This window comes from Pholcus phalangioides, unplaced genomic scaffold (genome assembly GCF_987345545.1).
Source record: "Pholcus phalangioides strain wild (caught in Gottingen) unplaced genomic scaffold, Ppha-v1.0 ptg000024l_1, whole genome shotgun sequence".
NCBI lineage: Eukaryota > Metazoa > Arthropoda > Arachnida > Araneae > Pholcidae > Pholcus > Pholcus phalangioides.
Genome location: NW_028301616.1, coordinates 18,604,604 through 18,887,592, shown reverse-complemented (window position 1 = coordinate 18,887,592; position 282,989 = coordinate 18,604,604). Strand labels below are relative to the sequence as shown.

The 282,989-nt window shown below is 39.6% G+C and overlaps 6 protein-coding genes across 9 annotated transcripts; 3 read left to right on the top strand and 3 right to left on the bottom strand.

Moving 5' to 3' along the window:
* Window positions 1-6,365: 6,365 nt before the first annotated feature.
* On the bottom strand, window positions 6,366-39,039 carry LOC149068901 (G protein-signaling modulator 2-like). Its single transcript, XM_089251219.1, has 14 exons — window positions 38,805-39,039; window positions 27,906-27,981; window positions 24,937-25,167; window positions 24,629-24,764; window positions 24,152-24,294; window positions 22,573-22,696; window positions 21,645-21,760; window positions 21,291-21,555; window positions 20,779-20,881; window positions 17,251-17,330; window positions 15,471-15,641; window positions 15,081-15,273; window positions 11,669-11,913; window positions 6,366-9,163 (listed from the first exon to the last, which is right to left on the bottom strand). Exons 2-14 carry the CDS (start codon window positions 27,947-27,949, stop codon window positions 8,828-8,830), a joined length of 2,187 nt encoding a protein of 728 aa, XP_089107345.1. The 5' UTR covers window positions 27,950-27,981; window positions 38,805-39,039; the 3' UTR covers window positions 6,366-8,827.
* A 17,806-nt stretch (window positions 39,040-56,845) lies between these two features.
* Window positions 56,846-125,606, top strand: LOC149068900 (O-acyltransferase like protein-like). Its single transcript, XM_089250699.1, has 15 exons — window positions 56,846-57,728; window positions 65,405-65,649; window positions 65,744-65,858; window positions 70,136-70,226; window positions 71,481-71,572; window positions 73,184-73,360; window positions 76,552-76,645; window positions 78,337-78,429; window positions 79,181-79,346; window positions 80,271-80,350; window positions 80,439-80,561; window positions 83,370-83,490; window positions 113,144-113,330; window positions 113,444-113,586; window positions 125,320-125,606. Exons 1-15 carry the CDS (start codon window positions 56,903-56,905, stop codon window positions 125,476-125,478), a joined length of 2,712 nt encoding a protein of 903 aa, XP_089106825.1. The 5' UTR covers window positions 56,846-56,902; the 3' UTR covers window positions 125,479-125,606.
* An 823-nt stretch (window positions 125,607-126,429) lies between these two features.
* On the bottom strand, window positions 126,430-152,896 carry LOC149068899 (uncharacterized). 3 transcript variants are annotated; one of them, XM_089251008.1, is made up of 16 exons: window positions 152,832-152,896; window positions 152,543-152,605; window positions 150,007-150,053; window positions 149,073-149,211; window positions 146,920-147,032; window positions 146,209-146,229; window positions 145,977-146,003; window positions 144,855-144,913; window positions 139,690-139,820; window positions 137,023-137,074; window positions 134,222-134,246; window positions 131,588-131,641; window positions 130,096-130,218; window positions 129,917-129,982; window positions 129,165-129,245; window positions 126,430-129,045 (listed from the first exon to the last, which is right to left on the bottom strand). In XM_089251008.1, the coding sequence occupies exons 2-16, from the start codon at window positions 152,562-152,564 to the stop codon at window positions 128,968-128,970; spliced, it is 1,038 nt and encodes a 345-aa protein (XP_089107134.1). In that variant the 5' UTR covers window positions 152,565-152,605; window positions 152,832-152,896; the 3' UTR covers window positions 126,430-128,967. The 3 variants fall into 3 exon arrangements, with proteins under 3 accessions (XP_089107134.1, XP_089107136.1, XP_089107135.1); XM_089251010.1 differs by having other exon boundaries at window positions 130,096-130,173; window positions 152,543-152,891; XM_089251009.1 differs by lacking the exon at window positions 146,209-146,229 and having other exon boundaries at window positions 152,543-152,891.
* Window positions 152,897-153,104: 208 nt separating this feature from the next.
* On the top strand, window positions 153,105-160,176 carry LOC149068898 (uncharacterized). The gene is made up of 4 exons (XM_089251158.1): window positions 153,105-153,201; window positions 155,200-155,326; window positions 156,678-156,759; window positions 159,945-160,176. The coding sequence occupies exons 1-4, from the start codon at window positions 153,177-153,179 to the stop codon at window positions 160,125-160,127; spliced, it is 417 nt and encodes a 138-aa protein (XP_089107284.1). The 5' UTR covers window positions 153,105-153,176; the 3' UTR covers window positions 160,128-160,176.
* A 10,646-nt stretch (window positions 160,177-170,822) lies between these two features.
* On the top strand, window positions 170,823-203,155 carry LOC149068897 (CD151 antigen-like). The gene is made up of 8 exons (XM_089250780.1): window positions 170,823-171,151; window positions 189,457-189,549; window positions 192,808-193,020; window positions 193,105-193,179; window positions 193,274-193,369; window positions 198,376-198,573; window positions 201,505-201,588; window positions 202,922-203,155. The coding sequence occupies exons 2-8, from the start codon at window positions 189,484-189,486 to the stop codon at window positions 202,964-202,966; spliced, it is 777 nt and encodes a 258-aa protein (XP_089106906.1). The 5' UTR covers window positions 170,823-171,151; window positions 189,457-189,483; the 3' UTR covers window positions 202,967-203,155.
* Window positions 203,156-204,286: 1,131 nt separating this feature from the next.
* Window positions 204,287-271,627, bottom strand: LOC149068896 (CD9 antigen-like). 2 transcript variants are annotated; one of them, XM_089250321.1, is made up of 7 exons: window positions 271,344-271,627; window positions 223,783-223,974; window positions 221,527-221,601; window positions 219,694-219,792; window positions 215,116-215,319; window positions 209,005-209,088; window positions 204,287-206,197 (listed from the first exon to the last, which is right to left on the bottom strand). In XM_089250321.1, the coding sequence occupies exons 1-7, from the start codon at window positions 271,407-271,409 to the stop codon at window positions 206,138-206,140; spliced, it is 780 nt and encodes a 259-aa protein (XP_089106447.1). In that variant the 5' UTR covers window positions 271,410-271,627; the 3' UTR covers window positions 204,287-206,137. The 2 variants fall into 2 exon arrangements, with proteins under 2 accessions (XP_089106447.1, XP_089106446.1); XM_089250320.1 differs by lacking the exon at window positions 271,344-271,627 and adding an exon at window positions 225,231-225,525.
* Window positions 271,628-282,989: the final 11,362 nt, after the last annotated feature.

The window sequence follows — 282,989 nt, the reverse complement described above, 5'->3', positions numbered from 1 at the left end:
CTGAAAAGAATTTTCTTTCTTCACCTCTATCACCTTAATGCAGTGGTTCCCAAAGTGTAACGTTGGTGATTTAAAATGTCTCGAGAGAATTCCCTAAATTAAAAACGTTCCAATGAAGGAAATATCTCATGAGTGATCGTATGAGCGACTAAGTAAGTTGGACATTACCCGCCATTTCGCCTGTCCTGACCGTATAAATGCCCGCACGAGTAACCACCTATACGGGTGGATGAGGAAAATGTTCATATTTGCGGACACTTACTCACTTGATCAATAATTGTCGCTCACACATTCGAACACTCACACGGTCAGGGCAGGAAATTTCCGGATCCCGCTCTCAAAAGGGCGTATTGGAGTCAAGAGCAACTGAATCGTGAGACAAGCAAGAGTCGGAAACATCGAAATAGAATAAGAAGGATCTGACATTTATTATGGCATTTCGAAAAGAAGGCTATAATATAATCACAGCAGAACCGATCGATAATTTACAAAATTTTGCCACGGAGCGAGTCTGGTTTCACCGAATCAAATAGAAAACGCCTTACAAGAACGTATCTAAAGAAAAGTAGGGAAATTAATTTCTGGACAATTCGATTATATCCCATGATTCCCGTTTCCATAAAATACACGCATTAAAATACTTCGTTGGAAAAGGAAAAAAACATCGTATAATTTTTTTTTTTAAACATAAGACAAACTGAGGTAAGTTCTTGAATTGTGACAAAATATCAATGTCAATAACTAGATTCCCAGCTGACTCGAGTGAAATTTACACAATCCAACGGCTAATACGTCACGGTAACAGACTGGTAAAACCTAGGCATGGGCGGAGATACGGGGGCATTTCCGCCCCCCCCCCCCCCAGACTTAAACGTCTATCTCCGCCTATGCCTAGATTTTACCAAGGCGAGCTGGTAAAAAAAAACCCGAAAAACCCAAAACCGTTTCCAATTAATCAACCATCATGAACGCTTATCAATTTTGACTATAATTATTTAATAGTTATAATTACACCGGTTGGGACATGTTCACGACGGATTGCTACGAAATATGTTAGAAGGCAGGATTGGAAAAGGCCCAGGATCTAAAAGCCACTAAATGTCGCAGAATGCACCAATTAAACAAAGCCCAAGACTGGCGGCTGCTCAATATGGGGGCGAATCAGTCTTCGGACTGATGTACCATTTATGATGAATTATTCAGAAATGCAATTATTTGATAATTAATTAATAGCCAAATGGTAAATTAATTAACCAGCATGAACTTATTTTCTGACGCTAATTAACCCCTTGCACTCGAGAGGTGATTCTCAGTCACCACTTTATTTTGATGCGGTAACTCGATCACCACTCGGTTCGAGGGGTTAATTCGAGCGGTAACGATGTTTATTTAGGTTTGGTTTGGGCAATATCGCTTCAAGAGTATATTCAACAATACACGCGTATAAAACAACTGCCAATCTTAACACGATTTTTAGATTTATTGTTATATATGCGTCATTCGCGTTAGTTCGAACTCGACAGTCATGGCAATATAATTTTCAAAGTTACGGAGCCCAATAAGCATGGAATACGATGAAGGAATCAGTTCAAGTGAAGACGAGTTCAGTTTTTCGTTGATGAGGAACGAAATTACGTCTATGCATAGAATACTTGATGATAGAAAGGAGAAAAGCAGTGATGAAGTAAGAGGTGTAAGGCGGCGAAAAATCAGGGTAATAGATAGTGAATGTGAAAGCGACAGTGATTCCGAAGAAGAGACAGAAAATTCAGAATGGATAACGTGCACAGAATCCGAAGAAATACCGTTTGTATCCGGGGAAAGAGCCGCAGGACCACAAGTATCTTCACACATAAAAGAACCACTAGATTTTTTTGTTATTTATTTGAAGTATAAAGATATATAAAATGTTAAAATATAACAGTTTTAAACGTTAAATTGTCTGTGAAATCATTTTAAGTTATCTGTAAGAAATTCACCAAATATGCGGAAAATCGTCTCGAGTTGCTGGTTCGCCCGAGCGAAAAAGGCCTCGGCCTAATAACTGTAAATGCTGGCACGTAGCCAAGTTTAGGTTCACTTGTATTCAAGGCTGATAGTTAGCGTACCGACATCCCCGGAGAGGTGGGATGTCGGATCAGCACGCGAAGCCCGTTCACCGCCCCCGCGCGTCGTCATGGCAAAATAAGAGAGTTTTACACTTGAATACTTATAAATTAATGAACGCATTCATTAGTTAATTATAAATATTAAACAATTACGATTGATTATTAAGCGTCAGGAGTTACGTAATGGACGTGAGTCCATGATGGTTGATTCGTTAAAAACGGGCTTTTACTGTTTGGAGAAAATTAACGACAGCTTCTAATTACGTAGTGTAAGGTTTAATGGTTGTCAATTTTTAATTATAAACAGTTTTTATTAATTATAAACAGTTTTTATTAATTATAAACAGTTTTTATTAATTAAAAAATAAACAATTATATTCTGTATTAAAAATATAATTAACAAATAATTTTTCATTAATAATCATCAGGAATAAGTCCATGATGTAAAAACGGGCTTTAACTCGGTAAAAGCCCCGAAATGAAAACGTTTGCACGTGTTTTTCGGGCTTTTACCGTAACATACAATAATCGAAATTTTCCCCTCTCTAATGGTTCCGTTTTTAGTACATACAGTGGAACCTCTCGATAACAAACACCCACTGGAGATTAGCGGAAAATTTTATCCGCTAAGGAGGAGCGTCCGTTTTAATTTTTAGTAAAATATCTAGAGGCCCGTCGACGCAATTAGAAGAAAAAAAAAAGTGTCCGTTAAAAGGATGTATCCGCTAAAAGGGGTAGTAATTTATGTGAGGTTTCACTGTATCCGTCAACTTTTGGGAACCCAAAACACAATTTCATATTCAACCAACTGAACTGAGTTTTCCGCCTTGTCTGATGAAAGAATTAATTTCGGGCAACAAAAGGTAATTTTATTCGATTCAATCTGTTTCCATGCTGTCATTGTCGTATTATTTGCATGCACATAAACTCACACATGTATTCTATAAAAGAACATTTATCAACATATTCCCAAGTGTAAAAACGAAGCTATAATCCAGCGTTTCTTGAACACGAGTGGGTTCCTTTTGCCTGTAGGAAAAACATGATTGAATGACAACTACGAATACAGGGTGTCCAGATAAAAACGTCCCTAATTTGAAATTAATCAGTAGTCTCACGACATTGGAAAAAAATTGACTGCCCAATTTCTGAGTTTGATGGCGTTTTTCTCTGAAAAGTGCTAATTATGTAGGCTGCCATTATTATGTACAAGTAAACAAAGAGAAATCGGTGCCGCCACAAGACAAAGTGCAAACTGTTCTGTGCAAATGTTACAACTCATCGATGGGGGAATCTGATTTCCTCTCGGATATTCTTTTTTTTTCAGGTGAGGCATTTCATGAATCTAAGTGTTAATAAGCACAACTGCAGAGTTTGGGACTCCCCATGCAATTGTTGAAGTGGAAGAAACAGTTCCCCCAAATCAATGTGTGGTTTCATTTGCATGCGCAGGGGAATTGCGAACCGAGATTGTAGCGTATACCATAATATTCTATTTTCGGCACCAAGTTCCATCACATGTGTGTGTCGTATTTTCATGCACTTCCTGTAATTCTGCAGCAGTTCTTAAATCACTGCACTTGTGTATAAATATGCTTTGCCCTGCATCATGTAGCAAGTTAAATTTTGCGCGTCTATATTTCTTTGCATCTGCTTGTTACACTCGTAGTGCTTTTCTTATTTATAAAGTGTGAGAAAACTGCTAAAAATAGGATTTGATCCGGACACCCCTGTAGTTCTCTAAATATTGTGGAGGGGGGAGAAGGGACTTAACAATGTAACACAGAGGTCTTGAAATTTATTTGAGGCATTTAAGCAATATTAGCTGGCAACACTGGTTCTGGTATGTCCAGTATTTGTCTGAGATGCAAAGTGTTTCCCAGAACATAAGGTTTCCAACTGGTACTACACAGACATGCTATATGCTATCGAAAACAGCCTTTAATTAATTCTCATTTTCTTTTTCTCTCTCTCTCATTTGTGGCTCAATAAAAATACCTATATTGTAGGAACTTTCATGTTTAGATTCCAAGTCTTGCAACCATAAAGAGTTCCGTGCAAACTGAAATTCCAATACCATCTCTAGGATTCTGCAAAGGGAAAAAGATTGAGAAACGCTCCTACAACCAATTAACACGTGTGATGACATTTTTAAAGAGCCTCGCAGTATAACTGACAAGGAAAGGGTTCCAAGGTGTCGTCCTCAAAAAATTATGAAAAAATATATTAATCTCACCCAGACACATAAAAACAAAAGAAATTAGTCGAGTGCATTTACTTTTACCGCAAAAAATTATTTCAAATGTTGGCTACTCATCGCCTCTCACGCTTCTTGCTAATACCTATTAAAAACTTTCCTCCAGTTAACACTCGAGGGTTACAGGATTTTCAAACTCATTCTTGGCCTTTATGGGCATTCGAAATATTAATATTTACTTTCTTTTGAATGACCCATAATTCCACTGGATTTTTTAAATACCTTTATTCAACTGAAGTAGAATCAGTGGTAATTTTTCAAAACTTTTTGAAGACGTTACCTTGGAACCCTTTCCTTGTGAGCATCTTTCAACAATCATTGAAGTTGGCGGGTAAGTACCAAAATAGAAGGACGAGGGTCAAACCTAATATTATGCAAATCGAAATTCATTCTCATGCATAATTTGGCACCATGGATATATATATACATACTATCAGCAACACTATAGAAAAATATAGATTAGATATAGATTTCGTTGAAATACTAACATGTTATAACAAAACGAAATTCCCAGCCTGATTCATTTGGCTGAAAGGTCAGTTACTCGGATAACTATCATAAAATATTTCCCATAAATGAAAAAAATTGTGGAAGATAATTAAGCACAATGGTGGGCATGATTAAATCACATTACTCAAAGCCGAAAACAACTAGAATGGTATGAAATTTTGCTCCAGGATAATAAAGATTGGGAAGAATTCCACGAGAAAAAATTAGTTCCAAAATTTGCCAATAGGGACATATTAAAGTACTTTACATTGCTTAGAGACTTGTAACATGGGTAGAGATATAGGGGAAGCAAAGTCTCTCCATAGCGTCAATGGCAGAGTTGACTGATCTAATGTACAGTGAAACCTAGCTGCAACGATACTTGATGTAACGATAAATCCCTCTCCAACAATTATTCTTCCAAATCTTATTTGGAATTACCCATAGTCTAATATTAAACATCTCTCGATACAGTGATATCCTCTACTACAGGAGTAACTGTTTTAACCACGACCCAAAATCAACGACAGCTTCACAACCCATTGGACTGGTTTGTTGTTTTTTTTTAAATTAGTGAAACCAGTAACACAACAAAGTGTATTTATAACAGGACTGTACATGGATTTGTACGACTCAGCTAGGAAGCCCCAGGTTTGGGGTTGTGACCCATAGCTCAAAAACCCTTGGTTTGTAAGTGGTTTTGCTTGACCCTTCTCAGAAGCCCCTGCAAATCAAGTTTGGGACGTGAATCATAGGCCACGAACCCTTGCTACATAATAAATCCCTCTACAACTATATTTTTAAAAGAAATTTTGGAATGGCTATAATGGTTATTTTTTAATATTTTGCTTAAAATAGTCGTGAATTTTATTTCAACTTCATCACTTGTTTTTTGCACTGCATGAACAGCAAAAATGTTGAGAAAGCTGTTGGTATCGCCACTTTCACTGTACAACATAAAAGGGCAATACAATAAACTTCTCTGCAGGGGCAATTTTATTTGAATGAATTTCATTAATCAACCAACTACAGTTTTTCGTGACAAATGTTTTAGAGCACCTCGACATAATTTCACTGCATATGCATTTATTTATAAGTAGTAGCAAGAAAAGGAATGGAAGGAATGGTGCATTTAACACAGGCTGTGACGAGCACTCCTCCAGAGATATTACATTCACAAAAGTGGTTAGTATATTGAACATGAACCACAAAGTCCATGATAAAATGTGATGTTTCAATTCAGTTTGATCACTAATTCATTATTTTACCTATTACAAATCTTCAAGCATTGCGAAAGGCCACATTTCCTCCTGTTGAGGAGTTTTAGAACCAATTTTTTTGCAAATCCTTCCAGTGTTCTCATTGGCACCTCCCATACAAGATTTTGTGCATTACGGTTGTTAGATTGGCTTCGAGTACTGTCAGTTTAATCATAGCCACCCTGTATATTGGCATTATATCATTTATAATCTGATGTTTCCATGTTTGAAAGCCAAAATACACACACGGGCACAACCACAAAATTATATGCAATTTACACTGACATTTCAAAAATATTTGATTCAAAAAGTACAATTAGTATAATACTTCATGATGAGCACTTAGAAGTGAAAGGACTGAACGCTGAGAAATGATTTTGAGCAAATCCTGTACTATAAAATGGGGGGAAAAAAATTTCGGATGTCGACCATGTACTTTGATTTTGGCGTAAGAGAATCGAAATACCATGAAAGGCACGGATGACAACAAACAGACAAGGACACAATAACAGCTAAATGCAGTGTCTGGTGAAGCACCTACAAACTGGCAGGGCACAAAGCCTCAAAAAAAAAAAAAAAAATTAGCAGAATTTTCATACTCGACACAAATATAGAACAAAAATCATTGTTATAACCTCTCACACCTTAGGACTTGGACAATACTAGTGCCTTTGGAAATACTCTGTTAAAAATAATAATAATTACACATGTATACTAAATAAAGGTCTAACAAACCTTTTACATAGAATGACATGGAAAATTAGCATATAGTACTCCACTTAACATTGACTATATCGTTCATAAAAAATATGTACATAATTAGTTTTAAAAACCCTGACGACAACCTAGAAAAAAAAATTGATGCAACATTTACATAATACGTAATCAAAACACAATCTGTGATACCAAAGTGTAAAAAAAATTGTTCGGGATGACAAGAACACAAAAAATGGAATCAATAACAGATGTAATTCAAAGACTCCTTGTTACACAACAGAGCAGAGTCTCTTGCAAACAGCTGCATAAATTCTTCCCCAATCCATGCAAAACTTGCTCATGATACTTCTAGATTTAAAAAAAAATCAGTCTTTCTATGACTCAGAAGAAGGAAAAGGACATGTCAAGTTTTTATTTTGCTATACACAGCGATTAAAAACTTTCCGTTCAAATTTTGCAGAGATAAAAAAAAAAATTATCTATCATAGAATATGTGGTCAAATTGTAATAGGTGATATGGTAGCATATTTACAAGGGTGGGCTTAGAGGGTTGCGGCCCAGGACTGCCAGTTCAGAGGGGGCAGCAAAATTTGGGGAATAAGAGGCCAAGCAAATGAGTGGAGATGGGAGAAGGGTGGCAAAATTGGTACAGCCCACTATATATCTGCTGTAAAAAGCGAGCATTATTAATAAAAAGATAGATTTTTATAAAAAAAGACATTTATATTTTCCAGAATCTATTACTCAAATTTCCCAGCATGCCAGAAAGTAGGGGGTATTTCTGACATGCTGGTCTCCCTCACTGGTTCCTGCCATGTCAGCTAATGGGAGGGAAGACTAATGTAATTATTCTATGGCAAAAAATGATTTTTTTTTTGGGTCTTCTAACTCCTTACAAAAGTTTAACAAAGTTTTGAATTATACCATCCTAGAATCATAATACAGTTGAGCCGATTTGGGAGGGTCAGGGGGTTGTTGCCGCCGTCTTTTGAAAATACACTAAAAATGGTATATATACATACATTGAGTACATGTTCTTTGCCCCCCCCCCTCCCCCGGAAAAAGTTGAAATGACGTTCCTGATCGAGCCCACTGATGACAAAAACCATTCGGTTTTTAACAAAATCAATAACTAAACAGGTTAAAATCCTCCACATCAAGAAAAATTCTGACAAGGATGAGTTGATTATTGAATTGGAAACACCTCTGAATAGCCTTTGGTACAGCAGGCGAGTGTCTTATGGACGTGGGCTAACATACCCAAAAAAGGACACAAGGCTGTGCTGAACTATACTTGGGGAAGGGCATAAGTAATGAACTGTGAAAACAGGACATATGGTCTGCACATAGCTTGGAAAGTGGTAAAGCTTGGGAAAAGGTTGCCCACCCCTGCCTCAGAACCTTCAATGGTAGTTAGATGAGTCAAACTTTGGATAACAAAGTTTTCTGTTGGCTGCCAGATATGCAACTAATCAAGATTTAATTGAATAGATTCCTCATCCCATGTGACCCTATAACTTGAGTTGAGTGTAATACATGGGTCTGAGTGTAGTATATAAACTGTTTCACACAACATCATAGCAGTAAATGTGACAATTATAATGGGACAAGTGAAATGGAGAAGCACAGTTACTAATACTTTTTCATTTTTGTCTTAGACGCTACTCCAGATTGAGTGAAAAACATTTTACACGAAAACCTCTTCAATGAGAAAACCCAAACATAAACTCTTATTGCTTACTTTGGTGTGGTATAAATCTTTCCATATACTGACTCAGAAAATTCCACAAACTTATTAAAGTAACGTTCTTACGATGTGTGTGTATACAAGTTCCAACACTAAACAACGATATATATATATGTATGTATATATAAAAAAACGTTAGATATAAAAAGGTTGTTGTGAAAGTTAGGCAGTAGTAGTTTTCAGTCTGTTTTTTGTGCAGTGATAAAATCTTCTGCTGAAGGACAAAAATACATAGTGACTTTTTGAATGTCTAGGACTTGGACGCTGCTTTAGATGAGGTTTTTGACTTTCTCTTTGAAGCTTCAGGTTGAGCGGATTTGGACAGGTTTTTCTCATTTCCATTTGTAGCGCAGCTACTTCTACTGTTATCTGCAGCAGAACCAAGCGACGTTTCTGGAAGGGCAGACCGCTGATCATCTATTCGACCACCTTGGAATCTCATGATCAGGCTGAAGAAGTCTTCATCCGGTACGGTAGATGCAGATGCTCCTCCGCTTTTGGCACCGGTGACTTTTGGAGAATAAGAAGGCTGTTGCTGGGACTGCACATCAGGCATACTGCTCCTTTGGTCTTCAATTCTACTCGCCTTGTGAAAGAATAAGAACAATATACTAATCAAAAGCATTCAAATTGGAATACCATAATTCCTTATGTACAGCCTGCAGAAGATAAATGTTATAAACATTTTTGCTATAATTAAAAAGTTAGATATGCAACTCCCATTCACAGATTTGTACTCTATTTGTTCTTGTAACTCTCTCGGAGAGACATGAGCATGAACAGTTGAAAATGGAATGAAATATATGACATACACCATTTCTGCCAAACCTAATTCCAGGATAATGTTACGACAAATGAATAATAATTTAATCACATTTTTTGATTGGCATTCTTTTTGCTCTGTTTTAGAAAATATCACTGTAATACCAGCATTGCTATATTGTAAAAAACGCCTTTTCTCTTGGATAGCCCATGGGTTATGTTAAAGAAATTACTGCAATTGAAAAATAAGACATAAAAGAACTTTGCTTCAGTTATGTGATGCAAGCCTTTTTTAATCAGTTAACATGTTAACTGGTGGAGTTTTTGGCCCACCAGCTTTTCTATTTGGCTCACTATAGAGGAAAAAAGGTTCACCAGTGAGGAATGACCTGTTGTATTTTCAGTCAATCATTATGCCTCCCACTACACTAGTTGGATGCTTTTTCTTCAAAGTGGCCAACTTTTTGTGAACCAACCCAATTGGTCCCCAAAGTTTGAATTTCTTAAAAAATGGCCTGATGTACGAAGCATGCCATATGTTCCAATGTTTCCAATGTCAAAACAAGGATATATCATGAACTAGAGACCATAAGTTCAGGCACTAAAAGAAGTTATAATTAATGGGGAGGAAAGAAGCAGTATCAAAAACCCTGTTCACATGGGAAATAGAAAAGTGGGTTTAAAACCCGTTTCAATAATTTTCACAGATGACTGCACTCCATTTCTTCCCTTATGAAGGAAAAAAGTCGTCAAGCGGGTGCTGGCACTCCCAATGCTACCGCAATATTTGCGCATTATAAATGGGCTAACGGTGAACGGGACTAAAAAGATCACGTCAGTTGATGTCATGGTTCCCACAGGCGGTGTATCTGTATTTGAATTGGTGAGAAGAACAGTATAAGTCAAAATCCTGTCCTTTTCTATGAACCATTAGATAAATGCAGATCTTGCATTGAGTGTAAGAACAGCACTATACCAGCCTGCCTTAATTGGTTCAAGGCATGTTTTAAATTTGAATTAGTAAAAGAAAAATACAGGTTTTTTTTTCAAAACTAAAAACTTGGTTATCTCAAATTCAGAATTTTTGACTAGTACTGTTCTTATCACTGATTCATTTATTTGTATTGCAGAGAATCATATTTCAATCCAAAAGGATTATTATTGAAGAGAATAATTATTTTTAAACTTGAAAACATTTTCTATTTCTCACATTACTATTTCATTCCCAATTTAACAAAACCAACCATTTTAAAATGTACAGAAAAATTAATCCAAATCAATATTCAGTCAGAGATTGAACTTTGGTGCTGGATCCTTCATTTTGCTAAGAAATCAGGATGACCCCATGTGTCCAAAGCATTTCTGCAAATCCTGCTTTTCATCACTTTCTATTTTTACTAATATCACATATTCAGCAATTGTTCAGATTATCAAAAAGTCGTTAAAACTCAATGGCCACACATTCAGGGTTCACTGGACACTGGTAATTTTGAAGATGGTGGTAATGCCACTACGTTATGTGTCTACACATATATAGAAAGCAAAGTTAGTAAACCTTGGTTTCTTGATTTCAACTAGAGACCAAAGCGTGACAGAAGATTGAAAGTTGGAGGGGGGAGAGTTGGCAGTGCTTCACTTCTGGGACCCCATGTTATTTTGATTTTACTTTTTAACACCATAAATGCAGCACTGGAAACAATCTCGGCCATTTGGACAACTCTTGGGACAGTCACTGGTCAGCTGTATGTCCACAATGCATGAGCAAGATATGTTATGTGAAGCACGCAGAGAAGCTTTCTTCTAATTCACTTCACACAGCTTTTTTTCATAAATGAGTTACGTTCATCTGAACCAAAAAACAGTCATATTTAACACCACCTGACCATTAGCAAATAAAATTTTAATTGAAACTCTAACGATTCTGATGTGAATTTGAGGTATGTTGATTGTTATCTGAAAATTATGAGGAGCAGAGATGAGAAGTTCTTTTCACTTCCATGAATGGCAACACCAAGTTTATTATCTCTCAAGCACAAGCATCTATTTGCATTTACATTGAGCTGGAAGGGGGAGGAATGCAGCTTTCCAATAAGAATTAATATAACAAATTGAAGATTTTAAAGAGAGCAATCCTTTTTAAAAGTTTTCAATGCTTAAAATATCCAAGTTCTACAGAATATGATCTTTAAAATTCCCAGATAAACATAACGTCAAACAGACATTTAAGGCAGGAGAAATACAACAAAGTTTAAAAATAGGCTAAAAAAAATTTATGGTATTTTTTGTATTTTTCTGCGCTTCCAAGCTCTAGCTATTACTAATAAATTACCTGGCATCGCATCAACATGTCAAAGAAGTCGTCATCTGGAAGGGATGCAGCATCCACCGATGATCTCTGTAGCATGTTCAACCTGTTGTTGTTACTATTCCTATGTGACGGATTGCCTATCGTTGCCAAATTCAAACCTGGAAGGCAAGGGAGGCTAGCTCTTTGATCATCTAATCTTCTACTCTGCATTCCCGCAATCAAGTCAAACAAGTCATCGTGGAGTTTGTGACTGCTGCTCTCTGAAACTAAAAACATTAACGAGATATTAAAATTTACTAGACATCAATTTAGATATTAAAAAGATGAAATTAACATTGAAGTTTGTTTTACTAAATACAGTTAGACAAGTAAATACTGAAAAATAAATAAACGAGCGTCACTTTAGTTTTGAAAGTAAGTCAAGAATTTCACAGAAATGTTACTAACCAAATGATTATTAATAGAATTTAAATATGAACACTGTCTTGTCACAAATGTCACACTTTCTTTACCTACTACTACTTAACCATACATGCACCTTGTACACATTCCTCTGCGGAATTTCTAACGAATCGGCACGTGCCGGAATGCGTGTTCTGAGTGCATGTGTGGCCCCTAGAGTATTTATGTTGTTGAGTTGCGCTTGTTTAGTGTTCATGCTACCATCTTTTTTTTACCTGCACATTTTGACAATATGAGCCAACAATTCCCAACATTTTGATCCAATGCTGTTATTTGAGAATTTTAAGAACACAAAAGCATTTTCATCATGCACAGCTTGAAAAGGGGACATTGCTTAGTAGCCTACCACCTTTAATTGAAGATACCTTTCTACAGTTGACACTTGTGGTAACACCCCCTCCCCCATTATTCTTTCGAAAAATGGACATTATATTGGAAGGAAAGCATATAGGATAGTTTTTATATGAAAATACTTGCCAATTATAACAACTATTACATTGCAACGACCAGTAACATAATTCATGCTCATTATGCTACCAGTCATTGCAATGTAATGCAGTAAAATTATGAGGAGCAGAGATAAAAAGTTCTTTTCACTTCCATGAATGGCAACACCAAGTTTACTCTCTCTCTCAGGCACAAGCATCTATTTGTATTTAAATTGAGCTGGAAGGGGAGGGAATTAATACAAATCGAGGATTTTAAAGAGAGCAATTTTCTTTTTAAAAAGTTTTCAATGCACAACTCAGTGTTGAACTAGATTCACTTGACTATGCAAAAGAATAGTTTACAGGATAAGGCACCTTTTTAAAAGAAGATAATGTTTCATGAACATAAAAAAATTCCCCTGAACAGTCAGGGTACACAGATTTAAATCAGCTTGATTTAAATCATAATTAAAATCACTTTATTTTTTTGAAGAAATCATTGATTTAAATCGTAAAATTTAAATTTTGTTTTATCTTTACGTAAATCAATGATACTGAAGTAAATGTAACTTGGGGATGTACCACCTTCTGATTCTTAATAAGAATCCACTTCTTAACTATGGATTTAATCTCTAGTTAAGAATCGAGAGGGCATTTTGCTACCACATTCTTAACTAAGAATCATTTTTCTTCCGCAGTTAAGAATCAAGTTAAGAACAGAGGCTATCCACTTTTTAGCTCGATTCGTAGTGAACAATTTTTTTCTTCCATGCAAGATAAAAAAAATTCTATTAAGGAAAGAATTAAAGTTATGATTCATATTTTTAAAAATGAAAAAAAATTTAACAGATGCATTTTTATTTCCAAATAAGGAATTCATCAGACTTTTTAAGTTATCGAAAAGTTATCTGAAGGTTGTGTGGGAGAGTTTAAAACAGTGTTGGAGTCTATATACAGCACATATATGTTGATAATGATGATAAAATATCCGATCATTTCGGTGACGTTTGATAAATTTTGCTACATTTTCATCACATTCACCAGTGATTATGCATAATTCTTAAATTTTCAATCCATAAATATCATGATCGATGGGTCATAAATACAACTTTTTTTCATATTACGGGAACTTGCAGATTTTAAGTTTTTTATTAGTTTAAAACTTGAGAGAAAATTGAATTTCTCCAAATGGTCCACATATCTCCCCCCCCCCTTTAAATTACCTTAAAAATGACACAATTTCTGCTTTGGCAGAATCATTAAATGCATTCTCCAACATTTGTAATATTTGGCAATATACCAATAATTTCCTGCTCAATTAAAATCAATTACACAAATTTTGTCAATAGGATTTGGTAAAAAAATAGGAAAAGTAGGACAAAAAACTAGAAAGTAGGACAAAAGTAGGACATTTTACCGAAAAGTAGGATGAGTGGGAGCCCAGCAAGGTGATACTTGGTCAATGGTGAAATTCCCCCAAAAGGGAAATTTTTCAGCCTGTCCACATGACCTTAAGAATAAGTTTTAACAATCACACCCTGGTTGCATTCTAAGCTCGATTATTAACACAATTCTTACAAACCGATTCTTATGTATGGATGATTGGTTATTAAGAATCAGAAGATGCTACATACGCTGGTATGGTGTGCATGTTACTCATATGTGATAAAGTTGGGATTAAAAGAAGTGTAGAAGATCTTTGGGTAAATATAGACGAACTTAATCCCTAGATACAGCGCAGAAAGAAAGCTACTCTATTTCTAGATATCGTGCATGGAAAACATTGCAGAAAAATATAGGGAGCTAAACATAGCTAAACTGCACTATTTTCAATGCATTGCAATGTGGCATTAGTTTTCATTATTAAAAAACAGAAATAATTTTATGTACGAAGCCTTGTCCTAATTGCCAATTTAAAATAATAATAGATGTTGCACCAATATAGATATCTATCATTGGGCTTTCAACTTTACTTTTCGTATTAAAATTTTTAGTTTACTCTTTTTTTTACAAAAACATAGAAATGTGTAAACTATTGAGCAACATCACGCAAGTCGGAAACACATCCACAAATTGTGCAAGACATAATCTTGTCAATAGAATTTGTTTTATTTAGTTGATGCTGAATGGCCCTTTGGTTGTACATCAAGTGAATTGAGCTGTCTGCACCAGATCTTTGATACTGAGTTGCCACCACTCATTCACTTTAATGGGGGGAAGGGGGTTCATGAATAAAAGCACTTTTCTTTACAAAAAAAGTGAATCCATGAAGTTAATTTGGGCTCCATTACAGATAAACACAGATTTTTGGTGTTCATATTTTTTGCTTATAGTTCATTTGTAGTTTATTCATTAATGTATAATTAAATTTGAGCAATTAAGGAGACAAGAGCAGTTTGGTGATGCAAAAATATGCATTCGTAATGCATTTTAATTAATAAGCAGTCAGTTAATTTAAATCTAAAAAATATGATTTTTTTAATCATGATTTTTTCATACCCTGTAAACAGCCAATGGGAAGATTTAAAAAAGATCAATTTCACCTGATGATAATGAGCTGCCATTTTGAGTCGATGAAGATGATGGATAGCTGCATGATGGACGATTGCCGATAAACTGGTTATTTTCCTTGTTTTCAAGGCTCGCTAATGTGCATCTCTGGTCATCCATTCTCTTGCTCTGAAACCTACTCAGCAAATCAAAGAAGGAGTCCTCGTCCAATGAACTTTCAAAGTCCTTGAAGGAGATAGAGAGTGAAAAAAATTATAAATACATCTCAATGCATAAAAAACTTTTTTTTCACTGCAAAAGAGCAGGAGTTTTTTTGCTGTCAATAATGCAATAGGAACACAAAAAATTGTGATACAGTATAAGAAGCTTATGAGCAAAAACACTAATATTTGCGAATAAGTAAAAAAATAGGCCAGACTTACAGGTTGGTCTTTGACTGCGTGAACAGCCTCCTTAGAAACGGCCGCTTCTGCAGAATAAGGATAACCTGATGGCTTCTTGTCTTTCATGGCAGCAGTGGCACCATTTTTCTGCACTGAACCCTCAGCAACTGGCATAAGTATACTTCTCTCCCTCGGATTATCAGCAAATGACTGAATCACAACAGGAAAAAAAAATGAGAAGGCATTGTAAAAAATTGCAGCACAAATAAGAAGACTCAATATTTCAGTCAGTTACGAAATCACAAAAAGGGTGATTCTTCACACAAGATGCTTTCAGTGATATTTTCCAAAACATCACAGAGTTTGAGTATAATAGAACCTCTATCGGCTGAAATAAAGGAGGTTGTACCCATTTCATATGAGAAAAATTTCATGTAAGAGTAAATATTGCAATGGAACATGGAACAGTAAAAGGGTTAACATAAGAGACTCTGAAGGTAATAAAGATTGCAAGAGTTAGCTTGCTTTATTCACAATTTTACCCGAATTGTATCATTTAACCAAAGAAACAACCTCTTACACTACTTTTTTGGTTACCGTTCTGTACAGCCTCTCAGCCAGCAAGTATCTTTTAATACAAACACATGAAAAATAATTATTTTCGAGTGTTCTGAATAGTGCAGGTTTCACTGTAGATCTATAGCCAAATTGCATTAGTGTTTTGCTCTAAGACTCAGGACATAAGTGAAAAACGACTTAAGTCAAGGTAAATTTTCCAATGCTCACTCTCCTCAAATAGAGGAAGGAGGTAAATTTGTCGATTTTGCTTATTCTTTCCTACCTATTTTGTCTTTCCTCAGATGTGATTCTCTCCGAGAAGAATTTCTCTTTAAGAACACAACATTAAGAGCCTTCAAGATTTGCTTAAAATGCATCCTAATTAAGTGAAAAAAAAACATTTATATACAGACATGCCAACATTGGCTTAAAACTTGTCAGTAGTAATGAATGTTCAGCTTTGCCATGGCAGGGGGGTACCTTCCCAGGACAACATAATCATAGTACACAAAAAAAAAACACTCAAAAATTTAATTTTTTACAACAAAAGTTTAATTGAAAGTTCATAAAATACCTCATTGACACTGGCTGGAACCTAGAGGGCTCAGGCCACATTGTGCTTCCTCTGAAGCAGTTTTTCGAGGTCACATGTTTCTTAATAGTTCATGATTATTCAATACAATCCCAACCTGCATACACCCTTATGGGCCATATATATACGAACATCTAGCAACCCTTGAGCTCCCCCCCCCCCCCAACAGCACCTACGATGAAACATTCTTTCTGACACACGTTTCGTGAGCTCGACTATGCAAATGAAGCAGCGTCCAGACACACTACATTAAAACCCTCAAAAGCCTGTTTTTAGACAACGTGTGGGAGGTTTTTACATGTTTGGGCATTAAGTAGGATGGCAGGTTTAGACACAGCTTTGCAGATTGCCTTCCATGCACAAACAAAACAGATCAGCTCCAATTTTGTCTTCTCTCGAACTCTCTCAAATGTGTATAAGAATTCAACGTTATGGTAAAGATTGAGATGCAATTTTTAAAAAATAATAATAAGTAAAACACATCGCAAGAAACTCAAAAACCTAATTTTATTTTTTTAACCAATTTTCTTAGTATTGAAATAAACTATGTCATTTCATTCTGTGGCTCCTGTTGCATTTTCATTTGATCCACCCTCATACATACCAAGAAAAATACATAGAATCACCATGCAAATTCAAGTTAAAAATTAGCAGCTCAAAATATTCTACCTTATTAGCTTTAGTTTCAGGTGTGAGTTTCAGTAAATCCATGTGTTCCATGCTAATTCTTCTAGTTCGACTGCTGCTGCCTTCAAGTAAGCAAAAATGAATGAGATAATCAGGAAAAAAGACAATTTTATTAAAATTTCATTCACTATGCTAGTACAGTTGATGCTCAATTTTATAAACCTCCAATTTACGAACACACATTTTTTTACAAACTGGTCCTCTGTTCCAAAAAGTGTCATACAGCTAATGTTAAAATCTACTCTATTTTACGAACTCTAATTTCTATCAACTCTTTATTTTACAAACTTTTTCCTTCCGTTATCCCCCCCCCCCTCCCTTTATTTTATTCTTCCAGCAGCCTCCAAGTTCATTGCAATCGAAACATAAACTACTTCAATTCAAGCGTTCTACGTGTCTTAAGAGGAAAATAGAAGAGAGGAGAGGTAGAGATCTCCTCAATTTGTCATCGCCAATACAGATGTTTTGTGTACAAGTGCCCGGAAATTGAAGTACAAGTGTTGGCGGAATGACCATGAATTGAAGATGCATTGACAACGTAATTCACTCTTAGTGCATCACAGTTGGATAAACTGGTGGTTCCAGAAATGGTATGATACAATAAGAGGTTATTGTATCATACCATTATTATACCAGCTTATTATTAGGCCATTTCTAAGTCAAGATTAAATCAAACTCTACTTCAACTAACTGCTCTTTGTCTACTTTCCTCTACGCAATGCCAACAAAAGGAAAAAATTAGGCTTGCCAGAAGATTAAAAAAATATCTTGAAAGAAATTGTAAACTCTTACAAAGACTGAGATTGCCAAAAAAACATGAAATTCAAAAAAATCACACGAGTCCTCTAATCAAAGATCCGCAAAAAATAGTTTCTATAGCAAGTGGTTCTGGCAAAGTGGCATACCACCATCTGATAGTATTTCAGAGAAGCGAGATTCATGTGAGATGTTATTCTACATGGATTCTGTGGAATCTTATACATATTTACCCAATCTTATAACCAAAATGTTATGATGAAGCAAACAAAAATAAGTGATTTTTTATGGAAATCATCAATAAAGGTGAATGACGAACTCATTTTCTATATTTCCCGCATTCTTTTCATCGTCTCTTCAATTTACAAATTATTACGTCTGTACAGGTTTGTAAAAACTAGTGCTAACTGCATATGCATTAACATTATTCAATATGAAGTTGAGAAGAAACGTTCCTGCAACCTAAGTTTGATAATTGAGTTTTGAAATTATGATAAAAAAAAAGAAAAAAAATCATTGTATATTTGACTTATTAATCTAAAACTAAAATTCATTAGCAACATGAAAAGTAATGTTTTTCTTTCCTTAACTGCAGAGAATACACAAAACGAATTCCTTGATAGTATGAAATAATGATAGTCAAAAAACAGAATTTTATCAAAGAGCACATCAGACATTTTTCAATTACATCAGTACTGGTTGGTTATCGGGACGAACCATTGACATGGTTTTTTCAAAATTAGTTGATTTAGAGTTTGATGGGATTTTAGGTAAATTCTCATTCATGCTCATAAGTGTGGGATCTCTCTTCGTTAATAGTTAAAACACTCTTACATAAGACAAAGCTGGATTTTTTCCCATCTCCATTGGGATGGAAATGTGTAGGAGTATACTTATGTAGGTGTTTTGACTATCAACGAAAAAGTCCTGCACTTAAGCGTGGATGGAAATTTTCCTAAAATACCATTAAACTCTATAAATCATACTAACATGGAAAAAAAAACCATGTCAATAGCTCATCCCAATAACCAACAAGTACTGATAAGACAAAAACTGGCCAGTACCATTGCACAGAATATAATACTGACATCAATGACATTGATGTGATCCCTTTCATACATTTGTAGATAGATAATAATGATTGTATTGTTGAAGATGTTTCAGTGATTTTGGGGTAACTTCTGGACTGATTCCAAATGTAGGATCGGTTTTGTGAGATTGGTTCTATTTTTCAATACGAAGTGAAAATTAAATTTCAATATTAATACATGAGCAACATACAAATCCCATTGAAACTGTGTGAAATGTAAAACAATAATAAACTTAAGATCAACACTTATAGACCACAGAATTTCTGATGATTAGAGCCCAGAGGTTTAGACAAAATGCCATAAATGCCATTTTTTTGCCTATTTTCAAACTTTTTTTGAAATTTTCATGCTATAAATGCCTAATTTTAACAGTTTTAAGTTTATTAATAAATTTCAGAGGCCATAATCTATAAAACGTGGATATTTTGAGAATTGAGAACTTCAAAAGAATTGCTCTTTTTAAAATTTTCTAATTCTCATTAGTTATCATCAGAAAGACCTCTCCCCCATTTAGACATAAAGAAGTGATCTGAGATATTGGTGTTGCCATGCATTAACTTTGCTTTGACCAGATAGTATTAGACGGGAATGATTTTGTTTCAGATCAACAAAGCTCATGTTAGAAAAGCAGAGGAAAATTAGAAATTCTTGTTTCTCTACATGCTCCACATAGCATATCTTGCTCAAGAATTGAACTGTATTGCATATATAGAGATGACTGCCCCCCAAGGTAGGGTAGGAGCAGACAGGGCTCTGGGCCCATGTCGTTCTAATTTTATTTTTGCACCATAAATACTTTGCAAAACAACCATAGCTATTTATTAAACATACATGTTTAGTATTCAACTAAATTGACCAGACTCGCCCTCAAGGGTGTGCGACAAATGCAGAGACACAGGGCCCTGCACTTGAAGCAGTCCCGCATATGTGGTTATATAAAAAAATTACTTTTTTCACAAATAAAACAAGATAGCCATGTTTCCACTATAGCAGGCATCTTCAACCCATTGATCGCGAACACCAAGGTGCTCCCTGAAGCACCCAGAATGCTTGATGCTCATGTCCTATTTCATGCTTGTGAGTACTTGATCAACATTCGAATTCAACACCTTGTACTAATTGCATTCAAGGACTGAAATCATCCTGATTTCATGCATTCATAAGTCAAACTTGCCGTAAGGGTGATCTTTTGATGATGGGGTACAGGTAGTGCTCATGACTGGGAAAAGGTTGAAGATCCCTGAACTACAGAAATGATTGACTACCCAAATGTTTCAATATAATGGCTTATATATATGATTTTATTATTGATATAATGACCCTCCCAATATAATGTCCATTTTTGATAAGAGGAGGGGATCATTATATCGAGAATTAATTGTATAAATCTAATAATGTAGTGAATAAAATAGGAAAATAGATAATTAAAAGTAAAAATTTTGTATACAAAGATTACTGGCCGCAGACTACATGAAAATGTGAAGAGTCACAAAATACAGCCAATTTGGCAAAGCCAACACACCACTTGTGAAATCAGCAGCCCCAATGTACCATAAAATTATTAAAATTTCCTTGGCAACTGCTTTTTTTACCAGTGTGTAATTGGTCATCCAACAGTGACACTTCTAAAAAAGTATGGGAAAACCAAGAAACATAAACGTACTACTAGAATTTCCTGAATATCCACCAGGACTTTGCGAATCCAGAATTTTCTGCAAATCCATAATGCTATGCTGTGCACTGACTTCTCCCGAGTGATCACCAATCTGCATTAAAAATGGAAACATATGAGTATAATTGCACATGTCTATATGCTGTCTGAGTGAATATGGTTTTAGATTGGGCTGGTCTAATCAGCTGTTAAGTGAGGTTATGAATTTTAATTCAGTTGATCAACTCAATCAATTTGATTAAATTTGTACATTAAAAATTAGCAAATTACCTTAATTTGTCCTACAAAACCAAAAAGAGTTATTAGATTTCTTAAATTATGTTCCTATACATAGCATTTCAATCAAGTTAAAAACAGGATATTCATTGACACCCAATTTGCAGCAAGAAACAAAATCACAATTTAAAAATGTCTTAGATTTTAGTTTTTTCCCCGATATATGGACCAGCAACAAAATTAATGTAAAAGTTTTATGTTAAATATTTCATAAGCACTTAACTGACCTCTTTGGAAACTTCTAGATGCAAATTAGCATAGTGCAATGCTTTGGAATAGTTTCCAACTGCACAGTGGGCATTCCCAAGACTCCAGTAAGCTCTTCCTTCACCGATTCTGTCACAGAGTTCTTGAGCAATTTTCAAATGGCGTAAATGGTATTCGATGGCAGTGAGATAGTCGTGCAGCAATGTGTATGTGTTTCCTAAGCTGTAGCATGCTTGAGCTTCAACTGCCTTGTCATGCAGCTCTACCGCTAAGGCCAGAGTTTTCCTGCAATACAAGTAATTAGTATAAGTAACATAGCAGGTCCATGTTGATGCCATTGACATAATTTTTTTCTTTAAGACAACTTTTTTTACTTGTAGTGTTCAGCAGCAACCTCGAATTCTCCGAGAAAAATATGAGCATTGCCCAAGTTATTGTGCGCTCTCCTCTCTGCTGCCTTGTCACCAAACTCCTTTGCTATCTTTAACCTCTGCAAAGTATGAATTAAAAGAAGAAAGTTGAAGTTTATGAACATTTCAGCAAAATATTTTTTATTTTAAATAATAGGAAAACAACATTTTTTAATTATTTATCGTGGAATGATAATTCTGTCAAACATGTATCCAATTCTGTAATTAAATATTTTTGCACAATGGTCAACCTGATCATCTACCAGTACCAGTCTGAAAAATGCTTGTAAAAGATAACGTTTTACACTTTCACCAAACCATTTACCAACATCAATTGGTAAAAGTTTTTTTCCCCCCACAAGTGCTGAAATTTTTTCAAGAGTTATTAATAATTAACGCTAGCTCAGTGACGTATTAAGAACATTGCAGGTCTCTGGGGCAAAGCAATTTTTCTGAGGCTCTACACCTAACTATAAATGCATACCTACTAAAATTTACATGCTTACTATCTGAAATTTCAACCAGATCTCATTTTCATGAGGCCCGTGCCTGGATGGACCCCATCTGTTAAGATGGCACAGAATCAGCTGAGTGTCATTGATTTATTCCTACGAACACTCAACAACTCAAAATTCTGTTTTGAGATATCAGCATTTTAAAGATTAACTTTGTGTGGAGCTGAATGGGAATCCAACTCGGATTTAATTACAGTTGGGAACGTATCAGCAAATTTGGGAGGTGTTGCTGTTGCTTAAATAGACATTTTCCATTGTTCTTATAGCATGCATAACTCAAAAATACAATTTTCAGCTTTAGCTTTTTGAAATGAATTGTCAATATGCACAATCTTCCAAAAAGCATCATGTAATAGCTGCATTATATTTCCGCTTACCTCTTTGTGATAACTGATAGCTTCACAAAAATTCCCCAACAAATAATGTGTATTTCCTAAGTTTCCACACGCTCTCCCACGTGCATTTCGATCGCCCAGTTCAGTCATTATCCGCAAGCTCTCTCTGTAGAAAAAAAATACATTATTACTTCAAAATTCCATAATTCATGCATCATACATCAACAATCATAATCAATTATATGAGAATGTTTTTTGTAATCTCTCTTCAATCATTAGTTCCAAATGAATTTTACTCCTTTAGGAGTTATCATATACCTGGTAATTTAAGGAATCCTTCATTCCCATATCTTTTGGATTAACATCCAAACATTTTTAAAGAAATGCCTCATTTTCTAAACCGAGCTCATTCGACTTTTTAACTTTTGCTGAAATAGTGGATGAAGATAATTAGCATAATTCATAAATATAGTATGACAATTATAATCATAAGTATTCCCTTCATTTTTTTGTCAGATTCCAAAAAATTTAAAGAAATTAAAATTGAATTCATTGCCAATTGGATGTGTAACCCTTTATTTCTTTTATAACAATTTTGATAGCTTTTGACAATGTTTTCTTTGACAATTGAGTATCAACAATATCCAATATTTCTCTCAATAACACATAGTCATGGAAGAGTAAATAATTTTTTGCCTTGTATTATCACAAATAGCGAAAAATAAGGCAAATACATGGAAACATTTCGACACACTATGAGTGCCATCTTCAGAGGATAAATATAACCCCTATCACGCTGACCGGCATCCCACTTGGGTTTTTTAACAAATCTTAACTCCCAGTTGCTCAGCAGATGCTGCATTAGACCAGTGTTTCCCAAAGTAGGTGATAGAAGCTAGAGGTAATATGGGATCGTATGGGTTTGCTTGATTTGGGGCAATGCGAAAAAAAATTTCTGAATGGGGGGGGGGGGGTCAATGGAACAAAAAGGTAGGAAAAAACTATATATTACACTCATACACAGAAACTGTTTCATTATGACCTCAAAAATTGATGTAAACAGACTTTTTCCCGTACGCTGAGTAACCAGGAGTTAAGACAAATTTTTAGGGGGGGGGGAGGGAAAAAGAGAAATTTTACTGCCATTTTTGTACATATAAATACAATGCAAAGGCATAACACAAAAACAACACACATAACTACACACAACTGAATTAAAGGGCTTGATCTACCAAGGGATCATGTCTGTCCAGAGCAAATCCATGAAAATCACACATATATTTCGTGGCAACACATGGTTTTATGTACACAGGCATATATATATATTGATTTACTTTGGTTTTTTTAAGTAACCCACCCAATTGGGAGCCTAGGTCAGCATGATTGTGATTGCATTTATCCTTTGCAGATGGCACCCATAATATGTCAATATACATTACGATTTTCATATTTCTCCGTGTATTCGATTTTTTTGTTGTTCGCCAATTGTGAACACATGGTCATCCTACTAATAATGCTAAAACCAGATATAAATCCATTCAAAAAAAATTATGAATAAAACATTAATTTATTTTCAAAAATTTGCTAAAACAATCAATGATCTTCATAAGTAATTACTTACTCGTAATATCTGACAGCTTGTTGCAAATATAATTTCACCTCTTCTGGAAATTCTCCTGGATCCTGATGTCCAGAACACACAAATCGCTTGCCTTTCGCATGATACACATTACCAAGATTATACAATGCTCTGCCTTCTCCAACCTACAGGTGAAAACAGCAAAAATTTTTCAGAAAAAGAAAATTTTTTTTAAAAATAGTTTTCTGGCAGCGCAATATACAACCAGGGAAAAAAAGCAAGCTCAAGAAAAACAGTTCTAGATTATGTTTTTCCGGCTTGATATCTTGTTTCCATGTTAAAAAATGCACTGTCAAGAAGTAAGAAAAATTTCGTATCATCCCTTAGACACTATTTTAACAATCACATATAGAAAATTCTAGGCACCAATAAAGATTTCTCAGTTACCATGCCAGGGATTTGTCAACCCCTCTACAATACATAATCAAAACCTGATGGAGGGGAAAGAAAATAACTTACTTTGTCTAAAAGTTTCCTCGATATATTTAGATGCCTTTCACAACAAGTAACTGCCTCATCAAATTTTCCCATGACTTTCAATGTGTTTCCCAGGTTCCCACTGGCTTTGCCTTCTCCTGGTTCGTCCCCAATGGCTCTAAGAGAAAAAAATAGAGACGTGCACATACTGAAAGTATGAAATTATGACATTGTACACGTGAATTAAAATGTTACATGAGGGAGGGGGGATGATTTTCGCTTTGACAACAAACAAAAAGTATTTTTTCTAATCATTAATCCTTGAAAACTTTCACTTATCTTTTCCTTACCGTGCAACAGCGAGGTCTTTCTTATGATACTCCAGAGCCTTGACGTAGTCCCCCAAGTAAAAATAAGCATTTCCCAACTGACTGTAAACAGCACTAAGCATCCTCATATCATCGGTTCCTTGACGGACAGCTGCTTCAAAAAATGCCACGCCTCCGTGGAAATCCCCACCTTTACAAAGGCGTTCACCCTCCAGGGCAAGTTCAAGGAATGGATGAGTATCCATGGTTTGGCTGCAAGTGAAATATTTCACAATATCTTATTAATTCGAAACAAATTTTTCCACCATGATGCTACAAAAGATTTATACATAATATAGTCCAAGTCAGGCGAAAATACTTAATGAAATGGCTGTAGAAAATTACAAAAGTTTCTAAAGATACATATGTTACAGTGCCAGTCTATTATCTTCTAGGATAACCGAATGCGTAGTGTTAAGATGCTCATCTACCACCGTGAAGGTTACTGTCATGGTCCCAGGTTCAAACCCGAGGGAGGATATAGATGAGATATTTGAATTGCAAAATAGTGATATAGCCAGAGTTGGTGAAGTAAGTAGTCTCTTCAAGAAATGACTGAATATTTTGCACATTGCCCAAGCATCTGACACTTGCCACTTCATGAAGATTACCACTTTCTAGACACTTTGTAAAGATGCTAGATTTCGGACATAGACTATAACATACATATGCAGATATGATAGATTATGATGAGCAAGAAGTGCTAATGAAGTAGCTATAGAAAACTGTGAAAATTCTCACAGTAACTAATAGTAAAAAACTTTAATGAAGAAAATGGCATGTATGACAGTTATTCGACTTCATACAGCAGCAGATTGAACTAATAGCACGTTGACTAAATAGTCTTACAATGAAGATGCTCCCTTTTCTCATTTAAATTTCTGATGAATTCTAAATTTTATTAGCAAAGAACACCAAAAGCCCCTAGCATGCAATATTTTCCTCTGCAGCGACACAATTGTTCCAATTCATTATAAAAAATTGCTGCTTCACATGCCATACATTGGATGAAAACATAATTATTAGTGGGTGCCAGTGAAAGCTTGTGGAACTGATTCCCACCAATACAGGTTGGGAACTTCCACTTTATAACAGAATCTACAACAGTCCTTCACGAACTGACTATACCTTTTTGTCTAAATACTACTGTAACTGAACCATACACACACATCTCAAAAACATTCCTCAACTGTTGAAATACTAGATCAGTATTGAATGCACACCTCATATAGTCCCGAGCATCCACTCTTTCAAAAATTTCTGAAGAATTCCACGATATCAAATCTTTTCTCACTACCTAAACATTCTCCCAATTCCCAAATGATTTTTTTTTTTTGTTTCTTTTTTAGGTACCGGCCATCCTAGGGATCAATTTTCCCCAAACATTTAAAAAAATGTGTATTGTATAACATTGCTATTTGGCCATTTGTCAATTTTACAATAATTTTATTAATCTCTAGCAGAATGCTCTGCCTACTAACACAGACTCTGGAAACAATCTGGGAAATACAGTGAAACCTGCCTATAATGATACCGTAGAGGAATAAGAATTCCACGGGAAGCAAAGAAAATATCATTATAAACAGTATCGTTATGCTCAGGTTTCACTGTATATTCACAGAGAAGAGCATATTTATATATTTTACTCCCCCTCCCCAGCAGGGTTTAAGCTACAGTCGCATTTTTTGCAAAATGCGAAAGTAGTAGTAGCCACTTTCGCAAAAATGTGTACAGGAGGTACGAAACGAATAGACATCCAACCATCAATCATTACATTAGCAGTTTGCTAAAGCTTTCCCCCCCCCCCCATTTTTGCTTTTTTGCGAAAGGAATTTTTTATCCAGCTTAAACCCTGCTCCCCAGAAAGAAAAGTATCCTCACCAAAACTGTACAGTTGAAATAGAAAAAGCTTCAGCAAGTAGCAAGAAAAATAACCCATTTTTCAATTTTAACTTTATGTGCACTAGCAGAGCAAGCTGCAAATTTCCAAGATATTATACAGCAGGGCTTGACAAATCAAGAAGAGTTCTAGGGGCCAACCAAACACTTTTAGGAGCCAAGCCTATTTCTTTTGTGTGAGCTAGTAATACCACTTTTTTAGCCACCATGTTGACCTGGGATTTGCTTTTTGGAACCCCCTTGCAACGAAAGACTTTGGTATGTAATTTAAGTAGCTATTGAGCCTTTACCAGGACTTTTGTCAGTGCTGTCTTAATGCATGGGCCCATAAAGGCACGGCACATCAAGAGAAGAGGGGCCTCACAAAAAAAAAAAAGAGATCTGGATGAAATTTTTGAGAGAAGCATGTAATTTTTTTTGCCTGGTAGAGCCTCAGACTAATCAATTGGCCTAGGGGCCCATGATGCTCTTAAGACGGACCAGTCTGGTGTGCTAACTTTTCAGAAAACAAATTCCTGCAGATTCTGACAAGAACTGGACAAGTGTCAATAAAACTTATGCCTATGAAATTCCTTTGGTACAACAGACAAGTATCTTTTTGCCTGGACCACCTTGCGCCTCCCCCCACCCCACCCAACAAGAATGAAATACAAATGAACTTTTACCCACAAGTCTTTAATTTATTTATACATATAAAATTGATTGCCTGTAGGTTTGTCTGTATGTTCTACAGATCTACAATTTTAGACCAATCTTTATATTTGGCAAATAGACTAAACAGGGGCTTGACTTGTGTGTGAACGATAGGTTACTTTAAAAGTTTTTCAGAGCAAGACATGTTCCCAAAATGGGCAAAAGAAATGGCTCTTGGAATGTTTACTTTGGTTACCATAGTTCCCTAACAATGCGTCTCAGATGTATTTATTCCCTAACAATGCGTCTCAGACGTATTTATTCTCTCACAATGGTTTGTCACTTCTTCTTCCATTATATTGAGAAAATTATAGCGAGTGATGATCATAAAAAAAATTAATGAACCAATGAATTATTACCTTGATGTTGTGGGCACTTGTCCAGGTCCAGGCATAACAAGCATTTCTGACTTTCAACACAAAAATTGTGTGGATTCTGAAAAACAGCAAAAAAACTTTCGTTAGTGAAGAATCTGCAAAAACATGACCAAGAACATTTATTTAATTATTCCGAATAACTTGAGCATGTGTGATACTAAACATCCCTCTTTTCAAAAATAGATAAAAGTTTAGGTGTTAATTCTAATATTTCAGTTGCCCCCACTTATAATCAAAGACTTGCCAAGCCGGTAATGGCAGTGTCCTCGGGCGGTCATCCACTGGAAGCAACATGTGGCAAGCTCCACGAGCAGCAACAGCCAACATTGAGTACAACAACAAAGGCCATCTGACATTGTCTACTGAAAGCGACCTTTACAAACTACTCAGCTCACAAATGCACTCCATGCAGATGAGTGTGTTCATTAAATAATCTTGAGGAAAGTCTTTTAAAAGGCGCGAACTAAGCAAGTTACCAATTGCGACGCTCCGTGCTTATATTCCTGGAATTCATCTTTTCATTATTTTGCAGTGTGTCAATCCTTGGATTCTTTATGTGACCTTCTACATCCGCATGTCCGCTACACCCTGGTGAAAACCGCTAGTGAATCGAACGACTACTTCGGAAGATACGACCATCGCGGTGAACACCTTCCTCTTCGCAATGTTACAGCATAGCGACTTCTTCGGGGCCTTCATCTAGAACCTTCTCGCTGCTTTTTGAGTTTGATTCTTATTATTTTTCTTTTATTAGTCGCTCTTAATTATCACTTGCTTGAAATATCATAGAAATATATCGATTTTGTGTGATTTTTGAATATTTTTCCGTTTTTGGAACGATTCGCCATATCTAGCAAAGATAAGAGATGTCTTTATATTGATGGACCTTGTATATTCGGTAATACCGAGCTGAAATTATTAAATTTATTCCCTGATCAGCTTTACAATGCCTTTCAATAATTCTATTGCCAGATTTATATATAAATGATTATTTGAGCCTATTTTTCATTTTCAGCAAATTATCTAGAATAAGCTTCGATTTTACAACGAGACTAACGGATTTGAGATTCTATCACAGCTACATCTTTCCTTTTTATAGATTTGAATTAGCTTATATATTTCTGAAAACTTTGATATATTTTATATTCAATTCGACCAATTAGTTATCAAAATATCCCCGATTTTACGATTTTTTATAATACGGTGTACATTAACATTAAGGATGAGCTGTATACAATGGCTTGAGTACAAGATCAATCTACTCTACTTTACGCTACTTTATTCCTTTCAATAAACTATTTTTCATATTTCTATATATATATAGGCGTCAATCTCTGTCTCCTAACTCTGACATCTTACATATATTTCTTCTTGAGCTTAGAACTCTAAATCCTGCGAATCAGTTTTTTCCCCTATGTTTCTGTGTCCAATTAATTTTCTGATTCGTTGTGATTAGCTCATTGTATTTATCTATTGTACCAATCATGTCTATCACGTCCAAAACGATCGACATACCGCAAGTGGACAGAGAAATCTTAGAAGATCTGTTCAAAGACATCTCTCCAGTTGCCGGATCCTCTCCTGCACAAGAGTCGCAGCCTCCTAAGCAGCATACTCAACAGGATCCAGCACCTCGTTACGCTACGACTCATGTGGACCCCCAGATGACGACGACACCAGTTACTGCATGCCAAAACATTACCTCATCCCGAAACAATAGCCAAAACCTCGGGAAAGACAGCTGTACGGAGCATCCATCCTTCATATATATCGACCGCCCAAAAAGAAGCCATTGTCACTCTTCTAAGAAGCAGAAAAGTAAAGAAACCGCATACAGCCAACCTCCTGACACACAACGCTCATCATATGCTTCGCCATCTACGCATGACACGAACCAGCATGCAAAAAATTCTCCTTATACTACAGCTATGACATCAATTCAAGATACACCGAAGTCTTCCAAGGCGAAAGGCCTTCTGGCCCAGATCTTCATGAAATATCCTCAGACGCACTCGCCAAAACATACTAAAGATGCTCACACCCATTCGACAGTTACCGCCTCATCACCAATACTCTCCGCCTCGTCGATGCCTCATGGTCTCTCTGTACCTAAATCCAAGACCAAGCGCCTCCACAAGCATAAATTCAAGGAACATACTGTCAACACGACGCAAGAAAAGGCTAAAACCAATAAAGCTAAGAAGAAAACCATCAAACAGACTATAGATCGTCCAACAGCTGATTCTGCAACGGACTATTCATTACCGACCTACTATGAAGATAGTTTAAATGAATGTCCGGGCCTAAAATATGCCATTGATTGCTCCAACGAATCGTCTGCAGTCACCAACGTAGTCGCTCCTCTCACCCAGCTAGCTACACCGACACCACAGGTTTATATCAACAAAAGAAGTTCCCTCTCTGGAAAAAGAATTACAAGATCGGCTTCAAAACTTCTACAGAAATGCTCTCAACATGTTCCAGCTTTATCGCCCGTCACTAATTTGCCAACCTTGTCTCCCACGAAAGCCCTCCCTTCCTCCCTACTTAGCCCTGAAATCTATTCCTCGGATAATGACAATAGTGAACAGATCTTCACCTTCCATAGTTTCGAACGCAACCGAAAATACTTGAACATCATGCACATGGCTACAGACATAAAAGAAATTCTTAACTCTTTTACTGGTGTTAGAGGAACCCCATCGTTCGAATACAACATACCTCTTAAACCCAGGAAAAGAGCCAACAAACTTCTAGACATAATCCTTAATTGGATTGAAGGACTCGGAGAACGGACAGATTCACATACGCAAACCAGCGGCATAGAACAATATGTGGGTAAACCTCAACGGGAAAATCGCACACGATCGACATCTTCTTCTTCTGCTGAACCGTCATCTATCCTTCCCGCTACTACTACTGCCAATAATTCTACATCTTCAGCGGCTTTGTCTCTCAGCTCTTCTACAACATCTTTTGCTACGCAAACAACAGACTCACTTATAGAAGAGACAAAGCCGCTACTTCAAGATTGTCCTTCATCCCATAAATCAACGGAGGAAGGCCATGGTTTTTCCGCGCTTGACAGCCCTCCGTCCGACATGTCTGCCTACGAAACAGTTGATGAGGTGATGCTGGACTCTGACTCCGACTTCTTCACAGTCACCAGGCGAAAAGCCAAAAAGAAGAAGGAAATATCTTCCCGCAGAAATATTTTCCCAGAAAATATCTTCACGGAAATATCTTCCTCGCTTGACAGTCCTCCGTCCGACATGTCTGCCTACGAAACAGTTGATGAGGCGACGCTGGACTCTGACTCCGACTTCATCACAGTTACCAAGCGAAAAGCCAAAAAGAAGAAGGAAATATCTTCCCGCAGAGTTCGATTCGTTCTATCTCCTATACATGCCCTTCCTACGGGTCCAAAGCAAGCTCTTGATCATCCCAACCGCAATCTCCAATCTTCATCTCGACATACACATCGACATACTCTACAGGAGGACCCGGACGGGAGGAACACCACCAGTGGAGCCCTGCCCCATCGATGGGACCCTGGAAGTACGAAGAGAATTACTTGGAGCCCACGGGTTGGAACGAGGATTCTTGAGCGCACAGCCAACGAGAAAGTACCCAACATCAACGAAAGACTCAGGGTAATGGATGGCATCTCCGATGTCACACAACACAGAAGAACATACGCCGCGGTCATATCCAACGGGGAGAAGATAAATACAATACTGGTATACCCAAAGTACCCGGAAGATCTTGGTCTTTTGGCACCCGTCATCACTCGGCACCTGAGGAGCAAGGGAATAGGTGAATCACAGGCCGGGATCCGGTCGATACAGAAGGGAATTGCAGTGGACTTCAGAAGCATAAAAAACGCACAATCGTTCAAGGTGGAATTGTCCACAGACAGAAACCTCCGCGAAGTCATGACGGCACGGCCTCCCAGGACCAAGAGGACTGCAATTCTTCTGAGAGACATTCCAGCCGCTACACGCAAGGAAAATATAGTGACGGCTCTCAAAAAAGCGCTAGACTTGGCAGGAAAGGACATTGTGATCAAGTCGCAGCTCAAAGCGAGAATTGCGGGGGGAGTGCATCAAATTGTGGAAGTGACAAAGAACAGGACACTAGAGGCAGCGCTGAAAAAAGGGGTGGTCACTACTAATAAGTGGCACTCGAAAATTCGGAGCTTCATCCCGTCGCCACGCTGTTTGAGGTGCCAAGCCATGGGCCACCGGGCCACGCAATTCACAAGCCCGCCGAGATGCGCCGATAGGCACGGAGCGAAGGACTGCCCAGGCGGAAGAGAATTACAATTGTCCAGATCAATCACGACAGTGGAAGATGTCAGGGACAGTACTGGAACCTACCCATCGATCAGAACTGTCACGTTCAGAAGAAAGGTGAGGCCCCAGGGAGGAGCACCTGACAAGAATTAGGCGCCCAAGACACACTAAAGTTAGTACAAAGATATGGAAACGGATGGCAGCACAACGGTGCCTACAGCAGATAGGTGTCAGGAAACCTCACGTCCAGTTGACATCCAGACACCAGTAGCCCAGCCTCAAGGACTCAAGTTTCTGCAATTCAATGCAGATAGGGCCAGACGAACCACATTCCTACTAGAGCAACAAGTAGCGGCTAATCAAGTAGATGTCCTCCTCATCCAGGAGCCGTGGACGGCGAGGGGTGCACTACAAGGCATGCCGCAGGCGTGGAGAAAGTGGAAATCCCAGAACAACAAAGCAGCCGTAATTCTCTGCAATAAGAATATAGAAGCTGGGTCAGCACACAGCAGCGATCAAAGCAAGGGTCAATGGCAAGGAGGTAGTCATTATGAGCGGCTACTCCTCACCGACAGCCGAAATCCAGGAAACCCTTGCCGAGATCAGAGAGGTAGTTCTCAGCCAGTGGGGAGAACCAACGATAATCGGTACCGATTTGAACGGCCACCACTCAGACTGGAATTACAGGGAGGATGACGAGAGAGGTAGGTCGATCCGTAATCTGACGATGGAGCTCCAACTCCAAGTGGCCAGCAGGGGCAATGTAGTACCGACCTACGAGCACAATGAGAAGAGGGGGTGGCCGGACCAGACGTTCTGGAAGGACACCGGAGAACTGGAAAGATGGCATGTCGGAGATGAAGTCACCCATGGTTCTCACAAATACATCCACTTCCAGTGGCGTACGGAAAGTCTTGTACCCCCAAAACCCAGGTATAGCTCGTCCATCAGGAGACTGGAAAAATTTGTCAAGAGGGTGGCGGCCCAGATCCCTAAGCTCCTGCGAAGGATCATGAGAGCGGACAACGGAGAAACTCTCGACGAAGCCGCTGAAAAGGTCCTAGACTGCCTCAGAGAAATGGCGGACAAGACTCTGGCAAGGAAAGAACCACCAACCAAGAAAGTGGTACCTTGGTGGACTCAGCAACTCGAAACAGAGAGGAAGCACCTGCGAGCCAGACACAGGCGATGGAAGAGGGCGAAAGAAGAAGAACTCAAGACAACCAGGTGCATCGAATTCAAGAAACACCAGGCACAGTACACAAAGATGCTCAGGAAAGCGAAGACTGAAGGATGGCGTCAGTACTGTGAAAAGGCCACGGATGCTTTCGGCAACGTCTACAGAGTGACGGCCAAGAGAAGAGAAAACACGGCCCAGATCATCATGAGAGAAGAAGACCAGACGATGGAAGAGGCCATAGCCAGGCAACTTAGAACCCTGTACCCGACTGACGAGGTGGAGCTGGGAAGAGAAGCAGACGAGGAGGAAGAAAGGGGCCAGAACCACCAAAAGCCCTCCATTGGCCCGATGGAACCGAACATCACCCAGAAGGAAGTACAGCGGTCGCTGAGCAGGACAGGTAACAAGAAGGCTCCGGGCCCGGACGGGCTTACCGTGCCCATATTGAAGGCGATTAATGGCAAGCACCCGGAGCTCCTGACCGCGCTTTACAACAAGTGTCTGGAGCTGCGGAGATTTCCCAAGGTCTTCAAGAGGGGAAAGGTTATTCTGATCCTAAAGCAAGGAAAGCCAGTGGACGACATAAAGTCGTATCGTCCAATCACCCTGCTCCCACACGCCGGAAAGATTCTGGAAAGGATCCTAGTCCAGAGGGTGATGTACCATTTGGAGAGACACCAATACTTGCACCAGAATCAATATGGTTTTAGAATGGGAAGATCGGCGGACGAAGCACTCTGTGACGTTGTCGACAACATCAAGGAAGCCAGGACACAAGGAAAGCACGTGGCGCTGGTGTCCATCGACATCAAGGGCGCATTCGATGCACTTCGGTACACCAACTTGAGAAAGATCTTTGCCCAGATTCCCGCACCACAAGATCTAACACAGACTTTGATGCATCTCCTGAAAGACAGGAAAGTGGGCATGGAGCTGGGAGGTGAGCTCGTGGAACATGACCAAACGAGAGGTAGTCCGCAGGGCTCGTGCTCGGGCCCCCTTATGTGGAACGTCACGGTGGACGGCCTACTTAAACAGTCCTGGGAAAAGGGAGTACGAGTCCAGGCCTTTGCGGACGACATACTCATAGTCATGGTCACAGAGAAATGGAAAGAGATGGAAGGAAAGGCCACCAGGACTCTGGATCAGATGGCCAATTGGCTACACAACAACGATCTGGAGCCGGCAATCGAAAAAAGTTCTTACCTGTGGTACAGTTCAAGAATCAAGAGACCCAAGATAAGGATGAAGGGAACCAGGATCCCATGGAAGAAGACGATGAAATATCTTGGGGTCACTCTGGACAAAGACCTGGACTGGATATCACACGTAAAAACCCAGGGAGCCAAGGCGAACGCTAACCTTCAAACATTGGCGAGCATGGCAGGCCCAAGATGGGGACTAACGCAGAAGCTCAGAAGGATATTGTACGACCAGGTGGCTATCAAGATAATAACATACGGAGCTGCTGCGTGGTACCAGGACCCATCAGAGAAGCTCAAGAGGCAGCTGGACAGCCTGCAGGGAGGTTTCCTGCACCTTCTCACAAGAGCCTACCACAAGACGTCAAAAGCAGCCATGCAGGCCATCGCAGGAGTTCCCCCACTGAGTCTTCAGACGGAGTATGTCGCCAAAGCAGCCATGGTGACAAGACTCAAGAGGAACATTAGTCTGGGGGAGGCCCAATACCAGTGGAGTGAGCTAGAGCAGAGAAGGATAAACTGGGATGTGCACCCCGCCACCGACATCCGGGAGAGCCAGATCATCACCCTGGAAGAAACGGGCCCTATCTCATACGAAGGAACCACCATATTCACAGACGGTTCTAAAACCCAGGATGGAACGGGTGCTGCCTTTGTGAGATACGAGGATGACGTAGTAACCCAGAAGTGGAAGCAGAGGATATTGACAGGGTGCACGATTTTCCAGGCGGAACTCTTCGCTCTAAGAGAAGCGGTAAGCAGCTTGGAAAACACAACGACCCAGTCCAAAGTATACACAGACAGCCGATCCAGCCTGGAAGCCATAAGAGACCCCCTCACGAGACACGAGGACGCCAGGACCGTCCGCAGGGCTCTATTAAAAAATCGAAACATCCAATTGAACTGGGTTCGTGGCCATGTCGGAGAAAAAGGGAACGAGGAGGCAGACCGATTGGCCAAGGCAGCAACCTTGAGCCGTACGATCCTCCTGGAAAAGAAGATTCCAGCAGCGACTGCAAAAAGGATAATAAAGATTCACATCCTTGGAGAGTGGCAGAAATTCTGGGACCACCCCGCCACACATGGGAAGTTAATCCATAGGGTCCTGTCCAAAATACAGTGGAGAGAGAGATCTTGGAGCAGAGAGAAGACGATATTCTTCTCGGGCCACGGGCCGTTCCCCACCCACTTCCTCCGCTTCGGGATCTCAAACAATGACAAGTGCCTGTGTGGAGGAGTCGGAAGCCCATTGCATTACGTAACAGAGTGCGAAAAGACCTCAGATTTCCACCTGGTTAAGCCGCTCCCTCAGTTGGAGCATGAATGGTTCAAAAGGATGGAGAGAGATGGAAAAGCAATGGAAACCATCAAGGACCTGGTTAAATTCCTAGAGGCCAACCAGGAACATCTCCACACCAAGAGGGATGAGACCATCCAGACTCCACATGAAACGCAACAACTGAGGAGGAGCGAAAGACTGAGAGCAAGGGCAGAAGCCGAAGACAGCGTCGATAGGGTACTCTCCCAGGAAATAGAAGAATTAGAAGACGAAGAATACGACACAGAGGGAGAGCAATCGGAGAGAGAAGAAGCGGTCGAAATATGGGAAGACTCTGACTCTGACTTCAAATAGGATGATCCAGTGAAAGAGTAATCAAGAAACAAAGTCCCAATGATCAGTGTTTAAACTGTGAAGCACCCAACCAAAAGCTGAGGAGCTTTTGAATAATCGAACAACCCCCTCCCCTCATGCTGAAGGACCTGGCACCTGGTTGGACCAATGTGACACGAAGGACTCACACTAGCCAACAAGCCAACGAGGGAAGACATGGGTCCAGGACCTGGCGCTTGGCCACAGAGAGGAACAGGGGGCTCGGGCTCAATAAAGCTGGAAGGGACATCAGAACAGCTCATCGGAATAAATTGTATAATAGAAATATTTAAATCTGTATATACTTTTTTTTTTTTTTTTTTTTTTTTTTTTTAATAATGTGTTTTTATATTCAATGTCATGTATTTTATATTTTATATGCATAATAAAGCACCCGACATCGCCCAGCCCCTCATCCGGGCAATGGCTAAAATTGACAATGGTCGATAGAGCCTGGGCGGTGCACGAAATGAAATGAAATGAAATCTTGAGGAAATATTTATAAATTTTCTTTACAAATTTTTCAAGTCCATTTTTACTTAATGAGACAAACAAACTCGGAGAAGGCGTTCTTGTTTTAAATAAATACCTTGAAACCTGTAGGCCTCTGTAACCCCCAAAGCAGAATGTTTTTCATTGTTCTACAACGAGCCCTCGGCTGACTGAAAATGTTCTGCAGTATAAAAATGCTCATAATATTCAACATTTTTCTTAAAATTCTTCCAGATAGTTCTGCCGTAGCACTAATTGTTCTGTGACATATGAGACTGATTTCAAACCTGACTACAGTGATAATCACTTTTAGATGCATCTGCCTATAACAACAATTTTACCCTTTTAAAAAGCTAGTAGTACATTAAATCCCGAGTTTTTTTATCTTGGAAAACAACAGCATGATTGTGAGATAATAAAAGGGGGGGTGCCTCTGTCAACCCAAGGCTGGCGCGCCACCACAGTTGAAGCATTAAGGGTTAGAACTACAATTGTTGACTTTTTGTGGCTTACAAAACTGCTTTTTCTTTTACCCTTCCCAGTTACATGGGTGTTGTATCGTTTATACGCAAATGCGTATTAAATACGGTTTGTCACTTCCAGTGGACAACCAGCTTTAGTGATAGATTATTTATTTATTTATTTATTTAAATACAAACTACAGGCAAAAGCCCAGTTACAGTTTGCATATATGAATACAAGAAAAACATATATATATATAAAAAAATCAAAGTTTAAAAATATACATCATCAGTATTACTGCATCTCAGAAATCGGTACAATGGAGAATTTTTCAAAATATCAGAACGATATGGAGGAACATAAAAAAGATTACGACATCTAAGATTGATTCGTGGGCAATAAAAAGTAATAAGGTTTAGAATATCAGGTGCATTAATATCAGTGTGAAAAATTTTTACAAAAAACCTAGTAAGGGCCCTGAGACGGCGAGTTTCAAGGGAATCATAACAGAACGATGAGCGAAGTATTTCGTTTGGTAAGTACTGATTATATGACTGATGTTTCTTAAAATATACATGGCGCAAAAACCTGTTTTGAACACGTTCAATTTTAACTATGTTAAATAAGCAATGTGGATTCCAAATTATGCTACAGATCTAATTCTAAAACAGATCGAACATAGGAATTGAAAAGTAACAAAATAGTTTCAACATTGTGAAAAAGCTTACTATTACGAATTATAAACCCAAGACTTATGGATGCTTTAGACACTATAAAATTAATATGTTGGTTAAACGAAAAAGAACTGTGAAATATAACACCTAAATCCTTCACACAATCAACCCTTAGAAGTAATTGATCATCAACACTGTAATCATATATAAGTGGAGAATGCCTCCTACTATAGGTAATACATTTACACTTATCAGTGTTTAAATACAACTTATTATTTACACACCAATGGATCATTCTGAACGTGTTGAGAGTGTCTGGCTTTTCACCACAGAAACACTGATGAAGAATCTCTGGGTAGATGGAATTCGGAATGAAAACCACTTGTTAAGTGCTCTTATCACCTCCTCTGATCCAACACTGCGCTATTTCGATAACTTGACGGGCCTATGTATGGTGAATTTATAATGTGAAAAAACAAAAAAATTATAAGAATCATCCCGGGCGCTGACCTTAAAGGAGAGGGGGGTCGTGCTTGGCGCCTAGGGTTTGTGAATCCCTGCTTAAGAATCAATCCGTAATCTATGTAATAAAATCCAGTTTTACGGCCTGGCCCGGTGCGATCATACCCTTCACACCTGTCGAAACCCTGCTTCGGAAGGGACATGGGCGGAGATACGGTATTGGGAGGGGGGGGGCATTGCCCTAAGTCTATCCCCGCCTATGGGAAGGGGGGTTCGTGCCCATGGGCCGAATACAAATACAGAATATTGTAAATTGACGCACACGAAACCAACGATTACCAGTAAATTATTCACCTGAATCCCCCAATATAAAGAGATTATTCCGAATATACAGAAATTAAGCATATGTTAATGGTTATGTGGGAGATATTTAAATGAATCCGTTGAGAAAACAATCACTCACCCTGTATCCTATTTTGAAATGTGATAATATATTACACGAATCCAATTCAACTCAAAGCGAAACCTATCATCATAAACAGGTCACCATTCAATCCGCTATCTCATCAACAATAAACAATAATTGTTAATTAAAACGGCAACGAGATTGTCACGTATATAAAAACAATAAACCAGCCGCGACTCGCTCACGACAGAGGGCACCCAACAACAACACAACTGGCGTTTTAACTTCAAAATGGCAGTTTTGGCGATGACGTCACGGCGGCGGTCGCGGTTCGTTCGGCGGGTTTCAATTTTTATTTATTTATTATTCGTTTATTTATTTTTTTTTTTCAGAAAAGGGGGAAAGAAAGAAAGAAAGAAAGAAAAAAAAATTTCTTTCTTTCCGTTTTTTAAAAAAAGACTTCACTGTGATATATTTATCTTTTTTTTTAGCTGAAGGAATGAGCAGTTGGTTGAACAGGAAATATACAATTGGCATTGAGATAGATTATTATGGCCGTCTCCGTTGGCGATAGCATTTATTTAAGGAAAGAAAATAAAAAATGAGATAAAAGGAAGATAAAAAATATATCCTCTCACACCCCCCCCCCTCTTTTTCTTATTTTCAAGTGAATTTGTGCTTCTGAAGAGCAATTCATCAGTCGAAGATTGAGACTAACCAGGCGTGGCTTTCTTTCCGCTTTTGCCCTCCCCCTGGCAGCAGTGCGCCGTCTTAACGCGTGGGGTGGGGGGGCCCCCACCCGGACACGGCCCGGGGCGTCAAGAAGAGAGGGGCCCCCCACAAAAAGGAGAATCGGTTTAAATTTCCGAGAATTCGCCAGGTAGGGTCTTAGAAAAAGCATTTGGCCCGGGGGGGGGGCATGATCATAGCCCCCACATCCTGTAACGGGGCCCCTAGGCTGGGATCTTTTGCGGGCCCCTCGGTCAGATTTTTGACGGGCCCCTTCTGTAGTTAATTTGGAGCGTGAAAAAGCAAAAAATGATGAGAACCGTCCCGGGCCCCAGGGCTAGAGCCCTGTCAGCCCCCCCCCCTATGTGGGGGCCATGCCCATGATGCTCTTAGCTCTGACTCAGGGCCGTTTTTTAAGAGCACTGTGGGCCTGAAAAGTGATAATCTGTGGGCCCTGATAGCTGAAAATACCTGCTTTTGTAAATTTCTATGCTTTCGCTCGAAAATCATAGCACTAAATCTCATTATCAAGAGGCCCCTTATTCACTTGAGAAACTCCGGGTCGCGCCAACATCACACTAGAAATATCTTTAGTGTGGTGTGTTCAAGGCAGCAACTTGAGGGGAGCAGGTGGGTCTGGTGCCCCGGGCGCTGAACCAGAAGGGGGCGCCGAATTCACCCCTTTATCTGCTTCTTCTACATTACAAGGGGTGCCAAAATGCCGGCTTGCCCCGGGTGACAAAATATATCTAGTTGTGGCCCTGGGTGTGTTGGTCGCTCCCGTGTGGGCCCCATGCGTTGAGACGGCACTGCCGACAATGCTTACTTGATCAGTACAAAATAAGAAAAGTTTCTCCCCAGCTCGAATGCTAATACAGGACGGGGGCGAGTGAATCAACGAGAATATTTATAGCGAGGGGGGGGGGGGAAATATCCAACTCCGCCGTCTCGCCTGTGCCAATAACATAGTTTTTGCACTGGAAGGGCGTCGTTGACACCTATCAATTTCCCCCGTACCCACATATGCCTACCCCAGTTGCACAACGATATCGTCTCGATGTCGGTTCGACGTCGGAACGTCGAATAAATATCGAACGTCGGAAAGAGGTCGGAAATTTTTACGCGTCTGGAACGGGAAAATGTATTCACTCAATAAACACCAAAACATCTCTTTTTTTCCTCTGAAATTAGTTTTACTCTCATTTTTACAGCATGGTAACGGCGTCGACGCCTTTGAACTCCATATAAACGCAACCCAGTCAATGTTTCCTTCGTTTCGGTGCCTTTGATGGCGATAGACCAAGATGGTCGACGATTAGTTTTACCAACCCTTACAGAGTCAATCCCGAGACATCTCGTTTAACTTGATACGCTTTATTTTGGGAATCCCGAAATATCTCGGGTTCTTTAAAACACTCTTATTTTGGTATTGACGAGAACAGATAATGTTGCAAAGTTTTCTTCTCCTGATAACATGTTTCCAAGGTGGGAAGGGCAACTTCGAAAGAATGAGACAGCCCTTACTATATAGCCCCCCGCCCTCCCTAATAATCTATGTGGCGAGACATTTCAACGGGGCTGCATTGAAAAGTTATTAATTTGCGCACACTTTTAACGCGTATAAGAAATTATCGCCAAAAAGGAATTTTCTGGTTTTTTTTTTGGGCTTAATTTTTTTTAGAGGGGGGGGGGGGTTTATAAAGATCAAGATACATCTATAATACTATAAGAAACAAGGCCGTAGCGAGGTAGGGGGGGGGGGTCCAAACCACCCGAAATGAGAGAAAATGACCTAAAAAAGGGAAAAGATGGCCAAAAAGATTGGCCTTTATTATTCTATTACTTTGATTATTCTATTACTTTAAGATTTATTATTCTATTACTTTGGTTTCCCCCCCCCCCGAACGAAATTTCTTTCTCCGCCTGATAAGAACCCCCCCCCCCCCCGTTTTTTTTGGACAATTTTAGGCCGAAAGGGGGGTTCCTTATACACGTTAAAATACGGTGATTCGGAATGAATCAATTGATTTGGAGGAGGATGCCTGTTACATAAGACGCCACTGCACAAATGAAAATGAATAAATAAGGTGAAAAAGGGAAAGAAATATATTATACTGTAGTTCACGTTCAATACGGTTCGCCAATAGAAGTAATAAAAAGGGAAAACGACAGCGTTCCCTTTTTTTCTGATGCGACCGTTTTTACTGAGCCGTTACCTCCTCACTTGACACTGGTAAATACGATCTTCGAATATGAAATAAGCCTCTGCGTATATAAAGGTTTCTTTTCTCTCATCCATCTCTTTCTTGTTTTTTTGTTTTTCGGATGACGAGCTCAAAGAATGCCAGGGTCGATTCGAATTCACATTGCGTTACAGTGTACTACACAATAGAAGCGGGTGAAGAAAGCGAAAGGATTATGATAAACCGTTTTTATTTTTTGTTTTTTTTTTTCGATATACAGTATAACATGGATTCCGAAGCTTTGGGGAATTTTCTTGACGCCATCTTCTTTCTTGCGAGCGGAAACAACTGCTTGGGGCGCGTGTACCAATTTGAAATGACACTCTTGTCGGAAAAGATGTGCACGTGCTGAACATAGGTGGAGATAGACTTGGAAGTCTGGGGGGGGGGGCGGCACAGGTTCGAACTCCGTTGACGGCATAGCGATAGTCGGCCGAAGTTGGATTTTTGCAGTTTTCCAACCCAACTTGTTAAGTCAGTGGCTATTTTCAGTTGAAGACAAATCTGCATTAAGAGTTTTCCTTAAACCTTTTAAAGGCGTTGAAGATACGGAGGAATTTATATCGTTGGTGTGACGTGGAACGAGTGCCGTATTGGTATAGCCATAATATGGCTATTTACTATTGCACCAGGGCAGTAACTAGGCTGGGGCAACTGGGGCACTGCCCCTGGGCCTCGAACCAAATGGAGAGTTTGGTTAAACCCCACGAGAGTTTACATTTATTTGGCCCAATAACAAGCCTTTCAGTAGGGGAGCCCCCAAGGAAAAATCTGCCCCGGGACATCGAGAAGGCACACTACGGCCCTGGATTGTACGGCCCTCTCTCTCTCTCCTTATTGTTTGGTTCTATGTTCATCCCTGCCAGGGGCGGCTCGCAAACCTTGCACCCTTACTTAAGCCGCCCCTGACCCCTGCAGTTGATTGCGCTCCCGGACATCCGTAGTTAGGATAAAATTCGTACAGTCATTGCAAGTCCGATATCACCCCACATATACTCAACTTATAATACACTATTCATTTTACTTCGTCTGAGGCTTTTTAAATGGAAATCGGGGATTTCAAACGCAATGCGGATGCGGATTCAGTCAACCATCTTTAATACACTGATTGCCAACTCCCAGATCTGAAACGATGTAGCAAAGCATACAGCGTTGCCAATTCAGACTGACAGATATAATACGCATCACCCTGTACATAATAAATCTTCGTATTAAACGATGTTTTCCTTGAAATGATATGATGCCGGACATCCAAGCTGTCAAGTGGCCGCACTTTCTCCCCCCCCCCCTCCATTAGATTAAATGGAGCATTAGCTATGAATTAATCAGCTGCGGAGCAACTCGCAATGAGAAAATCTCTCTCTCTCTTAATGGCGGGTCGAAAACAAAGAGACATCTGTTCCGCGTGTCGGCAACAAAATTCCAACAAGTACTCTCTTAGAGTTCGCGATGTTTTCTCAATGACGCCATTTAATTCAGCGATAAATGGCTTTTTGCGTTTGTTTTTTTTAATATTTATTCTTATGTGTGTTTCTTTATATCATTCCTCTTTAAGTTACGTGACTTGACTCATTGCACTTATTCGTCTAGAACAGTCCCCCCCCCCCCACCATATAATGTGGTGGTTTTATGTGACTGCAATCGGATACGCAAGATAAGATAAGCTGGTTCTTCTAATGATAATACCGAATGAAAGAGAAGTAGAAGAAGGTCTGTCTCTGGGAAAATGACGGCTATAAACCAAAAAAAAAAAATCATTGAGTAACCCACAACGAAAGTTGATATTTATTATTAGAGTTCGCAATGGCTCGATACCACAAGATGTACTTAGAAATGAATCTATAGATCTATCTGATAACATCGGAATGATGAAGAATGAATGAAATTCTCGCATGTGGACCGCTGGTGACGTCGTCAATAACGTCATGGGCTCCACTTGACGGAATCGATCTACGAAATTTTGTGTTGCACAAATCTTTGGTTGTGAAGATGTCCTTCATTTGAATTCCGTTTAGGGGGTATGTACCCGGAGGCGTATTTACGGTTTTTTCCGCCTGTGGGCTACACGAATTTTGCCGCACTCTCATGCTAGCTTACTCTTTTAATCACTCTCATGCGAGCCTACTCTTTTAATCACTCTCATGCTCAAACACATTCTCTAAATCACTCTCATGGTCTAACACATTCTCTAAATCACTCTCATGCTCAAACACATTCTCTAAATCACTCTCATGCTCAAACACATTCTCTAAATCACTCTCATGCTCAAACACATTCTCTAAATCACTCTCATGCTCAAACACATTCTCTAAATCACTCTCATGCTCAAACACATTCTCTAAATCACTCTCATGCTCACACACTCTCTCTAAGTCAGCGTTTCTCAACCGCCGGGCCGCTGCCTGGTACCGCGCCCGGACATCAGTCAAACCACGCTGTGAATAGCTCACCGATTCATTTTTACCTATTTATTACCTATTTACCGCTATTAGGCGTGCATATGACCGGGCCTTCCACTCACATAAAAGAAATCAACCGGGCCGCGGGCTTCCAAAGGTTGAGAACCACTGCTCTAGCTCACACACTCTCTAGGTCACTCTTTCAGCCATTCACATGCTTGCGTCACTCATCTGGTCATTCACATGCTTGCGTCACTCTTTTGGTCATTCACATGCTTGCGCCACTCTTTTGGTCATTTGCATGCTTGCGCACGGTCTAAGTTACTCATTCGCTCATTCACCTGCGGCATACTCTTTTGTGCACTCACATGCTTTCGAACTCTCCAGGTCACTCATTGGCCTAGTCTCTCGCTACCTAGGCAGAGGCAGATGCTTATAAAAATTTCGCCGACTTTCTCCCATCATGTACTAATTTTCTTGGCTACTTATTTCAAAAATTTGCCACCCCGCTAAGCTCCTCTGTAAATACGCCACTGTATGTACTATAAACATTGCTTGCTGAATGCGAGCGAATTTCACGTCATTCCTCGCTGGCCGAGCAAGCATCGCGTTACCAATTAGCTGAGTTCATCCAGGTCAAATACGTACAGCAAGTGTTTCTGGTATGGAAAGCTTTGTGTCCCGGGTAAAGGAAATGTCATGTTTAGTATCTGGCTTGGAAAATTCTTCACTAACATTTTTAAATGATCAAATCAGCGTAGGTGAGAGAGAGAGCAATAGGTCGAGCTGCCTGTGAGTGACATCGGCGATTGAAAATTCGATCATTCGTTTTGCTTCGGTCTTGACCTCACTTGTCAGGGAGAGCAGGACGCAGAACTTGACTCTTGTCAGGGAAAGTTTTTCTTGCAGGACACGAAACTCCTGTCAAAAGAACAGGACACGAAACTCATTTCCTGTCATCGAAATATTTTCTAGCAAGGTACGAATCTCAACTGCTGCCAGGGAAATATTTTCTAGCAAAAAAGGCATGAAACCATCCATTTATATTACTGGAGGGAGCATCCGGCCACAGTTTGTGCCTGGCAATTTTCCCATTAAAATGTACAGTTCAGTCCCTAAATATTGCGTTTTAAAGACTAAAAAAAAAAAGAGAACTCATCAAAAGATGAAAAAAAAAGATTAAATTATCTATATCATTAATATTGGGATAATTTCTTTCATTAACGCTGGAATAACTTCTTTCGCTAATGCCGAAAAATTTCCTTCATTAATTCTGGCATTTTCTTTCATTAATTCTGAAATTATCTATTTGATTAATTCTAGAATTATCTCTACTTTCATTAGCTTTGAATTATCACTTTCATCAATTTGGCATTGTCTTTCATTAATACTGAAATTATGTCTTTCATTTATACTGAAATTATGTCTTTCATTTATACTGAAATTATGTCTTTCATTTATACTGAAATTATGTCTTTCATTTATACTGAAATTATGTTTCTCATTAGTATTGAAATTATCTCTTTCATTGATATTTTGGGATTATCTCTTACATTAATCAATCTGGATTTATCTTTCAATAATGCTGGAATTATTGCTTTCATTAATGCTGGAATTATCTTTCAATAATGCTGGAATTATTGCTTTCATTAATGCTGGAATTATTGTTTTCATTAATGCTGGAATTATTGCTTTCATTAATGCTGGAATTATTGCTTTCATTAATTTTGGAATTATATTTCATTAATTTTGGAATTATATTTCATTAATTCTGGAGTTATCTTTCATTAATACTGAAATTATTTCTTTTACTGATTTTGGAAATCAAATCCTTTTTTAGGAATCTCTTTTTTAATTAGTATCTCTTTCCTTAATTAGGAATTATCGCTTTTATTAATTTTGGAATTATCACTTTCATTAATCTGGAATTATCTTTCAATAATGCTGGAATCGTCGCTTTCATTAATTTTGGAATTATATATTTCATTAATTTTGGGATTATATATTTCATTAATTTTGGAATTATATATTTCATTAATTTTGGGATTATATATTTCATTAATTCTGTAATTATCTTTCATTAATATTGAAATTGTCTCTTTCATTGATTTTGCAATTATCGCTTTTTTTTATTAATTTGGGAATTACCATTTTCATCAATTTGGGAATTACCATTTTCATCAATCTGGAAATATCTGTCAATAATGCTGAAATTGTCGCTTTCATTAATTTTAAAATTAAATTTCATTAATTCTGGAATTATATTTCATTAATATTGAAATTACCTCTTTCATTAATTTTGCAATTATTGCTTTCATTTATTCTGGAATAATCTTTTTCATTTCCTTATAAAATCAAAAAACAAGTTTGTATTACTGGATATATTGTTCAATTTTTTTTGAACCCTAAAGGCTCTTTAAACTATTACGGATGCCATAAGAAAATCACGGAGATTGCGCTGAAATTCACAGAGTCACGTGATCTTCCGACCAATGATGCTGCCGACACCGTTCTCAGCACTGCCAAGGCGATGACGGCTATAACGTCATACTCCCTCCAGTAATATAAGCTCGATGCATGAACTTCGACTCCTGTCAAGGAAACAGGACGCGAAACTCGACTCCTGTCAAGGAAAGATTTCCTAATAGAACACGAAACTCGACCCTTGAACTTTGTTTAAAATTTCAAATCTTTTTTGCTAGTGACAGAACACATCGAATGCCTGCTATAACGTACCACTTGCATACATTGTAATCATGAACCCCCACATCCTGGAGCAGGGCCCTAGGCTGGGACCTTTGGTGGGCCCCGAACCAGATTTTTCACGGGCCCCTTTGTAGTGAATTTATGGCGTGAAAAAAAAAATGATGAGAATCGTTCCGGACCCCAGGGCTAAAGTCCCCTGTTTTACAGTTGGAAAAAATTATTGTTGTGGCTGGTTTTTTACTGGTAGGAATTGTGACGCCATCTATGTGATAATTGGGCTAAGGGTGCTTGCGTAGGCGTCCTCCCTTCTCACTTTTCGAATCTGGTAACCTTATTTTAAGTCAAAATATTTCTTGTTGTGTATGTGCAAGTGCACGTGGCATCCTCCTCAGATAATTTGCTCCGTACGAGTTTGACTATTTGTCTGTAAGGCACCCAAAAAATCAAGCAGACTCATCGACCTCAATCTTTGAACAAAAACTGGTCCCCCCCCCCCACCTCCAAGTGACGTCTAATCATTGAAAAAATAGACGGATAGGGAACAGCGATTCGCTAGAGCTCTATGAAACCGCAGGTTGACTCATTTGCTGTCTTTAAATGAAGTGTGACGCCAGTATTATTGCTATAGCCAATCTCTCTGTTCCCTATCCTTCGTTTTTTATCGATTAGACATAATTTGGAGAGGCAAAACCAGTTTGTTTTTTTTTCCAAAGAGATGGAAGACGATGCGTTTGCTCCCCTTTCTAGGTGCCCTACAATATATATAAATAATAACGTCCTGACTGATTCATCATCACCGATACTGAAGCTATAAACATGAAAAACATGAAATTTGATCAGTGACGAAAAAGGTGATTATTATATTCCATAACGTAAAAGGCTCACTGAGGAAAGGAGACTCACTGAAAAGGGATTTTTCAATATAAAGACTCACAAAAAAGAGGGACTTTTCAAATTCAACCTCTAAGGGAGTCATAAGAGACAATCATAGTGCTGAAATTAAACCGCTGAAGCTATAAATATGAAATTTTGGTCAGTAGTATATTTCATAATGTGGACACCCACTAAGACGGGATTTATGAATATTCCACCCCCAAGGGGATCATGATAGGTTCAAATACTACATGGGCGAATCATCACTGAGTAATTTTTAGATTACCAAATCCACGAAAGCGAAGCCGCAGGTTACAGCTACTTGATTATGTGGATAATACTGACGTCCACATATTTGCTCAAATATGGCGGATGATCGGCCTAGGTTTCAAAGAGTTCTAGTAGAATTACCAGTAGAGTATGACGGATACTTTAATTTTTTAATGTACAATTGAAATATAAATAAGATATGTTTATATATATTTATTGAAGCTGAATGTGTTAGAAGGTCATGTGATCATTAACAAAATTAAATAAATAACCGTATATTCCCGACAGATGCGAATGGTTGCGTATTCGATGGATTATAACCAGGGCTGCAACTTGGGAAGTAGCAGACGGGTATGGTGCCTAGGGAGCTGGACTAGAGGAGGCACCGACATCACTCTTTAACTGCTTCTTCTACATCATAGTTTCCCAACCTTTTTTTGTCCCATCTCCCCCCTTCTTTAGAAATTTTTCCCCCATTTCCCCCCCCCCAACGCAATCTAACCCATAGGATCCTATGTTATACCCGTAGCTTCTGCCACCCCCCCCCCCTCCCTGGAACATTCCATCGCCTCCCAGGGGACGTTAACGCCCACGTTGGGAATCATTGTTCTACATCACACGGGAGCGTCAAAATGCGTGCTCGCCCCGGCTGACGAAGGATCTAATTGCGGGCCTGGTTATAACAAGATCCGCACAAACTCCAAAAACTATTTATCTCACTGAGCTCCAAATATTCGTGGAATGGTAAACGACGTCACGAAAGTCCGGTGACAGGATCTACTCAATCAACAGGAACGAGTCATTCCGGTTAATGAGGATGCATGACGTTTTCTTGACATTCACGCCTAAACTTATCTACACGAACTGCGAGGAATGTTAATTAGGTTTATAACTTATTATTTCATTTGCGATATTCTCTGAGTTATCAGTAAGAGAGAGAGAGTCACCACGCAAAATGTCTCGTACTATATTATTTAATATAAAGGTTATACACTGAAGAGCCAAAAAAACTGGTACACATGCCTAATATCGTGTAGGGAGCCCGCAGAAGTGCCGCAACACGACGTGGCATGAACTCGACTAATGTCTGAAGTAGTGCTGGAGGTAATTGACACCATGAATCCTGCAGGGCTGTCCATAAATCCGTAGGAGTAAGAGGGGGTGGAGATCTCTTCTGATATCGCTGCTCTGATAAATAGCTGCCCATATCGATGATGTTTCGTTGAATGGTTCGCACGCTGACACTTGTTGATGGCCCAGCATTGAAATCTGCAGCAATTTGCGGAAGGGTTGCACGTCTGTCACGTTTAATGATTCTCGTCAGTCCCGTTCTTGCATGATCTTTTCCCGGCCGCAGCGATGTCGCAGATTTAATTTTTTACCGGATTCCCGATATTCACGGTACACTCGTGAAAATGGTCGTATGTGAAAATCCAAATTTCATCGCAACCTCGGAGATGCTATGTCCCATCTCTAGTGCGCCAACTATAACACCACGTTCAAACTCACTTAAATCTCGATAACCTGCCATTGTAGCAGCAGTAACCGATCTAACAACTATGCCAGACACTTGTTGGGTTATATAGGCGTTGCCGACCGCAGCGCCTTACTCTGATTGGTTCCATATCTCTTTATTTGCATACGCATGACTGTACCAGCTTTTTTGGCTCTTCAGTTTATATCTATGCGTATATGTAGAACCTTTCGTATGCCGAATAGTCATTTCCTACTTTAATGGACGAATATTGGAGGGAGAATCTCTATTAATTGAAAATAATATCTCACTAGAACGACGGTAGACCCCCCAACATTCTCAGATATGCATTCCACCGTTAAATGCGTTCTCTGCTAATTTGAAAAAAATAGATGGCAGCACATACTAATCTGAATTCCTACATGGAGGAGCACCAAATCCAAGGTAAAACGGCAAAAAAAAAATTCGACATGATATGTTATGATATAAAATATCAATGTTCCTTTGAGTGCATCAAAACGAACCTATTGAGAGAAAAGTTTTTTTTTTTAATTAGGGGAGGTCAGGGGCACAAAAATAGGTCCCGCTCGGGTAGAGATTTTGTCTCGAGCCACCCCTGAGTGCAACGCATGTGTATGCCCTTAAAAACTGTAATAAACCATACATAACACAACCGAACATCTGTTCGGAGTTGTCACGGATCTTGTTCCAAATACCCGGTGAGTAATGGTAAAGCCTCCTATGAGGCTACTGGACAGTATCTCTATCTAGGAGGCCTTGGCTTAAGGTGTGGCCACACAACGTGACTCTAAAAAGACATATTTTCCCTTTCAAGAAACTAATGAGAAACTTTGTGTTGAAAATTCAATTTGATTTTTTTTTAAACAGCTTTGTGAACTAGATTCCACAATTATGATCCCTCCCCTACTCCCCGATTCTGTTTTTAAAACTAAGTCGGTCAGCCAATGAAGGATGCAGGAAGGTCGTAATCACAAATCAATGTCGAGATTGCTCGAAAAGATATGACAACAGACTTTCAAGAAGCGCCAGAAACCTCAATAAAAATCTGGTGATCCCCGTAAAAAACTTTCGATTTTATAGTTTTTGTTGTATTATTTTTCTATAAGTTGCAAGAATTTCAATCATCTTAAAGAAAGTCATTTTGAAGATAAGTCATTTCTTCATGTTTTTCTCTATCCTCGATGTGAATCTTGTATAAGAATTAAACACAACCTATCGAATTTTCCTGCTTATAAACCGCAGATATAAACTTCGCTAGTTTGAGATAAAAAAAAAAGGCCACCATATACAGTCGAATCCCGTTTTAACGAAAGCCAAGAGACCGGAGGAATCATTTCGTTATAAAGGAATTCCAGGATGCCTAGCGTTGTTCCTATGGAAACTTGTTCGGGGATTAGAAAAGTGATTTTCGCTGTAACGGTATTCGTTAAAATGGGATTCGACTGTAGTTTGCAGCGGTATATATAACCCGCGTCAGAAAATTTAATTAATCAATCTCTCTCTCTCTCTCTTCGGGGGGAGTGCCGCCTTAAGGTATGGGCCCACTCGGGCACGGCCCGGGGACTCACAAAAATGAGATCTGGTTGAAATTTTCGAAAATTTGTCAGGTAGGGCCTCAGAAAAATCACTTTTCCCGGGGGCCCATGATGCTCTTAAGACGGCTCTGCTCAGAGGGGGGTGTTCAACACGGTTTTGTGGAGAAAAATGTCAATTTCTGTACTATAAAAATTCACATAGCATGTCATCTCTCCGTCTCATCTATAAATATTTAAAAAATAAATGTTTTTGTGAATAAATTTTTAACGTAATTATAATAACTAATCAAACCTCTCTTGGAAAAAAAAAAGCTGTAGGTAAGACATGATGGTTTATCCCACTAAAAGCTGCTTCAACGTTAAAACTCATCATGCATCCTTGTGTGCGATCCATTCTAAGGCCGGTATTACACTATAAAAGTTTGATAAAAGTCCTATTATAAAACTTGAAAAATGCAGCCAATAAGGTCAACGGTTGCATTTTCTAGAACGTAACCAATAACCTTATTGGTTAGATTTTTCAAGTTTTATAAAATGGATTTTATCAAACTCTTATAGTGTAATACCGGCCTAAGAAACTCATTTCCGACATTTTGTTTTTATTTCAACGTAATTTTTTTAAACGTATAATCCGACGATTATACGCAGCAGAATAGGGTAGGTCAATTGGGATTTCCATCGAAATAAGTAAATAAAGTAGTACTGTACCTCCCATATCCAAAACAAAGATGGGGTGACGGCAAATCCATTTCGAATAAGAGAGATTTCGGCATATGCATCTTCGTATGTTTGAAATGACGCTTTTTAAAGCTGATCAAAAATACAGAATTAAATGTAGGTAAATGTGTTGAATTAGTAAAGCATATCGGTTATTGCACCAATCTCGGTAGGGTTGATGAATTTCGCAACATTTATCACTTTTTACCGGCGATTATGCATAATCCTTTTAGACCCTGTATGCACAAACGTGCGGGTCGCTTTAGATATTCTTTTTCAACTTCAGGGATGTTCAGCCCAAATTTCAAGTATTGCGCGTTATCACTGAAATTAAAGCCGAAGTCCCCCGAGAGAGAGGTTAAAAATATAATCTACAGAGAGAAAAACGACCCCTCCCCACACAGGGCCGTAGCGTGCTTTCTCGGGGCAGACTTTTCTTGGAGTCTCCTTGAAATGGTTATGCTCTGAAAAAAAAGTATGAATTATAAGGGCACCCATTCGGCTAGGGGCCGACAGGGCTCCATCGCTGAGGTCCGGGACAAATAGCGTTATTTTTTTGTTTTTTTCGTGCTGTAAATTTACTCATACAAGGATGACGTCACTCTCCGCTACCATACGAAGGTTTTTTTAACAACTGGCTGTTGCGAAGATATATTTTGGAAAGAGAGAGAAAATTCAACTGCCCCTACGGGGAATCGAACCCACGTCCGGGTGAACGCCCTAGACCACTAGACTTTTCTCTCTTTCCGAAATATATATTCGCAACAGCCAGCTGTTAAAAAGCCTTTGTATGGTAAGACGCCTTCATATACGTGTATTAAGGAGTTCTATCGTATGGTAGCGGAGAGTGACGTCATCCTTGTATAAGTCGCCATCTGGTGGCAGCGTCAGCAGTTGTGAGCTTGGCCTGAGTCTGGTCCGGCCGTCCATGTACGGTTCCTTTCAGTGTACACGAGCTCCAAGGAAAGATTGAGAGATTCGGTGCCTCTGTAGTCTAGTGCGTTCACCCGGAAAGTGAAAGGACGTGGGTTCGATTCCCCGCAGGGGCAGTTGAATTTTCTGTCTTTCTAAAATATAGCTTCGCAACAGCCAGTTGATAAAAAACCTTCTTATAAATTTACTACAGAATGCCCGTGAAAAGTCTGGCTTTCGGGCCCCGCTAAAGATTCCAGCCGAATGGCCCTGCCCCAGGATGTGTGGGGGGGGGGGGGGAGGTCACGACACCGCCCAAGTTACGGGCCTGTCCCTTCCGTTTCTTAGTACTGGATCTGAAAGGGACAATTTCAAATGCTCGTAGGTTTTGTAAACATGAAAGAAATCATACGGAAAAATATCACTTTAATTTAACCACTTTTATTATCAGTTTAGCCCGTACGTGATGCGTGCACTGCACGTATTTTACCATAAAAATTCAATTAAAATAATAGGTCCTTTGTGATGAGTATCCTGCGTAAATGTGTGATGTTTTGCCTTTTTTAATTTTTTTTTAAATCTCTTAATTAAATCAAACAAGTTGGTTTTTATGCTTGTTTACAAGTTAAATAGCAGTAATCTCATTCTAGAAGAAGCTTTTCCGACTTCTTCGTCCCTTTATATCCAGTCGGGAGGGGGGGGGGGACAGGGGGCGATCACCCCACCAAGAGCCTGATAATATGGGAGAATGAATCCGTCCCGTATTTTACGGGACAGTAAAGACTATCAAACAATCGCCTCCTCCGACACATCACTCCGGATCCGCGCCTGGGGAAGAGGGGAGGGGGGGGGGTGCCGTCCACTGTTTTTGCACAGGACGCCACTAGTTCTAAGACCTGCCCTGATCCCGTCGATATCCTGATCGAGTTCATCGATAAAAACTGAAAAAAGTATCGGCCCAAGGACACTTCCTTGAGGGACTCCGCTCTTCACACCCTGCTTAAATCAGAACCTAATCAGCTCACCCTAATTCTCTCTTGTAATCTAAGAAACTAACTTTGTAACAATACGAAGTACACAAAAGCAACCGGAAACCAAATATCACGCCATTTCAACTTCCGTAACGAATACGTAAAGATCTCTGAAGGTAAATTAGGGCCGTTATATCTAAGAAGGAACAAAACAAATTCTTCCTAGATTTTACAAAGACAAAAAATTCAGACCATCCCTCTTCAACTAATTACCCGTTATCTCCCGTTAAAAAGAACAACAAACTCTTTTGAAAAACACAAATCATTATTTCTCGTGGTTGAATGGTTGGTCTTACGCCATTTTTTTTTTTTTTCCATACAACATGTTATCTTCATTCTCTAAAACATTCTTTTTTTTCCTGTTTTAAATGCATGTATTTCTTTTTAAATGCCATTGGAGGTTGTAAGGTATATTGAGGATCATTAACCGGAACCGTGTGGGCAACGCTGTTTATGTCACGTGTCCAAACTGACCACAAGGAAGTAGTAATATGCCATTTAGATAAAAAAAAAAGATGATAAAAGACACGGGAGTGTTGAAGAAATAGAACAAGACCACTTTAATCTTCATCTGAAGAGAAATTTCCGGAACCTTTTTGTTTCTTTTCACGTAAATACATGTACATATTTTGTCGTGCTAGGTACCGTGGAAACAATGGCAGCTGTCTAAATATCAAGCGTAAATTGAATGCCGAAGCGTTCGACGTTTGAGATGATGAAAGCACCTATTAACGCCGGGAAGCATGACCAGGGCATATCTTTGACATGATTTACACATCGATGAACATGGGTTTTTTTTTATTGCATTTCAACGGGGAGGGGGGACAGGGGTTATAGTTTTGCCGCTCTTATTCACGTTCTAGTCTGATATTCCTGACTCACTCATTCCTCAAATTTCCCGCTTCTGTCCCTTTTGGTCATTCGCATGCTGCTTCACCAAACACCAACTCTGGCCATATCGCTACATTGCGATTTACGGCCGTTAGTGAGATGGGTTGAACGTGCTGTCTATCGGTGGTCGCCTCGAGTTCGTTAGAGAAAATATCTTATCTATATCCTCCCTTGGGTTCGAACCCGGGACCCTGACAACAACCTTCACGATGGTAGACGAGCATCTTACCACCATGCCACTCGGGCACTCATCACTCATTCGCATGCTAGCACACTTTCTTGATCACTCTGTCAGACACTCACAGGCCTGGTCCCCCGCTCTCTAGGTCACTCTTTTGACTGATACCTGACTGACCCGGCCCCTCACTCTATAAATGACTAAAAGAGTCATTTATAGAGTGAGGGGCCAGGTCAGTCAGGTATCAGTCAAAAGAGTGACCTAGAGAGCGTGAGAGTGACCCCTAGAATTTGATCATGAGTGAGCCCAAAAGAGTGACCCCTAGAATTTGATCATGAGTGTGCCCAAAAGAGTGACCTATGGAGCGGGGGACCGGGCCTGTGAGTGTCTAACAGAGTGATCAAGAAAGTGTGCTAGCATGCGATTGACCAAAAGAGGGACATATAGACAGAAGCGGGAAATTTGAGGAATGAGTGGGTCAGGAATATCAGACTAGAACGTGAAGAAGAGCGGCAAAACTATAACCCTCCCCGTTGAATTGCAATAAAAAATAAATATCCTATAAATGACTCTTTAAAGTCATTTAAATGCGTGCACACGCTCTAGGTCACTCTTTTTGGTCACTCGCATACGTGCAAACTAGGTCAGGAATACATTGCCATTGAAAAAATTGCTGCTCCTTAACTATGCTTTTTAAAAATACTTTCTTTCTTCCAAACCGAGAATAACTCCGATCTATCGTCTCATGAGCGATTCACTACCGAATGAGTTGTGCCGGAAGTTTTGCATGTGTAACAGTCTAAAACAATCTAGTGTTAAGCGTAAATTTTAGTACTGCCATCTATTTACAATATATGTGGAAATTTTTAACAATACTGCTTCTAAGAGAGGGATTTCTAGAAAATGCTACTCTTAAAACAGAATCTTTCTAAAGAATACTGATACGAAAAATTTAATCCTTTCCCCTCAAAATGTTGCACAAAACACTGCTGCTCATAAAACGTAGCCTTCACAAACATTGCAGCTCCTTCCCAAGCAGTACAGCTACGAAAAACTGAGTCTCCCCAAACATTGCAGCTCCGAAAAACAGGGGTCTTCCTACACAATGCTGCTCCAAAAAAAAAACGGCGTCTTCCCAAACATTGCAGTTCCGAAAAACAGGGGGTCTTCCTACACAATGCTGCTCCAAAAAAACGGCGTCTTCCCAAACATTGCTGCTCCAAAAAACGGGGTCATCCCAAACATTGCAGCTCCGAAAAACAGGGTCTTCCCAAATAACGCTGCTCCGGAAAAAAAGGATATTCCCAAACAACGCTGCTCCAAAAAACGGGGTCATCCCAAATATTGCAGCTCTGAAAAACCGGAGTCTTCCCAAACAACGCTGCTCCGAAAAAAAACCGGAATCTTCAAAAACATTCCAGCTCCGAACAACAGTCTTCCCATAAATTACAGTTCCGAAAAACAGGGTATTCCCAAATAACAAAACTCCAAAAAACAAACTTTTATCAAACAATATGTTACGCTGCAAGTAAAAAATATTCTTCCTTTGGGTCCTCCCTTAAAAAATGATCCAAATAAACGGGAGATTTTCCTTTTAAGGATAACTCCGCAACATTTTTCCGAACAGAGCTGAACGTGAATGATGTTCCAGAATAAATAGCGTGCTTAAAAACATAATCATAATAATTAGTTATTATTTCTCGCAATAACTCGATAAGATACGTTTAATACTGAAAATAGATTGATAAGAAGGACCAAATGCACGCATAGATATGATACGTATCATATATATACAGGCATTCCTAATAATAGTAATAAACGATATCAATATAACTGGATGAATATATAATTAGCTGGATATAATTCCTAATCTACTTAAAATAACTGAACGATGATTTGGGGTATTCTTTTCTAAATAAACGGTATTTTCATGGCAAATATATATTAGTTATTATTTTCTTCTCTTTGGCGATTTTTTTTTTGTTTTTCTCTGGTTCAACGGAAACACGACGATCGGAAGCGATGGGTAGGAAGTGCCCCGAGCTCTTGTGGCCCACATTTGAGAAACCTGACTGGAACACTGCACACACCACACACGCTTCATATACGACAAAACAAGCTGGGTTAATAGCGATCGAGTGAGAGTGAGTGTCCGCCTTTTCACCCGTCGGTGAAGATGACTGTTGTTTTCCTGCTGATACTGGTTCTAGCAGGAAGCTCTTTCGGTTCGGAACCTGGGGGCAACGGGACCCGCGCAAATGCCACCCATCAACAACAACGACATCTGGACAACGACAAGAAGATTCTGCACCTATCCAGACTATTCCTGAGACCATCCCCTCGACTCAATAACGTATCACTTGGCGTAACTATCCCGCCGGTAATAGACGGCGAAGAATCGGTCATCGTCGCCAGGTTACGTACTACAGATGACAATGGAGCACCTTTCCCGATTGTCTCCTCTTCCATCCGGGGATTCCCCGGTGAATTTTTCAGGTCACGCAAAATCGGGGAGGTCCAAGTTCCGAAGAAGGACGTTGCCACGAGCAATGGATCTTCGATTGAACTGTTCGTGGTGGACGCGACCAAACCGGGTAACTCAAAGGACGTCGGTGACTCCGAGAGTTCCGTAATCGTACCGTTGTATTCTGGAATAACTGCCCGGAGCAAGAATCGAGGAGAAGATCCATCTCAGAATTCCGAACCAGCTTTCGGTCCGAGATCTTCGGATAAGAATGGATCGACTGACCGCGATAGTGAAAATACCAGTGACAGCCGTGGGAGTAACGCCAACGGCGACGCTCTTTCGTCTGCCGAGGACATCGTCAAGAGGTGGATGGAGCTCGAAGGCGCTTGGAAAGTGAAGACGAACTCGGTCCTGAAGAAGATACTTCCGAGGGTCCTCGAGTACCGGAATCGCGTCAACGTTTCGTCCAAATGCAACTTCGCCATGATGCAGCTCGTCGCGGGGTTGAGGAACCTCAAGAGCTGGGCCGTTAGAAGTGAGTTACCATTTACCTATCCATTTCAATATAATACAGTAAAACCCGTGTAAATTGAAACAGCACTTTCCGGTAAACTTACAACGCGAGGACCAAGTTCGAACCCCACCGGCGAAACAGTGGTGGTCGGCTGAAGTTGGTTTTCTGTGATTCCCAGCTTCGAGGTGCGAACGCGGGCCGTTATAAAGTCTCGCCACAGAGCGCAAGCAATCGGCCTTTCAATTATGTACAAATCATTACACTTCACTTATAGTTCAAAATGTACATGGCAAAGTTGGCAGCACTATAACAAGCATTACACAGAAATATATGTTTACACGTTAGGTTCACGACATATACACGCACATTTTCCAGCATGGTCCAGTTCTTCTACGACCACCTGCTAAAATGATTGAGACAATGCGGCGGGCCATGATCCCGTTAGGAGGAGGTCAACTTAAAAGACCTACCGGATTGACCGGAGGTCGAAGATGTATGTATTCCTGCCCAGGCCGTCTTGACAGCATCATACCCCCCCCCCCCGGGAAAACAGAGGCTCATGCGGATTTACAGTTTTACCGCCCTTGGGCTACACGTGATCAAATTATTTCTCTCGATTATTCGTTCTTGCCACACAGTTCCCAAAATATTTCTCCGACTTACTTATTTTGTGTTGGTCCTCAACTTGTGTGTGTGCATTTTTCCCCATTTTTTTACTTTTTTTGCGGTGCTCAAAAAAATTATTGCTCTCATCTATTCATTTTTTACCGGCCCCCGCTAATTATATTTCTCCCATTTATTCATTATTACTCGAATTTTTTTATTTTGTGTGTCCTCAAGGGGGAGGACTTGGGGGTTTGGCCCCTGTGAGGAAATGAACGGAAGAAAGGGGAAAAAGATGGCCAAATCTATTGTTCAATCACTTTGGTCCCCCTCCAAACGAAATTTCTGGCTACGCGCGGGTCTGTCGCCCTTAACTTAATTTTTTCCCATTTATATATTTTTTTTTTGTTAGTCTGCAAATTATCTCTCCTATTTATTTTTTGCCTGCAAATTATCTCTTCTATTTATTTTTTGCCTGCAAATTATCTCCTATTTATTTTTTGCCTGCAAATTATCTCTTCTATTTATTTTTTGCCTGCAAATTATCTCTCCTATTTATTTTTTGCTTGCAAATTATTTTTCCTATTTATTTATTTTTCTTTTTCCTGCCAATTATCTCTCCTATTTATTTTTTGCCTGCAAATTATCTCTCCTATTTATTTTTTGCCTGCAAATTATCTCCTATTTATTTTTTGCCTGCAAATTATCTCTTCTATTTATTTTTTGCCTGCAAATTATCTCTCCTATTTATTTTTTGCTTGCAAATTATTTTTCCTATTTATTTATTTTTCTTTTTCCTGCCAATTATCTCTCCTATTTATTTTTTGCCTGCAAATTATCTCTCCTATTTATTTTTTGCCTGCAAATTATTTTTCCTATTTATTTATTTTTTCTTTGGCTTGCAAATTATCTCTCCCATTTATTTTTTGCCTGCAAATTATTTTTCCTATTTATTTATTTTATGCCTGTCTGCAAATTATTTCTCCTATTTATTTACTTTTCGCCGGTCTGCTAGTTATATTTCTCCCATTTATTCATTTCTCCAATTTACTTATTTTGTGTCGTTCCTGTACTTATTTTTCCTATTTATTTAGTTTTTGTGTGTCCGCAAATTTCTACTTTTTAATTTTCTGCCGGTGCTCAAATTCTTTCTTTCCTTTATATATATTTTGCTGGTCCATGAACTATTTTTCCTATTCATTTTTGCTGGTGCTCAAATTATTTCTCTCGCATATTTATTTTGGGCTGGTCCTCTGATTATATTTTACAATTATATTCCCATTTATCAATTTTTTTGTTCCGGAAATTATTGCTCCCATTTATTTTTCGCCTGTCCACAAATTATTTACCCTATTTATTTATTTTCTGCTAATTCCCAAATTGTTTTCTCATTCATTTATTTTTTGTTTGCCGGTCCGCGAATTGTTTTTCTACATTAGTATTATTTTTCCAATTTACTAATTTCTTGTCGATCCTCGATTTATTTTTACCATTTATCTATTTTTTGCCAGTCGGCAAATTATTTCTTCTACTTAATGTTTTGCCCATGGCCACAACATCCTGGAGCAGGGTCCATACACTGGGATCTTTAAGGGTATATTTCACGTCTGCAGACACTCACCATGTCGTGTCAGACACGGCTAACATTCTTTAACATAAAAATGTCTGTCTGCGCCTGCGCAGCCACAATACGATAGATATGAATACTTTCTATGTTAAAGAATGTTTGCAGTGTCTGACACGACACGGTGAGTGTCTGTAGACGTGAATCCGACCTTATACTGTAGCTAGCCATAATACCTAGCGCTGCCCGGTTTTCTTCAATTACTAAAAGTATTGAAAATATAACAAACCATTATAAAGGAATAAACTGTAATACATATATACTGACAGAATTAAAGAAGTGACAAACCATTGTAAACGCAATGTACGTGTCTGAAACGCATTGTTTGAGAACCACGGTAACCAAAGTAAACATTCCAAAAGTCGCTGTTGAGGTTCAAAGACCATTGTTGCCCTACAGATATTTGCTAATTCCGGGCATTTTCCCAGCTCTGACGAACTTTTTAAGTAGCCCGTCGTTCAAGTTGGGGTCCCATTTGGTATATATGAAAAATTTGGCGACAATCGATCTAAAATTGTAGATTTTTATAGAGAACATACACACATACACAGAGAATGGATTTTATATATATATATATAGATTTATAGCACCAAGAAACAAAAAATGATGGTAATAGTTCCGGGCCCCCGGGCTGGAGCCCTGTCAGTCCCACCCTTGTGGGGGACCTAGTTTTGCCTGCGCTCAAAAATTACTCCTCCCATTTATTTATATTCTGCCGGTCCGCAAATTATTTCGCACATTCCCGCCTGTCCGCAGCTGTGAAAAGTTTGAAGAACACTCGTATCGATCACAACTCTATCCATTTATATCAATGCAAAAAGTATCGTAAAAAAAAAATCGTAAACACGACCAAAGAATCTTAAGTCGGATTCTTAATTTCACTTTCCGCGACAAGGAGAGAGAAAAAAAAAAATGGGTCAGGAAAATATTATCGTGATTATATTACCATCACTATCATGATTATGGTGTTGTTGTTTTTTTAATAACGTACGAATGGACCGCATCTATAATATGAAACGGAACATCCGGCTCACGACAATCGGGTCAGTGATCCGTTTGCTCTTGAAAAGGAAAGAAAATAGGCCTCTCGTGGAAAAGGGCCTTTTCCTCTCGGGGCCGAACACGTGAGTCGAGACTTTTACTCGTTGCGAACTTCTCTGCTGCGGTCTAATTGCAAAAAAAAACGGCAACTTTTTTGGAAAATTATATCATCGTTTCAGGCTGAGCTGAAACTTTTTGGTCTCCTCCCCCCCCCCCCCCCTGATGACTTGACCGGTCTTTTTGTGGTGGAATTTTTCCTTATCGAGGAGTGGTTTTTTACTGGGCACTGTATGTGGAGGGTTTTTTTTATTAGATAGCAGATCTTTTGTTTGCAGTTCTTTTTATTTTTGGAGGTTTTATATAGCTCGATGGAATTTAGGGCTTTCTCTGAGAAAAATAGTAGGGTAGGGGGGTGGGGAGCATCCTAAATACAAGGTGGTCATAAAATAGCTTTTTTCGGCATTTGCAGAGGTGGATTTATGGTTTGGCTGTCTGTGGGATACGCGAATTTTTTTGTCGCCTTTTCTCTCATTCTAGTCTAATTTTCATGATCGCTTTTTCCTCGGATTCGCAGCCCTGTGTTATGACCCCCCCCCCCCCCCCACTTGACCCCTGCCTGTAAATATTCCTGTGTCTCCAAGTCATTATTTTGGTCACTCACATGCTTGCGTACTCTTTTGGACCCTAAAATGCTCGCGTACTCTTTGGGACCCCCCCCTAACATGCTCGCGTACTCTTTTGGAACCCTAACATGCTTGCGTATTCTTTTGGGCCCTAACATGCTCACGTACTCTTTGGACCTAACATGCTCGCGTACTCTATTGGACCCTTAACATGCTTGCGTACTCTTTTGGACCCTAAAATGCTCGCGTACTGTTTGGGACCACAACATGCTTGCGAACTCTTTTGGACCTTAACATGCTCCCATACTCTTTGGGATCCTAACATGCTTGCGTACTCTTTGGACCCTAAAATGCTCGGATACTCTTTTGGATTCCAAAATGTTTGCGTACTCTTTTGGACCCTGACATGCTTGCGTACCCTCTAGGTCACTCTCTTGCTCACACACTATCTAGGTTATTCTCATGATCACACACTGTCTAGGTCACTCTTTTGGCACACATTGTTTTGGTCACTTACATAGTTGTACACACTCTATGTCACTCTTTCAGCCATTCACTTGCTTGCACATGCTTTGCGTCAATCTTCTTTCAGCCATTTACATGCTTGCCCAAGCTCAAGAAGTCACTCTTACAGTCAGGGCCGCAACTAGGGGGGGGGGGGTGCCGGCGGAACTGGTGCCCCGGGCACCGGACTAGAGGAGGCGGCAAATTTCACTTTTTAACCTCCCCTTCGGCATTATGAGGGAGCGCCAAAATGCGTGCTTGCCCCGGCTGACCAAGCATCTAGTTGCGGCCCTGCTTACAGTCATTCACATACTTGCTTGCACACGCTTTGCGTCACTCATTTGTTCATTGACATTCTCGCACGAGCTATAGGCTATTTCATTCTCTTTGTCATTCACATCCTTGCACACGCTCTCTCTGGGCACAAAGAGGCGGATTCATAGAATAAAATTTTGCCACTCTTCTCTAGTTATGTACTAATTTTCTCTTTTTATGCATTGCAAAAAACGGTCGAAGCAGTGATAACCCTGAATAGCGTTCGAACGGTACCCGGAGCATGATAAACGCCGGCGCTAGACGTTGGCAAAGAAACACATGGGAAACAGCCAATTTATAACCAATATCACTTTATTGCCGCCAGAAGTTCTGCACCGAAGGGTTAGAGCACTAACCCGTTGGTAAGATCATTGTTTGTGTCCTGCGCTGGCGCTTACGGAGCGACAGGTACCGTTTCAACGCCATTCATGTTTTTTCACTACGCTGATCACTTAGCAACGCATAAACTTGAGTGTTGCTGTTTGAATTTTTCGAAATTTTGTTGCTGTGGCTGTAACAAAGAGAGCTAGGGTTTTTGTTTTTTTCCCATTATTAGGCGTATACACGGATACACTTATATTTACACTTATACTCCACGCATTTCCTTGCGGTTATGACGTACGCTTCTAATGCATTTCTAGGTGCATGAAAAGCACGATTCCTACACATTTCTAGGAGTACGCAGCGCGTGATTCCTACGCTTTTCTTAGAGAGTAAGCAACGCAACTTCCTACGCATTTCTAGGGAGCATTTAATTCCTATGCATTTCCTAGCAGTTTCGCAACACAAGTTTCTTACGCAATCTCATGGATACGCAACACAAGTTTCTTACGCAATCTCATGGATACGCAACTCGTGCTTTCTATGCATTTCTAGGAGAGTACAATGCATGTTTCTTGCACATTTTTAAGTGTATGCAACGCACGCTAACTGCGCAACAAGCGCAGGACGCAAGCTTCTTACATACTTCTAAGATGCATTCGAAGCATGTAGGAGTGGAAAAACTCGCAACACACACAGAAGGATTTGCCTGACGCATGATGATCCAAAAATTCCATTCACTCATAATCCGTTACTTCGGAAAGCAGGTGGCAGCACCAATTAGTACGCAAAAGCAAATACTTTTACGCTGCAGCCACCGAAACATGAGATTAAACTATGGACTGGATTTGTGTGTGTGTGTGTTGACCGCAACTACATTTAAGAATCGACTGTATTTTAATTTAAAACTACAAAGCGGGAGGGTGGGGACTTCGGAACTTGTGGTCATTATTGCCTAGTGCTCTGGTCATCTGATATTGCTGCAAGACCAGAAATGAGCCCTCGTTTACGGAATTGGGAACACGACAAAAAAAATGTGGGATGATTTTTTAATAAATGAATCACATTACCACCACCACCACCGCGTCATACCATGATGATGGATTCTGCTAGTGACAGCAAGCACCCAGTACCAGCTTCTAAGGAAAAAAATTTCCAAATACAAGAAAACATGTTGAGGTCAAGAAACAGGTCTTTTTTTGAGGTCTTGCGGAAAATTTTCCCCCAAGAATAGCGATGACCAAAATTTCTCTAGTGATGTCCGAAATACGATGAATTCCCCCTTTGATTGGACAAAGGATAAAAAAAAAAAAAATCCTTTTCAGCCATTGCCGATTTGAGATTCAGCCTTGTCGATCATCTAATCCAGGGGTTCTTAACCTTTCGTGTTCCATGGACTCCTTATACTAATAAAATGAAGGCCAAGGAACCTTTGTGTGCTGATAAAATGTGGGACATGGGCTCCTTGTACCGATATAACGAAGCCCTAAACCTCATTGCACCGATAAGATGAAGGCCCCAAATCTCTTTGTACATGAAATGGACGATACGGACCCATACTACCAAGAAAACGCAGGCCGCGGGCTCTTGAACGATAAAATAAACGAAAACCCCCTTGTGCTGATTAAATGAAGGCCGCGGACAAGTTATACAGATAAAATGAAGTCCGCAAATCCCATTAAACTTGTCCCCTTTAATTGCAAATAAAATGATGGGGCCACGAACCCGTTTTATCGATAAAATGGAGGGCACTGATCCCTTGTGCCGATAAAATGAACATACTGATCGCTTTTGCAGTTAAAATGAAGACCACGAACCCGTTGTACCGGTAAAATGGAGGGCACGAACCTCTTGAAGATAAATGAAGGCCATGGACCCTGTTGCGCAGATCAAATGAAGAACACTAACCCCTTGTACCGATAAAATGGAGGACGCGAACCTTTTCTTGATAAAATGAAAGCTAAGGACCCTATTGCACAGATCAAATGAAAGCTAAGGACCCTATTGCACAGATCAAATGAAGAACGTTGGCCCCTTGCACCGATGAAATGAAGGGACCCCGCCACACCCCTTGTAGATGAAATTCAGACCAAAAGTCCTTGTAGATAAAATGAAGGCACCAATCTCCTTACACCGATCAAATGAAGGCTGCGGAGCTTTTGTAGCAATAAAATGAGGAACACAGCCCCCGTAAAAAAGAACACGGGCCTATTTTACCCAGAAAATGAAGGCCACGAGTCCTTTGCGCGATAAAATGAATGACATAGACTCCTTGTGCTGACACAATGAAGGCCCCGGAACCGTTACACCAATAACATGAAGGGCAGACCTCTTGAAGATAAAATAAAGGAGGTTAGAGGAACCCTTGGTACTGATAAAAATGAAGGTCCCAACCCTTTTAGATAAAATGGGAAGGCCACGAACCCATTGGACCGATAAAATGGAGGACACGGACCACTTTCGTCACCAGTCCAGAACATGGATCCCCGTTCTGTCCCCTAAGCCGGAAAATTTTCAGAATAATATTCAGTACATAAAAATGAATCGAAACTCACGGACCCCCCCCCTTAAAGGCTTCCCAAGAACCCCCAATGGGTCCGTGGAACCCCTGGTTAATAACGTCTAATCTAACTTCACCTAAACATTTTTCTCTTATTTGTTGACAGTGGTGGACGCCAGCGGCAGCCTACCATCGGGCAGCCTCGAGGGGACTTTCACGGACCTCGGTGATTATGACCAGTGCCTGGACATCGCGCACAAGATGAGAAGGGGTCCGGCCTCGTCCGGTGGCGACCGCCACCTGAAGGGACAGTACTGCACCCTGGAACTGAAACCGTTGCTGCCGGCGCTCGAAGGTAAAGACACCCTGCATACCAAGGTGCTCGACTTCGGAAATACTTCAGAGGACTCTGTAAGTTATTTTTGAATCCCCCCCCCTTTTTTTTTCCGACATGCGTACCGTAATGTATGTAACTCGAATATTGATTTGTAAATCTCTGTTTCAGGTACTGAGTGATCTATCGCACAATTCAGCCCTGTTTCACATAATGGTGCTGCGCATAGGTGTCTGTACACCGTCGTTGTGCTCCGAAGAGGATATCCGGAACCTAGCTGTACTAGGTATGGATTTCATACGTATATTGTGTACTAGACAGGCTTAGGCCGCCTATGGGCTGTAGAACTTTTGCTGTCCTTTTCCTCATTCTAGTCTGATTTTCTTCACCGTTCATTCCGGAAAATAGCCCATGTGCAGCATAGAAAAAAATCAATATAGTATTATATTAATAGATAATTTTCGAGCAATAACATTAGTTAAATTGTTAAGTTTGCTTCAAAATTTTAACAGTTGTTGTTTTTGTACGGCAAACTAACGTTAGCAACGTGCGTAAAACGAAGTTCAATTCTTATCTATATCCCTTTTGATTACAATTACAAAAAAAGCCTAGGACGACTACAATCTGCGCATTTTACTAACGTTAGTTTACCTCATATAAACAACGACTGTTACAATTTTGAAGCAAACTTGACAATTTAACTAATATTATTACTCATAAAATATTTGTCAATATCATACTAATCAAAACCCGTTCAATCAATTTCGATCGAAGAATCACAACAGTTGTGTTTTTTGTTCAATAGGTGACAGTAGGAGTTCCAGTTCAGTGATGTCCTTACATATAATGTAATACTGAATTGCAGTGGTTCCCAGAGCGTGAACTTTGGGGAGTCGCAAGAAGCTATCCAAAATGAAAACGCCTGATCAAAAAAAAAATCATTTTTATTTTTGGTAACGGAAGTAAAAGTATGTCAAAACTGGTAAACGCCCCAATTCTAGTAGAGTATTTACGGGATGGGGGGGGGGGGGGAGGTTATCAGGGTGGCAAAATTGAGGAATGAGTGGTCTAGAAAATCAATGGATTGGGTGAAGAACGGCAAAATTTGTATAATCCTCAATAAATCAGCCTCTGCCCAGACAGCAAGTGACTACGTCAGTGAGTGACCAAAAGAGTGACTTTCCCGGTCAGTGAGCGCCCTAGAGTGTGTGCAATAATGTTAACAATCAAAAGAGTGACCTAGACAGCGAGGGAAAGGGTCAGTGAGTGATCTAGAGCATATGCGAGCATGTTAATGAATAAAAGAGTGACCTGGAGATTGTGAAAGCTTGTGAATGACTAAAAAGCGTGCATGTGCAAACGTGTAAATGATCAAAAAGAGTGGACTATAAAGCAAAGAACCATGTCAGTGGACGACCAAAACAGTGTGAAGCAAGAATGATCAAAACAGTGACTTCGAGAGTGTGTGAGTATTGGAGTGACTAAAAGAATGACTTAGAGATCACGGGTGCACGTGCAAGAATGGGGAAGGGAGACTAAGCGGGTTATAGTACCGGTGGTGAATTCGAAGAAAGAAAAGTCAAGAAAATTAGACTAGAATGGAAAAGGGCGACTAAATTCGTGTAGCCCTCGGGGAGAAAATGCGCTTCTGTTCAACTCAGTTGAACAGCTACTTACCTAACTGTATGAAATGCTTGTATCAAATGCTATTTGTACAGTATGATATTACTCGTATCTCATGTTAATTGGCCACCCAAAACAAATGTTAATTTGGCCACCCACCGTACATAGCGTATGCGTATGTACACCGGGCCGCGGCCCGGCGGTTGAGAAACAGTGCTCTAGATCACTCTTTTGGTCATTAGCATGCTTGCACATGCTCTAGTACGATACATTCGTATACACCGTACACCGTACGTTCGTATATCGAATGTGTTCCGTCAAAGAGACCTTTAAGCATGTCATTCTCGAGACGAGATTGAATCGAGAAAATGCGCGTACCAAAGTAAGTTACTGGTACTGTGTGAATTCGGATCACTGCCATCGTTACGTCCTTTATGAAGGCCAATGAACAGCCACTGACCTTGTCTCCGGGAAGAGCCCGAAACGATCGCCACCACCATCATCATCAGTGTGGGAATCGGACCGAATACGTTACGTGACGCGTCGCATTAACACTAGTTTCCCGTCATGGAAATGATGACGATCGTAATAGCTGTAGATAGAAGGGGGTTACGGGTAATTGCAGCACCCACGTGATACCGGTGCCTCGAGCCGCGCTTGATTGCTCACATTTTTTTTTACCGGTTTGGAAGACGAGGCCCGTCGGGATACTGGCAGAAATCTTATTCTGGACCCGGTAACCGCAGCTCATTCAAATTCTTTTCACCTTCCCGTTCTAACATTTTTGTATAGAAGAGAAATGCGCGTAAAGCCGAGTTTTCTGTACCGCGTGCAACGTGAATCGCCCAGCGCGACCCGCCATCCACTCATCAATAGGAAAAAAGCGGCACGACAGAGCGCAGCAAGCCTCACACCAGCGCTTATGTCTGACGTGATTGCCAACTGCTTCTAGAGGAGTCAAACGCGTCGTGCGCCGCGTGTTTCGCCGATCTCTTCATTCTTTTGTTGTTTTCTTTCTCCTCCCTTCAAACCGGAGCATGCAAACGACAGAATAGTTTATGCCAGAGCCATATACTACATAGCGGCCATGAGCTGATGCCCCAAGCCAGGCAAACACAAACGCGTATCGTGATTATGTAACCCGTTTCTGCCAACGCGAAATGGTCCAGATCGGTTCACACGCGGAGCAAAAACCTAATCCTAGAAAAACCTAGCTTAAATATTGATTGAAATACAGAAACTTTGCACTGGGACCCTGCTGCCACCTATCGAATAAAACTAAATCTATCTGTTATGAATTCTCCAAGTAAAATTGGCTGTTAGTTTTATAGCAATGTGAAACTTCAAAATATAAAGTAAACGGTGTAATACTTTTTGCATAGCTATGCTCCATATAATACCGATTACTATATTTTTGCCACAAAATAATTTTACAGTAAACATAAAAACATAATAACCGGTGTCATGGCGCATAAAATTTTCACCAAAAATGCATATCAGGAAAATTTTACAAAAAAATGATATCATACCGTGTTTTATTTTTTTTATGCTGCACACAGTTACACAGTTTAAAACTAACAAACAGTTTTAATTCAAGAATTATAGCAAATAGTTTTGTTTTTATTCGATAGGTGGCAGCACACACACCTATCGAAGTGAGCAAAACAAAGTAGCATTGAGCTAGGGACGAAAAGATTCACCTAGAGAATGTGAAAGCACGTAAGTGACCGAAAGATTGACTTAAAAACAGGGGAATGTTTACGGAGGGCGGAATGGGGAGCTTAGCCGGTTATAGCTTAGGGCGGCCATTCTCGAGGAATGGCTGGTGAAAAAAATTTCGCTAGAATGGATAAAGGGCGTCAAAATTTGAGCTCACACAAGTCAAGACCATAAATCCGTTTCCGTACTGTGCCCTTGAGGGACTTCACTCATTGCCACTCCAACTTGACACTAATAAATCCCCATCTAGAAAGTGAGGATAGGAGTTGCAAAGTCCGTCGTCGTTCGCTGGCTGGCATCCAGGGGCGGCTCAAGACAAAATCTCTACCCGTGTGGAACCCATTTCCTATTTATGACAACCCCCCCTCCCCGGCTACCCCGCGACCTCCAGATTAACCCGAAAATTCCTTAAAAATCACTTTTTTTTGCCCTTTCACTTCGGATTTTCCGCCTACACCGAACAGAAATCATTAATCATTTTCCCTAATGTTTACGGTAGAAATTTTTTTTCACCCTTTCACCTCGGATTTAGCACCCCTACATAGCGGCGCCCCGTATACCCACACGCCTCGCACTGCCGGAGTCCTTAAAGGATTTCGCGCTTCGTCTTCGAGCACCTTATTTCTCCTGGAAGTTTGTACATGCATTTCTAAAACAAGCGTGACATATTCCACGAGACACTTACCGCTAGAGGACATCATCACTCGGCAGCCATCTGAGAGGACCGTTCTTCGTGACGAACTTGGACATCGTAATGAATCTGAAACGGACGAAGATCCTCTCTTTAATCTTGTTAAACGGCCCTCCACAACGACACCAGACACACTGGTATGAGCCACTCCCGTCCGGGGAATCCTCAGTCTGAGTCTCCCGCGTTGTACCTTGCATGCATATGAGCCGCGCCTCGCCTATAGGTCCAGGCTGCACCGATCATAGAGACCCAAATGTGTGGCCTCGCAGTTCAACTCTTACAAGCTCATTAACATATTCCCATCATCAATATCGTTCTGCATCATTAGCATCAGGCCATCTTCCACACATGTCTGCGCCATCAACCCCCCATTTACTTTTTTTTTTTCATGCCAAATGACCTTCATCGAAAATTTCTCTTTTTAATTATTATTATTTATTAACACTCATGGTTTCTGATACAGTATAATCACATGCGATATGAAACAGCTATTAAAACCCTTTTCCTTGTATTTGTGACCCCCGTTGCAGCGGTGAACAGAAGGTTACCCGTTGAAGTAACGGTGAGGAACTGCGAGGTGAAGACTTCATTCCGCCTGACGTGGAAACAGATCATAGTCCTGTAAGTTTTTACTTTTTTTTTTAGTCGTTAGTGATCATGATCCTCGTGGAAAGTTGCATGCCATGCACGATAACCCAGTGGTTCTTAAAGTGTGCCAAAAGAGCACTGTGTGCACTCTTTTGCACTTAAAGTGTGCCAAAAGAGCATTACAAAAAGAGCACCACGGGTAAGTGGACACTGTGGGACAAAAGTGCCACGAATAAACGACCACCTGGGTAAGGAAGCAGTGGGTGTAAGGAAGCCACTTGTGTGAGTGACCACCAAGTCTAGTGAACTACAAGTAAATTATTGCGAGAGTAGTGGAGCCATGGGTATTATATTGAGAGCAAGGGTATCTTACCTCTACCTCTTACCTATCTTGCTCCTACCTCTTACCCCAACGAGGGCAAGAAGGCCCCGGGTAAATAGACACTGGGACAAAAGTGTCTCGGAAACCCGACCACCTGGTCAAAGAAGCCGTGGGTAAACGAATACCGGGGTAAGAAGGTCGCTTGTAAGTAACAACCGGGTCGAGTGAACTACTAGTCAATTATTGTTTGAGCGAGAGCGTCACAAGTAAACGCCAATGGCACAAGGAAGATGTGTTGATAAATTGCTATACGCGTAGCTTCTACCACCCCCCCCCCCCCGGAACATTCCATCGCCCCCCGGGGGCGTTAACGTCAACTTTGGAAATCACTGCCCTAGAGTGTTCTACACATGTTCGATTGGATTTAGATCCGGGGACTTTGCCGGCCAATCGATGCGTTGGGTATCTTCACTCTGCGACAGCTACTGTACGATGAGGTGTAGCGTTGTCGTCCATGAACAGGAAATGAGGACCCATAGACCTCTAAAAAGATGCACTTAAGACAGGAGAGCCTCGGTTCAATAGCGGACACCAGTCACTGAAGCACCTTGGAAGATGTACGGGTACCAAGCATGATACCTCCCCAAACGAGAACTCCGCCACCTCCACACCGGTCCTTTTCGATGATGTTGAAGGGGTTATTTGCGTGTTCCCCGCTCTCTCCAGATGTGTATGCGTCCAGAATAGCTGGTCAGACTAAATCTGCTTTCATCAGTAAAGGATAGTCGACCTCAATTTTTCATCTTCGTCCCTAATTTTCGCACACAAGTGTAAATGATCCCCAGCGCAAGGAAAACGAAAGTAAATGATCGCTACTTAGAGAGTTGATGTTAAAAGAGTTTGAGAACCACCGATTTAATAAGCGCCAAGAGCCGCCAAGTGACGCATTTTAATTTGTTTTTCAGTGTCATCACCCTGATGATATTGATACTGATGATCACGGGAACCATATTGGATATCTACTTCACACGCACCGCTTCGAAACCTGATGACATCAGTGAGTATCGACACAGTCTTTAATCGTTAGCCTTTAACTGCATCAAACTTAGACTGATTTGGCGTAGACTAATTACGTCTCCAAAATGATTACAGAATGTACGATAATGCTGGAAAAATTGAACCGCACTAACGAAAAATTTATAAAACAATGTGTGTCATGTTGAACTTTGAACAAAAATAAACATACAGTCTGTCTCAAAAGTTTAGACCATACTTTCCCAAACTTTTCAGTTCATCGTCCCCTTCTTCAGAAATTTTGTTTCTCTCATGGCCTCCAACTTAAATGAACCTATAGGTTTACCAGTATATTACATCCCTATGGTATGGCGTACCAGAGACGTGATAGTATAAAAGTGGAAAGCTATCGGATTGGTTTTCATTTTAAAAACAAAAACAATTACCGAAGTCGTCGCATATTTTGTACGATCAAATCATATCATTTGAGAACTTCGCAAAAAGGCTGTTGCTATTGCTTTAGAGCAGGTCGAAGTGAAGTGTCTGGCGTGTATTGACCCAACGTGTGTCCCAAAACCTGGTTGTGGTAGGCAACGCCCAGTACAAGTTTACGCATAAACTTGCACTGTGCGTTGCCTACCACAACCAGGTTTTGCGACGTTGGAAGATTGGCTTAAACGCAAAAAATGACTGCCTAGAATTATGAAAGATCCTGGAGCGTGTGAAAATTTCAACAGATACAGTTCACAGACAGATCATAGAAGCTTGTATTTGGTTCATAAAGAGCGCCTGTCTCACAAGGAAGCACCAAAGAGAGGTTGAGAAGAGAGACTGAAAATGGGTACGAAATCAAACGTATTACGGAGACATTACATAGATTGGTGTCATATTCAGTGGGTGCAGAAAAGAAACGGAATTCACATCTTCCAGACGGGCGTTTTCAGCTGACAGTAATTTGGGGCTTCGATAACGGTATAGGCAGCATTTGCTTCTAATGGTCAGGCTTCCTTAACTTTTGAAATCGGTCGTCAAAACTCTGATGATTCCTCGAGAACAACTTGCCACTGATTGGAGAAGATTTAGGTAGGACCAAACTTGACATTTCAACATTATAACGTGTCTATTCAAAGATCTGCCGCCACAAAGAAACCTCTTTAATCCCGAAAATGTATCGGTTTTAGGCCGGCTATCGATGAGTCCTGACTTGAATCCTATTAGGAATGTATGGAAGATAAATGAGTTTGCAAATCAAATACATTATTCGCGACTGTTGATGACTTGAAGAGGTCTATCGAGGCATCGTGGGTACAATTTTGATGTCGAAACCCTACAGAATTTAATTAGATCCATGTGTTTGAGGTTATTAGAAAAAGCAAATGAAAAGCCCTGTAATTTTTGTAAATCTGAATTTTCTGTATTTTCAGCCATTTTCTGTATTTTCGATACTTAAATATTCCGTACGTAGAAATTTTTTTCTATAAATGTAGAAATGCTTCAGGTATTTATTATCCATTAAAAGGGTGCCAATTTCACTCGCCGTATTTTTTCCTTGTTATTTTAAGAAAAGTGCATTATTATCTAGACTTTTGAGACGGGCTGTAATAAGTAAGCAGAGGTTAAAATGAGTATTTTTAATGAGTTGTTTTCATTGCAGGTCGTTTATGGCTTACCGTGACAGCATTCTCGGTGGCTGCAAACTTCCGCCAGCTCATGATGTCCAAGGCGAGGGGCAAGAGTTCGACTCTGGGTGCCGTCAACGGCATCCGTTGCCTGAGTCTGGTGTGGATCGTGCTCGCTCACACTTACGGTTTCGGACATAGGCAAGGCCTAGGTACCTGTATGCAATGTTTCGAAATTGGTTACCCCTTTAGGTCGTCTCGAAGGAGCCCGGAGAGTAAAATTTTTGGGGTTTTGAGTCCCACGATGTTATATATATTTTGTGGCACCAAAACAAAGAATATTTACTTATTGCATGGAGCCCAAAAAAAATTCCTATAAAACTGAGAGTACACTTAACCAAAAAACACCGAAACCATAGTGCAGATTACAAATTAATGAGAGAAATAATTCCAGAATTAATGAAAGAAATATATGCAAAAATTATTGAAAATCCAAAATTAAAAAAATAAATATTTTCCGAATTATTGAAATTTTAGAATTGATGAAAGAAATAATTTCAAAATTAATGAGGGAAATAATTTCAGAACAGAATTAATGAAATTTCAGAACAGAATTAATGAAATTTCAGAACAGAATTAATGAAATTTCAGAACTAATGAAAGAAATATTTTCAGAACTAATGAAAGAAATATTTTCAGAACTAATGACATAAGCTCAGAATTAATGAAATATATTTTCAGAATTTTTAAATAATTTCAGAATTAATGAAAAAAATAATTTCAGAATTTTTGAAATAATCTGAGAATTAATGAAATAATCTGGGAATTAGTGAAAGAAATAATCTGAGAATTAATAAAAAAAATAATCTGAGAATTAATAAAAAAAATAATTTCAGAATTAATAAAAAAAATAATTTCAGAATTAATAAAAAAAATAATTTCGGAATTTTTGAAATAATTTCAGAATTAATGAAAATCAAAAAGAAATTTTAATAATTTCTAAATGATTGAAATTTCAGAATTTATATGAACGAAATAATTTCAGAGAATCTCATTTCAAATCCCGAAATAATCAAAAATATAATGTAAAATTGATGAAAATCAAAAATTTATAAAAGAAATAATTTCAGAATTATCGAAAGCCTTGATTCGTTGTTGTAACTGGGGCCCCAACTCATTAAGACATCAATGGTTATCCTATGGTGACTCGTCTCCAGGCCATCTACAGGGACGACCCATAGGTGTCGAATCTGAGATGAATTGGTATTTTTGATAACATAATGATGGCAGACAACGATCAAGAGGAGGTGGGGGAGGAGGTGGGGGGGAGGAGGTGGGGGGGGGGCCCTGAACTCATTATTTCACCCGAAAACTGAAAGTTCCGTCAGTATGGAAACCAGGGTAACCACCGTGATCAGGGGGGCACCAAAGACACACGCCATAACTAGAGACTGTTCACCTCGTTCGAGATGCTATTTGAAGGCACGCGCGATTCCACATAGGCCTCGGCTCTTTAGATACGCTAGCCCGATACGCTAGTTATGCCCGGCACTGAAATACCTCGGCTGATTTTTCTTTTTTTGTATAAAATGGGCCCTTTCTTTGGTAGATCGCGTGCGTGACGGCAGCTGCCATTTCGGCTCCATTTAATATGAATTTAGAAGTCTTGAAAAATATGTTCCCTGAGGGAAATCACATGGGAGGGAGGATTGGCGGCCCTAATCGAGAATTATTGTTGCATAACTTAGGCCTATAAATTAGCGTGATTTCGAGTATAATTCAAAAAATATTTGTCTTTCTTATTTGCCTGAGAAGTAAGGGGATGACGGTAATGGCTCGGAAGAGTCGTGCTTGTGGGCACCTAATCTTCGTTCTTACGTTTAGAATACGGCTGGAGGAACAGGCGGCAATCAGGAACCACAACCCATTCGGTTGCGTGCGGTAATGCTCTAGGAGGGGGGGGGGGCAAAGCCGAGATGAAAGGCGGACAAAAAAATCAGGAAAATCATTTCTGTCCTCTAGTATGGGCGCCAAATCCCAGGTGAAAGGACCAAAAAATTAGGAAAAATTACTTCATCTGTTGTGATCTAGGCGCGGGCCTTGACATCAGTCAAACTGGGCCGTTAGTGATTCACCGTTTCATTTTTATATTAGTAATTATACCATTTATTTTATATTAGTTGTGTGTGGCCGGGCCCTACTGACAAAAACGACATCAACCGGGCCGTGGGCTTCCAAAGGTTAAGAACCACTGTCCTATACCATTGCTTCTGAGGGAGTTATGGTCTCCGACCTTTCATGCACCGAACCCAACCGCGTACTCTCCCTGGGACGGGCATGGCCCCCCACAAGGGAGGGGGGCTGACAGCGCTCTTTTTTTGCTTTTTCACGCTATAAATTAAATACAAAAGGGGGCTCGTGAAAAGTCTGACCGGGGGACCCGCAAAAGTTTCCAGCCTAGGGGCCCCACTCCAGGACGTGGGGAGCTATGGGGACGGGCCATTCAAGGAGCACTCGAAAAGCAATCAGAAATGGCATAAGAAATGTGCAGAACACCGAGAGTAATCAGAACCTATTGGGGGAACTTAACTGTGCACCAGTGCCTCTTAACGTAGGGCTCAACAGGACACGGCACGGAGGCCTCAAGTGCAAAGGGAAGGGTGCCAAGCCTATAGAACAGTGATTCTCAACCTTTGGAAGCCCGTGACCCGGTTTCATTTATTTTTGTGGAAGGCCCGGTCAAATACACTACTAACGGAAAATCGACGGGGGAAAGGGGGGGGGGGAACGGCCCAATATGAATGATGCCAGGGGCCCGGCGGTTGATAAACATTGATATAGGAGGTATACCCACTGAGCTTCCTCCGTCAACGCGACCGAAATTGTCAAAAATTTGGAGGCTGATTAATCATGACCTCACCATTAGCCATCTTGTTTAAAAGGTCAATAAGTCAAGGGTCTTTTGTCAATACATGTAACACTAACTTTCACTTTTGTGCGATAGCGTTTAACATTAATGTGCGATCAATATTTGATCGTTTCCAAGCAGGATCTCGAGTTTTATGTCAGGAGGGGACGACTTATAATGGTTAATAATACGTCCCGCATTTTACGGGACAGGCCTTTTTATATTTATTATCCGGTTCTGTTGGGGGGAAAGGGCTCTCCGTATCCGCACCTGTTTCCGACAATTCAGCAGTCATCGTCTCTCGTGTGACTTTCGAAGCCAGACAGAAGGTTGCCAATGTACAGCCCTACCACCTAGTTACCAGTCCTGAAACTTTCCTGGCAATAACTATGACCAGACATTGTGTTAATAATTTAAGTTGAATTATTATTGTGATTATCGATTCGCGTTGATTTATTAAATACCGTTTTCATTTTCTTTTTGTTTGCGGTACAGCGCACCTGAGCCACGCCCGCCGCTACATGGAGAACGTACCTTTCCAGATCATCACTAACGCCTGGGTCTCCGTCGACACTTTCTTCATGCTCGGGTAAGCATCCTAATGTACTAGGTGTCCAGAAAATGATGTACAACACAACTTTGGCGGTGGTCAGCAATAGAAATACGCAGAGTGGATAGGTGCGACAATTTTTGCACCTGCAAGGCCAGACAACATATGCACGGAAATGCACCACCCCCACACACACCATGGTGCCCCCACCCTCTCTCCCGGGAAAAACGACGCTCCCTACTGGAACTACCGTCATACCAATTTAAACGGGATGGGTTAAGATATACGGGTACCCATGACCGCAGATGACTCCGAGGGGAAACATTTGACTCGCGGGCCGAGGATTATGATACGACATACGTGGTCAACCCATTACGCACGGGCCAAATGTGGCCCCCAAAGTCATCTGATGTAGACCGTGACCTTAAACCTAATTTTGTAAAAATTGACGAAGTGGGACATTACCAGATGTCTTGAGTGACCCACGGTTCAGTTCTCCATCACTTAAGTGGTCCACAGCAAGTTCTCACTTCAATTAAGTTGTCCGCGCCACATTCCTAGATCACTTAAGTAACCTGGGGCGATGTTCCTGATCACTTAAGTGCCTGCACCAACCATTTTCACCTCAATTAGGTGGTCTGCGGCTCATTCCCGAATCACTTAAGTGACTCGCGATACGTTCCTAGATCACTTAAAAGTGACCTTAGGTGGTCCGCGGCACATTTTTAAATCTCTTAGGCAGCCTGTAGCACATTTCCAGATCACTTAAGTGGCCCGCGACACGTTTTCAAACCAATGAAGTAGCTTGCGCTTGAAACTGCTACACAGTCATGTGAGCATCACATGGCCTCCACATCATGCAGCAGAGGCCAAGGGCTGCTTTTTGTTTTTCTCCAGCTGCCTTGGATAAGCGCGGAGTCTGCCCTAGGGCTGGAATCTTTCGAGGGATCTGACACCGTCGTGGTCACCTATGAAAAAAATTAAAATCGTTCGATATTATGTGAAGAACCACGTCTATTTTCGGAGGACCCACCGTCCCACCGGTTCAAAATTTGCCGGCATGAAAGATGAAGAAAAAAAATTATGTTTCTAATGCTGACACCAAGCGGGGATCAAGAAGGGGGTGATTAGGGGGCTATTGGCCCCTCCCAAGGTCCTAATAGTTTGGGGGAAACTTGTCTGTCCTGTAAAATACGGGATGATCTGATGCAACTACATAATAAGTCGCTTTTGGATCCCATCGCCCTGGATCCGTCTGCCTCCACTGCATTCGCAGCTGAAGATGTCTGCCTTCGCTTTGTTCACAGCTGAAGATATCTGCCCGGCTTCACTTGCAGCGGAAGATATCTGCCCGGCTTCACTTGCAGCGGAAGATATCTACCACAGCTTCATTCGTATCTGAAGCTGCCTGCCTCCGCTCCATTCGTAGCTGAAGATGTCTGATCCCACTCAAGCACGAATCCAGAGTGGTGAGGTGGATTGACCACCTTCCCGAGAAAAATTTTTCTGTCCCGTAAAGTACGGGACGATCAAACAAACTTACACGATTCGTCCCTCCCATCACATCGTCTAGGATGCGTTTCTGGCTGACACAGATGTAATCTTGCATTGGGCTCCATGGGCCCCGAGCCAACAATATTCGCCACAACTTTGATATAATAGGCATTTTATTGTAAAAAACCATTAAGCTCGCGAGCCCTCTTTTATTTATTTATTTTTTTCTTTTTCAGGGGCCTGTTGGTGTCGGTATCGAATTTGCGGTCCCTGGAAGAAAATGACGGGAAGATGAACGCCTTGCATTATGTCCTTCACAGGCTCTGGAGGTGAGTCCACTCTCGAGCACCCCCTTATACTTATGCCCCAATATGATGTATTATTTTTCAATGTCGATGATCGTTTACATCAGCAGCGTAATTAGTCTACTAAAGCTGGTGTTGGCATACAGCGGTGGTTCTCAAACTTTTGTCACACGCGACTTCCTTGGTCTAAGTTCATCCGTGGCTCCCTAGAACTCTCAAAAAAGAACTACTTCAAAGCACCGAACCGGCATGCATTCATGCGCGGATCTAGAGAAGGGGTAATCGGGGCGATCACCCCTCCCAAGAGGCCTCGGCTACATTCGAAGCTGGAGATATCTGCTGCGGCTTCATTCGCAGCTGATGATTTCTGCCTCTACTCCTATCACTGCTGGAGCTATTCATACTCTCCGCCTCATTTGCAGCTGGAGATATCATCTCGGCTTTATTTGCAGCTGTGCTGTGCCTAGGCTCTATTCGCAACTTAAAATACCTGTCTAGGCTTTATTCGCAGCTGAACCCACGCATGTCTGCCTCGATGTATGCGTGGATCCAGAAGGAAGCGGGGGGGGGGAATTACGGGAAAATGAATCTAAACAATAAATCGCCCCTCCCAACACATCACCCTAGATCCGCGACAGCATTCATTAGTATCGGCGCAGCTTGCCACGACGCCCCAAAACGTTGGCGGTGCCCCCTATTAGCCGCGACTACTACTTTGAGAACCACTGGCATGTAGCGTAAATTCAGCGGTATAACTCGTCTGATGTTTTCGCAGATTGACGCCTCCGGTAGCGGCAACAGTCGGTGTCATGTTCATGCTGCCCGTGATCGGATCCGGACCCTTATGGAACGACATGGTCGGTCAGAAAGTAGCCAATTGCGAGAGAGGATGGTGGCAAGCGATTCTTCCTCTCAACACCTGGTTGGAATTCGACTCGATGGTAATTATTGCATTTCTAATCATCCCCAAGAGTTGGCTGTGTCAGAATCAACGTGATGGGCTGCTCAGGGAATACATAAAAAATAATTGGCGACAACGGAATACGGTTATAACGGTCGAGTACAGCAATACAAATGCAGAACCGTAGGTACTTGAGTATAAGCAAATCATTCACGCATTAATAGGGGATCTGCAAGCCACATAGCATTTTTAGAAAGTCTGCAAGCTGAATGTGCGCATATCTAGAACATACGCAAGTTTTTTTACGACCTTTCTGCAAGTAAAGAGCGAAATTTATGATGTGTCTACAAGTCAAATGCGCATTTACAGAATATACGCAAGTCAAGTGTGCTTTACCAGAAGGTACGCAAGTCAAGTGTGCTTTACCAGAAGGTACGCAAGTCAAGTGTGCTTTACCAGAAGGTACGCAAGTCAAGTGTGCTTTACCAGAAGGTACGCAAGTCGAATTCGCATTTCCCACGTGTCTGCAAGTCACGTGCGCTTTCCATGATGTCTGCAAATCACAAACGTACCGGTATTTTTAGGGAAAAACAAATCCCACAGGTATTACTTCGTTGATCTCCGAGTCACATACGCATTAAGAATATGTGTCCAAGCGGGTATGTAATCCACTAGAAGGATGGGGGGGGGGGTACACTTATCTTTATACATGCATACATTTCCAGGTTGTCCGCAAGTGATATAAGCATCCTCAGAGGGTGCTCAAGTAACGTTAGGATTTTCAGGATTTACCGAATCACACGCTGTGCGTTGTGTAAATTAGTGCACCAAGAATATTTACGGTTTCCCAGTACAACTCAGACGAACCCTTATTAGAATTACTTAAAAATTTTAAAATATTATTATTTTTAATGTAATTCTCACAAATTTTTTGTAACAATCTCTCTACCTCTTCAAATTTCAGTGCCTGCTTCATACCTGGTACGTGGCGGCGGACATCCACTTCTACTGCCTGGCACCCATAGCTCTGATCAGTCTGTACAAGTGAGTTTGAGGGCTTCAAATGATCCTGTGTGCGTCCCAAGTCCTTAGACCGCCTTCTATGATCTGATCTCGTTATTTATCGTTGCAGGTGGCCGGTGATCGGTTTCTTGGTGCTCCTCTTCATGACCCTGACCACGGCCATCGTCTCGGGAATCCTGACGTTGCTGCACAATCTTCCTCCGACGGTCATTTTCTTCTCGCCGGACCTCGAGTATGTTTTAGAATTGGTATCGGTCTCGATCATTACGGTGATTTCTTGCAGGAAAGCCCCCTCCTCCCGATGAACCGGGTTCAGTGACAAATATACCCGAAGTCTCAAATGAAAAAATGGCCTGCCGGGACACCATTTGTTCTATCGAGCCATAGCCACATCTTCAACCCATAGCTCCCTCACCGTAACGGTCATGAAAATCATCTCAAAGTGTGGCCACCTTACCCTTGTACGGTCAGTGGGGGGCTCTTGGTGAATGAGCAGAGCCGTGTTAAGAGCATCATGGGGCCTCAGTGTTGTCTTAACGTATGGACCAACCGGGCAAAGTCCTGGGGCCTCAAGTGCAGAAAGGGCCATATGATAATCAGATCTGGTATAATTTTTGTCATTCAGTATGTACAGTATATTTGGTAGCAAGTACAGCCTGGTGGAGCGGGGGGGGGTGGCATCGGAAAAACCACTTTGCCCGGAAACCTATTATGCTGTTGAGACGGCCCTGATGGGATCCCGGGCAAAATGATTTTCTTGAGGGTCCCCTACCTGGCTAAAACTTCCTGCCCACCACTTTACATGATTACTCACGGAAATTTTGAAATTATCTCATTTTCATGAGCCCTGCCCCTCCAAGGCCCTCTAATGTTGTTTGAAGTTAAGAAATTTTTTCTGGTCAACTTCCTAAGATGTAATGCGGTCCAGGCCATCTTAACAGCATCAAGCTTCCCCCACCCCCCGTGTGCAAAGTAATGTTCTGGAAGTAATAATCTAATTAGAAGTATCAGCCTCTACGAATAGGTCTTAAAAAGAGGAGGTCACCGGAAGAAGTGGTTTTTCTGAGGCCCTACCTGGCTAGAAATGACTACCTACAATTTGTACGCTTGCTCCCGAAATTTTAACCAGATAACGGGGCTTCGTTCTGCACTTGACCCCCCCCCCCCTCCCTCTCCGCCGGGACATGTTCTCATGTTCTTAGTGTTGAGACGGCACTGTGCATGAGAGTCCTCTCACGACTTTGCATAACAATTTGCGTCGAGGACAAAAGGGAGAAAGGGCCACAACGCACTGCTCTGGGGGGTTCCCCTGATACTGTTTAAAGTAGCCTCGGTCCCTTGATGTTTAAATTCAAATTGCGACAAATCACTGTAGGCAAAACATCCTCGGCTAAGTATGACGACGCCCTTGAAAAAGTTTGATGACGCCCCTAAGAGCCGCTTTGAGTCAAGCATCTGCAAATTGTGACAGCGGGGACGTCTTAATAATAACATCGAACCGCGGTTTTAGTGATGTCCTTGGGTACTCAGCTAAAAGTATCTTCCTACCAATTCACATTTTTGCTCTCGAAAATCATGGAACTAAATCTAGATATCAATCAATCCCACTCCCCCTTTATCCGTTCGAGGCCCTTGGGCCGTGTCAACACCAGCTAGTGGATCTGCTATAGCTGGTGTTGGCTTTGTCCGATAGGGTCCATGTGTAAAATAACCCTGAGTGCCAGTTAACAAGGCACGTGACAGAATTTTAAGAACCTCTTTGATCTATCTACCAACGACACGGGAAACCTCTCGAGCGAGTGACTTGTCAAGTGCGTTGCAAGTCTTCTTATTTACAGATAGCCCAGACTTTTTAACAGATCCCAATAAAATTTATAGCTTTAAAAAATAGGGCCGCTACTAGATACTTTGTCAGCTGATCATTCCGCCCCTGACATTTCATCCCTAACATTTCACCCCTGACATTTCATCCTTAACATTTCACTCCGACATTTCATCCCTAACATTACGCCCCTGACATTTCATCCCTAACATTTCGCTCCTAACATTTCGCTCCTAACATTTCACCCCTGATACTTCATCCCTAACATTTCGCCCCTGACATTTCATCCCTAACGTTTCACCCCGACATTTCATCCCTAACATTTCGTTCCTGTCGCTTCATCCCTAACATTTCACCCCTGACATTTAGCTCTAAACATTTCACCCACCACATTTCGCCCTGACATTTCACCCAACACATTTCGCCCTGACATTTCACCCAACACATTTCGCCCTGACATTTCACCCAACACATTTCGCCCTAACATTTCGTTCAGTACATTTCACCCCACACATTTTGCCCCTGACATTCCAACCTGTACATTTCGTCCCAGATATTCCACTCTGAGTATTTCACCCTGGTCATGAAGTTCCTGGCATCCCAGTCCGAATATTTCACCCCTAACAATTCACCTCAGACAACCGGGTGAGTTGTTCACCGAGTGTCAACCACTAACACTCTTCACCCCTCACATTTCGCTCCGGACATTTTAACATTCGACTCCGGACATTTCACCACGAACTGGGCCAATTGAGGGGGGGTGAATGACCATATGGTGAGTCAGTGAGTGGCCATATGAGTGAGTGATCGTATGATTGACGATATGAGTGATGTACTCACATGGTCATTCATATGGTTGCTCACTCTCTCACTCATACAGCCATTACCTCAATCGCTCACTGACTTGGTCGGGGAAAAATGTCTAGGGGTTGAAAAGTGTTAAGGGCGAAACGTCCTGGGAGTGAATTTTCCGAATCTTAGAAGCGTCACCTTTCAGTTGAATCTAGTTACTTAGCGTATATTTTGCAGCTAATGTCTGAAGTCCTGGCTCTCCGCATAATACCCATAAGTAACTGATCGACCATTTCGCGAAGTGACCAGCTTCTCCCCGCGTTGGCTAAACGTGGGACACTGGCAACTTCGCGAAGAGCCTAGACCTTGGAAATTGGCCTTAACGCATGATATAAATGAAACTAATTTCGATTTCGTCCGCTGCAGGATGACCAAGAGGACAGCCAACCTGCTGTATTTCCGTCCATATCCGCACATGGGTGCCTACTGCGTCGGGCTCGCTCTCGGGTTCGTCTTGTGGAAGTACAAGAAGTACAGCCACAATTGGGTAAGTCCTAACAATTTCACAACAATCATAAAATAATAGCGATTGATTTGTCATGTAATGTAAAAACAATGTAATTCTTTTCTCATTGGACTTCCCTGAAACCTTTTCAAGGGCAACCCCCTTGGGAACTCTCTTGTCCGTGGATCCCTTGTGCAGTGCCTGTTTCTCGCAAGGGCAAACGGGCCACGCGTGCCAAGCGCCCAAAAATTTTTTGGTATCCATTTGGATACGTTAGAGGTTCTCACGAATATTAACGTGGAGGCGCGTCTGATCTTTAGGTCTTTAGGTATCCATTTGGATGCCGAAATTGGCATCTTCTTTCGATATTGTATTTCTATGCTGCATACCGGTGTAAACTTCATGCGCCAAAATACCGGTTGATAAGTTTTTTGGTGTTTACATAAAGGATCCAGCTGCAAACATGAAACATATTAACCGGTATGTTGGCGCATAAAATTTACTCCGGTACGCAGCATAAAAACAAATAATATATGGTATTGTAACACATTTTGTTCGTTTTCATGCTTCACATCGGTCTGAAACCAACACGTAACTTCACTTAAAAAAACTATAACAAATAGTTTAACTTTTATTCGATAGGTGACAGCAGAGGTCCTACATTTTTGTGATAGATATTTTTTCCTGATATTTTTGTGTAAAGAGGAAATTCGGAATATAAATATTTTTTTGCAATTTTAGAATCAGTCGCAGAATTTTTATCACTTTTTGGACACTTTATATACTGTATAATAGAGCTTAGACATTAGATAATATTTTTTTTGGACAATGGTCTTGATCGTTCGTCTCTATTACGCACTCCCGTACCTTGTGTTACTATGTGTTCGGCCAGATCACCAGGAGTGGTATGTGAAGAGGAAAGACAGCCATGTGCGTGTGTGCGAGTTGTGTAGTGTATGTATGTGCAGAGAATGAAAAGAACCAGGAGAGGATTGTATACAAATCTCAGCAAAATGAGTGAAAACACAAACCAACACAGTCGAAAGAATTCGCGCCCGAGTGGCGTGGTGGTAAGATGCTCGTCTACCACCGTGAAGGTTGCTGTCAGGCAAGGACGTAGCGGGGGGGGGGGGGGGACTTGGGGGGGGTCTGGTCTCCCCCCCCCCCCAAAATGTGAGAAAATTACCGAAAAAAGGGAAAAAGATTGCCAAATCTATTGTTCTATCACTTTGGTCTCCCCCCGAAATGAAAGTGGTCCCCCCCCCACGAATGAAATTTCTGGCTATGCCCCTGCTGTCAATGTCCCGGGTTGGAACCCGAGGGAGGATGTAGATAAGACATTTTCCCTAACTGGCTTAAGGCGACTACCAATTGACAGCGCCTTCATTTCTAATCCATCTTATTAATGGCAGTAAATTGAAATATAGCGATATGGCCAGAGTTGATGTATGGTGAAGTAGTCGAAAGAACTGTAAGTCATAAAAGGGAAAAAAAAGTATCTAATGTTATGCTACCCAAACATTATACAGAGTGTCACACAATCGAGAGACACTAATCAGATATATTTAATCAATACAAGGTAAGTTCATGCCAAAATTTGGTGTGATCACAAGTTCAGTCGGCACTACAGATAGTGTAGAACTGTCAGACCAGACATGGGCCCTTCCGGGATGTAAGCCATTTACCCGTGTGGGTTGGACCATGCTGGGGAGATACTGTAGGTCTGGCATCAGTTATGTAACTACAATATATTCAAGAACGTCAGAGACAAAGTTATAATGAAGGCATTTCTGTATTGCAATTGCAGCAATTGAAATACCACATGAATTTGATACATTATTTGTTTATTCAAAATAATAATGACAATGATAATCAAGAATACCAAAAAGAACCACATTGCTGACATTGCAAAAATAAGGACAAAAATACAATAGCAAGCTCTATGTATAAATGCAAGAGTAAATTACAAGAGCAACATGAAAATAATATGGAAGAGTAGCCAAACTCTTCGCCTAAAATACTCAGAAAAATCCCAAACGAAAAAGAAAAATGCAAAAATTCCTTACACATTTCGACACGCTATGGGTGTCGCCTTCAGAGGATAGAAAATATCACGCCGGCCGAGGATCCCACCTGGAATCATTACCGAATCTTAACTCTCTGTTGGAGCTCAGCGGATTTCGGCATCGATGAGATAATTCCAAAATCAATGGAAGAGATAGTTACTGTAAATTGCAGATCGTTGCTGCAATAAAAGTGCTGCTGTGGTGGTCGAGTGGTCATAGCGACGGACTCGCATCGCGAGGATCCGGGTTCGAACCCCACCGTCGCCGCAGTGGTGGTCGGCTGAAGTTGGTTTTCTGTGGTTCCCAGCTTCGAGGTGCTCCCCGTTAAAAAAAAGTCTCGCCACAGACAACAGGCCTACAACGTTACAAATATTCAATCATTGCGCTTCACTCACAGTTTTAAGTATAGATGGCGGCACTGAAATAACAGACCCAACACTAGCTACACACACGGACTGTTAGGTGGACTCACTTTGCTCCGGATTCTGCCACGAAGCTGGGCTGAAAGAGATCTCGGCAACGGGATAAGTCCGGTGGCAGAGACCCTGGCGCAAGGCCGCAACTAGGGGGAGCAGGCGGCCCGCCCAGGCGCTGGACACGAGGGGGCGCAAATGTGATTCTGAAACCTCTCCATCAACATTACAAGGGGGGGGGCGTCAAAATGCGCGCTTACCACGGGTGACCAAGAATCTAGTTGCGGCCCTGCCCTGGCGTTCATTCATGCATGTGCCGGGAAAAGCGAGGTTCCTTCATCAGCGATCACAAGTAAGCATTTAACTAATTCAATGGATTTCTATGATAAAGATGTTTAAGAATTTTCCAGGGAAGCGAATTTTTTCGAATTTTTTTTAGTCTCCCTCGATATTTCCCGTCATGCCGGGGCAAATGCAGGGGAGTGTATTCTCTGTGTTTTATCTCGCGCTCTTTTCCTTAAAAATTCCTTTGTTTCTCTTTTATTTATTTTTTCTATTGCGGAAATTGCAGCAGCTGCATCAGCAATCTGATCCGATAGCAGCAGTAACTTTTTAGTTTTGTAACAAAACGCATGCGCCTTCTCGCGTTGTTCCAATTCTGTGGGTTTATGTCATTGTGCTGTCACCTATTGCTCAAAAAAGAAAAAAATAATGACTTCTAAATTAAATTATTCAAATTTCAATAATTGCAAATTTTTCGAAATTCAGATACTCAATTTGGTTTTTTTTTGGAATTTGTCATAAAATATTGTATTATATTCTAGAATATTTTCTTTTTTATAACCGTTGATGTTTGTAAAGATCAATGTTTTAATAGTATAAAATAAATCGAGTCGCTCAGGGAACCGAGTGGCTCCCGCTAAGATGCTCGTTAACATCGAATCCTGTGTGCAGCTGCTGGTGCTTACCAAATAGAGACTGTATGGTTGACCGATGGCCTAGGTTCGTGCTGGACGGGATCTGGTGAGCACCGGCCGAAATGTGTCACGTCCGCTATTGTTGTCGGGCCTGATAGTGTTGATCTCTGATTTTCCATGTCGGAGACAAATGTTGACTTGTCGACGGAGTCAACCCCCTTCTAACCACTCCGTTTAGATTGGGGGTTTGCGACGAGTCTCTACGTATTAGATCACAAGACCACCAAACGCGGTGTGTGAGTTTTCTAATACGAGGAAGGAAAATGCAAGTAAATTGAATAAACTGAGTATGAAGTAAACTGACTTCACGATAAAAAAAGAAACAGGACAGTCATCGAGGTGGGAGCTGCTCATTTTTCTCGTCCGAGTCACCCGTAGACACGGGCGGCTCGAGCTTAGCTGTCCCCCGGGTGCAAAGCCCTCACGGGAGGCTGACAGGGGTTTCCCCATAGCGGAACCCTAAAAAAAATCCTTCTTTTCTGCAGTACAGAGTCACGGGTTCCCCTATGGGGAAAACCCAAAAAAAAAACCTTTTCTGCAGTACAGAGTCACGGCCGCTGTGGTGGTCGAGTAGTCATAGTGACGGGCGAGGATCCAGGTTCAAACCCCACCGTCGCCGCAGTGGTGGTCGGCTGAAGTTGGTTTTCTGCGGTTCCCAACTTCGAGGCGCAAATGCGAGCTGATCTCCACCGTGAGAAAGTCTCGCCGCAGAGAGCGACAGGCCTACACAACGGTATAATTATTCATTCATTACACTTCACTCACTATGAGTGGAGAAAAACGAATAGTTTAAAATACTGATAGCAGATGGCAGCACTACACATGAGAAGCGTTACGCAGAAACAAACTTCACGGAAGGTTCACTATACGTACACACACATTCCAACATGTACCAGTTCGTTAGAAGTTCCGCAGAGGAATATGGACGAGGTGCATGTCTGGTTTAGTAGCAGTACAGAGACACGACCGCTGTGCGGGCATCGTGTCGGACTTTCATCGTGAGGATCCAGGGGCCCTGGATACCCGAAAGAAACTGACGTCTAGCGCTCGCGGTTACTATAGGTGTCCGTTCTGAGAGCACATGCGCATTAGAGACAAACAGATGTTCGAGAATTCATATAATTAATCAGCAGTGGCTAGCAGAGCAGAGCAGTTGATACGACGACGGCTCAATAGCAATCGAAAGGGTCGTGGTTCGAATCCCTCCCGAAACTCCATTTCCCCCCCCCCTTACGGGTTTTCCTCCGAATACACGCTTTTATATACCCTTTAACATGGGGGGGGGGGGGGAAGGGAAGTTAAAATATAATCCAAAATACTATTTAACCATTGATTCACTGGAAATGTGTTTCCCCCCCCCCCCTTTTGATTGAATATGCTATCCGACGTCAGTGTAAAATTTTACGTATCGCTATATATCGCATGAAAAATGACATCAATGTAACACCAATATTGCGCCACACAATATTGAAATTGAAATGAAGAAAACGGTTCATTTCATGAAACGAACTAAAAGATCGAAATTTCATTGACAATATTTTTACTTGAATTTTAATTTTAATTTAAAAATTTTTTAAAAAAATGAATTTATTTTTTTTTTTTATAAATTAAATATTTATGAAATGATCTGAAAGAGCTTTCAGTTCATTTTATGAAAAATGCACCGTTTTCTTCATTTTAATTTCAATATTGTACATTGATGTCGTTTTATGATGCGCGCGCAAGCTGTTTTTAACGTATTTTTTTGAAAATTTAAAAAAAATTAAGCATTAGAGATATAAGTATACAAATACAACGCCACAACAGGCAAATTGCCCAACGAGGTGGCTGACTTAAGAACATCATGGATCCCCGAACCATTTTTTGCAGGCCCTACCTACTACTGCTACACCACACATGCACCCCGCCCGCGGAACCCTTCAACGAATCGGTGCATGCGGGAATGTGCGTGTACGTGTAGTGAAACCTGACGTGAAGTTTTTTTTGTTTCTCTGTAATGCTTGTTATGTGTAGTGCTGCCATCTGCCACCAGTTTTTCTAACTATGAGTGAAGTGTTATGATTGAATGATTTACCGTTGTAGGACTGTTGCTCTCTGTGGCGAGACTTTTTAATGGGCAGATCGGCTCGCATTTGCGCCTTGGAGTTGGGAACCACAGAAAACCAACTTCAGCCGACCGCCACTGTGGGGTTCGAACCCGGATCCTCGCATCGCGAGTCCGTCACTATAACCACTCGACCACCACAGCGGCAATTGTATGTAAAAAAATTTTATACTGGCATTGGATAACATATTTAATCAAAAAAAAATGTGAAAACATTGATAATAAATTAATGGTAAAATGGTAAATTAGTGATTAAATAGTGTTTTTAATGATATTTTAACTTCCCCCCCCCGTTAAAGGGTGTACGACCCAACCCCCCCCCCCCAGTTAATAGCAGCTTTGAGTGCAAATGAAAATAAACTAAAATAAATTAATAATTTAATTTAATAATTAAATTAATAATTTATTAATAATTTAATTAAATAAATATGATCATTCAAAAAATTGAAGTTGTAAGGTGGAACGGGAAAAAAAGAAACAGCGTTACTGGGGAAGATTCGAACCAAGAACCTTTCGATTGCCTTCGATTCCGCGTCGAGCCAACTGCTCAGCAGTCACGGGTAGCCGTTCCTAATTAAATATATATCAATTCTCGAACATCTATTTGTCTCTAAATGCGCATGCGCTCTCGTAATGCACACCTATAGTAATCGCGAGTGCTAGACGTCAGTTTCTCTCTCGGATATCCTTTTATAAGCATGGTAAGGAAGGGGGGGGGGTGGTAAGGCCACCAGGTTCGAACTTGGTTGGCGGCACAATGGTGGTCGGTTGAATTTGGCTCACTGCGGTTTTCCAAATTCAAGGCGTCAATGCGAGTCGGTCTTCCCGCTTAACCCCTTCGCTTACAGGGTGTTGGTGAGAAATGTTTATCATTTATATTTGACGAATGGGCGATAAATATGCTTATCCTAGCTTAACCGCACGTTAAAGAAAGGGAAATAAGTAACTCTATTGCTCTTATATGCAAGTAGCTGGAGGATACATCATTTGTGTGGGGGAGGAGGGGTCGCTGATAATTGTATAGAAGTAAAGGGAAGGTAAAAAGAATAACTTCGTCGTGTGGGGTTACAACAAAGCCACTCGATGATGAGAGAGGAAAGGAAGCAGAGAAAGAGCTTGGTTTTGAATTCATCCCACGGGCAATTCGACGCAATATTACGTCCTCGATCGTGAAGCGGTTAAAAAAAAGGTCTCTCCGCTAACAGCAGGCAGTCCTACGATACGATACTGACATAACATGAAAAATTCAAGCATTTACAATCTTTACTTCAAAATATAGAACTTAGATGACAGCACTCGTAAGTACACGACACGAGCGAAAGTCGGACAGCCTACATATGTTAAGGCCATGCATATACATACTAAGTGTATGTCCGGTTTAGAGCAGTACAAAGCCGCATGCTATTGATTGTTTACCGATCGGAATATGCGTGACCATACGTGCCGCTTCTGGAAAGATTGTTCTGAATGGTGTAGAATTATTTTACTATTCTCTTAATCGTGCCAAATTTCTCAATTGGCATTACAGCTGCGGATATTCTTCATTGAGTCATCATTACTGGCACTTATTCTGGAAAGAGGAAGTAAAACGCGAGGCGACTTTTATATCAGAAATTGCTTTTAAAGGGGCGTTTCTGGTGCGCCGGGACCGGGTAAGTAAGGAGCCGAATTCTCAATTTGCCTTCATTTGGCCATTCCGGGACAATTACTAGATTAGCGCAACAAAATGTACACTCGCCCCACGTTCTTGTTTCTGGTATTACACTGTCTGTCCCAAAAGATCCGTTTTCTCCCTCAAGTTTTCTCAATATCTGTGTTGGCACACACGCAAGTTATGGCTCAAAAGCATGATGTCATTTGTAGAGGCACAGTTACATGGAGGCACTTGGAGGGTTATAGCCCATAGTGGAAAATTTGAGAAATGAGTGGTCAACAAAATTAGTTATAAGGGGAGAAGGGTGCCGAAATTTGCAAAAATCCGCCTCTTCCTAGAGAGCAAATGACTTGGTTTGTGAGCAGGGCCGCAACTAGATATTTTGCCACCCCGGGCAAGCCCTCCTTTGGCGCCCCTTGTAATGTAGAAGAAGCAGTTAAAGGGTGAATTCGGTGCCCCCTTCCGATTCACCAGACCAGCCTGCTTTCCTCCCCCACCCCCAGTTGCGGTCCTGTTTGTGAGTGACCAAACTAGTCATCTAGAATTTGTGAGCATGTGAGTTACCAAAAGAGGGATCTAAGGAGTTTCCAAGATCTGAGTGACCCAATGAATGATCTAGAGCATAGTTTTCCATCCTTTTTTGTCCCATCGCCTCTTCTCCAGAATTTTTTTTTTCTCCCATCGCCCCCAACGCAATCTAACCCATAGAATCCTATGTTATACCCGTAGCTTCTACCGCCTCCCTGGAACATTCCATCGTCCCCCAGGGGTCGTTAACGCCCACGTTGGGAATCACTGATCTAGAGAGTTCGCAAACTCGTTAGTGACCAAAAAAAAGACCTTAAACAACAAGGGACTAGATCGGTAGGTGATAAGGAGATTGTCCTAGAGAACAGGAGCAGGTTAAGATGGAAAGAGTGGCGAAAAAAGTGACTAAGGAACAGAGGCACGTTTACAGGCTGAGCGGGCTGTGGTCCGGCAAATTTGAGAAATAAATGGTCAAGAAAGTTAGACTAGGATGAGGGGAGGGTGAAAAATATTTCGTAGCCCGCGGTCAGCTTAACCATATATCGACTCTGATCACGTGAATTTTTAGTATTCGACAAAAAATGTTGGTGTCTAACTAAAGTCTAAGTTGCCGGCCCCTTACAGCCTGCCGCCAGTGTGCACCGCACCCCTTGCACCCTCGCTTAAGCCGCCCCCGCCCATAGAAAACGTTCCTACATTCCGGGAGTGACACCATTTATTTTTTTCTACTACCAAATATTCCTCCCAGTACTACTGCCACTGCTTAATCTTTCGCGGTCTCATCAGTATTTCAAACCAGTTTGTTAAAACAAACCCCCTATGGGTGCTCAACCATTGGGAGAGTGCGGGCCACTTAAGCGGGTCGCTTAAGTGATCGATAAATGCGCAGTTGGTCACTTTAGAATCGTCGTCGTCGTCGTCGTTCCCCCCACCCCCCCCCCAGACATTCAAAATGCACAAGAAATGCACTCGGGAGTGCCTGCTGCTTCTAGAATTGCGTAGGAGGCTCGCGCACAGGGCCACAACCAGGTGCTCTCCCCCCCCCCCGGCTCTGGCCCAGAACGGGGAGCCGAATTGACCATTTAACTGCTTGTTCTACATGGCAAAGGGTGTCAAAATGCCGGTTTTTACCAGGGAGACAAACTATCTAGTTGCGGCCCTACTCGTGCATCCCTAGAAATTCTCGGCATGCATGGCTCCTACGCATTTCTAGTAGCAACAGAAACTCCAGAGCATTTCTAGGGATACTTAAGCTTCCTACGAATTTCTAGAGGCGGCAGACACTTCCCCAGCATTTCGGGGATACGCAAACCTCTTATGCATTTCTATAAGGAACAGACACCCCAGAGCATTCAAGTGGCCCGTGGCACATTTTTAGATCACTGAAGTAGGCCCGTGGTACATTTAAAGATCACTTAAGTAACCCGCGACACAGTTCCAGAACACTTAAACGATCCGTGGCACACACATAGATCCCTTGACTTGAGGGACACGTGGCACAATTTTAGAGCACTTGAGCGGGCCCCCCCCCCCCAGTGCGGTTCTACATCACTCAAGTTACCCGCGGAACATTCCCAGAAAATTTAAGTGATCCGTGGCATAATTACGGATCACTTGAGTCATGCGTTGCACGGTTCCAGAGCACTTAAGCGGCCCGGACACATTTTCTGAGCTTTTGAAGGATCCGTTAAACGTTTAGAGATCGCTGAAGTGGCTCTGTAAGGGGATTTATCATTAGGGAGAATGTTAGTTCAGGTGCCCACATACTAGCGAAAGGTTTTTTTCCCGTTTTTAAGATGCCATTAAGAATATTTCATATTTTCAGTATTTTCACAAAGGGTGGTTGATGACGTAAGCATCGTCCAAACTCCTCCCCCCCCCCGTCATCAAAACTCAGCAAATCGGAAACCCCTCCCATCGATGCTGACGTAATACTCGAATGACCCCATGCCTAGGATGACCATATGGCCCATATTTTACCGGACATTCCCATTATATTCCCGTAATTTTTGTCATCCTGATTTTTTTTTTTGGTGAAAATTGCCGATGTTACCGTTTTTTTTTCTCAGGGATATATGCGTACAGGGACGCCGGAACATATATGCTCATGTTGCTAAAGCAACACCAATCATCATTCAAATATAGCTCATTCCCCCCCCCCCCCTAGTTCGGGCGATGGAAGATTTACCAAAAACGGGACATTTTTGTTGAATGTGCGACGTATGGTCTTCAAACATATCCAAGTGAACATTATGTTTATTACTCGAGCAATACCAAACATTTTTGACTTCCGGCGTCCCTGTATGCGTACCTTAGAAATGTGTCTTATACTTGCGTACCTATAGAAATTCGAAGAGCATGCATACCTCCCCCACCCCCTTAAATGCACATTCATATGAGGCTTGCGCATGCCCAGAAATGCATGCGATATTCACTCACTTCCACACATGCACCCACGAGCATGGCCCCCACAAGGGGTGGGCTGGCAAGGCTCCAGTCCTGGGGCCCGGGAGGATTTCAATAATTTTTTTGTTTTTTCACGCTATAAATTCATCATAAAGGGGGGCCCCGTGAAAGTCAGGTCGGGGGGGGCCCGTAAAAGATCCCAGCCTAGGGGCCCTGCTTCAGGATGTGGGGGGCCATGCCCACGAGTGAGGCTTTTATTTTTTTTTCTGGATTTTTCGTCACCCACGGCTGATATTTTTTCGCGTACCCTCCTGAAAGGCTCGTAAACGGGTGGTTCGGCCACCTGTAGGCTACACAAACTTTGCCGCTCTTCTCCTATTCTAGTATACTTTTCTCGACCAGTCATTCCGCAAATTTGCCATTCTGGGCTATCCCGCTTAGCTTCAGCTTATTAGCCACTCTTTTGGTCACTCATCGACCTTGTCCATGGCCTCCGCATTCTGCAGAAGGTGGTTCTTAGGTTCTTTACCGGGGGGGGGGGGCACCCCTCATAATGAATTGACAGTACGAAAAACCAGAAAATTTAAAAAAATTGACGGGACCCCGGGCTGAAGCCCTGTCAGCCTGTTTTTTTTGTTTTTTTTTTTGGGGGGGGGGGGGTTGTGACCCGGTTCCCTCTCTCTCTCTCTACTCTAGGTCACTCTTATGGCTACTCACTGACATGGCTCCTTGCTCTGGTCACTCATTTGTCACTCACTGACCTGGTCTTTCAATCTCTACGCCTCTATTTTGGTCATTTCTTCACTCACTCTTAGTCATTCACATGCTTGCACACGCTTTTGGTCACTCATATGATTGCATACTGTTTTGATCACTCATATGATTGCATACTGTTTTGATCACTCATATGATTGCATACTGTTTTGATCACTCATATGATTGCATACTGTTTTGATCACTCATATGTTTGCATACTGTTTTGATCACTCATATGTTTGCATACTGTTTTGATCACTCATATGTTTGCAAACTGTATAGGTCACTCTTTTGATCATTCACCGACCTGGTTTCCCCTCTCCGTTGTTCACCCTTTTGGTCGCTCACTGAACTGATCCTTTGCTCTTTTGGTTATTCACATTCTCGTGTCATGATGTGCTCTCTCTCTAGGTCACTTTTTTGGTCTTTCTCATGCTCACACATTCTCTAGGTCACTTCCATGCTCAACACATTCTCCAAGTCACTCTCTTGGTCATTCACATGCTTTCAAACGCTTTATGTCACTCTTTTGGTCATTACACATGCTTGTGTCATGATGCGCTCTCTCTCTCTCTCTCTCTTTGTTACATTTTTTGGTCACTCCAGTACTCACACATTCTCTAGGTCACGCCCATGCGAACACATTCTCTAAGTCACTCTTTTGGTCATTCACATGCTTGTTTCATGATGTGCTCTCTCTAGGTCACTTTTTTTTTTGGTCCCTCGCATGCTTACACATTCTCTAGGTCACTTTTGGTCATACGAGCGTTCGTTTTAGCTCGGGCTACATCTAAATGGGTTACAGTCGGTTCATGTTGACACATGGTAGTTTTATGTCACGCAAAATGTGAAAAACATGAAAATTACGCGCTGTTTGTGTTGCATTTTTTTCCATGTGTTATGCAGAGTTTTTCGTGTTGCAGCGCCACCTATTAGTCAAATTTGAAAACTCCTAGCTATGACAAGTATTTTAGTGCAAACCTAGTCTGACCATATTTCTTCGAGAGAAATACGGGACATCGCCAATCACCGCCAAAACCAAATAAAGTTGCCAAATATTGTTGAAATTACGGAAAAAATCACAATGGCAGGAAATGATGCACTACTGCAAATTGCAGTGGATTAAAATGTATTTCACGAAAAAAAAAAACGTTCACCAAGGCAAATGTGATAATATTCTCATACATAGTTGTAATTATCATAAAATAATTGATGAGTTGAAGAATAATGTCAATCTTTGACTTCAATAAAGAATAAAAATTCAAATAGGCTTCGTGTAAAATACGGGAAAAACCGGGACACTTTTGCCAAAAAGTCGGGACAGCCAAAAAAAACAGAAAATACCTGGACTGTCCCGGGACATACGGGACGTATGGTCACCCTATGCAAACCGCAACTGACCTTTTTCATGTCAAAGTATATTAGTCATTATTTTAAAAATGCGTCCAGGACTGCTTGTCCACCCTGTATTTTCCTCTCAATGTGCGTCGCCAACCTATGCCGGGGGGCGTCTGAAGATATTGATCTGTGTGTCTATTTGTGTGTTGAAGGGGGTTCTTTTACAAGAAAAAAAATATCTATCAAACTATTTTGGGGAGCCGCAGATAAACCATGAATTAGGCTATTTTGGGAACCACTGCTGTAAACCGTAAAGCAACGGGTGCTCAACCTTTATGAGAGTGCGGGCCACTTCATTGATTTTGAAACCATGTCACGGGCCGCCCGCTTAAGTGATCTGTGAATATAAATGTGCCGCGGATCACTTCAGACATCTAGAAATGTGTCGCAGGACGCTCAAGTTCTCTGGAACAGTGCCGCGAGTCACTGAAGTGATCTGTAGATACGCCATGGAGCAATGAAGTAATCTGGGAATGTGCTGGGGCCCCCTCTTCAGTCACGTAAAGAAAAGTGCGCGTCTATGTTGTAAAATGCAGTGGGCCACTTGAGTGATTAAGAAATGTGCCGTGTGCCACTTGAGGGATGTGGAACCGCACCTCGGGTCACTTGAGTGATGTGGAACTGTACCACGGGCCGCTTAACTGGTCTGTAGATGTGACGCGGATCACAGAAGTGATCTGAAATGTGTCGCAGGCCGCTTACGTGCTGTGAACCATGCCGGGCGTCACTCAAGTGATCTGTAAACGTGCCGCGGGCCGTTCAAGTGTTCTGGAACTGTATAACGGGGTCACACTTGAATGATCTACAAATGTCCCACTTAGTTCATTTTTATAAAGTTTGGTTTGAGAGGTCACGGGCCACATCAAATGAATTCTACGGCCACATTTGATTCGCGGACCGAGTATATAATTGCGCAAAAGAAACAAAACACACACAAACAACACGAATCCTCCCGGAATTGAGAAATCCTAATCAAAGGAACAACATTTCTGCCCGAGTGCCCCCTGGCGACGAATCTAAGAACTTTGGCTATCTTATCTCTTGGAAAACAGAGCAGCAGAGTTATCAAATTCATTATTTGATTCGCGAGAACAATCGAAAACTCGAAACAGCTCCCATTAAACTTACATTGAGACTGCAGATGGCGTTGAATATAAAAATTTTGTGATATCTTTCTACAATTTTGTTTTTTTGCGAGTGCTGTCATCTATTGTTCGTAAGCGAGAAAAATTAACTTCGGAATCAAATTTTTCGAAATTATATCAAATTTTTCGAAATTTAAAGACTTAATTTGGATGTTTTGGAAGTTATTATAAAATATTATATTACATTTCAAAATATTTCCCTTCTTTTTATAACCGTTGATGTTTGTAAAGGTGAAGATTTTAGTAGTATATATAATGTTATTACCTATGTAGTAAATTGAGTGGGTCCCGCTAGGATAACGCCAGTTCCTGCGTGTGGATGCCGGCGTTTCCCGAGCTGTTGACCGTCGAGGCTGACCATCATTGGTCGAGGTCGTGCTACGACGGGAATCTCTCGGGTGCTGGCAGAAACGTGCCAAGTCCGCTGTTGCTGGCGAGGCTCGTAAAAGTGTTGCTCTCTGATTTCCCATGTTGGAGACAAATGCATTGACTTGTCGACGGAATCAACCGACACTCCCTTCGCAGTCCCGGGGGTGTTGAAACTACCCCGATTTAGCTGTTCCGTCTAGATTGGGGGTGGTTGCGGCGAGTAATTGGCGCGTTACTTCATGTACGCAGTTCTCTTCCGGTGACGCGCCGCCATAGTTTCTAATCACGATGTACGACCAAATTAAGAAAAAAAAAAAAAATGCAGGAGAGTTATCACGGCGGGAGCCGCTCATTTTTGGTTTTTTCCTCCCCGGTCAGGATCACCCATAAACTGTCGAAAACGTTCTTACATTTCGGGAGAGTAGGAATCGTCCAATTTATTTTGTATCAAAGATGCCTTCAATGTAGGGTGACCATACGTCTCGTATTTCAGCGGGGGGGATAGACCAACACCACCTATAGAACTGTGCTGTTCGGCATTGTGCTGCTTGCTGGTGGTGTTGGACAGTCCCGGTTTTTTTTTTTTTTAACGTTTTCCTGTGGCTGTCCCGACTTTTTTTCCAAAAATGTTCCGGTTTTAACACATATTTTCAACGAAGCCAACTTGATTTTCATTCTTCAAAAATCAACGACTAAAATTATCTTCCCAACTCAGAAATGACATTACGATAATTACGACTACGAATTTTCTGTGATTTTGGCAAACTTTGCTTACTTTTGGCATCATTTTTGGCGATGACTAGCAATGTCCTGTATTTTCCCGTATTTCGAAGCCCAATTTCACGTATTTTTCACAAGCAAATATGGTCAGCCTATTCCAATCCTACTGTTGTTGTGCTTGAGCTCCATGATAATCTCATAGAACAATGCTTCCCACACTGTACACGTACACACTCGGGGAGGGTGGGAACAATGAGTAATTCAGGATACACGGGAACTGAACAGAGTAAGTGTTGAAAAAGAAACCGAGTGAAAAACACAGAAATTTAAAAAAAAAGCGTGAAATATTTGTGTCATTACATTAGTTACACGGAGAAGTACGCTCATCTCTAACGCCTTTCTCTACGGGTACTAACGCCTCTTGTGCATTTTTAAGCGGATACGAAAGCCTTTCCATGCATATCTAGGGTGACCATACGTCCCGTATTTCCCAGGACAGTCCCGGTTTTCTTTCTTCTTTTGGCCGTCCTGGTTTTTCCCGTTTTATACATGACGCCTACTTGGATTTTTATTCTTTATTGAAGTCAAAGATTGAAATTATTTTTCATCTCATAAATTATATTATGATAATTACAACTATATATGAGAATATTAATCTTGCACATTTGTCTTGTTGAACGTTTCCTTTCGTGGAATTCATTTTAATTCACTGCAATTTGCAGTAACGCTTCGTTTCCCGTCATTGCGATTTTCTGTAATTTCAGAAATATTTGGCAACTTTGTACACTTTTGGCGTTAATCTTGGCGATAATTGGCGATGTCCCGTATTTGGAATTCCAATTTCCCGTATTTCTCTCGAGGAAATATGGTCAGCCTGCGCATATGTAATACCTGCTTGCTTCTAGGTAGGGGTCATTCAAGTATTACGTCAGCATCGGGGGGGGGGAGTTCGGATTTGCTGACTTTTGATGACAAGGGGGGGGGGGAGGTTTGAAGGTTGCTTACGTCATCAACCACCCCTTTTTGAAGATATGAAATATTCTAAGCTGTTGACGGGGAGGGGGGGGGGTCAAAAATAGCGGAAAATCTGCTTACGTAATACTTGAAGGCCACATATGCGTGTAAAGGAAAATATGCAGGAGATATACCTGCTTGCTTCATCTCCTGCATAATATTCAAGAGATACGCAGGTCTACTCAACGCCACCTAGAAAACAAGGCCTCCTCGATGGAGAAGGCCATTTCGCCTATTGCCATTGGATATAGCAGGCTGACGCATGCGATATCTTTACCGTTTTTTTTGCAGTATATCCAATGGCAGTACGAGAAATGGCCTTCTTTATTGATCACAAGCTTCGTGCGGAGGCCTTGTTCTATAGGCGGTGTTGGTCTACTACGGCAGGCCCTTCCAACTATTTCTAGAGCAGCCCGCAAGAGTCAAGCCGGGCCGTGAGTGATTAATCATTTCATAAATATCACCGTTCGTTTTCCATTAGTCGTGTTTGTGATTGGGCTTTCCACTCAGAAAAAAGAATCTTACCGGGCCGCGGTCTTCCGAAGGTTGAGAACCACTGTTCTAGAGCATATGAAACCCTCTTCGTATTTTCAGAAGCGGCTGACGCACAAAGGCATAAACTAGTATAAAGGTTTCCAACAGCTGGCTGATGCAAAGATACACTTTGGAAAGAGAGAAAACTCATCCGCCCCGCGTGGAACCGAACCCACCCTCAGAGTGAACGCCCTAGACCACTAGACTAGAGAGACAACGAATATCTCAATCTTTCTTCGGAGCTCGTGAGCACTGAACGGGACCGTACGTGGACGGTCGGACCCAACTCAGGACAAAGCTCACAATTGCTGACAATGTCACCAGATGGCGACTTATCCGAAGATGATGTGTCACTCTCAGCTATCCATACAAAGGTTTCCAACAGTTGGCTGATGCGAAGATACACTTTGGAAAGAGAGCAAACTCAACTGCCCATGCGGAGAACCGAACCCGTTCAGTGCACACGAGCTGCAAGGAAAGATTGAGATATTCGTTGTCTCTCTAGTCTAGTGGTCTAGTGCGTTCACCCGGAGGGTGTGGGGGGGGGGGGGAACTGGGTTAGGTTGAGTTTTCTCTCTTCACAAATCTTCGCATCAGCCAGCTGTTGGAAACTTTTGTATGGATAGCGGAGAGTGACATCATCTTTGGAAAACTTGTATCCACTCCATGGGCCCAAGCCTCCCCCCCCCCCCGCAAATCAACATTTGTTACCATCTCCATAGTATCCTATGATAAAAATACTTGTACAATCAACGTTCGATATAACGTCCCCATCGTCCCTTCGAAAACGAACGTTATATTGGGAGGGGTCGTTATACCGAAAGTAAAAACATACATAAGGTGCCCAGAAGAATACAAAATGTCCATAAAAAACTGCTTCTGAGATATTTAGTCTTAAAGTAATATGTAGATTAGCATAAGAGGCCGTTCAAGTATTACGTCAGCAAATATTTAGCCATTTTTTACCCCCCCCCCCATGTCAGCACAATTTCGTCATCAGCTCTGCCCCCTTTTCCTCCTAAGGGGTCATTCAAGTATTACGTCAGCATCGGGGGGGGGGGGGGTTTGGATTTGTTGACTTTTGATGACAAGTGGGGGAGGGGGGGGGGTGTTTGAAGGTTGCTTACGTCATCAATCAGCCTTTTTTGAAGATATGAAATGTTCTGAGCTGCTGACGAAATTTTGCTGACGGGGGCGGGTCAGCGTTTTGCTGACAAGGGGGGGAGTCAAAAATGGCTCAAAATCTGCTTACGTAATACTTGAATGGCCCCTAACGCATATTGGTGGGATCAGAGACGTACGTGGGGGGGTGGGCGGGGGGGGGCTCGTATACACCACCTCCCTCGACGATTATATTTTTAATGCAAAAAATACTTTTTATAAAAATTAAAATTTCGGAAGAAAAAATACCTTTATATGTTATTACAATCAATTTTTCTATTCATCTCAATGCTGTTTGAAGAACTCAACAATTTCTTTTTAAGAAATTCATTGCGACCCACCCTCTAAACCAGGGTTCCTAAAACTGTGCGCCGCGCGTGGCGCACCTCCAACCTTCTTAAGGGGCCTACACACGTTCAGTTATGCCTGCACAGTTATACCTGTACAGGCATAACTGCGCAGGCATAACTGAACGGTTTGATGCATCCACACCATTCAGTTATACCTGTGCAGGCGAAGCTTCTGGAACCGGTTCTAGGCAATCTGTGGGGATATTTTCATTCTTCGATCTCTGTCTTCGAGGTCTTTTGATCAGTTCGGATTTTTTCATAGTCTATAAAGTTCGGAATTTTCTAGTATGATTTCCACAGATGATGTGTGCTTTGCGTGTAGTTGGATTGGTTATCCCACTGAAAGTTATTAACTTGAAAAAAACGGGTAACGTGGTGCAAAGATTGGTTAAAAAAAAGGCAACAATATTCGCACGTTAAATTATTACAGGAATTGAGATTTGCACCAAAAGATTGGCATAATTTTCTCAGAATGGATCAAGATACCTACTCAAAGCTTTTTTTTTTCAGTTCCTTTCGGGAATTGCTTCTCAAGCTGTTTATTTTTTTAACAACACTGTCTCTGTTCGCTAGAGGATCTATTTCTCTCATTTTCCACACCAATCTCTCATAACTATCATCTTTCTTAATTTTGTTATGGTAATCTTTAGTTTTCACCTGCCACAAGCATTTCTTATTCCTATACATTTCAATGAATTCTTCCAAACATTCGCGCTGCCCGTTTAGAAGATCACTCGTCATTATAAACCTCGAGTCGTGAAAACTAAACTGAACTCTGAACTAAGCTCTGGTGGAGTGTTGAAATTGGTGTTTCTCAAAGTAGGACTATTCAGGCTATGAATGGACACAAGGGGGGTGATGGGGGGACGAGAGGAAAACATCAGTTTTCGAAAACTCAGACCATTTTACCAAGGAAGCCTTTGGAAATATGGGCCTTGGGCAAAAAAGAAAACTAATATTGCACACAGAAATTCGTACTTGTTTCATCAGAGCTAAAGCTCCCTTTGAATGTGCGCTGTACATTACAGATGTACTGTAAATTGATCGGTAAAGCCTACTGTCACAGATCTCCACACCATCTGGGGTCCTGCATCCCCGGGGGCTGGTTTTACTAATGAATATTGTCATCATTCGAGCCATTTCCCCCCAACCCCCACAAAGATGGGATTGGGATCAGGATTCTGGTTTCAGAGCCCGAGATGATTCCAATCATTCTTTTTTCCCACGTTAAAAAATTCACTATAGTGGCGGCTCGGCTAAGAGAATAGGCTCTGTGCCCTGCGGCAGGAAGTGGTTGGGAAGAGGCAGGGGGGTGACGCCCAAGAGCCGCGACGCACACTTTGAGGAAGACTGCTGTAACGGAAGATGTTTGTTGAATCTACACCATAAGTACAATAATGTATTTTGATGTTACTAAAACCTCTCATAATGACCGATTTTCATGACTTAAGTAAAAGGCACTACTGCCTACTCAAGCTTATCAAGAATGCTATCCATATCTACAGTGATTATGACAATATAGGCAATAAAAGATAAATTTTGGTATTACAATCGACGCCCGATATAACGACCCCTTCGTCTCGTCGAGAATGGACGTTATATTTGGAGCAAGGTCGTAGCGAGGGGGAGACTTGGGGGTGTGGTCGGGCCTGATAGGGACGGCCGTTATATAAGTAAAACGTAAAACATTTGGGACTTACCCTACCAGTCTTTGTCGCTATAACGTGAAGTTGTCATAACGAGCGTCGACTGTATCTTCGAAAACAAGCATCGTTTCTCCTCTGAATATACAGATAGCGGATACATGCTCCTTCAGCATCGTATGATAGTATTTTCTTTTCGCGATAGCGTCGATTTAAAAAAAATAGTTTTTTTGACTTGAAAATTTTTACGGTAACTTACGTAGTGTTTTTCCTTGAAAGAAAACTGCAATTTCACGCGACCTCTTACGATTAATTCAACTCAATTAGAAATTGACTTATTATGAAGCATAGTATGTATATTAATAGTATTACTCAATGATATAATTATATTATCAATCTTATATCTCTCTCAAAGAATTTTTCGATTGTTTTCTTACGTTTAACTAGCGTAATTTCATCTGAATTTTTTTCTTTCAATGTTTGGGATTGTGCAAATCATGGGCAAATGAATCAGACCAGACCAGACTCAAATTTTCGCGATGGTGACTGGCCCTTAAAGCGGGCCATTAGCCAACATAAGGGCTGGGGCCCCTTGGGGACCCCCGATGAAGGGACAGACAAGAGAGTTATGTATGTGTAATGGTATGTGCATGTAGAGGGGGGAAAGGGGTGGCCAAAGGCTCTTTTAAATCAAATGGGCAAATGAATGGAGCATGACGTTTAGCGTAAATAAGTGCATGGTCGCTCATTTTGGTTCGAACAACCCACGGTTCTCTTACGAGTTGAATGGTGTCACTATCCCGGATGCAACTAGGGTCACCGACTTGGGAATTCTCATTGACGAGCGACTTAAGTTTTCTGAACATTGTTCAGCGGTGGTCAAAAATTCGAATAGAATGCTCGGTCTCATTTTCAAAAAGGTCTCTTCGCGTTCTCCTAAAGTCATTCTTCCGCTTTTTCGAGGCTTAGTTCGTCCTGGACTGGAGTATGCTGTAAGGTTTTGGAGACCATACCTACAGAGGGACATAGACTTGGTTGAAGGGGTGCAGAGAAGAGCTACGCGTGTCCTTATTGGCACACAAGGCTTGAATTATGAAGAAAGACTTCATTTTTTGAATATGTTTACATTGGATGAACGCAGGTGTCGAGGAGATATGATCGAAGTGTTCAAAATTTTCAATGGGATGGATAGGATGGACCATGAACTTTTAGTACACCGCCAATCGACTGCTTTTACAAGGGGACACCAGTACCGATTGGTGAGGGACAATGCAAGGCTATGGTGTCGCAGGGAATTTTTCTCTAATATGGTTGTTAATAAATGGAATAGCTTACCCCCGGAGGTAGTAAATTGTAACACAATTGACACGTTTAAAAAGAAATACGATAAACATGTTGGGGTAAATCGAGAAGCCATCCATTCTTAGAATAAGACAACCATAAGTATTCTTTATGGGCGTTGTATAATATTTTATCATGTGTATATATTGTTTATAATTTGTGTTAATTGCATTTTTAATTGGGTTGCTGTTTTTTTTTTAAATATATGACATCCATATTTTTATGGGCATCTTTTTATCAGCCACCTCGTTGGGCATTTTGTCTGTTGTGGCGTTGTATTTGTATTTGTATTTGAGCTGTAAGTTGAAATTCGTTGCAATCTGACGAGATGTGTCCAAAAAACAAATTCAATGAGATTCATTAAGAATTACATGTAAAAGAAAATAATAAATTGCAGTGATTTTTGTCCTGTTGTACTGGTTTTCGGTCAAGAAAGGAGTAAGAATCCTGCGTTTGAAATTGCAAACAATTGCAAACATTAACTGACTCGTATAAACACCTGCTTGATTTCTAAAGGAAGTACATGTGAAAGAATACTAAAATAATCTGATGTCACGGGGCACCTAAAATCTCCAAGAACCCTGGTTAAAAACCTCTTCTCTAAATAATCAATAAACAATTAATAGTCATAGCACATTATTTGAATATAGAGTTTGTGTGTTTCGGTGCATAATTTCGGGCAAATTTATTGAAAAGAGTGATTTCAGAAACAAAATTACGAATTTCAACAATGGTCGAAATATTTCTAAAATTTTATTTCGATTTTTTTATTCGATATGAAATTGCAAGAAAATATCGTGAAAATTACGCCATTAGAAAAATTTCTTCTAATTAAATGGAATCCCTCTCCAAAACAAGTTATTCAGTTATTATTGTTCTACTACATTATCAGTGAAAAAATAAAAGGGAAGAAAGAGAGAGAAGGGCGAATATAAGAAAGCGGGGGAAAAAAACTGCGCGGTTATACCTGATGGCCCATACAAACGCTCAGTTATACCTGCGCAGGCATAACTGCACAGTTATACCGAATCGAAAAACCATTCCCTTCAGGTCGCCTGTGCAGGTCAACTGACGGCCCCTACACACGCTCAGTTATGCCTGCACAGTTGGCCTGTACAGGCATAACTGAGCAGGTTAAGAAAGATGATTAAGAAAGAAAATTAAGAAAGATGATAGTTATGAGAGATTGGTGTGGAAAAATGAGAGAAATAGATCCTCTAGCGAACAGAGACAGTGTTGTTAAAAAAATAAACCAGTTTGAGAAGCAATTTCCGAAAGGAACTGAAAAAAAAAAGAAGCTTTGAGTAGAGGTATCTTGATCCGTTCTGAGAAAATTAGGGGCGCCGCGGAGTGGTGACCCTGACAAAAGTTTTTCGAAGAGATTCTTTGTTAAACAGCTCTGGGGAGCCGGCGCAGCTCGCATATAAGCATTGATTAGGGAAAAGGGGCACCGCCCCTAAAAAGTTTGAGAACCCCTGCTGTAAGCCATATGACAAACCCTTGGTCCGCGGACCAAATATGGCCCTGGGGGTTAGCTGATGTGGCCTGCGCCTCTGAAACCTAATTTTGTAAAAAATGAACTAAGCGGTACATTTACAGATCGCTTAGTTGATCCATGGCACAATTACAGAGCATTTAAGCGGCCCGTGGCACATTTTCAAATCACTCAAGCACGCACGTGGCACATTCACAGATCACTTAAGTGACCAGTGTCACAGTTCCAGAACACTTGAGCGATCAGCGGCACATTTAGAGATCCCCTGAGTGACACGTGGCACACAGATTTAGAGCACTAAAACGGCACCCAGTGCGGTTCTTCATCTCACTCAAGTTACCCACGGTCCATTCCCAGATTAACTTAAGTGATCCGAGGCATAATTACGGATCACACATTTTAGTGATGCACGGCACATTTCCAGAGCACTTAAGCGGCCCGGACTCCTTTCCAGATCACTTAGATCCGCGAAACATTTAGAGGTCACCAAAGTGGCTCTATAAGACATGGTCCACAAGGGAAAGGCTGACAGGGCCCGAGACGATTTTCATAATTTTTTTTGTTTTTCACGCCATAAATTCACTATAAAGGGGCCCATGAAACGTCTGGTCTGGGGGGCCCTGCTCCAGAATGTGGGGGGCTGACAGGGCTCTAGTCCTGGGGCCGGGACGATTATCATTTTTTTTGCTTTTTCACGCTATAAATTAGCTACAGCAAAAAGATATGCGCCGCAAAAGATCCCAGCCTAGGGGCCCCGCTACAGGATGTGGGGGGGGGCATGCTGTAGGGGACATATGAATAGGGAGAATGTTGGTTCAGGTCAGGTGTCCACAGCGAAAGGTTTTTTCCTTGTTTTTGGCACACCGAGAGATGCCATTAAGAATATTTCATATCTTCATAAAGGGTGGTTGACATGGGCGGAGATGATATATACATTGATGATGTACATTGATATTCCTAGACTGACCATACTTCTCTCGAGGAAATATGGTCAGTCTAGGAACGCCTCATATGATAGTTGTTCTGTGAAAACGTTTGGGACTTAACCTGACGGTCGTTGTAATGGAATGGACGCTATAACGTGAGGGTCGTTATAAAGAGCGTCAACTGTATTAGGTTGAGACCCCCCCCCCACCAATGCTGAGCCAATATTTATAATAGCTTTACGCCTATGCAGACGCTCCCGAACATTTCTAGAGATACTGTAGCCGGGATACACTTTACGGCACATTTCCATATTTTCCCGAAATTCTGGCGTTTTTCCCTTCTGGGAGAAAATTTCTGATACTCTATCTTAGTTTACCCTCATTTTTCCTCGGTGGAGGCCTATGCATACCCTCTAGAACAGGGTTTTCCAACGTAGAGTTTCTCGCGGAACCCTTGGTGGTTATAAAGCTGTTCAGTGAAACCCTTGATGATAATGAGGCTATTTCAAGCCCAACTTAGACGAATTTTTGGTCTAGGTCAAAACGTGACGGTAAGTCACTATTAGTAAGGTCGGTAGAGTGGATCGACACTAATCTGTTCATTCAGCTCAGCTCAGCTAGACGAATTTTTGAATATTTATCTAAAAAAAAAGTTCATCCCTACTGCTGTCTCATCAGCATCATGGCGGTAGGGCGAAATGAAAGAGGGCTTAGGCACCACCTCTTAATCGGGGAGTTCGCAGGATCGACTTTTGGTTCTAAAACAGACCTTTACCGCCTTCTTTTGCTTTAAGTGTTGGCTTGGGGGGGGGGGGGGAATCTCTGCTCTTAATATACATATTTATTTTCATATATCATTGTGCCAGATCTTATCATGAAACCCCTATTTAACTGAGGTCAGGGCCATCTTAAGAGCGTCGTGGGCCAATCAATTTTTCTGAGGCCCTACCTGGAAAATTCTCGAAAATTTCAATTAGTTCCCATTTTTGTGAGGCCCTCTCTTCTCTTGAGGCCCCCCGGGCCGTGGCCGGGTGCACCCATGCGTTAAGACGGCACTGACTGAGGTCCCCGCGTGGGCCCTACAAGGCCTAGCAAAAATCACTTGGCCCTACAATGGTCTTGAGACGGCCCTGTTAGAAAGTTATTGCCTACACACATACACTTCTGAGGCCAACAAAAAAAATTCCACTATTCACTGAGATATTGGAATTCGCAAAAAAGGAGGAAAGTTGGAAAAACAGCTTTGAATGCAGGTAAAATGGTTTTCCCACATTTACAGCTGTTTTTTCTCAAATTTCTTCCGTTTTACGAATTTGAATATCTCAGTAAATATTGCAGTTAGAAACACTGATTTTTTTTTTTTGACATCAGGAGAGACAGGGCGACAACTTTCTAATTGTGTTTTTAAGCACAGGGTGACTATATAAAAAGTTACTTTCTTCCTTTATTTTTTTTTTCATGTATGTATATGGCCCCTCACACAAATTTTGATATTTTAAGTAACTGCATGTCGTTTGAAAACTTTTTGTAACTGAAAGTATGTTTCTAAAGTCAACGGTTGCAGAGATATGTGTTGTGCAAACAATTTGGGACAGCCTGTATAACTTCATCATAGATGGGGCCCGTGAAGAGTCTTACCTGGGAACCCTCCAAAGATTAGCTTAGGGGGCCATACTGCAGGATGGGGAGGGGACATGAGTCTCCGTGCCATGCCCGATTGAACTCGTTGGGACTCAAGAGGTTGGAGACCTATCATCCTATTGGCGGCATATTTATGAATCAAGAGCTTTTATTATAACCATCACCAGAGCTCCAATGCAAGAACTCTGGCACGTGTTTTAAATAATCATGAAAATGCTTGAATGAAGCTAATCATTGAATTATAGGGTGTTCATTTGAGTTGTCGGTTGTTTTACACTATAAACTCATGGGCGGAGATACAGGGGAGGCATCAAAGGTGGAGTCAACTGATCTTATGTGTATGTATGAATTGAAATCATCATCGTGCCCCCCCCCCAGGCTTTCATGTCTATCTCCACCTATGTATTAACTCAATATTGAGGAGGCCCCACTAAAGATCGGTTTTGGGGGCTGGCTCAAGAGTGGGGGGGGGGTGTACGATGAAGACAGAGATGCTCGCGAGGAAAATAAAATTTTTATTCTTACATGAAATGTGACCTCTAACTTTGTTTCCTTCCAGATGAGGGTATATTCTCTTCTAGGTCACCTGCATTGACCTGTTTCGCTGCACATAGAATTTCAATATCTGTGCAGAATCTCAAAAAGTAACATACTACCTTATACAATACAGGAAAATTTCTTTCTGAGCAGCTAAAAATCTCTATGTATGTACACAGAAGCATTCTTGTTCTTAGTCATTTCCAGATTCTAAACGTGCATATTTTGTACACTTCATAACCATGAAAAAATATAATGCCCCATTCTCAGTTACTTTTGCCCATAACACAAACGGGTAAAACTAAAATTTTATCAGCGACAAAATATTCCTTTCAGAAAACAACTACACAGTATATTGAGAAACATCATTAAACTGGAGCCCCTTCTGCCACTATCAAGTAAAAAACCGCAACTGTTATGATTCTAACTGGTGACTGGTTTTCAATTAATGTAACGCATGAAAAAAATCAATATATTGATATTAATAAATATTTTATAAGCAATAATATTAATTAAATTGTTGTGTTTGCTCTAAGACGTTAGCAGTTGATGTTTGTGTGCAGTAAAATATTAATTATAATACTCCATGCATATGAAAGTGGAATGTTAAGAAATAAGGCCTCACAAACAGTTGGGATGCTATCCAGAATCACATTCCCACAGGCCAGGCTAACGTTGAGGAATAAAGTAATTCTTTTTAAAACTATTATTCGTCCTATTCTGACATATGCCGCCCCAGTGTGGGCTCATGCCAGTCTTGCAAATATGAAACGTTTACAGACACAGCAGAACATCATTCTTCGTCAGTTTACCAGAGCCCCCTGGTATGTGAGAGGAAAAAACATCCGTAAAGATCTTGACTTACCACTAATCTTGGACTATACCAAGGAGCTTGCAAATGCTCATTTTGACAGGCTACAATCTTCTGAACACCCGCATCTTAGAGAAATTGTCTGTTATGACCCTAGACTACCCACAGTGCACTCTAGGCCAATGGACTTGCTGAGCGTGGATTGGGTGACGAATTGATGTAATTTTCAGAACATTTCCATGATTTTGATTTTTTTTTTTTCCCAAACAATTTATCAATTTAATATCAGTTTTGTTTGATATTGCGGATGCTGTGATTGCAATTCAGAGGCATTTATATGGTTTTTTTTTTCGCAATTAATAATTTTTCTCATTTATTCATAATTTGCGCTTGCATAAAATGGTGCATTGGGTTCGTGTCGTGTTGAAACTGATGTTATTACAATACAGAGATGGTATGTGTCATGTCTTCATTATAACTTTTTCTTTGACGTTCTTGATTATGGTTATATGACTGATGACGGTTCAACAGTACCTCAAACATCTCTGGTTAGTGTCTCTCGATTATGTAAATATTTATAATGTTGGGGTTTTTGGGTAGCATATCATCAGCTACTTCCCTTAAGACATTTCCCCCTTGTTCTTCGATTGTGTTGTGTTTTATCTCGATGAGCATTCATTTCGCGAAAATTTGTAAACAATACTCTCCTGGCTCATTCATTCTCTACACACACACATACACTACATACCTTACACACATGCACAAACTTGTCTTCTTCCTTCTCATACCACCCCTGGTGATATGTAAGTCGCCAGACAGCCTGCAAAGGCTGGGCAGCGACAGAAACGTTCAATTCTGGTCTGGTCTGGAAAGTGGAATGTTTTAAGTCACTGAAATAGCCTTGAGAGCAGAGCTAACATTTTGCATATTTTCATCATGTTACTTTACACAAATATCAACTGTTAAAATTTTGCAACAAACTTGTTAATTCGATCTATATTATTGATTAAAAAATATTTATAAATATCATATTGTATTGTTTTTTTATATGCACATCATTTTTCATCAATTCTGTTTTGAAGAATCATCGAGTTTGGGCAATCGGTTGAGTTTTTTATTTGATAGGTGGCAGGAGTTCTGGTTAAAGGAGTATCTCAATATAATACGTAGTGTACTGTGTAATTGTTTTCTGAAAGGAATATTTTGTCGCTGATAAAATTTTAGTTTTGCCTGTTTGTTGTTTATGACCAAAAAGTAACTAACAATGGGCATTCTATTTTCTAAGTTTACAAAATATGGACATTTAGAGTCTAAGAATAACTAAGAATGAGATTACCTCCGTGTGTACACAGTTTCTGCTAAGCAGAAAAAAAGAAACCCTATATTGTATGAGGTAGTATGATGTTTTTCATTCCGCACACATATCGAAATTCTGTGTGCAGGGAAATAAAAGGTCTGTGCAGGTGAAATTAAGGAGAATGTGCCCAATGTCTGGAAAATAAAAAGGTTCCTTAGTGCCACTGAAATAAGAATTTTTATTCAGCTTATAACAGCATTTTCTTCCTCAATTCAGCTTAATTTTCTCCCTCATTTCAGCTTAATTTTCTTCCTCATTTCAGCTTCATTTTCTTCCTCATTTCAGCTTCATTTTCTTCCTCATTTCAGCTTCATTTTCTTCCTCATTTCAGCTTCATTTTCTTCCTCATTTCAGCTTCATTTTCTCCCAAAATTCAAGCAATTGACAAGGACCACATAATTTTAGGCCCTCCAATGAGGACTTTGCACTCCCTCCCAGGATGCAGATTTTTCGTTTTGTGGCCCGTGGGCTACACACATTTTGCTGCAATTCATTCGTCTTTTTTTTTTTTTTGCCACTTTTCATTTCTATAAATTAGCCGTCCCAGACTATAGCCCCCCCCCCCATACCATAAATATGTCTACGTGTCACTATCTTTTTGTCGTTCACATGCTTTCACACCCTTTAGGCCACTTTTTTTGTCAATTGCTCATCAGGTCATTCACGTGCTTCCATATTCCCAAGGTTAGTCATCTAAGTGATTTGGACGGGTTTTTTAACGCTACACTATCTCGTTAAAATTCAAAACACACAAAGATCTTGGCGAAATAAAGCTTTGGGAATACCAGTAACAAAAAATTTTATTCTTTGAAAGCTCTTCAAAATCCAGGATTTGTAAGGGTTCCGTGGCGTTTGTTCATGTAGAGCGCCCTAATAAGCTGTCACAGAAACCCAGGGTTCCCTGCGACACCATAACCTCGCATTGTCCCTTACCTATTGGTGTCCCCTTGTAAAAGCAGTCGATTGACAGCGGTCCAATAATTCAGGGTCCATCCTATCCATCCCATTCAAAATTTTGAACATTTCGATCATATCTCCCCGACACCTGTGTTCACATCCAATGTAAACATATTCAAAAAATGAAGTTCCTCTTCATAAATCAAGCCGTGTACTAACCAGGGCACACATGGCTCTTCTGCACCCTCTTCAACCAAGTTTATGTTCCTTCATAGGTATGGTCTCCAAAACCTTACAGCATACTCCAGTCTAGGATGAACTAAGCCTCAGAAAAGCAGAAGAATGACTTTAGGAGAGCGTGAAGACACCTTTTTGAAAATTAAACCAAACATTCTATTCATTATTTTGACCACCGTTGAATAAATAATATTCAGAAAACCTAAGCCGTTCGTCAATGAGAGAATTCCCAAATCGGTCACTCTAGTTGCATCCAGGATAGTGACACCATTCAACTCATAAGAGAAACGTGGGTTGTTCGAACCGGAATGAGCAACCATGCTAAACAACATGCTATGTCAACTTCATGCTCCATTCATTCACCCACCTTCCAATCCTGTTTAAGTAGGTCTGCAGCAACTCCCTATCGTTTTGATTCCAACTACCCCCCATTAGCTTCAAGTCATCTGCAAATTTGCAAACAATCCCGTCGATACCCTGATCGAGTTAATCGATAAAAAGAGAAAAAATATGAGGCCAAGAATACTTCCTTCAGCGGACACCTGTGCAATCAGAGAATTCCCTGTTCACCCGTTGCTACTAGTGTCATCTTACGCATTGGGTGCACCTGGGGGTCTCCGAAAAATGAGAAATTGAATTTTTGCGAAAATTTGCCAGATAGGACCTCAGAAGAATCACTTGGGTCAGGGGGGGCCCCCATGATGCTATTAAGACGACCCTGGTTGTGACCCATCTCTTAACCACAATTCTATCCAATTCAGCAAGTAGCGCTCAATCCTAATCTCGTGTAAATGCTTCCAAAGTTTACTATGTTGGACCCGATCGAATGCCTTCTAGAAATCAAGATAAACAACATCGACATTTTTGCCCTTAGTTACATGATCATAAAAGCAAAGGAGGTTGGTTACACATGACTTTTCTGAACCTATATGTTGGTAAGAACACTTGCATACCCATAGAAATACAGAATGTAAACGTCCCCCAAAATGCATAGGAGGCTTGCGTATCTGTAGAAATGGATAGGATGTTACTTCCAGACATGCGCTCAAGTGGGTTTTTGTTGTTTTCTTGATTTTTCTCTCTTTGCCATGGCTAATAATATTTATTGTGCCCCCCCCCCCGATTAACTCGTAAACGAACTCCAAGGAGTTCCCACAGGTTGGTCCAGTCCAGGCGAGTGACTCTAAAGAGCTTTTCCTGTTTTTCTATTTACAGACGGTGCACACGATGGGCTGGACTCTGTCATCAGTGAGCTGCCTGTCCGTGCTGTTTGCGACCTACCCATGGAGCAAAGGCCACGTTCCGAGCCAAATCAGCTGCGTCACCTACGCCATGACGCATAGGACAGTCTGGGCTGCTGGGGTTGCCTGGGTCATTTACTCTTGTGCCACTGGAAGAGCTGGTAAGTCGCTTTCACTAGACACTGAATGCCACCTTTATGTCCATCATTAATTATGACCAGAATTCATGTAATTTGAGAATCATTGATATAATTTTTGAAATTCATCTCCACAGGAGTCCTGAACCAGTTTCTGTCGAGTCAGTTCTTTGTGCCCTTGAGCAGGCTTTGCTACTCAGTATACTTGCTTCATTTCCCAGTCCTGTGGGTCCGGGTCAGCTGGAGGAGGTCCTTGCTCAACTTCCATCATTACGACATAGTAAGTATATATATTACAGCGGTTCTTACCCTATGGGTAACAGATACAATGACCTAAACATAATCTGCAAACAGCCTGGTTTTTTTTTAACTATTCGTCACGACCTAAAATTGATTCATAGGGGCTTCCAAGATTGATCGTACAATTCCACTTACAAACAGGGATTTGTGAGCTATGGGTCTCATCCCAGACTGGATTAGCAGGAGCTTATGAGATGGATCATATAAATCCAATTATAGCCACAGGCTTGGTCTATTGTCTCGACCCCAGATTGGACTCGCAGGAGCTTCCCCAGATGGATCGTCAAAGTCCACTTAAATCCAAGGATTCATGAGCTACAGATCCCAATCCGAACTTTATGTGTTTGCGAGATAGCTTGCGAGTCATAAAAATCCACTTAGAGTCCTGTTATAAATGCATTATAACATTATTATTGTATCCCTGGTTTCTCACTAATTTTGAGAAACAATCAGCACCCCCCATGGGTAACCAAACTGATTCTGTTGTTGATTTTGTGTCACAGTGGAAAAGGGTTAAGAACCCCTGATCTATTATTATGTATAAGATAATTATCTGCACAACTGGAAATACTGATCTGTGGTCTGTGGCCAACAGTGGTGTCTTGAGCTCCGTTTACAGGTTCAATATTGCGGTAGCATTCGATTTTACTTTCCTTCCCCCATAAGGAAATATTTACCCTTTTCTATGGTTTTTTTTTGTGGTGCATATCACTTTCTCATAATTCTTCATGCGATTTGTTCCCATTGCAGAGTGAAGGAAACCAGATTTTTCATTTCTCATGTAAAAAGGGGCTTTAATGGGAAGGTGAAGGGGTAGGCCTCCTCAAGTTCAGGGTCATCTCAATGATTGTGTCTCAAGGCTAGAAAATTTTTCCTGTTTCTGTCCCCCCCCCCCCCATGTAAAAAAGAAATTACGGGGAGGGTGAACAGAAGCGGATTTATATGGTTTTGTCACCTTTACGCTATACCAATTTTGCCACCCACCCCCCATTCTAATTTCTTTGACCACTCAAATTATTACTCCACAAAATTAAAGGCGGGGCCAAACACTATTTGGGTTGTAGCCCACACCCTTCAAGTCACTCTTTTGGTTGCTCACATGCTTGCACTCTCTCTTAGGCACTATATAGTCACTCCAATACTGTCTGGATAACTCTTTTGGTAGGTCACTGACCTGGTCCCTCACACTTTAGGTAATTATTTTGGACATTCGCATGTTTTGGTCACTCACGTTTGCATATGACTTGCAAGTTATTTCTGGTTCTCAATTCGTAGAAGTCTGCGGCCTGGTTGATTTTTTTCCCTCATGAGTGGGAGATCCTTTTCTTTCAAACTGAGCACAATGTTTCAGTCTATCGCCATGGGCAATTTACTGCCTAGTGAGTTGTGTCAGAAGATTGAGTGAGCGTGCCTAGCAGTCTGAGTGTGTATCTAGTGTTGTGTCTGATTTTTCAGTGCTGCCATCTATTTCGGAAGAGAAGTGTAATGATCGAATATTTGTACTGTTTGTAAGACCTGTAGCTCTCTCTGCGGAAAGCTCTGAAAGGCTCGCATTTGCGCCTCAAAGTTGGGAACCACAGCAAACCTACTTCAGCTCACCACCACAGGAGGCCGTCATACACACGACTAATGGGAAATAAGTGGATGAAAATGAAATGGTTAACAGCTCACGGCCTTGAAGTTCAGAAACACTGCTCTAGGTCACTTCCATGCTTATATACTTTTTTGGTCTCTCGCTGGTTTGATCCCTGCCCCTCTAAGTCATTCAAATGATTGCACACTGTTGTGGTCACTCATATGCTTGAAATCTCTATAGCTCACTCACCGACCTAATCCCTTGTCTCTAGTAGTCACTTGCTCTTTAGTCATTTGCCTTATAGGGCCTCAGAAAAATCACTTGGCCCAGAGGCCCCTCCATGATGCTCTAAAGACGGCCCTGCACCTGACCTAGGCATAGATGGATTTATGGTTTTGCCATAAGTGGAGGGGGAGAGAGAGAAAGAAACAGGCTCCTTGAATGGGAAGGGAGGCGAATGTTCACCTCCGCTGTTATATATAATGAGATGCTTCAATATCTCATTGAAGATGAGTCTCTTCCAACTCTCAAAAAAATGGCGGAAAAATCTGTAAAAAACATCATTTACTGGCCCACAGAAGCATGGGAAAACATTTATTAAAGATAACCTGGGAAAAACTATGGCCAAGACTTGCTTAATAATAATAATAATAATAAAGTGATCCTCATGTATTCCCAAGGGGTCAGCATGATCCGTCCAGGGAATTTGTTAGTGTTAGTAAACATCCATGCCGAACCGGGATTCGAACCCAGACCTGCACAGTGAGAGGCTAGCTCCCTAACCACTCGACTGCCAGGCGGCAGACAGGCTTTTGACAATAATCAAGAAACAACAAAGGAATCCAAAATCCTCCGGCTTTTCAAAATAAATCCCTGGTTGCGGGAAAAAAGATGTGGGGTGAAATGTAATCATTAGACTGTAATAGTCATCAAATTTTCACAGTTGCAAAAGCATTCTATGAAGTTTCAACTGGCAATAATTCATTGTCAAACGATGGGTAAGATAAATGGCTCTCAAAGTGTGCGCCGTGTCTTCTAGAGACATCGCCAAACCTTCCTGAAAGACATCTCACTGAGATGCAAACATTGATGATTGCCTATTCTGTGATTTGGAGTGATTCTTTCTATTCTGGGTCCTCAATGATAAACTTTGTCATAGCAAGAGAGCCACAGATGGCAAAAGTTTGAGAACCACTGGGTTAAGGTCCCGACGCTTCACTACAAAAGACTTATTCAGAAACTGAGGTAGATTTTGAAACTGCCCTTCGATATGTGGAGCAGCATAATACAACCCCTGCAGATATCATGTTTGTACGACGATGAATACAATACATCCACTAGGTTTTCGCCACTTCTCCAACTGAAAAACTGAACATTGTTTTTCAAGGCAACTATGTTCTCGTCATGTATTAATATGTAAATTGCAACATGTTACAGTGTAGAATTTATGAGTGTTTCCCCCCTCTCCTGTATGCAGTCGATTCGTCAACTCTTTCTTGTGCTCCAGCTCTTTAAAAGCCATTCAGATTGAGCGGGTTTTTCAGATTAGCACGGTTCTAAGTGTAGATGAAAGATGACGACGTTGAGGAAAATGTGGTTGGTTGCCTTGAAACGTACATGTTATGCTATTATCTGTGAATAAATATGAATTAGGGAATGTATAATATGATCAACACATAATAATATTCCCAAGAGATCGTTACGATCTGTCCAGGGAATTTGTTTAACGTTAGTAGACATGTATGCCTAACCCAGGATTCAAACCCAGACCTCATAGTCAGAAGCTAGCTCCCTAATCATTGGACTGCCAGGTGGCGAAGCATTAACAAATCTAATTTCCCTTATTTCAATAAGAATTCATACCTCGTCCTATATGCAAGTAAATACTGCGATTTTGATTTAAATGCAAATAATGATCATTCCTTTATTACAGAATTATATCGCAATATTTAAGTAACTCACACAATATCACAATTCTGAGCACATCAAATCTATCGCCACCCAGTTCTAAAATAAAAACATCCTCCAGTTAATACTTATATAATTCCAGTTAATACTTAATTAGAAACCTTTGTTTATAATGAAATTGATCAATGGCATTGATGCAGCGACAAAAAAAATAAATAAAAGGGGAGAACAATATACAAAAGAATATCCCAAAAATCATTCACTTACAAATGATATGAAGCCCACTAAAGGGGAAATAAAAGAAAGTAGCAACAATTTTTATGTTTGACGTCAAGAGATACAAATAAGGAAAGAGACGGCACTTGCGGAAAACGAAATGCTAATAATACACCAAAATCCGAATCAAAATGAAGCTCTGATCGAAACAGACTATCTATTCAAAGTTAACTTTTTCTTTTGTTCAGAATCTCTAGCATCGCGGGCGTCGGCTTCATGCCAGGTTCCAACGTGATCGGAGTGAGCTCCCTCTTTCTCTTCAGTCTCGCGGTCGGTTTAGCGGCGACAGTTTTCTCCTCAAGATTCTCTTTGGTGGAGAACGATTTTGGTTCTTTGGCCACAGATCCAGATGGCTTAGGTTTTTGTGTCGCACCAAAACTCAAGACCCCGTCAACCTTGCCGTTGGAACTCTTGATGGCATTGGTGAAGATCTTCCGAACTGCGTCGTAATCTGGATTTTCCTCGAATCCCAGATTCTGCACAAACATGAGATACTCTACGATACCTGGAGGCGCTTTACTACCGAACAGTTCCTTGACAAACTTCTTCACATTGGACATGCTCTTCTCTTTCAGTTCAGCAACCTTCTTGACGTCGGTGATCCCCACCCACGGAAGGGAACCAGAGAGCCACATCAACAAGTTATAGGCCAGAGTCTCGAAATCACTGCGCCTGGTGCAGGGAGTGCCCCTGTGAGAATCCCGACTCGTGTACTCGATGGTGCCATTGTGAGCTTTCTTCGGATCAGGAGTCTCTTTTCTGTGGCCGCTCGAACTGGTCACATACTTGGTAGCCAAACCCATGTCGACTAGATATATCTGGTTCTCTGTGCCACGCTTCCTCCCACGAAGCAAGTTGGCGGCCTTCACGTCACCGTGTATGTAATTACACCCGTGTAAGTACTCCAGAACGTCCACCACAGCCAGAGCAACCGTGTAGGCGGTCTTCACGTCGAAGGTGTGACACTCGTCCAGGTACTGCTGGAGGTCGGTACCGTAGCGCTGGAGCACCAGGAAGCGGCACTTGGTGCCGTCGTGTTGGAAGGACCCGATCCCGTGGCAGGCCGACATCCCCAGGTGGCGCAGCTTCTTCTTGAGCAGCCACTGTTGGATCTGCTCCGACTTGCCGATGTTCTGGTAGAAGTGCATCTCCGTGTAAAGCGGGCCGTTGCCGTGGAACTCGACCTTCATGACGTGCTCGTGCTCGCCGACCCGACTCGTGCTCGCTTCTCGGGCCAAATAGACGACTCCGCAGCCGCCGGAACCGATCCTCTCGCCGATCGTCCACTTGTTCTTGAACATGTCGTCGACGGTGAAACCGACTGGAAGCGGAGCCGGAAGCGCCGCTTTCTTCGTCGCCTTACGACGCGGTTTGGCGGCCATTTCGATCGAACGACTGACGAATTTCTTTTAACGATTTGGCGAAAACTTTTTGATCCTAACTGTAAACAAATACTAACTTTAACTCAACCGTTGTCACATTTGAACACGATTTGTGAGAACTGATTTTTAGCCTTTGTAACGACGGCTCTTCTCCTTCATTTCACCGTTGCTAGATCCTTAATAAATTTCCAGCCAACCATCTTCAAAAGTAGCCGAGAAATAACCTACAAAATATCCGAACTAGTGCTGCCATCTAGAACACGACACACGAACTACAATTTGATTTTGATGTCCGGTGGGAAAAAATAAATCCGGGTTTTTTCCTAGGACACGTGCTCTCTGCAGCGTGCTACGTGAATCGAAAAGCGCGACATGCCGTCAATTCACTTATAAGAAACTACGACTGTTTTCCTACAGAGCGCAATACGCCTCAAGCCAGCGCTTAACGTCGGGCACCAGGACCGGTCTTAAGCAACACTAAAGCCGGGTTTTCCTAGTAGCAGTGCCGTCTTAACGCATGGGCCCACCCGGGCACGGCCCGGGGACCTCAAGAGAAGAGGGGGGCCCCCCACAAAAATGAGATGCGGTTGAAATTTTCTAGAATTAACAAGGTGGGGCCTCAGAAAAATCACTTGCCCCGGGGGCCCATGATGCTCTTAAGACGGCCCTGCCTAGTAGCAGGTTTTCTGTGCCGCGTGCAACTTGAATCGCCCAGCGTGACATCCCAGTCCACTCACCAATAAGAAAATCAGTATGACTATCAGCTACAGAGCGCAACGCGACTCACGACAGCGCTTTACGTCGGGCGTGAGTGGCGGATTGCTTCTGGAGGAGTCAAATGCGTCTTGTCTCCGCATTTTGCCGATGTTCTCTTCACTCTTTGTGTGTTTTCTTTCCCATCCCTTCGAACCGGAGCCAGTGCTGTCTTAACGCATGGGCCCACCCAGGCACGGCACGGGGGCCTCAAGAGAAGAGGGCCCCACAAAAATGAGATTTGGTTGAAATTTTCTAGAATTCACATGGTAGGGGCCTCAAAAAAACCACTTGGCCCGACCGCCCATGATCCTCTTAAGACGGCCCTGACCGGAGCATGCAGACCACAGAGTAGCTGATGCCAGAGCCATATACTATATAACAGCCCTGATCTGATGTGCCCGCTAGGAAAACACAAACGCGTAGCGTGATTATGTAACACGTTGCTGCCGGCGCGAAATTATACAGTTCGGTTCACGCGGCGCAAAACACCTATTTCTAGGAAAACCCGGCTTTTAGACAGTAGCACCCTGTGCAAAACGAGCAGTCGGTGAGCCCCGCTCCTCGGGCGCTGATCCAAGGTGTGTGGCCAATGTAGGTGTGTTGGCATGCTCATTAGTTTTTTGAAATTGTAAAAAAAGGGGGAATTCCTTTTTGTGCTGCCCGGTGTGGCTGCACTGCACAGAGCCGCAACTAAGGAAGAGACAGCACTGGGGTCTGGCACCCCGGACGCTTGACCACGAAGAGCACCGAGTTTGCACTTTTTCCGAAAAGCCTGATTTTCCTAGAAATAGGTTTTTTTGCGCCGCGTGAACCGAATTGGATAATTTCGCGTCGGCAGAAACTTGTTACGAAATCACGCTACGCGTTTGTGTTTTCCTAGCGTGGCGCATCGGCTGAAGGTGGCTATATAGTATATGGCCCTGGCATCAGCTACTCTGTCCGGTTTGAAGGGAAGGGAAAGAAAAAACAAAAAAATGAAGAGAGAGAGAGAGAGAGAGATGATGGGTGAAACGCGCGGTGCACAACACATTTGACTCCTCCAGAAGCAGTCCGCCAATCACGCCCGACGTAAAGCGCTGTCGTGAGCCGTATTGCGCTCTGTAGGAAAACAGTCGTACCGTTTTTGTTGTTAGAGTGAGTGGACGGTTTGTCACGCTGGGCGAATCACGTTTCACGCGGCACAGAAAACCCGGCTTTAAATATTACTGGGAGTGGGGAGACAAAATGGGTGACTTGGTGACAGTAAATTTTTGTTCCTCCTAGTTGCTGCCCTGCTTAATTCTGGGCCTGGGTATTTGAAACTCGGGTTTCCGAAACGTACAACGAAAGGTGTTCAGTTATGTCTGAATGTGTGGTTTGCTTTAATTTTTCGGTCCACGTTCATGCGTTGCAATATCAGAAAATGTTGGTAAGGCGGGAGACAGACTAGGGAGGGAGGGAGGGAGGCAAAAATGCATGGTTTTCCAGTGTGAGAGAGTACTATACTTTTTTTCTAATTGCTCCTTGTGAGACGGATAGAAAAACGGCGCCCGAGCGCAGGATCCCTGTTCAAAGAGGGCCTAGAAATCATAATAGACATTGTTTTTTACACGCGTCAATATTTAAAAAAAATATATACTGTGATGGCGATTTCATTCCATGTTTTGAATTCGGGGGGAGAGACTCGCAGACGTCTCAGCCTTCTCTTACGGTCATCACTTGAAAAGAAAAACCTTCTCTTTCTTACACCCCGCAACACAGGAGAAACACTCTTTTTCTTGTTAGCAGAAAAATGGGGTGATAGAGGGAGATATGACTTCAATTTTCCCATTATTACTGGACAACAAAAGATAGAGCAAACTGCCCAGTATCTCCAGAGGGTTAACGAAGCAAAAAAAGCTAGTGTGTGTGTATTCTTAGCTTCACGGAAATTGGTATACAATATATGCACTGCTCACATCAACACTCAAACCTTGAATTTTTTTTTCTCATCACTTATTTTTCATGTGCATTTTGCACAGTAATTTTTTTTTAAATTACCTTAAGGATTATTTTCTATTTATATGTGTACCTAAGTTTTCTAACTCGCTTCGGCGCCCTCTATAATTTAATGCCCTGTGCAATTGCAACCGGTTGCACAACCCTAAGACCGTCACTGTCGGGCGTGATTGGTCGACTGCTTCTGGACGAGTCAAATGCGTCGTACGCCGCACGTTTCGCCGATATTCTCTTCATTTTTGTTGTTTTCTTCCCCCCTTCAGTCGGGTTATCCTAGGAGCAGGTTCTTTTGCATATCGCGTGAACTGAATAGGATCCTTTCGCGTCGTCAGAAACGTGTAACTGTCACACTACGTGTTTGTGTTTTTCTACCATGGAGCGCTGCTCTGTCTCGTCTGCATGCTGCAGTCTGAAGGAAAGGGTAAAGGATAACACATATCGAAAAAATGAGATCGGCGGCGCAAGACGCATTTGATACCTTTGGAAGCACTCAGCCAATCACGCCTGACGTAGAGCCACATTTGTACTCTGCAGAAAAACACATAATGCTCCAGTTGGTGAGTGGACAGCATGTGGCGCTGCGAGATTCGCGTTTTACGCGACGCAAAAAAACTGCTACTAGGAAAACCCGACTTTTATTTTTTAAGCCGAGTTCGTCTAGGAGCAGGTTTTTTGCGCCGCGTGAACTGAATAGGACCATTTTATGTCTGCAGAAACGTGTTATTTTATTACGCTACCTATTTGTTTTCTTAGCGTAGCGCATCAGCTGATCCCTCGTTCGCATATTCAAGCGTTTGATTTCGATGAAAATAAATAGAAATGCGAAGAGATCGGCTTAAAGCGCTGCGCACGACGCCTTTGACTCCATCAGAAGCAGTTTGCCAATCACGCCCGACGTAAGGTGCTGGCGTGAGGCGGGTTGCGCTCTGTAGAATAACAGTCGTAATGCTTTTCCTATTGGTGAGTGGACGGCGTGTCGCGCTGGGTGATTCAAAAATCATTCTATTCCGGGTAAAATGGGGTGTATGTAGTCACCAGTATTATAATAATCATTCTCCAGACCAGTGGTTCCCATTCGGAGGGGGGGGGGGGAGGCGGCTCAGACCCAATTGTAGAATTCTGAAAAAAAATAACGGCTAAGTTTGTAAAAAAGACACTAGTGCTATGACATTGTTATAATCTGACAAAAATCTTACTTGTGGTGACATCTATCATTAGGAGTATGCAGACCCGTCATTTCAACGTTTTCCAGGAGGGGGCAGTGCCGTCTTAACGCATGGGCCGCACCCGGGCACCTCAAGAGAATAGGGGCCCTCACAAAGATGAGAACTAATTGAAATTTTCGAGAACTTTCCTGGGAGGGCCTCAGAAAAATTAATTGGTACAGGGTGCACAGCAAAAAGTGGGAATGGCATTTTACTCGCGAACCGTTGATCCTAGACGTGTATACTTTGAATTAGAAAAAGTTTCTAAATAACGTGTACAACTCAGATACGTCATTTATGTTTTAAGGGATTGTATAGGTACTGAAATGAAAAAATAACTTTTTTATACATTCCCCATGTGCCTAAAAACCCAATTAAAAATTTGTTTCCCTATCTCTCCTGATGCAAACTAAAAAAAAATTCCACATTTCTAAGTACGATATTCACTGAGATATTCGAATTCTAAAAACAGGAAATTTGGACAAAAACAGCTTTAAATGTGGAAAAACCATTCTACCCAGTGCCGTTTTAAGGCATGGGCCCACCCGGGCACCTCAAGAGAAGAGGGGGGGGGGCCTCACAAAAATGAGATCGGGTTGAAATTTTCGAGAATTTGCCTAGTAGGGCCTCAGAAAAATCACTTGACCCGGGGGGCCCATGGTGCTTTTAAGACGGCCCTGATTCTACCCACACACACTCAACGCTTTTTCCTCTTCGTTCTTCGAATTTGAATATGTCAGTGAATATTGCGCTTAAAAACGTAGCATTTTTTTAGTTGGCATCAGAAGTGACAGGGGAAACAACTTCCTAATTGAGTTTTTGGGCACAAGGGGACTGTATAAAACGTTAATTTTCTTTTATTCTGATAACTATACAACCACTTGGAATATGAATGACATATCTGAGTACTACACGTTATTTGGACACTTTATCTAACTGGAAGTATACCTCTAAGATCAACGGTTCACCAGTAAAATGCCTCTTTGCGAATATAGCAAGCGGAGTTTGCTGTGCACCCTGTACATATTTAACCTTGTTCGTCCATCTCTTTGTATTTTTTAAAGCCGGGAAGGGGGGGGGGTGCAATTTCCCCCAAATGAACGGCCTGGGAGTATGAAACTTGTTTTAGAAGGGAAAAATACCCCAACTATCACATATGCATACACATAATACTACAGAAAGAACAGGCAATTGGTTCCCAATTAGGGGTGCCTGGACCCCAATTGTAGAATTATTAAAAATGCTTTATGCTAAGTTGAAACATAATTTAAATAAATTACTTAAAGAAAAATTTTAATTAAGTTAACGCACAAAAGCACAGCTTCAATGTTGGTAGACTGCAGTGGTGATATTGTTATGTGAGAAAAAAAATTGCACTTGCAGTGACATCTCCTGTTAGGAACAAACGTTTTCTTAGTTCTTTTTCACTTCATTAGATGGCACTGCTATCACATCACATTTACTAGAACTGAATAGAATGCTCCCCCCCCCCCATTGTTCTAGAACATTCTTGTAGTTAGATGCAGAGGCGGATTTAATGGCGTGCGCCTGAGGCCTCTGCTTCTAAGGGGCCTCGAAAAACACAAACTTCACTTTTTTCCAATTTAAGAGGCCCAATGTTTACTTTTGCGCCCAGGGCCTCGACCAACTTTCACCCGCCACTGGTTAGATGGCTGTTTCTGCTGTTATAAATGGGGGTCCACGACTAAACGTATTTGGGAAGCCCTGCATCAGACCATAAGAACTGAGTTTTTCCGTTATTTTGGCCATTCTATCTTGTTTTACATGTACGGTTCTTTCTTCACTGAAATTTAAGGTGACCATTTTATCACATCATTGGACAACTCGACTTTTTTTTGTAAAAATATACGTCGTGTTTTCCCCATATTTTTAACAAAACTTACTTGCATTTTTCTTCTTTGTTAATATAAGAACTGAAATTGGTTAACTAGAATTATAAAGTATGGACAAGAAGTCATGTGGATATATTTAAAAAATTAATAACAAATCAACTATTTGATACAAAAAGGTGTGGTTTATACTAAAGTACTTATCATGGCCTACAGTTTTTGTTTCTGATAAATTAGGAAAAAAAGTTCAAATCTCATTTGCAGAGAGTGCTACAAAACAAAAAACTTGACATTACACAAATGTAACACAAACAGTGAATAATTAATGTTTAATTTTTATTTTTTTGTATTACATAAAACTATCATATTTCAACACACACACATGAGCACCCTTTCACCCATTTAGATGTAACGCCAAAGCTAAAAAGGACGATCATATTGAAATATGGTAGTTTTATGCTACACAAATTATCGTAAATATTTGTTTTACAGCTCCATCTGTGAATAAAAAATTTGAACTTTTTGTCTCTCAAATTCATCAAAAAAACCCTCTTGGTCATAATAAGTATTTCAGTGCAAACCACACTTTTTTATGTCAATCGGGTAATTTTTTATTACCCAACATTAATTTTACAAAATATGTCCATGACTTCTCATTATAATAATCAGGTTATAAATCATCTCGCATATCTATCATGATTTTAAACATTTTTTTTTTAATCCAAGCAACAATTTTTTATGGTTTTAACAAAAATAATTTTTGACTTAATTTTTCACATACAGGTCACAGAGTTCTTTGGTATATTAATGATTACGTTGCTACTTTCCATTATTTTCCATATTACATTCGAAGCACCCTTCCTGAAGCTGGAGGAAATTTGGTTTCCGAAGAAAAAGATTTTGATAAAGACGACAAAACCTGATGAGAAATCCAGCCCATAAAATTATTAACAACACTTAGATCTCAGAAATTTTATTTATATGTTGTTTTGTATTAATCACCCATGCTTCATAACTTGTATTAAAACCCATTGAACTGTATTATAGAAATAAATTTTTCATTTGTTGTCATTTTTTTCTTTAATTTTTTTTATTTTTAAATCAAATTAATGGAGTATAACCACATTAATTTGATTATTTTTAATGCTCTATGGCCATTTCATGCTAATCAGAAAGGGATTTATTTTGGTGCCACTCAACTACTCTTTTGCCATTTGTTTTTTCCTTCCATGTTTCTCATCAATTCAGTATGTTGGTGATTTGATGGCTTGGCAAAACACCATAATAGCAATCAATTTATCTCCAGACTGAAAAGATTCTAACATGTACTGAACATGTTCCAAACTCACGAAACATCTGAAAGGCCTTGTTATACGCATATGAGTGTCTTATTCGTATGAGTTACTATATTCTTAGAGTCCTTTACATAATGACTAATATGTAAAGAATAACCAAAGAAGACATATATAATAATGTCTTTGAATTCACCATCAGACCTTAGTCTACACATTTCCCCTTTTTCCTAAGATAAAGAAAGCATGTCAAAAATTAAATTAAATCTTTAAAAAGTTAAATTTCTACCAAAAAAAATTGAACAGCGATATTCATAACACAAAAAGTTTAGACATGGAAGGAAGGGGACATTACTCCCCATCATCAATGATGGAGATAACCGATCCAATGTAGATGCACACGTTACAGTTAAAGTGTATAATTCAGTTATTTCATAGAATAACTGAAGTAAACACTTTAACGGTAACACATACATATGAATTGACATCATCATGCCCCACCCAGCCTTTCAAGTTTATCTCTGCCTATGAAATTAGGCACAAAAAATAGTAAATAATAAAGGCACAAAAAAACACAAAATAAGCACCAAAATCAGGCATTTATAAAAACACATGCAATATTTAATAACAACGGTGTACTCCATAGTTTCCTATGCATCAAAATCAGGCATTTATAAAAACACATGCAATATTTAATAACAACGGTGTACTCCATAGTTTCCTAAACTTTTCGTTTCAGCTCCCCCTTTTTCAAATTTTTTTTCTTCTCATTCCCCCATTTCAAGTCAGCCCATAGGATCCTATACTAAATCCAAAGCTTCCACTGCCCTGGACCATTCCATTGCCACCCCCCCCCCCCCAAAGTAGTATAGAGTAAACACTGGTGTACTCTATATCAAATCAATACAGCAGTTTCCCAAACTTTTTGTTCCATCGCCCCTTCATCAGAAAATTTTTACTCTCATCGCCCCCCCCCCAACGCAAGTAAACCCCCCATAGGATCCCATGTTAAATCCGCAGCTTCTATCGCCCCTCCCCCCCGGACCATGCCATCTCCCACCAGGGGGGTGATATTACCCACTTTGGGAAACACTACAACATACAATGAACTAAATGTAAGCAAGCAAAATACAATGTGAAATCAAAGATAGAGTTTTAGCCTAACAGCAAACATGAAAAAAGTTTTATACATGTATAAAAATATATACTTTGTACTTCATGCTATAATAAATAAATTGCTGTAACACGTAACTTGCATCAACATTTTTTAAAGAAAAATTTCATTTTTCCCCAAGCACAATTTGATATCAAATAAATATGCATGAGTTGACATTTTAAATGGTGTAATAACAGTAATATCTATAAATGAGTATAATACAAAATAAGTATTTTCTCCACAGTGTACATGAGATGAAGCTTGAAATAACTAATAAAAACCCAAACAAAAATGATCAAATTTACTTTGAGCTTTTTGAAGCACATCTTTTAAGCTGACCATATACTATATGTTTTTTTACTCTACTACTATACAGTCGAATCCTGTTATAACGAACTCCAAAAGATCGGAGAAATCACTTTGCTGTAACAAAATTTTGTTATAAAGGAATTCTAGGTTTTTACATTGTTTTTATGTACTTATCTGGGCAACTAGAAAAGTGTTCATTAAAATAAGATTTTTGCTATAACGGTATTCGTTAAAACGGGATTCGACTGTATATCAAATTATTTTGGCACAGTAAAGTAACAGTAGATTCTCTCAAAAATATTATTTCTTTTGCCATGAAAACTTCATTGGAAATAGCAAAAAAAATTCATAAACTAATCCCCATGATTTTTTAAGGGGCAAAAAGGTTTTGTTTTTACATGAAGACTCCAAACATACAAATGAGCATGTCACTACATCCAAACAAAAACATCATACTTTTTTCCCGCACACAAACCAGTATGCTGAAAAAAATCAGTGAAATCAAAGGTACAGTAGTTTTTCAATTTGGAAAAGTTTGTGATTTCTGGCATACTGAATAAAGCACAATTTTGATATTATTCAACTTTTCCAAATGTTAATGAGTTTTGATAATAATTCAATAAATTTATATGCATTAAATTAAAGTTACCTTATCAACCGCAACCCAACCTTTTTTTCATCACCTTTCATTACCTTTCTCACATCAACTGTGAAAGTGCATTTTACTTTCATTTCTTGAAGTAATTTTTTCATTAAAGAGTCAATTTTAGAAAAATTCCTTTGAATGTGTTCTTAATTTTGGTCTAGCAGTTGCTAAAGTTCAATCTATGTGACCTTGTGAAGAGACTTCTACGTTTGCACGAAATTTGATATATTTACTTCAATTCATAAAAAAACTTAATTGTTGAAAAAAAAAAGTTCAGCTAATTTTTTCCAGTTCTGGAAATTTTTGCTTTATCCTCTGACCATCAACTAAAAACTATGGAGGGTCTCTTTCTGTCATTTAACCAGTTTTATAACTTATCTTTCTGTTTCAAAAAGATCTTGAACACTTAACCGTGTGGTATACTCAAATACTTAGATGAGTCACTAATATTTTTACTCAAAACTCATGAAATTTTTTAACATAAAAAAGATTGAATTTTAAAATTCAATCTGCACTCAATAGCATATCAACATGTCCTCATTCCCATTAATTATTTTCAGTCACAGCTAGAAATTGAACACATATGAGATAAACAAACCAACTACTATTTCTGATCACTTGCAATTAGGAAAAGGTATTGGGAAAAATACAATTAGGAAAAGGTTTTTTGATGGATACTGCATATTCTTATAATGAACCCATTATATATTGTAAATGTTATTCCAAGAAACCCTTTCAAGGTCAAGTTGTATTGAGAATATCAGCTACATAAACAAACACTGAATTTTAAATTACCAATCAAAGATTTAACTTTATTTATTTTAAAGATTTTTTATTTTGCCAATCAAATGGACTTGAAAAAATAACTTTAAAAAAAAAAAATCTTTGTGTTAAAGATAGTCAAGTTCTGAAACAATGGTTTGACATTTTCAGCATGCCCTCATCATGTTCTGGCATACTGCAAAATGCACTGGCATACTGTACCTTCATGAATATAACAAAAATGGGAGAAACAGAATGTAGTATTCTTAATTTCCTGATCCAAATACAGCAGGTTCCACACAACAACTCGATTTCCTTTCTTTCCTTAAAGATAACTCTATATCCTGAAAAATGGTGACAAGAAAGGTTGGGAAATAAAAAATAATGAAAAAAAAGGCTTCTTGAGCACGGCTAAATGATTTGAAACCTAAAAATATATTTATTTGTATAAAAATAGACTTACATCAATTTGGTCTTTGTCAGCTTTACAAGTAGCTGGTGCTTCATATGCATTATCATCACTACCAACATGGATGGAAATTAACTGTAGAAAAAAATAATTTAAAATTTAAAAAAAAATTTCAGAAGTCCAATTGTGGCAGTTTTATATAAAAGACATATTTTATTCAGAAAGCACTAAATGTCATTGCCCAGTGAAATACATTTTTTATAGACTAACAGGAATTCAGATCGAGGAATACAGTAAACACTAATTTTTACAAATGTGAACAATTATATAGTTTGTAAAATCAAAACTTTGTAAATGTTTAAAAAATTTAAAACTTTGAAGAAATTAATTAATGAAGAATCAAGGTTTGCCAATATGATTCATGCATCAAAATTCATTTTACTCTAAATTTCATTGAGAAGTGAAAATACTCCTTCAAATTTTGGAAATTTTTCTGGTTTTTTTTTATTAAAAAAAATACCCCTCTTTTTTTAAAACTATCCCTTAAAATTTTGGAGAGGAGTGAAATTTACTCTTCGAAATCATTTTTCCAGATAACACTGATCAGAATGCATCCCAAGGCTAGCAAATGTCATAAATAATGAGAAATTCCAGTGGCTGTATATGACTTTAGGTAACTAGGATACTTTATATGGAAAAAATTATATATAGGCTTACTTTTACATGATTTTTTTTTAAACAAACCACTGGTTTAAAACCAACATGGTTTAAATCAAACAACCCGATAAAGGATCATTTTTACTTACCACTTTTGGATTAACATTCCCTTTTCTTGAAATAAATTTCTTTTTCTTGGACATATTTTCTGGAGTCTAGAAGTAAATGAATGTGCACTCATCATTTATACAGTGAAAATCCTATACAAGAGTACTCGCTATAACAATAACTAATCCAAAAACCCTGGTAAAGCATAATTTTTACTTACCACCATTGGATTAACATTCTCTTTTCTTTCAATCAATTTCTTTTTCTTGTGTTTTTTCTTGGGCACATTTCCCGGAGTCCAGAAGTACATGAATGTACACTCAACATTTATACAGTGAAAATCCTATACAACACAATACCCACTATAACAACAATCATCTACATATACAGGGTGTTGCCTTGAAGTGAGGAAAAACTCAGAGGGGTGATATTATGTATCAAGAGGAACAAAAATTGTCATAGAACATGGTATCGCAAATAGCGTTTAGTCAGTGAAAATCGCAAAAAACACTCATGAAGGGTGTGACATTGAGTGGGACAAAAAGGCCAATAATAAGTAGAAAAAAAATTTATTTGACTAAACGTGATTTGCGATACCCTGTTCTATGGAAATTTTTATATTTTTTGATGCCTAATATCACCCCTCTAAGTTTGTGGCCACTTCAAGGCAGCAACCTGTATAATAATTACTCCCTGGTTCACACACAGATGCACTTTTCATATATATATTCTATCTACAACAACAACTCTATAATGATGCATTTTACTTGTCTGTAGAATATTGTTATGTAAGCGTTTCACTGTACTATATAAATATACAGTAGAACTTTTTTTATCTGGCCTGACTGAGATGAGTCAGTCCAGAGAAAATCAGGTTTATCAAGGGCAATCGTGAAACCAGAGCAAAATTAATTACTCATATATTGTATATTGAATATTTTATGTTTATAGACACATATTGTGCTACACAAATACTATCCAATTATAGGGAGATTGTGATTTATGCAGCAAATAGGAACTTAAATATTAATTGTTGCAAAAATATACACGTAAGAAACTGGATTTTTTTAAAGTCGGTTAAAGAAAACATCCTGTTCTAGAAGAACTGTATAAAAGTACCATTGTATGAGAAGTACTCTGTATACAATACAACCAAAAACAGGAGGTCTGCATATATAAACATCCTGAATAGTAATTATTTCTTTTTTTAGGGATGGGACGAATAGTGATTTGACCGAATAGCCAAATGAATACCTGGTTGATGTTTTGGTCGAATATCAATTTCCAAAAATTCATCACAATTATAGATAAAATTGGTGTTTTTAATTGAAAATAAAATTATTGATAATTTCAGATGATTGATAATGAATTATGTAATTGATTATTTAAATAAATATTAAAAAACTGGTTATTGAAAGATTTTTGTTCCCATGATACTGAAAATTTAAAAAAAAACTGATGAAGTATTTTATTTTAATATTACTTACAGAATCATAAATTTTTAATTTATGCAAAAAATTATAATTAATATAATTTTTTAAAATTGCTTAGATTTACACAGATATTCAAGATATTATAGCTGAATACCTAAGCTTTATTCGGACGGACCGAATATTCTGCAAATAGCCCAAATACAGTATAGCAGATGAATATTCGTCTCATCACTACTTTTTTCATTTAAAGAAAACATGAATATAATAAAATATACTAACATAATAGAATTTCTCATTCTTTGTTACCAAAACTCCAGTGGACAAACGTGTTCTCTGTAACAAAAACAAGTATATTTATACTTTAATCAAAGTTATGTGATCTTTCACTGTTTTCTATGTTTGGATAAGCAACAAAAACTGCAAAACAGTGGATGAAATTATTTATTAAGGTAAATCCTTTAAAAATATTGTCATGTTTTATCATGTGTATAATCCATGGATATACATTAAAAAAAAAAAAAAAAATTTCTTTATGCAGATTATACACAGTTGCATTTCATCTGCAGGTTTTTGTTTCTCGGGGAATTCAAATAGAAATAAATATTTTCAAAATTAATCAGTAAAAACAATTTCTTAATGATTCATACATAGTGTACAGATGTGAGTAGAAAAATCAATATTTTTTCTTACAACCACCATGACTAACAACCCCCCCCCCCCTTTCATTCTTTAATATATTTCATTATTAATTCATGTGCAAATTACACAATACTGTAGACTTTAGCGGGGCTTGATAAATTGCAAAAAAATTTAGGCGTCAGAAAACATTTTCAGTAGTCAAACATTTTTTTTATAATCTGCAGATGCCAATTTTGGTATGTTGAGAGAAAATGTCATTCTATAATCCAGGACTTGACTAATCCTAAGCGCCAGGTGCTATAGCAACTAAAAAATTAGGATTAGCATCTATAGAATTTTCTGTATGTGGTTTGCTAAATTAGAGTCTAGACAACACAAAATTTTTGGAATTCATGCCAGCATATTTATCAACATGAAAGGGGTTGCTATGTCCTGGAAAAGTTGAAATATTTTTTTTAAAAACAGGTAAAAAAATATTTATTTAAACTTTTCCAGGACATAGCAACCCCTTTCATGTTGATAAATATGCTGGCATGAATTCCAAAAATTTTGTGTTGTCTAGACTCTAATTTAGCAAACCACATAAAGAAAACTTTATAGACGCCAATCCTATTTTTTTAATTGTAGCAACTGACGCTTAGTATTAGTTAAGCCCTGGATTATAGAATGATATTTTCTCTCAATATACCAAAATTGGCATCTGCGGATTATATGCAGGAAAATGCAGTAAAAAAAACTTACATTTTGTCTGTCTCATAATTTTCAAAATCTTTAACAAAGCATTCAATACAGTCTATATAAACATAATGGCACAATACAGTGGAACCTGTTTAATCCAGACACACACACACACACATATGTCGAAAAGAAAATTTCTCAACCAGAGACTGATGTTTTCCTTTACCCAAAATTAGTTTCAGCTATTTCTATCATACACACATCACTTTATTAATTTTCTTTAAAGGTAAATATGAATCAAAGTTCTTGAAAAGGCATTTTACTGCTATGAATATTAAAATTTAGAAAATAAACAAAACTTGATCCATAACCTGGATAATTAATTCCCTATTCTGGAATCACCTATGTCGAGAGGAGTCTGAATTAGAGAGGTTCTACAGTATTTAAAGAAGAAAATTAATGAATTGCAGTACATTTAACAGACCCTTCTCATCACTTTTGACCTCACCTATTTAAAAGAAAAAGTTCAATGTACAATGTAAATAGTGGACAAACAGTACAATCATTGCCTCGAATAGTGGTTCCCAGCCTGGGGTTGCAATCCTGGGATATTCTAAGGGTCATGCAGACACGTGAAAATCAAAAGAAAGAGTAAAAAAAAAAAAGAGTATAAAAAAAAAACTAGCTTGGTCTCTGACAAGAACAAGCTAGTATCAAATCGAACTCATGAAACCTCTGAACAGGGGCATAAGCAGAATCAACGATGGAGACCCACACTGCTTCTGGGGGGAGGTGCAAAGAATTTCTTCCAGAGAATTTTGAGATACTAACCTCCAGAAATCATTTTAAATTAATTAAAATTGATTGAGATACCATATATAAGACTATTCTCTTCCAATATTTAATTTTTTTTACATAAATATTAGAACTTTAAATTTTGATTGTCTTGGGGGGGGGGGGGGGAGGAGAAGAGCAAGGGCTGAACGTTGATCAAGTGCTCGTGAGCACGAAATCAGACATGAACATTGAGCACTCTGGGTACTTCAGGGAGCACTATGGTGCTCGCAAGCAATGGGTTAAAAATGCCTGTCCTGTAGAACATGTCTGAGATGCTCTTGGGAGGGCAATTGCATCTCCCCATCCCCATGGTACATCTCTTCCTGTGTTATAACTGTGTATTCCTACTAAATTTCATTAAAATCTGTCTATTAGTTTTTCAGAAATTCGACATAATGTGCTAATTCTCTAATTTTGCACGTGAGTGTATTATTTTTAACATGGACAAGCACCGTTTCATACAGAAGAGAAAACTAAAATTTAATATCTTAAGCCCCCAAGTAACCCAAGGGGAGGGATGGAGTAATTTTTGCAGTCTACAATATGATACATCCAGACTATCAAGTTCTCTTCCCATCCAACAGGGCCCTGACTATGGAAGAGTAAATAATCCTTTGCCTCAGAAGACCAAGACTATCCCACAAGAGTGATATATCAAAACTTAATACTTTCTATACTAATATATTTCTCGAAGCAGTAGGCATTGTGAATGAACATAACTCAAAGTAGGAAAAAGACCATCATAAAAAATATATATACCTTTACTTGAACTTGCCTTGGTTTCCTATGAAATAAAAATTTATCTTAATTTTAACGTAGAGAATTGAAAATTCAAATTAGAGAATTATCATGATTCCCTTACAAAATCACATATTTTTAAATATAAACAAAAAAAAAAATTCCCATTAAAAATATATTCAGTGATACAACTACTACTACTAAATCAGACATGCACCTCATCCATATTCCTCTGCGGAACTTCTAATGAATTAGAGCATGTTATAATGTGTGTGTGTGTGTAGTGAACCTTCTGTGAAGTTTGTTTCTGTGTAATGCTTGTTATGTGTATCAATTTCTTAAACTATAAGTTTTTCTCAACTCGTAGTGAGTGAATAATTGTAAAGTTGTAGGCTTGTTGCTTTCTACGGCGAGACTTTTTAACGGGGAGATAGGCTCGAATTCGTGCCTCCAAGTTGGGAACCACAGAAATTATTCAGTGATACTGTATAAAACTTTTGAATTAGTTAATTGGTGCTTCAAATATTTTAAACTGCAATCAATCTGTAAGGCCAGGATTACACTATAAAGGTTTGATAAAAGTTCCTTCATAAAATTTGAAAATGCAACTGATAAGCACATCGGTTATATTTCAGGGAATGTAACCAATATTCTTATTGATTGTTTTTTTCAAATTTTGTAAAAATCTTCTATCAAACTTTTATAGTGTAATCCGGCCTAAAAGCAACACATATACAAAATATGTGTGTGAGAACTGCTTCATAGTACTATGAAAAATGCTTATTCTTCCTTGTTATTACACAATATCAGCGTCTGAGAGGTGATTGATCACCTCCTCCACAAAAACAAGAGTAAACTAAATTTTAATATCTTTTAAGACCCCAAGTAACCCAAAAGAGGGATGAAGTAACTTTCGCTGTCTACAATACGATACATCTAACTTTCAAACATTCAAGCTAAATCAGATATATATTTTTAATTTTTTTTATTCCATGTGTAAGAAAATAATGATCACACTGACAAAAATGTTTTCTCATGTAGACAAAAGTTTGTTTCGTACTTGGGGTGATTAAAAAAATTGCAACAACTATAAATCAACTGTAGGATGTGTAAATATTTTACACAAAAGTTAAATATATAGCACTGGTTATCATTGCAAGCATTTTGGTAATGAACCACACTGGATTTACTCCCAAAGTAAGAAGATCATTTGTTTCGTAGGCAATTAAATTTTGCTTTGTAATTTATCAATTTTACGGATTTTTATAGATGCTCTCATTTATTGGTAGCTTCACATTCAAAATGAACTATGTAGTTCACTTGAACTAGTTCAATAAAAAGATCTCAAAAGAACAGTTCCGTAAAAAGAACGACTTTGCCCATCACTAATTTTGATAATGACGTGTTGCAGGAGATGCCAAAATATGACTACTATAGTAAGGACATGATTTATTTAGACATGGAAAAGTTTGTTGTATGATGAAATAAATGTCTAAATTAATATGGAAAATTCAGGGCTCCCACTCAAAACATTAGAAAAAAAATAGGATGGGGGACATCAACAACCCCCTTAGACAACATAATTATAGAATAATAAAAAATCCCTAATTTTTTTTCCCTCATAGCACCAAACACTATTTCAGTATCCTCTAAGATTGACTCAAGCTAAAACCAAATGACAGAAATGACTTGGTTACAAAAATAATTTTTGGCCAAAACAGGGTACTAATTTGCTGAGCATTGTAAATATTGTTTATGACCTTGCATACATGCCCTAAAAATACATAAGACAAATAAATGCTACAAACCTAGAATAGGCCTATGTATCTAACTGCTTTGTTATGCAAACTGCTGTTTCACCTATACACAAAATGTGGATCATAATTTTGAATGATGAATGTTAGTTACTGTCCAAGACCATGAAGTAGTAAATACAAATTTATTTTTTCCACCCAGACAGAAGTTTTTAATGACTGCTGCTCTACTGGTTGAGCTCTCAAACTAAGCAAATGAAAAATTAATAAACCAAATGGGCCACATACACCCCTCCCCAAATAACCTTGGAAACGATGCAATTTCTGCTTTGGCAGAATCATTAATTGCAATCTACAACATTTGTGATATTTGGCAATGTATCAATGATTCCCTCCTGAATTAAAATCAATTACATGAATTTTGTTGATAGGATTTGGTAAAAATGTAGGAAAAGTAAGAGCCCTGAAAATTTTGTGTGTGCCATGCCTAATGTCAGAAGCATGTCTCAATTTAAAAAACATCTAGTTACTTTACAACAGTGTTTGCCAACCATTTCGGTGTCATAGACCTCTTGTAGTAGATGTCAATGCTCCATGGACCCCCCCCCCCCCACATAGCATCAGAACATCAATTTCAATGCCCTCCTATAAAATCTAAATTGTATTGTTTTTTCAAATTTGTGTATCACAAAAATGGATTTTTTTACAATTCCACAGTACCAATAGTGTCATTCATGCAATGGTAGTAAGTGAAAATGATCCCAGAGGTCATTACAAAGTACTTACAGACCACCAGGTTGAAAAATACTGCTTTACACATTGGCCGAAGCTTGAAGTAGGCCTATATAGGATGTAATACTATGAGCTCTGGCTTGCCAGTTTGCGAACTCACCAAACTTCAGACACACATACTTCCATACCATTTACATAATAAATATCTAATTGTTATCCAAAACACATGTTTATTTTTTTTATAATCAGGCATGTAACTTTTTTATTACTCCTCACACATAAAACTGAATACTGTTTAAAAAAATGATTGTGTATGAAAGGAATGATCGTACTAACCAAAACATTTTTCTGTGATGACAAAAATTGGCCTCGTATATATAGCTGAACACTATTAAAAAATGAGGAAAAAAGGTCATTGGATGGTACTCAATAACAAATTTATTTTTCTACTATAAATGAAACAAGCCACAGACATAGAAAATTTTGAAACCTTAAAGAACGAAAAAATTATGTTTAAGCCTAAAACATACTTATCATATAATCAGATTTTTTTTGTGAAGTTCATACTTTAAGCACTAAATTTTTCTGCAATGATGAAATGAAATAGAGAAAATAGTTTGTCATTATTAGACTTATTGTAGCATCTAAAAAAGAAAATACTTAAACATATAATATGACAAATATATAAAATATGACTGCAGAATTTCTTTTTCTGCATCATAAATGACGAATAAATGAATTTGTTTTGAGTTAGGTATATATATATGTGTGATGCTTCCTTCAACACAGGATTATTGCTTCCTCGTGAAAGTATAAAACACACTAAATCTTTAACCTCCAAGTTTAATTTTTTAACTTCTTCATTGAATATGCTTTTCACTGTTACCTAGGTAATCTTTCAAAGTAAATGACCATAAATTAGGGTTGTAGAGTGCAGTTTGATAATATTAGTGTAGTTTTTCCCCCAGAGTGGTTTAGTAATTTGTTTTGTTGGAGGGGAGGGGGGTTGGAACCGATTCTGCAAATTTTCACATATGGTCCATAAAAATGAATTTGATTTGAGATTAAAGACTTATTCGAGTACCTCAATCTGAAAGTGTGCAAGACAACTACAAAACCTTGCTGAGTGGGAGCAAAGCAAGAAAAAATAAATTAGCAAATCTAGCAAACCTAATGCAAATTCAGCAGTATACATAAAACTGACTCTCTGATGAACTGGCTTTATAATCGCAAAAGAGACAAATGCAAAATCTTTGTGGGATATAAATTAAGGAAATATTTCCCAGAATGGCAGATGACCATTTGATGACTCCCATTTGAAAAAGTCTCTCCACAGAGAGCAGGCAGGCCTACAACACGATACTCACAAAACATGAAAATTCAAGCATTTCCATCCTTACTTCAGAAAATGGAAGCCAGATGGCAGCATGAACACGAAACAAGCGCAACTCAACAACATAAATACGTTAGGGCCAAGCATACACTCAGAACATGCGTTCCGGCATGTGCCGATTCATTAGAAATTCCGAAAAGGAATGTGTACGAGGTACATGTTCGGTTAAGTAGTAGTATAGCGAACTCCAAGAGACCGGAGAAATCAGTTTGTTATAACGAAATTTCATTATTATAATAATCCAGGTTTCTGCATTTTTCTATGTAAACTTATCTGGAGGATTAGAAAAGTGTTCGTTAAAATGAGATTTTTGCTATAACAATATTCGTTAAAACGGGATTTGTGACTGTACTTGATAAAAAGCTTATCAGTGATTATATCGCCTTCTGCAGAGTATTTTATCCATTTTTCTGCAAATTTGCCTTTGGTTTTTTCTGCTATGCTGTTACAATATAGAAACTATTTCTCCCTGAGAACTAGGCAGATAAGTTACCCATAAAGAAACATTTTCTTACCGATGAAATGTGGAATGAACTTCACCAATCTTGATTTTGTAGCCATTTATTTTTGGATACATTTCAATATCAAATTTTTCAAAGAGTTTAGGTTCATAATTTTCTGGAGTGACTAAAAAGTAGAAAAAATTGGATATGTGCAGTAGAATCTTTCTTTCTTAAAATTGACAACAAAAAAATCATTTCGAGAGTTTTCTTGAAAACTCTTTATCGTTCCTCTTCTTAATGTAAAAACTGAGTTTTCACATAAAGAAAAAGTACAACCCAAAAAGCAAAAAATATATATATATACATCGAGGAAATTAAAATGTGATTTCTTTTACATACATAGTCAGACCGGCTTATACCAGTCAGAAAAAACAGTGAAACTACTTATGTGAAAATTATGTTATCCTCTTCACTTCATTTTTAGTGGTTCCAAATGATTTTATATATAATGATTTTTTTTAAGTTAGGGTCTGAGGAAGAGCCGTCTTAAGAACATCATAGAGCCTCCCTCCATGCCAAGTGATTTTTCTGTGACCCTACCTGGCAAATTCTCGAAAAATTCAATCACTTCTCATTTTTCTGAGGTTCCACTTCTCTTGAGGTGCCCATGTGTAGGCACTGGCCTGGGGTACATACTACGATATGAAAATGAAGGTTTCAAATAATAAAGCATGAAAATAATTTGTAGTTGACCTCTTGGTACCATGTTTGCTCAAATGGCTCCTGTAAATAAAGTGTGATGTAATATGTCATGCATTTCATTGTGTGCAGAGTTTCTCCCACTTATTTTGATGAATGAAATCCAGTACAACTACTCAATATCATTATATTGTGGCAAACAGACAGTCATCACTGACCACCCAGAGAGAGACCATCTTGGGATGGTTTGAGCTCTTTCTCAAAGGGATAAATAGTCTTGGAGAGCTCGTATCATAACAGCACATACACATGTGTGTACCTAATTCAAATGGTCCTAATAAACATATTGACCCAAATTAATTAATTCAATTAACTAATTTTAATTTTTTGAAGACATTTTGACATACAATAAACACAAATCAGTTTTAGAAAAAAACCTTGCACTTTGAAAAAATTATTTTTTTTTACTTTCATCATTGTACAGCAAAGTGAGGAAAATGTTTCCTTTCTTTGGCAAAGGCTGAAGAAGTTTAGTCAGATCTTTCATATTTTTAACAATGTTTTCCAATTCATTCAGGCTCTCTAATTCATTTTGTGAGCTAGAAATAAAATTTTATATTATGGATAAAATAAATAACAGAGAAAGAGATGTTATAATAAGTTGAAATATTTCATAAAAATAAGTATTTTTAAAATACACAGTAACGCATGTAAATTGACTAATACAGTGATACCTCAGCTCACATTCCAACTAATTACTAATACTTAGGCTCAGATGATTTATTCCGGAATCATGTTTGTTAGCCGAAGCACGATTTGCCATAGGTTTCTATGGAAAATTGTTGAATTCGTTCCAGTTTCACTGCCCAAAATTTCAAGATAAGTTTTTTAAAACATCAAGAAGCGGTATACAAAAGACAAAACCTGATTGAAGGCTGATATGAACAGTTTCAAAAGTAGACAAATGAGAATTTACAGGAAGATGAGGTACAAAAGATAATTTTATTTTACACTACGCACACACAGCCAATACCAGCTTTAGTCTACTAATACCATATGAAGGGTCAAAAGGGAAAAAAACCAAAATTAATGTTTTTGCAGTTTTGTATAGCTCAGTACCATCTCTTTCAACCACATAAAAACACCAGAGGTAAAAATGCTTTTATTTATTTATACAATATTGCGTGGCTGAGGCCTATACAAGGGAATGCGGTGGTGGAGTTTGACAGAGGAGACGACTGATGTTACAAAGGAAGTCAGACACTGTTATTCGCTTATCGTACGAGGAAAAAGAAACTAAATTTGAAGCAATCTGTGGATGCAAAGATGGGTCTCAATTTTTGTCAATGGTTAATTCTTTAAGAAAAGTATGAAGCTGGAGTTATAAAATTGGAAGTGTCAATATGAAAATGGCCATGAAGGATTTTGAAAAGAAAAGTTAATTGAGAGAGATGTCTATGAGTGAAAAGCGTTTGTATATTATATTAAGTTGGCACCTGAGTTTAGTGGTGGAGGCGGAGAATTACCAACAGTTAAGAATGAAGCGGGCGAATTTATTTTGAACTCTAATTTGTCTATGTTTGAGAGAGTATGGAGAGTAATAAAGGAAGAAAGATATGGCATAAGGGGGAAACATGATTTTAGTCACACTGTGCAGATATAAAAATGCTCAGAACCCACAACATGTGGAGTAGAAACGAATTTGTGACATGCGTAGAAAGCGATATTTGAGTGTGTGTGTGTGTATATTTGTTTTGCTTTATTGATGTGTAGTTCATGCTGTGTGCTTATGAATTTCAGGTTAGTTTGTATATCAAAGTATCACTGAGTATAGATTTAAGTTGTGTTCTAAATAAACGTCCTATGTAAAGATTCTAGTGGAATGGATGGAAGTTACAAGTTGACAAGAAACGATCCTGTAAAACCCATCTCCTTTCATAGTGATTGACTGTAAACAAGAAATTTATAAAGCTTGGACAAATTTTTTTAAAGCCTATATACCAGAAAAAATGTCCAGTGCTGACAAGGCCAATCAGATGCCTTCATGCAGATAGTTCTACACCACGTTTAGTGTACCACCCTGTTCCAGTTTCTTCCGTAGTCGCACCAGCCATGAAAATACTGTTAAAAACAAGCAAAAAGGGAGAAAGGACCATCAATAAGAGAAAGACAGGTCTATTGAAGAATTGGAAGTTTTGTGCAAGGTCCCAATCTCTCTTGCAAAGTACAACGATCTACAATATTTAAGAACTTTATTAACAACTTGGCATGGGATGAATGTGAGAGTGATAAGCAGCTGATGACTAGGGCTCAGATTTCTATGTCTGCATATTTTTTACTTTTTTGCGTTTCGCTATTTTTATGTGATAGAGCATATTTTCACAATTTTAGAGCATATTTTCACAATTTTAGAGCATATTTCATAATTTTCGATAAAAAATAAATTTTTTCCACCCGATTCTAATCCTGCTTCAGACTGGTTTTTGCAGTTCCCACTTCTGATGAGAGCTCTTAGGGTTAGGATTTTTATGCACTAAAAATGGAACATCATTGCTGATTGGTAAAAATCCTGAAATTTAGGTTTTTCAACCAATCAGCAATGGCATTGAATTTTTGGAGCATAAAAATACTAACCCTTCAAGGACACTGGTTTGTGGCTGTAAATAGATAAATCATCTGAATCGGTGTGAGTGATGGTAACTTGTGGGAAAAATTATCTAAAATTGGTAAATGGAGGAATTTTAAGCATTTGTGGAAAATTTTGAGTTTCATCAAATAAAAATTAATTTTGTGCAATGCTTTTCTAAACTAAATGCTGTACTTAGCTAGGTGCTTTCGCCTATAGATGGCAGCACATTAATTCTGAATTTGTAGGGAAAAACTTACTTAAAAGGGAAATTTTGGCTGGGTAAGATTAGTTCGTAAAATGAAGAATTTTTGTTCATACAATAAGTAATGGTTCAAAATAATTTAGACTGCATCAACATTTCTCATTTTCATACTATTTTGCTAAAACTAATGCTATTTGAGATAGGAATGAAAAAATTTTGAGGACATATTTTTCATTTTATAAGGCATATTTACAGGTTTTTTAAGAGCATAAATGCATTTTTTATAGACCATATTTTAGAAGTTTTTAGAGCATAAAAATCCTAGCCCTAATGATGACGTATACTTCAAGCATATAAACGACAATGATGACTAAAGATAATAAACTTTTTTTTCACTGAATATTTTTCTGCACTGACCACCAATACTTTTTCATCTCTACTTTTAACTTAATTCATCATGCTATGACCAAATATAATTATTCAAACTTATGCAATGTGTATGTATGTTCAGTTTCAGATTCCTGCTCAAACTACAGGTTTGTGGAGAATGAAGCCAAGAAAAAAAAATTTATATACAACTATTTTTTATTTACTTTTTAAAAATAGTTTGGTTTGAGTTTTACATAATACTTACAGTGTAAAATTTCTAACACTGTAATTAAACCAGATTTAAAAAAAAAAACAACTTTGTTTTATCGACTGAAACCATTCCCCCCAACATAGCTTTAGTTTACTAATACCTTATAGGTTTAGTCTACTAAAGCTGGTGTTGACACAACCCAGTTGAGTACTTAGGCATCTCCATCCATGTGTAATTTGTTTAGCTCATTTCTGTGTCTTATACACAGATAGAAAAGATAAGCTCTTGGAATGTCTAGACTGTTCAGTTTGATGCTAAAAGTCTTTCACTGAAACAATCCATGCTCTGAAAACAGTTTTTTTAATGTATTTTCTATTTTACATGGAAGACTCAAAATTCAAATTTGAAATGATTTAAAAACTTTCAGAAAGAGAAGTGGAGATACATCTGGAAAAAGATTCTGAGGTGGACATGAGTTAATCGGGTTCAAGTTACAATAATTCTCTGTTGATGATTAGTGCTAAAATTCAGCTCAGGACACGCCTGTTTTATGTTAGCATGTGCATCCATATCAATGAAAATTTTCATTAGCTGAATCCGTATTCATTAGCCGAGGTACCACTATATTTGTTAAAATAGTGGTTCCTTACGATTTACGCATGGTAGCACATTTCAGTAATAAATTCGGATACTTTTTTTCAAAAACTTTTAATTAGTATTTAAAATATAAAAAAGATCAGAGAGAACCCTTTGGTTGTGTCAGAAAAGCTTTTATCACATTTTGGACTACTGCTACTACTAAACTACACATGCAACTCGTAAATATTTCTCTGAACACTTCTAATGAATTAGTGCATGTCTAAATGTGCAGTGTATGTGCTCTTCACCAAACATGAAGTTTGTTTCCAAGGAATGCCAGCTATGTGTTAAAGGAGTGCTACCTCCTGTATTTCAAATTCATAAGCAAACAACTTGATAATTATTATTATGTCTATTGAACTAATTACAAATGTTATAGGTCTGATTGCTCTCTGCGAAGAGACTTTTTAAAAAGTCAAATGGGAGATCAGCTTGCATTCGCACCTCAAAGATAGTGAGACACAGCAAGGGCCCACTGTATTTTTTTGGAGATGAGCTTCTATGCTTTTGGAATTCCAAATGAACATAGCAAAGAAAAAGAGAAAAAGAGTTTTTACAAAAGCTCAATAGAAACTTCAGAACCTACTTCTTGGTCCTAAGGGGACTATTTAACCATACATTCACCTCATACACATTTCTTTGCAGAGTTTCTAATGAACTTGTACATGCAGGAATATGTTGTGTGTGTGTGTATATGGGTGGCCCTAACGCATTTATGTTGTCATGGTTATGCTTGTTTCATATTGTGGTATGTAAAGGGACCAAATTACAGAGTTTCCCAGACAATCAAACTGTTTCTATTTTATAAACCAACTCAGCTAATGTAATTTCATATCACAAAATGTCACTGAATTATTCTTTAACCCGGGAGGACATGCACCTGTAGTAGAGACACAAATGCTTGCATAGAGTACTGGTGCATTAGCTGCACTCAAAATTCAACTTCTTTTCCATGTGAAATATTTTAGCTAGAAATTAAATTCAATTCTTCAATCAATCATTTTATTGAAATTAATATTAATTTACCTTTATAAAAATACAATTAACTATGCAAATCTTTTATTTTTCACAGTTTATCAACCACATCTACAGCCTCTTTCGTCGCATTAACCAGTCATCTGGCCAAATAATTTCTCCTTTTTCCCTTTTTTGTTTCTTTTTAAAAGTTTGAAGCTAATAAAATATATGTACCTGATTAAAATTTTTTTTATGAATACATTGAAACTGGCTCCATGTTCTTTACTGTTTTTAAATCATAAACAAAAAAATATATATTATAATATATTTAAATATATAAAATATATTATAATTGAAATAATTATACCAAAAATTGGCATGAAGTCATACGTCTTCGTAGCTAGATGACTGGTTAAGAAGCCCTTTGATAATTATTGCCTTGATGTGAACCTTTGTGAAACAGAAACCTTTCTACAACTGATTATTATTTCAGTCTGATATTCTATTTCATAAAAGTTCCACTGTAATTAATGAAGTAAAAAAAAAGAAAACAAATTAGTGATGTAAGAATAAGAATTATTCAAGGGAATAGTTTTAATTTATTTAAAACAAAAAAATTATCTTACTTTTGAAATGATGCTGTAGCATAATTATAATCCCATTTAACAATCAGTTCTTCCATTGGCTATTTTGAAAAGACAACAAAAAAGATAAGGTATGAACAAATGTTATATAACAAAAAAACAGTTTTTCTTTGTTCCTGGGTTGTTAGTATTTCTGTGTTTGCTTAGCTTTAATAATGCTGAAACTGATTATTTTCTTCAAACTTTGCTTTTGTGGTGTGGGGACTGATATTTAAGAATTGGTAATTTACCAATGGCTGACTAGAATTGTGAAATTGACAAAAAAAAATCATGATTTTTTACAGAGCTGCGACAAATTATTTAATGTGACCAATTTTCATAGATGATGTTAACGTTTGTACATTTCAAAGATTACTCATGTGAAATATTTTTCAGTTTTTTTTCAGTATTTTTTAAAAATTTTAACATCAGATGACACAATTCCAAACAAGGAAAAGCTGTGATTGTGACTGGATATTATTAGACATTAGATATACATCTGAAGGTTTTGATCGCAAAAATCACCAATCAAAATTTTTTTGTTTGGCATAACTTTAGTTTTGGTAATAGGCAATAGCCTATTACCAAAACTAAAGTTATGATTTAAGATGATTTAAAGGTGACGATTGGCTGCATTTGCCATTGATTTCGATGAAATATGGTCACATTTAGGTAAAGTATGAAAATTTTTTTAGATCAACTGGTAATTCTAGGGAAAAACTGCTATACTGCTATTCACATAATATTTTCTTGACACTTCCTTACAACTCACATAATTCTGCTCTTTAGGTATTCAAGATATACCTCCAAACAACAAAAATTTGATTTCCTGAATTCAAAAGCAAAATCACAAACATAAAACTGTTATTTTTCCTTTTTAATCATGTCATTAGAAAATGGGGTCAGTTATCCAGGAACAAAAGTCTTGTTATGTGGTGAAAAAAATCAAACATTATTTGCTAATCAAATATTTACAACGTTTCTTTTAAATTAAATACTTACAATAACCCCTCATTATATCACACATCCGGGGGGGGGGGGGGAAATTGAGCACGATATACAAAATCCTGTCTGAAAATGTATGCTTACTAAAGCTTTTAAAGTTAATTACTTATATATACAGACCTTGTATAAACCTGGTCCTTCAGTGAACTGAAAAAAAAAGTTTTTAAATTAAATCGACCAGCACAAGTGAAGTTAAAATTATACAATTCAACATATTAAAAAAACAATACTATCTCCACATAAAAAACTAAGAAGTATGGGGGTTATAACTGAAGAAATATTATGAAGTAAACATCTCTAACCAAAAAAATATATATTGAACTGGAGAAAAAAATTAGTTACAAAAACATACCAAGAATCTAATTTCATCCAACTAAAAAAAAGAAAAACATGACATTATCAGGGGAGAAAACCAACAAAAATAAAATGCATATTAATTAAAACCTGGAAAAAATATATGTATGTATGTATGTATGTATGTATGTATATATATATATATATATATATATATCTACAATTAACTTCCCAAAATCATGCTATAGTAAAATCATATAACGCAAGGAATACTGTACTATAAAATGACCATTTTATTTATTGAAAGAAAACTATTTTTGATATAATCTGTCTTCTGAAATCTGACAAAAACATTTAATGCTTTAACTTAATTTTAGAAATTGATTTTACTTTATTAACCAATTTTATTTTTTTTCACCTTGAATATATATGCTATATGTAAGGTGGATGAATAAGTACATCCCTCACAGGTATAATAATAAGCAAAAAAAAGTAAGGTTGTAAACTAATACAAGGTACCTAAGATAATAAAACCATGGCAAATAGCAATTTAAAAATGTAAGCATAGTAAAAAACAAATTTAGACTGAACTGAAAACGATCAAAGGTGTAATAAATATGAGGAATTATAACTAAAACATCATATATTTTGTTATTTTTTATATATTTTACGATGAATCTGCTGCATATGAATGAATTAGTAAGATTACACATCATGACAACAACTTTGAACAATGAACTGTTGAGAGAGAGAGAAATAGGTTACATACATATCCTTTGTTGACTCCTATCAATGAACTTTTCAAAAGTTCAATTATTTGTATAACCCCATCTATTTTGCAGTCCCTCTTTAGCAGTTCAAACTTGGTGAATGGATCAGAATCTATATAAGCACAGACAAAAAAAAGCTATTTCAAATCAAAATGTTTAAATAGTCACATATGAAGTTACAAATAAAAATACTATGGCAAAAATTATATTAATTTTTTCATATTTGGTAAAAATAGGTAAAACTCCTCTTTAAGAAATTTATTGTGACCCACCCTCTGAGCCATACATGATAAAACCATAGCCCGAGGAACAAATGTGGCCCTCTGGGTTACCTGATGTAGCTGCTACCTTAAAACCTAATTTCGTAAAAAATGAACCAAGCGGCACATTCACAGATCGCTTGAGTGACCCATGGCACAGTTCCAGAACACTTTCCGGTCCTTGACACATTTGGAGATCGCTTAAGTGATATGTGGCAGTTTTAGAGCACTTAAGCTGTACCAGTGCAGTTTTACATTACTAAAGTTACTCGCTGCACATTCCGAGATTACTTGAGTGATTCGTGGCATAATTACAAATCACTCATACACTCACTGATTTGCTACACATCTCCAGAACACTTAAGCTGCCCACAGCACATTTCTAGAACACTTCAGCAACCCTAACACATTTCCAGATCACTTGAAGGATCTGTGGAACATTTATAGATCACTTAATTGACTCTATAGAGGACATATCAATGGGAAGAATCTTAATGCAGGTGCCCACAAACTAGGAAAATGGTTTTTCCTGTTTTTGGCACACTCAGTAAAAATGCCATTAACAATAATTTATATTTTTATAAAGGATAGTTGATCCACGTAAGCATTATTCAAACCACACCCCCCCCCCTCCATCGAAAGTCAGCAAACTCAAAACCCCATCCCCTTGTCGATGCTAATGTAATACTTGAATGACTCCTAATAGTTAATACAAGCAAATGTTAGATTATTTTACTGAATGTATCAGTCAAGTTAAACAGCATTATCATCAAATGGACTTAAAAATTATTTAAATTTGTCTTTTATGAGATGCAACATCACACGTCTTTTATGAGATGCACATAACTGCAAGCACTGTTATAATTGGTTCAGAAAAAAAAAATTTAAGAAAAAATGGTCCTTTGATTAAAAGATTACAGACCACTGATATACATAATATGATGCATATTGCACACATAGTGTATAAATAATTTTCACATTTTGAGAGAGAAAGAATACCCGTAATTCCATAATAAGTGTTGCGATTGAAGGAAAGGAAGTAGGTTGGTTTGCTTGAAACATTTTTGTGGAATATCGTCAAGATTAAATGAAGATTCCTCAAAATGACCAAATATTTTGGTTTATAAATCAGAAAGTCTGTAAGATGAACATTCATAGCCAAGGAGTGGCTATGTATAACATGTATCAAGGAAACAGTTATTTTCCGGATATTATGCTGAGGTGAGCTCGGAAAGAAAAGTCATCACGTCTCCGCCGGGACTCGAACCCAGGCCCTCTTGCATACCTCAGCATAATATCCGGAAAATAACTGTTTCCTTGATATCTCTGGCTGAGAAAAAAGCCATCTATATCTCTCTAAACCGTCCCACCCGGGGGCCATTTCCTGAAGTTAAGAGAGGCTACTAATGCCTCTACTTCAGCGCCTCACGACACAGTGCGTGAAATTTGGAAGGCAGATTCATGTGTCTCCAGTGGTGTAGATGGTAGCATGCTTGCCCGGTATGCAAGAGGGCCTGGGTTCGAGTCCCGGCGGAGACGTGATGACTTTTCTTTCCGAGCTCACCTCAGCATAATATCCGGAAAATAACTGTTTCCTTGATATCTCTGGCTGAGAAAAAAGCCATCTATATCTCTCTATAACATGTATGTTTGTTCTGAAGAATCGTTGATTCACATTGAATCAAATATTACCTTCAAATAAAATATATTAAATCCATAACACTTTGCAAAAACAAGCATCACAAACCATGAAGAGCTTTTTAAAGCAAAATTGAAAATCAGCTCATTGATCTTTGAGGTTGGGTTATGCTTTATTTCATATCACATTTCCAGTTTACAAATGATTGGACTTGTACTAGGTGTTTATGAATTGAATTGAAAATGATTCTCACCTTCTGTTTCTGTCTCCCAGAATGCTTCATTCGGATAAGCATTCATCAACTTCAAGAATGTGGATATCAATACACCCGCAGTTTTTTTAAAATAAGATGCTGATGTTGATACAGTGCTTTTATCAGAGTTTTTCAACATCTGAAAACATATTGATATAATAGGCAAGCATATTGTGTAACTAAGCATTAATAGAAAAAATATATACAAAAGTTAACACCAGCATGTAACAGAGAATGAAATATTACCTAAAGCTTTATCGGCAATGTGGATGACTTTCTCAAATTAAAATGGAAAAAGAAATGTAAATTCCTCATTTCATTTATTTCTCTTAGTTTTTAAATCACGAAAATGAAACCGTTGCTTAGAGTATAAGATAATCAAAAGGTTTGAGTAAACAAACAACTCAAAATACAGTGCTCTACTTTTGATTGCCTCAAGTTAATAGCGTCTCAGCTTGCAACTAATCAGCACTACAAGCAACAAATATTGGCCAAATATGTTTCAACCTGCAGGCAAATATTTAACTTATAGGCAGTAGTAGCATATGCAGTATGAAGCATAGGGAGCCTGTGCCTCTCCCAAAGATAAGGCTTTACTTTGAAAACTCTAGCTTGAAATGCACAAAGACAAATAATGTCCCATCGAAAAGTTTACTTCAAGACACAAGTTTTCATGATACACGCACAGGCCTATTCAAAAATAACCTAAAACTTGCAACTTAAGCTTCGGAACAATTGTAATATAAAATGCCCAGGTGCTTCTCCAAATGTTTTATGAACATTTCTCTATTTTGTTGTATTTACTGCCAGAGTAGGAGATATTTTGAAATGTAGTTTTCATCACAAATAAAAGTAAAATAAAAATTAACTTTTGAAATAGAATTTTAAAAAGTATTTCTCATAAAATCCATTTTAATAACTCATTAGTAATTACCTCTCCGACATTTTGAAGCCTACACCGAGAAACTTGAAAAGACATATCTAAAATGAATAAAATAATCATTTATGATTATTATGCATAATCACCTTATTCATCACATTTACCATAACATATATATAATATTTTTATATTATACTAGCTATAATACCCAGCACTGCCCAGGTTTTCTTCAATTTCTGGGAGTATTGAAAAAGTGACAAACTGCATTACTACAAATAACATTATAAAGGCATATAAAATATTATACATATACTGACAGCATTAAAGTGATAAATCATTGTAAAGACATATAGCATGTCTGAAACACATTGCTATGGAACCATGGTAACCAAAGTAAACATTTAGAAAGTGAGTGTTGAGGGCGAGAAACCATTGTTGCCTGACAGTTTTTTGCTCATTTCGGACATTTGCCCAGCTCTGACAAACTTTTAAATTAGCCTATATCGTTCAAGTAGGATCCCATTTGGTATATATGCCAAATTTGGCGACGATCAATCTAAAATTGCAGATTTATATAAAGAACATACACACAGACAGAAAATCAATTTTACATATATAGAATTATAATATTTTAGTATAATATTTACGAATTTTATATAATATTTTTGGAATTATAACAGTATATCTACACACATACGGCAGTGAATCCATGGCTCCCATATGGGGGGGGGGAAACTTGGTTTTTGGTGAGACCAAGATACTGGCTCCTTATATTGGTTTTCAAGAAAATTCAGTTTCACACAAATACTAAAAAAATATAAGATCTGAGACACCCTCCCGACCATCAGCCTTTCTCATGAATGGGCCATGGTATTAACAGCAGCTGTTAAAGTGTCAGTCACCCCAATTCAAAATCTTATTTCATGTAGTAGACCAGGGCTGGACAAATCCCAGACACAGTCAGGTCGCCATGGCACTAAAAAATTGGTATTGGCGCCTAAAATTTTCTTGTGTAGTCAATACTAAATCACAGGCTGAGAGCGGCACAAAATATTTGGAATTTATAACATTGAATTGTAGGACCGGACACACCCTCCCCTTCCTGAATAAGGGTTCGAGTCCTGTATATACGGGATAACTGGCAACTTTCAGCCCCCTCCATCTTTTTCATGTTGGTGCCTCTGCTCTTGATCAATCTTATGGTTGCTCCCATGCTTGCACCTACCCAATATTTCTGCCCATGAGTACCTGCGACCGATATAATGTAAATTCATATACAGGGTGGGCAAAAAGTCAGTAGAAACTTTAAAAATGAACAGCATTGCTAGGTCAAAGGAATTTTTCCTAAGACCGGGGAAAAAACTAAAAGAACAGCCAATAGGTGGCACTGACATACACACGTCAAAGAAAATTTACGCAAATAACAAACAGAATGGCTCTAAATCATTTATTACAGTAGTAAGTGTTCCAAATGACCGACCACCACCACAGGGGATAACACATTGTAGGCGAGCCATAAATCCAGCAACAGCAGAGTGCAGCAGGTCCACATACAGTATTAAATGGTGAATTGGTTATGGATTAGGAGCGCAAGTTCTTATAACCGTCCCATTTGCATATTTCCACCGAAGTTTCTCGTACCAGCACCACCTATTGGCGGTTTTTTAGTTATTTTCCCCCATATTAAAAAAATTCCCGTCACCTAATGATATTAACCCTGTAAATTGTTTTTTCAGTTATTTTTCCGGTTTTTATTCATTTTTAAAGTTTCTACAGACTTTTTGCCCACCCTGTACATGAATTGACATCAGGCCTCCAAATCCTTTCAAGTCTATCTCCATCTATGGCACACTCTTTCAGTTGCTCACATGCTTGCATACTCCCTAGATCACTCTTTTGGTCACTGACCTAATCCCCTGAATTTTTTGCCACAAGACAGGCAAATTTATGGGGTTTTTTTCACACTTTTCTCATTCTATTCTAATTTTTTTGGCCACTCGTTCCTCAAATTTGAAGCCCATAAAACTTGTCACCTTGATCTACAGCCCCATTAGCCCCCCCCCCCCCCGTAAATACACCCCTACCTGCAAGTTCAAGAAAATTCCAACCATGGCCCTTTACATCCTGGAGCAGAACCGTAGTATGCCTTCTCAGGGCTCCGGGCAGGCTTCTCCTTGGGGCCCCTGTTGAAAGGCTCATTATTAGGCAGAACAAACATTAAAATTTTGTGGGGCCCCATTCGGCTCGGGCCCAGGGGCAGTGCCCAAGTTGTCCCAGCCTAGTTATGGTCCTGGCCTCAAAACTACGATCTTTGACAGACCTCAAGCCAGACTTTTCACGGGCCCTTCTATAGTGCATTTATAGCATGAAAAAAAATGATGGCAATTGTCTCGAGCGCTATCAGTCCCAACCTTGTGGGGAGAACCCATGATTCCAACACCAAAAGCATTATAAGCAAAAGTCTGAAAACTCATCTCTTCATTGAGAATTAATACAATTTTCATTGGTGAACATAAAAAAAGTAGATAAAAATGGTATTAAATAATTAGTTGCTAATTAAACTAAAAGTATTAATTAGTTACAATATTACCTGGAGCTTTCACAAGTAGCATGTCTAGCTACGTGGCTTGAAATGCACAAACAGACAGCGTTGCTGAAAAAAAGTCATATTTATGATCAAAAAGCAGACGATCAAACAATGTATATCAAAAAATTAAAATTAGTAGACTTGATATCTCGTCTGCTTTTTTTTTTATTATTCAAATTAATGAACATGTTGCACTTCGAATAAATTCAACAACTATTTCATAAAATAGGGAAAACAATAAAAACAATAATTGATTATAATTATTAATCAACAGTAGTTATAAAAATAAAACTCATGAAATTATAAGTCTTTTTCCCCTCTCCCATTGAAACGGCGGTCCAAAGCTTTAGCAAAAACTCCATTGACTTTGAACAAGTGTTCTGGACGGCTTTGACAGCAAAAACATCTGATTTTCTGCATAAAATAACTACAAGTAGGAAAAATATATCAAAATAAAAATAATTTTACAGTTATGATGATTTAAAATATATATACAAAGAGACTTTTTTGTAATTTCTTGATAATTCATAAAAGTTGAATATTCAAACGAAGTCACGGTCGTCCGTCCGTGATCGAGGTAAACAAAATTTTCTTAATCCCATGTGGTTCATCCGTGTTGTCACTTAATATTAGAATCATGCCGAATCATCATAAAAAGCGAGGTTAGTCTTTATTAAACAAGATAAATTAAATTTTATAAAAATTACTGTTGTGTACTTATTGTATTATTTTATGTAAAGAAATTTTCAACCTTGAGTTGCGAGCGTGTCCCTTGTCCCATGAGTAAGAAGCTGACCACCCCCTCCCCTATTTTTGTTTTTTTAACACTACAAATTCATTATTGAGAGGTTATAAATGACGTGGAGGCACTTCTATCTAGATGTGGGTCCAAGAGAAATTCTGATCCGGGGACCCAGCTCCATATCACTTGGTCACTGGGAAAGCTCTACCAATTTAACATTGGGTGTGTCTATCTTTTCTTCATACTGTTGTTGTGTTTTCCTTCCCTTCAAATCAGAGTATGCAGGTAACAAAACAGCTCATGCGCCCCGCTAGTAAAACAATGCGTAGCATTATAAAGTTACAAGTTCGTGCCAATGAAATGGTCCTATTCGGTTAATACTGCATGAAAAACAATTGCTCCCTGTAAAACACGGCTTGAGGGTGCAGACAAGGCCTGAGGTCGCAATATCAGAAACAAAAATCGAATTTATCACAAAAGAGGCAAGTGTGTGTTTTGATGCCTTGAGAAGCAGTCAAAGGCAAAGAAAGAATTCCAGTTTGCTCTCTTGTCCAAAGACTGGAGCACCAAAACCCCTTCTCAATCCCTCAGTTTCTCTTTTTTATCTTGAGAACCTCTTGGAATAGGTATTTTGGTGTTAACAAAGTTCAACTATGTCAAATATTTAAGAAATCAATAATAAAAAAAATTCAGTCCTAAAGAAAGAACAATATGATGACTCAAGGACGTAGCGGGGGACTTGGGGGGTGTGGTCCCTCTCCAAAATGTAAGAAAATGACCAGAAAAGAAAAAAGATGGCCAAATCTATTGTTCTATCACTTATCACTTTGACAAAATTTCTGGCTACGGGATCAATTAGAGCTGTGATGTGGAAAAAGTTATCTGGCATAACTAAAAGTGGTGAAATAACTTGAACAAAAAACGGAACAGTTTGTTTGAAAGCAGAGCATATCATCAAGCACTTTCTGTTGGTTAATAAGGGTGTAACAGCTTTGAATCAATGAAAAAACCATGCTTGTCCCAGAGCCCCAAAGCAGAATATTTAGCACTGTTCTGCGATGAGCCTTCAGCTAACTGGAAATGTTCTGCGGTAAAAATCCCTATTCAGGTAGTGTTTTTTGCACTTTTTCTCAAAATTCTTCCAAATTGTTCTGCAATAGCGGTAATTGTTCTGCGACGTACGTCACAGATTTTGGTACATTCTGCTTTGGGGTCCCAAAGTAACCCCCCCCCCTCCAAAGCTGAATGTTTTGCATTGTTCTGAAACAAGTCCTCGACTGACTGGAAATGTTATGCCGTAAAAGTTCCCGCAGAGGAATGTGTACGAGGTGCTTGTATGGTTAAATAGTTGTAGTTCCATAATAGTATTATAGAACTAATTAAAAGTTCCCATAATAGTGTTCCAGATTGTTCTGCAGTAACACTTATTGCTCTGCTTTGTATGTCACAGATTTTGGGATATTCTGCATTGGGAACTACCCTAGGCTAAAGCCATTTCAGCTTCCCACCAGGGTTGTTTTTAGGGGGTGGCACATGAGATCTTTGCATTTGGACAGCAGGTGAACTCAAGCCGCCCCGCCCCCACCCTACTGCTTAGTTGCAATTGTCTTGAAGCAGAAATTTGTGTATCTTCTTGAATACTGAGTGTTTTAAATCTTGTGAGTTTTAAAATCAGTTTTATTATTGTCTCTAGTTTTCATTTTTGTAAGGTTTGATTTTAGTTTTTTCTGATATGTTGTGATTAATAAGTGACAGTTGGCATCCATCAGCTGTAAGGGAAGTTGCAGATGCCCATCTGGAAGATGGTTGAACAAATTGTGACTTATCTATTTGTATAACTCATTAATTTTCTTTAATTTTTTGTTGAAGCATCAGATTATAATCCTTTATTTATCATTGATTCTCTCCCACCCACCAGCAAAACTCGATAACCCGAGAAAGTTGGCAATTATAAGGGGATATCGAAAAATACTGAAAGACAAGAAAAGCAAAATCAATGCACCTTCAAAATCGCATGCAGAAAATTCAAGTAAACCTTACAATAAGTAAAGTATATTTTCTTTCTTTTCCTTTCTATTTTAGATTGATAATAAAATATAAGCCCCAACTGGCAAATTACGCACTTAGTTGCTGGGGAAAAGAAAATCAATATAAAAAATATAATATTGAGAAAAAGCCCATAAAAATGTGGTTCTAGTAGCCCAAACAAAACAACCCGATAGCAATAAATCGGGGGTGGGGGAAGCTGGAACACACTGCCTTCAAAAAATAGTATTCAAATAGTATCAAATTCATTTCAGTATTAACAGAGCCTAGTTACATCTGGAATAGTTAGGCCTATACCCATAATCATACTCATTTTACTTTGGCATGCTATTTGATTACATCAAAAATTTAATGTTTTCTAATGGTGATAAAAAATAAAAAGCTTTGATGATATTAACCAATTTTTAGGACTTGGTGTGTGAGCAAAATGTTTGTTATAAAATTTGGCTTGTGAAAAGAACAATTCAAAGCCAGTAATTTTCTCCCCAAAAGTTAGTCCATGAACAATTGTGAATGATGGCAAGGTACAGAGTGTACTTTAACTTTATTGTTTTATATGTTTTATTGAACAATTTTATCCAATCCCAAAGAGCCAAGAGATTAAGCCCAGGTCTAATATGTTACTTGCTTGCTGTACCAAAGAACTCATCTTTGTATCACTCCCGAATATCTTTGGCATTAGAGCGAATGATAGTTGAATGGAATGCCTGATCACCCCTTGGCCTGAAATGTTCTAATAGCTTCATGAATAATGACTAATGTTAATTATCAGTTTTTTTTTTTCATTTCTATTTTATCACAGATATAACATGTAATGATTGATATGAGCAGCTTGTATTAACTGTGTCAGGTTTAATAATTGTACAGTCGAATCCTGTTTTAAAGAATACCATTATAGCAAAAATCTCGTTTTAACGAATACCATTATAGAAAAAATCTCGTTTTAACGAATACCATTATAGCAAAAATCTCATTTTTACGAATACCATTATAGCAAAAATTTCATTTTAACGAATGCATTTCCAATCCCCCAGATAAGTTTACACAGGAACAATGGAAAGACTTGGACATCCTTTATAATGAAATTTCATTATAAAGAAGTGATTTCCCCAGTCTCTTGGAGTGCATTATAGCAGGAATCAACTGCAGTGTGCAATTTATGTTCTAGATGTAGGCATGAAAAATATGACATGAAACTTGGATTGTTTTACTTTATGTACTTTATATCATTATCTCATATTCATTCATTATATCTTACTTTATATCATGGTTTTTTTTGTAATGAGATTTTTTTGGATTTTCACAATTTTACTTTTCAGTGATGAAGTGAAATTTCTTTTATTTCTTTAGTCAAAAACCTCACACATCCCTATTCTCACAAGCACTTGAAGAATATAAAAATAAACAAAGTGTCGCTCAATGGAAAAGAGAGGTAAATATGATATTGCAATCCTGTTGTCCTTTATTTGTTGTATAATCAATTTAATCCTTTTAAGGAACTCAAACATTCATCACAATACACAATCAGTTTTTTCTTTCTCTGGAAGAAAAATTGTTCAGTTTAGTGTAACTAAGTCAAAACTTTGCAGTTCTCATGATCAACAGGTTGTTTGCAGCTATAAGCAGTCTTTTCCTCAGGGAGCAGGTAGACTTTCAAAGTCATACATACATAAGCAGAAAAATCAAGGTATCTGGTACTTTCACTTCCAATATAGAAGACATATGGCAGCACTTTTCAAACACAAAATGTGCATATTTGTGACACCATTAAATGTGTTAAAGTCTTACATATGCTCACAACACTTTCTGGCATTCACCAGTTTGTTAGAAATTCCCGGAGGTGCATATATGGTTTAGTAGTAGTTGTAAGAGTAGTCAATCTTTGTCAATAAAGTTAAAAACAGTAGTTTTCAACAGCTTTCCTGTGGGGATTTCTTGCCAATCCAAGAAACACTTCGCCCTATTCATGTAGCCGCTACATAATTTTAGACTTGGTTATTATAAAATACCATCGCCGTGTTGGTTTTTTAATTGACAGCCATCAACAGGTCTGCTAATTATTTAGCACTAGCAAAAATACCTGAGGATGCCTTGGTTTTCTCCATGTATTGAGAGCATTAAAGAAGTGACAAACCATTGTAAAGGGATTGAAGTGACTGAAACACATTGTTCGTGAACCAAAGTAAACATTCCAAAAGTCATTATTAAGGCTTACAAACCATTGTTGCCCAACAGTTTTTTGGCTGTTTCAAGTGTTTGCCCAGCTCTGATGAACTTTTAAAGTAGCCTTGCGTTCAAGTTGGGTCCTGTTTGGTATACAGTAAAACCTCATTACAACGATACTCGATATAATGATAAATTTTTCTCTACACCAATATTTTTTCAAATCATCTTTGTAATTGCCGGTAGTCTAATGTTAAACTCCTATTTATACAGCGATATCATTCTCTACAACGATATTTTTTTATATTTTGCTCAAAATCACCTACAATACATTTTTAAATTCCTCACCTATGTTTGTTTTTTCAAAAGTGTTCAATAGCATTAGTATTTTTCACTATCTTCTCTCCAAGAGTATTTATTAAGTTGCCATATAAAGCTATTTTCTGTGTAGTACACAAAAGTGCTTTGCGGTAAACTACTTTACAGTTTTACTACTTTACTTAGTTTTATTGATCAACTAATCAATTCTTATTCTTTGTGGCAAATAGATACTTATGAATGTATTTTAAGCTGACACTAACAACTTCAATTCCAAAAATATACCAAAAACAGCATAAATTTGGTGGCAACTGATGATAATGCTATCTCTTTATATATATATACGGGGTGATTATAAAAAAACTATCCCGACATATGGGCCCCTAACTATCATACCATTCACAGAAACTGAATGAAATTTTGGCATAAGGTATTTTGAGGTATGTGCTCAAGAATGATATGGAAAACAACAGTGTTACTCTAACAGTTACGGTTACAGTGAGAAAATTTCGAAAATATCAAATGGCAACACCAAGTTTTTTGTATTGGAATGTGATCTCCATACTGAAAAACACTAAATGGTGTTGGAATGGCACCTGTAGCACGAAAATCCCCAGAGCTAGGCAAGGAAAAAGTAAAAAGGACTTTGCCGTGCACCAGAGCATTAATGTTCGTTTCATTCGTCACACTGTTTCTTTGGCTGAGATCCCAGCCTGATTAGTCCTCCACAAGGCCATGTGCAAAATTTGTGAAACACAATAAAATGCTTTATTTTATGCTGCTTCTCTGTCCTTATTGGTTGTCCTCACTTTTAGCCTATTTACTGCCGGTGATTTTCATGCTACAGTTGCCGTTCGAACGCTATTTAGGGTTTTTCACAATGGAGATCACATTCCAATACAAAAAACTTGGTGTTGCCATTTGATATTTTCAAAATTTTCTCACTGTAACCGTAACTGTTAGAGTGAAACTGTTATTTTCTATATCATTCTTGAGCGCATACCTCAAAATACCTTATGCCAAAATTTCATTCAGTTTCTGTGAATGGTATGATAGTTAGGGGCCCATATGTCGGGATAGTTTTTTTATAATCACCCTGTATATATGTATAAAACGATAACCCTTCTAAAATGATATTTTTCATTCTCCATAGAGTATAGTACACTGTTGATAATCCGGCTGTGCATTAGTCTAACCCGTGCAATAATCCAGCATTTTCTTTCCAGTTCTTGTGATCTCTCACCAAACCACTTTTTTACAGGAAAAACATATGCTGGTAAACTTGTTCCACAAATATACAGACAAGATGATGCTTTTATTTTATTTATTTTTTTTTTGTTACAGAAAAGAAATGTACAAATTGATTATGCAAACTCATTACAGTAAATTTATAAAATATACTTACTCTTTCCAAAGCAGAATGTTTTGCATTGTTCTGCAATGAGCCTGTGGCTAACTAGAAATTTCCGTTGGTAAAATTTCCCATAATAGTGTTTTCTACACTTTTCTTATAATTCTTATAAGATTGCTGAGAAGCGTTAATTGTTCTGCGACATACCCCGCAGATTTTGGCATATTCTGCTTTGGGGTATATTCTAAATTCATGTATGGAGTTCATTTCTGGCTTTATATGGCATTTTGTTTATAAAAAATCTGGCATACCCCTGGTCTGATATGTTCCAGATTACCAAGAGTCTACTGTGTCATTGTATCAAGGTTTCCACTGTATATAGATATATATTCCTGCCGGTCCAAGAAATTGAATACCAAGAAATTGTAGAATTAGAACCAGAGCTCATCGTATTGACAGAATGTTAGTCTGATCGTGAATTAATTTCAAAAATATTTATTGCATGTTTAATGCCCCGATTTGCTTGCTGGTATGAAACGTATGCCTGACATTTTTTTTATCTTGCAGTAATATTGCCAGACTTTTAAAAAAATATAAAATGTCCTGTTTTTAATCAAACTTAGTTTAATACAATTTTTTTCCCATTATCAAAAATAATCGAATTAGTATGTTTACGTTGAACGTATAATAATACATTTTTGTTAGACAGGAAACTAATCATCCTTTGAATGTCAGTTCATCAAAATGTTTTCAACAGTGTTTCTTAATTTTGAATATTCAAACAGGAAAGACAGAGAGCCCAAGAGGAAAGGGTCAAAGCCATAAAACAGTACAAGGAACAGAAGAAAGAGCGATTCAAGAAACTTTCGCAAAGGACAAAGTGGGGTCAACCAGCTATGAATCCTAGGATAGAGCTGCTATTAGAAAAAATTCAAAAGAGCAGCGGCTATGAAAGTCCTGATAAATGAGTTGATATGTTTTTGTAAATAAATCCCCTAATGGTTTGTGAGAAAAGGACTATGTTTATATCTTGTTTTTGCGAAAGTTTACCTGCTTATTTTGCTTTCAGATCAAAATTCTGAATGATATAGTCATCAAAATAGTGTTTTTCTTTTATTACTCTATAAAAACAATCTCTTTGGTTTCAACGGTCTTGAATGCAATGCAGTTATAATGTTTATTGAATGTTCAAATTATTCCACATTTTAAATAAAAAACATTTTTTTATGTTAAGAGAAAAAGTTCTCTTACGGACCCTATAAGCTTCTGGAATGGTAAATGGAAGTTTTTAATCTTAAAGTGTTTTGACACATGATGGGTGATCTCTCTCTATGGAAAAAGATTAGTATCAATGGACCATATCTCGGTGACCTGGGATTCCCTCTCTACAGTACTAGCCTTTCTTTCTGACAAACCAAGCGCAACTTCAGTCTATCGCCATGGGCGATTCACTACCAAATGAGTAGTAGCAACAGTGTGCATATATACCTAATAGTTTAAGTGTGTATCCAGTGTTGTTCCTGAATTTTATTGCTGCTATGTATTTTTCAAACTATGAGTATGCCGTTTAATCAATAAGTGTAATGATTACAGAACTAGCTTGATACTTCCCTACAGGCTGTTCAGCTTTTCGGCTACTACTATTTTTTTTTTTAATCAGCTGTGTGACTTTTTTCAAGGGTATTTTGGGTTAATATCCATACAAGCACCTCATACGCATTTCTCTAGAATTTCGTTCTAATAATTCTAATAAATTAGTACTACATGTCGAAATGTGTGTTCTGAGTGTATGTGTGGCCTTAATGTATTTATGGCCACATTATGTGCCCCAAAGCAGAATGTTTTGCATGGTTCTGCAATGATACCCAGCTGAAAATGTTCTGCAGTAAACATTCCCATACAATGGTGTTTTTTCAATACACTTTTTTTTTTTAAATTCTTCCAGATTGTTCGTCAGTAGCACCAATTTTTCTGCAATGTACGTCGCAGATTTCGGCGTATTTTGCTTTAGGGATTATGGGTTAAGAACCTGCATGACAGCAATATTGACTAGTTCAGTTATTTCTAACTTTTTGAAGATCGTTTCTTTTCTGATCTACGGCATATCAAAGAAACAGATTTTCTGCATATTAGTGCCGAGATGAACTTCGGAAATACAGTATCTAAGTTATTTCTCTCCACTGGGAATGAACCCTCAGTCCTCAGCGCACTTGCCCAGTATGTAAGAGGACCCATGATCGATTCCCCAGTGGAGAAAAATAATTTTTATTTCCAGAGTTCATCTTGGCACTAATATCCGGAAAGTCTCTCTCTTTGATATTTTTTTCAATGTATTGCCAATATAATATTGGAATAGCTGGCATAAATTTATTGCCATTCACCAGATTTTTTTTACAACCATTAATTTGAAGTCCTTCATAATATAACCATGCTAAGAGAGGCTAGAGTTTTCCACTTTATGTACAACTCTGGTTAGATTAAATTCCAAAATTATGGTCTTCCTTCAGCAATAAGCAGCTTTACTTGGTTTTTCTAATTCTTTTTGGTTAATTTAACATTGATGTTCAATGAATCTTCCATTGATCTTGTAGCCAAAAGGGCGATCGCCGCATTTTAGAGCCGAACCGGGTCTTTAGCTGGTCAGCTTGAAATTCTCGTTTGGGACGTCATGTCGACAACATTTAGTAGCCGTTCAAGTGAAAAAAAAAATAGGCTTAAAATTTGGGTTTTCGACTGCACACCTAGAGAGTACGCACATCCTCTCAATCTTTGCTAAGATTTAAAAACTATATTTCTAGGGATATGGGAAACTTTTATGTATTTCTAGGCATATTTATATCTCCTACTAGGGTCAAAACTAGGTCCTTGGTCGGCAGGGACAAGCACGCCCTTTTCTCTGTAATGTCGAAGGAGCGGTTAAATGGCAGGTAAATTCCAAGCCCGTTCTGATACGGTGCTCGTTGCACCAGACCAAAGGTTCTTAACTTCTCCCAGCCGCGACCCAAAAAAACTAATGGTGTGAACTACTGCATCCATCTACAGCGATGTTTCTTTGGTATGTAGAGTACCATCGTTATATCGAGGTTTCGCTGTACAGTCGGCCCCCCGTATTCGTGGTTTGTTTTTTCCTTTATTGGAATTTTCTTTTTTGCAGCACCCATAAACCGTCATTCATGTGTTTTGTTTACAAAATTTGAGGATGGCTCGCTAATGACATTGCTGTCATCACTAGAGCCGTGACAGCACCCAATAGGGAAACAGTCAGCTCGGGTTGACCACAATGTGCGCTACAGGACACAACCATTTCTACAGAGCCAACTGAAAAGACTATAAAAGATATTGTCACGTTAGCGAAACAAGTGGGTAGGGAAGGGTTCAGTGATATGAATACAGAGGAAGTCGAACAGCTAAATTAATAGCAATTCAGAGGTATTGACCGAGGAGGAATTAATGCAGTTGACTGCTCCTGAAACTGAAGCGGTACCAGATGAAGAAAATCAAGATAAAGAAGTAGAAGACAAGTTTTCACCATGAGTAACATAACGGAAGGACTTCGCACGTTCAAATCGGCAATATATTATTTTCATGACATGGATCCCTGTATGGTACGTTCTTCACGTGTAGATAAATCGGTAGAGGAAGCCTTGTCATTATGTTCCAACATACTTGATATGAAGAAGAAACGGCAAATAGCAATCACAATGTTCTTTCAAAAAACATCGGCAACACACACACACAATCGCTGCACCCTCTTTTATATTCCCTTATACCTCTGCGTTACCCTGCTCTTCTCATGCCGTTTAATAAACGAGATATACAAGAAAAAACGATGGTTTCGGTTATTCGTGGATTTCCCGTATTCGCCCCGGAGCGTAACCCTCGCGAATACGGGAGGGCCGACTGTATTACAAACAGTTATCTCTTAATTCACGATATCCCTCCTGCGGAAAAAAACCGATGTTATGGAAATGTTATGAGCAATTTTTATTTGAAAAATTATATTAAAAAAAGTTGATTGAGTGATAAAAGAGTTTAAATAAACCTTCAAAAATATGCACATATTCTTAGAATTCTTTGATTTTATGCATTTATATACATTGATGCCAAGGGCGTAGCGGGGGGGGGACTTGGGGGGTCTGGTCCCCCCCCCCCCGAAATGTGAGAAAATGACCGAAAAAACTGAAAAAGATGGCCAAATCCATTGTTCTGTCACTTTGGTCCCCCTCCGAAATGAAAGTGGTTCCCCCCCGAACGAAATTTCTGGCTACGCCCCTGATTGATGCCAAAATATGCAAATGCATATGCAAACATTCATTTGCATTTAATTTCGGTACTATGAGAAGAAACCATGGGTAATGCCCTTCAGGGCGGAACTAGGATTTTTGCCGTCCCCACAACTTTAAATGTCGATAATTTTATAAGGTGTTCTTTGTTCCCCACCTAAAAACTGCCGCTTCCTAAATTTTGCCGCCCGGGGCAGTTGTCCCCTTTGTCACTCTTCCCCTCTCCTCTAGTTCCGGCCCTGCCATCTCTTCCACACATTTTATTAACCCCTGTTACATACATAAAAAGGCAAAGAAGTATAGTACGCTATTGTGATACAAGGATTTAGATGCGTTGTAGGTGAACTCTATGGCTTCGAATATTCAGGCTGTTGTGGCCTTTGTGAATGAAAGCTTATAAAGGGCTTTATTGATAGAGATGCAGCACATGACGAGCTTCGATAGACTAACACTGAAGCGACGTCATTCATTGTTGTAAGCGTATGCATTTAATTAAGCAGATTATCCTCGGTAGAAATACGTCCATAAAACTCTGTGATCGCGTATCATATACCAAATAATCTTTTTTCCCCCGTTTAAAAATGTTCATCCGGAAGCGGTACACAATTGGCTTCCGCTTCGAACCGGACGTGAAAGGCGGTTTAGACGGCTACAAAAAAAAAAAAAGTTGGATGCTCTGAATAGACAGGAAAGCAAGGCCAATGTACTGACTTTACAGAGAAAAAAAAAATTTGTAGATGGACAAATGCGGGGGCTGGTACCATTGGTGGTTTGTCCTTTATTCTAATGCATTGTCCCGTATAGGTTGCTGGTACACATCGCTGGTCATATTATTTTTATCTTTCTTTTTTGGTGGATACCAGTAGCTTCTGCCCTAAGCTAGGTTCGCAAAGGGACAACCGTGGTTTCAAACGCGCAAGTTCATCTTATCATTACTAGCTTTTGTATAATGAATGTGTTCTTTTTTTTGTCTGCCTATGAATTTTTTGTCAATGACGGGGGTACTCATCTTCCCTGAATAGGTGCGGCTATATTGCCTTTGATGTACATCATGCACGTTCGACCCGCGGGCCAGTTGTGGCCCTGGCAATCATTTAATGTGGCCCATGACCTCGAACTTAACGTTTGTGAAAATGAACTAAGTGGCCAGTATTTCCAAAGCAATTAAGTGACTCGTGCTTCTTTCTTTTCTATCAAACCAGGCACAACTCCGGTCTATCGCCATGGGCAATTTACTACCGAGTGAGCTGTGCTGGAAGTGTGAGGGTGTGTACCTAACAGTCCGAGTGCTGTGTTGATCTTGTTGTGTCTGATTTTGCAGTGCTGCCATCTATATTTCAGAAATGGAGTGAGTGAAGTGTAATGATTGAATATTTGTACCGTTGTAGGCCTGTTGCTCTCGGTGGCGAAGCTTTTTAACGGGGAGATCGGCTCACATTCGCGCCTTGAAATTGGGAATCACAGAAAACCAACTTCAGCCGACCACCACTGCGGCTCCTCGCGATACGAGTCCGTCACTAAGACCACTCGATCACCAGAGTGGCAAAATGACTCGTGATATCGTTCCACATCATTGTGGAGGTACTCATCTTACCTGAATAGGTACGGCTATATTGCCTTTGTTCAACCAGCGGGCCAATTTTGGCCCTCGCAATCATTTAATGTGGCCCGTGACCTCGAACTTAATGTTTGTAAAAATGAACTAAGTGACACATTTCCAGATCTTTTTCTTGAGTGGACCATGAAATATTTCACATCACTCAAGTGGCCCACATTTAAGATCACTCAATCGGCCCGCGACACATTTCCAGATCACTCGAGTGACCTGCGACACAGTTCCAGATCACTTAAAGAATCCAAAGCATATTTACAGTAGCGCCGTCTTAAGAGTATCATGGGGCCCTCGTGCCAAACGATTTTTCTGAGGCTCTTCCTAGAAAATTCTCAAAAATTTCAAACAGATCTCATTTTTTGTGAGGCCCTTTCTTCTCTTGAGGGCCCTTTCTTTTTTTAATGGGCCCATGCATTAAGACGGCCCTGATTTACAGATCACTTAGAGGACCCGCAGCATATTCACAGATCACTCGAGTGACTCGCGGTACATTCCCAGATCATTTAAGCGATACACGCAGAGCCGTCTTAACTGATGGGCACCGTTCGGGGGCCTCAAGTGACGAGATCGGGGGCTTCATTATCACGAGATCTAGTTAAAATATTCCAGAGTAAGTATAGAATCAAGTAGATATGTGCAGGTATTCATAGCCAGGTAGCCAGGTTTGCCTCAAAAATATTATATTGTACGAAGCCTACAACACTCTTAAGACGGCTCTGGATCCACGGTACATTTACAGATCGCGTAAGTGGCAGCGACACGTTTTAAAGCCGACGAAGTGGCCCATACTATCCTTAAGGTTGAGCGCTTTTGAGCTGAACCAAGCAGAAATAAGATGAAAATACGTACATCGAACAGCTAATACGTATTCTGAAACCCGAAACACACATCTCGTGGATCCTTCAGAAACTTGTTGCGGGCCAGCGGGGTCCCAAGAATCATTTTTTTGCGCCACAATTGCTACCAATAATAACTTGTCTTTTTTGGACACTTAGAGAAGACAAAGACACACACATAAGCAAATTGTTTGAAACAACTGACTTCTTTTCGTTGGAATTTTTGCTAAGAAAGGCGTCTTAATGATACGCTCCACATACCAGAAACGTTCCAGCGTTGCAAGAACTGAAATATTTCATCACGCCCATCATATTTAGGAAAGTTTTAGGAAATCACCATCCACCCTTCGCATAACACGTTTCCCATACACAGACTTTTTCCTCTTTTTTGAGAAAAGAAAGCGAATTGGGGAAACGGTTTCGAATTGGAAACTACTCAAGTGTTTATTTGGCCTTTTCTTTTCCCATTTAAGCCATTCCATTCCATAAGCTTTTGCTTGGCTTTGGCTAATCTTTTTCGAAATAACTGTGTTTTAAGACTCTTTTTTTTCAGAAATATGTGGGAATCCACACGCTAAAGTGTTTAGTGCGTCTTCGGGAGGGCGGATTTCTTTGCTGAAGAGAAATGAAAATGTGGTGGAGAGATATATAGGACAGTGAGTGATCCAGAAAACGGTTCTTTGTTTACTTGTCTCCCATGAATTTGTGATATCGTTTGAATATTTATATCTTAAACTAAATAGAGATACTACGAGAAAGTTTCTAACGTTGGTGTGGGAAAATCGGAGAAGAAGAAGAATCAAGAGTTTCATCAGCCGTTATCGCAGAAAATTAAACAAGCTTTTTTAGTGGAATTTTTAAGTGTTTTTTGAAATCTTTCAAAATAACTCGTTTTGGAGAGAAATTTCTGTCTTGTGAGAGCCTTGTTAAAAAATAATTCATACGTGCTCAACCCATTGGTACTCCTGCCAAATGTGGTCATCGGAGTCATCTGATGTGACCCGTGACGACAAACCTAATTTTATAAAAATGAACCAGGCGGCACATTTTTTTTCCAGATCCCTTGAGTGACCCGCTGCTCATTCGCAGATTACTTAAGTGACCTGCGTGGCACTTTTATAACATTGCTACTTTTCGGCCGTTCCTCAAATTACCCAAAGTCTGCAAAAAACTGTGTGAGTGACTGTATGAGTGAGTGAGTGACCGTATGAATGACCAAGTGAGAGACCGTTGGGGAGTATATGAGCAGGACCGTCTTAAGAGCATCATGGGCCCCCGGGCCAATTGGTTTTCCTGAGGCCCTACCTCGTAAATTCTAGAAAATTTCAACCGAATCTCCTTTTTGTGAGGCCCCTCTTCTCCTGACGGCCCCCCGGGCCGTGCCCAGGCGGGCCCATGCGTTAAGACGGCACTGTATATGAGTGACCGCATGGTTGAGTGAATGACTGACCATATGAATGATCAAGTGAGTGGCCGTGTGAATGACCGAGTGAGTGACCACATGGATAACCGAATGAATGACCACGTGAATAACCGAATGAATGACCACGTGAATAACCGAATGAATGACCACGTGAATAACCTAATGAGTTACCGAATGAATGACCAAGTGAGTGACCGTTTGAGTGTGTTAGTGGCTGTATGGTTGACTGTGTGAATGGCCAAGTTACGGTTATATATCAACCAAGTATATATAAATATATATGACCAAGTTACAGTTATTCATTGTTGAAATTTTTTCAGCCTATTCACATAATATTTACTCAAGGGGAGAAATGCCGAGTGTGAAATATCCGGAGCTTAATGTCCAACTCACTTAGTCGCTCACTTGGCCACTCATACGGTCAGCGCAGGCGAAATGCCACGGGATAAATATTCAACCCACTTGATCACTCATACCATTATTTATACGTTCACTCATATGGTCATTTATACGGTCACTCATACGGTGGGGGAAGTGAAATATCGGGGGGGGGGTAAATGTCCAACTTCCTTGATTGCTGATAGGGTCACTCACTTAGTCGGTCATATGGTCGCTCATATGATCAGTTTAGGTGAAATGTCAGGGGCGAAATTTCCGGGGACAAAACGTGCTAGGGGCGAAATGTCGGGGGCAAAGTTTCTGTAAACCGCGGACCATAGGTTGAGAACTTAGAGGAAATATATATAATTTACTTATACTTTATTTCTCCTCTAAGGTTCAGAAACCTTGGAATAGGAAAACGAAGGTTATTATGTGGGTAATAGGTCCCCATTGAACTTTACCGCATTATCTATCAGAAGCCAATCAACAAGTGTTTCTTTTCATCGTATCAACGTTTTACTCCTCTCTTTTTACACAATATGTTTGTTTATAGTTTTTGAGATGGCTTATCGGGGAGGAAGAAGAAACCCTTCTTTTGTTTAGTCTATTTATTATAGCGTTTAGTCCAATTTTGGTGATCGTCTGTTGAGTGAGATTCAATCTTTTGTATCATTCAATATCAAAAAAAAAACTACACCAAAGTCGTGGGCTCCCGAGAATGTCATCAGTCTCACAATTCAATCCAGCAATTTTTCATGCGGACTGTAAATAATAATAATTACTGAGTGATTTTTTAGTCCCCCTAAAGACAAAAGTGATTCGAATGAGAAGTTTTAAGTTTGCCCACGAGTAGACAGAACAACTTGCAAATACGCGCCGCTCCTTCGTCGGATTTTGAGTTATCAGCCTTTGGATTGTACGCCAGTGTCTTGTACAGTTAAAAAAAAAGTTAGGCGTCCCGTTTTTACGGGATAGAACCATGTTCCCCCATCCCCCGAATTATTTAGTTACCCCGCGTTTTGGGGGGAAACGCTGATGCTCAGGCTATTGCTAAGGGTGGCTCTTGGGCCGTGTGACCCGTACTGCTGCACAGAGCGACAAATCCGAGCTGAAAGGACAGAAAAAAAGGCTTTGTTGACCAAAAAATTGAGGTCGGGGTGCCAAAAATAGGTCCCGTACGGGTGGAGATTTTTTTTTTTTTGAGCCGTCCTCTGCAAATTGCATGTTGTTAAATCCATAGCTGTCTGGGTAACAGGGTAACTTCCCCCCCCCCCACCCCGCTCTCCGAGTCTAATTTATGTATGAAAAATCTTGTGTGTCCGAAAAGTAAAAATTTCCAATTTCGGGGCCCCAAAAAATGTTTGGGGGGGGGGGGGGAGGGCCTTTAGCCCCGATGTTATACACGGTGTTCTGTAAATTGACAGACAAGTTCAGAGGGTTGTTAGTAGACATCAAGAGGAACAAAAATTGCAATGGAACGTGGTGTCGCAAACCACGTTGAGAGGGTTAAAATCGCGAAGTGCACACGCTGGAACGACAAAAAGTACAATAATAACTACAAAAAGATTTAATTCATTAATATTACAAGAGTTGTTGGAAATGGCGGCCGCTGACCGTCATTGCACAGTCTAAAAGGACGTAAAAACGATTGCCGGACGCGCTCGAAGATACCAGGTATGCTTTTGATGTCTGCCGCAGCGACGACAATCCGCGGTACGAGATCCTCCGGTGTGTCCACAGGCGTCGCATGTTCCATTGCAATTTTTGTTCCTCTTGATGCCTACTAACAACCCTCTGAGTTTATCGGTCCATTAACAGAACACCCTGTATATTTCGTGGGAGGAAGAAAATCGTCTATTAATGAAAGAATAATACCGGAATTGATGAAAAAAATAATTCGAGAACTAATTGATGAAAAAACAATTCCAGAACTAATAGAAGAAAGGACTCCAGAATTTATGAAAGAAATAGTTTCGAAATTGATGAAAAAACAATTCCAGAACTAATAGAAGAAAGGACTCCAGAATTTATGAAAGAAATAGTTTCGAAATTGATGAAAGAAATAGTTTCGAAATTGATGAAAGAAATAGTTTCGAAATTGATGAAAGAAATAGTTTCGAAATTGATGAAAGAAATAGTTTCGAAATTGATGAAAGAAATAGTTTCGAAATTGATGAAAGAAATAATTCCAGAATTGATGAAAGAAATAATTCCAGAATTGATGAAAGAAATAATTCCAGAATTGATGAAAGAAATAATTCCAGAATTGATGAAAGAAATAATTCCAGAATTGATGAAAGAAATAATTCCAGAATTGATGAAAGAAATAATTCCAGAATTGATGACAATTCAGAATTATTCCGAAATCGATGAAACAAATAATCCCAGAATTGTGAAAGAAATAATTCCAAACCTGATAAAAAAAAGCCTTCAATATTTCGGGATTTCCTATACGATGTGAGAAGCTCTTTGTTACCCACAACTAGAAACAAAAAAATGCATCCATTCACTCAGGGGTAAACATCCACATTTGTGGAAAACTTTTATGATTTTTGATTCAAAAAGGGTTATACAGTATAATTTGGAGATTTTTTTTAATACATTTTTTCAATTACTCAATACCATTATTTCAATCCATAAATTGATCAGGTCATCAAAAGTTACACTGACCACAAAACACAACATCCTAACGCCATTAAAAAAAATGGTATGATATTTCCGTCAGAAGCCCAACGTAATAAATAACGCTTTTATTTGTCTGCACACACACAACATAAATGACATTTCCCCGAACTTTAATCTATTCCATCATATTTCACCCACAAATCCACTTTCCCTTCTTTTGCATGATTTCACCAAGTATGTCGGAATATTATTTTTTGGCGAAAGAAGAAGAAAAAGAGTTCCTCTAATAACCTACTTTTATTCTTATTTGATCAGCGGACAACAGTAACTAGTTTTATTTATGCTTGTTCCTGAAATGTCTCGCCAGCCATATTGGCTTGGCGAGTTTTTTTATTTGTATTATTTTTCATTTCGGCGAAGAGTTTTCCATTGCTCTCTACTCTATCTCTTTCATTTTTATTATTATTATTATTACTAGCTGTATCTCGTCGGGGAAGAAAAGAACTTGTTATTTCGCGATAGTCGAGAGAGAGAGAGAGAGAGTCCATAACAACAGTTAATGACCAGTTTGGAGTGTGACTAGCCCGCCGGAAACCAGTTCGGATTTTTTTGGAATAATAATTATACGTACCCTGGCATATATACAACACACATATTTCTTCTGGACGTGGTTCAGGCCGTCAGGGTTTGGCGGGAAAAGTTCTTGAATACCTTGAACATATTATTTTGATGGAGGATCAATCTGCACGAGTAAAAAAGTTATAGGAGGTTTTTTTTTTTATTTAGTTTGAACGCAATTGGTTATCTAGTCAATGGTTATTCTTCTTGATGGGTGAGTAAAAAACATATTTTGATCTTTAAATAAATCGATAATTGATTTTTTGTGGTAATCAATGATTATTATGATCGCGAATTAGCGGTGGATGTTTCTCTACTGTAATCTAGCATATGTCGTGATTGTTATATATGTACTCAACAGAGCCGTCTTAAGAGCACCATGGGGGCCCCCCGGGCCAAGTGATTTTCTGAGGCCCTATTAGGCAAATTTACATGCATACTGCTCGAAAATTTCGACTATTATATCTCATTTTTGTGAAGGGCCCCTCTTCTCTAGCACCCCATGGGCGGAGATACGGGGGGGGGGGGTTATGAGCGGCTCTCCTCTTCTCCATGGCCCCCCTCATTTTTGTGGGCCCGTGCGTTAAGACGGTACTTGGTTTTGACATTTAAAAATGATAGTGTAAAATAATATTGTGATTGTTATGTATGTTATTCCCTTAAATTATGGCGGATGGATTTTCATTATGCGTGGTTATGATCGAATTTCAAGAAATTCGAGAACTTTTTTTTGGATAATTTTTTAGTTTTTGTAATTTCCTTTCTTACGATTCGCCAATTGTTATTCTTTTCCATTTTCACGATTCATCAATTGTTACTTTTTCCACCATTCTTACGATTCATCAATTGTTATTTTTCGCCATTCTTGTGATTCATCAATTATTATTGTTTCCCGTTCATCAATTTTTATTCTTGCCCATTCTTGTGATTCAACAATTCTTATTTTCTTCCCATTCTTGCAATTCATCAATAGTTGTTATTTTTTCCAATTTTTGTTTCATAAATTATAATTTTTTCCCATTCTTACGATTCGTCAATTATCATTTTTTCGCATTCTTGTGATACATCAATTAGTGCTATTTTTCCCTTTCTCGTTTCATTGATTGTATCCTTTCCCGTTCGTGGGCTTCATCAATTGTTAGCTTTTTCCATTCTGATAATTCATTATTTATTATCTTTTCCCATTTTCGTTATTCATCAATAAAATTATTAATTAAAATTAATTATTAATCGTTATTATTGTTGTTATTTTTCCTTATTCTTGTGATCCATAAATTACTTTTCCCATTCTTGTTTCATCGATTGTTATATTTTTTAGTCTGGAACTTCATCAATGGTTAGTTTATCGCATTTTTGTGATTAATCACAATTGTTATTAATCACAATTGTTATTCATCACAGTTGTTATTCATCACAATTGTTATTCATCGCAATTGTTATTCATCAGAATTGTTTATCCTTTCTCATTCTTGCGATTCATCAATTGTTATCCTTTCACATTCTTGCGATTCATCAATTGTTATCTTTTCACATTCTTGCGATTCATCAATTATGTGATCATCCCTCCAAAGAAATACTTCAATTATTATTTCCTCCCATTCTTGCGATTCATAAATTTATTTTTTTTCTCATTCGTGTTTCATCAATTGTTATCTTTTCCCGTTCTTGTGATTCGTCAATTACATTATTTTTCCATTCTTGCGCTCCATCAATTGTCATCCATGGTGAAGAAACAATAATGTATACCATTTTCGGGCAGGAATTTTGAGACTAAGAAATAAAAATGGGGAAAAAATATTGATGTGAAAAATTTGCGGAACAAAAGTTTTGTGGAACAAAGGAAAACAACAGCAATCTAAAAACTTTTTTGAACGCGAATTAAAAGAATGGACAATTTTAAAATAATTCGAAAATTTCTAACAATTTTTGAAGTATTTTCTAACGGGAACTGCGAGAATGAAAAAAGAAAAAATGTAAAAATATTTTCGAACACGAAAAATTCAAAGAATGAACAATTAAAAACAATTTCAATAGTGAATTTCGAGGACATAAAAACAACTCCCATGTAAACAATTTTTAACGTGATTTACAGGGATGGAAAAGTAACAACAATCTGAAAATTTTTCGAAGTGAAAAATGAGAAAAAATAATAAAATAAAAACAAAAAAAGTTAAAAAATGAAAAAAGTGAAAAACAATTTTTTGAAAGTGAATCGGAAGAATCGACAACGTATACTATTTTTGATTGTTAATCGCGAAAATGTAAAATAGCAGAAAAAATAATAAATGTAAAAACAATAAAAATGTAAAAAATTTCCGAACGCGAAGGATGGAGGATTGTGAACAACCGCGTGAAAAGTTTTGCAACACGAAGTTTTTAAGAATAGAAAAACGGTTAGCATGTAAACAATTTTCCAATGAAAAATGTGAATAGGAAACGCATCAACAATGTAAAAATTTTCAAAAGCGGAATTTTGAGAATTAAAAAACAAAACAATAATAAAAAAATAATAATAGAATGCGAATCGCAACAATGGGAAATTACAACCGCGAGAAATAACTTTTCAAACGCTAATTCTAAGAAACGAAAAACAATTACCATGCGTAAATAATCTTTCAAAACAAATTTCAAAAAAAGGGAAAAGTAAATACAAAATAATAAATATCGAGCGTAGACTTGCGAAAATGGTAAAAAAAAAACCAAACCACAATAGATTTTGAATATCAGATCGATTGGAAAGTTTTAAGAACGGAAATACAGGTAAGGTGTAAATAAAATAAGGTAAATAAACACTTTTCCAACGAAAATTATGAGAATAGGAAACACGGCAACAATGGAAATTATAGAATGGAAAGCGATAACAATGTAATAATTTTCAAACGTGGAATTTCGGGAACTAAAAAACAATAATAAAAAATTTTCGAACGGGAATTGCAAGAATGGAAAATTACAATAACAGTGAAATGCAAATTCTCCAATGCAAATTGTAATTAACGAAAAACAATTACCGTATAAATAAGGTGCTAATCTTTCAACAAAAATTTCAAGAAGGGAAAAGCCAACACAAAATACCGAACGTAAATTTGCGAAATGGTAAAATAACCACGATAGAATTGTGGTTCCATTGTTGATCTATTGAAAAGTTTTAAGAATGGAAAAACGACAAGAACTGTGAAAATAAATAAAATAAATTAAGCAAATATGAGGAACTTATTTCCAAAAAGGGAACATTTCCACTCTTGCTAAATTTACAATAGAAGTTAAAAACGTATTTCTTCGGAATGCGTTTGTTTTACAATAGTAGAAAATGACCCAACAGTACAATATAAGGAATGGTAGAAGAATATTTAAATACTTTGTTTCTATTGATCAACATTCAAGGGAGCTATCCACATTTGAATTTTTGGAAATGTTCCGTTTTGTTAGAAAATTGGTGAAATTTGACCTTTTGATTAAAATTTCAGCTGGTCACAAGTCTGAAAAATTGGAAATTTCTACGCCACCTGATTACAGTATGTTTTAACTAACTCAGGAAGGTTCCCTCTCGTCATTAACATAGGTAAAAAGATCATTCTACAGTGGAACCTCCCATAACAGACACTCCCGTTAGCGGACACAGTTTTGAATTATTTTGACGGGACTCAATGTATCTTACTATCTATTAAAGGGCACTCCTCGTTAGCGGATAAAATTTTCAGTCCCATGGAGTGTCCGTTATCGAGAGATGGAAAAATACTGAATTGTATGAAAAAGGTAGATATGTTCCCTTTTGATAGAAGCGACTGACTTTACATTGCAATTTCTACCACAAACATGCCCGTTTGAATAATCCCAATTGCATAATAATCTGACAGAGCTTGTCCCAAAGATTCACAAACCGTTAAAAATCGCATTTCGGGAAAAAAAGTGGAAATGGTCCTTTCTGAAATAATATATTGTGATCCTCAAATATACACGCATAAGGACCGAGAACCTAATAAAAAAAAAACCGATATTTTTAGAAAGGTGTATATCATAATAATCTGTTTTTGAGCCCATTGAGATAGACATCGGAAACGAGACGGAAACTCGATATCGGTCACGAATTCCGCTCCATTTTTATTCGATTCCAGTCATTTGTCCATTGTTGATTTTTTGATCCGATTAAAGTGAGCGAGAATATCGTTTTTGTTCTCAAACATGTAATTTTAGGGGTTTTTTATGGGTTTAGGTGGGTGCCGATGAAAAGAAAATTGTCCCGGGTTCGAATCTGGGACGGTTTTTAATGTATAGTACAATGTATACTTGTATTTGAAAGCTTGTTTTCATAAGGTTTCTGTTTTAGTCAGACTTGATTCATTCACATTTAATAATCGAATCCTTTCAGTCTGATTTCTTTACTCCGTTAAAACAAAATTCATTTCTTCAAATTTTTCACAAGAATTATTCTTTTTCTTTGTTGTGGACAACACTGGTTTAAGAAATCACAGGAGGAAATATCATTTCTATTTTATTAAAAAGAATAATTGAATTTATTTTCATATTCATTGTCATCAGGATATTCTGTTCTTCACGCTAAACCAGTTTTTTATTTTTTATGATTTCCTTTCTTGTGGTTCTTAAATTGTTATCTTTCCCATTCTTGTTCCATCAATCATCATAAGAATATGAAGAATTGAATATTTTTCCTCATTCTTGTTTCATCAATTGTTATCCTTTCCCCTTCTTGTAGTTCGTCAATTATTTTTCCTATTTTCGTGATTCATCGATTATTATTCTTTCCCATTCTTGTGATTCATCGAATGCTATCCTTTCCCATTCTTGTGATTCATCGAATGCTATCCTTTCCCATTCTTGTGATTTATCAATTGCTATTCTTTCCCATTCTTGTGATTCATCAATTGTTATTCCATTCCATTTTTGTGATTCATCAATTATATAACTTTCTCATCATCAATTGTCATACTTTCCTATTATCAATTGTCATACTTTCCCATCATCAATTGTCATACTTTCCCATCATCAATTGTCATACTTTCCCATCATCAATTGTCATACTTTCCCATCATCAATTGTCATACTTTCCCATCATCAATTGTCATACTTTCCCATCATCAATTGTCATACTTTCCATTCTTGTGATTCATCAATTGTCATATTTTCCCATTCTTATGGTTCATCAATTGTCATACTTTTCTATTCTTATGATTCTTCTATGATTTTAGTTTTCGTATTGTTATTCTACTGCACCTTCTTATTTATCGATTCTGGATTTTTTTTAATTCTCATAGTTTACCATATTTCATACACTGTTGTGGCTATTCAATTCCTATTTTCTGCTCTTTTCATTTAATCATTTTAGTTTTCTCATTCTTGTTAGTTTTTCCTCGTTGTATTTTTCCCCAATTGGATTCCATCCTCGCTATTTTCTCATTCTCACAACATGCATTCAATTTTTTTTCAGTGTTGTTGTCCTTCCATTCTTGCTGCAACTCATTGCTTATAAATAACAAGACGTGCAATAATTTCGGAATAACCGAGAAGAATATTCAAGCTGTGATTTACATCAATTGCTTCTTCTCATGAGAGAAGACCACAATGCATTGGGATGAAGGACAGACTAATTCGTATGCAAATGAGCCAGTGCTCTTGTGAAATTCCTCCTATTCCTCCATCATCTCTTTGCACATCACCAGTCACCTCGAATCAGTCACAACAATAGTTATTGTCACTCCCACTGATTCAGATGATACTTTAATATTATTATTTTTTTTATCGAAATTCCAACGAAATCACAAGATAAAGGAATACGGTATACCATAGGTCTTCAATGCATGACCCGCGGGCCATATGCGTCCCTCGAAGGTTTTCACAGTGGTCCGCCTACGAAATGGCTTACATAGTTATACAATTCATAGAAACGCTAACAAAACAAAAAAATAAAAATAAATAAAATAAATAAAAAATGTATTTCAAAATTGATGAAAGAAGTAATTTCGAAATTATTTTTTAGGAAAAATTTCAGAAAATATAGAACCAGGTGTTTCTAAGAAAATGGTTTTCTGAGTCGTGTGCATCGAGTGAAAACGCTGATTAGTTGCAAAACCTGGAAAAATAATTTCAGAATTAATTGAGACAAATTTTAGAATTAATTGAGACAAATTTTAGAATTAATTGAGACAAATTTTAGAATTAATGAGAAAAATTATTTTAGAATTAATCGAGACAAATTTTAGAATTAATGAGAAAAATTATTTTAGAATTAATTGAGACAAATTTTAGAATTAATTGTGTGACAAATTTTAGAATTAATTGAGACAAATTTTAGAATTAATTGAGACAAATTTTAGAATTAATTGAGACAAATTTTAGAATTAATTGAGACAAATTTTAGAATTAATGAGAAAAATTATTTTAGAATTAATCGAGACAAATTTTAGAATTAATGAGAAAAATTATTTTAGAATTAATTGAGACAAATTTTAGAATTAATTGTGTGACAAATTTTAGAATTAATCGAGACAAATTTTAGAATTAATCGAGACAAATTTTAGAATTAATGAGAAAAATTATTTTAAAATTAATGAGAAAAATTATTTTAGAATTAATCGAGACAAATTTTAGAATTAATTGAGACAAATTTTAGAATTAATTGAGACAAATTTTAGAATTAATTGAGACAAATTTTAGAATTAATGAGAAAAATGATTTTAGAATTTTTAACAAAAATTGTTCAGGAATAATGAAAATATTTTCAAGAAGCAATGTTTTCCAGAATTATTGAATGAAATGTTTCTAGAATCAATGAAAAATATTTTGAGAGGCATCGAAAGAGAAATATTTACAGAATTAATGAAGATTTCTATGTGAAGACAGTTTTATAGAATTGATATAAACTCATATTTGATGTGAAAAAAAAAATCAGACAATGAAAATTCAATGGAAAAAATAACTTTATAATAAATTTCTCCTATAATAATTAGATAATTAGAGTGGCTGTTTGACTCGAAGAGCGAGGATCCGTTGTGCGCCCCCCCCCCCCTTGTTAAGACGTTATTTAGGGAATCTAGTTGCTGTAGTGTCAGGGCCACCCTAACCAAACGGGTGGGGGGGGGGGGCAAGGTGCGGAAACAACAACAGGGCCCCAATTTTTTTTCTTCTGTGACAGGGGGGGGTGGGGGTTGAAAATTCATGAAAAATAAAAATCAGGAAAATTCGGAATAAGTGCAAAAAATAATTTCGGAATTGAAGAAAATTTAGAATATAAATGAAAGAAATTATTGTTAACGTAAATGCGGGCACCCCGAAACGCGGAGCCCGGTGCGACCTCACCTGTCGTGCCCCCTCCAATAGTGGCTCTGTGTCCCTCTAAATACGTATTGATAAATATTTTAGTGAAATCGAAACAAAAAATATTCGTAAATCTTGTTGAATATCCTTACATTTTATGATTTTTTTCCCCCCTGTATATTGTTAACTATTTTAGAAAAAATTATGAAATTGGACAAAATATAGCATTTATTCGTAAAATTTATCCGATTTTATTACTTGGTATTTTTGAAAAAAAGATTTAAACCCTTCTTCTTATGAGAGTGTAATTTCAAATCTATCCACAGATTTATCAAACTTATAAAGTGATAAAATTACTTCAAAATTCGAAGAAAATTTCTAGAAAAATTTAAATTTAAAAAAAAGTGTCAAAAAATTGAAATTTTTTTTTCAAAATTTCAAAAAAGTGAAGTATATATTTTAATTTTTCATAAGTAAATGGAATGTTTATTAAAAATGCTAACTGTAATGATAATATATTATTCACCCCAAAATAGGCGGTTCGACATCAAGTATGTCATTAAAGTTATCGCCATGATCTAATTACGTCCCCGATGTCGTTAAATTCAGCAAAAAAAAAAAAAGACAGTAATCGACAATTGATCAAAAAAGTTCCCAGATCTTGTAAAAAAAATTTATTTTTTTTGTTAATATTATCGGTCGTTTATTCGAAATAGTTCTCATGTTAACACATCATTTGCTGATTCGGATTCTTTGGTGTTACGACACCAAGTGTCACTGCTATTTCAAAGAAAAAAATTATTTAAAGCCGTTTTTTTTGTAAATTGCGTGCCTGTCACAAGTGTCTACTCATGCGATGAAGTAGTTGAACAATTTTGTTTTGTTTTTTTTTGATTTTTTGGATTGTAATGAAAATGTTTTATGTGAAAACTAATTCGATTATCAGTCTCATTAGATGAATTTTTCTGTGAATAAATTACAATTTTGAATAACTTTTTTCCTACAATTCTATCATTTTAGCTCGATAATAATCGATGTACAAGGTGTCCCATGAATTCTTAAATAGTTTGAAAATTCATAAAAATTGAAAGAAACTCGTATATTTGAATGCGCCGTTGTTGTGGTAAAGTGTTCATAGTGATCTCGACTCGCATCGCAGGCTTGAGTTCGAACCCCCATACAATTAATCAATCATTTCACTTCACTCATAGTTAGAAAAAATTAACGGAAGATGGCAGCACTACACATAGCAAGCATTACATAGGAACTGACTTCGCGTTAGGTTCACAACACAAGCATGCACTACTTCCAGCATGGCCGGGCCCTGTTCGAGACAACCTGCTAAAATCTCTTCATCGAGACCGAGCCAGCAAGGAGGAGGTGTATTTGAAAGCGGTTTGTGAAAAAGTTAGAAAGGGAGATTCTCACGAAAGACAGATTTATTTATTATTTTTATTTATTTATTTATTTATTATTATTATTTATTTTTATTTATTTATTTATTTATTATTATTATTTATTTTTATTATTTATTTTTATTATTTATTTTTATTTATTTATTTATTTATTATTATTATTTATTTTTATTTATTTATTTATTTATTATTATTATTTATTTTTATTATTTATTTTTATTTATTTATTTATTTATTATTATTATTTATTTTTATTATTTATTTTTATTTATTTATTTATTTATTATTATTATTTATTTTTATTTATTTATTTTTTTTGGTTTACAGAAAAAAATAGTTTAAATTTTTGTTGGTAGAGGGAGCGGGACGAAAGCAAGTCACTGGAAATATGCAAATCAGAGTCATCAAAAGCAGGGTGTGTGATTCTCAGTTTTCCCGTTGCTGGTGCTTACATAAGGTTCTCATTGTGAAGTTGTTTTACCTCAGCCACGAATCACCGGCTGAAGCTTTACGAACGTTTCCGACAGAGAAGAGCGTTTAGTCAACAAAACTTTGAAATTTTTTTCTGTATCAAAAAGTCCCCATTTTTTCGTGAGAACTACTTTTTTTGTAATAGAGGTCATTCAAGTATTACGCCAGCAGAGTTTTAGCCATTTTTGACCCCCTTTTCCCCTTGTCAGCAAATATCAGCAAAACACTGACCCCCACCCCCCCCCCCCTTCCGAAAAATTTCGTCAGCAGCTCAGAATATTTCATATATTCAAAAAAGTGTGGTTAATGACGTAAGCAACCTTCAAATCCCTTCCCCCCCGCCCCGTCATCAAAAGGTAGCAAATCCGAAACACCCTCCCCTCGATTCTGACGTAATACTTGATTGAAGGACCCCAAACTGCATTCAGATAGGCCTATACCAATTCCTTCAATTTTTGTGAATTTTGAAACTATTAGTGAATTTATGGAACACCCTTAAAATTATGCACTGAGGAAAACAGGATATTAAAAAAAAAGTGGGGAAGATTTAAATACGGGAATGTCGCGTAAAATATGAGTCATATGGTCATCCTACCTACACAAGTTTCTGGCGTGCGAGCTGCTGAAATATTGCATATTTCATCTGTGGACTGAAAAGATACACTCCTACTCTATATGAATCAGCCCACAAAAGGGCCGAAACTAGTTTGGGGGCAACTGCCCGTGCGGCAAAATTTAGGGGCAACAATTTTAGGTGGGAACAAAGAACACCGTTGAAAAATTATCGAATTTTAAAGTTGTGGGGGCGACAAAATAATGTTCGCCCCGGTCAGCAAAAATCCTAGTTACGGCCCTGGCCCCACACTACCAATTATTAACGTTATACCAGAGTTATCGTTAGAACCAAGGTCGTTATAACCAAGTTCGACTGCACCCTTAAAAGTCAAAGGTTAAATTGTAAGTAAACACAAAGGTAATAATTTCATTTATTTGCAAAACTTTTCATAGCAAATTAATTTCATTAACAAATCATATGAAGAAAAACTATACAGGGTGTCCCTGAACTTATGAGTCAACCTTTAGGGAAAGGTAAAATACACACCTAAAGAAGAATATTTTGTATAGCAATGTGGGGCCGGAATTGAAAAGTGTTGGCGGAAAAACTCTGATGAGGACCTCATAGTGCAAAACTTTCAGTCGCTGCTGCAACTGTTCGTGAAACACCTCCGTCAGACCAGACACGACCCGGGCTCTGTCCCTTGCGGGATGTAAGCCCTTTACCCTGCACATCTTTGAAAGGGCACGCCAATCACTTGCTAGACGCTACCGGGCCTGCATCGATATATTTGTGGAGGCACATTTGAGCACTTACTGTAATTATTAATGTAAATAAAAAGCTTTTTTTTAATTTCTTCAGCATTTTGTGTTTTTCCCGCCAACACTTTTCATTTCCGCCCCCACATTGCTATTCAAAAAAATGTGTATTTTACCTTCCCTTAAAGTTTGGCCGATGAGTTCAGGGACACCCTGTAGGTTTTCCGATCACTGTGGCTTTTTCTTTTGCATGATTTTTATGCGCTATTGGTAAATACGCAGAGGCGTATAAAAAGTAGAACTTAGAACATGACTTCGACCACTGGTCCTTGAATGCGAAAAATTCTCACGGGAGTATGTTATGTATCACCACAGGGTCAAAAACACGACACCCATTCGTGATTGGCGTTATACGAGAGAACATACATACATCATACGTCTTCTTACTTCGACCCACTAACTCATTTAACCAGTTATTCGCCGAATACCCCCGAGAATTACGCATTTAATTCGTTTCGTATACGAAAATGAACGAGTAAAAACGTCGTGAAACCCGTTCTCAACGTCTAGACTTTTCTTTTGACCTTACCATGGAACATGGCGAGTGTCCCTTCCACGACGCATTTATTCCGAACACGATTCTTTCTGTTTATTACCCGAAAAACTTCTCCGAAGTGTTCATTAGAGATAATTTCGCCGCGTTGTTTCCAGTGCGGTGATGACTCTAAAAATATTCCGATATCTTAACCCTCTATCACAGCGTTTCTCAAACTTCTTGCCTTTGTGGAACCTTTGAAATAGTTTCTATATTCTAGGGGGTACCCTTGAAGTTACACGCACGTTCTCCAGGAATCATCTGGAAAATATTCATGTTTTTAATGACAGCGGAATCCCCCCCCCCCCCACCCTCCACTGGTCTGGAACGTTCAACAATAATGATCCTTAAATTGCGAAAGGGTCTCTCTAGAGTTTAGATCTATATCATTTCCACCATCGACGAATTAATCGTGGTTAATGTTTTATTGTTTACTAGCTGATACCCGGCGACGTTGCCCGCCCCGTAGAAAATTTATAGCTTATTAATTGTTTTTTAATCCAAAAAAATTCTGCATCAAGTAAGAAAAAATTACTTTCATTTTTAAATATTTTAATTAAAAACTTCAGGCAGTCGCTTGTGGATAATACACGATATGTTTTGTTTTTCCATCTGGTGTGTAGATGTACAAATTTTTGGGATTACCAACACGCGAACAGGCAACGAAAAGCTGTCCGTGTGAAAAACAGGGCTCAAGTAGGTTGATACCTGCCACTGCTAACGACTGGCCTTGCGCTTTGTTGATTTTCATGGCAAAAGCTAAACGAATCGCTTGAAAGGGAATGGCATTTCTTCAGTGATAATTGGGATACGTGGGACGAAGACGCCTTCTCCTTTGGCACATCCAAGTTAGAATCGTTGCTTCAGTGATGTAATTGTGCAATTTCTTCACGGAAAGTCTGGTGCCATTGCAGAGTCTCGGTGTCTCCAAATTTCTCAAAAGAATTATAGATGCTCCGACTTTGAGGGTCAAGTTGTGCGGTGGCACACCCGGAATATCCAAAGAGTTCAGAAATTCTGCACGATACAGAACTGTGCGCTGTGTCTGTGACAGTGCAAACCGATTTGTAAGATTTGGAGTCTCCCGGAATAATTTTTAGGATTTTTTCGTTGATCTTGTTCACACTGTGATTTTTCCATGCCAGAATCACTCCCTCACAAAGCCACTCATGGTTTCGGTGATTTTGTTGAATGTTTGGGAAGACTTCGTCTGCAAGTTCCTGAACTGAGTTTAACAACTGGCAAAATCCATTTGGGAACGTAATCAGTCCGGTGCTTGGGTCTACGGAAATTATTTCATTGCCAAGTTTGATCAACTGATGTGAAAATGATAGCAGCGCTGAGTCATTTTGCAGTTGAACTCACATGTTGGTGGGTAATGATAATTTTTAAATTTTGTGCCAAAGTGTTGATGATTTGAGGCAAGCATTGAGTTCATCAGCTAGCGTTGAACATTTTTATTCTCAGTTCTGTCGTCATAGTTGTTGTTCTCTGTTGTTATCATTGACGTACGCAAGGGGACCCCCTGAGCCAAGATTATAGTGTTATTTTGCAAGGGAAAAACGTAAAACCCCCCTTTAGAAGGAAAAAAAATCTGAAAGCCCCCCCCCCCTTCGAGAAAATTCTGCGTACGCCTATGGTTGTTAATGACGTCATATGTCCAGCTTGTGATATTATTCAAACGCCTTTTAAGCATTTTTTAAATTGAAACTATACCTCTACGATGAGCGGTTGATGAGATAAAGGCCGCATTAGCACTTGCTGGACACCCTATATACAGGATAGCCATAATACCCGGCGCTTCCCGGTGTTTTCTTCAATTACTGAGAGGATTGGAAAAGTGATAAACCATTATAAAGGAACAAACTGTTATAATTAAACAAACTGCAGCATTAAAGAAGTGACAAACCATTGTAAAGGCATATACACGTCTGAAACGCATTGTTAGGGAACCACGGCAACCAAAGTAAACGTTCCGAAAGTGATTGTTGAGGCCATAAAAACATTGTTGTCCGACAGTTTTTCACCCATTTCGGACATTTGCCCAGCTCTGACGAACTTTTAAAATAGCCTACGGTTCAATCCCGGTCCTGTTTGGTATATATGCAACATCTGGCGACGATCGGCCTAACACTGTAGATTTGTATAAAGAACATACATACAGACTTTCACATTTATATATAAGATCCGTTCAATCAACAATGCAAACTAAATAAAGATGCGATGATGAAACGTTTACTTTACAACCGTCGTTTCTGACGCAATGGTGAATTCTAATACATCAATTTTAATGAATTCTGGTGCAACAATGAACGTGTTTATGCGGCATTTCCATGCTTCCAAAAAAACGCCCGGAATTCTAACGCTACGGTGATAATTCCAAGTGTTCCGATGATTTCAAGCATCATAACGCAACGATGGGGGGAGATTTAAACAGTATTCCGATGATTTCAAAAAAAAAAAAAAGCACGAAAATCGAACGCAATGATGAGAATTCAAACGGTATCTCTATGATTTTAGGCATCACCAGATTCTAACACAACGATAAAGATCCAAACAGCATTCCAATGATTTCAAAAGCACTAGATTCTAACGCAACGATGAGAATCCAAACAATATTCCGATTATTTCAAGAGCATCATTAGATTCTCACGCAAAGATAGGGACTCGCACAGTATTTGATGATTTCAAAAAAGCACCAGATTCGAATGCGACGATAATTCAAACGGTATTCCGACAATTTTAAGAAGCACCAGATTCTAACGCAACGATTTCAAAAATCAGCTGATTCTAACGCAATGATGGGAATTCAAACGGTATTCCGATGATTTAAAAAATTACCAGATTCTAATACACAACGATTTCAAAATCACCAGATCCCAACACAACGGTGAGAATTCTAAAAGTATTCTGTTCATTTAAAAAAAAACCACTAGATTCTAACGCAACGATGAGGATTCGAATGGTTTTTTTATCGATTATTTCAAAAATTAACAGATTCCAACACAACAATTTCAAAACTCCACCAGATTTTTTAATGCAACTATTGCGGCGATTTTAAAATCATCAGATTCTAACTCAATTCATGTATTTTTTTCATGATTTCAAATTACCGAATTCTAACACAATGATGAGAATTCAAACGGTATATTCCGATGATTTCAAGAAGCTTTAGATTCTGACTCAGCCGGCAGTGGGAATTCTAAAGGTAGCTCATCGATTTTGAAGTCACTAGATTTTGAGGGCGTTATATGAAAATTTAATCAAATAATAAGCCAATTGGGGCAGAATCAGTCAATTTCGAAGGCACCATAATCAGGAGAAGAAAAAAAGAGCTATCTCGATATATTTTCATAACTATTAGTTGCTTTTCCCATTTCATGCTCGATGACATTAGAAAATTATCCAGTTATACATATTTCAGGACGAATTATCGGTTGTTTTTGTAGAAAAATGGTAGTTAAAAAGAAAAACTTTTTTTTTAAAACCTTGGGAATCGCTCGCGCTTTCATGAATTGTTCAGTAATGCTTTGTTGTAACACCTGCAGTATCCATTAGGCCTTGACAATGCCGGGGTATCATTGGACGACACACAAAGGAAAAACATTTTATTTTAGGAAAAACAATTGAGGTTTTACGTGTAAGACGAGAAGTACCCGCAAGCTGAAAATGTTTCGCCTTCCGAAAAACCACGCGTTCACTCCGTAAATAAATACACATGTACGTTTTTGGAAAGTGCCCTTATCGAAATGAGCTGTATTTGATGACTACGGGGACATTGAAGCATGGCCAAAATGAATCTAAACTCTCTTTAACATTCCGGGGACGTAGCGTGCACTCCCGGGGCCCCGGGGGAAAACTATTCTTAGGGCCCCCTTCACTCACATACTCACTAGGCCACTCACTCACATACTCACTAGGTCACTCACTCACATACTCACTAGGTCATTCACTCACATACTCATTAGGTCACTCACTCCTCTCTCACTGACTCAGTAACTCAATCGCTCACTCCCACGCTAACTGACTCGCATCGAACTGTTGTCGGTGAATTGTTAGTCGGTGAATTTTCTGGCGATGAATTTTCCGACGGTGAATTTTCCTAGTGGTGAATTGCATGGCGGTGAATTTTCCGGTGGTGAAATTTCCTAGCGGTGAATTTTCCGGGCACGCATTCAGCTTGGGAACCCGAGCTGAATAACGGGCGGTAACTGAACCCGGGCGGTGAACTAAAATAACCGGTTGCCCTAGCCTAGTTACGGGGTTCGAAGCTGGGCTGGAAGAGATCTCGGCAACGGGATAAGTCCGGTGGCAGAGACCCTGGCGTTCATTCATTCAGCCTAGTTACGGCCCTAAAACATTCTCATCGTTTGCAGTGATAGAAATCGTCAGAAGCTGATAGAAATCGACGGGTTAACGTCAGAATCTCAGAAATAAGTAGAATACCGTTCGAGAATTACCATCGGCCCGTCATGATCTAATTGAAATTGATGAATTGCCGTTCGTATTAACTTTTGCGACAAAATCCAATTTTGTCGTTACGTCATAATCTATTGCTTTTTTGAGATAATTGGAATAGTGTTCGAATTATCACTGTGTTGAGTCAGAATCCAATAATTATTAGCGAATTATGGTGCGTCAGAATCTGGATGAATGCTTTTTGAAATCATCCGGACATTGTCTGAATCCTCATCAGTGCATCAGAATTTGATTCAAACTTCGAATTACCGTCGGAATTCCCATTGTTTTGCACCAGAATCTGATTGAAATCGACGAATTATTGTTTGAATTATCACGGGGTGTCAGAATCTGATTAAAATTGACGAATTGTTAATTGAATTATCACGGAGCGTCAGAATTTTATTAAAATTGACAAATTACCATTCCAATTCCCATCGTTATATGCCAGAATCTGATAGAAATTGACAAATTCCCGCTTGAATTCTCATCGGTGCTTCAGAATCTGATTCGAATTGACGAATTCCAATTCCCATCGTTTCGTCTTGGAATTTTATTGAAATTTACGAACTATGGACCTACCGTTCGAATTCTTATCGGTACATCCGATTGAAATTGATGAATTGTGGTTCAAATTACATTTTGCGGTAGAATATACAATTGTTGCGTCAGAATCTAGCGCCGTTGGAATCATTGGAATAGCGTTTTAATTTTGATCGGTGCGTCAGAATTTCACTGAAATTGATGAAATGAATTGATGAAACTGTTCAAATTCTCATCGTTTTAGGTCAGAATCCAATTGGCATCGATAATTATTGTTCGTATTCTCATCGTTGCGTCAAAAGCTGATTGAAATTAATGAATTACTCTTCATCAGAAGCAAGTGCTTTTGAAATCATCGGAATACTGTTTGAATTCTCATCGGTGCATCAGAATCTGATTAAAATTGATCAATTACCGTTTGAATTCTCATCATTTTGTGTCGGAATGTGATTAAAATTGATCAATTGCCGTTCGAATTCTCATTATTTTGTGTCGGAATGTGATTAAAATTGATCAATTACCGTTCGAATTCTCATCATTTTGTGTCGGAATGTGATTAAAATTGATCAATTGCCGTTCGAATTCTCATCATTTTGTGTCGGAATGTGATTAAAATTGATCAATTGCCGTTCGAATTCTCATCATTTTGTGTCGGAATGTGATTAAAATTGATCAATTACCGTTCGAATTCTCATCATTTTGTGTCGGAATGTGATTAAAATTGATCAATTGCCGTTCGAATTCTCATCATTTTGTGTCGGAATGTGATTAAAATTGATCAATTGCCGTTCGAATTCTCATCATTTTGTGTCGGAATGTGATTAAAATTGATCAATTACCGTTCGAATTCTCATCATTTTGTGTCGGAATGTGATTAAAATTGATCAATTACCGTTCGAATTCTCATCATTTTGTGTCGGAATGTGATTAAAATTGATCAATTACCGTTCGAATTCTCATCATTTTGTGTCGGAATGTGATTAAAATTGATCAATTACCGTTCGAATTCTCATCATTTTGTGTCGGAATGTAATTAAAATTGATCAATTACCGTTCGAATTCCCATCGTTTTGCAGCAGAATCAAACTGACATTGACGAATTGTCATTTGAGGCCACTGTCACTTTACAGCTGCCAATTTTCACAAAAAATTTTCTGCATTGATCAATAGATTCTTTACAAAGGTGCGAGTTTTTTGCGTTTTCTTTCATACAAAAATGGACATCGTTCTGAAACCGAAAGCTTGTTAGAAGCCTAATTAATGGCGTTCTCCTTTATTACGACATAAGAAGAACCTAAAGAGCGGAACCACGTCTTTTGTAGGGAGAAAGATGGTACAGTATTCAACAATAACAAGACGAATCCCTTCTTTGTATTCGAGTCGAGAAGCTTTCTTTTGACTCAACACAAAAGATCGTCAACTATCACTTTCTGTGCTCAACTCTCTTATTTTGTCTGTTCTTTCTTTGATTTTTCTTTTTTTTTTCTGTTTAATGTCTCAAGGGCATCATTTTTATGTGTTTGTGGGCAGATTCGTAACGGTCCGATGGACCGTGGAATCGCTTTCGATCCTTTCTCGTTTAAAAATCAGCTGGAGAAGAAGAACTTTCCAAGGGCCTAAACTTCCATTTTGGCTTCACTCAAGCGTCCATTGGATCGGTTTTTATTTTCACGTTTTTTTAACGATACATTCGTGACATTATCGTCGGCTAGTCGATCAGTGGTGTGTTGGAATTTGCCGAATTAGAGACAACGACGATGTCAATACACACGAGAATTCGGTGGAGATTCGATCATTCTTATAGTCGAACCTCGTTAAGACGGAGTCAAAGAAGCACTAAAAAAAATGTTTGTTAATAAAGCGATTTTTAGTTCCCCAAAAAAAGCTCCAAAAGCCTCCGTTTCCTGGAAAAAAAAACTTCAAAGCTCCGTTCCCTAGGCTCTCAACGTTTGTCACCCCCCGTGATGGATACAAACTAATTATTATGTAACAGAATTGGCCCTGACATAGAGCCCTCAAAATTTTAGTCATTGCACTCGTGGGGGGGGGGGGGACTTTCTCAAGAACGTCGTTCAGAGCCGAGTATATTCAGGGCAAGGAAGCCATGGGGTGAGCGACAGTTAAGGTAAGCTGCTGGTGGATAATCGCTAGGGCTAGGGTGCCGCGGGTAAATGATTGCGCTTAAGCAAGAAGACTTGATAAAAGTTTTAAAACTACTGCCCTGATGGAAGGTGGGCCTTTCATAGAGGTTTCTCATTGCACAAATAATTATCTCTCTAGATTACAATGAAACCTCGATATAACGATACTCTGCTGATCAAGAAAAACTATCGTTCTAGAGGGGTTTTATCGTTATATCGAGTATCGTTGTGGCGAGGTTTCACTGTACCTGAAAAGAGAAATTGATGATTGTTTTCGATTATATAATGTGCTGTGTCAACTGATTATTTACAGGTAGTCCTGAATTATTCTGAAATAGTGATGGGAAGATCTTGTGGAGTGAGATGTGCCAAAGGCATCCTCGTCACTTTCAACCTGTGCTTCTGGGTAAGCCGAATTCTGTACTTATTCGACATTTAGATGATGGCATCTAATGGGATCAGCAACGTTGAGGCTGATTTACACAAAATTCACTGCCACGAAATCCACCGATACGATAATTCACCGAGAACAGTTTGTCGCCAGTGAGTAAGGGAATGAGTGAGCGATCGAATGAGTTGGTGAATGAGCTATCGAATAAGCTATTGAGTGAGTGAGTGACCGTATGAATAACCGAGTGAGCAATTGAGTTTGTTCAGCTCATTCACCTGCTAACTCATTTGCTCACCTATACTCATTAACTCCCTTACTCACTCTCTCATGTGCTGAATCATTCGCTCAATCACTTGGTCATTTACTCAGTCGCTCACTAACTCCCTCACTCCCTCGCTCATTTGCTCGCTCCACGGCCTCCACAAGGATGGCGCTGACGAGCTCCAGCCCTGGGGCCAGAGACGATTCTTATTTTTCTGTGTTTTCATGCAATAAATTCACTACTTTGGGGTCCGTGAAACATCTAACAAGGGGGGGGGGAGCACCAAAGATCCCAGTCTAGGGCCCTGCTGCAGGATGTGGGGCCATGTCCTCCCTTGCTCACTCATGTCTATATAGGAGTAAGGGCATGACTCCCACAAGGGTGGGTCTGACAGGGCTCTAGCCCGGAGCACATGCAATTTTCTTGATTTTTTTTTTCATACTATAAATTCACTATAAAGGGCAGGGGTTTTCCAACGTAAAGTTTCTCGTGGAACCCTTTATAGTTATATAAGGCGATTCTACGTAACTCAAACAAATACGTATACGGCGGGAAAAAGAAGGGTGGCCGCTAATCGGGAGTTTGAAATGAATACTTTTATTATGCAAGGGGAAATTGTTATTTTTCCGTGAAAGAGGGGGTGGCTGCATCTGAGAGGTGTCCGTTAAGAGGGGTTTTAACTGTATTACATATAGAAACATCATCGAACTGGGACTACTGCTGTCACCTATCAAATAAAAAACACAACTTTTGTGCTTCTTCAATTGAAATTGATGACCGGTTTTTGATTGGTGTGCCGCATTGAAAAACTCAATATAGTATGATATTGACAAATATTTTTTGAGCGATAATATTAGTTGGATTGTCAAGTTTGCTTCGAAATTTTAACAGTTGTTGTTCGTGAGCGGCAAATTAACGTTAGTAAGATGCACAAGGGGAATCCAAAACATCCTCCTTCACCTTTCGAAATTGTAATCGCAAAGAATGTAGACTAGACTTATTTCGATTACAATGTACAAGAAAAAAAAAAAAACCCTTTTTTTGCGCACGTTAGTAATGTTAGTTTACCTCACACAAACAACAACTGCTAAAATTTTTGAGCAAACTTAACAATTCAATTGATACTATTGTTCAAAAAAATATTATTCTATGTGGCACGCCAGTCAAAAGCCAGTCATCAATTTCACTCGAAGAATCACAACAGTTGTATTTTTTATTCGATAGATGACAGCAGTAGTTCCAGTTCAGTGATGATTCTTACAAACATACAGGGTGCATAGGTAACACAGGGTGTTACATATCAGGCGTTTAAAACATAAACACCAATACTTTAAAGCGGGCAACAACCTGTGAAGGTTTCTTTTGCCTTTTTTTTTCTATTTAGTAAACTTCATATAATATTTAAATAAATATAATGTTTAATATAATATAATGTTTAATATAATATAATGTTTAATATAATATAATGTTTAATATAATATAATGTTTAATATAATATAATGTTTAATATTTACTTAAATTTTATAACTATAGCAACACCAACAATCGGCATTCCGCTACCCAGGGTGCATAGGTAGCAGAGCGTTACGGGTAACCCGTTTCATCCGTATTTAACGTTGTTTTTTTCCCCCAACTCTTTCCTCCGATTTTCAAATATTGCACTTAAACTCGTGGAATTTTCTCAGTTGGCATCATTATTATATCTCGTTAAAATTCAAAATAAAGAACAGCTTTTGCAAGTAGTGTCGTAACTACCAATTCCTGTGCCCTGTTTAAGAACTTGCATTTATAGGCCACTTCTGCCCCCTCCCCCCTCCAAGTGGGCCCTGTGTGGGTGCACCTGTTGCATCAGCCTAGTTATGACACTATTTGCAAGTATTAGTAATAAGTGTTTTCTTCTCTGAAAGCTCTCCGGGTTCTTGGATTTTCAAGAGTTTTGATCTTGGTTAACCCCGAAAAAGCTGTCTGTCACGGAACCCCAGATGGAAAACATATAGGGACCCATGAAAAGTCTTGCTTGTGGCCCCGCCAAAGATCTCAGTGAAAGGGTTCCCCCCCCCCCCATGTTGCATGACGTGAGAGACCATGGTTAAAAGAACCTTACACAATTAACAACCTTCCTCTTCCTCCATAAATTTCAAATATGGAATGCAGCCCTCTTAAAGGGTGAGAATCATTGTTCAGACTCGCCCTAAAAAAAAGCTTGCTTACCACAAGACGTTAACGCACAGGAGGCTTGCGTATTCCTAGAAATACGTAGGAAGCTTGCTTATCGAGAAATTCACAGAAGGTTCGTGTAACTCTAAGCATTCGTAGGATAATTTCATACTTCCCAAAAAAAAAAGCATTGGGGGCTTGTACAACTCGAGGCACGCGTAGGGTAGTTTTAGAGGCTTGTGAATGCGTAGGGAAAAAATCATGCGTACTCCCCAGTATATTATGCTTTTCTGTCATCACTCGTTGTTTTTCCCCTCTATTACCGATCACATTTTCTACCTGCCCTTTGAATGGACCATGGCACATCAGGTACGATTGGGCCGTCATATGCAGAAGGGACCCTCATGACAGTGCCGTCTTAACGCGTGGGCCCACCCGGGCACTGCCCGAAGGTCTCAAGAGTACATGGTCCTTATGAAAATGAGATCTAATTAAAATTTTCTAGAATTTACCAGAGAGGGCCTCAGAAAAACCACTTGACCCGGGGGCCCATAATGCTCTTAAGATGGCCCTGCCTCATGATGAAGAGATCTGATAACAATTTTCGAGAGTAAGCATGTAAATTGGTGATCTGTTATTTCTAGCCATGCGGGGGAGGGGGGGGGGGGGCTCAAAAAAATCACTTAGCCTGAGGGGGGCTATTATGATCTTAAAGTGGCCCTGGAGGTACGCCTACCACTGGTCTATATGATGAAGGGTTTCCGCGAGTGCAAAAGAGCTGGTCTGACTTTGTAACGAAGTGTTCCGTGAATTGAATACAATCTGTACAGAATTTTGACCGATTGATTCCGTAGGTGTCCGGATGCGCACTGCTGGCCATGGGTGTGTACCTTCTGGTCGACAAGGAGAAGAGCACCCTGTTCCACCTGTTCACGGTTCCGGGACTGAGCTACACCCTGTCGCAGTACCTGGCTTGGGCGCTGGTCGGTATCGGCGCCGTTGTCTTCAGCGTCGGTTTCTGCGGTTGCTGCGGGGCTGTCAGGGAGAGCAGACCTCTCCTGGTCACGGTAAACATTCATACCAATCCATCAGTTGTGTCTGATTGGCTGTGTGACCACTGACTGATTAATTGTGCTTTTTCCCGATTGCAGTATTTCCTGTTCTTGTTCCTGATAATGGGAGCTGAGCTCGCTGTTGGGATCCTGAGCGTCATCTTCCAAGATAAGGTAATTTAATTTCAACAATGTTTTCGACAATTGTTGTTGTTGTTCTGTCCTCGTTTCAAATACCGAGTATTGATGTACCTGTGCTTATTGGTAGATGCTGGTCGTACTGGATGATCTGTCGGTGACCCTCAAAGAAGAATATGGAATCGATGGACCAACGACGGAAGCGTTCGATTTTGCTCAAACGAGGGTAAGTTATCATCAAATACTGAGAAGTTACTGCCATCTGTCGGTGTATTCTGGCACTTTTGGTTTCGAATTCGTTAATGCGGTGGCAGATGGCTGTAATGTTTACCGAATATTATATATCAATATTGTATTCCAACCTTTTTCCCAAGCCGCGCTACAATCAAGATTATTTTCAATACGCGTGCCACTCAACGAATTCAAACACTCAGACCATACGTCCCGTTTATAGGGGCACGAGCAGGGGGTAACTAGAAATTTCGTTCGGGGGGGGACGACCACTTTCATTTCGCTGAAAGTGGTGATAGAACAATAGATTTGGCCATGTTTTCCCTTTTTTCGGTCATTTTCTCACATTTCGGGGGATGGGGGGGAAACCAGACCCCCAAGTCCTTCCTCCTCCTGGAATTCCCTTATAACGAAATTTCGTTTTAACGAAGTGATTCCTCTGGTTTCTTGGCGTTCGTTATAACGGGATTCCACTGTATATATATATTTTTTCAAATCTCGTTTGGAATCACCAAAGTCTAATGTTAAACTCTTTTCTATGTTGCATTATCTCATCGTTGTATTCAACGATATTCTTTACTACGATAAATCCCTCTGTAACGATATTTTTTGGAACGATTTTGAAATCACTCTGTAACGATTATTTATTTCTATATTCCGATAGAAATGCGTGTAAAATATATTTTAAAACTCGTGACACATATCTTAGTTCATCCCCCCCCCCCCCCAATGATCTTCTAACAACATCACTATTTGGTACCACCTCATCACCGAAAGTGATAATGAAATTTTTTCTGTATCGCTGTAAAGATGGGCTCTCAAAGCATCTCTTCACTCGTATGCCTCACCATGCTATTAAGACGACCCTTAGGTTATCATGGGCCTCTTCCTGCACTAATGCATGCATCTTCAACCAGGGCCGTCTTAAGAGCATCATGGGCTCCCGGGCCAAATGATTTTTCTGAGGCCCTACCAGCAAATTTTCGAAAATCTCAACCAGATCCCATTTTTGTGAGGCCCCCTTTTCTCTTGAGGCACCCGGGCCGTGCCCGGGTTGGCCCATCCCTTAAGACGGCACTGTCTTCAACCCGTTGCTCACGAGCACCGCAGTGCTCTCTGAAGCATTCAGAGTGCTCGATGCTTGTGTTCGATTTCGTGCTCGCGAGTAACTTGATCAACGTTACAATTAAACATCTTGCATAAATTGTGCATTGAAATCAGCCTGATTACATGCTTCCGTACGTCAAACCTCCCCGTAAGGGTGCTCTTCTTTTGATGATTGGTATAGGCAGTGCTCGCGACTAGAAAAATATTGAAGACCTCAGTACTAAACGGTCATTCGACCGCTTCACGGACGTCAGCATCGATGGGGGAAGGTGGTTTCCGATTTGCTGACTTTTGATGACGACGGGAGGGGGGGGGCAGTTGAATGATGTTTACGTCATCAACCACCCTTTATGCAAAATAAGAAATATTCTCGATGGCATCTTACTCAGGTGTGCCAAAAAACCTTTCCCTATTTTGTGGGCATTTGAACTAACATTCTCCCTATTGATAAGCTCTCTATAAAGCCACTTTGGTGATCCCTAAATGTTCCGCGGATCCTTCAAGTGAAGTGGAAATGTGTCGCGGGCCACTCAAGTGATCTGGAACTATGGCGCGCGTCATTCAAGTGATCCGTAATTATGCCGCGAATCTCAAATTTAAGTAATCTGGGAATGTGCCGCGGGCAACTTGAGTGATGTAGAACTTAAGTGCTCTAAAACTGTGCCACATGTCACTCAAGGGTTCTCTAAATGTGCCATGGATCGCTTCAGTGTTCTGGAACTGAATCGCGAGTCACTTCAGTGATCTCTGAATGCGCCACGGGCCGCCTAAATGCTTTGGAATTGTGCCACGGGTCACTTAAGAGATCTGTTCAAGGGCGTAGCCGGGGGGGGGGACTTGGGGGTCTGGCCCCCCCCCCCGAAATGTGAGAAAATGACCGAAAAAAGGGAAAAAGATGGCCAAATCTATTGTTCTGTCACTTTGGTCCCCCCCCCCCGAACGAAATTTCTGGCTACGCCCCTGGATCTGTTAATGCGCCGCTTAGTTCATTTTTACAAAATTAGATTTGAGGGGGGCAGGCCACATCAGATAACCCCCGCGGCCACTGCACTAATGCATGCATCTTCAACCAGGGCCGTCTTAAGAGCATCATGGGCTCCCGGGCCAAATGATTTTTCTGAGGCCCTACCAGCAAATTTTCGAAAATCTCAACCAGATCCCATTTTTGTGAGGCCCCCTTTTCTCTTGAGGCACCCGGGCCGTGCCCGGGTTGGCCCATCCCTTAAGACGGCACTGTCTTCAACCCGTTGCTCACGAGCACCGCAGTGCTCTCTGAAGCATTCAGAGTGCTCGATGCTTGTGTTCGATTTCGTGCTCGCGAGTAACTTGATCAACGTTACAATTAAACATCTTGCATAAATTGTGCATTGAAATCAGCCTGATTACATGCTTCCGTACGTCAAACCTCCCCGTAAGGGTGCTCTTCTTTTGATGATTGGTATAGGCAGTGCTCGCGACTAGAAAAATATTGAAGACCTCAGTACTAAACGGTCATTCGACCGCTTCACGGACGTCAGCATCGATGGGGGAAGGTGGTTTCCGATTTGCTGACTTTTGATGACGACGGGAGGGGGGGGGGCAGTTGAATGATGTTTACGTCATCAACCACCCTTTATGCAAAATAAGAAATATTCTCGATGGCATCTTACTCAGGTGTGCCAAAAAACCTTTCCCTATTTTGTGGGCATTTGAACTAACATTCTCCCTATTGATAAGCTCTCTATAAAGCCACTTTGGTGATCCCTAAATGTTCCGCGGATCCTTCAAGTGAAGTGGAAATGTGTCGCGGGCCACTCAAGTGATCTGGAACTATGGCGCGCGTCATTCAAGTGATCCGTAATTATGCCGCGAATCTCAAATTTAAGTAATCTGGGAATGTGCCGCGGGCAACTTGAGTGATGTAGAACTTAAGCGCTCTAAAACTGTGCCACATGTCACTCAAGGGTTCTCTAAATGTGCCATGGATCGCTTCAGTGTTCTGGAACTGAATCGCGAGTCACTTCAGTGATCTCTGAATGCGCCACGGGCCGCCTAAATGCTTTGGAATTGTGCCACGGGTCACTTAAGAGATCTGTTCAAGGGCGTAGCCGGGGGGGGGGGGACTTGGGGGTCTGGCCCCCCCCCCCGAAATGTGAGAAAATGACCGAAAAAAGGGAAAAAGATGGCCAAATCTATTGTTCTGTCACTTTGGTCCCCCCCCCCCGAACGAAATTTCTGGCTACGCCCCTGGATCTGTTAATGCGCCGCTTAGTTCATTTTTACAAAATTAGATTTGAGGGGGGCAGGCCACATCAGATAACCCCCGCGGCCACTGCACTAATGCATGCATCTTCAACCAGGGCCGTCTTAAGAGCATCATGGGCTCCCGGGCCAAATGATTTTTCTGAGGCCCTACCAGCAAATTTTCGAAAATCTCAACCAGATCCCATTTTTGTGAGGCCCCCTTTTCTCTTGAGGCACCCGGGCCGTGCCCGGGTTGGCCCATCCCTTAAGACGGCACTGTCTTCAACCCGTTGCTCACGAGCACCGCAGTGCTCTCTGAAGCATTCAGAGTGCTCGATGCTTGTGTTCGATTTCGTGCTCGCGAGTAACTTGATCAACGTTACAATTAAACATCTTGCATAAATTGTGCATTGAAATCAGCCTGATTACATGCTTCCGTACGTCAAACCTCCCCGTAAGGGTGCTCTTCTTTTGATGATTGGTATAGGCAGTGCTCGCGACTAGAAAAATATTGAAGACCTCAGTACTAAACGGTCATTCGACCGCTTCACGGACGTCAGCATCGATGGGGGAAGGTGGTTTCCGATTTGCTGACTTTTGATGACGACGGGAGGGGGGGGGGGCAGTTGAATGATGTTTACGTCATCAACCACCCTTTATGCAAAATAAGAAATATTCTCGATGGCATCTTACTCAGGTGTGCCAAAAAACCTTTCCCTATTTTGTGGGCATTTGAACTAACATTCTCCCTATTGATAAGCTCTCTATAAAGCCACTTTGGTGATCCCTAAATGTTCCGCGGATCCTTCAAGTGAAGTGGAAATGTGTCGCGGGCCACTCAAGTGATCTGGAACTATGGCGCGCGTCATTCAAGTGATCCGTAATTATGCCGCGAATCTCAAATTTAAGTAATCTGGGAATGTGCCGCGGGCAACTTGAGTGATGTAGAACTTAAGTGCTCTAAAACTGTGCCACATGTCACTCAAGGGTTCTCTAAATGTGCCATGGATCGCTTCAGTGTTCTGGAACTGAATCGCGAGTCACTTCAGTGATCTCTGAATGCGCCACGGGCCGCCTAAATGCTTTGGAATTGTGCCACGGGTCACTTAAGAGATCTGTTCAAGGGCGTAGCCGGGGGGGGGGACTTGGGGGTCTGCCCCCCCCCCCCCCCGAAATGTGAGAAAATGACCGAAAAAAGGGAAAAAGATGGCCAAATCTATTGTTCTGTCACTTTGGTCCCCCCCCCCCGAACGAAATTTCTGGCTACGCCCCTGGATCTGTTAATGCGCCGCTTAGTTCATTTTTACAAAATTAGATTTGAGGGGGGCAGGCCACATCAGATAACCCCCGCGGCCACATTTGGTCCGCGGGCCAAGGATTTTACCATATATGGCTTAGACTTTTCTGCATTAAAAACATAAATTTTTCATCTTATGCGGAGGATCTCCACCATCCCCCCCGTATACAGTCGAATGAGAACTGAATGTTACCAGTTGTTCCGTATATACAGAACTCAAGTCTGTACGCAGGAGAGGGAGGAGTGTGTTGCATTGTATATTTATTAGTTATTGGTGGGGGGAGGATTGAAATGCCTCTTCCCCCAGGGTTCCGGCGCTTATGCACACACACACACACACACACAGTCCACTAATAAATTTTTTGTATTTTCAGTTCAATTGTTGTGGAGTGTTTGGTCCAGATGATTACGCGGACAGCGTGTGGAAAGTGAAGGATCTCGGCAAGGGGGACCAGGTCGGCAAGACCTGCTGCGTCCTCACCAACGGTGACCACATGGACCCGAAGCCCGCGAATGACACCTGGTGCCAGTCTAAGAAGACTCTAGAAAACGTTCTGTTCCGGCATCAGGAGGTGAGTGTCTCTCTCTCTCTTTATTCCAAATTTCATGATTGTTTAATTGTCCCTACAAAAATGTTTTGAATTGTCTAAGAGCTTTCACAAGCGAAAACCCAGCAATACCTGTTGTAGTTTTTTTTCCCTTTTTTTGACAAAAATTGTATAAAAATACCGGGCAAGCATGCTACCATCTACACCACTGGAGACGCATGAATCTGCCTTCCTAATTTCACGCACTGTGTCGTGAGGCGCTGAAGTAGAGGCATTAGCATCCTCTTAACTTCAGGAAATGGCCCCCGGGTGGGACGGTTTAGAGAGATATAGATGGCTTTTTTCTCAGCCAGAGATATCAAGGAAACAGTTATTTTCCGGATATTATGCTGAGAAAAAAGCCATCTATATCTCTCTAAATGTGATAGTGATAGGAACCCATAGACACCCAGGCTCTGTCACACTCGGTGATATAAACACATTGTCCCTGAGGATTCGGGTGCCTCCGGGGGAGCCATTTACTGAGCTTGAAAAAGATATACATACATACATGATCAGGCGCCATTACGCACATTGCCAGTAAACAAGTATAAAATTTACGATCAAAAAGTGGTGATTGAGGAAAATAACAAATGGTAAGGAAACATGAAGAGATGATATTTTTTCGGCCTGAAATATACTGAGAAATTGAGTTTTCAGGATGTTCTGCCGAAACAGACATTTGGGAAGAATCAGTTTTGGGTCTCCTCCGGATCCCCCCTTGCATACCGGGCAAAAAATGCTCTAACCAATACAACAGAGGCACACTTTTCAATTCCTTATAACACGCATTTTAGTAGCGTGAAGAGCTAAGTGGAGACACAGCGCAGCCTCCCCTTAACGTCAGGTTTCGCTACACGTACACGCACATTCCAGCATGTACCAATTCGTTAGAGGTTCCGTAGAGGAATATGGACGAGGTGCATGTGTATGGTTTAGTAGTAGTAGCCTCCCTTAACTACTGTGGCGAAAATTGCTGTAGTCAAGGGAGGCTGCTGTGTCTCCACTCAGCGCTTCACGCTTCTAATGCGTGTTGTAAGGAATTGAAAAGTGTGCCTCTGGTGTACGCACTTTCACGGTACTCAAGGGTATCTGGGTTCGATTCTCGGAGGAGGCAAATCACTTTTCTTTCCAAATATCAGTTTCGGCATAACATCCAGTATAAACTCAATTGCTCGGTAAAGAAACAAATGGTAACAAAAATCGCCTACAGTTAAAATTGCCATAGAAGATGACAGTGAAAGTGATTTCTCTCCACGCAGAAGCAGGCAGACCATCAAACGATGCTTATACAGGGTGTCCTACAAGTCCTGATTCGGCCTTCATCGTAGGGGATACGGTTCCAATTTAAAAAATGCTCAAAATGTGTTCAGAAATCAATCATTCTGTACCATAACACCAAACATGGCCCCCGCTCTGTCCCTTGCGGGATATAAGCGGATTACCTTGCGGCTGGGCCATGCTGGAAGAACTCTCCTGACATTCGGGCCCGGCGAACATCCCCCGACTCGCAAGCCACCGGGTCCGTCCCGTCGGGACCCCCACTCCATCCCAAGAAGCCACACTCCGGGAAGCTCCCGGAAACCTCCGATGGTCAAGAAGGAGCACGGGTGTACCGCCCGCCAGATCTGCGACCCAGCAAAAACATTCCGAGGCCCTCGGCTCCCCTAGTCCACGAGAGAACACCCCCGTCCGCCACTCATCGCTCAAAGGAGCAACAGAACGGAACCAAACGTCCGTCCCCCTCCGGCAGCCCGCGCCCGTCCATGCCAACACCGCACTCCGTCCCCACCAATCCATCCGCAGATGGACCCGTGGGATCTCGGTTGCCAATCACTCGCTTCAGCTCCTTTGCCACCTGAAAGAAAACATGCATACATGGCACATGGAAGCACTGAACAGAAATGACAGCAAGTGCTTAACATCAAGTGGAAAATCATCCTGTACCAGTTTTGACAGTGAAAATACGGTCCATCACAAAATAAAGAAAATCTAAATTTTTATACGGTCCCCATGTCCTCTATAATTCCCCCCCCCCACAATTATATAGTTATCACCCTTTCTCTTCCGAGCACAACAACAAAAAAATCCTATGTTTTTAATTTGAATATTCGCAGAGATATTTAGGAGGAAAGTTGGGAAAGAACAGCGTACGTGAGGGAAAGAAGCGCTGTCCGTTATTTTATGCTGTTCTTTCCCAACTTTCCTTGAACTCAAATATTTATCTCTGCGAATATTCAAGAAAAGCAGTTTTTTTTCCACTGGATTAAATCAAAGTAAGGGTTGAATTTCCAAATGATATATGCAAGGCTTACAAAATTGTATGCAAGTTGCGTACATTCCGTTATCGCAAGACTGCTCAGGGCCAGAATTAATTAGAGAAATGCGAACGGCAGTTGCCCTGGCAGCGAAATTCAGAGGGGGGGGGGGGAGTGGAAAATTTTAGGTAGGAACCAAAAACACCGTCACAAAATCATCGAATTTCACAGTGGTATATGTGTGGCAAAATTAATCACTTTCTAGTGACGAAATTAATTCAATTAATAATGGAGCGGCTTATACGCCGAAGTTGCGCTACTGATGCGGCCCGTGACGCTATAGCTGACCATTATGTTGGCCGCCCCCGATATAGGCGATAATGTACAAACTGAACCTGACACGAGACACACAACGACACCCCCGATCGAAAATTAATGTAAATGCCGTTATTTTAGAAGAAAAACAGTTTAGGTAGGAATTTTATACAGATGCTGCCAAAACCTAAAAATACAGTATTTAGTAATTAGACTAATTATTTATTTTCAAAAATTATTTACTCTCTCTCTTTATCTCTTCCATTAATTTATTTTAATTTTATTTCAATCGCACATGAGATCGTCGCATAATCATCTATATAACCCTCTTCGATTCTTTCAGGGCTGCATAACCAAGTTGGAAGAGTTCGTGAAAAGGATCAGTATATTGCTAGTTGCCATAGGTTGCGGAGTCGCATCATTGGAAGTGAGTAAATTGCTCGTTCATGTATTAGTGAGTATTAGCACGTGTGGAAAATATACAGGTTTATGAATGTCTTTTACGAATACGATTTCCTTTCCTTCCAAACTGTGTGCGTCGCCCATCATTTACCAAAAAAAGGGACGCTTCCAACGGAGTCGCGGGTGTAGGGACAGTGGCGTATTTGGCGAGTTCAGTTGAGCGGCAAATTTGACGAGTGAGCGGCCGAGGAAACTAGGTGGCAAAAATGTTTTTTGTGTAGCCCACCATAAATCAGCGTCTGCCCAGAGAGTGAGGGGACTAGGTCAGCGAGCGACCTAACGGATGGCCTAGAGAGTTTGCAAGCACGTGTGAATGACCAAAAGAGTCAACCAGAAAGCTAAGGGCCAGATCAGTGAGCAACCAAAAGAATGACCTACACAGTGCGAGAACGGGACTTGACAAAAGAGGGACTTGGAGTGTGTGCAAGCATGTGAAGAACCAAAAGAATGACCTGGGGAATGGGTGAGCCTGGTAGTTGCCGAAAGAGTGACCTAGAGAGCAAGGGATCAGGTCAGTGAACAACCAAAGATTGACTTCGAGTGTGTGCAAGCATGGAGTGACCAAAACATTGATCTAGACAGGGCCGTCTTAAGAGCATCATGGACCCCCGGGCCAATTGATTTTTCTGAGGCCCTTTTACCTGGAAAATTCTCAAAAATTTCAACGTGAGCTCATTTTTGTGAAGCCCCCTTTTCTCGAGACCCCCATGAGTTAAGACGGCACTGGATCTAGAAAGCGTGAGTGACCAAACCAGTCGCACCGCCCCTTAAGCCAGGGTTTCCCAGTGCCGTCTTAACGCACGTGTCCACGCGGGCACCTCAAGAGAGGGGGGGGGAACCTCTCGATGAGTATAAAAAACAAGCATGCCGTTCGGAATCGGCAATAAATTGTAGGTCCCGGTCTAATTAGCCCTCGTGTGCAGAAAATGACCGTGGTGCGACAAAAGTGATCAAATGTGAAGTGGGGAGGGGGGTGCCTCACAAAAATGAGATTCGGTTGAAGTTTTCTAGAACTCACCAGGTAGGGCCACAGAAAAACCACTTGGCCTTGGGGGCTCCATGATGTTCCTAAGACGGCCCTGGGTTTTCCTAAAAGCAGGTTTCTACAGTGCGTGCAACGTGAAAACTGATTGGTCAACAAAATCTGATACTTGGTTATTTTTGTCGCACCACGGTCATTTTCTGCACACGAGGGCTAATTAGACCGGGACCTACAATTTATTGCCGATTCCGAACGACAGCCCCCTCCCCCAATCTCTTTTTTTAAATGAAATACATTTTCTCTCTTTGTATTTTAGATTCTCGGGATGGTTTTCTCGATTTGTCTGTGTAAAGAAGTCTGATTCCTCGATGACTGAAATGAACTGTATCAAAGGAGGTTTATACAAGTGCGCTGCTGTTCAAAAACTTCCCTGTGTAAAGAGTCTCACATTCCGTGTCAAGTGCCTTCACATGTGTGTGTGTGTATGTGTCATGTTGAAATGTAAATTTTTTTTTTTTAAAATCAATAAAAACTCGTCGATAGTCTCTCAGTCATGGCTGCTGTGAATGCTTCTTATAAGTGTGAAATAGCATATCGTGCTATAATTTTGAGTAATTAATTCATAAGTGCTCAAACCATGGCACTCGGAGTCATCTGATGTGGTCTGTGGCCTCATCAAACTTAAATTTGTAACAAATGTGGATCGATCTGGAAATGGAATGCTTGTGTGACCCACTTTGCAGTTCCACATCAGCTGAGTGGATTGTGGCATATCCCTAGACGTTTAAGTGGTTCGTGGCACAATTACAAATCACTCAAGTTTGCCCACGACACATTTCTAGAACACTCAAGTGACCAGCGGCACAGTTACGTAGTATTTAAGTAACACATCAGATCACTTGTGACCCACAGTGCAGTTTTAGATCACGAGTGACCCGCGGCACAGTTCCAGAGCACTTAAATGATCTGTAAATGTAACACAGGCTGTTTAAGTCACCTCTAGCACATCAGATCACTCAAGTGATCATCACTCAGATGACCACAGTGCATTTTTGATCAGGGGTCATTCAAATATTACGTCAGCATCGGGGGGGGGGGGTTCGGATTTGTTGACTTTTGATAAGGGGGGAAGGGGGGTTTGAAGGTTGCTTACGTTATCAACCACCCCTTTTTGAAGATATGAAATATTCTAGGCTGCTGACGAAATTTTGCTAACGGGGGGGGGGGGGGGGTCAAAAATGGCTGGAAATCTGCTTACGTAATACTTGAATGGTCGCTCACTTGAGTGACCCGCAGCATAATTACAGATGATCGTGGGAGATACCCGTGGTACATTTACGTCATCTGTGACACAACTGCAGTGTGGTGACTGCAACTTGAATGCCCTGCGGCATACTTCCAGAGCACTTAAGTGCCCCACAAAACAGTTCAAGATCACTTAGGTGCCTCCACACTGTCCGAAAGGTTGAGCAGCCTTAGAAAAATTCATTGAAACTAATCAGTTTCACACAGTTTCAGATTTGTTTTCTATGTTATCACCATTATGGTGAAACAATCATTACCAGGTCTATGTTTATGCTTAAGAGATAAACACCAACAGCGTACTGAAGAGAAAAATGGTGCTAAAACGTAAAATTTGACACGACATACACGTGATAGAAACCTGAATAAATACAAAAAATTGAAACGGCCAAGAAATTTACCTTTATTTACAATATACATAGGCTTTTGTTTTTTTTTTCTCCCGTTCAGTCTCACAAATTGAAAAACTCGCAAGCGAAATGCAATAAAATTTTAAGGCACATGTTACAATAATTTAGATGCGACATAGAGAAAGTACTTTCCTTTATAACATAGATGTCCACACATGTAACGATAATATACTTGTTTTCATGAAGAAAATACTGTACATACAGGGTGCATAGCAAACGGGGGTTTTGGCATTTTCACTGGCGAACCGTTGATTCTAGAGGTGTATACTTCCAATTAGAAAAAGTTTCTAAATAACACGTAGTATTCAGGTATGTCATTCATGTGTTGCAAAGGGTTGTATAGTTTGTAAAAGTTAATTTTTATTCTAATAACTATATAACCCCTCGAAACACGATGACATATCTGAGTAGAGATTTATTTTTTAAATTTGGAAAAATTTTCTAATTGGAAGTACACTTCTAGGATCAATGGTTCGCCAGTAAAATGTCATGCCCCCTGTTTCCTATGCACCCTCTATATATATTACATAATATTTTATGAACACGCAGACATAAATTTGGGGAGAAACAATGCACAAGCGAACAACTTCCACAATTGAATCACACCAGCGAAATATATATAGGTTTATACTGTATTAATGTAATCAACATCGATCAGGATTTGAAAGTTAAATCTCTCAATCAACACATCTCTGAAACAGTTACGAGCGATAAATTCCCGTAAAATAAATTTTTCAAAATACAGATAAGATTGTATATACTACTCTCTCATGCAGCCCACACATCGGGCCGCAAAATACAAAAGCCTGGAAATAGCAGTCCTTCATTTTTTAAATCAGTCATGAGTGTTTCAATATACAGGGTGGGCAAAAATTCCTGGACGCATTTCAAAAATGAAGAAATGAACCAATTGAAATAGAAAGGCGTGGCTTGCACTAAACTACTTATCATACATGGCTTAGTTATTTCGTTTTTTGATAAATTAAAAAGAACAGTACAAAATTTCACTCACAGATGGCACTGTAACATGAAAAACTACACATAATGGCCACCATGGTCTGCAGATTTAACTCCTGGTGTATATATGTCGAAGACAAATTTCATGTCACTCGTGTAGCCAACATCGAGGAACTGAGCGAGACTCTTCTGCAATCGATGTTAGCAGTGGGTTTGAATGCAGAATCATTTGGATGTAGCCAGAGCTATGAAGGGAGCTCATATTGAAAAATTTGGTACTTTCATGTAACAAATTATAATTATGCACTGTTTGTGTCACATTTTGTGTGTTAATTTGAGTTTCTGATGATAAAGCACCATCTGTCAGTGAAATTTTGAACTATTTTTTTAAATTCATCAAAAAAATTTTTTTTGGCCACGATAGGTATTTCAATGAAAACTGCGCCTTTCTGCATCTATTGGTTGAATTTTTAAATATTTGCCAGGACTTCTCGCAACACCCTGTATTTTATTTCGATATCATTGGCGATTATGAATCAAAACGGTAAAACTCAAAATAATAATAATAATAATGCAATTGAATACATGTGATATTGTGAACATGAATACACGAAAAAAGAAATCCAAAATCAAAGAAAACATGCACAAAGTATTGGTGGAATCGACGAAATAAAAATTAAAAAAATACAATAAATGTCTCGAAGTAAAGGTATAACAAGAATTAATCTCTGTTAGAGCCTTAAAAAAAAAAACAAAAGCAGTATCCATCAGACTCGAATCGATCTTTCCTATCAGTCTGCATACATGTAAGAAATAATAATAATTACGATGACTTTGTTTCCAGAGTATGACGATGGAATTTCTCAGTACCTGTCACCCGATATGGCACAGCAAAGAACCAGCGAGAAGACGAAACCAAATATCTGCGAAGAAATGAGAGAGAGAGATTATAGCGTCTACGAATCAATGCAACTTGCATATTAGTTATTATGCATTTCCATAGTTTTCTTGCACACAGGGATTAATTATTTTGGGACCAACATCATAACGCAGAGGTCAGGTAAAGGCTGATAAGATTATTTCCCGAAAGATGTCAATTTCTTAACAAATTGGGTTTCTTTTAAACAAAAGCAAAAAAACACACCAATTAGAACATGGGCGATGCCAGTTTCCAAAATTTTTCTTTAAAAAAAAAAAAGATAGAGTAGTGGTAGATATAGATCACAATATCGTCACCGTTCAAGTAGAAGTAACCAAGTCCAGTTTTGAGATTTTGTCAATTTAAACTTTTGAGTTATGAAAAATAGTAAAGATTATTTTTAAGATATCCAACTCCTACAGTAGGTTTATCGATCTTTCGATAACTGGTTCATGGTTCATAATTGTTTATATCATGAAATAATTAAGTGGAAATTCTAATCAACTGCAGTAGCATGTCAACTTCGAGGCGTAAATGCAAGCCGATCTCCCCTTCGAAAAGTCCCCCCCTCCCACAGAGAGTCTACAAAGGTGCCATTAATAAATCATTACACTTCACTCATGGTTAGAAAAATTGATGGCAGCACTACACATAACAAGAATTGCACAGAAACAAACTTCATATTAGGTTCACGACACATGCACACACATCCCGGCATATACATTAGAAATTCCTTAGAGGAATGTGTACGAGGTGAATATATGGTTAAGTAGTAGCAGCACGTCATAAATTTTTTGTGGACTTGGTGATTTTTACTTGAACACCAGAAATGAAGTAGTCCTTCGACATTTCCCCAGGTTTGTTCTGGAGTGATCGTGAATGCAGGAAATCCATGAACACCACAAACCACAGACATTTGCTTTTTTAGAAATCTCATTTATATCTGCTTTGTACAGTAGAAGGGGGGGGGGGGTCCAGTGGTTCTCTGCAATGTTTTCTGAAAGAATATTATAATGTCTGTTAGTCGTTTATTCTTCATTTCAGTTAATTTGTTAGAGTATGGTAACTTCCTCCACAGTCCCCTGTTCCATCCTTTGACAGGATGCAATGGCCAAAATTGGCTGAAGTCGATAGAGCCTTGGCTATGTTCGGTTTAAATAAAAAGTATGGTAACGAGGCTTCCTCTTTCAATTTTTCTATACATGACAAACATACTATAGATGGGTCTATGTCATGAAAGCAATCAATTGTTGATTTAAACTCACGAAACCTTGCATTATGTCGCTGATAATGAACTTAATTCACTTCTTAGTTTTGATCATCATGCAGTACCATTTCGGTTTCAGGAGCAGTCAGTTAAATTAAGCCACCACTGTGGTGGTCGAGTGGTCATAATGATGGACTCGCATCGCGAGGATCCGGGTTCGAACCCCACCGTCACCATAGTGGAGGTCGGCTGAAGTTGGTTTCCTGTGGTTCCCAACTTCAAGGCGCTCCCCATTAAAAAGTCTCGCCACAGAGAGCAACAGGCCTACAACGGTTAATTATTCAATCATTACAATTCACTTCTAGTTAGAAAAACTGGTGGAAGATGGCAGCACTACACATAACAAGCATTACACAGAAACAAAAGTTTACGTCAGGTTTCACTACACGTACACACACATTCCCGCATGTGCCAATTCGTTAGAGGTTCCGCAGAGGAATATGGACGAGGTACATGTGTGGTTTAGTAGTAGTAGTAGTTAAATTAAGCCCTCTCTTGTTGATTTCTAAATTGCTGTTAATCAATTCTCTAATTTCTTCTACCTCCACATTGAACCCTTCTCCATAAACCTGCTTCGCTCTCGTAACAATATTTTTCATAACCTTTTCGAATGACTTTGTAGAAATGGATGTGTCCTCGGGCACACATTGTGGCCAAAAGTTCTTCCAATACAAGATGTTCCCATCTTTATAGCTTCCAGCATTGGCATCAGTGAAAAAAAATTCATCAATGATTTTAAGATGTTTCCCATATTTGCATATTCTTCAAATGGCTGCATGATCAGAACTGAGTAATGTGTGTAGCGAGCCATAAATATTCACATAGCATCCAAAGCAGCTGAATGCATATGTAAGGACTTGAGCACCAGTAAAAACTTCAGAAGGGGTTTTTAAAACATTTATTTAATTTGTATTTTGTTCCGATGTGGGAATTAGTACCGCAACTGTCTCTACAGAAAATTGGGAAGGAGACTGCAAATACAAAAACGGCAAATATGAGAATCTGGAAATACACAGGGCAAACTGTATACTATAATATAAAACATTTTTATGAATCCCATTGTATTATGGTTAGGTTATAATGCTACTTCACCAAACACCAACTGGCCATATTGCAATTTACTGCCATTAATGAGATGGGCTGGAAATGAAGACGTTGTCTATTGGTGGTCGCATCAAGTTTGTTAGGAAAAATATCTCTCATCTATATCCTCCCTCTGATTCGAACTCAGGACTGTAACAGCAACCTTCACGGTGGTAGACAATTATCTTACCACCATGCCACTTGGGTGCCTAGGTTATAATGCTGGGGAGAACCATGCTGCTGCTGTGCCACCTACATCTAGTTTTTTTCCTTTCCCATCAGCAATCTGTTAACAAAAAATGATTCTAACCATGCAAACTATGACAAAAAAAAAAAGACAGTATTGTTAAGACATAGATCGTATATTCCAAAAATGTGTTCGCTTTGTTTGATAACTGGAATTTTCTTAACGGGGAAGAAGCCCATTTCAGTAATAAAAATGGATATAAAGAAAAACAAACCTGAATGACTGCGATTCCAATGCCGATGCCAAGGATCAGAGTGAGATGACTTTTGATTTTCTCTACAAGCACATCTATACAACCCTGAAATGCAAAAAAAAAAAGTTTCAGAGGGGGAAATAAAAACTGTACCAAAATTAAAATACAGTAAAAAAGTCAATAAATAAATACAGCGATAACTCTGCTAATGTTTATCAGCCACCTCGTTGGGCATTTTGTCTGTTGTGGCGTTGTATTTGTATAATGAAGATTTGTTTATGGAATCACATTCGTTAGCTGATATGCCATTTCCTATATGTTACTATGGAAAATCATTCAATTCCTGCCACGAACAGCCAAAAATTTGAAAATAAGTTTCATAAAACATCAAGTAATATATTCATATATAACAAAGGGTGGGCAAAAAATCTGTAGAAACTTTAAAAATTCATGAAAACCAGAAAAATAACCGAAATAAAAAACGGTTCGCAGGGTTAGCATCGCTAGGTCAAGGGAATTTTTAAGACAGGGAAAAAAATAACAAAAAACAGCCAATAGGTGGCACTGGTATGAGCGACTTCGGTGGAAATACGCAAATGTGAAGGTTATACGAACTTGTGCTTCTAATCCACCACCAGTTCACCATTGTAAACCATGTATGTGGACCTGCTCCACTCTGCCGTTGCTGGATTTGTTTGGAAATTTTATATGGAACACATACTGCTATAATAAACGATTTGAAGGCATTCTGTTTGTTATTTGCATATCCTTTCTTTGACTTGTGTACAATAGCGTCACCTATCGGCTGTTTTTCAAGGTTTTTTTTCCAGTCTTAAAAAAATTCCTGAGACTTAGAAATGCTAACCGTGCATACCGTTTTTCATTTCGGTTATTTTTCGGGTTTTATGAATTATTAAAGTTTCTACTGACTTTTTGCCCACTCTGTATTTAAAAAGTAGAAATAACCCGAAAACAGATAAATAACTTCGCAACTGGATGAAGGAAAATTGAAGGGAAAATGAAAAACCGAACATCTTTTTATTTCACACTATTGTTTGCTGTGCACCCAACTGCATAAACCCAGTGCCGCCCTTACCAGATGTGGGGGCCAGGTGCGTCTCAACAATTTCAGGACACCAAAAATGCTTAGGACTCACTCTGCCCCAATTTTATGTGTTTTATAGGGGGGGAGGGGTTGTCATCCCTTATTTCAGTATATACAGGAATGTTGAGAAAAATACATATATTCACAATATTTAAAAATGCAATTAAATGTAGATTAACATAAAAAATTGATTAAAATTACCTTCAGTGTTGAATTTTCAACTAATGAAAAAACATTTTTCGAAACTAATACAAGATTTCAGAATTGATGAATTCAATAATTCCACAATTGATGAAAACTCACAATTAGTGAATTCAATATTTCCGCATTTGATGAAAATTCTAAATTAGGGGCCATTCAAGTATTACATAAACAGATTTTTAGCCATTTTTGACCCCCCCCCCCCCGTCAGCAGCTTAGAATATTTCATATCTTCAAAAAGAGTGATTGATGACGTCAGCAACCTTCAAACCCCACCTCCCCCATTGTCATCAAAAGTCAGCAAATCCGAAACCCCCCCTCTATGCTGACGTAATACTTGAATGCCCCTTAAAGCTTGCATTAACAAATAAATTGAATTTCTCTTTCATGAATTCTGAAAATTTTCACCGATTCTGGAAGTATTTCTTTCATCAATTTTAAATTTTCATTGGTGCTGGAATTACAGTAAAACCCAGTTTTAGGGACACTGGCAGAGCAAAAAATTGGTCAATAAAACTGGGGTAACCGTTAATGAGGGGTTTTACTGTATTTCTTCCAATTAATGAATTCAAAAATTCTCTCATTATAGTTTCCGGAATTATTTTTCTCATTAGTTTAAAATTACCTTCAGTACTGAATTTTTCCATCAACTTTTGTGATTACATTTAACTGTGCGTTTTGGTATAAATATTTCTCAGCATTCGTGCATATTCTGAAGTTATGGGTGCCGATTCCTCCCCCCCCCCCCCAACGAAAATATATGAAATTAAGGCAGGGAGAGTGTCATAAACAAAATGTTTAAAGCCCCTGTCCCTCAATTTTTGGTGCCTTGAAATTGATGACATCTGGCCCAGTTAGTATTTTTGCACCAGACCCTGCATCTGGTAGGGGGAGGGGGCAGAGAGCGCTATTAACTATACCATTGTTTAACCACAAAAAACAGATTGAATAACACTAGATTTATCATGCCCCCCACTGTTCACGCAAGTCTTTATTAGTTTACAGTTTTTATAAACTAATAATCGAATAAGAGATTTGAGATTATGGGTCAGTTCATATCACCCCTGTAGCCAGAAATTTCATTCAGAGGGGGACTACTTGCCTTTGAAAAGGGGGAGAACAAAGTGATATAAAAATATATTTGGGGCCATCTTTTCCCCCTCTTTCTAAGCATTTTCTAACATTTCGGGGGGGGGGGGAATTCCCCCCCCCCATGGCACATTCAGCATGTGGGCCACGAGTTGAGCGTGGATGGTTCGTGGTTTTTGGTGAAACAATGCCACCAAGCCTAAAAAAAGGCTTTGCAATCTGCTTTCGTATCTTTTAATGCATGTTCACAAAAATTCATACGAGTCACTCAGGACAGCTGGTACCAAAAAACCCCACATAAACAGATATTACATGTTTACAGGTATGTGCTCATTCTATTTGTCAGTAAAAATATTCCTCCTAACCAGATCATGATTCCCGCTCTGTCTTAATGAAGAGACTTTAGCAGGTAGCCGAAAAAGACCTGGGCCATGCTGGAAGCTGTATGTGTTGTGAACCTAATGTGAAGTTCGCTTCTGTGAAATGCTTGTTATAGTGGTACCATCTATATTTCAAGCTATGAGTGAAGTTTAATGACTAAAAATTGTATCATTATAGAGCTGTTGCTCTCTGTGGCTTTACAGATCAGTTCGTATTTACAAGTGAAAATTTTGTTTTATGTGTATCTGGATTTTGTTTTATGTAATACTAGCCATAACAGTGGCTCCCAATCTGGGACCATATGGGGCCCCTTGCGGTCCTGGGATATTCAAAGGGGGCCACAGACAAAAATCAGATGAAAGGGGAGCCATGGGAAGGTGTGAAGGGGGCCACAGAGCTCTGTGAATAAATGAAGCTTTCAAATGAAATACGGTGAGCAAAAATGATTTTCAGAGAATTTCAGCCCATTCTGGCTCCTCCAAGTGGGCCCTGTGCTGGTGCACCTGCCTAGTTACGGCCCTGATTTTCAGAATAAAGCAAAGCAGTCCATAGAACCAGTGAAATCTTAATCCATGGAAGCATGACCTCCGAGGCCTCATATGCATGGGGGGGGGGGGGGGGGGCTACATAATTAAATCTGGTACTATGATTTTCAAATGTAAGTATGCAAATTTGTAGTCAGTCTGTTAATTTACTTCCAGCTAAATATGGGGACCCCCACCCAGAACATCACTTTACCTAAGAACCAAATGATGCTGAGAAGGGCATGCCTTGAACCCTCACAAGAAGAAAGGTCATTAACTGTAGTCCAGGGTAAATGTGGACCCAGGGTGATGTATCGGGAGGTTTGATTTATTGTATAGGTTTGCTGGATCATCTGGACACCTATTTTTGCCATATGATTTGGATCTTGGTAGGGATGATCACCTACCTTCTGGATCAGTGTGTGGCCTAGGATTTTGATGAAGCCCCTTTATTTTTCCATAAATCAACATTTATAAAATTTTTGTTCATAATAAATTTAGTTTTGATTGAATCCAATTCCATAAGTACAAAGGATTTCAATCTTGGATGAAAGTGGGGGGGGGGGGCTGGTTGAAATGGGAGGGGCTGCAAGAAAATACGGTCCAAAGAAGGCCACAGGCGGAAAAGGTTCAGAAACAGAGCTAATACCCGGCAGTGTGTGCCCAGGTTTTCCTCTATTACCAGAGAACATTGAATTCTCATGAAAAAAAATGACAAACTATTGTAAAGGAGTAAACGTGTATGAAATGCATTGTTTAGGAACCAAAGTAAACATTCCAAGTCATTGTTGAGGCCCAAGAACCATTATTGCCAGACTGTTTGTTTTTTGTTTTTTTTTGCCAATTTCTGGAATTTGCCCAGCTCTGATAAACTTTTAAAGTAGCCTATCATTCAATCCAGAGCCCAGGCCTGCCAACCTTGAAAATGCAAAAGTCCTGTAATTTTCTTACAAAAATCCTGCAAAAAATCAAGCAATTTTTCCCAAAAATCCTGCAAGCCTACCGTGATTTCTTTAGCATAATCCGTGGAGTACAAGTCAAAATAAAAAAGAATTAAATGTAAAATTAGCAAAATATGTGTATATTTTTTTATAGAATAACAGAATCGGCATGGGGATGCAACATTTAGTAAAAGCAACATTTTATCTTAAAATCACAATTTCCCCAAATCTCTCAAGATTTCACTAAAGGGTGAATGAAATTTACTAACACAGATTACAGGACATTTTTTTGTGATCATTTTTCAATGCTTTAAAGCAGCGAAATGCCAATATGCAAATTATTGCAGCTATGTACTTTCGTTCTCGAACATGCATATTTTTTTGGCAATTTCACAGTCTGGAAACATTTTTTAAAAAAGCCCACTGGCATGCTCTGCACAAGATAATGATAAGTTATGTTCCACAATGAATGATGTAAATAAACACTCTGCATGGATAACAGCATCAGAAGTGGAACTGCTTTGAGCAAAATTTAATTTTTTGTTACTTTCCGCGATCTTACAACTGTCCAAGTGCTTCTGCATACAAACACGTTTTATACGGCATCTGTTTTGCCTTGGTGTGCTATAGAAAAATCACATCTACAAATGGAGCATAAAGTAAACTGCTGGCCCTTCCTTGATTCGATTATGCAAGGACAATCTACTGTGAAAAATTTTCGAAAACACTGATGTTTTCAACCAGCCATTGTTGTTCTAAAGCCGGGTTTTCCTAGGATCAGGTTTTCTGTGCTGAGCGCAACGTGATTCACCCAGCAGGACAGGCCGTCCACTCACCAATAAAAAAAAAAAGAAACATAGTATGACTGTTTCCCTACAGAGCGCAATACGGTTCATGACAGCGCTTGAAGTCGGACGTGATTAGACGACTGCTTCTGGAGGAGTCAAATGTGTCGCGCATTTCGCCAATCTCTTCATTTTTGTTGTGTTTTCTTTCCCTTTCGTTCAAACCGGAGCATGCAGACGACAGAGTAGCTGATGCCAGGGCCATACTATACAGCCATCCTGAGCTGATGCGCGAAGCTAGGAAAACACAATCGCGTAGCTTGATTATGTAACACGCTTCTGCCAACGTGGAATGGTCCAATTCATGCGGTGCAAAAAAACCTACTCCTAAGAAACCCCGGCTTTACGCATCATAAAACAAAGATTCCAATCAAGTTATCCAGGGCTATCGGCTATACGCTGTTTATGTTATTAGGGTTGAATGACTTTGACCACGCTTCAAAATTTTGTCTCATCATCCAGAAAAATATCACCATGAAGGTAGCAAAGCTGTATTAAGAATAATACAGCTTTACCCTGAAGGTATCCTGGAGCACAGCCAACCCTAGAGTCAGGATTGTATGACGTTTTGTAAGCGTGCCCCTATTCTGGTATTGCAATTAAAGTTTGAATAACGAAGATTCCTGCGGGGAAAAAAACAGTGTTCGAAGATCTGTTTACTGAAAAATAATTTGATTTTTATTTTTAAATTTTTTCCCCTCTTCATCAATTCCGGCAATATGTAATTAAATCCGGAAACCCTGTAACCGTTCAAAAAATCCGACATTGCCAGACCAAATCTGGAGAGTTGGCAGGTCTGGGAGACCTATTTGGTATATATGAGTGCAAAATTTGGAGACGATAGGTCTAAAATTGTAAATTTGTATAGAGAACACACACACATACAAAATTAATTTTATGCATATAGATAATGTAATACCAGAAAGTGTAATAATAGATAGTGTAATAACAGAAATAATGTCAAAAGCTATAAAGGCTGCATCGATACACCATCTGTATTAAAATTTACTTAATTTCCATCAATATCAATAAATGATCCCACTCACCTTGTCGTAAATGCCATGGTTGATCAGACTCTGAGCATCAGTAGTTTTTTTGCACCCAACTTGATCATCAGGATTGTTACAGCAGGATACGGGCACGCGATAAATCACTTGAGATACAGCCACATCCAGAGTGGATGGCGAGAAACCTCGATTGTAAACAGAGTCCTTCCAGTTGCTAGGCGCATCTGCTCCACAACAGTGCAACTAAACAAAACAACAAAGACGTCAATGAAAGATAAATAAAACTGTACGTACAAGAATATTCTCTAACTAGGAGATCGCAATAATTTTAATACTTTAATAGGTTCAGTTATTTTGCGTCAAATTCAGCTTATGGTGACTACTACTCACCAAAGGCAGATTTACAGTTTCGCCTCCCTTATTCTATGCTATTTCCTTGACTGCTCATTCATCGAATTCGTCACCCTGTGCTATAACCCGCTTGGGGGCCCTCATCTTGTAAATACACCTCTGTCTGTTCTAAGGGTGGTATTCACAAACATGGTTCACACAGGCCCGCCATTTGGGGAAGTTTGCAAGGGGAAAGAGTCCCGGGAGAAAGTTGAAATGATGGCTCTGGGGGTCTATTACGCCGATTTTCAAACGTGTTTGCAGTGCATTGTGTGATAGATTTGCATCACCATCGCTAAAGGTTGATTTTTCTCAGTCTTACTAGTGATCATCGTTATCGTCATCACTATGCGAGGCAGTATATAACGTGACTGGAAAACACTTGCTAAGCTCCTGTTACGAAAATAAACATGGCCGTTCATGCGTACATTTTTCGATGAAGGCGAGAGCAACGGAAGCAAATTAGGAGAACTGGAAATTATTCATATTCATTATTAATTTAACAAATTGCTCATTATAATTAATAAGAATTCTCCGAATTACGTTACTTAATTTAGTAACATGATTCAGAGACATTATCATTTAAAATGTTATCTAATCACATCAAATGTATAAAAATTCATTCATTATAAATTATTATACTCAGTACAAAGATAAATCTCTCTACAATGATTTTTTTTTTTTTTCAAATTGTGCCTGGAAATGCCTTTATTCTAATGTTAAACTCATCTAAATATAAGAATATTATTTAACTGGTAAATATCTCTATCGCGATATGTTTTCACGACATTTTGAAATTTGCTACATTTTTTTTATATCTCGTTCAAAATTGACGTCAATATATTTTTAAACTCGTCTCCAGATTTTTTTCCCTCTTAATTCGTTTAATAACATCGGTATTTTGTAATATGTTATTTTATCACTGAGTGTTAAAATAATTGTATAGATACTTTCTGTGCAGTACACAGAAGTGTAATGCAGTAAACACACACACACACACACACACACACACGCGCGGTATATTCTGCGCACTAAGTACACTATAAAAAAAAAAAAAATCGAAGTAAATTTTATTAATAGACAAATACATTTTTTCTAATCCTTGAGTGCATTTTCTGATAAGAGATAAGTGTAAATTTGGTGGCACTTTATTTTTATTTTGCGTGAAACAGCAAACCAATTGTCTAATTAATGATATAAATAAAAGGTTACTTGTTCTTTTCTCTTAATATCAAGACGGTAGATAAATATCTAAAAACATGGGAATATATGACGATATTTTTACTAGTCATTTTCAAAATTCATATATCATTGAACTTCAATAGAAAATAATTTTTTAAACGCAATAATTTAGAAAATTTCCCCATGCCAGTTTCATGTGCGTGCATAGCCTACCTTTCTCAAATATTTGACGAAAATAAAAAGAATCCGGATGAATAAAAAAAAAATGTAGCTTACGAAAATTAAGGACAATCACCACACACACAAACGAGAACAAAATAAATGAAAATACAATAATAATAATGCACGTGTTGCAGCACTCGTTGATAGTGATGATGATTATCAACAGCAGAGAGAATTTTCTGATTGGTCCATCCCTTTCAGACCAAACACTACTCTCGACCAAGGGAGTTTTCCGTAACATAGATAACGACATACTGCTGGCTGCTGAGAAAAATCAAGTTTTTAACGATGGTCATTGAGATTTGCGTTAAGGGCGTGACGTCACTAACAACTTCGTTGTATAACAACGTGAGTGTAATAGACACCCCCGGGTTCACACTGCTCACAATTTTCGGATAGGAGATAGACGAGGATTGGTTAAAAACCTGAATTTAACCAGTCCGTGTTGATCTTTTATCCAAAAATTATGACTAGTTTGAACAATGTCAGTGAATGACCCTAAAAGTCACTCTTTTGGTGACTCCACTGCTCACTCTCAAGGTCACTATTTTTGTCACCCCATGCTCTCTAGGTCACTGTTTTGGTCACTCACTGACCTGATACCTTACTCTCTAGCTTGCTCTTTCGATCACTCACACATGCTTGCACTCGCTCTAGATCACTCTTTTTGGTCATTCACATGCTTTAGGTCACTCTTTTACTCACTGATGCACTTGCACACTCTTTTGTCAACACACTGATCTTGGGCCACCGATTCCTCAAATTTGTCGCCCTGCAAACTATATACCCCCTCCCTCCGTAAATACACCACTGCTACTTGTAAACATTCCTCCTCTAAGAATCTTCCAAGAAATTGATGTATGTCTGAATGTGCAGTGTAGGTGATGGGCACTTGATATGAAGTTTGTCTGAGGAATGTTTGTTATGTGTTCAAGAAGTAATGCCATTTGTCTTCTGAAACGACGCCACAGCAGATCATTGTTTTGCATGTTCGTATTCTCCATGAACTTTAACTGTTTAAATGTTGCAAGAACTGTGAAGAGACTATTTTGAATGGGAGCTAAGCTCATTCATACCACAAACCTAGAAAAAAGCATAACTACCATCAGATCGAACCCAGGTTCTCACGATACAATGAATCATGTAATACCACGATGCCCACATGAATGCACAACAATCAAGATTTAAAAGCACAAGAACTGCTTCGACAGAAAGGATGAAGATCAACAATGCTTGACTTCCCGTTTTCAAGATTATGAAATTGACACCCACACAAGCCTTTGGAAAGAACTTCAGCCGAGAAAGGGGAGAATATTCCTTAACTGACAAATAAAGACAAAGCTGTGCAAGTCAAGTAGGAAGAAAGAAGACTCGAACAGTAGTCTTTTCCCATTATTATGTAATTTATTGAAAATGTTTGCCACCCGTGCAAACAAAATGTTGAAAGGTAAAAACTATGTCACGTCAGCCTAAAAACTTGAAAACTATGAATTCTGCACTCTACTGTACTCAGTGGTCAAAAAATGAGGTGGCCAAAAAAAGGGTGAGAAAACACCCCCCCCCCTCAAACTTTGACTCGTTTGGGCAGCATGTGTGCTGATGTACTAAACCTAATTTGCTGATAAAAAGCTTTCTCTTGGTCAGAAGCACCAGTTAACATTGGAATTTGCCTGTTCATGGAAAACCAAGAGATTTGAGTGACTGAACGCAGCACGATTGAGGGCGCCAGAAGGGGCAGTTCCAGTATCTCTGAAGCCGCTAACCTTCTTGGTTTTTCTTGTGCATCAGACAGTATCTAGATTCTTCAAAGAATGGCGACACAGCCAAAACACCGAGTAGAAAGCGGAATAGTGGGTGGAAATTGTTTGTGAACAAAAGAGGTGCCAGGCGACTGACATGCATTGTATGAAGCAACAGAAGAGCTGCAACACAACAAATCGCAGTGCAATACAACTCACGATCATTGCAAAGCATAACCATACGCTCTATAAGACAGATCTTAAAACGAATTGGTTTTAATAGCTGGCGATCAACAGCTGTCCCTTTGATTTAGCTGCAAAACCAAAAAAATGGCTTTTTTGGGCTAGAGAATGCCAAAATTGGACACTTGATGAATGGAAGAAGGCTGTCTGGTCTGATGAGTCAAGATTTTTTTTCTCTATGACGTTGATGGCAGGATCCGTGTGTAGCGCAAGCAGCACGAAGCCATGAATCCGGCATACAACAAGAAGCAGGTGGTAGCATTTTCCTGGTATACTCTTGGTCCCTTATTTCTACTGGAAAACATCCGTCAATGACCTACGTCCTACCTCCACATCATTGGTGACCACATGCACATGTTTAAGGCCATAATGTTTCCTGATGATGATGATGGTGGCTATTTCCAGCAGGACAATGCACCCTCCTACAGGGCTGGAATTATCTCCTTAGTTTGAGGAACATGATTAAGAGTTTCAATTGCTTCAATGCCCCTCAGTCATCCAATCTCAACCCAATCAAGCATTTGTGGGATGAGATTGATATGTCTGTTAAAAGCTCCAGAACACCACTTTCAAATCCGAGGGAATTAAGAGCTTCCATTTCATTAGCATGGGCTAATATTCCTCCTCAACGGTTTCAGTAACTAGTAGCGTCCGTACCTAGAAGAATATCTGTTGTCATCAAAGCCAGAGGAAGTCCCACACGATATTAGAGGTGAGTAGCAGGGTGTTCCTAATTTTTTGGTCATTGGGTGTATGTTGGCCCTTGAAAAAGTTGGCTTTCCTTGATATATATAACAATCATTATGCAATATTAAATTCTGTCAATATGGCAGCTGTTTACCTTTGACTGCATGGCATCAACTGCGACAGTCACTGCATCTTGCACTGAATATTCCATCTGCATCATCTGCTTTATTCGATTGGTGATTTCGCCCTGGACCTTAAACAGAAATAAAACAAATGATTAAATTATTAAAAAAAAACTTCTGCACCACATACAACAAATATACCTGCAAGATCTGGGTTTGAAAAATAGATGCAGCACTATAACAATCATTACACAGAAACGAACTTAGTTATGTTAGTTATGTTAGAAACGAATGTTAGGTTCACAACACATACACACACATTCCAACATGTACTAATTTGTTACAATTTCTGCAGAAACCAATTGGCTCGTGCAGACACGTTGCAGCAGAAAATTTCCCTTTAAAAGTCGGCTGCGTGCTTCATCATCACACTCCACTTACATTTCCCAATCATTTTGACTCGGGCCGTTAATTCCCCATATGGTTAACTAACAGCTTTGCTGTTTTAATAGCTAAAATCATTTTACAAGTTAATTGATTGTCCCTGCTGTTCCCCGCTGGTTCAGATGCAAATGTTTTTAACAAAATATTCTAAAACGTCTCTTATATGTTTTGTGAATCGAGACTGGTGAATGGCTTCCACTCCAACATAAACTTTGAGTGGTAAACTACAGAGAAGTTACTTTGATGAAGTGATGACTGCTTGCTAATTGTGAAATCCAGTTCCACTTCATTTACAGGTATCAATTTGGCTGGAATGTATCATAAACGTTCATCGATCACTTTGTAATTTACTACTGGATGCTGATTGCTGTTGATTGGACTTGATCATGAAGATATCTTTCAATTCACCGTCTCAACATGTTTGTTTCTACACAGTGTTCATAACAGAATTTTAAAGTGCCAAATGTTGATAGGCAACTGTTCATATACATGAATTCTGCTGTAAATGATTTACGGAAAAGTCCCAGCCACACAGTTTACAGATAGGAAAATTCACACACAATAGTTTGTCCCCAGTGAGTGAGTGACTGAGCAATGAATGTGCGAGTGAGTGACCAAATGACCTAGTGATTGAGCAAGTAAGTGAGCTGGTTAGTGACAGTATGAGTGACCAGGTGATTAAGTGACTATATGAGAGACTCCCTTGTTCATTTGTCTATAGTGACCGAGCAGGTGAGCAATGTGTTCAACATATCTTACAAGAAAAGGTGAAGCGGCCATAATATTCTGTTAGTATGAGGGACCAAGTGAGTGAACATATGAGCTAGCGAATAACCTATTGAGTGACCTTATGAGTGAGCACGCGAGTGAACTGGTGAGTGAAAGAGTGAGCATAATTGAGTGATAATATGAGTGACTCACTCGTTCATTTGCTCACTCACTGTAGACAATGTGATCGACATACCTCTGTAAGAAAAGGTGAAGCAGCATAATATTCAGTCAATATTAGTGACAAAGTGAGTGAGTGACTATATGAGTAACTCACTCATTCGTTCAATTGCTTATTTAATAGACCATTTGCTCACTCACTGTAAACAACGTTCTCCACATACCTCTACAAGAAAAAGTGAAACGGCATAACATTAGGTGGTCTTGGAGGTCAAGGAATCAGTTCATCCCATATAACTTATGTCTGTATTCTCTTGAGAAATAACTATTTTTAATTCTGAGGTCATAATTTTCCACAATGCAATGCTGTCATTACGGCAGTGATGTCAAAATATTTTAAGTTTTGCATTACGATTCTGTAAATATTTTTTCCGTCACTTTTTTTTTCATTCAAAAGTTATGAGGCAATGAAACCCTGACAATAAATTATGTACATTTGCATTACAATCCAAAGTAAAGCAAAAAAAACTTGCCTCATCTTTATGGGACCACCCATAAACAGTTCCAGCAACTTCGGCAGCAAAGATGAGCAGGACGAAAGTAGCGAACTGAAGAGGAGAGAAAAAAACATTTTAAGTTCACATTGCAAGATCATAATATCTATAAAGCATTAAAATGAATGTTGTGATGAATAGCAAATTTTTAAACTAAATATAGAGTGAGGCGCCCATACTTGGGACAGTAGCTTAACTTTTTGGACGATTTGGGACATTTTGTTTTAATATGTTAGTAGCCCTATATAGTTGTTGCAGATTACTTTTAAAGCAGGTCATCTGTGACAAACTAACTTGTTGCACCCACAATCTAAACGATCATTGCTATTCAATGCAACACAACAAGAGTCAAGATCATAAATTAACTTAAATTGCTTTTAATTAAGAGAATTGTTAAATTCTCTTAATTAAAAGCAAGATTTAAAATTTTGAAATTAACAAAATATAATTTATCACCACATATGTCCTCGGATATGGTCAGTCAATTATCAAATCCAATCTATAGAGAGTACAGTCTGTGCCATATTTCGGACGTCCTCTCAGAGTCATAAAAAAAATCAATTGTTCCTTTCATACGATTATCCCCACGTTGAGAAGTGGCACTCACGGACGCAGGAACGGAATCGACGGGAGCTTGGAGGCACAGCCTTCCCAGGTGAAGCTGAGATTTGACTGCATCTGAGTATAGATGCGATCAGGAAATGTGAGCCGTGAAGATCTCATCGTTGCGTTATATATAGCGGCAGCTATGGAGGAGACGGCCAATCAGTGCTGATCAAGTCAGATTTACACACATCTTGCGAACGCCTTCTCTTCACCCTAGAAGGATGACACAGTAGCAGCAACACAATGGCAATTCAGGCAAAGCAATCAGGTGGGCTTTTCCAGAAGATGGCATGGCATCACGATAGATGACATCAGACAGATACTGGATAATTGCGATATTATGGTGAGAAAAATCATTATCAAAATTATATTAATCAATTAGCACTTCTATTCAATGGGGTGGTCCCTTTCCAGCTGTGGCGAGTCCGTACAGTTACACATCACATTTGCTGGTTGATGCGTTAACATTTCATGACAGATCCAGTAGTAAGATAAATGCACCAGTAGTGGGTCACTTAAGAACATTCAATTCGTTACACAAGAAAAACACTTCAAAACCATACAACATGTCACTAAGTTGAAGATAGTAGCCAACCACTGCAACTCTTCTGACGACAATCACATGGTCACACGATGGCGTGCAAGAAATGAATAGATTTATCCGAGGATGATGTCACTTTCCACCATCTATACAAGGGCTTACCAACTGAAACGGTGACCCAGTCAAATATTCCGAAGAATTTCTAACTGATAGGTCACCACCGGGGTTATATAGAATTTAATGGCTGGCTGATGCGAAGATATACTTAGGAAAGAAAATTCAACCAATTCTTTCCTGAATTCATCTTTGTATCAGGCAGCAGTTAAAAACTTTCGTATGGGTAGCAGAAGCATAAATTTACTATGAAAATGTTAACGTTAAACTCCATGCTCTCTATTATGTATTTTGCTTGTTCTCGGTATATCAGCTCATCTTCAAGCTGAACTATTCTTTTTTTACTAAATACCTTCAAAATTATTTTTCTCTTTTCTCCATTTAGTAGATAAATCCCATCCACAGAAATATTGGCCTTTCCTTCTTTCACCTCTGTAATCTTTACTTTTTTCGAGTAAGATTGAAAGTGACATCATCTTCGGATAAGTAGCCATCTGGTGGTAGCGTCAGCAATAGTGAGCTTTGGCCTGAATTAGGTCTGATCGTCCATGTACAGTCCCGTATAATGCACACGAGCTCCAAGGAAAGATTGAGATATTCGTTGCCTCTGTAGTTTAGTGCGTTCACCCGGAAAGTAAAAGAATGTGGGCTCGATTCCCCGCAGGGGACAGTTGAATTTTCTCTTACATGAAAAATTTTTCAACTTATCAGTACAGAGGACCAGACACCATTCAGAATGTGGTTTTCCCCCTTCAATTTCAAACATTTCATTGTGGGGGTTGATTTTTCAGTTCAATGTTCCAAACTGCCCGAAGTACGGGCACTTGACTGTGCCCTCATATTTAATGATTTCAGGTGAAGAAGAACTTTCATAATCCTGGGACATCACAAAACGATTCCCAGAATAAGAAATGCTTTTTAAAAAACTATCGTTAATGATCTTCTATTATATTTTTTTAAATGCAAAAGCTTACCGTTGCAAGCATGCACGAACTCTCCTGCATAGCTCCGCAGCAACCGAGGAATCCGACCAAAGCCATGAGAGAACCAGCTCCCATGAGAATGTATACGGACATGAAGAACTTGTCATTGTGCGATCCAGCGAGATATGAAGAGGTGTCTATGTACATCCATATTGCGATTGCAAGGAGCGCAACACCTGCCAACTAAATCAAAGAAAACCATTATGAAACATTCATTTCTGATTCAAAAGCAAGTCATTCAAAAAAGCCAAGAAACTATTATAATTCATACACAATTATGCAAAAGAACAGTGGCGTCAGAGCCACTGTTGAGTGACCAATAGAGTATGCAAGCATGCGAGTGGCAAAAGGGACTCAAAACGGGATATATGGTCAAAGTAAATGCAAGTCATCTTGCCAATTTCAGATAAGAAAACAGTGGTGTATTTACGGGGGAATGGGGGGGGGAGGCTTAGCCCAGAGCAACAAGTTCAAAGGGGGTGGCAAATTTGTGGAATAAGTGGTCATAAATTTGTAAATCCCCCTCTCCAAGGTGATAAAACCCCAGACCCACCTCTGCCTAGACAGCGAGGAACTAGGTCAGTGAATGACAAAATGCAGAGGCGGATTTAACTGCAGGCGTGTCCGGAGCCCTGACTTCTAAAGGGCCCCGAAAAACACAAACCTTACACTTTTTCCTAATTTAGGGAGCCCAATATTTTCTTTTGCGCCTGGGGCCCCAACCAACTTTAATCCGCCACTGACCAAATGAGTGACCTACAGAGAGTTTGTAAGTATGTGAGTGGACAAAAGAATGTGCCGGCATATAAGTGGCCAAAAGAGTAACCTAGAGTGCGTGAAAGCGCGTGAATGACAAAAAAAAGTGACCTAGAGAGTGTGAGAGAATGAGAGTGACCAAAAAATCGAATACATATATATGTGAATGACCAAACGAGTGCGAGCATTGGATGGACTGGTTAGAAAAGCGTGCAAGAATGAACGCCCAAAACAGTGTACAAATGCACGAGTGACCAAAAGTGTACGCAAGCACGTGAGTAACCCCCCCCCCCCAAGAAGAGAAATTAGTGTAGTAATTGACACACAGCCAGGGCCGTCTTAAGAGCATCATGGGCCCTTGGGCCAAATGATTGCTGTGAGGCCCTACTAGGCAAATTCTCGAAAATTTCAATCAGATCTAATTTTTGTGCGGCTCCTCTTCTCTTGAGGCCCCCCGGGCCGGGCCTGGGTAGGCCCATGCCTTAAGACAGCACAGCACAGACATAACAATTTAGTATTGGTGAGTTGCCCCCACTCTAGTTCAGATCCTGGGTATGCCCTTGTGTATACACATATACATCAGATTAGTAGGCTCCCCCTTTGACACTGGCGGGGGGGGGGGGCGCAATGCCCTTATCTTCGCCAAAGTTGGAAATTAAACAAAAAAAAGTGTGTATACTCACGCAGTGAAGCACCACGAATATTATGGCCGGCGCGATGAGACCTCGATCGTGAAGCCTTTCAAAGTGATTATTGATCCTTCGGCAACATTCCGGGACCCCCATTCAGCCGAAATTTATCCTATTTAGACTCACATTTATCCGCTGTCTCTAGGCCCCCCCATCACAGTCACGACTAGATAAACAAATAAATTACCACCAGCGTCGCCGACAAAACCTTTGATCGGAGCTGATTGGCGATCGGATGCCCCCGGGATAAACACTCATCATCACGCAGCAGCTGTTACGGTTTGGCGCCATAACAGTGAAACAGCTGACCAATCACGTGAAAGCGGGACCGACCATGAGGGGGGAAAAGAAAATCGCAAACTTACGATTCTTTTCGTACGAACGATTACATTCGGATCCTCGCAAACTACCGCATCCGCTTATAGCAGCCGTTTCTCGAGCGGGGCCCCTTATAGCGATCCGCGTTAAATTCCCAGGGGCTCCGCAACAAAACCTTTATACGCTAAAACGGACTCCTCGAGTCAACAAAGTTATCAGGAAAAAAAAAAAAATGTCTTCTAAAAAATACAGTTCGATATACAGTTTACAAATACAGGGTGCATAACAAACTGGGGGGGGGGGGGTTGTGGAATTTTACTGGCGAACCGATCAGGGCAGTCTTAAGAGCATCGGGGGGGGGGGCCGGGCCAAGTGATTTTTCTGAGTCCCTAACTGGCAAATTTTAGAAAAATTCAATTACTATTCAATTTTTCTGAGGCTTCTATTGAACCGATGATCCTAGAGAGAGTCATACTTCCAATTAGAAAAAAGTGTCCAAATAACTCAAATATATGTCATTCATGTTCCAAGGGAATGTATAGTTATTAAAATAGAAAAATTAACTTTTTATACAGTCCCCATGTGCCCCCAAAAACCCAATTAGAAATTTGTTGCCCCCCTGTCTCTCCTGATGCCAACAAAATAATCCATGTTTCTAAGGGCAATATTCACAGATATATTCGAATTCGAAAAAATGGAGGAAAGTTTTGTAGAAAAAAACAGCTCTGAATGCGGGAAAAAACCGTTTTACCCATGGTTAGCGCTGTCCCCCCCCCCCTTTTCCCACATTTCCTGTTTTTCGAATTCGAATATCTCAGCGAATATTGCCCTTAGAAGAGAGGATTTTTTTTTTTGTCATCTAGACAGGTGACATCAAGACTGATTATAGTCAAGTGATTATTAAAATAAATAAATATCCAGCCCCTTGCAACATATATGACATATTTGAGTAGCCTACTCGGAAACTTTTCTAACTGCTAGGATCAATTGTTAGCTTGTAAAATGCTATACTACCTGTTTGCTAAGCACCCTGTATACGAAACATGATTTACATTATAACCTCTGCTGCCACCTATTAAATAAAATACACAAGTTTTATCATTCTTGGATTGCAATTGGTGACCGGTTCTTGATTCATGAGCCGCGTATGAAAAAAAAAAACAATTACAGTATGTATATTACTGAATAATATTTATCGGCAATAATAATAGTTGAATCAAAGTTTGCCTCTAAATTTTAACAGTTGTTATTTTACGACACGTAAAAAACATAGTAAAATTTTGCGAAGTCCCCCTTAGCTAATTTTTTTACTGTTATTTTACGGCATGTAAAAAACTGTTAAAATTACGAAGCAAACTTTGATTCAACTATTATTATTGCCTTTTTCTTAACGCGGCACATAAATCAAGAACCGATCACCAATTGTAATCCAAGAATCATAAAACTTGTGTAATTTATTTGATAGGTGGCAGCACAGATTTCAGTATAAATGATTTTTCCCATGCACATATGTGTTACTGCCATAGCCCGAAATCGCTCACTACGCGAACTGGCCGGGTCAATTATCCAAATTCCGAGCTTTCGCCGGGCCCCAAAACATCGATCCTCTCATTCGGGATCACCGCTACGTTGGTGTAATTTTTGCGAAATTTATGCCATTTATAATTATGGCAACCCTAACAATAAAAGGATTTTCGATATCTTAAAGATCAAAGGGTCGGCCAAAGTTGGAGAAAGCCCGAAATTCGGACATTAGTCAGGTCAACTGGGCCGGCTACTTCACCAACTGGCCAATTTCAGAAGCACGTTCATGTAGGCTGAACTGTATTTTCTCTAGTCCGTCTCTATTTTCTAGGAGGCATATTTTTGCTGATGAAATTTTATTTTTACCCGTTTATTGGTTGTGGAGTATGCGGTGCTCCACGCAGTGCCGTCTTAACGCATGGGCCCCACCCGGGCACCTCAAGAGAAGAGGGGGGGCCCCCACAAAAATGAGATCTGGTTGAAATTTTCCAGAATTAACCAGGTAGGGGCCTCAGAAAAATCACTTGGCCCGGGGGGGGGGGAGAGCCATGCTGCTTTTAAGACGGCCCTGGCTCCACGGTGCTCTTGGGAATCCGTGTGCATTCTCCAGGGGCTTAGCAAGAGAAATTATAGCCTATAAGATGCCGAGTTTCTTCCGTTTCTAGGCTATGATGAGTATTTCAAGTTCAAACTGCAGCTTTTGATGTCGATATTGGTTCACTTGTTATCAATTTTTAAAAAAATACGTTCACCGTTCCTCACATTTTAAAAATTTCTCAGGCGATGACGAAGATTCACTCGCATATGACTCACACTGACGCAAAATCACTGTTTTGCATTTTAAACCGAAAGCCCCATTTAGAGATGCGCAAATATATTCAGCTGCACACACGCTCTTCCTTTAAAAAAACACCCCTACGCGAGCATCCGCAGAGCGAGGAGGATGGTCCTACATTTATTTAATTCATTATAATCATGTCGCAAGCACACGTTCTTTTTGTTCGGCGTCGGTCACGGATTTCATGGTCATGTTTTTTTTTTTTTGCACATAAATTCTAGCGTCGTATGGCAACTAGAGGCAATATATAATGCCTATTTATGACGTAGAATAATAATAAATGACACACGGTAGTGAATGACAAAAAAAACAACAATAATTGTGGGGTGACTCAAAAAACCTCCAATTACTAAATGTGAATCACTATTGTGCGAAATAGAAGAAAAACAACATCAATAATAATTATTACCAACAAAACTTTTTGGCACAACTTCACGCGGCGGAAATTTCGGAAACAATGTTGAGAGAAAGAAACACGCGTTGATAAAGACATCCCCACACAACGATGATTCATTGTTTTAATATTATTTATTACATGTATGGATAACTTTGTACATGCAACAATGAAAAGTTCCTATAAATCGGAAAAAATTTCTCGTATAATTTTGTCAAATCACCTTGATACTTGAACTATGATGCACAGAGCGTTGAAAGCGTCAACCACCACCAAAATCTTCTATTGCCTTTTTTTTTTTGGACAAGGCATTTCAAACAATACCGTCCGAGAAACAATGCATTTGATACAATCATGCTCCAACAAACAATGGATCTAAACACTACTGCTCAGAAAAACGCACATTCGAAAAATGATTTTCCAAGAAGTAATGTGTGTATTTTAAAGAAATGTTCCAAGAAAAAACGCGTTCCAAACAATACTTCTCCAAGAAACAATGCATTTCGAACAATGGTGCTCTAACAAACATTGCGTTCGTACAATGATGTTCCAACAAACATTGCATTTCAAACAATGATGCGTCAAGAAATATTTCATTTTAAAAAAAAAAATTGTGCAAGAAACAATGTATTCCAAACAATGACGCTTTAAGAAGCAATGCATTTCAAACAACGATGCTCCGAGACAAAATTGTACTTTAATCAATACAACGATTGACCAAGGATTCTAAATAATGATTCTCTGAGCAGGGGGGGGGGGGGACTTGGGAGTCTGGTTCTTCCCCCCCCCCCGAAATGTGAGAAAATGACAGAAAAAAGGGAAAAAGATGGCCAAATCCATTGTTCTGTCACTTTAGTCCCCTCCCGAAATGAAAGTGGTCCCCCCCCGAACGAAATTTCTGGCTACGCCCCTGTCTCTGAGTAACAATGTCCGTCCATCAAAAACTGTATGGGTAACAAAAGACAAACGATTTTCTGAGTAATGAGGTGTTTCAATGTCATGTGTTCAACAAGTTCATACAATATATAATTCCTTACATAACAATGCCTCCTAAAGACAAAAAATCTGAGCAACCGAGAATTCAAAATTATGATTTGCCCGGTAACAAAGCATTCGAAACTGCTTTCGGTAAACGCATTTCAAACAATGCTCCGATCAACAAAACGTTCCGAATAATGCTCCGATTAACAAAGATTTTCCAAACAATATCTTTAATGTCAGAGTTTTCAGGAAATAAAAGACCACGGCTTGATTATATTTCGTCCCATACCGTCGGAAACACAGACCTATGCCAATAACGTCGACCCATTCATTTCCCTCATTGTTGAACTTTCACATTGTCGAAAATTCCAACGCCCGCGGCTGAAGTTGGTGTGGTCGGCTGAAGTTGGTTTTCTGTGGTTCCTAACTTCAAGGCGCAAATGCGAGCCGATCTCCCCGTTAAAAAGTCTCGCCACAGAGAGCAACAGTCCTACAACGATAAATCATTCAATCATAACACCTCACTCATAGTTAGAAAAACTGGTGGCAGATGGCAGCACTACACATAACAAGCATTACAGAGAAACAAAAAACTTCACGTCAGGTTTCACTATATGCACATTCCCGCATGTACCGATTCTTCGTTGGGGGTTCCGCGGGGGGGGGGGGTGTGGGCGGGGTGCATGTGTGGTGTAGCAGTAGTAGGTAGGGCCTCCAAGAAATGGCTCGGGGATCCATGATGTTCTTAAGTCAGCCACCTCGTTGGGCAATTTGCCTGTTGTGGCGCTGTATTTGTATTTGAAAGGCTCGACAATATACTTCTATCACACATGAGCATGTGTTATGATTTAACCATTTAATTTCCGCAACAATAGACAACGTGGCAATTTTTTTTTTAAATCTTTCCCCCAATACATGAATGGAGTCTTCAGATGCAAGGAATGATTTATAAATAAGTCCATATATAAATTAGGCCTTATTTACGAATTTCCATCACGCGCACAGATGAGAGACGTCAGTAACCGATGAAGAAATGAATGTTCTCAAATATAATAACGCTGTGGGGAATGGTCGATTCGAGTAACGAGAACGCAGGATATTATGGTAAGCACATAGAGTTCATCAGCTTTCATCAAAATGATAGCGAAAAAGTGGCCTCCTCTTAAAGGCGGAAGGTCAAGGCTAAATGAGGCCCTTTACGCAGACACTAATGACTCACTCGCAACCCATACACTCAACCAAACCGTAGAATATCTCTGCCTACGTGATGAAATGATAATAATCTATCTATATACACAGAGCGTACCGTATAAAATTTCATGCTCGTCTTCTCCTCTATCGCCATTATTTTTTTTTTTATATCCCCGGCGATAGAAGCCAAAGATTATATCGTCCCGAAGTAACACCATGAATGACAGAAAAACTTCAAGATGGTTCCAAGTTGAACAGGGAGAAGTCCAGAATTTGAAACTGATAGGGAGAATTCAAAAACTAATGAAAATTAGAAACCAATGACGCGCGCGTAGCAGGATTAATGAAAATTTGAAGGTAATGAAAGATTTGTTTTTATCCAACTTCTATAGAGTAATCCTGACCTTAGAATGGTTTGTTTAATGACAGGACGTATTCAAAAAAAAAAAAAAACACGAAAACCGCGATATCACATGAAAAAGGCCGAAATGTGTGGTACACTGTGTATTAGAATAGAGAAACAAATAATTTTGCCGATTCCAGCAAAAAATACTCCACGTAAGCACTACATACGTACAGGGGTTGGACAAAATAATATGGACACCTGTGAAATGAGACAAAATCTTTATTAATAGGCTGTTGGCCCTCCTTTTGCATTAATTACAGCTTGCATCCGTCGTGGGATGGACAAGTCATGCACCACAGTCACGGATATACGTAGCCACTCCTCCTGCAAAAAGGTCACAGAACGTGTCTTTGGAGGTGAAAACCTACTGCGCAGTTTGGCCTCCAAAATACCCCACAAAGGTTCAATTATATTAAGATCAGGGAACTGAGAGGGCCACGAGAGGTGTTGCAGTTCATCAAGCCAGTCTCCGACAAATCCAGCAGTGTGAACGGGCGAATTACATCTTGGAACACAGGTCGCGAATCAGGGAACTGATATTGCACCATTGAATGAAGATGGTCGGCCAGAATACGGACATAAACCGATTTAACCCGCTCATCCAGGGCAATAAGTGGGCCGATACCATAATGAGACATGACGCCTGATGCCCCACAGCATCACTGATCCCCCTCCATGCTTAACAGCAGTCAACATCATAGGCGGTTGTGTTGGCGTTCTCCAAACGTAAGCACGTCAGTTAGTCTGGAATAATGTGAACGATGATTCGTCTGACCAGATGACATTCTACGATTGTTGTGTCCCGTTCTTATGTTCGTGATTGTCGTTTCAAGGCATTGCATGGTGTCACAATGATTTTGGAATAGTCGCTATACCTTGTATGTTTGCTGCATGCAGTTCACGGCGGATAGTTTTTGTCTATACACCTTCCTGTAGATGTGTGTTCATCTCAGATGTTATCTGGGATGTTGTTGTCTTGTGCTTTGTGGCCACAATCCGCTTCAAAACCCTTCTGGGTCTATCAGCCATCTTCGACTTTCGGCCACTGTTATAGTTGGTAGATGATGTCTTTCCCTGTTTGCTATATAGGCTGTCATTACCATCGACACAGTACTTCTCCCGAGCCGCTGTGGTGGTCGAGTGGTCATAAAGACGGACTCGCATCGTGAGGATCCGGGGGGTTCGAACCCCACCGGCGCCACAGTGGTGGTCGGCAAGAGTTGGTTTCCTGTGGTTCCCAACTTCGAGGCGCAAATGCGAGCCGATCTCCCCATTGAAAAGTCTCGCCACAGAGAGCAACAGGCCTACAATGATTAATTATTCAATCATTACACTTCACTCATAGTTAGAAAAACTGGTGGCAGATGGCAGCACTATACATAACAAGCATTACACAGAAGCAAACTTCACGTCAGGTTTCACTACACGTACACACACATTCCCGCATGTACCAATTCGTTAGAGATTCCGCAGAGGAATATGGACGAGGTACATATGTAGTTTGGTAGTAGTAGTACTTCTCCCGACATCAACAAGAGTGGCCGTTTCCATTACTGTGGCTCCCGGCAAGACGGGCTCCAACAATCATGCCTTTTTCGAAATCTGTGAGGTCAGCCATAACGAAGTTTTAACGCCCCAATATACATCGCATCCGAACGCTATCACTGCTACGACTCAGTGATGGTAACCCAGTAGAGCAAAATTTCCCTTTTGACAAAAACTTTCCCTCACATTCCGAAAATTGTGCTGCCATCTGTCGATGGCAATATGTAATCAAGTATTTTACACTAGAAAAGCATTGTTTTGCATTTATATACTTTTTTCCACAAAAATTCTTTTGTTTGACGAACACTCAAAATTTCCCACCAACGCCAAGAAATTTCCCACGTGAACCAATTTTGGCCAATTTCTCCCACGAATATGGGAAATTTCCCACGAGTTACCATCACTGCTACGACTAGACTGATGTGTGCACATTATCGCCCACTAAGTGGAACTCTTCCACACTAGAGGGCGGGCGTATGCGACAGGTTCCCCTCGAGTGTTGTTTTTTGCATAGGTGTTCACATTATTTTGTCCAATCCCTGTATGTTACATAACATTAAAAAAAATGAAAGATTATGTAGATGTACCAAAAATAGTTTCACAATGGAATAGATAAAACAAGAAAAATGTCGGCACAACTTGCGTTGGAGACAGACACCAAGGGGTTAAAAAAAGTAGAAAAACAAATTGATGCACCCCGTCCAGAGGAGAAGAAGGTCGCAGCCATCGTTTGGCTCGGGCCCAGATCACTCGGCTTTTTTGTTTATCACTTTTTTCCACTGTCAAAAAAAAAGTGACTTTTTCTTTTGTGACTTAGCTTCCTTTCCACTTAACCAAGCAAAAAATAAATAAGAGCTTCTTTGAATTCTTTTCCCCTCCACTCGCTGGAACGTCTCTCTATTCCCTTTTCGCAAGTAATTAAATTGAATACGGCGGGCCAACTTTCAATTCAAACCGAGCACATGGGATGGGGGCATATCGGGGGAAAGAACGTCACACGAGGGAAGAACATTTCCGATGCTTGGAAAACGTAATTTAAACGACCATTCGTCGGGAAGCGATCGTTAATCATCGTTTCCCGCAGTCACGTGACCAGACAAAGGCGTATTTACGCGGGGGGACGGGCTATAGCCCGGGGTGGCAGATTTCAGGAATGGGTGGTCGAGGAAAACAGTGGAACGGGAGAAGGGCGGCAAAATTTCTATAGTCCACACAGGCGGTGAAAGCATAAATCACCGCCTCTGCCTACAGAGTGAGAAGCCAAATCAGTGTGACCTAGACATCAGCGTTATCGGCAGGGGTTCCAACGTAAAGGTTTTTCCGGAACATCTGATAGTTATGAGGCCGTTCCGCGGAGCCCCTTGATGATATAATGAGGCTGTTCTACGGAACTCAAATTGTTGAATATGTTTTTATCCATAAAAAAAATGCGTACCTACTGCTGTCACAACAGCCCCCCAAGGGCCACAAAAAAAATGTTTGAGATCAAAAATCGGAGAAAATTCGGGAAAATTTGCATGAATGAGGGAAGGAAAACATTTTCCCTTAGTTTATGCTGTTTTTTCCTCTTCCCCAACTTTTCTGCGATTTTCGAATTTAAATATCTCAGTTAATATTTCACCCAGAAACGTGGAGTTTTTTTTTTTGTTGGCACATAAGGGAAGACAATCCGTCAACTTTATAATCGGGTTTTTGAATACAGGGTGTCCGTATAAAAAGTTAGTTTTTTTTATTTTAATAACTACACAACCCCTTGCAACATGAATGACGACGTATCTGAGGCCCGCGCGTTATTCGGATACTTCTACTACTACTAAACCAGATATGCACCTCGTCCATATTTTTCTGTGGAATATCTAACGAATTGGTACATGTTGGAATATGCGTGTATGTGTATTGAACCTGACGTGAAAGTTTGTTTCTGTGTAATGTTTGTTATGTGTAGTGCTGCCATCTTCCATCAGCTGTTCTAACAATGAGTGAAGTGTACTGATTGAAGATTTTATCGTTGTAGGTCTGTTGTTCTATGTGGTGAGACATTTGAACGGGGAGATCGGCTCTCATTAACGTATCGAAGTTGGGAACCACGCAAAACCAACTTCAGCCGACCACCACTATGGCGACGGTGGGTTTCGAACGAGGACCAGCAATGCACAACAGCGGCTGGACAAACTTTTACTTATAATGTCTAGGATCAACGATTCGCCAGTAATTTGCGACGCCGGGTGTTAGCTATACACCCCTAAACGCCAGAGTGGAGCAGTGGCAAGATGCTGGTCTTCCACTATGAAGGTTACCGCCAAGGTCCACGGGTTCGAATCTGAGGAGCAAGAAAATCAGAAACAAGTTCTGCGCGCAAAAGAAATTCGAAATTCTGTGCGCAGAGAAACAACAGGTCTGTGCAAATGGAAAAAAAAATTATATATATATATATGTGTGTGTGTGTGTGTGACCCCTATCTGGGAAAAAAAGGATCCCTGGGACCACAGAGTACGCAGGAAGTCCGTGCCCTTCCCCCAAGACCGTCAAAAGTTAAATGCAATTAAATATATTTGTGCAACGATTAAAACATCGAAGGAAAATACATTAATATGCTATCTCAAATCAATTTCTGTTGGTTCAAAATGCTTTTTTGAAAAAGTTGGTAACCCAAAATTCCCTGGAAGAAACTCATCGTGAGGAAAATGAGGCAACGCCTCATGTTTTGTAAAAAAAATTCTTACAACAACAAAATAAATAAACATGAAGTCACCGTTGCGATTCCGAAGCATCAAGAGCGCAAATAAAAGGCGAGGAGGAGGAAAGATCATCGGTCAAGTGCGTGTAGGTGCACCCAACCCACGTCGAACATTTTCCAATAGGCTTATCTAATAATGTGTAAGGAGTGGGTTCTACATATAATCCTCTTTTATACTATTTTAAAAGGAGCAAAGTCTATGAGGAACACTTAAAAAAACAGAAAAAAAAACTGCATTATCTTTTTGAAGAAACAGGATAAAATTTAAAACACACGCACACTATTTTGATACCTTACACGCGTAGGGTGTCCGAATAAACTGGCTATCCCCAAACTGTTTGAACAGCGGATGGTTCCGCAACCATTGACTTTAGAGGCATACTTCAAATTACAGAAAAAAAGTTATTAAATGACGCGCGGTTATTCAAAATGTCTTGCATTTTCGGAAGTCGTATAGATAAAAAATATATAGAAAAATTAACTTTTTATGTAGACTGTCTGCTAAAACTTCTGTTTGTAGGAACGTAAATGAGGGTCTGAGAAGTTTTCATTCACAAAAAAATTGCATTCAAATATCTCCGTTAATATTTTAAGTTTTCAACATTTATCGCCAATGATGGAGGATGTCTGTCATACACAAAATGCGTAACGCAAATATAATTTACGACTTTAAAACATAGGCGGAGATAGACTTTTATGTCTGGGGGGCACGATGATGATGATAATTCATCTATACATATATGCATTAGATTAGTCGACTTTGCCTTTGATCCTGGAGGGCAATGCCCCCCCCCCCGCATCTCCGCCCATGCTTTACAACGACCATATTTTGTAAACTTATTCACCATGAAATAATGCGATGCCTTTTTCAGTTACTTTTGTTCATAATCAATAAATGTGTAAAAATAAAGTTTCATCAACAAAAAAATGCCTCCTAGAAAATATTGAAAACAGCTATACAGTACAAATACAACGCCACAACAGGCAAATTGCCCAACAAGGTGGCTGACTTAAGAACATCATGGATCCCCGAGCCATTTTTTGGAGGCCCTACCTACTACTACTACTACACCACACATGCACCCCCCGCGGAACACCCCAACGAATCGGTAAATGCGGGAATGTGCGTGTAGTGAAACCTGACGTGAAGTTTTCTGTTTCCCTGTAATGCTTGCTATGTGTAGTGCTGCCATCTGCCACCAGTTTTTCTAACTATGACTGAAGTGTTATGATTGAATGATTTATCGTTGTAGGGCTGTTGCTCTCTGTGGCGAGACTTTTTTAACGGGGAGATCGGCTCGGATTTGCGCCTTGGAAGTTGGGAACCACAGAAAACCAACTTCAGCCGACCACCACTGTGGGGTTCGAACCCGGATCCTCGCATCGCGAGTCCGTCACTAAGTACACAGCGGTATTCGTCAATACGCCATCTGGATGCGTGATTCACGCATCAAAATTCGATTTTACTCCTTCAAATTTCATTGAAGAGTGAAGATAATCATTCAAATTTTAGGTTTTCTTTACGAAAATGTCTCTCTTTTCATAAAACTACCCATTAAAATTGTAAAGAAGAGTGAAATTACTCTTCAAAATTATTCTGTTGGATAATGTTGCAGTACAGTATTATATAACATGTAAGAAACATCATTAAACAGGAGCTCCTGCTTCCACCCATCATAGAAAAACACAATTGAAATAATTCTTTCGATTGTTGCAGCGCACGAAAGGAAAAAAATGATGGTGTGATGTTATTAACTATTTTACAAGCAATAAATATTAGTTTAGTTATCAAGTTTGCCTCGAAATTTTAACAGTTGCTGTTTATGTATTGTAAAATAACGTTACTAACGGTTAGTAAAGCAAAATGCAGTCCTCTTTGGCTTTCTGTAATTACAAGGTTATCTAATAACGCTATTTTACAACAAACAAACTTGAAATTTCGAAGCAAACTTAATAAACTAATATTGGTTAAAAGTATTTAGTAGGTGTCAAACCATTTTTTTGTGCGGTACATAAATCAGAAATCGGTCGCAAGTTTTAATCAAAGAATTATAGCAGTTGTGATTTTTATACGATAGGTGGCAGCAGAAGCTCCAGTTCAATGATGTTTCCTACATTTTATAATCAGAGGTCTCCAAACTTTTTCTAATCGAGAGCAGTGTCTGTACCCATCATCAAAAAGAAGAGCACCCTTACGGCAAGTTTGACATACCAATGTATGAAATCACATGATGATTTCAATCCATGAATACAATTTGTTCAAGGTGTTTACTTGGGACGTTGATCATGTGCCCGCGAACGCTAGCATCGAGCATTCTGGGTACTTCCGGGATCACCATGGTGCTCGCGAGCAACGGGTTAAAGACGCCAGTTTTATATGGTACTGTAGGCTACTGCAGCGTTATCCGATAATATTAATAATCCGCGTGTTAAGAATCCCCGGATTCTTAACACGCTTTTATTTCTAATGTGGCAGTTATAATGCGGATCGGGAAAATATTAAAAACCGCTCAAAGGGTTAAGAGAAAAACCTAAAATATCAAGAAGTATTTCACTTTTCGATGAAATTTGGAGCAGTAAAATAGAATCTAATGCGTATTGGCAAACACTGTATGGGACGTATAGTCATCTTAGGTGTCATCATAAAAAAACAAACATAAAGCATATCTTTATACACAGTCGACAAATATTACGTCGTTTGATAGATAAGTACACTCAAAAGCGATAAACACCTTCATTCTAGCGGAAGCGCCATCTTAACACTTCAAACTGCAACGGCATGAATGAATGATAACTTCACCGAAATGAAAATTGGAGAAGAAACCTTCCTCAACCCTAAAAAACACGGAGAAGGCACATGACGAGAATCCTCCCATATTGCTTAACCTTGACTTATTCTTGGAGCACATCACATCTTGCTCTCGAGATTATTCCTCCGGCGTTGACTTCCATTCAACGAGAATTTGACGCCCCGGGTTAATGAGGCCAATGGCTGACCTTGGCTTCATTTTCTTCACGATGCGGCTAATTACCACAAAAAAAAGTTAAACAAAAACGTTTTCTTCTCTTTGTTCACATTTCATTCTGCGGCCATCGTCGTTTCAGCTGCTAATCTGCTGACAGCAATCTGCACTTCACTTCCTGCTGAACATACGCGTGCTGCATTGATAATATTTAATAATGACCTGGCCACTAAGCTAAGCATGGCTCATAACCGTGGATGATAACATTAATGTCACTCGACTATATTTTGAAAAACTTCAAAATCAAAAAGCAAAGGACAGACCGAAAATTGATTCTAAAATCATTATGAACAATGTAGCAGTTGAAAGAGGCATTTCCTAGCGATGAAACTTTCATTGCAAGGTCATTTTCACAGCAACCCTAAAGATGAACATAGCTTTTTAGCTGGTGCTTTCTCAACAATGCACCAACTTGAAAACGGCTTTTTTAATAATGCACAAGCTTGAGAACAGATTTCTCATCAATGCACCGGATGAAGAACCGATTACCTAACGATGCAACAGATTGATAACGGATTTTTAAACAATGCGTTTGCTTGAGAACGGATTGCTTAATAATGCAACAGATCGTGAAACCGATTCCAACGATTCTAATGTGCATTGTAAGAAAGGATTTCTCAACAATGCACAGTTTGAGAAACGGATTTTCTAACAAATCCACCTTTCCCCCCTCCCCCTATATATTTATTTTCTCGATACAACTCTTATGGGTAAATTTTCATTTTGAAAAAGCCTTATGCTTAAAATGTGTCTAGTGGAAAATAATCACTTTTAGGCAAACAGATTAAGAACGGATTTCTCAACAATGCACGGCTTGAGAACAGATTTTCTAACAATCCACCAGAAGGTGAACGGATTTCTTTATACTGCACAGAACAGATTTCCTAACAATGCAGCAAATCGATAACGGATTTCTTAAGAATGCACCAGCTTAAGAATGGATTTGCAAACAATGCACCAGCTCAAAACGGCTTCCCAAACACTATGTTGTTGGCTTATTAAGATAGCTAAACGAATCCTGAACAGTACTGCATAAGTTGCTTGCAAACGACTTTCTTGACAACGATCTACTTGATTAACCCAGTTTAACATTGTCTGATATCTAGCCATGTTTCACATTGAAATGGTAACGCAACAACAACAAAAAAAAAGTATCAAGATATTATGCTCACAAACAATATCTAGACAGCACGTTCGTGTTAGAAATAGTTAAACGAATGAAGCGGATATTGGCTATTGACATACGTCAATACAAACCCTTGTAAATAGAATCTTCAAGTTTACGTAAATTATAATCTCGTAACAAAAACCAATTAGAAACACTAAAAATGTCGCGACATTCTCAATCCTCATCCATTATTGCTCGACATTAGACAAATTACATCGTGTAGAGAGAGAGCCATCACCACCGATAGCAGAGTAATGACTTCCGTCTGTTATTCTGGCGCTAATCTATTAGCCAGACTGTAGATTTCAATAACACCAGCATTAATAATTACATCGATTGCAACATTGGTGTAGGTAGTACGTACAACACATATCTTTCGGACGCACATGCGCAAACTCGCCAAGCAATCAAGTTGAGATCTGGAAGCGTGAAGGCCGAACAGATCGCTTTCAGGCAACAGAGGAAGAGATGCCATCAACGCGCACATCATATAGGTAGGCAGGCATATATTAAAGAAAAACGGGTGGAGATGTTTTTCCCATTTTCTCTATTCTGTTTTATGTCTTTCAAGGACACATTATGGCGCAAGAGAGGGAGATTTCTTTCTCATTTTCAAAACCCATTTATTTCCAAATCGCATCAAGTGGATGCGTTGTCGGATCCAGAAGATGGAAGTACGTACGGAGAGCAAGGGTTTCACAAATCCAACATTATTAGAAGCGAAGGTCGGGAATCTAAACGTGGAAGACGAATGCCCCAAAAATACGCACCCGCTGATACGGAGGGCGATGCTTAACCGATTGCCGCTTTGGGTCAAGGTAGGGCTGGTGAACAAACGCCATATTTGTTCTCGTGTACGTTGTTTCAGATAGAGCTTTAGAATTTCGTAGGATCATGGAGATTCGTCTGAAATACTTGGCTTTAATCCTTTTGAGCGGTTTGTAAAATTTCACTGATCCGCATTATAACAACTGCCACAGTTGGAGCAATGGTTAGAGCACGGGACACACGAATCGAAGTAGAAATCACTAAATTCTGTAAAATGCCACCTTTTATCAATAATATTTTTTCCGATTTTGTATAACTGTGATAAGTGTTTTCCCCCAAAACAGAGAACATTTTTATTCATTTGGAAAAGACAATTACAGAAAGAAACACTGTTTGACCCAAAGGGATGATCATCCACGGGTCATAAAGAGCAACTCGCGACAACATGCATGGCAATATCCAAGTGTACAAAATAATCAATTTAACAATTTTTCGAGGAAAAAAACTACAGAAATGTTACATTGTTTTTAAACCACGATGTTCAACCAACACTTCCAAGTAGGAAAAAAAGATTAGTAAACGGAAAATCAGTTCAATACACACAATATTCCCCACTACAATGTTTCACACAAAAACTCTCAGCAAAACTCCCTACATGTTATCGATGAAACAAAAACCGATCATAAGGAAAATAAAAACGGGAAATACTCAGTACGCATAATCTTATACTCCCCCTTTCTGTTATCAAACTTTGAGCAAAAACTGACTCCGCCCATTGGCAATTGATCTCACAGATTTGGGGGGAGGGGAAGAGAGTGGAAAAATATGTCTGTAAACAAAACACTGCGCAGTATCTGGTTCTCGTCATTTCCTAAACGGGGCAGGGGGGTTAAGCACGTGAGATATCTCGGAACTGCCGAAATATAAAGCATCAGGTTAGGCGAGATATCTCGTCATTGCCGCTGTAAGGGTTAATGCCATCCGATTTCACAATCCACGAAGTTTTCACTAACATAGGTATCGCCGAATTTTCCAGCTAGCTACACTTCACTCACTATGAGTTTAAGAAAAAACTCGTAGTTTAAAACAATTGATTGCAGATGGCAGCACTACACAACAAGCATTACACAGAAACATACTTCACGGAAGGCTCACTACACACACACACATATTCTAACATGTACCGATTCGTTAGAAGTTGGAATATGGACGAGGCGCATGTCTGGTTTATTAGTAGTATTAGAGTGTGCACATAGTGCGTGCGTGTTTCCGATTCTGGAAACACGCGTCGTCTCCAATTGGTTAAAAAACTGAATTTCAACTTTTTCAGGTTTCGAACGACTAACGGGAAAAATTTCTTGGTATTTCCTATTCGGGCCGATCGGAATAAGGAAACGCTCCGTTCATTTGCACAGCGCGTCGCAGCTTCACGCGAATCGGACGGATATGGGGAAACAGAAAATTATCCGGAAGGAATTTTTCTCTTTCCCGATAAGATTCCGATCGTGTCGAGAACTAGTATTTGAACTAGATTGCGAGCGATAGAAGATACTGATTTATTGATTAAAAATAAAATATGTCAATTTTTCTTTGGAAAACTCAAACTTGGTACTCCGGTAAATTTGGAATTGGTAATTTGGTAAATTTGAAAATATTGAGAGAATCGTTCAACATCAGTTAGTAGTTAGAAGAAAAGATGATGGTGTTGGAAGGTCGAGAAATTGATCAAAATATTTCTTATAGTTATAAAATAATTATACTAGACCTATATTTGGTTTTTCCAAAGGCGGTAAGAACCCATCAAAGGCAAATCCCATACCAACCCTGCAGTTGACATGCATCCATTTTGTGAACTGATTTGAAAACGGATTGGTTAAATTATTCGGGATGTTTTTAATCAATCCGTGTCCATCTCTAAGGAGCCGTTCAAGTATTACGTAAGCAAATTTTCAGCCATTTTTGACCCCCCCCCCCCCCTTGTCAGCAAAATTTCGTCATCAGATCTGTCCCTCTGAATCCTAACTCATATTTTCATAAAGGGTGGTTGATGACGTAAGCGTTACCCAAACCCCCCCCCCTTAATTGATACACACACCGTTTAAAACGATGGAACCAAATTGAACTGGCTAAGAAATACTTCCTTAATCAAAGCGGCACATCACTGACTGCAAAAATGAACAATCTGAAATGTGTTTTGATATTTTTCTCCCCTACAAATTAAATCACGCGAGCAAAACGCAGGTAACGCCCTGGATATCGTACGGGGCATCTTACGCTTCATCGGTAGAGGAGAAAGAGAAACCCTACGGTCACAGTTGTTTACTTCTTTTCCAGGAGAGGTAAAATAGAATTCGATTTTTTTTTGTGAAGGCTTCTCACTTCATGTATATTCTTCACATACTGTTGCCCTTTTTGGCTATCAGTCGTTTCCCCGCCCCCTAATTTAGCTAGTTTTATATAAGCGATTTCCAAAATTTCCCACACACACTGTATTTCTTTGTGCTATCGTTCGTCGTGCCAATCAAAAGCATAGATCAGAAGAACAGGTAGGAACCAAGAAGTCACACACACATTAAGCTTGCCGAGTCAAGTACTTCATATCATCCTCTTCACAACTGAGCCAACACTGGCTATTAAAAAAATTGATTTTTGTTCATTGTGTGCCAAAATGCCCTTTAAAAATTAATTAATTATTAATTAATTGTGGTCGATAACTTTATTAGGACGATTTTAGTACACACATGAGTAGAGTACCTCAGGAAGTAACTTGAAAAAAAGAATAATTAGAACCATTTAAAACCATTGAGGTACACATGTGTACCTCTGGAGCGAAGGTTATTTGCGATTCACCCATTTATGGCAATAATGGCTATAGAAATAACGTTTTTAGCAAAACAATAATAATCGAAACAATGCTCAGGGCAGAAATGACAATCGAAACAAAGCAAAGAGTCAAAGCAACAATGACTAATGATAAGGCATCAAAAAAATAATAAGAGCGAACTTCATCTTCGAACAAAAAATTGGTTTGCCGCGACAAGTGGCATCTAACCGTTGAAAAAAGAGAAGGATAGGGAACAACGATTGGATATAGCGATAATAATGACGTCACGCACCTTTGCTTAAATACAACGAGTGAGTCAGATTAGGGTTTCGAGGAGCTCTAGCTATATTGAGACAGTGCACCAAGCAAAACTCACTATCGGAACAAGCCTTCTGTGTCTCAACAGTTAGTTGCGACAATGCTGCAACTAACAACGTCTACTCAAACAAGGACTTGGACAACGGCAATTGAAACAATGACCTTTGCAACAAGGAATACTGAAACAATGGCCTAGGTAACGAAGGATGCTGAAACAATAACTTAGGTAACGACGAATGCTGAGACAGTGACCCAAACAACGAACACTGAAACAATGACCTACGCAGGAATAAGCACTGAAACAATGACCCATGCAGAAATGAGCACTGAAACAATGACTTAGATGACAACGAGAATTGAACAAACAATGACCTTTGCATAAAGGAGCACTGAAACAATAACCTAGGTAACAATGTGGATGCTGAAACAATAACCTAGGTAACGACGAATGCTAAGACAATGACCCAAACAACGACGAACACTGAAACAATGACCCAAACAACGACGAACACTGAAACAATGACCTACGCAGGAATGAGCACTGAAACAATGACCTACGCAACGACAAGTACTTAAACAATGACTTAGACAACAACGAACATTGAACAAACAATGACCTTTGCATAAAGGAGCACTGAAACAATGACCTTTGCATAAAGGAGCACTGAAACAATGACCTTTGCATAAAGGAGCACTGAAACAATGAACCTACGCAGGAATAAGCACTGAAACAATGACCCGGGCAACAATGAACACTGAAATAATAACCTATATATATGTAAAAGCAGGTTTTAAACTGTTTTTTATTGTTTTCCACAAAAAAATTGTTCAATTAGAAAAAAATTAAAGTTTCGTTGAAAAGGAAATTGAAAATGCACACAATTTGAAGTTTGCTAACACTGAATGAAAATAAATTACTCGGCAATGAAATTTCAACAGCCTTCAAGAGGATCATTCCGAGCTGCCGCGTTCCAAGACGGCGTGTCCTTGACAGAACTTGAGGGGAGGGGACTCACTTTGGCTATTTTAAGGAGAAATACAGACTTCTTCAGGACAACTCGGAACCATCCCAAAATAGTAACAACCCAGAAAGGGAATGACCAGAAAACTAAAAATATTCACCCAGCGAGAGGACATTTACATTCCACGTGTGTAGCCGGGGTTTGTTTGTTCATCAACAGAGTGGTTTCGGAATCACCGGCAAATTACTAGCAATATCCACTCTTTGGAGAAAAGTTCCACTCACGATCAGCTTATAAATCAAGTTTAAAAACAAAACAACAACAACAAAGAAAGGGACAATACAGCAATTTGCATCTCGAAACACCTTCATTTCCTACGAAACCACACGCGGACGAATTCGAGGAACTCCGTGTCTCGTAAATTTTACGGAAACAAAAGCTCCATCTTGGCTGATAGAAGAAGAAAAAAGAACTCGATCTCTTTTATACATACTATTCGAGAGAGAAAATACAAGGTGGTCCAAAAGTCTGGTCCTGTTTTAAGAAAAATATTCAGAAAAAAAAAAACTGTTGACAAACGGGATAAAGAATTTGAAAAGGTTTCAATGTTGGTTTTTTTCTTCAGTACATAATTTCAATATGCGCAGCGCACCTTCAGTGAAGCGGAAGATGGCAAGTCTTCACTTTTTCTTTCAAACCGAGCACAACCAATACCTCCTAGATACTACGTCCAAGCTATCTAGGAGGTATTGCCACAACTCCGGTCTATCGCCATGGGCAATTTACTACCTAGTGAGTTGTGCCGGAAGTGCAAGTGTGTGTACTTGAAAGTCTGAGCCTGTATAACAGAGATGCACAACCTAGGTTTACGGCCGCTGTGGTGGTCGAGTGGTCATAGTGACGGACTCGCATCGCGGGGACCCGGGTTCGAGACCCACCGTCACCACAGTGGTGGTCGGCTGAAGTTGGTTTTCTGTGGTTCCTAACTTCAAGGCGCAAATGCGAGCCGATCTCCCCGTTAAAAAGTCTCGCCACAGAGAGCAACAGTCCTACAAACAGTACAAATATTCAGTCATTACACTACACTCACTTCACTTCTGAGATATAGATGGCAGCACTAAAAAATCATACACAACACTAAATACGCACTCAGACTGTTAGGTACACACACTTAACTTCCGGCACAACTCACTAGGTAGTAAATTGCCTATGGCAATAGACCTGAGTTGTGCTCGGTTTGAAAAAAAAAACAAAAAACCTAGGTTTACGAAGGTTGTTCCGGTAGAAAAGTTTCAATACAAAAAACACAATAAATACCTTGGCTGACCATATTACTTTCATAAAAATACGAGATATCGCTAAAAAAAAAATTGTCAAAAGGCAAGTGAAGCTGCTAATAAAAGCCAAAAAATTATCAAAAGTAAGTTAAGTTGCCAATTACAGCCGAAAAAAATGTAAAACACAAGCAAAGTTTCCAATTATAAAGTTGCTACTAACAACCACGTAACGTCACCTCCAGGGACCGAATGGCGACACTATCTTTAGCAGCTTCTTTTGAATTTGTTTTCAAAACCTCAATGCAAGTACAGATACGAAAAATTAAAAAAAAACAAAAAACAATTACAAATTCAATTAAAAAGTTTAGTGGCCCAACAGAAGTCAAATTTAAAAAAAGAAGGTTATTTCCATCCACTTCGATTCTTTGTAACATCTATGTTATAAATAACATGGCAAGAAACAAAGTATTTGGAAACAATACTTCCAACAGAAAAAAATGACTATTGAAACAATGCTGTTCGCAAACAGCTACCAATTCGCAACGGCTATTGAAACAATGCTGTTCGCAAACGGCTACCAATTCGCAACGGCTATTGAAACAATGCTGTTCGCAAACGGCTACCAATTCGCAACGGCTATTGAAACAATGCTGTTCGCAAACGGCTACCAATTCGCAACGGCTATTGAAACAATGCTGTTCGCAAACGGCTACCAATTCGCAACGGCTATTGAAACAATGCTGTTCGCAAACGGCTACCAATTCGCAACGGCTATTGAAACAATGCTGTTCGCAAACGGCTACCAATTCGCAACGGCTATTGAAACAATGCTGTTCGCAAACAGCTACCAATTCGCAATGGCTATTGAAACAATGTTATATAGACTTGGTATATCCTGCGCGCTTTCTCTTCCCTTTCAAATTCTTCAAGCCGTTTGTCTCTAGCTTCAAAAGAGATTAAAGTTTTTAAAGTTTGAATTTCCATCAATTCCGAAATTCTTTCTTTCATTTATTCTTAATTTTCATATTATTTAATTTGAAATTATCTGCCAATTATTTTCCTTATATTCGATTCCTCGTTTCTCAATTTTCATAACATATTTTTCAGCATTCCTGTATATATTTTGTGATAATATACGAATTTTTTTATGTCTTTTTTCCAACGAAATAAATAAAATCGGGGCTAAGGGGGGCCCCCCGAAATTATCAAGTCATCTCTGGCCAAGCTATTATTTTCGCACCGTGCCCCGCGTCTGATAAGGGCGGCCCTGTTTGGCCTGCTGACTGCGCGGGAAAAGATTATTCACAATTTTCCACAGTGCGCGTGTTGGCAATAGCGTAGGAACCATCGGTTCAGTTCTTATCACGTGTAATTGCGTAAACAAATAGCGAAATTTTTGTTCGTAATTCGAATTATCGCTCGTCGATCGGGTCAAAATTTGTTAAAAATTTTTGCTCGTTATGCGCATCACTCGTTACAGGTCCAGACCAGTAAAACAGGTCCAGACTTCAAAAAATATCAGGTGGTCCAGCAGGGAATGGAGACCATCGTGCGGAAGGGATTAAAAGATCACTCGAAACAGAAACTTAAGGCAAGGCCATATTTCCAGCAATATGAATGTAATTAGGACAAGGAAACGGAGCAAACAAAAAAAACGACAAAAGGGGGGCGGGGGTAGGCAAGAGAGTAATGCTCGCTCAAGAGTCATGCTTGGCAAATATATCCAAGGAGAAAAGCACGAACAGTAGTATTTAGATCACGCATGACGAACGACTAGAAATGCTCGGAATTATCTTCTTGAATGATTCGAGGGTGGAAAATTTTGATTTAGAAAAATGGTAAGCAATTATCGCAAAAACCCATTAAACGTCACGAGACTCGGGAACGGGCCCAATAATCCTCGTTCACCTAATTATACAAATCAAAACCGCTCGTTCGGAATAATAGACTAATTAGAGTACAGCGAGACCTCGGTACAACGTCATCCGGCCTATAGCGTCACTTTTTTTTATATAGGTCCCTGCCAGCAAATTAGTGAATTCGGATTAATCGTTATTAAGTCGTCCCACTTATAAATTCATTTTTATTCGGTCCCCAGGGGTGGCGTTATACCGAGGTCAGACTAATTCAGGTTGCGGATATTTTTTGACATAAGTTCATGTCATTTATTATACATTCAACAATCTTAGCAAACAACTAGCATTGAAACAATGCTCTTCACAAAAAGCTACTATTGGAAGCAATGCACCCACTTCCAACAGCAATGGCTATTGAAAAACAATGCTCTCGGCAAAGAACCGCAATTAGAGAATGGTTCAGTAGATCTTTGCTGAGATCAATCTTCCTAACAGCGATAAACCAGTGATAGAAATGGCCGCTGTGGTGGTCGAGTGGTTATAGTGACGGACTCGCGATGCGAGGATCCGGATTCGAACCCCACAGTGGTGGTCGGCTGAAGTTGGTTTTCTGTGGTTCCCAACTTCAAGGCGCAAATGCGAGCCGATCTCCCCGTTAAAAAGTCTCGCCACAGAGAGAGCAACAGTCCTACAACGATAAAGCATTCAATCATAACACTTCACTCATAGTTAGAAAAACTGGTGGCAGATGGCAGCACTACACATAACAAGCATTACAGAGAAACAATAAAAAAAACTTCACGTCAGGTTTCACTACACGCACATTCCCGCATGTACCGATTCGTTGGGGGTTCCGCGGGGGGGGGGGTGCATGTGTGGTGTAGCAGTAGTAGGTAGGGCCTCCAAAAAATGGCTCGGGGATCCATGATGTTCTTAAGTCAGCCACCTCGTTGGGCAGTTTGCCTGTTGTGGCGTTGTATTTGTACTTTGGAAATAACCACAGTTGAAACAACGCTTTTTTAACCAGCCAACAAAATGACTTAAAAACTCTTTCAAAAATGAACTTCGAAAAAAAAAAAAAAACAACCTTCCACGCAATTGGCACAATGGTCTCAGTCGACACTGCTTCTTGGCAGAACCTCTCAACAACGGTTTTCAAGACGATTCCTCAATAAAATTTGCATTTATTATTATTTTCTTGTCGCGAAACACCCCGACGCTCGTTTGATTTCCCAACCCCATAAAACCAGTATCGAAACTCACACCCACGAATCCGTAGGTGCGAGTTTTATCGCGCGATAAAAAAAAATCCTATGGTGACGGAATTGGATTCCTCGGATCAAACAAACGAGTGGCCGCTCCCCCCCCCCCCCCCATTCCCCGAGTAAACACCAGCGCCAACCGAAAGCATGAAATAAAATTTAAAATAAAAAAAAAAATGATTGCAACGTAAACGTCAAGGCCGACAACATCGAACAAAGGTATGGATGCTGTCACGAACACGTCATTCTTCCGGCACAAAAGTTGCACAATCTTCGTCGGAATTGCCTCTTACGCACTTTAGTGTTGTGTGTGTGTAACAAACAGCCGCAGACAGATCGAGAGAGAGAGAGAATGTCGGAAAAAGCGGCGAAATAACATGTTTTTTTCCCGACAAATACGCATTGTACGTACTTCAACAGGGAAGAGAGGCTCTTTGGCATTTCAAAACGATTCTTTTTCCCACCAAAACACACTCATTTGCATTCCTTCCTTCCACACAACAACACAAAAAAAAAAAAACCACACTGTCTGCACTGTTGGCTATTTAGAGCATTTTCGTCCTCAAGCGCTCGGACGGAGGGAGAATTCTCTATGCCAGCGTTTCCCAACCTGTGGTCCTCACGCAGACTTGATGAAATTATTCACCCGTTGTAATTGATATTAATTATATCCATATGGGTTCAAACTTGTGTTCACCACACATCGAGAATGCAGCGAATTGCGATATTAAAAATACGGGACACAACTATATTTCTCTAAAAATTTCAATTTGCTGATACATACTGCTACAATTGCTTAAATGTGTGGAAATAAAGGGCTGCTACAAATCGCAGTTAACAAATAGGTACTTCACGGAAAAAAAAAAATATTCAATGACCATATTTCAAACATTAAATGGGCAGACAGATCAATATCTTCAGCTCGCCGCTGCACCTCTAGGAGCCGCGACGCACGCTATGATTTGGTAGATGGCAGTGATAAACAACTGTTGCGATCGGTGAAAGCAGAAACCAGCACTGTTTTAAGAGCATCGAATGCCTACCTATTGAAAGACTACGCAAAAAAGCATGTTGATAGATGAAAAGTGAAATTCGTGAGCGCTCTCTCTTTTTTTACATTATTGTATAAATATTGCAATTTGAATGCAAAAACCAACAACAAACTCAAACAATACTAGTTAAATCAATTAAATTGAGAAAAAAGAAATGCATGCACTATATATCCCGTATGCACTGCACTCCAAAATACAGTGCAATCCCTCTAAACGGTCACCCCCCCTCAGATGCGGTCACACCTGTTTTACGGACAAATAAAAATATCCTAATATCCTGGCAAAATATTATTTACAAAATGTATTTCGAACTCCTGTTTAACGGTCACGGACAGGGCCGCAACCAGATGCTTGGTCACCCGGGGCAAGTGCGCATTTTGGCGCCCCCTGGTAATGTTGGAGATGTTTGAGAATAAAATTTGAGCCCCCTCTGGTCCAGCGTCCGGGGCACGAGACCCAACTGCTCCCCCCTAGTTGCGGCCCTGGTCACGGACACAATTTCCATCATTCGTTTGGACTAAGGCCGATATTACACTATGAAAGTTTAATAAAAGATCTTCCACAAAACTTGAAAAAAAAAAAACAGCCAACAAGCCTACTAGTTACATTCGCTCGCTCGAATGTAACAAATCTGTTTATTGGTTGCATTTTTCTAAAGTTTTATAAAATAACTTTTATCACTTTTATATAAGGTTATTATACTTATATTTATCGTTGTTAGGAAGATTGGTTCAGTAGATCTTTGCTGATAGCATTCTCTCATCAGTTATATAAGGGGGGCCTAAAACCCCTTTACGGACACCAAGTTTCAATTTTGGTTCGAATTATTCTCACTAGATGGCAGCAAAAGTTTAAATATTTGATCAACTTTATATTTGACTACTTTTGAATGAAATTTTGGCTTGTTTATGTTTTGGCACCTCTGATGTAAGTTTGGAATCTGAAATCATGTTGCTGGTTGCGCTCCTACATTTTATATTGTTCCACGCTGTTTAATATGGCCAGCTCCAGCAATCGTCGCATTCTAAGAGAAAAAAAACTGGTCTCAAATACAGTGAAAAACGTAAAATTGGAGTTCGTGCTCTTGCAAATGAAATCAATGCATTGATTAAATACATTTTCCTGTAAACGCAACGCCATTGGATTCGATCTTTCAGCTTAAAATATATTTTGAAGAGCAGTTGAAATACTCGGCAAAACCCACACAGGGACGGGCTTAAGTATTTTGCGGCCCGGTGCAAAAAAAAAAATAATTGCGGCCTCTCTGAACAGGGGTTTTCTAATACTCCAGGGTGCCCATGGGTACTCTGGTGTCCGAGAACGACTGTAAAACTCCTTCGTAGTCATAAAAAAAAATGTCATTTGGCAATAAATATGGACAAAAGTGTCCGCTTCCAAGTAAAAAAATTGCAAGTGCGCCCCCGGGCACTTGAAGATTTGGGGCTCTCAGGGCTAGAAGATCGATTATCTACCCAGGTCCTCAACCTTAGTGGTTCTCTATCTTGGACTAGCCTTCTACGTGGTGAAGAGAGGAAGTTGTCTTGCACAACAGCTCTGGGCGTGGGCGGTTATCAATCTTAGCAAAGCAATAGCTTAAAATTCGGTCTAAGAAGTTGAAGTCAAAATGTAATCAAAACATTTTTACCCCCTTTTGCTGCCCTAAAAATTTAGCGGTCCGGTGCAGCCGCACCCTTCGCACCTGCGGCGGTCCGAGCCACTGAACCCACAACACTGCGATTGATCAGTTTTTCCAAAAGCTGTTAATTCAGCATATAAACATTTGTGTAATATTTCTTTATGTAATTTTAGTTGCGCGCATCTATGCAATAATTATGTATTTTCGTGACTTCAAACGCATCTCATATTGTCAGAATTTCATTCGTATTCAGATAAAGAAACACTTCAATCATTTTTGAATACTACAGTCGAATTCCGTTTTAACGAATACCGTTATAGCGAAAATCTGGTTTTAACGAACACTTTTTTAATCCTCCATATAAGTTTACATAGGAACGATGTAAAAACCTAGAATTCCTTTATAACGAAATGATTTCTCCAGTCTCTTGTTGGTCGGACCGCCACCACTTGTTATTCTGTTATGTATATATATCTATATAAATTTGTATATGTAATAAAATTCCGGATGCACCCATCTTTCGGGAACGCTTCGATATCTCCTTGAGATGGGAAGCGGGGCGTGTCCGGTCCTTCAATGTTCAATGGTCTCTTGGAGTTCGTTGTAACGGGATTCGACTGTATATAACACAATTAAAACAGGAACCCCCTCTGATACGGTCACACCTCTTCTAAGGACATTTTTTTTCTTTTGGCTCACGAGTGTCCGCAAAAGAGGTGTTTTACTGTATTTTCGAAACTGTTCAGAAGATATCGACCAAAAACTATATTCATGCTACATTAAATTCAATTACATGCTGCATAAGCTTATTTTGTCCGGGGCAATCTCAATAATGCACTTTATGCATGCTTCCATAGTACCATGTAAACTAATTCCAAGACCTTGCTTATAACATACACTTCTCGAATCACGAAATGGGAGTGTTATAAGCGAAAAAACAATGTGCCCACGAAAATAATGCGTCCTTAGAAGTTCCAGGCCAAGGAAAAGTCTCTCTCAGCTGGAATTCCACGGGGTGCACTGCCCCCGTTTCCGGCCAATCGACGAAAGTAGGAAGTCAGTCGTTAATAATGCTGCTGGGGGAAAACGGGAGTCCTTTAGGGCGGCAGATCCTCTTAACTCTACGTTCCGTGTGGCAAGATGCCAAGAAATCTCCCGGATAAATTGCCGGGATTGGAACTGGGTCATAATCTCTCTCTCGAAAGCTCGTGTAAGCTACAGGTCGAGAACAATTGGCAATTATGGGATTATACCATTAACAGAATATTTACGGTACATAGTTCTCAAGCCGTATAACAGGATATCCCAAATTGTTTGCACGTTGGATACATTTGCAACCGTTGACTTTAAAAACATGCTTTCAACTACAAAAAAGTTTTCAAATGACGTGCGGTTACTCAAAATGCTTTAAATTTCCGAAGCGGGTCGTATAAATGCAAAAAGTTGAAAAGTTAGTACTCAAAAGTTAGTTGATTCCAATGCTAAAATTACACATTAAAAAACCTGGATTGAACGAAACCTGCCTAAGGGTGAGCGCTTAGTGCGTCCGTGTTTCCGATCCTGGTGGTGGGCGGTTTAATTCACGCAGGGAGGGTGCGCGTGAGCCGGTTTTCTGCTGCTGTAATTTTACACTTTGGGCGTTGCATTCACTTGTACAAAAAAAAAAAAATCCATTGTTTATTCGGTTGCGTTCCCAGCCACGAGTAAATGGCTTCGAAATTAGTTTCTCCTGTAAATTATTTCATCACGTCTATTCGTAGTTTGAATTTCTCTCACGAATGAAGCATTTGTTCCAATCTTTTTGTTCGACAACATAAGCAATTTGCCAAACCAGGTGATAGAAAAAATAGGAAAACAAATTGCCCATCTGTCAAGTTTCATGAGCAATTTGTGTTTGAAAAGGAGTACGGTTATGCTTTTTTTGTGGGGTGTGTTTTGGCATTTTCGAAATATTTTTTGCCATTTTCACGGTATTTTTCCAGTTTTGACATTTTTGAAAGTAGAAAAGATTGAGGAAATTACGTATATATATGAATACTGACTGCATTGAGCACTAATGAAAAAAAGATGCTTGAATTTCTTGAAAAACAAAATTTTCCAAAAAACATGATTTTTTGGCTTCCTAACCATATGCATGCCTATGGTTTTTTTGGATTTTGCCCCAGGATTTCCTTGGGACGATTCATTTTTCGTTACTTACTGGAAAGAATCCTTTCCCCCTCCAGTGCATCACAGTCACGACCCCCCACATCTAGCAACAGAGCCGTTCAATCACATTCTTCACGGGACTCTCAATATCGATATTTCTTGTGAAAAAACAAAACATGATGATAATCGTCTCGGGCTCCCAAGTCGGAGCCCTGTCAGTCTCGCCCTTGTGGGGGCCATAACGCCGCTGTTTCAAACCGATTCATGAATTTATAACTCGTTTATCAGCAAATTGTTATTTTTGATGAAATCTAAACGTTGAGGAAAGGACATATTTCGGCATATCGAACACATGCTCAGTTTTTCCAAGAGAATTTTGTTTTGTTATTTAATTTTAATGACATTTTATTTCCAATTTTCCGGGCATTTTTTGAAGTCATTTTTAAAGCAAGAACATCCGGGCCTTGGTGATAACATAGAAAATTATTTTCGTCACTAACAACAATGAATCCGAGTAGTTTTCCGCGCTGTTGGAACGAGAATAGCTCGAATAATGATCACAAATTTGATTTAATACCTTGTAAATTAATTTTAAATTGATAATTAATTTTACCTTGTAGGGGGGGACGCCGTGGATCAGCTGTTGGCCGCCCCTGCCATATAGTATGGGGGAGGTGGAGAGAGAGAGATCTCGAATTTATTATTTCTCTCATCCACTCTGGGCTCAGTAAACTCGCCTCGAGAAGAGGTTCAGTTAAAAAAATCAGTGATTCCCAACGTGGGGGGGGGGGGTTCCGGGGGATACCGGAATAGGAAACACCAAGATATTGTTCCCGTTAGTCGTTCGAAACCTGAAAACTAAAGAAGTTGAAATTTAGGTTTTTAACCAGTCGGAGACGACGCGGGTTTCCAGAATCGGAAACACGCACGCACTATATGCACACCCTAACGCGGAAACGAAAAGGAAAATTTCATACAAATACAGTCAAACCTCGTTAATGAGTCACTCTTGGGAGAGCAAAAATATGACTTAGTAAGCGGAGTGACTCGTTAAACGGAGTAAGCTATAGCTGTGCCAATTCCTACCCGAGCACAACTGGGACTTCTAAAAATTGACCCGGTAAACGGAGTGACGTGTTAACCGGGTGACACACTAACGAGGTTTGACTGTACTACGAATGTTTCCCGAACCAATAGGCCAAGGGAATCACACAAAATGTTGAAGTGCTCTACCGGAATTTTTTTTATGCAATCTGTTTGCCAATGTGTGAGTTCTGCATCACCCGCCCCTACATTAGCAAAAACTTGTTTCCGTGCGATTTTAATAAGCCATATGTAGGTAAAGCAGTTGCTTCTTAAAATTGTTACAAAATCTTTCGGAAAAGCAGGCTTTTCTACGGGAGAAATAAGTTCAAAAGTTTAATTTCCAAATGATATATGTAAGACTTACAAAATCGTGTGCAAGGTTTGTTGTTGCTTTCCGTGATTGCAGTGCTAAAGATTACGTAAACGTAGAAGACAATGTATAAACTGAACTTGACACGACAAATGCAGAAAAAATACTCTCATTGAAAATTGTAGAGAAAGTCACAAAAAAGATGACGAGATGAATGTCATTTTCAGAAAAAAACACAGTATGGGGTTAAGTTTTAGACAGATCTTGTCAAAAGTTTAAAAAACTGCAGAAATTTTGCTTTATTAATTGCTCGGGCATTTTTTTGTATTATTTTTGAAACAAAACTGTTTACCGAAAGTCAGGAAGCGAAGGGTATGAACTGCATGCGGAAAACTCTTACCGACCACTGCAAAAAATAATTTATTTACAGTACCGTTTTTTTTACTCCCTTAATTGGCGATACGAATAGTTAATGTATGTAATGGACTGTATATAGTTCAATGTTCAAGTAAATACAGTATGTGCGTGTATGCTTAATAAATAATGTATCACATCTTCAATAAATTTATTTTCATTTTATTTCAATTTTTTCGAGATCGTTACGTAATTTTACACGTTATGTCAATTGAACCTCTATTAAGCGGAAACAAGTGTTCAACGGAAAAAAATCTCGGTCCCTTGCGATTCCGTCCAAGACAGGTTTTTCTTTTAACATGCACTGGCAATCTCTCTCTCTCTCTCTCTCGAGAATGCTTGTGCACGCTACAGGTAGAGAACAATTGGCAATTATGGGATTATATCATTAACAATTATGCTACAGTACATAGTTCTCAAGCATATAACAGGCTGTCCTAAATTGTTAGCACGTTGGATATCTCCATATCTAAATAAGTCTCTAACTGGCAATGGAAAGTCCCCCCCCCCGGCTCCTTCCGTCTTGTGATATTATTAATACCAGCAATTGATCAATATTGATAATTCTCACTCACATATTTATAGTTCATTGGACCTGAATTTGTACATGTGTATCCCGTTTTTCATGTTCTATTTTCAGATTCGGACCTATGAAAAAAACCCTTCCAACAGAAGACAAGAGGAGAGAAGTTGGTGTTGCAGATTGGCTGATGGTTGGGGACACAGCACAGTGATGAAGGCGGATGGCTCGGAATGTTTTCGTTGGCCTCTTGCGGGCGATCCGCCCGAGCTCCATGGCGGGGGGAGGTGATTTTTGGGGATGTGATTGCCGTGATTCGGAGGCGATGGGGGCCTCGGCGGGGTTGGGCCCTGTGGCTTACGGTGGTTTTTTTTTTCCAGCATGGCCCAGCCGCAAGGTAGCCTGCTTATATCCCACAAGGGACAGAGCGGGGGCCATGTTTGGTGTTTGCAGTATAAATAAGGCACGTAAAAATAGAAGAATTAACTTTTTATGTTGACTTTGAAGTTTTCAGTATTTGTCACCAATGATTGAGGGCGTGGGCCACAAAAATGTAATTGTTATTCATTAATGAATAAAAAAAGTATGTAAAGTATAAGTAATCAAGCATATAAGTGACCAAAAAGACACGAACGTATTGACAAATCAATGGGCTTCCAATAATATTATAGTCTGAATCAGTGAAATTTTATTCAATGAGAATATGTAGAGCTTACTCAGAATGTGGCATTCGCAGGAGGGACTACCTCACCCCCCCCCCCTTCCGTTCAGAATGCCCGTATCGACCGGTGCCTGCAGGGGCGGAATTGAAAATGTACTTAATTAGCTCACCCAGCATTCAGGGCTCTTAAAAAGGTATTCCTCTCCTAAAGAAGTCGAATAAGTGTCCAAAAGACCTACAATGACTTCTAGATAAATCAATTATACGGAAGTGTATGCAGGCTTCTTCATACATGACACCCCTCCCCCCCCCCTCTCGAACAGGTTTAATTCGATTGACCCGTACATTAATTTGGATACATTTCTTCCGATGCATATTAGATGGCCGTCACGTGAATGGAATCACGTGACCGTGAACCTTTCATCCTCGACGAAATTCGTGAAGGGAAAAGGCAATGACAAGGTCTAATTTGCAATTCACCGATTTTTTTTTTCTTTCCTTCCAATGAAATCGATTTTCTTCATCGTCAAGCTTCGTTTCACGATTTTATCCGTGACCCTTTTTTTTTTTGCAGTGACTGTACACACACACACACACACACACACACAAAAATCTTGGCTATTTCTCCTTCACAGAATGAGTGTATGGACATGCGTAAAATGGTGAGAAAACAACAAGAAATACCAATTTTTTTTCTTTCTCCTCCTTAACTCTTAAGATTCTCGTGATGATGTAAACTCGGTTACTGGCACTTACCAGTTCGAGTGTGTGATGTTTTTCCCCGACTTGCGTCCATTTTGGAGCTGCAGCAACATCCTGAAGCGCCATGCTTCACTTCGGACATCATCAGCGACGCATCATTTCTCATGCGTTGCTTTAAAAAAAATATATATATATTGTCGAATTTCCCTTCAGAGAGAGAAAATGGTTCCTTCCCGTCGATTTCCCCAAAAGCAATTTCTTATATCATAATGTGTAAGATACTTAGAGCTCTTAAGCTCATGGCAGAAGCCATTACATATCTTCCTGCCGAGTAAATAACAAAAATTGAGGTGGGCTTTGAACCTGTGTAAAACACCCTTTAGATGCCGATCACGTCGGACCACAGGGGAAAACGTAACAAATGTATATATACAAATAAATGTATGAATGAATTGGGAATGCATGAATCAATGTCACAGTGCAACGCACCGTGTATTATGTACAAATATAGATGATATAGTCCAATATTGGTGATGATCGATGCGAGTGGATTTATGGATACTTACGAAGGGGTCTGATGTTGTGGAAAAATCCACCATAGGCATTCAGCTTCATACAGAGAGAAATGTTTATAGCAGTGGTTCCTAAAATGTGCTCCACTGCCAAAGACCACTTGGTGCTCCGTGAAGATATTGGTACTTGAATTGCAGAACTCTTGAGGTTTAAACCACAATAATGTTCGAATGAAGTACAGGGCAAATACGTAAATATGATTTATTCCCGTGTAGCACTTACTGGCGCTTCTCCGAACCACAGGTCACCTTTAATTTTCTTCTCTCGTAATTTTTGTGTATGTATTCAGAGGAGTTTCACATTTTTTCCAAACCATTTCACCCCCACTCTAACGTCAATGCACCCCTTTTTCATTTTTTCCCAACCACTTCCTGCAAGCATTTTGGAGCTCATTACGTGATATACTGTTCAAAATGGCATTCAGCCCATGGGCCGCTACTGTCGAGTCTCCAAATCCCTTGCCGTGAAGATAACGTCTCACTCCCCGGTAATCATACAAAAGGTTTAGACAACCGGCTGGTGCGAAGATGGAAAAAGTTTTTAGGAAGTACTGGATCCTGCTTTTGTCACAATTCAGAACAGAAAAAAAAAATTGACCCACTCCTTAAGCTTGTCTGTATGTAATCATTTGCTTTACAGCTATAAGATTTATTATTATAATTATTTTGGTAGGGGATTGTTGATTTCAACGCACCCCTCTCTCCGCAGACAGCAGGCAAACTTTCGACATGATACTTCACTTGAAAACGTACAAAGGCTTAATAATAACTCATGGATAAGCAACAAAATAGACTACCTTGCAGTGATCGCACCTGACTAAATTTTTCAATGTCTTCATGTACAGTACCAAGTGTGTCTGGCATTGACTAAATGCCTATTTACGACCTCATTGTTAAACTTTTTTGTATCTATTTTTGTTAGATTTCGAGATAACACAAAAAGTTCCTCGATTTTCCACCAGGTGGCGTTCAAACTTACCTTATCATTAGGAGCGTAATTGTATTGCTATACCTAGGGTGACCATACATCCCACATTTACAGGACAGTCCCGGTATTTTTCTGGTTGTCCCGACTTTTTGGCAAAAATGCCCCGGTTTGTCACTTTCAACGAAGCCAAATTGACTTTTTACTCTTCAAATCAGCGATTAAAATTGTTTCCCAACTCAGAAATTACATTGCGATATAATTACGACTAAAAAATAAGAATATTCCTTTCACATGTCGTTTTTTTAAATCACTGCAATTTGAAGTGGTGATTCATTTCTTCCTCGACTTACGCACGAGTTGGCGACTTTGCTTACTTTTGCATCATTTTTGGCGATTATGGGCAATGTTCCGTATTTCGAAGCCCAATTTCACGTATTTTTCTGAAGCAAATATGGTCACCATAGCTATACCACTACGCAACTTTCATGATTCCATGCGAAATTTCCATTGTTTTTTATTTCTTCCAAATTTTATCCTTTTCTGCTCCCGGGCATCCTAAAATGATTCTTAGCGGTTGAAAATGATCGTAAGAGGCTGCGCATGTAATTGTACACAAGATCTACAAGTGGTCGTAACTTTCGAATGAATGAAGATAGAGCGATGGAACAAGTGTCTATAGACATACTAAATCGGGCATGCGCTACACGATAATGACAACCCAAATGCCACCTGGTGGAAAATTCTTGAACTTTTCTGTAATTAGTCCGGACAAATCAATGGGCTGTCAATATGAAGCTTACTCAGAATATGTACACTAAATGTCAGAAATTTTATCACCAACTTTTCTACTAACATCTTACAACTACTACTTTCAGTGATAGATGTCTTCGAAAATTTTCTTCAAATGTTTACGGATGAATTTCCTGTGGTGTAAAATTTAGAGTTGCAAATTTAACCGATTTGCATTTTTGTGACCGCATGACATCTTTGATTTGCACTTTTTTTCAAATTACAATTTCAAAGAGGTGAGATTATTACATCAATTCAAAAGCTGATTATTCCCCATATGTAACTCTGAAACGTTCCGTGGAGTTTTATTACTTTTAGAGACACTCTATAAACCTATTCCCCGTATAAGAGCGGGATATCTCAGCATAGAGTACACAGCATAATTGCACTCGAGCTCCTTTCTCTGTTCTTCCCCCTCATCGAGACGCTTCATTGGTAACCCTATACACGAGAATTGTTTTTCTTTACCTCAGCATTCCTTCCCGATTCTCTACGGTTTCACGAGTAAAAAAAAAATATAGTATTACGTACAAAAGGAGAAGGGCCACCGAGGAGGCAATGGAAAACATGCTCTTCCCATATCTTGTTTCCCTTTTATTTCCTAAACGTTAAATAAAGACACTGATTTTAGATATTTGTCGCTGGTACTCCACCTATGCATCGTTCAAATTTGGTACAAAAAAGTCAGTATTTAAAAGGGGTTGACATATATACACACACGCAGGTGAGTGGTGTTATAAGATATGCATATTGTGTCTATCCCTAATTCTGAGGCACTTTGGTGTATCAAGATCGTTCAAGTGTTTGCAAAATTAGCGCTCCGCGACGAAATTTCCTCGTAGAAAGCTTGGGATCCATTGGTTGATAGCATAGTTTCCCAACGTCTTTTCTCCCATCGCCCCCCCCCCAAAGCAATCTAACCCATAGGATCCTATGTCATACCCGTAGCTTCTACTGCCCCCCCCCCTGGAACTTTCCATCGCCCCCAAGGGGGCGTTAACATCCACGTTGGGAATCACTGGTTTATAGCAAGGGTGTTTAAACCTTCGGAGAGTGCGGGCCACTTCATTTACAGTCGAATCCCGTTTTAACGAATACCGTTATAGCGAAAATTTCGTTTCAACGAACACTTTTCTAATCCTCCAAATAAGTTTACATAGGAACAATGCTAGGTAACCTGGAATTCCTTTATAACGAAATTTCGTTTCAACGAAGCGATTCCTCCGGTCTCTTGGCGTTCGTTATAACGGGGTTCGACTGCATTTCACAGAATGTCACGAGCCACTCAATTTACTGATCTGCAACAGAATCGCTGGTTAATTAAGCGTTAGTCGTCACTCAATTAAGTGATCTGTAAATGTGCCGCGAACTGCTTGAGTGCTATGAAACTGAGCCGCAGGTCACTTAAGCGATCTGGAGAAAATGTAACGCTCAGTTCAATTATTTTTATTTATTTTTCAAAATTAGTTTTGAGGTCGCGGGCCATGGGTTGAGCATGTATGGTTTGTAGCGTCCGTGAAAAATGACTTCGGGTTGGTTCATCACAATGACACGTTGGGCAACAAAGCCATCAAGAATAAGCGATCATGCATATAGATATTGCCACAAAATGCCCAAACCCAGCCTGCCCTGACATAGACCGAAAAAAGAAACACATTACAAAACAGCCAGTGATTCCCAAACGTCTTTCAGCACCAAAGCCAATAATCGACTGGAGAAGCCATATTTAGAAAACAAGGCTATAATTGATTCGAAAATTTTTCAACGCCAAGATAGAAAATTTGGCGATGCTCCTCCTTATCGATTATTATCTGTAATTTATTGAAAACACAAATCCGGGTTAAAAAAAAAGATGGCTACGGGCGAATTGACCTCAATAATGCCCCTTTCAAAGCCACTCGGGAATCCGCCCACATTCTCATACGAAAAAAAAAACGAGGGTCCCGACCATCATGGACTTCCCACGTGGTCCTTCTTAAACTCCTCTTTATACATTCTCATTTTCGTATTTATATTCATTATGGAAGCGGGCCAAATACAATGCGGCAATAAATACGTCGTCAGTGAAATGGGTCATCATTTGAAGATTCCTTTTTCACTTGTGTGTGTGTGGGGGGAGGGGGGGGGCCGCCCCAACACTAGAGGTCGAACAATGACGGCTTATAGACCACGACCTCGCTTTCAAACAACGAAAAAGTAAAAGCCTCGGTCACGTGATCAAGAAAACACAGGAGATATTACGTAAAAAAAACTCCTTTCTCTGGGAGAGGGACTTCATAATACACTGCAGCATCCATTAAGGCAGGATGGTCATTATGGGACGGGGGGGGCAGTCTCTCCTACTCGAAAATAACGCACTAATGACTCGTGTGGAATTCGTGACATTAGTTCCGTGAGAAACGACGACGGGCCGTATCATCAAACACCTTTTACTTTGTGGAAAACGACGAGAAAAAAAAAATGGCCCATCTTCGGCCATCAGAAGAAGCCATTCCTGAAATAAATATAGAAATTTTCAACACAGTCATTTAGATTCAAGGAAAATTCACCGCCAACAATTCACCTTCAGTAAGTGATTGAGCAAGTGAGTGGATGCGTGAGATGGTGAATGAGTGACCGAGCGAATGAGTAACCGTATTACAGAACGGGCGAATGAGTTTGCGTATTAGCCAACAATTACTCAACACTACAACGATACGACCAACACCCATCATTGAGCGAGTGATCGTAAGTGACTCGCTCCCTCATTTGATCAATCACTCACCTACTCATTTAACTCGCGGGCGCGGTAGCCCAGGTCCATAAGATGCTCGCCCAAAGTACCAAAGGCTGTTTAGGTGTTGCGAGTTCGATACCCTGTTCGTCCTTGTCAGAAAGGGGCCATTCAAGTATTACGTAAGCAGATTTTCAGCCATTTTTGACCCCCCCCCCCCGTCAGCAAAACACTGACCCCTCTCCCCCGTCAGCAAAATTTCATCAACAGCTTAGAATATTTCATATCTTCAAAGAGGGGTGGTTGATGACGTAAACAACCTTCAAACCCCCCCCCTTTCGATGCTAACGTAATACTTTCCCCCAAAACTTTCCTGACACGGAGGTACAACAGAGACGACGACACGACCGCAGAAAAAATTGCTACCGCAGGGGCCGCCCCCATCGAGAAGTTAGCGTACCAACCTCTCGATGAGTATAAAAAACAAGCCTGCCGTTCGGAATCGACAATAAATTGGATGTCCCGGTGCAGAATAGCCCTCGCGTGCAGAAAATGACAGTGGTGCGACAAAAATGATCAACAACTCGCTCACTCATCCAGCTAATTATCGCCAATAAGCCTCTGGCACAGGGAATTCCAAATAGTGTGTCGCTGCATCTCTCAGGGTGCCGCGAGATTATCCGGAGAGACGTGCCGTGGGACATCTTGAGAATAAATAACATTGCATTAAAAGGTCAGTAATTTCCAACAGTGTGTCGCGTGTCACTTCTTTAATGTACCTAGAGATCGTGCTGCCTTGCAGCGGAGTCTCCAATTACATTCTGGCAATTCAAAATTGAATTAAGAGTTCAACTGTAAATACTCTGCTTTTGATACAGGCTGTGGGGAGACAAATACACTAGTCTCACGACAAGATTTCTCTGTCATCGAAGAAATATTCCAAGGAAAGATTTGTCATCAAACAGCAAGAACACCTTACCCTCAACCAGTTGTATCGAAAACTCAAGAACCAATATCTCAACCAGTGCCCTCTTAACGCATGGGCCCACCCGGGCACCTCAAAAGAAAAGGGAGCCTCACAAAAGAGATTTGGTTGAAATTTTCTATAACTTTACCTGGTAGGGCCTTAGAAAAACCACTTGGCCCGGGGGGGGGGGGGCCATGGTGCTCTTTTAAGACGGCCCTGCTCACAACCATTACCTCAATCCAAACGGAACTCGGGGGGGGGGGGGTGCGCTGGAAGATATTCAGTGTCATTTCAAACTTATTCAGGGTCGTTGCAATCGCCAAGCTTGACACCGATTTTATTTCCGCAACAGGACCCACGTCACCGAATGTCATTTTTATCATCACTATGGCGATCAATTTCTCTCTATATATAACGTGTATTATCGACTCGTAATGGCGCGTGTTATCGACAAAGTAATCGGACAATCTCGTAACATACTACTGTCTGTCAACAACACACCGAGCACTTGCTTCAAATCCTCAAGGTCCATGTTACGAAAATCGCGGCACGTGGTGTTTTTGTGTTTGGTTGTGCTATCGATCTCTTTGTAAATGCGTTTAATTGACTGGAAAGTTCTCGGAATGAAATCTGTCTATCGCCAGGTAAATTACACGCAAAATACAGGGTAAGAGACTTTCCCGTCGAACTGAGGGATTCATCCACGACGCCTGTCACGTGGGCAGCTGCTCAAACACGGCACGCGAATTCACTCTCTTGGGAGAGATTGTAAGTCGCAGTGTGATAGACACAAAACAACAAACGTATATTATATACGAAATTCTCTTCTCTATAGGGCCGAGAATACACTATAAAAGTTTCATAAAAGATCGTTTGTAAAACCTGAAAAATTCAACCAATAAGCTCATTTGTTACATCCGAGCAAATGCAACCGGTGATCTTATTGGTGGAATTTTTAAAATTTTATCAAAAAGAGCTTTTACAAAATTTTTATAGTGTAAGCTCGGCCCGGGATTATACTATAAAAGTTTGATAAAAGATCTTTCACAAAACTTAGGAAAAAAAACAACCCATAAGCCCATTAATTACATTCGGGCGAATGTAACCGATAGGCTATATTATGTCATATCTATTATAAACTGAAGGGCCAAAAAAACTTGTACAGGCATGCGTATGCAAATAAAGAGGTATGGAACCAATCAGAGTACGGCGCTGCGGTCGGCAACGCCTAGTCCCAATTCTGGTTAAAATTTCCTGTTTCAAGCGTTTTCCCACTTATAACGTTTTTTATGACTATTTTGAAAAACGTTATATCCACTGTACACACGTTTCTGGCCAGCGAGAAGCAGAAATACTGCATGAAGCACATTAGAAGACCACAGAAGTCTAGTGCAGGTATCTTCAACCTGTTGTTCACGAGCACCTAGAGTGTTCGACGCTCGTGCCAGATTTCGTGTTCGCGAGCACTTGATCAACAACTTGTTCACAACTGAACACACTGTTACATTCAATCCCCCCCCCCCCCACAATCAAAGTGAATGAGTGGTGGCAACTCAGTATCAGACATGATGCAGGCAGACATCACAATTCAAGAGCCATTCAGCATCAACTGAATAAAACACAAATTCTATTGACAAGATTGTTTCTTGCACAATCAATGGATGTGCTTCTGACTTGCATGTTGCTCTGCTTAATAGTTTACACATTTTTATTCTTTCACAGATTTAATAGGTTTCAGTGAAAAAAACGAGCAAATTCTAAATTTTAATACGAAAAGCAAAGTCGAAAGCCCAACAATATTTCTGTCGGTAAAACATCTAGCAATTGGGGCATAGAATTCAAGGCTTTATATCATAAATAATTCCTCTGTTTTTTAAACGGGGGAGCCCTAGTGCCACACTGTAATGCATTGAAAATACTTAGTGCAGTTTAGCTAAATGCCAAGTTCAACCATCACCTCCTAGAGATGGAAGGCCTCTGCAGTGTTTGCCATAAACGTCATTCAGGCTACCTAGCAAGTTTGTTACACAGCATCGTATTTCGTTTCTTCTCATTTTGGCGTCGAATCTTCCTGACTGCCTCACAAAAGCCTCATAGTGATTGGATGTGGGGCATAGAAATCGTTAATTCTGAGCTCGATCATTTCTTTTCCTCACAACATTGATACTGGCTTCAAATTCTATTCTGGTTATACTGGCACGAGCAGGGAATTTTTTCCCCTGAATATTCCGAGGGAAAATGGACTACTTACTGACGTCACAGGCAGAGTGTGCGGAGGCATTCTATCTCTAGCAGGTGATGGTTCAACTCCCTTTATTTTTCGGCAATTTTTTCCATGCACAAAATCTAGAAATAGAGCAGTTTTCTTTCTGCACTGTATAAGGGATTAAGTTCAAGTCTGCCTATATTTTACTCCAAAAAAGGTCTTCTATAGGCCTACTTCTTTTAATCACAAACTTTGCCACATATCAATAGCATTCATACCATACCAGGTTACTTTAATATCATTGAAGTTATGTAAAGAAAAAACAAAATACATTTTTTCCATTTAAATCAATGATTTTTTTTTTTAAATCACGTGATTTAAATTGTAATCATGATTTAAGTCAAGTTAATAGGATATCATGACATAATCATGGATTAAAACATAATCGGGCGTACCCTGGCTCGCGACAAGACAAAGGTTGAAGACCTCTGGTCTAGTGGTTGCTCGAGAGACGAACGTCATCGTCGAGGTTACGCACATACTCCCTCGTTGTGATCACCTGATTTAATAGCAATGTGATCATCACCAGAACAAGAATATAGCCATACGCGCGTGGGTTGCGCGCGTTTCTCCCATTGCCTGCCCACCTTGAACTAAAAATAACTTTATATCCTGGTCAAAGAGTCAATGTGTGAAAGAGAGAGAGATTCATCGCATACATCTTTTCAGTATCGGTATAAACTCGATATACAGCGGTCCCATTCTGATTTAGGTCCTTGAAAGGGAGTCCTCCTCTTTTTCAGGTTGGAACAAGATCAACATGCACACTGCCGTGTAGAGGCTCTCAACCCAATTACTACAGCCATAAAAAAAATATTTATATGTAACGCTTCTTCCTTCCATGGGGGGCGACATTATAATAACGCATTTATTAACGCGTTATTAAAGAGAAAGTAGACATAAACCGGGACGAAGTGCTGCGCTCTTTAAATTCTTCGAATATCGGGGTTAATACACCAGTTTGCCTCAAAAACGGTGGTGGGGAAGGGGGCATAATGTAATAAATTTGCTGTGTTAAGAACCTCATAATAAGCCGCAAAGCAGAATGTGCCACATTTGGCCCGTGTGCCATGGGTTGAGCATATATGGCGCAATGCATCTGCAATGCGTACGCAATGGAGGGGAACCCCCACCCGGGATTATAGTGTTTACTTTGCAGGAAAAAACTTAACCCCCCCCCCGCAGAAGAAAATTTGTATTGCAACCCCTCCCCCACCTAGAGAAAATTCTGCGTACGCCTATGATCTCATGGAAATCGGTGGTTACCTAGTTAACCTAAATGTGTGGTAGATGACAAAATTGCTATCATTTCAGAGTTATATCAGAGTTATGAATGTTTGTGTCCTACAGATGCTGCCATCCTCTTCCATATTTTGAAGTGGAAATATTAATTGTATATAATTGTTGCATGGTGTCACGCTATCAAAACAAATTCTCACGTAGACTAAGCATTAGCTCACTTTGCACTTTTTATCAAGGTATTCAATGTTGCATTTGAAAATTCAACGACATAAGAAACTAAATATGCAGAACATACTCATAATTTTGGAAATAAACATGATAAAAAATATAAACAAACGATACATAGATGCAGTAAGGATACTATTAGTTTTTTGTGGTAATTATGAAATTTTATAATCAGCCATAGCTAACCATAACTATTATAGTTAACTATGGCAACCCAAACGATCAAAGGAATCTGAATATCGATATCTTAGTGATCATATATATATATATAGGGATCGACATAAAGGGACCGGCCGAAGCCCGACAAAGACCCGAATTTCCGACATTGGCCGGATCAACAGGGCTGGCCACTTCTCAAAGTGACCAACTTCGGGCTTTGGCAGTAACATATGTAACAAAAGTTAATATATATACCGTATATACTCGTGTATAAGCCCCCCCCCCAGCAATCTAACCCACAGGATGCTATGTTATACCCGTAGCTTCCACCGCCCTCCCCAGGAACTTTCCATCGCCCCCAAGGGGGCATTAACGCCCACGTTGGGAATCACTGCACTAAACCAATGTCAGGTTTCTTCAAGGTACCACTTTTTGTAGTTTCTTTATCAGCGGCGACCCACAAATTCCTCAAATAGTCTTTGAGAGGCTTGTTTGATGCCCACATAAGGCTTTACAATCGACTTTAGCCCACCTGGTTGGTATCAAAGTCAATGATGTTTTGGATTTCTTTGACATTATCGGTTTTGGGGGGTACCGATAATGCCGGTTTCTCGAATACTGCTACACAAAAATGACTTCATTCGATATTTTCTCATTAAAAACTGACCGTAACTAACTGTACAAGCCACCACATCCCCCCTCCACTTGAGGAACGATTTTTTCCACAAAAAAACTTGGCTTATACACGAGTATATACGGTAATTCGTAATTACTTACATTTACATTGCACTTATTATTTTACACTTATATTACTTACATTTATTTTATTATATTAATATAATTAGCTTCTTTTTTTACTCATGAATAAGACTGAGAAGTGCTAAACAAAGTATAAAAAGGTCGATCGACAAGTGATCATACATCAATTGTACACCAGGGGAGAAAATATACAGGGTGTCCTGCAGGATTTAAGCTGGATAAACAATTCCTTTCGCAAAAAAGCGAAAATTAGGGGAAAAGCTTTAGTAAAATGCTACAATGCTAAGGGGCCATTCAAGTATTACGTCAGCAGATTTTTAGCCATTTTTGACCCCTCCTCCCTTGTCAGCAGCTTAGAATATTCCATACCTTCAAAAAGGGTGGTTGATAACGGCAGCAACCTTCAACCCCCTCACCGCTTGTCATCAAAAGTCAGCAAATCCGAACCCCCCCCCCCCCCGATGCTGACGTAATACTTGAATGACCCCTAATGTAATGATTGGTGGTACACTCGTTGTGTACCTCATGTACGCATTTTTGCGAAAGTGGGTACTACTTTTTTCGCATTTTGCGAAAAATGCGACCGTAGCTTAAACCCTGGTGTCCTGTAAGTGCCAATGCTGCCTTTATTTCATAAACCGTCCGTCGTAGAGGTATGGTTGCAGTTTAAAAAATGCTCAAAAAACTACCCTGCACCAGTTTCGAGCGTTAAATGCGGGTAAAACGGTTTTTCCGCGTTTGTAACAAAACAAAAACTATTTTGGAAAAATGAAAGCGTAAATGAAGAGATCAAAGCAACTTCGCCACTGCAAAGTAATCAGCTCAATGGTTCTGAAGCGTTTCCTGGCACTTTTGCAAGATAGCAGCTCAGTGTACATGCACATTAGAGAGGGTGGGGGGGGGGCGACAAAGAGACAAATTTATGGCAGGGAACGGGGAATTTTGGGTACTTTCTCCCCTTACAATTACGAAGAGAGAATTAAAATTACTCTCAAAATTATATCCATTCAGGCTCCAACAAAGCAGGGATGTACCAACTTCTGATTCTTAATAAGAATCCGCTTCTTAACTATGGATTTGATCTTTAGTTAAGAATTAAGAGGGAATTTTGCTACCACATTCTTAACTAAGGATCGTTTTTGTTCCGCACTTAAGAATCGATTCAAGAACCAAGGCTACCCACAGCTGGTAGTACGCATCCGATCCCGCTGCTTGTGGGTTTTTATCAGGGCCGCGATCGGGGGTGGGAACAGGAGGGTCTCGGGCCCCGGACCCGAGGTGGTACGAATTTCGTTTTGAAACCTCTCCTTCATAGGCGGATATAGACTTGGAAGTCAGGGTGAGGGGCACGATGATGATGATGTCTATTCATCTATACATATATGCATTAGGCCAGTATTACACTATGAACGTTCGATAAAAAGTACTTTTATAAAACTTGAAAAATGCCACCAATAAGATTATTGGTCACATTCTAGAAAATGTAACTGCTGATTTTATTGGTATCATTTTTCAAGTTTTATAAAAAGAACTTTTATCAAACTTTTATAGTGTAATCCCAGCCTTAGATCAGTCGACGTCGACTTCACCTTTGATGCTGGGGGGAGGGGAGGCAATGCGCGTTTGCCCCGGGTGAACAAGCATCTAGTTGGCGGCCCTGGCTTTTATTATATTTCCTCTCGGGCTGAATCTATAAATAATAGCTTATCCTAGAAATTATAACGCAAAAGAGCGGATTAATCGAGATAATGGCATAAATCGTGGATATGGGGGGGGGGGGAGAGGGGAAACCCGTTAAATGCGTCGTCACCATGGAAACAAACAGCCGGAGAGGATAACGCGCCTAATGATGCACCATCACCCCCCCCCCCCCTCCTCCCAATTCATCAACAGATATTGAAATTTGGGGTTTCCATTACCTTGGCGTGTTTCTTGATCACTTCGCAATTAACTGAGCTCTGATAAACGCGCCAAAAGAGTCAACACCGACGAGGTGTCAAATTAGCAAAAGAGCGGCGTGTTCCGATCCGGCAGGGAAGGGGGAGGGGGGATTTTCGGATCGGTTTCGATCTTTGCTGGATGTTTATTTTGTCACTTGAAGGATGATGAGGCCACAAGGGGGGGGAGGACCGGCTAATAATCACACGCTCAAACCGTGGCCCGCGACCTGAAAACCCGCGACACGTTTCCGGATCTCTTAAGTGATCCACGGCACAGGTGGTCCGAGGCGCATTTCCAGATCACTTCCAGGCCACTTAGGCAGCCCGCGACGCATCCACGTAGCCCCTCTTTCTGCACTTCAAATGCTCCACTGTCCCCCAAGTCACTCATTTGGTCACTCACATGCTTGCACACTTTCTCTGCTCACTTACTGACCTGGACCCTCGCTTCCCAGGTCATTATAGCAACTACTATCATTATGCACTCTCTAGCCACGTCACGGATCGGGTGCGCTGGAACTAGAGGGAGGCAGGGGGCCAACTGCTCGGGTTAGTTACAGCCCTGGCCGAACCAGGAGGGGCACAAATCTCGCCCTTTGCCCTCTTCTTTAACATTACAAGAGAGCGCCTAAATGCGTGTTCTGTCCGGCTGACAAGCATCTAGTTGCGGCCTGCTCTCTGGGCCACTCTTTCGTTCACTCACATGCTTGTACACACTCTAGGTAACTCACATGATAGCAAACTTTCTGGGTCACTCATTTCATCATTCATATGCTTGCAAACTTTCTGGGTCACTCACATGCTTGTACACACACACTCTCACATGCTTGCAAACTTTCTGGGTCACTCACATGCTTGTGTACACTCTCACATGCTTGCAAACTTTCTGGGTCACTCACATGCTTGTGTACACTCTCACATGCTTGCAAACTTTCTAGATCACTCACATGCTTGTGTACACTCTCACATGCTTGCAAACTTACTGGGTCACTCACATGCTTGCAAACTTTCTGGGTCACTCACATGCTTGTACACACACACTCTCACATGCTTACAAACTTTCTGGGTCATTCACATGCTTGTGTACACTCTCACATACTTGCAAACTTTCTGGGTCACTCACACGCTTGTACACACACACTTTTTCACATGCTTGCAAACTGTCTGGGTCACTCACATGCTTGCAAACTTTCTGGGTCACTCACATGCTTGCAAACTTTCTGGGTCACTCACATGCTTGCAAACTTTCTGGGTCACTCACATGCTTGCAAACTTTCTGGGTCACTCATGTGCTTCTACAACAATTTGGCATCACTTTTTCTACCTTTCGCCCATTCTAATCTTGACTACCCATCCCGAAATAGCCGCTCTGGGGTATATGGCCCGCAAAGCCGCCCACTCCCCGTAAATACGCCCGCCACTGATCAAGAAAATTATTAGGATGGGCGGCAAAACCATAAATCCGACACCTGGCATCATCAATATCAATATTTGATCCTATTGTTGAACAGGAAATGCATTACCTCAAAAACACAACAGAGAGATTATGTCACCAATAGTCAACCCTACAGAGGATAATAACAATTATTGTCAAAGTGAGGAGGAGGGAGATAGGTAGGTACTCACCCAAAATAGCAAGTTGATCAAGATCACCAAGTACTTGACACATGCTAAACAACCTCTGACTGCCATTGATGACGTGAGAACAAATCCAATCAACAATGAAATTCACAAAACGAATAAGATCCTTTCCCGGAAAGAACAATCGAATCCTAGTCACACAATTGTAACGACGCTCGTAATAACAACAATTAATTGTACAACACAGGGTTCGTGGGCGTTCGTCGCTGAGGACATGTGGCGAATGTTGAAAAAGAGCGGATGTTGTTTCCTTCTCTCTCGAATCAAAACATTATAATCTGCACCTTTTTTTTCTTTCCTTTCTCTCCGTCGTCTGATTGGTGGCCTGCGATGGAGACGTGATTACGTCACTAACCGACTCGAAGTGGATTCAGCGCCATCTCTGTGTCAATAACGGAAACAATCCGAAACGAAATCGGAAATTTTGTGTGTGGTTTTTCTCTCTCTCTCTTTTTGCACTCCCTCTTCCCAGGGCTGCTCCCTTTACCAGGGGCGGATCTACAGCTCACTGTTGGGAGGGGTGAATTCCCCCCCCCCCAACATTGTTGTGGTCCCGCATTTCGTCCCGTATTTTCCGGACAGCCCCGGATTTCTCTCTAACCCGACTTTGCTGAAAAGAAATGAACCGATTTTTTCCGTTTTTTGGTCGAAGTTTTCTTGAATTTGTTATTGAAATCAAAAACGTTGGTACAAGCAGGGCCGTAACTGGGCTGGAGAAAACCGGGGCCCCGAGCTGAATGGGGGGGGGGGCCACTGAAAATCTATAGTTATATTGTATAATTTTTTTCTTTTTTAAGGGGCCGCCAGACAGGACCGCAACATGGAGAGCAGGCGGGTGTCGTGCCCCGGGCGCTAGGCACGAGGGGGCGCCAATTTCATTAAGAAAACTCTCCTTCAACATTACAAGGGGGCGTCAAAATGTGTGCTTGTCCCGGGTGACCAAGCATCTAGTTGTGACCGTGCCCGTAGAAGGTCTTCGGGTCTAGGTCAATTCGTCGCGATCAACTTGTCGCGCGACAATTCGTCGCAATCAATTTGTCGCAGCGTCAATTCGTCGTGCTACAAACTCGTCGCGGTACAAATTTGTCGCAGAATCAGTACGCCGATCAAATAAATTTTCAAAATTCAGTTTTCATGGTATTCATGCCACACTTCCCGCTTTCTGGCGGGATCTCCATTTCTCGCAGCGAGGGGCGTTGGGGGAACACATGAAGATGATAAGTTGTGATAAAATAAATTTTCAAAATTAAATTTTCACCGTATAAGCCGCACTCCCGCTTTCTGGCGGGATCTCCATTTCTCGCAGTTAGTGGCGTTGGGCGAACACACCAAGATGATAAATTAGGATCAATGCCCATCCCAAAGCACAATTTGCCTAAGGGGTCATTCAAGTATTACGTCAGGATCGGGGAGGGAGTTTCGGATTTGTTGACTTTTGATGGCGGGGGGGGGGGGTTGAAGGTCTCTTACAGGGGAGGGGATGGGGGTCAGTGTTTTGCTGATTTTTGCTGACAAGGGGGAGGGGGTCAAAAATGGCTGAAAATCTGCTTACGTAATACTTGAATGGCCCTAATTCACTATTGAATATGTATCTGCCATGTAGAGAATACATCTTTGAGGAATTTTTTACCGACAATATATCTAAGGCTAGCATTACACTATGAAAGTTTTCTAAAAGTCCTTTTATAAAACTTGAAAAATTCAACCAATAAGATTATCGGTTGCATTTGCTCGAATGTAACCTATGAACTTTATTGGTTGGATTTTTTGAGTTTTTAACTTGAGCAACATATCCGGTGCAAATTAAATTTTGAAAATGTATGTGATCACAATTTATCATCTCGGTGTGCGCCCCAACTCCCCTCGCTACGAGTAATGGAAATCTCGAGAGAAAGCGACAAGTGTGGCTTATCCGGTGAAAATGAAATATTAATTAAATTAAATTATTAATTATTTCAGGTTCTTGTGGAGATACTGTAGTGGTTAATGTTGGTGGGAGTCTCGATTCCACATGGGACAGATACCAGTTTACACTTAAAGAGAGCCTCCGCTGTACTGTAATTTGGGGAATATCATAAACACCGACATTTTTTTACAGAATTTTAAAATTTTATCATAGAAAAAATGATTTTTTTAACATTTACAATAGTTGAATAATAAAACATTAATATCAATTGTAATTTTAATTTCGATGTAATTTCGATGATTTTTTTTCGAAATTACAAAAAAAAAAAAAAATTAGTAAACTGTGTGCATTTCTTGATGGAAAAAAACTTTTCTTCATGTTTATTTTTTCACGTATGAGACAAAAAACCTACATACAGATCGCGTGACGAGTTGACTCTGCGATAAATTGACGTCCCGACGAATTGGTTACACGACAAATTGTCACTGCGACGAATTTGTACCGCGACGAATTGGCTCTGCGACGAATTTGTACCGCGACGAATTGAGCGCGACAAGTTGACCGGCTACGAAGGTCTTCGGCCCTGGATACAAGTAATTTTTAACGGATTTATTGAATGCAACATTATCATTATTCACATTTGGGGGTGGGGGGGGGGGGAGAGGATCGCCCATAGATCCACACCTGGTCCTTACCTTACGCGGGGACCAGAGGCGAATTTATGATTTTGCCGCCCGTGGGCTACACAAACTTTGACGCTCTTCTCTTATTCTAGTCAGATTTCCTTGACCACTCATTCCTCGAATTTACCGCCCTAGGCTATAACCTGGTCAACCAACACCCCTTATAGATAAGAAAGCCTCCACACTGCTGACGTCATAACAAAGCAGTGAACCATCAACCATGTTTGCACGGGATTTTATCTATAGGGGGTGTTGGCTCAACGCCCCCCTTTTCCCTGTAAGTATGCCTCCACCTCTAAGCAGGGCCGTCTTACCATGAGCCCCGGACTGATTTCACTGACACCCTACATGGCAAGTTATCGAAAAATTAAACTACCTCTCATTTTTCTGAGACGCCCCCCCCCCATCCTCCCGGCCGTGCCCAGGTGACCAAATGCGTTAAGACAACACTGCCTCTAAGTCACTCTTTCCATCGCTCACATACTTGCACTCTTTCTTGGCCAATCTTTTGAGTCAAACTGGGCCGTGAGTGGTTCATTTTTTCATTTTTGCCCATTTATTTCTCATTAATCGTGTGTATGGCTGAGTCTTCCAATCACGGCAAAAAAATCAACCGGGCCGCGGGATTTTAAAGGTTGAGAACCACTGCTCTAGGCAATTCATTTAGTCACTCGCTGACCTAGTCCATCGCTCTCTAACATAGGCAGTTTTTACCGCCCGTGAGCAAAAAATTTTTGCCGCTTTTCTTCCATTCTTACGTTTCTTGCCAACTCGCATAACTCAAACTTGCAGCCCTGAGCCATAGTCCGCTAACCCCCCGTAAATACGTCACTGGTAGGGCCAGGTGCGTTTCAGCAATTTCGGGGCACCAAAAAATATTTAGGACCCCCCCCCCCTTTTGCCCCAATTTTCATATTTCGTGGTGGGGGAAGAGCCGTCTTAAGAGCATCATTGGCCCCTGGACCAAGTGATTTTTCTGAATCTCTATCCAGTAAATTCTTGAAAAATTCAACTACTTCTCATTTTTCTGATGGCCCCTCTTCTCTTGAGGACTGGGCCAATGCGTTAAGATGGCACTGGGTGGGGAAGAAGCGTCGGCACCCATTACTTTTCGGAAATACACAGGAATGCTGAGAAATATCCATGCAAAAAATTTAAAACGCGCAATTAATTAAATGCTAATCAACACAAAAATTCACGAAAATTCAGAACTGACGATAATTTGAAACTAATGAGAGAAAGGATTTCCCGAAACCAATGAATGAGAGAATTGATGAATTGAAAGAAATAATTGACATGAAAATTTCAGAATATTTGAAAGAAATATCTCCAGAGTGGATGGAAATTCGGAACGAAATAATTCTAGAATTGAGCAAAATTCAGAATTAATGGAAGGAAAAAATTCAGAATTGATATTGATGGGGGGGGGGTGGAATTCAGAATGAAAAGGATGAAAAATTCAGAATTCACGAAAAAATAAATTCAGAATTACCGGGAGTAAAAATTCAGAATTAAAGGGAGAAGAATTCAGAATTCACGAGAAAAGAAATTCAGAATTAACAGAAAAAAGAAATTCAGAATTACCAGGAGAAAAAATTCAGAGAATTCACGAAAAAATAAATTCAGAATTAACGAAAGAAAAATTCCAAATTTGATGAAAATTCAGAATCAATACAAGAAATAAGTTAAGAATTGGGGAAGACCTCCATTGGAGTACGCAGAGGGAGGACCCCCCCCCTCCCTGAGCCAAGATTATAGTGTTATTTTGCAGGGAAAAAAAGTAAGCCCTCCCCCAGAAGGATAAAAAATCTGAACCCCCCCCCCCTCGAGAAAATTCTGCATACGCCTATGAGGACTTCCAATAATTTACCGTAAGTGCGGGGCCTCACAAAGGGGTTGCTTGGACCTGGGCGCGGACACTTTAACCCAAAACAAAAAAAAAGTGTTTTATATCCCCCCCTGGGCCTGTTATGAAAATATAGATTGGTACAGTTCGTACTTTAAAACGCCTCCCCCGCAATGAGGAAGGCCCATGGATGCTTGTACCTTTGCTGTTTTTATGTAGCTTATAAGTTTTGCTAAGATGTCGAATTCACAGGGGAATGAAGTATTATTGTTTCCTGATGTGGTCCTGTGTCGAGTCCACCTCGATGTAATAAGATCGCATCAGGAAACAACGATACTTTGTTGTTACGAAAGCTCCCGTGAATTCCGGTTTTTAGCAAAACTCAAAAGCTGTACAAAAAAAGCTGCACAGTTACAAATATCCAGGGGCCTTGCTCATTGCGGGGGAGGCGTTTTATGGTACGAATTGCACCAATGAAATGCCAGAAAAAATCTCTGGACCGCAAAGGGTTAGTAAACCACCCCAGGACCATCTTAACAACGCATGGGGGCCCTTGAGTACATGTTCTTCCCCTCCCCCCCCCCCCCCCCCGTGGAAAAAGTTGAAATGATGGCGCTGCCGAGAAGGCCTCCCAGGCCGTACTTGGAGGGCCCTATGCGTTAAGATGGCCGTGGGGCGGTTTACTAACCCTTTGCGGTCCAGAGGTTTTTTCCGGCATTTCATTGTACATTCAGGTACCTCCAAAATGACGGGCCTGCTTCTCGGGTGCATGGAGGCACTCCAAGATAACAGGGTCAGGTACAGAGGTGGATTTAACGGCGGGCGCACCGGGCCCCGACTTCTAAAGGGCCCCAAAAACCCCAAACTTCATTTTTTTTTTTTCTAATTTAAGGGGGCCCAATATTTTCTTTTGCGCCCGGGGCCTCGCCCGAATTTAAACCGCCACCGCTACGATAAATATCAAGTGCCTCTTTGGCAAATGCCCCGTTTTTTCACGAAGAAATCCGGGCAATTCGACAAGAGCCACATAATTTAAGGGCCCTCTGATGAGGGCTTTGCCCGGAGGCGGATTTGTCGTTTTACGAATTTTGTCGCTCTTCTCCCATATATTGTTCTAATTTTCCTCCCATTAAGGGCTCCTCTGTCGTAAGTACACATCTGATTGCAGCCAATAATGCCCTGTGCTAACAGAACAATCTTCTTGTTCTTGCCGTCTTTTTATCGTTGAGGAAGGCAAGCAGAATGAATGAATGTACAATGACCTCTTGTGGCGTAATAATAATATTTCACCGGATGGGCCTCAAAACGTCCCACAGACGGAAGCCCATTCACCGACATCATGGTATCCTGTGACTCTTTAATGAAAGAGTCTTTTGATTGTTTTCCAGCACTGACTCTATCAAAAAACTGTAAATCCACATGTTTTTTTGCGTTGTTCTTGCACATTTTGGACAGTCATAAATACAGGGTGTCCGGAAAATGACTAAGCAACTTCGAGGGTGGGCGACAAGAGTGGGTATTTCAGCGGTAAATTACCGGTTTTGCCTGTCGTAAGCGAGTTCTTCGACCGGTGTGGGGAGGGGGCGGTGGCGTATTTAGGGGAGAGAGTGCGGGCCACTTCTATGATTTCAGAACCTGTCATGGGCCACTTACGTGATCTGTGAATGTACCGCAAATCACTGATCTAGAAATGCGTTGCGGGTCACTGAAGTGATATGATGATGTACTGTGGGCCACTTAAGTTTGGAACTGCGCCACCCGTCTTTTAAGTGGTCTGAAAATATGTCGCGGATCACTTGAGTGATGTGGAACTGTACCACGGGACATTTAACTGATCTGTAGATGTGCAGGTGTCTGGAAATGTGTCGAGGGTCACTTGAATAATTGAATAATTGAATTGGTCACTAGAACTGTGCCAGGGAAGCCCCTTAAGTGCTCTGTAAATGTGCCACGTGCCACCAAAGTGATCTTTAAATGAGTCACGGGTGGGTTAAGTTCTCTGGAACTGTGCGACGGGTCACTTAAAGTATGTAACCCGTGCTTAGTTCATTTTTACAAAATTTGGTCCAAGGGTCCACATTTGGCCCGCGGGTCATGGGTTGAGCAAATATGGTTTAGTGTGTGCTACAGTCCGGGGCGGCAAATCCGAGGAATAAGAGCTCAGGAAAATTAGTAGAATGGAAGAAATGTGGCAAAGTTTGCATAGGCCAAAGGAGGTAAAAAAATCATAAATCTGCTTCTGCCTAAATGGCAAGAATCTAGGTCAGTGAGTGACCAAAAGAGTGGTCTACAACTCTAAAAATTGTATGAGCGAAGCCGGATGTGGGAAGAGAAAGAAAAAAAAAGGGGGGGAGGGTGTAGGCAACTACCCCCGGGTGGAAACAAAAACACCGCTTTAAAATCATCGTTGAATTTTACAGTGATGGGGGCGTCAAAATCTTCTTTGCCCCCTCTTCACAAAAATCCTTATTACGGCTTTGTTCGGGAACGTGAGAGTGATCAAAAGAGTAACCTTGAGCGCGAGGAACCAGATCGTTGTGCAACCAAAATAGTGGCCTAGAAAGTTTGTAATCATGGACAGATGTGTATTTACGAGGGGGGTGGGGTGGATGTCTCTGCCTAGATCATGTTGTTTCCAACTGATGTTCCGCGGAACCCTGGGGTACCGTGACAGCTTTTTTGGGGTTCCGCATGATCAAACGCCACGGAACCCGAAACCCAGAAACCTTTTAAAAAGGGAAGTTTTTTGTAGAACATCATAGATCAGGGAAAGGAAGCGTTGTCCGTTAGGGGCCGTTCAAGTATTACGTAAGAAAATTTTTAGCCATTTTTGACCCCCCCCCCCCCCTTGTCAGCAAAATTTCGTCATCAGCTCTGCCCCTCTGAATCCTAACTCATATTTTCATAAATGGTGGTTCATGACGTAAGCATTATCCAAAGTCCCCCCCCCTCCCCCCCCCTTTCATAAAAAGTCAGCAAATCCGAACCCCCCCCCCCCATCGATGATGACGTAATACTTAAACGGCCCCTTAGTTTATGCTTTTTCCCCCCAACTTTCCTTCGATTTTTGAAAATTCAAAAATATCCCTGAAAATATTACACTTAGAAACGTGGATATTTTTTTAAGGCTCAGGAGAGACAGGGCGACAAGTGCGTAACCGAGTTTTTGAGAACAAGGTGCTCGCATAAAAAGATTTTTTTTTAAATTTTGATAACTATACAACCCCTTGCAACGTGAATGGTTTATTATAATCGAAAGATACATAAATAAAAAGCGAATCAAGTCTTACTCTAGCGCATCTTACTAATGTTAATTTACCACATACAAACAGCAACTGTTAAAATTCCGAAGCGAACTTGACAATTCATCCTGTATATGTATAGCAACTTGTATATACAAGACGCATAGGTAACAGCACGCACGACATTTTACTAGCGAACCATTGATCCTAGAGAGGCATACTTCCAAAACTTCTAAATACATTTTTTTGTCCATCAAGTGGGCCCTATGTTTTCTCTGTCTCATTACGTTTACAAATACATTTCAATTCGGTTAGAACGACCACGGTTGTTACGACAACTCGGCTATAACGTCAATAAGTGGCGGTTGCAACTAATTCTCATAGAGAATAAATAACGTTAACGAGAACCTTGCCTTTTATTTTTCTCTATTTTCAACAAGGCTTAGTTGAAGTTTTGAAATCAGTAATTAAGATTATTTACATGACATAAATTATATCATGATAATTATGACTCATATGTCTATAATTAATTATAATCACATAAATATATTCATCCCACATTATTGTCAATGAAAATGCAACGACCCCGCGGTTATAGCGACTCGTTTTTTTTTTCCTGTTAATCAGAGTTCTTTATAATAATTAGGGTGATAATTTCACGCGGTAAATGTGATAAATCCGTTTATTTTGCGTAATCACCTACCATTTTTGTAAGTTTGATAAGCTTCCCTAAATTTATCACTTTTACCGTCGATTATGCATAATACCCAAGCGTCGTCCATGACATGATGAATCGTACTAAATTCATCACATTTGCCGGTTATTATGCATAATCGACATTTCATATTGGTAAGTGATATAAATCGGTCCCATTTCCGTGATAACATTTTATTATCCACGTGACTATCGGAATCAGATATAATGAACTCTGATTTAGCGAATTTTTCCGAACATCTTCGAAATAACACCTATAATTAGCTCATATTTGACGAATTCTGAAACCTGACCTTGATATAACAAACGCCTGTTTGACAAATTTACACGCAATAAATCTTCTTCCCCAACGTTAGGTATAAAAAAACAGACGAACATTCCCTGGATGTAATCAGCTCTAATCTCAACAATTTCTTGAGAAAACGTCATCAGCATGGAAGCAAAAGTAACGCTTGCCGCCTGGCAATCGAGCCGTTAGGAAGCTAGCCTCTCACTGTGCAGGTCTGGGTTCAAATCCCGGTTCGGGCATGAATGTATACTAACAAATTCCCTGGACGGATCATGCTGATCCCTTGGGAATACGTGCGTGAGGATCACAAATTTAATTTAATAATTTAATTCGTCGTTGTATCCGAGGTAGTTGCATTTTATCGACGCTATAAGCAATGTTCATTAACATTATTCTTTATGGGAATGAGTACGAACAGTCAATAATTACAGCCGAGGTATCATTACAACCGAGTTTGACTGTACGTTGGAGTCGCACACAACGTTCTACATGCACAAATTCCTTAGAAATTTCCCAGAGGAATGTTTACGAGATGCATGTGCGGTTAAGTAGTACGGTAAAACTCCTCTTAACGGGGACACTCCCTCTTTTACGGCCAAATAGTATTTTCCCCTGGTGTAATAAAAGTATGCCATTGAAACCCTTGTTAAACGGTCACCCATTTTTTACGGACGAATTTTGTTTTCGTCCCACCAGTGACCGCAAAAGAGAGGTTTTACTGTGCTTAATCGTCTCATTAATTACACTAGTAAACAAATTAATACTTTCTAAATCTCTTAAGCTAAGCAAATGGGTGGCTTTACTTAATGGGCGGGTTTCCTTGGATCAGCGTGGAGTCACTTCGGTTATAACTGGAGAAACCACGAGAGAGACGCCCAGACTGACGCAAAAATCAACGTAAGCACTTCAGCTTCCCTGAATCAAATAAATCAAGTGGAAGTCAAAGTGCAACGGGCACCAGTAATAAATTATAGAAAGTTGTGTAAAATCATATCACAGGAGCAATCAAAAGTTTGGTCGATCAAGGATTACATGACAGAGGGGTGGAGCACCCCATTCCGCTCAGACAGTTCAAACGGTACTAGTGTCCTCTTGTCGAAGCAGTCGATTGACGGTGTATTGATAACTCATGTGGTCAATCTTATCCATCCCGATGAAAATTTTACGGGAACCAACTTCACCACCACTGTGGTGACGGTAGAGTTCGAACCCGGATTCTCGCATTCGACCACCACAGTGGTTTAGTGCACATACCTAAGTTTGACTGTAGTAGTCTGGAATGAAACGGTTTCTGCTCAGCTCTGCGAACCCTTAGCCCACCACCTCAAAACCCGGCACCATTGGCACAGTGACTCGAAACAACGAGCCAGTGATACCATTGCCACGACGATGTTGAGTGTAAGTGGCTGAGCAACTGACCTCCAAATGCAGAGAGGACGACGCAAAGGGTTCGCTCACTCAAACCATAGCCCACTAAACAATTAAGGCCCTCCAACTCAGAGCGTCACGTGACCTGACGTCATTTTACCCGTCCCAGTGTCCGGTAGCTGCTTGTGGGAAGGAAGAAGACATTCGCCATGTATAGCAGTACTAAATAGATAGTTTCAGCGTGATTTTTTCCTTCGTTTTTTAAAAATGCCTGACCGTTGTTTTGTAACTTCTTGCCATTCCAATTACGACGGAACTACGGAATACTTTTCCGTGTTCCAATTTCCGAAGGAAAAAAAATTGAAAGAGATTTGGATCAAGAAGATTCCTAGGAATGACTTATTGCCAACACACCGTAGTGTAGTATGTGAAAGGCATTTCGCAGAAGAATGCATCGTACGTTTCGATGAATTCGTTTCTAATGGTGAACTGGTGAAGTTAAAAAGACGTCGACCAAAACTAAAAGTGGGATCTGTGCCGACCATCTTTCCCGGTTGCCCATCGTATTTATCTACCACTACTACTCAACCTAGAGAAAGTAGAGACAGTAAACTGAGAAAAGCTGACGAAACCAATCTCAGCAAATTTGTTTGTAATGATAAAATTGCGAACTTTGAAGATTTCAATTCTACATTCTCCAGCAAGATCCAAGTGCCGGACAATGTTTTGGTGTTCAAAACCAGTGAGTCATGTGTTTGCATTTTGTTTATGTGTTTCAATGACATACCAAAAGTAAAAAAAAGTATAAAAGTATCGTCAACTTTAAATGTGCAGGTTTTTGTCGGGGAAAAGAAATTGGATGACAAACTTTATTGCCATTTGTTAAATGATGGAAAACTTTCTTTTTGGAGTCAATTAGAAAATTTACTTTCAATTGTGAGGAATAGCCAGGTGAACTATGCTGAACCGAATAGGTATGAAGCAGCATTAGAAAGTCTCCAACTCCTAGCTTCTGAGAATACAGATAATCCAAAAAATCGCCATATCAAGTTTCTATATGAACAGCTCTTGTTGTTTTCAAAAGATAAACACGGCCACAGGTACAGTACTGATGTATATTATTTTGCTTCCAATCTGTACACTGTATCTCCAGCATGCTATAAAGCACTATTAAATTCTGATGTTTTAACACTGCCATGCATTAGCTCTCTTAAAAAATTGATGAATGTTTTAAGTTTGAATGGTTCCCCAATTAATAAGGATAATATTGACTATGTCACATTGAAATGTCAAAAGCTTGGAGATGAAGAAAGGTTGGTGAACCTACTAATAGATGAAATTCACGTGAAGCCAAAAGTGTGTTTCAAAGGCAAAAAAATCATGGGTTATGCTGAAAATGAAAAAAATAAAGAAGCCACCTCTGTTCAAGCATTCATGATAGCATCAGTTTTTTCCTCCTACAAAGAGATTATAGCTCTTGTGCCTGTATGTAAAATGTCTGCAGAAGATCTTTGTTTACTTGTTAAACAAGCTCTGGAATTACTTTTTAGAGCTGGTTTTGAAGTCTGTGCCCTTGTTTCAGA

Coding starts and splice junctions, on each gene's coding strand:
- LOC149068901 (XM_089251219.1), bottom strand. CDS start 27,949: ATGCTTGTTATGCCTGGACCTGGACAAGTGCCCACAACATCAAG. Junction 24,295..24,628: donor CGAGGAAACTTTTAGACAAA/GTAAGTTATTTT, acceptor TTTCACCTGTAG/GTTGGAGAAGGCAGAGCATT. Junction 11,914..15,080: donor TGGCAGCTCATTATCATCAG/GTGAAATTGATC, acceptor TAATGTTTTTAG/TTTCAGAGAGCAGCAGTCAC.
- LOC149068898 (XM_089251158.1), top strand. CDS start 153,177: ATGCCGAATCATCATAAAAAGCGAG. Junction 153,202..155,199: donor GAATCATCATAAAAAGCGAG/GTTAGTCTTTAT, acceptor CCCACCCACCAG/CAAAACTCGATAACCCGAGA. Junction 155,327..156,677: donor TCAAGTAAACCTTACAATAA/GTAAAGTATATT, acceptor TTATTTCTTTAG/TCAAAAACCTCACACATCCC.
- LOC149068896 (XM_089250320.1), bottom strand. CDS start 225,332: ATGGGGGTCCCGGAATGTTGCCGAAGGATCAATAATCACTTTGAAAGG. Junction 209,089..215,115: donor ACCATGGCATTTACGACAAG/GTGAGTGGGATC, acceptor TTTGCATTTCAG/GGTTGTATAGATGTGCTTGT. Junction 206,198..209,004: donor TTGGAATCGCAGTCATTCAG/GTTTGTTTTTCT, acceptor ATTTCTTCGCAG/ATATTTGGTTTCGTCTTCTC.
- LOC149068900 (XM_089250699.1), top strand. CDS start 56,903: ATGACTGTTGTTTTCCTGCTGATACTGGTTCTAGCAGGAAGCTCTTTC. Junction 65,859..70,135: donor CCGGAACCTAGCTGTACTAG/GTATGGATTTCA, acceptor CCCCCGTTGCAG/CGGTGAACAGAAGGTTACCC. Junction 70,227..71,480: donor TGGAAACAGATCATAGTCCT/GTAAGTTTTTAC, acceptor TTTGTTTTTCAG/TGTCATCACCCTGATGATAT.
- LOC149068897 (XM_089250780.1), top strand. CDS start 189,484: ATGGGAAGATCTTGTGGAGTGAGATGTGCCAAAGGCATCCTCGTCACT. Junction 193,021..193,104: donor GCAGACCTCTCCTGGTCACG/GTAAACATTCAT, acceptor TCCCGATTGCAG/TATTTCCTGTTCTTGTTCCT. Junction 193,370..198,375: donor TCGATTTTGCTCAAACGAGG/GTAAGTTATCAT, acceptor TTGTATTTTCAG/TTCAATTGTTGTGGAGTGTT.
- LOC149068899 (XM_089251008.1), bottom strand. CDS start 152,564: ATGCTACTTGTGAAAGCTCCAG. Junction 144,914..145,976: donor AAGGACCAGGTTTATACAAG/GTCTGTATATAT, acceptor TTTTCAAAATAG/CCAATGGAAGAACTGATTGT. Junction 139,821..144,854: donor GCTACAGCATCATTTCAAAA/GTAAGATAATTT, acceptor TTTTATTTCTAG/CTCACAAAATGAATTAGAGA.